The following is a 288,358-nucleotide window of genomic DNA, read 5'->3' on the forward strand; positions in this document are numbered from 1 at the left end:
TGGTGCCCGGATTTCTGAATTCCGGGTGAAGTCCATCTTCACCTGTCCTTACTTCTACTGTTAGCATAACCTCACATAACATCCAAAAGAAATGTATGTCATGATATCACTAAAATCTATAGACATTATAATCACCCTGTACCAAACTTTCTAAAAGAATTCGGATTTCCCCAGAAAAAATATTTTTTTTTTTTTACTTTTACAGATTGGTCAACATCCTGTTAACTAAAATGCTATTAAGAATACCCACAAAATGTACCAACTGGACATTCAATGTACTACTACGAGTATTTAGAAAACTGAGAGCACTAAAGCAGATTATACAAATTTCTATTTTGTGCTGACAACTTTGTAACTTTTGGAAACAAATCTTTAGCATTTTAAGTGATGTATCACTAAGTTTACAATTTTTACAAATGATGTACAACTACAGTGGAACCTCGATTATTTGCTTTCCAGGTGGATCAAGATGAAAAACAACATAAAAAGCAGGAAAATGTCAATTGTACATTCTGCTCTGTTCGGACCATCAAGATTGAATGCATATTGCAGGAAAATGTAAAATCGGCAATGCACTGTATCTCTACAGGCAGATGTCCATAAAGGTTTTGTCAAAAAGATTGGTTTGCAGATAAGATTGAATATTTATATCTTATATCTGGGGTAGCACTGGCAGAGACGATGCGGAAGCGAAAAATCAGGTGAAGCCAGGCCAGCTCGGTAGCTCGGTGGTAGAGGAATGGCATGGAATGCCAGAGACCCGGGTTCAAGTTCTAGTCGAGCCAGCATGTTTTGCTAACAGTTCTACGTAAGATCGAATATAGTTTTGAAGATTCATGAGGGACTGAAAAGGGAACAGAATTCGGGAAGGAATACAAAATAGTTGGAAGAACTTGTTCTGGAGAAATTACACAAATTTCATTGATTGATTGCTTTGGTTTATTTTACTTCGCTTTTCTTGACACTTTTGGCTAATCACAATGATGAAGATGAGTGATGATATGATGAAACTGATTGACACTCATCAAGAACACACAAGCCCAGGTCAGGATTCGAATCGAAGGCACCTGGCATGGTAGCGAGCTGTGCTAATCACTCTGCCACGGAAGTTAGCTAGAACAGATATTAATCATAGAGTTCAGAGCTCATTTTAGGTATAAATTACAGATGTCCAAATACATATGAAAATTTTATCTATTAATAGATTTCAGATATTTTGATAGCCGATACTTATTTATCCATGTTTTGTGCAGCATATCTGGATTATGCATCTTCCAAATGTCTGGATATTTAGATAACGTGAGTAATTCAAATATCCAGATTATCTGTTGCCTTGAAAATAGATACTGGAAAATTTTATACCACATACTTGCCATCTAGACTTTGGACCATCTGTGGTATTTCATCCAAGAATCTGTGGATATATTTTTACAATTCATAGTAATATGGTAGAACATTTATGAGATAAGGATAATATGGCTGAAATTTGCAAGAATACATGCTCCAATTATCTCTACTTTGAACATGTTTCTCTATTTCAGGTGAAGAACATCCAGTATTCAAGCTATGAGTTGTCTGTTTACAGACAGAGTATTTCCATTTTCAAGTTTGACTGATATTATGTTTATTACGCATTTGCCTTACTAATTTTATTTTAAGAAATGGTTGCCTTTGTGTTTAGTCTACAAAGGGATGATGCTGTGAATGTGATGTCATAACAAAGAAAAACATATTAGTTAAACTTACAGGTGGATATGAAATTTTGTTTTCAAAGTTCAGAAAGTATATGAAATGTAAAATGTTGTTGAATGTGATATCCTCATATAATATTAATTAGGTGATAAGTAAGGAAAAATGTTGAAACTAGTTATATGTAGACAGCGTAAATAGCAAGCCAATAAATTAAATGTACAGTACAAAATTTCAACATTCATACCACCAAAAAACTTGGTGTCTAAGAAGCTGCAAATTTTGCTTTTCATTTTCATTTAAGCATAAATATGCTCTAAAGATTCATGGGAACTAAATATTTACTCTTACACAATATAAACTGCTTTGTATAGTAACAAGAGCATTATTGAATTTATATGCCACAGGGAAAAGAGTATAGCTACACCACACACATTGGAACATGCCGTGTAGTCATATGGGGAGAAGGGAATGTAGGGTTAGGGCACCACACATTCACAGTCTTGACCAATTTTGAAGGTAATGTGATCAGCACCATGCTCCAGCCATCCTTTAATACAATCGTTACATGTAATTGTGAGGTAATAGCAAGTACTTGATAATGTCATCTGTCTATTTATCTTAGATGGGTTTACATGCAGCCAAATGATTAGCACACTCAATCTTTGGTGTAAGCGGTCCTGGGTTTAATTCCTGATGAGAATCCAAAATGTATTGATTTTAAGGCAGCATTAAGGGGAGCCTCTTTGAAATGGAGTGTAGCACACTCTGGTTCAGATAACTGGGAAAGAGACTCAAAATGTTGGTCGGGCTTCACCCAATAAAAAGTCACTTAGCAGGTCTCAGTCAGTTTAGATACTGTAGTTCCTCAAATGCCAATTCCTTGTCAAAGTCGGCATTGGCAGAGCCACAGAATTACAACTGATGATAAGGTCATACAAATATAAATACCACAGACGAAATAACAGGTTTAGAGATTGGCTTAGGGTGAAATCTTGATATTACGTTGTTGTTTGGTTCTTTTCTGCGATTCACAGAAACATAATAAGTACAAAATATTATACGAGGGGCGTTCAAGTCAAACCGGGACTTTAGCAAGTGGTTAGTGTGTCATATTTTTGATCGGTGGTGCAGATGTCGGAGGCCAGTCCATAGATCGTTACTCAAGATGGCAGACAACAATGTTAGTGCATAAATGGAATGGCGTGAGGTGATTAAGTTTATTGTGAACAAAGACGTAAAATCTGCATAAATCAACACAAGACTTCAAGCTCAGTATGGTGATGAGATGATCAGCCGCAGTTTGTAAACAATTCAAAGATGGGCATACGTTCGTTAGTGACGATCCCGGTCATGGTGGTTGTCAGCCCACATCACTCCTTGGATGGTTCAGGCGTACTGACAAACCTTTCTATGCCGAAGCTTTCCAGGCATTAGTTAAATGCTGGGATAAGTATAAACGAAGCAGTGGAGTATGTCGAAATATAAATGCAGTTTACACTACTTGAAATTAGTTATTTTATTTAATAAATTTAAAAGTCCCAGTTTGACTTGAACAACCCTTGTATTTTCGGCTACACTTTATGAGTATAATGAAGCAATATACACACAAGAACGTCACTTCATTCCAGGTTTTAAGAGGAGGGGACTTAAAGATGATTACGATGCAGATGTCTGAAACAAATAGGAATAACCTGTGCCATTCTACTTTCAAGGAAGGATTTGTACAAAAGATAAGTAATGATGATTTCTTTAATATTTTACATTTGGTTTAATCCATTTTTGTTGTGGTTATTTTAGGATGTCTGTCTGAAAAAAAGACAAGGTGTTTACCTGCGAGCTGTTAACATCTCGGAACATCCAGTGCTCACCTTCAGAGCGGGTTCTACTCCAGGGATTGGTGGGTAGGGAGAGAGTAGCCGATCTCCAGATGAACACTAGAAGGAATTCTGGAGGTTGGCAGTGTAGCAGGATTATGCATTTTGTCTTTATTTCAGGTAGACATATTAGTATCTTTCGGTTCATTCTGTTTACTACAAGTATTTCTCTTTTTCAGGTTAAATTCCATCACAGGATGTACCAGGAGAATTGTGGTGAGTTTTCTATAATATTCCATTCTCTCTTCTTGTTATTTTAGGATGTCTGTCTGAAAAAAAGACAGGGTGTTTACATGGACGTCCGCAGGATTTTTTCCAGGGAGGGGCAAGGAAGGTATATTTTTCCAGGGGGGGGGGGCCAACATGGCATATTTTCCCCAATAATAGTGTTCATCCCTCAAAAAACATTGCTTAAATATGAATGTATCATGTTCGTGCAATAATTAACACACATTATTGTGGCTGAAATTAAATTATATGTGTGTAATATGTAATTTTTGGTTGACTTTCGTCTTCCAGGGGGGGGCCACGGCCCCCCCTTGCCCCCCCTTCCGGACGCCCATGGGTGTTTACCTGCGAGCTGTTAACGTCTCAGAACATCCAGCGCTCACCTTCAGAGCGGGTTCTACTGAAGGGATTGGTGGGTAGGGAGAGAGTAGCCGATCTCCAGATGAACACTAGAAGGAATTCTGGAGGTTGGCAGTGTAGCAGGATTATGCATTTTGTCTTTATTTCAGGTAGACATATTAGTATCTTTCGGTTCATTCTGTTTACTACAAGTATTTCTCTTTTTCAGGTTAAATTCCATCACAGGATGTACCAGGAGAATTGTGGTGAGTTTTCTATAATATTCCATTCTCTCTTCTTGTTATTTTAGGATGTCTGTCTGAAAAAAAGACAGGGTGTTTACCTGCGAGCTGTTAACGTCTCATAACATCCAGCGCTCACCTTCAGAGCGGGTTCTACTCCAGGGATTGGTGGGTAGGGAGAGAGTAGCCGATCTCCAGATGAACACTAGAAGGAATTCTGGAGGTTGGCAGTGTAGCAGGATTATGCATTTTGTCTTTATTTCAGGTAGACATATTAGTATCTTTTGGATTATTTTTTTTACTACACGTTTTTCTCTTTTCAGGTCCATTGATAGCCACTGGATTGAGTACCCTGAAGAAAATTACAGGTTGGTAATAAATTATAAGGTGTTATGTGCATAGACATAGATTGTTTTCTACCAGGTTAAGTATATATTTTAAGGAACCTTACACTATCTGCAAACAGACAACTCACAACCACCTTACTCCAAAAATGGAATTCGGGTAAATAAGATAGTCTTAGTTTTTTCGCTAGTGTCAGTTGCATAATGAATTATTCATGTAATCTAGTTTCAAATTTATAAATATTATAATATATTTGTGCATACTATTTGTGTTAAGATCAAATTTTATGGTTGTGTTCTAATGTTTTTGTTTCCAATACAGGATCTTTGAATTTTTGGGGGTAATAAAAAATTTGCAATTGCAGAATCATATAATCATATTTTCATGGTTAATTGTAACGTTTTTAACTTAAGTAGATTTCTAATGAACATTTTTACATTTTCAGAATCTGTTTTTTAATTGAACTTTTAATTGTGTCTTTATTTATAATTTTGATATTTTCAATGAATTGATTTTTGTGATGCTTGCTGTTTTTAAAAAAACAATGAAATCATAATTTTTAACCACACCAGATGGTACTTGCAAGAAATATAAAAAATAAGTAGTCAAAAGCTGGTATTTTTTTATCATGGATTGATAAATTTCACTTGGGGTCTGCCTCATCATATTTCAACTCTAATTCAAATATAATTACAAATTAAAATTAAATGTTACACAGAAACTTGGGTAACTCTTCCACTTTTGAGGTTGTTCAGATGTTATCAGCACTTGCAAGTACCATCTGGCAGTCCTAAGTCTGTTGAAGTGGGAAGGGAGATTATGATTTCAAATTCTTTACATCTGCCAAGACAGACAGACTGCCATTCACTTTTGGCTTGCCAATGGTGAAAGTAGCATCTGTGGAAGTTACTCCTGTATTCATGGCTGTGCTGTAGTTCCCAGAGTGCAATGGAATACCAAAGCGAGGTGCTATTGGGGCTAGGAACAGCCCCTAAATGTGTGGAGGGAAGAAAAGGAGATACATGATGATATTTGTTGGCAAGTACATTATCAATATAGACTCTCAATAACATTTTTTTTTTGTTTAGAATCATTCATGCAGTTCAAAAGTTATGGTCAACTGGTCATAAAAAATATCAAACAACAAAATTGTATTAGTGATAACAATTTGGAAGAGTGCTGTCTGTGAAATTTCTGGAAAATAAAGTAAAATAAATCACTCTAACAAATTTCATCCCCCATGCTGGTTGATACTTTTCCAGAGTCCAGATTTCTCATATGTAGAGTAACATTTTCATTGAGTGATTGAGTGTAAATTATATTGTAAATGTTGCAAAATTCAAAATTATAATGTATTTTTCACCAATATAATATTAAAAATGGATCTTGTGTTTACATGACAGTTATAATTAAGGCTGAGGAGATACCACTTTGAACAAATAAACCGATACTGATGCTTGAAAACTGTAACAATTAAAAGTTGTTTAAAATATTGATTAATAATATTATGTAAATATTCCACTCCAATTGTATCATTAGAGGCATACCCTTTGGTGCCCGATACTGTGGCCGAGCGGTTAGCACATCGCGCTGCGATGCCAAGGGTCCCGGGTTCGAATCCCGGTCGGGCTTGGTTGTTTGTGAATGTCCATTCATCAATTTCATCCTTTCATCACTCATCCTCATCTTCGCAAATTAGCCAAGAGGAACAAAACGCGAAGTAAAATAAACTAAATCAATCAATCAATCAATACCCTTTGGTAAATAAAAAAAGCAAAATTTTGGTACAAATCAGTCAATTTAGGGTTCAAAGGCATGAAACGTGTGAGTGAGTCAAAAGTGGAGGCGGTTCGGGAAGCTTTTCAACCCAGCACACGAAAATAGATTAGATGGGCAAGTAAACAACTTCAAATCCCTCGATCAACTGTGCATGACATTGTACACAAAAGGTTGCATTTAGAGTTTACAAGATACAACTTGTTCAAAAAATGAATCGTAATGACTGACCTTGAAGGAAGGAGTTCGCTATTGAAATGTTACCGTGCATTGATGAAAACAATGAATTCCTAAAACGTGTAGCATTTTCTGACAAAGCCACTTTCCATACATCAGGTAAAGTGAATAGACATAATTGCAGGATATGGGGTCAGGAAAATCCCCACTTTGTGGTAGAAAATGAATGGAACAGTCCCAAATTAAATGTGTGGGGTGCGTTGACTCATGATTCTGTGAAGAGGATACAGTTACAGGAAACACCTACTTGGAAATGTTGGAACATTATACTGTAAGCCGTATACCACATGGATATAAATTTCAATAGAACGGGGCTCCTCCGCATTACACACGGAATGTCAGAAACTTCCTCGACCACCATTTCCCACAGAACTGGATTGGAAGGGAAGGACCTATTCAATGGTCCCCGAGGTCCCCTGATTTGAACCCCATAGACTTCTTTCTATGGGGGTACCTCAAGACTCTCATGTACCAAACACCAGTACAAGACTTGGACGATCTTCGGCAAAGAATGTGAATCTGTGATGGCTCAAATGTTACAAAACACCTGGGGGGAGGTTGAGTACTGCCTTGATGTTTGTCAAGCAACCAAAGAAGCACACATGGAGATCTATTAAGGTGAGTGCATTGACTACAGCCCCTGGCCATATTATTAGATGCACCACAATTTTTTTTGAAAATAATAGTTTTGAAGGGAAAAATTATGCAAGATTCACCATTAGCTATCTGAAAAATTTCCTGTACGTTATTTGAACCCTGGCAAATACGAGTAATACGTACAAATGCATTTTCTTGCACAACATTGATAACAATAATTGTAATAGTAATAATAATACATAGTAATGTAATTCAACACAGTGGACAATTTTAACAGTTCGCTTACTTTTCACATTCAAAATGTTGCAATAGGGCTCTTTGTGGCTGAACCTTGATTATCGTAATGAACAATATGAAAAGAGGAGGTATTGTTGTTACAAACAATACCACCAACACCAAATGTCTTTGTTGTTGAACGAACATGCCGCAGTTCAATTCAAGCTGAGTTGAGACGAGGACATCTTTCGAATAGTGAATCGTATTTGTGCTAAATTTTGCAGTGGTTTTGTTTTTGTACAGTGTCAGTATATTTTTTTAAATTTAATTATTAACATTAGGGAGTCATGGGTAAAAAAAAAAGTGACTTGACACCGAGAAAGATGGCTGAAATTAAGACACTAATAAAGACAAAAATGTTCTCTAATCATGAGATTTCTCGATGATCTGATGTGTCTGAAGCATCGGTGAGGCGAAAAAAGAAGAAAATTGAATATGGTGGACAGTGTGAGCCACAAAAGAAGGACAGATGTGGATGTAAAACAATTTTTACTCCAAGATCCTTACGCTGTTTGAAGAACATTTGCCTCACTAATAGATTTGCAAGTACAAAGGAACTTAAAGATAAACTTGAAAAGAGTGGTGTTCGTGCATCTGAAAGAACAGTAAGGCGTAGGCTCTCTGATATGAACCTGAAGGCACTCAGAAGCCAAAATTAACCCCTGCTATGATTCGTAAACGTTTTTGTTGGGCAAAATCTTACAAAGAAAAAGATTTGAACTTTTGGAGATCTGTTTGCTCTAGTGACGAGTGCACGTTTGAAATCTTGGGGAATAAATCTCAGTTTGTGAGAAGACATCCAGGTGAAAAATACAATCCTGATTTTGTGCAGACTGTCAAACATCCGATAAAAGTTATGATTTGGTCAGTCATTAGTGGCAAAGCTACAGGACGTCTGCATTTGGTTCAAGAAACAATGAGGCAAGAACAGTATAGGGAAGTGCTTAGAAGAAAGTTGCTACCTCAAGTAAGAGAATGGTTCCCAAATGGAGAACCGTTCGTATTCATGCAGGATGGAGCCTCATGCCATACCGCAAAATCAATAAAACAGTTTCTACAGAGTGAAAATGCCCCTCTTGGCCAGGAAACTCTCCAGATATGAACCCAATTGAAAATGTTTGGTACCTAGTGAAAAAAGAAGTGGCAAAGCAAACAATTACGACGAGAGTTGGCCTCATCGAAAAAATAATTCAAGTGTGGAATCACCATCCTCATATGAAAGAGACAGTACAAGCATGCATTGATAGTATGCCAAGACGAATCCAAACACTAATAAAGACCAAAGGCTGCTCAACCAAATACTAAAATTGACTTCCAGTCATATGTACATATTATATAGCTAATATTCAAGAAACACAGTAAGAAATTATATTTGTAACTATTAATGTATCAAATAATTGTTGTTTTTTGTTAAGGTTCAGATGTAATCAATGTAATATTTCATGTAATAAAATATAAATAAAAGAAATAGAGAATAACAAAAAAATTAGACGAGCTAATAACATCCTTAAAATTTTCCATAAAATTTGGAGGTGCCTCTAATAATAATTTGGCCAGGGGCTGTATTTTGTGTTGGTAATAAAACTTGTTGAGTTTCTCTCCCAGACAAACGAAGCCGGATGATCCTATCACTATTGGTAAAAAAGGTAGCACCATGCCATGGTAGAAACGGTCACCCGAAGGAAAAGAGAAGATTTCTGCTTCTACCTCCCTTGTCCCCTCGGCCCCACTGCAATGGTTGAAAGCCCGTGGTTTCAGGACCCCCAGTCTATCTCCTATAGGACAGATAGGGGATTGGTTTCCCTTGATCCTTTGTAAATCCTCTAAGCACTCAAGGGAAAATTTTCTGCAGTACTTATGTATGTTCTCTGTATTTACAGAACCTTATGGGATGTAGTTTTATTATTTATGAAATGGGAACGTGTTATGTGCAGACAATAATGTTATGCTTTTTTTATTTTTTTATTTTAATTTCTTTTCAAATATGGAATATATAATGATTAAATTACAAATATATGCTCAGGATCTCTCTCACTCTTGTTTTAGTAGGATTTTATTTAAATATACTAATCTTTTGGCCTCCAACGGATGTATCTATTTGGGCAAGAGAGCGCGTATTTCATATTGTTGTTGGTTTGGTTTATTTTACTTCACTTTTCTGCCACATTTGGTTATTGCAAAAATGAGGATGAGTGATGATATGATGAAATTGATGAAGGGACCTCCAACAATCCAGGCTGGGATTCGAATCTGTGATGAGCGTGCATTCTTGTTCCTGTGTTGTACTCTGCAGTGAATAATGAAATAATTTGAAATGAAAAATGTATCTCACAACTCAAGAAGCAAAATGAATATTATTGAAGAAACTACAAAAAAGTGTGTTTTGTTACCTGTTTCGTTTCTGTGCAGAAAGTGGACTTAAAACACCAAATCAACCAACCGTGGGGGAGTGGTTATCACAGCACGCTACGACACCAGGAGATCCGGGTTCGAACTCCGACCTGGGCATGGGTGTTCTTTCTGTTTGTCCCTTCATTAATTTATCGTATCATCTTCGCAATTAACCAAATGTGAGAGAAAAGTGGTGCTAAGTAACAAAAATCAAGTCAAATCATTGATTGATTGCTTGATTTGGTTTATTTTACTTCGCTTCTCCGCCACTTTTGGCTAATCGCGAAGATGATACAATATAATTGATGAAGGGACACACTCAAAGAATACCCATGGCAAAGCCGAGATTTGAATCTCTGGCTTAGTAGTCAAATCAAATCTTTGTTACTTTCGAATGGGGGTGGGGTTACGTGTACTTTTTTTAGTACTCATTCATCATTTTGCGAGCTTTTCCAGTTATTGACGTTCTATTTTTAGGAATACTGGGCCCTAAAGGGGGGAGGGGTATGACCCACACCAACGCAACCCCCTTGAGCATGCCACTTATTGCTACTCCAAGTGTCGACGTCACCGCATGTCACTGCTTTTGTCATACATGCAGTGGCACCCTCACGTTAGAAAATCTGTTCCAGAGAAATTTCTTCATCTAAATACTAAAGTCATCGCGAATTGCTGTTACATGCAACTCGTGGTGTCATCTTAAGGGTAAATTTCCAGTAAGTACAGAATTCGATCATTCAGTTACAGTGCCACCCTAGTGTAGATATTTTTTTAATTTTTTTTGAACACTTTATCGAAAGATGGTTCGGAATTCTGTCCCGAGGTTGTTTCAACTGAGATCAACATGTTTTACAGAGTTTATAATTAGGAATCTTCTGGAGCAGTTGATTAGATGACCACACTTTTATACTTTTTTCATCAAGAACGAAATATCATAGGTTGAAATCCCACCCTCTCCTGATTTCTTTTCCTTGTTATATACCGAGTATGAAGTGTTGTAATAATGTAATATAAGATTTCACGAAATCACTGTAAATATTTGTGCGATGCATACTTCAAGCAATGCTTCTGCTCATTGTCTTAATTTTCCCATGATTGGCAGGATTTTAAGCAAGTCCTTTCTTTTCATTCAGCTGTTAACACACATTAAGAACTTACATGTCATTAATATCTGTTCTTAAACAGGATGTTGTAATCAAGAGGTTCCAGTCTCGATACTCGGTGGAGGCATGTTGCACATTGGTTCAGATTTCAGTTTAAACTGTTGGTCCAGTCTCGATTAGTCTATCTGTGCATAGAGTAAATTTAAAACAACAATATACGAATAGGATGATCTTTGCTCTCTTCATGGTGGACCTATAATATACATCGGATTTTCCATGATACAACCATAAATGTTATGCTATATTCAGCGTTTGAAACTACCCATCACATGTTTCTTTTCATTCCACGTTGCATCTTGCTTACTATGATTAAAATGTCTTTCGGAAATGGTGGACGTAAATTTCATAAATACCAATGGAAATTTCCCATAAATGTAGATAAGCATTCTCGTTCATGGCCGTTTACCTTCCAAAAAGAAGGTGGTTAGAACCCATGACCTATTCCGCAAGTGAACACGATCCCCTACAGCACACCAATACTGTTCACGTTATTTTAAGTACTCCGTTTGAAGGATGATGACACACATTTCTGTAGAGGTGTATTGTAGTGTGAAGAGGAAAATCGTAGGAGGGAGTTGTTTTCTTGAGCTTTTAGGATAGCTGGGGAATGCTCGTATGATTAAACATGACCACTGAATATGTTGGTGGTAAGGTACGTAAATTGTTCCTTGCCGAGGGATTGTATCATCTCATATCTCCACTTTATGATAGAGAAAAATCAGGTTCATATTTCAAAAATGATTTGAAGAACAATGTCCTTTGCCACCATGAAAATAGTTTTTTTCATAGGTTGTAGTTCGTTAACATATTAACTAACTAACTAACTCTCTAGCCTTCTTAAACCCGAAGGTTCATGGCTGCAGCAACACAGGCCTTCCATCTTTCCCTATCTTGAGCAAGATCTATATACTCTTTTCCATCCCTACCGATTTCCCTTAGGTCCATCTCAACGTTGTCCCTCCATCTTCGACTTGGCATTCCCACAGGTCTCTTACCATCAGGTTTCCCAACAAGAATCCTGTAAACTCCTCTTTCCTCTCCCATTTGTGCCACATGGTCTGCCCACCTAAGTCTTCTTCATTTAATTATTCTAATAATATCTGGACATGAATACAAATTATGTACTTCTAAATTATGTAACCTTCTCCACTCACCTGTCTCCTCATCCCTTTTAGGTCCAAAAATTTTCCTAAGGATCTTATTTTCAAATACTCTCAATTTATGTTCCTCTTTCAATGTAAGGGACCAAGTTTCACATCCATATAATACTACAGGCAAAATTACTGTTTTGTATATTTTAACTTTTAGTTTCTTAGATATTAAACGAGAAGACAAAAGTTTATGAAGAGAGAAGTAACATGCATTTCCTGAATTAAGCCTACTTTTTATTTCCTCTTTAATATAATTTTCATTTGTTAATATTACTCCTAAGTATTTGAATTTGGAAACTGGTTCAAACGAGTCGTTATCAAGAATTAGATTTTGATTATTACCTAACACTTGGTTTCGGCCTGTAAGCATATATTTAGTTTTCTCTTTGTTAACTTCCAAACCTATCTCTTTAGCAGTTTTGAAAAATATTTTAGCATTATTCTTAATTGTATTCACATCATCCCCCAGTAAGTCTACATCATCTGCATATGCTAACAACTGAGTCACACCATTTAATTTTAGTCCTTCTGTAGTTTCTTTTACCTTCCTAACAGCATATTCTAAGGCAAAATTAAAGAGCAATGGAGATAATGCATCTCCTTGTTTTAACCCATCATGAATTGTAAATTTGTCAGACATATTAATACCCACACGAATTTTACTTTCTGTTTCACTGGTGCATACTTTTATCATACTAACAAGCTTCTTAGGTATTCCAAACTCGACTAATATATTATATAATGTATCTCTTTTGACCGAATCATATGCTTTTTTGAAATCAATGAATAGCTGATCGACATTTTGATTATATTTCCACTTTTTTTCAAGTGTCTGTCTGATGTGAAAAATTTGATCTGTAGTTGATCTGTTACGTTTAAATCCACATTGATAATCACCTATAATTTCATTAGCATATGGGGTTAGTCTTGTTAAAAGAATGTTAGATAATATTTTATATGTTGTTGAGAGTAGAGAAATTCCACGGTAATTATTGCAGTTCATTTTATCACCTTTTTTTAAACACAGGAACAATTATGGATTCTTTCCACTGTTGAGGGATTTCTTCTTTATTCCATATTAAACAAATTAATTTATGTATTTGACATATTAATGAATTTCCACCATATTTAATTAACTCAGCTGGTATTAAATCAATGCCAGGTGCTTTGTTATTCTTTAGCCTTTTAATACCATCCTTAACTTCAGTCAAGTTAGGTTCTGGAACTAAAGGTTCTGCTGTGTGGACTTCATTTACTTCTGATTTATCTCCTACATGAACATTTAAAAGGTCATTAAAGTAGTTCTTCCATCTATTTAGAATATCGCTTGGGTCAGCTAGAAAATCACCGTCTTTATCTTTTATCAAGTTTACTTTAGGTTGCCACCCCTTTCTAAACTCATTTACACCTTTATATAAATCTCTGATATTTTCATTTTTGCTGTTTGTTTCAATTTCGTTAATTTTGCTTTTCAAGTAATTTCTTTTTTTACTTCTAAACGTGCCGTTAACTTCTCGCTTTATTCTATTATAATTGTTTAGATTTGTATCATCAGAGTTATTTAACCACCTAAGTCTAGCCTGATTTCTTATTTCTATTAGATTATGACATTCATTATCAAACCATGGCTTACTTTTTCTCGGTTTATGGTATCCTATACTTTCTTTAGCTGCTGATTCTATTGCCTTACGAATGTGCTCCCAATTCTTATTTACGTCTGTTTCATTTATATTTTCATCATCATTTAAATCCTGCAAAACATCAAATCTATTTGATAGTTTAATTTGGTAATCTTTCTTAATTCTTTCATCAGAAAACCTTCCTGTATCAAATTTTAGAACTTTTAGATTTTGTTGCTTATGATTTATCACTGAGAGTCTTTCTCTTAATTTAGCAATTACTAAATAATGGTCACTGGCACAGTCAGCACCTCTATGTGTATGAACGTCAATTATACTAGTATGCCTTCTCTTATCAATGAGAATATGATCTATCTGATTATGAGTTTTACCATCTGGAGAAGACCAGGTATATTTATGGATATCTTTATGTTTAAAAGTGGTACTTTTCACAATTAAATTCTTTGAGGTTGCAAAAGTAATCAATCTTATACCATTATCATTACTTAATTCATGAAGACTTTCTTTACCAATCGTGGATTTAAATGTCTCTTCTTTGCCAATCTGTGCATTACAGTCACCTGACAAAATTTATCAAAGACCTGTTCTAACTCTGTATAAAAATCATCTTTAGTGTTATCATCTTTATCTTCCGTTGGTGCATGTATGTTTATTAAAATAATTTTACACCACCTACCCTGTAAAACTGCATATGATATCCTATCATTAATAAATTCTACTGTTTTAAGAGTCGAGATAATTCTATTATTTATAAAAAAGCCTGTTCCAAAATTATGATTTTCAGTACCACCATAGAAAAAAGTATAATTTTTAGTTTTACAATTCCCTTCTCCTGGCCACCTAACTTCCTGGACAGCTACTACATCTAATTTATACTTAACTATCTCATTAACTGTACACTGAAATGCCCCAGGCCGGTAAAGGCTCAGAACATTCCAGGTGCCTAATTTAATATCCTTATTCGTAATGTGGATCTTATCCTTAGTCCAGGGACCTCCCAAAGTAGTCCCCACCCGGAGATCCGAACGGGGGACTATTTTACCTCCGGAATATTTTACTTTGGGAACATCCATGGCCTTATATTGCTGATACTTGACATGGCTTTTTACAGTGCACAGTTGTCAGCTCTACGCCTAACCCCCAATATGAATGGAGGAACTACTACACAAGACAAACACAAACACATTAGACAGCACAATTACTACACAAGACGAACACAAACACATTAGACAGCACAATTACTACACAAGACACACACAAACACATCACAACTATAACACAATATAAACACAAACACACCACAACTACTACACAATATAAACATAAACAAACTACACACCACAACTACTACACAAGACAAACACAAACAAATTAGACAGCACAACTACTACACAAGACAAAACAAACATACTAGACAGCACAACTACTACACAAACATACTAGACAGCACAACTACTGATAATGTCACATTGATATATCTGTTCTTGGTAAACATTCTTGGTAAATGAACAGCATTCAATAGGTATTTTTCAGGTACATAAAAATGTAAAATAACTATATTGTATTAAAAAAAAAAAAAAAAAATCTTGACCACAAGCATACAATTACACATACTATCACTAATTATCTGTGATGGACCAATAACATTTTAACCAGCACCTACAAAGTACAGACATAGAAGTTATCAAGTCTGATAACTTACATTCTACAAATCCTATATTAAATTACAACCATTCTACAAAGATTCTTAAAGTTTTGATGATCACTTATATTCTACAAATCCCATAATAAATGTCAACCATTCCACAAACATCCTTAACGATTTGTTAAGATCCGTAATTAATGTAAAGGGTGTTTTTTTAAGAGTGATAGAACTTTCGATAGGGATAGCTGTCATTTGTTTTGTTTTGATGACATGTTGTTTTGTCATTTCATATCAGTGAGCATTGGCAAATGATCATGGAAAGACTGACGCCGCAACAACATTTACAAATTGTGGAAATATATTTCCAAAATCAATGTTCTGTTCGCCAAACGTTTAGAGCACTTCAGAAATATCGTTGCTGTCAGTGAATTAGCCTCATAAGATCATGGGACCTAACGCCACTGGATTATTTATTTTCTTTGGGATATCTAAAGTCTCTGGTTTATGCTGATAAACCAGCAACAATTGACCCTTTGGAAGCCAACATAACTCGTGTTATTAACGACATACGTCCCCAATTACTTGAAAAAGTGGTTCAAAATTGGACTGATCGAATCCGGTTCATCACAGCTAGTCGTGGTGGACATATGCCGGAAATTATTTTCAAAAAGTAAATGTCAGAAAGTTATCTTTCAAATAAAAACTCAATTGGCTTCAAACTTATTTTTTTATGTGTTTTATTTCAATTCAAAGTTCTATCACTCTAAAAAAAACACCCTATATATAACCAGCTAACTGCACTGGATCTGTGTATTTATAGTCTATAAAACCTGTGCATATGATTTACAGCCTTATATTTACACAGTGTGTCTGCAAAGTTTTAAGACTGGCTTAATAAAAAGTGTAAATATGCGAGACTGGCCATAAGCTTTGGTTAGTTTTCGATGCACATCCCTCGTAAGTCTACACACTTAGTGACATGGTTGTACAATTGCTGGATGCCCCTGCTGATATCTTCTTTTGGGATTGTGTTTAGATACCTCACCACAGCTTCTTCAATTTCCAAAATGGTGTCAAAACATTGGCCCTTAAGGTGGGATTTGAATTTGGGGAATAAAAAAGTAGTCAGCCAATGCCAAGTCTGGTGAATAAAGTGGATGTTTTAACACAATCACTTGTTTCCATGCCAAAAACTGTTGGACAATAATCGCCTTGTGGCTTGGGGCATTGCCATGCTGCAGGAATCAAGCACCAGATTCAAGCAGCTCTGGTTTCACTCGTCGTAATCTCTCTAGCAAAAGCTCCAAAATGGATCTACAGACAGCTGCAATAATCATCAGTGACTGTGCCCAGTTTTCAATTGAAATTTTATGACATTACTGCCAGTTCATATAGTTGTAAGATTTTCCATTGTTTTAATTTCACACCTATTTTGTGTTTCACAAGTTGAATATTACTTTCCTCTCTCTCTCTCTCTCTCTCTCTCTCTTCAGTCTATGAAAAAGGTTAAAGTTCCTTGGCAATCGAGGTCTGTTCAACTGCCTCTATGATTACTTGTTCAAAACATGGTACAGGTATTTACACACCATTTACAAAATGTGACAAAACATCAATAGAAATGATGATCATTCTTTCCTTTCACAGTTTCTTGATTTTTGATGAATACGTTTCCACTTAAAAATTGGCATGAGGAAATTATAGACATGACAACATATGTGCATTGGTTTCTTCAAATTAGTAGCTAATTTTAACGTCAGCTACTTATACCGCATTTGTTACAACCTGTCCCTCTTCCCGCGCTTCCTGATCGCTGGCTTTTCTAGCAGAAACCATGCGGCGTTGCCGCTGCAGACCACGTGAACTCCGTGCTGGGGAAAAACGAAGCCAGGCAGCGAGTAATATACACGGAAATGTACAAATGTACACAGTTGCGAATAAAATACGCGAAAATACACAAATATACACGGCTGCAAATTAAATACGTGGAAATGCACGGCTGCGAATAACATACGAGGAAATGCACAAATATACACAACATGCAAATAAGAATAATTAGAACGAAGAATGGAAAAGCAACAAAATTAATGAATTTTCTTACCTTAATTTAGCAGAGAGGTTGCACTCTGAGATATTCGTCCTCACTATGGGATCCTCGTTCTTCATCATCTTCATCGTTGCTATCGTCATCGTCTTTGTCTGTGTTTAGATCGATAACAAATCTATCAATAATATCATCCATTAGTTGGTCTCTATTGAAATAAAATTCTTCTGTTTCCTGAACATGTGTGCAAGCTTTGCTCCAATTCTCCTTTGATATTTTATTTATTGATGTTTCTAACAACGATTCGATGGCCGAAAGTTTAAATTGCGTGTTATGTTTGGCAATGTATCCTTTGACTTGTGACCATATTTCTATTGCATTAAAATCACAATGGTATGGCGGCAATCGCACTATTGTATGGCCAATCACTTGTGCCAACGTGTCGATTTCGTATTGCTTGAAATTGGGTTTGTTTTCACACACGAGTTTATAAAGTTGCGGTTTCGTCATATCAGAGTCATAAAAAATGTTGTGTTCCTGTAGCCATAACTGAAGTTTGCCCTTTCTCGATTTTGATGTGGGTGCTTTATTAATTTCTCTTGAATGATATGGGGCATAATCAATTACTATTACAGAGTTTGGAGGAATGTTGGGAAGTAGCTGATCCGTGAACCACTTTTTATACCTGTCGCTGTCCATTTCCTCATGGTAATCTTTGGTGGATCTGGACCTAAACACGAGTAAGGCATTTGTGACGAAGCCTAACGAAGACCCTGCGTGAACGATGATGACCCTTTGACCCTTCCCTAAAGGCACGTTTACAGGGAGTGGTTTGTCGCCCTCGAGCCATATCTTTGATTTGGTATGGCCGGAATTCACCCACGTTTCGTCCGTGTAAACAATGTGTCGACCGGCTGCTCGCAAACGTCTCATTGTCCGTAGAAAATTATTTCTTCGAACCACAATGTCGTTTCTTTCCATTAAGAAAGTTCTGCTGCCTTCATTTTTTTTTATATACAAAACCCATATTTCGAAGAACATTTCTAAATGACCACAAAGCACCTTCAAAATTTATTTCCCTCCTCACTTGTTTGTAAATATCACTTACACTGGGAATACAATCAGTTTTATACATATTGTATATTGTGCGTCATATGTAATCACAATCAAAATCATCCACATCACATTTCCTTTTCTTTGCATATTTTTCTCTTCTTTCCAGGCGTCTTGAGTGGAGAATTTCTACCATCAGCCGCTTCCTTCTCTCTCAGAATTCGTCGGATAGTTTTTTTGCTAAGACCTGTTGCTTTGGCTGCCCTATCCACAACAAGACTTACCGACAGAAAGCTCTTATTGTTTTTTCACGCTTCGAATTCCTCCTTCATGAAAGCATAAACACGTGTAACCAACTCTCTAGCATCCGACTGCAGTGGTTTCCCCTTCCTGATTGTTCCAGCTAAAATGACACTAAACACAAAAACGACACAAGCAAAGATCACCAGAAAAAATTCCATCCTGGATATTTTAAAATGCAAGAATACACAAATCAGCACACCACACTAATCAGCACCACGCTTACAAAAGAAGCTTCTTCAAGACACAAACAAAAGACACGTGGGAGTTAGACCGCAACGTGGCAACATCGTTTGCGTAAGCGCCTCTCTTCTGTCTTCCATTCGCTCCTCGCTGCCCAGCAGACGAATTTTTCCTCGTTTCTCATTGGCACCGAAACTGTCGAGCGATCGCTAGCGTGGAACGAGGGACAGGTTGTAACAAACGTGGTATAGAGATGATGTAGCCTGCTTGTTATTAACAAGGGTGGTCATAGGTTCGACTCCCCATGGAGGCAGAAATTCTATTCAAGTGTATAATGTTGTTTATAAAGTTTATTCACTGTGCTTGGGAATTAACATTGGTCTGTATTTCATGGGGTGAAAGGAAAGAGTAAGAGCTCCAGCATTCCAGAAGTCATTTCGAAGGTAGGAGGAGGCGATCGTGTGCCACGTGGAATGAGCAGAATCAAGTTTCGTTAAGCTAAGTCTGAGTATAGTTGTTTTGAAATATTGCAAAATTATTGGAAAGTTTGTTAGATCTAATACTTTTTGTTGAAATAAGATAATTATTTTGGATGCAAAGCAGTGGACCAACTCAAAGTTGGCTACCACATGATTAATTGCTACTGAGAAACTGATAATATCAGTTTTCAAGACATTCTAGTTACTGCACATGTGCAACTACCACTGAATGTGTTGCTAAAAAAAAATTCTGAGTCATTCTTTAAAATGAAACAACAATCACATCATTCTGACAGTTTATTTGGAAGTTATGAATTTTTCTTTTATTATACATATAAGCGGGACAATATATAGTTATTTTAATTATGGTGATGTTATTTAATCAATTCATTCCCACACTTTTGATGGAATCTAGCCCCTGTTGTTGCTTTCATGTTTAACCAAGGCATTTCAAATCAAAACATCTTGGTTTTTGTCCAGTGATGTGCACTGAGGAGTAGCTAGTCTAGCAGAGATAAATTAATCAATCTCACATCTCTAATTATTTTCAAATCACAATATTTATTGTCTTGTTAAAGCCACAGTTCATATGCAACACTTTCTTTGTCACGCGCTTCTCGTCCCTTGGTGTGATCCGTGGGCAAAACTGGCCTAGCTCGCTCTTCTTCCGCCATACCAGTTCTAGCTACTTTCAGCTTGCAGTGAAGTGCAACGTTGCTAAGTTTATGAATTCTGGACTTAGAATTCTTTTGGGGCGGTAAATAAGAAGTTGCAAAGACTACAGTCTAAATTTTGACACTTTTCTCTTTCCTTCTTTCACTCCTTCTGCACATGGTTAGAAGTTTAACTTCATTAACAAGAGAGAAAAACAGTTTACAGGAATACACAGAACTTTTGGATTTTGATAAAACAATAATACCTATTTTATCACAGTCCAATCACATAAGCTGAATTGTATCCTCTGCATATGCGCTGTATAAAAAGCAAGCTGCTGGAGTACTAAGCGTGGCATGTGTTCAAAAATGAAAAGATGATAGATCAATTGTTAACGTGTATTTGTTTTATTTATTTCCAGGGGGCCCTGTCAGTACATGCGGAGGGCTCAATTATGCCCTCAGCCATTCCAGGGAAACGAATTCACCCTCCGAAGAAAACTTCACTGGAAATAGACGATCATCGACAACCGGAGGACTTGACTATGTACTCCGGCGACAAAGGCAGTAGCGGGAGGGTGACACTTCCAACGACAACTAGGTGAGTAAGAGAATAACTCTTCTGATAGCTTAGCTTCTTCTGATACTTCCTTCTATTTCCATATGAGATATGCTTTATATTCCTATTATTATGAGTGAGAACTCAAAAACTGATTTTCCATCTCCACAGGAAGTGCCCACAGACAGGTCACCCCACGAAGCATGGTTCCGGCCCCCCTAAGTAAGTTGTTGAGAAATGTTTTCCATAATTTATTGATTAAATTGTTCTTTTAAGTCCACCTTTGCACAGAAAGGCTAATCGGGACTGGACTTACAGTTTAAAGTGGGATTCGACCAGCCATGTGCCTCCACCGTGTATCGAATCCAGGACCCCTTCATTACAAGGTGACGATGTTACCACTACTAGGCTTTGCTTGTAGAGCTCTTAAGGCATGTAACAATCGACTGGATGATATTCAACTTGTCATCACAGAGTGAACTCTGGGAAAAAATTGGGCAAACACATTAGTATGTGTTAAGGAAAGCATATGAGAAGCCATCTTGGGCCCAAGAAAGAAATGGAATATTTTAAATGTTTTTAGCGGTTTCCTTAGGTATTTGGAAAAGGTAAAAATATATATTTTTCATATGCACAATGCTTACCCTGAATGTTTTCAATGCAGGATCTGATTGATCTGTTTGCCCGAAACATGGTGCAATGAATTGTGTGGGGGGGGGAGTTATTTGCTGAATATTATTCATTGTAAGACACTAATTTGAGGTTAGGAAATCTTTAATTTCATAATGCAACATCCATGTGACATTGTGTTTATGAAATGTAAAATGGAAGGAGGATGGAGAAAGATTAGGATTCGAACACAGGACTAGCTATTAACTTAAATCCACAATATGTACAAAAATGCATGCGATGATTGATTAATTATTTATACCGCATGAGGCACCTAAAAGTACCACCTGAAATAGCGAAGAAACCAGAAACAGTAGCGATGTGAGGTTTGTGGGAAACAATAATATCAAATCAGGCTCGTAAATCGGAGGTATGGGGTGGGTCGAAAAATATCGACAAATGGGGCATCTGGAGCAAAGTCATATTTTTTTAAATGGAACGATATACAATAACATGCATAATATAAAAGAGCACACGCAGAGAAACACAACGCCGTTGGTCTCATGCATCTACTGCACATAGGAACGAAGATATGGCCATGTGAAAATATGTAAACAAACTAACAAGTGGCCCACTTGACCGTCAGTACCACGGCATGTACAAGAATGAGATGTCGGAAGCCATTGGACAAGATGAAGACAGAACATGTTAAAGGAAGAAAAATACAGTAGACATCGTCAGCACCATGTATTTGACAGTGTTACAGCATAATGAAAATGACCATGACAGTATGTCGAAGAACCACTGCGTAAGAAGCGAAAACCTGTCAAAGTGTGTGTTCAAAGTGGTGGCCGTCAGCTGCGATACAGGCAACGAGGCGCCCACGCAAAGATCGTTGCACAGAATGTAGCCTCACATAGGGAATGTCCCTACAGGACGCAGTAATGCGGTGTTGCATATCCTCTGGAGTTGTTGGCACATCCCGGTAGACAATGTCCTTCAGCTTTCCCCACAGGAAAAAGTCTAACGGTGCCAAATCTGGGGAACGAGCCGGCCATTTGACAGGCCCTCCACGTCCAATCCAACGATTTGGAAATGTATTTTCCACACATGCTGTAGCACGTCTTGCACTGTGAGCTGGGCACCCGTCATGTTGGTACCACATTTCCCTCCTTGTCTGAAGTGGTATGTCCTCCAATAGTACAGGCAGTTCATGTTGTAAAAACTGTATGTATCGGTCAGCATTCAGTGTCCCTTGTATAAAAAAAGGGCCAATGAGATGTTCACCCACTATACCACACCACACGTTCACACTCCATGGGCCCTGGCGTTCCACTTGGCTAAGCCAATGTGGATTTGTCACCGACCAATAGTGCATGTTCCTTAGGTTGACATTTCCATGATTGGTAAAAGTTGTCTCGTCAGTGAAGAGGATACGTGACAAATCGGGTGTGTCGTGTCGTAACATCCATGTGCAAAACCGAACACGGTCCACAAAATCATTCCCGTGAAGTTCCTGATGGAGGGAGATATGATATGGGTGAAACTTGTGTGTATGCAGAATGCGCAATACACTTCGCTGACTCATCCCAGCATCCCTGGCAATTTCACGGGAGCTAACGTGCGGATTCACAGCAACAGCGGCGAGAACATTTGTTGCACCTGCCTCACCTGTAGTTGGCTTGTTCCGCACACGTGCTTGTGGTGTTACACGTCCGGTGTCTCTTAATTTAATAAATAACTTACCAAACAGATGTCGAGATGGCTGTTGTCTGTCCGGATATCTCTCTGCGTACACACGGTAGGCTTCTGAGGCATTCTTTTGGCATTCCCCATAAATCAGGATCATGTCTGCTTTTTCTATGTTTGTGAACACAATAATCTTCGCTCTTACCACTACGACTGCTTGCTATGAACTAACACGATCTCGTGGACCTGCTATCAAAACTTGCTCTGCGTAAAGGCAGTTCTGTCACGCACCTGAGAAGTCTTACATGCCGTGGTACTGACGGTCAAGTGGGCCACTTGTTAGTTTGTTTACATATTTTCACATGGCCATATCTTCGTTCCTATGTGCAGTAGATGCATGAGACCAACGGCGTTGTTTCTCTGCATGTGCTCTTTTATATTATGCATGTTATTGTATATCGTTCCATTTAAAAAAATATGACTTTGATCCAGATGCCCCATTTGTCGGTATTTTTCGACCCACCTCATACCTCCGATTTACGAGCCCCATTTGATATTATTGTTTCCCGCAAACCTCACATTGCTACTGTTTCTGGTTTCTTCGCTATTTCAGGTGGTACTTTTAGGTGCCTCACGCGGTATATGTTTCTTTTATTTCTTTCCAGGGGGCCCTGTCAGTGCATCACGCCACTCAGAAGAGCTGCAATATGGCTACACTGACCAGTTCACAGAGAATTCACATGTTCAAGAGAAAATGGAATAAGCACAAGAATGAAGATTGTTAACTGCATGCCCTTACAATGTTGTAAAGCTGAAGCAAAAATTTCTAATAAAACTTTTCCGTGAACATAATAGGCCTGTTCATACTTTATTACACCTAGTGGCGTGCGGTGCTAAATCAGGCAGGGGAACAGGTGACATGCACTTGCCCCCTCCCCTCCCATACCTATCGTAATATAATACAGTAGACCAAGTAAAATTCAACCCTTGTTCAAATGAACCAAATAAACATACGAAACATATGCTAAAAAATTTCAGAAGTCACATACATGAAGCACGTTAAAATTATGAAAATACCAATGTTAAAGCAAATATGATATAACTTTTTTTTTTAACCCACAGCGCTACAACCCTTGGAGGGCCTTGGCTTACCTACCGACTGCTGGTCTCCCTCCCACACTGTTCCTCCGTCACCTGTTATAGCGTGGAGCTCTCAGACCAGTATTGGGGTGACGGGTGATCAGCCCGACGAACCCCCAGCCGTTGTTGTAGGTCTTCTTGACCGGGTTACGCTCACTCACTCGGAGCTTCCCAATTTCCTCACGATGGTGGGTTGCCACCGGCCCTATAAGTAGACCGAATAAATTCCGACCAGAGCCGGATTCGAACCTACGCCGTCCCGCAGCGAACGATCTCAAGACAAGTGAACCCGCTCGACTACGGAGGAGGACATTTGTAGATTAAGTTGACATTTTTTTTTATAGTTGAGCATTGTAATTCAAACGTCCTCAATGCAATAATGGCAATCAGATGGCCGAGTTTTTTTATGACGTCCACTCATGGGCGTCCAGAAGAGGGGCAAGGGGGGGCATGTCCCCCCCGGAAAATGAAAGTCAACCAAAAATTATATGTTTGTCACATATAATTTCATTTCAGCCACAATAATATGTGTTAATTATTGCATGAATATGATAAATTCAAATTTAAGCAATGTTTTTTTGAGGGTACAACACTATTATTGGGTAAAAGGTACCTTGCTTGTCCCCCCTGGAAAAAAATGCCTTCCTTTGCTTTCCCTGGAAAAAATCCTGCGGACGTCCATGCGTCCACTACATTTGTAGAAATTGTGACAAAACCCGAACTGTTCCAAACTCCCTTCTCGGGAACAAACAAGGACAATAATAATTTGCCACTGGAAGAGTATACAGTTACAGAGTTGTAGTAACTTGTTTGAAAATGCCTTGTGTATGATTTAGTTTTAGTTTCTAATTCGGTTAGGATAGGTGTTGGTTTGCTGTCTTTTCTGTAAAGTTCAATGAACTAAGATCTTTTGTCTTCAGCCGGTCGATCATACAACACTCGCAACATTCACTTTGTCCTGCCGCTGCATGCGTCTTGGGGCTGGTGGAACAGGTGGATGCGAGCTGTTCCCTCGGAAGCTATTTTGCAGCGTTTAGCCAAGGCATTTAGCAGACACTTTTTTTTTTTTTTATTTATTTGAGAAATCCTGAATACAGAGAGAATCCATTTTATATCAGGATATCAACAGCGAGAAAAATAGAAATTAACAAATGAGAAGCACGCACACATATGTAACAAGAATAATACAATAAAAATAATAAAAATTAAACAATAATAATAAAACAATAACAAGGGTATAAAAATATTAATTTCTCTTCAGCTGCTTGATGCACGCATTTCTGAAAGCCTGCTTAGATAGATGGAAGCCTGGAGGATCATTTAGTGTATTGTACCTTGTTTGTAGCCTATAGAGCAATGACCTTTGTTCTAGGGATAGACTTGAAGCTTTTGTATAAAAGAAGTTGTTGCATTTGCTGTTGGTACGTGGGATCCGGATGTGAAGATGTGGCAAGAGTTCGTTAGTGAAAAATTGTCCATTCATGATTTTGAAAAGAAATGTTAGATCTGAAACTTGACGGCGAAGGGAAGGATCGTGAATTTGAAGAGTGGATAGAATTTCATGTTTGGAAAAGTTTGCAAGGGCTGGGCATCTATGTTTGACTATTCTGATAAAGAAATTTACCACTTTGTTTGTTCTCTTTATGTTGCTATCACAGGCCATTGACCAAATACAGGAACCATATTCAAGAATAGGTACGACGCACGATGTAAAGTAGGTTTTGAGGGCAGAAACATGTGTGATATCTGTGAATCTGTAAATTAGCCCAAGGGTTTTCATGGCTCTCGAAGTTATGTAATCTATGTGGTGGCTGAAAGTGAGTTTGCTGTCGAAAATGACTCCAAGATCTTTGTGCTGTTGTACGAAGGGGATGATTTTGTTGCATAATCTATAGGATGGTGCTGTAAAATTGGATTTGAGGGTAAACCTCATAAAACAGATTTCTCGGGATTTATTTTTAGATTCCAGTCTTGGCACCAGCGTTCAATGTGTGTGAGATTGTCTTGCATGGAACAAGTGTCTTCAACTGAAGCGATGTTTCTAAATAACTTACAGTCATCAGCATACAATAAAATTGAGCATTCTGGAGAAATATATTCATGAATATCGTCCATGAAAAGAGTGAAACACAGGGGCCCTAGAGAACTTCCTTGAGGCACACCGGAAACTACAGGGAGCCATGATGAAGAGCAACCAGATATGATAACCTTTTGCTTTCTATTGTGCAAGTAAGATGATAGTAATTTAAGAAGAGGTCCGTGAATGTTGAATCTGTTTGAAATTTTATGGATGAGTTTTGTATGAGGGACAGAGTCAAACGCTTTAGAAAAATCTAAGTAAACGACATCCATGTCTTGCTTGGCACTCAGGCAGTTAACCGCGTTGGTGAGCAAACAAGCAAGGTTTGTGTTACATGAAGCATGAGGAAGAAAACCGTGTTGAGTGGGAGAGAGGAACGGAGTAGCATGCGCAAGGATACGATTGGAAATTATTTTTTCGGCTAGTAGTGCAAGTGCAGGAAGTAAGGAAATCAGACGATAAGAAGTAACGTGAGTTTTGTTTCCGTGTTTGAGTATAGGAACTATATTTGCTTGCTTCCATGCAAGAGGAAATACACCCTCGGAAAAACATTTGTTAAAGATTATGCTGATTGGTTTGGATAGAGTATGGGCTAATCGTTGTAGAAATATGCCAGGGATATCATTAGGAGCGTTAGCTTTAGAACATGAAAGAGATTTTAATAATTCGTGGACTTCATTGCAGTTAGTTGAGATTTGAGAGAGTGTGTAAGGAGTGATGGGCTTGACTTCAGGTAGTGCAATAGCGGTATTATTTGTAAAGTTGCTGTGAAAATACGAGTTAAAAAGTGATGTGCGCTCCTTCTTTGTAGCAGATTTACCGTTCCAGGAGACTTGAACGGGAATACGGTCGTGTTGTCGGCGTGAGTTAATTAGCTTCCAGAACATTTTGGGGTTTTTAGCAGCACTTTCCGTCACAGTTTGAATGTAATTATTATAGTCTCTTTGCATTAAGTTTTTGCTATGTTTTCTTAATTGAGTAAAAGTGTTCCGTGTATGAACGTTTGGGACTTGTTTCCACAGGATCCACGCATTCTTTTTGTTCTTTAGCGTAAGTTTCGTCTCTTCACTATACCACGATGGGAATCGGGATGTTTTTGTTTTCCTTAGGGGCACGTGATCTTTAATTATGGCTTGCACACAGTCCACCATGAAATCCACTGCTTCTTCCGCTGGGAGGGGGTCCATCATTGTCCACGGTACAAGGCTGGTGACAAGAGAAAGCTGCTCCCAGTTGACTCTTTTCCAGTTGTAGACTGGTCTGGAGGAGGGGGAGGGCCTGGGGGCTTTTCCAGGAACTCGGATTTCGGCATGGACGGGGGTGTGGTCCGAGGTGATGAATTGCTCACCGGGAGTGGCCTTGACCTTTGTGTACGAAGACAGCAACAGGTCGAGAGTTTCTGTGCGTCTTGTGGGGAGGTCTACAAACTGATGAAGTCCAATCGCTTTGATATAATGATCAAAAAACCACCTGTCATCATTGTCTGTGCATAGGCCAGAGTTCGACGATGACCATTTTATGTGAAGGTTGAAATCGCCCATAAGAATAATGTCAGTTTCCTTCATAGCATTCAGCACAGAATCTAATAATGCTGACAAGGTTGCAGTGCCAGATTTTGGGGGTCTATAAAAGCAGCCGATTAAAAGTTTTTGTGAGCCTATATTTACCTGAGTCCATATTAATTCGCATGACGTTTCCAGATCCAGACGTCTGATGCAGGGCCACTTGTTGTTTAGCAGTAACATTACTCCGCCTCCACGTGAACCTCTATCGTTGCGGAATACCTGAAAGTCCTTCAGGGGTATTTCACTATCGCCGATCGTTTCATTAAACCACACTTCACTGAAACCAATCACGTCGTATTCGTTAAATTCACTGCCGAACATTTCCAGAGTCGATAACTTTTTGGTTAGACTTTGCACATTTTGGTAATATATACGGAAACCACATTGTTCACGGGAAACCGCCTGGGGACCAGGGTTCACATGAATGTCGCCTGCCAGCAGGAGGGAGAACGCCGCAACCAAGAGGCAGTGCTGGGTCGAGCCACGCGGCTGGCGGGAACGGGAAGCGTTGTTCTTGCGGCTTCCAGAAGCTGTCCACACGAGACTTCGATCCGAGCTCATGGCCGAGAAAGAAAATCGCCTGTAACTAAGCGACCAGTCCTCCACACACTTGCAGTTGTCCAGCATTTCTTCTCTTGCAATACTTCGAGTCCACATCACAAGTAAAACAAGTACAACAGCACCCAAGCAACCGGAAAACAGTTGAAATTTCGGAGCACTAAATGCGCGTGCATCAGGCTTCGGCGCCATTTTTTTTTTTTTTTCTAGAAGATTTTTCCAGTTCGTTATGAATGACAGACGCAATTTTGCAATGAGATTAGGAAACTATAGACTTACTACACTCAAAACTATCACTACGACGCAATTAAACTTCAGCACATAGCAAAAACTCGAAGGAAAACAAATTCGCTATGTCTCTGGTAGGGAACAGCTAGAGAGTTCAGCTTCCGCGGATCGTTTACCTTCGCGCGTGGTCGGAAATACTCGGCAACAGACAGCAGAGGGTGGGACGACGAGGGTAGGTGACATAGACAAACGTCCAGTCACGGTGAAAGTTTTTCTTCGGCGTGTTGATTTCGGAAGAAAGAAGTGTTCTTATTATGTAATTATAGATAATTTAAATAGCTAAAAAGGGCGATAAGTAGAAGGGAACAGCCTGTTCCCTCTGTTCCATGGAGGGACCGCCACTGATTACACCAAAACATATTCCAACACTTTAAAGGACTGGAGGATTCCTATATTTATATATTTTTTTTTAGTTTTTTTTTTTTTTTAATCCAGTGGCTGCATAGATATGATAATCGGAACTGGACCTACATCTTGAAGTAAGATCCGATCCAGTATCTGCCTCCACTGGGATTCAAACCTGGAACCCCTTGATATTTTTTTTCAGATGTTTGATAATACATGCCAATGACTGACATAGTCACTTGTCTGAATCCGAACACAAGGTACTCACCCATTAATTAACGTTCAAAAACACATTAAATCAGTATCCTTAAGGAAGCTTTGAATTTCTTTTTAACTCCACTTTATGTACAGAAAGGCTAACCAGGACTAGACCTACAATTTAAAGTGGGATCCAAAGCACTCTGGGGTTCGAATAGAACCGGGAACTCCTTGGTGTTTCAGTTTTCAGATGTTTGGTAATGTTTAAAAATCGTCAATAACTCTAACATGGCTACTTGTCTGAATCCGAACACAAAGGTATTACATGCATCAATTAACAGTAGAAAATGCATTAAAGCAGTACCCCAAAGGAAGATTTTAAGTGTATGAAATGATGAATGTGTATCAAAATTAATAAGTGCTTCTAGTGTTATTACAAGCATGCACCAGTAAAAGTTCTACAGATATGTAAAGTTATTGTGGCAATGCATATAATTACACTTCACATAAGATTTTTGTATAGTTTTTAATGCCCTGTCTTTTTGGTGATGTATTAGTGTTTCTGCATAACCTAATAGTGTTTTAGTCTTTGAGGTGAGCAGTTCCAGCTTCGATCCTTGGGTGGTAGGTTCAGAATTTAGGTGTTGACTAAGTATCATGAGAACAGTTGGGACACTACTTGAAAACAATAGGAGGGGTCTAAAAATTTAGTAAGTATGGAGGTAAGTTTAAGCTTAGTTTACATGTTTTATTGTTGTTGGCAAACTTTATTTATTCTCACCTCTAGTTAACTTTTAATTACTATGATAAAGCATTTGAAAAGTACTAAGAATTATACACAACAGAAAAAAATACTCAATGATGTGTTGAAATATAAGAATACCAATGTTTGATTCATTTGGTGTTTTAAGTCCACTTTATCCACAGTAAGGCTAATTGGGACTGGACCTACAGTTTAAAGTGGTATCCGAACGTGCCTCCACCGGGTATCAAACCTGGGTCCCCTTGATTACACTGCACCATCAGGGAGGCCTGGTATACCAATGTGATTGCAGAAAATGCAGTAGTCGTAGGATTGCATTGTAGTACAGATTCCATTGAATTATTATATGCATGTTAAACATTTCATGGATTCATTGATTTGGTTTATTTTACTTCACCTTTCTGCCACTTTTGGCTAAGGATGAAGATAACGATGAGTAATGATATGATAATCACAAGGAATGCCTGTGTGCAGGTTGAGATTCGATCGTGGGAGCCCTGGTATTGTAGTGCACAGTGCTAACCACTCTCCCACGAAGGCTCTACCTTTCTTTCATACTGATTTGTTTTCATCCAACAACAGTCTAAGAAATCAACAATCACCTTATATATCTGGTTCTGTTCAGGTTATTTTACATCTTTTTCAAATTTGCAATTAGTCATGATAACTTGTCAAATAACAAGCTTGAAACATAGGCCATGTTTAATGTTCCACCTTTCAAGAAAATCAACTCACTTGTACGCAGAATAAAAAATATCTACAAATTCAATAATTAGGAACACAGCAGAAAATATTACCATTAAACGTACATTTAGTAACGTTTCTCCAAGTCCACAACCATGAGCATTCTTAAAACATATTGCTGCTAAGGGACCACCACCTGAAAAGATGAATGACAAAAGCAAGAAAATCTCCTGCATGAAGAGAGCCTGAACGGAAATAGTACTTCCAAGTATTCTCTCTCTCGAATTGCACAAGGAAAGTTAAAATGCAGTCATCAGGGATTCCTGCATCTTCTCTTGTGAATCTGTAGATCCATCCTTCCTTTCTCACTGTATGGACAGAGATGGACATATTTAGGTTGCAATGACCTTATTGTCACAACAGGGTCATTATAACCTGTGGTGCAACAGTCCATCGATGGCCCAGGCCAGCACGATGAACCACCAGTCATCATTGTAGTTTTCCATGACTGCTCTACGCTACTCATTCATAGCTTCCTGATTTCCTCATGATGGTGGGTGGCCACTGGTCCCATAGACAGGCCAAAATCTCAAGAGAAAAGTTATTATGCTTCCCCCCAGGAGACACCAACCCTCGTGCGTCCCATAGCCGGAGTCCAAAACATGATGCCTTAAACCACACGGCCAAGGTGTAGCGCACAATGGGGTCATTGCAATCAAGTAAACAATATCTCACTTAGTTTAGGTTTTCATGTTAAATGTGTGATCTTATTTTTTTATATACAGAATCTCCTTTATACTTTTTTAAAAACTGTAACTAATGACAACACAAATAAATGGCACAAAATTTAACTAAGCCAACAATATTCTGCGCTAACATGAACAGATTTTAAGTCATAATGTTGTGGTCCCAATTATAAGACAAGAGAGTAGTACTTTGTACAGTATTTCAAGCATCGCAAAAAAAAAAAATTATTGTGCTTGTGTGTGTGACCAGTAAATAAGTTTCTAATGTATTGTCCATGTTGTCCTCATGATTTTTTTGTTTAATATTTATAATTTTGTTGTTGTATATCTCAACAGTGGTTTGTGTTTATGGTAACAATACACTCTGCACAGTTGCCTTTTGTTTGTCATGCATTACCTCTCGCATAATGTACATTCTATCTGTTGTGATGAAATATATGCATGCTCTGATAGCAAAGGTAAGTGAATGTGCAAAAATATTTTTTAAACATTTAGCAACTTACGATTTTGAGAAATATTGAATAAGATATGGACTCACGTAATTTAGTTTTTTTTTTTTGTATTAATTTCATTTTAGTGCATAGGATTTTGATTTTATGAATTACTGTATTTGCTGGCATATAAGATGTGTTTTTTTCTTTGAAAATAGGTCTAAAAACAGGAGACTTATATGCAGAAACTCACTTCTTGATTTCCTCTGTTCTGAGTTAGATTTCTTTCTTACTTCCTTGCAGTGTGTGATGAAGAATATTAAAATGTATTCTTTCCTAGTTAGATTAAGTAAGTTATTTGTTGAAAGTAGATATATATGTTACTTTATATTTGAAATGCTGAAAATTAATTATAAATTGAATGATAAACACAAGCACAAACGTACCTGATTTAGTGGCAACTGTAATTAAAGCAACAGTTTGAGTAAAATGTGAATGATGTGTTTATATCACTACATTTCAAAAATGATTCATGTATTTATGCAGAGGCATGACAATTAAATAGTGTTATATACAGTCATGCACACTTCTGGGTTGTAGTTGCTGTAATCTAGAAACGCCTGTGACTACAAACCACAATTTCATCTTATCAACATATAAATATTTTCTTTCCTAGGTATTGATAATTTTGTATCACATTACACAAACTTTCCTTGCTTTCTATGCTCTCCATGCCTTCAACTTGCAAGTAATGATGAATGTGAGCATGTGTCAAAAATCAAGATGAAATTATAATTTTATTGTTATGTGGAATTATTTACGGGGGTGAGCCAATACCATCAGTATCGGAAAGTGTTAGTTCAAATTTAATCACTAATAACTGTACTTTTTGGGAGAGGGAGTTTTGGAATCTCGCATGGATCGCATAAATGACACATGGTACTTAAATATTCTGAAATTATGCAAAATGCCTAGTTGACATTGTTTTGGCAACAGGATTGTAGGATGAAGGGATTTTGTTATTAAATATTTTCAGTCAAATTATGAATATTTTAAAGCAAAACTATTAGTTTCATATGGTATAGTTTAATTACATTTTAAAGAACATAAAAATTTTTGAACTATTTTCAATTGTTTGAATTTCCAAATATTGCCATCAGTATGCCGATAACTTGTGTGTCTGCATTGATATCAGCTTGGCCTAAGTTTATACAAAAAATCTTTTATGCTACAGGATGTTTTAAAAGATACATGACCCAAAATTTGATTATTCATAATATGGAAACAATCAGCAAAAGACACAACTCCCCATGAATAAACAAAATTAAAATTTTTGTCAGCACTATTATATTATATAGGGTCAAGCCCCTTAGTGAAGTCAAATTAATACGTGTCTTTGAGGACTAAAGTCTCCCTACCCCTGTTAAAAGAAAAAAAAAGCTGAGGTTATAAAGGGGCACTCAGCACAAAAACACAACACAAATTGCATGCTATGATGACAGGAGTCCTGACCTGGGCATAGATGTTCTTTGTTAGTGCTGCTTGATCAATTTCATCATATCATCACTCATCCTCATCCTTGTGGCAGAAAAGCGATGAAAATAACCTAATTCAATCGATCAACAACAAATATTGCACAGAGGATTATGCTGGCCGTAAGTCCAGATGCCAGAGCCTCGTTGCAAGACTGCAATTACCGAGGTGTAGTACTATGTGGAAGTGAGGTTGATTTTTGGTGCCTTCGTATAAGGCCACCCTTACGCTTCTAAAATAAGCTTTCTGCTTAAGAAACTCAATAATGAACAAAATGTCACCATGCATTACTCCTGAACCCTTCAATTCAAAGTGATACGTAACTTTTTCCTTTAGATATCCATATGCAGGAGGTAACAAAGACAAAGAATAAAAAATAAATAATAAACAAATAAACTGGTGATGTTTAACATGGAGGGATTTTGTGGTTGACATGCAAACATTTGTTTTCTGACTAACTGGACCCATGCCAAATACTTTATGAGTGAAGGAGTACTGATAATGTGGATGGCATAAATATGTCCAGATTCAGATCTATCTGAGATAAAATAAGAAATATTCCACAAAGAACTTGAATGGTTCATTCATATCCTTAATGTATCGCCACCTGAATACTATCTTGCAGAATGTCCATCTGCATTGACTTTGCAGGATAGCTGATTAAGTTTGACATATATGGATTTTGAATACACTACAAGATTTGAGCAAACATTTTACTAATGTTTATCATTCACACCAAATACAATGCTTGGAAGTGTGACACGTTAACCTGTAACACATTAACGTCACAAACTCATCTCAGACGAAAAGTGGAGATACAGCAAACTAGCATTCAGCCAGGTATGAATTTTACATTTTAAAAAAAGGAACTGCAAAATGTAGAAGTTTCGTTTATAAAACCTTGATACATGAATAACATTCATAAAAATTACAAAATAGTGGTGTGCAGTTAAGTTGAGGCTATTTATAGAAATATTGGGTCGACTGTAAAATTATCAGTTTTATCAATAAATAATTTTGCTTATATTGGCTTATTCCAATAGTACTGATCAATGTGTCACATCCTTAATAATTTATACAAGCAATAGTGGCAATAGCTGACCTCCATGGCAGAGTGGTTAGCACAGCACATAATGATGCCAGGGCTCCTAGGTTTGAATCCTGGCCTTGGCATAGGTGTTCTTTGTATTCTTTTCATAACACTTAATAGATAAGTTTCAAGCAACTGTACAATTGTATGATATGATTTTTTCTTCATGAACAAGTTTGCTCTTGGGAAATATTTGTTTTAAATGGCAAGTATTGTTTATGAGGGGAATCCCATGGCAATATCAACTTTGTTCAACAATGGATTAACAGTGTAAGTAGTGATCGTTGATACTGGTGTACAATTACATTAAATATCAAAAAATAACACTAACCTTCCATTGATAAAGGGCAGTGAATCAATCCACTACAGTATTAAGCATTTGAGTCCCTGCTGTTGTATTAAAGAGGTTTAGAAGAAGTGTATATGGTGTATCATGAGATGGAACCGAACACAGTCCAAATATGAAAGTGCTTTCTGTCCACAAAAGAAAATGTGCCTTCTTCTAAAACCTACAAGAAGACAAAAAGTTTTTTAATGTTTGTCTCAATTTGCCCTAAAAGTAATTATTGCTTCATGAAAAGTTATTATTACGACAACTTGTTTTTTTTAAAAAAAAGTACATGAAAACTAAGTTTGATTTTCAGATTTTCATCAAAATTAATTTTGAAGTTATTCCATAGATCATGAAGATTTTATATCTACAGTTAAGAGTTACCATATTTTCCAGCCTATATATTACTTTATACTTGTACTGTAAATTAATTATAAATTCACTGCATCTTATACAGCAAGAAATACAGTAATTGAAATAGTAAGTACATGAAAACTAAGTTTGATTTTCAGATTTTCATCAAAATTAATTTTGAAGTTATTCCATAGATCATGAAGATTTTATATCTACAGTTAAGAGTTACCATATTTTCCAGCCTATATATTACTTTATACTTGTACTGTAAATTAATTATAAATTCACTGCATCTTATACAGCAAGAAATACAGTAATTGAAATAGTAATAACAATTTTCTAACATGCAGTTTCTTTTCCTACAAATAAAATTACTATTCATAACTTATATACAGGGTGTCCGACTTAGACCTTTAACATTACAAAAGAGCATAATTTTGCAGAGAAACACAATTTTATTACCAAAATTTACATTTTGGTAGAAAAACTCTTGCATTTTTTTGTCCCAGCAGCACCAGCACTTCACAAAACCTCGATATGAGCCTCCCCTGTGGCAAGGCAGATGTCGAACCGATATTCCAATTCCGTCCAGGTATTCACTAGCATTTGAGGGGTCACATTGTTAATCGGCTGACGAATTCTGTTACGCAGATCTTCCAAGTTCTCGACGGGCATACTGTAGACTTGGTCCTTGATGAACCCCCAAAAGAAAAAGTCTAAGGGGGAAAGATCCGGCTAGCCCGGAGGCCAAGCAAGTGGTTTAGATCATCTTCCTATCCATCTTCTAGGAAAATGCTCATCGAGGAATCCTCGTACAATAATAACAAAATGTGCCGGGGCTCCGTCTTGTTAGAAAATGGTTTCTGAAGGCATTTGAGGCACAGTGTAATGCTGAAGCATGTCTAAATAATTGGTTCCTTTCACTGTTTCTTCAGCAAAGAAGAACGGGCATATTATCTTCTCTTTCATTAACCAACACCACACATTAACTTTTGGCGAGTCTCTCATAATTTCATGAGGATTGTCATGAAACTCATAAAGATTGTCACTTCTCCAAATATGGCAATTTTGCTTCTTAACTTTGCCACACGTGTGCAATGCAGCTTCATCAGAAAAGCACCTTGTCCAGAAAAGTATTGTTGTTGTCAATCTCGGTTAACATTTTGCCCGAAGACGTATGTCTTTTAGGTTTATCATCAGGATAGTTTCGTTGAACTAACTGGATCATTTACGTCCGTAGACGTAACGTTTTGTGCGCAACATCATGGATAGTAGACCGAGGAATGTTGAGCTCTAAACTTGCACGTCTTATTGATTTTCTTGGACTTCTTGTGAATGCAGTGCAAATTACTTCAATGTTTTCCTCTGATACCTTCCGCTTCGCGTACTTCCCGCGCACCAACACAACACTTCCAGTTTCTCTTAGTTGTTTATCCCACTTAGCAATACTCAAATAGGAAGGAACATTGTCGTGACGTTGAAGATTAAATTCACGCCGAAAAGCACATTGAACAAGCTTCACAGATTTGTTTGCTGCCAGTGAAAGAACGTAGAACACTTTCTGCTGAACCGTCCACTCCGCCATCTTGGAATTTATGCGTCACACGTGCATGCGCGTCACGTCAACTCGAAGTACTGGTGATTCTCACAAATGGCCACAGTTGCCAGTCCCATACAAACAATAAGTTTCATTTGAAGTTGAATGTAACTAAAGTTATACTGTTTTGTAATGTTAAAGGTCTAAGCCGGACACCCTGTATAAAGTGTCAATTTGATATAACATATCTTTCTATATTTCTCCTCACATCAGAAATGCTTACGATTCCTCTTCCTATGAATGCAGTCCCCAAAGATGTTCCTGATAATGGGTCCACTTTAACCAATTCATTATCTCTTGACCAAACACCAGAGAATACATCATCCTGTCTAAGAGTAATCAATAGCATTCATCAATCACTAGTTACTAGGGGTCTGCTGGACAGAAATGTTTTGGTTAGAATAGGGAATTTTTTAAATCCTGATATTTGTGACAGAAAAAGTTTGCAATTTCCCAACTAAGTCGGAAAATTTTCAGAACAGGAAATGTTAAAAATTTTCCGACACTGGAAATCTCGAATTCTACGCTCCATTTTCCTGAAATGAAAACCTTAAAGGTACAACAAAAATTATAGGACACGCTGTATAAGTCAAAGGTAATTACTGCTATTTACAAAAAGACCTTAGCTGCAACACTGATCAAGTGCGCTACAAAGATGGTGCTTGTACCAATAAAGAGAAGTGGTGTCTTGTCTCATGGAAGACTAAATCTTATAGAAATTCTCTGGCAAATGAAAATTCAATATCTCTATACATGCTTACCACAGCAGCAAGTTTACGAATGAATAAGGAAGGTCTACAATGGCCTCAGATGGGTGGAAAGGCCTTCTCAGTGGCTGATAAGTAACTGCACGTGCATCTCAAAGATTCTTCTTCTTGAGGTATTCAGGCATTAACTCAGACTTGAAAATATATATAGATCAGCAATGGTCCTATGCTAAAATACTGTGTGTCCAATTCCTTGCGAGGCCGAGAGATCGGGAGAAGTGTGGCGGGCAGTGCTAGCGGAGATGCCGACATTTTCGACCAGTAACGTCCTGCTTAAATTTATCCCTCAAAAGTGTTGTGCTTCACTCGAAATCGTTTGGAGGTTTCGAATGTGCAACACTGTATCAAGATTACGTTGCAGACTAAACCATTAAAAGTCAATGGTTTTCATGAGCATTGTTTGCAATCTGAAAGCTCAGAGCTTGATTGATCTTTCCTTCGCGACTACAGGTGCCCTGGACAGAGCTGCGAATGGAGTGAGGAACAGACCTTGAACCAAGAACATGTTAATTTCGTACTGTGTGAAAGAGTATGGTTTTTGGTTACTTGCCATGCTATTTCTTGGTATAATTGCAGTGTGCATGTGTGTGTGTGTGTGTTGTGTGTAAGTGAGGCGATTGAAATGCCAGTCGCAAAGTTCACGTTAGAACAAAGAATTTTTATGTATGACACTTACATGAAAACAGACTTGTGTCGAAACGTGTGTAGGCAATTTGCATAGAAATTCCCTTTCGTTTCACCTCCAGGTAGAGAAATTGGTTAGACTTCTTGTACTTACATTACGAGAAACTGGATCATTAAATTTTATAACCCCTAAGCAGAAACGACGGATTCTAACCGAAGAAAAACTATATGAAATTGGGGCAGTGGGCACTGAAATAACCCTTATAGTATCGACGAACTAAAAGACAATATAAGGGCAGAACTTGGAAGAATTGCGTAAGAAAAATTTTTGTGTGTGAATCAAAATTTCATCAAACAATAAAAGGAATGTGTGAATGTAGGTGGACCTCACTTTGAACAACTCTTATAACACAGGTTAGTGCTCACTTTGCAATATTAATATAAATATTTGCATGATAAAGATATGTCCATAAAAATAAGCGGGACGTTACTGGTTGAAAATGTCAGCATCTCCGCTAGCGCTACCTGCCACACTTCTCCTGATCTCTCGGCCTTGCAAGGAATTGGACGCACTGTACTTAAATACAGAAAACATATGCAAAATTATATGCATAAATCTACTAGATAAAAATAAAATCCAAAGGATACTTCCTGTGAACATGATATTTTTTTACTTTGTTTGGCTCTCTCTTTATTCGTCTTTCACAACATTTGACTTGATTTGAGTAAGAAGGTCACGGTGAAAACATAATTAGCATTTCACTTACGTTAATGGGCATGCAGTGTCTGTCGGACACAGTGTACAATATACATGGAGTAAAGGTGTCTTCCTGACTTTTTGTATGGTGTTTTCTTCTTTGTTTATTAAATTTGATTTATTTTTTCAAAGCAGATGCCAAAGTTCCCTACTAATAATTCTGGTTCATATAAAAGATGTCACTTGTGCTCTTATGGGAAAAGTCATACACAGAAACAGTGGTGCAGCAAGTGCCAACTCGCCTATGCAAAAAATGAGTCTAGCTCTGGCATACGCAAAGCTATGTTTTTCGTCTGCGGAAGACGTCACGTGACTCATAGGAGCAGTGTTGCAATTCGCGGAAGTTACAATTCTAATAGACATGATACTGGCAAAGGCTATACCTAGGTATATGCTGTTGTGTCATTAAAAAAATTACTTACGAATCTAAAGTATGATTCTGTCCTTCATGATCATGAAATTCATTAATAATGATAACAAACATATCAAATTCATCCACATAACTTTTACATTTCTTTCTTCTGCATATTTTGTTAGGCATTACTAATCCCTTCCCAGTTACTTTGTTGCGATCATTTTTGTTGAAGAGGCATTTCGAAGTACTTACTCACACTTCAGTAGCCGCGGAAACACACTTTTGCACTTGTTCAACATTCAATGCAAGACCACTGTCAGCTTCTTTCTTCATAAACTTAGACACATTGATATAATTTTTCTACTCCAATCTTCTTTTCAGCTTCCGTTGAATAAAAACACCCTAGGCAACACAGGACAACAATCACCTTTCTCGTGATAACACAATATGCCCCCTTCCCCTCTCCCCACTGGTGAGAAATTCGAGGAGAGGGAGAATTTCTCTTTCGCCCAGGGGTTTCACCGACACAAATAATCCTCTGTCATTCTTTTCCTTGAACTATCACCTCCTCGAGTCGTCACTTCTTTATTAAAAAATAAATCCAGATACAAGTCCTGAACACCCCTACTAATAAGCTCTAAAGTCAGATTATGGATATAGGTAATTGTTAAGGCAGTTAGCAACTCTGACCTCAGTGGAACTCTCCCACTGTCAGGCTGAGCGACAGGCTTCTGTGCATCTGAAGGCCAGATCTCAAGCTAAACCGAATGTCCTGTACATGTAAACACAACAAATGCTTTTTTTTTTTTAATTTTCATGTATCAATCATGAAGATAGTTATTGCAGCATTATTTCCATTCGAAGATATGTAAACATATAAAAAAAAGTTGTACCATTACTTGGATATGTATTAACAAATATTTAATGAATAAATAATAAAAAATAAAGTATTTAACAAGACACCACTTCAAATTATTATTAATTCTAAAATAAAAAGGATCTTGGAAAATTACCATTAGAGCAATTAAACAATTTCCTCATATTACACTACACCTTAATGTATTTTATATCCTATGGTGCAAACAAAAATGGCAATGACGACAATGGTGATGATGATGATGATGAATACAATAATTATGAACATGACAATGATTATGTTAAGGATCATGTTACTCTCTTGTTTTTACAGCGAAATAACATTAAAATCTTCCAATAGAAGAAAAAGATCTATTTAAACAACAGTGTCTGATAGACACTGCTTACCCGGATATATTACAAAAAATGCATGCCCGGACAAGGGTTAATGTGTATTAAACAAAACATTCATAATTGTGAAAAGAGACATGATAGTATATAAATAAAGAAACTAAGAACTCACTTTATCCGCGAAACTGTTTTTTCTTCTTTGTTCTATTAATTTCAGTGGCCACTGCCACCATTCTCATTGGAACTTGCTGTACTGTTGCTTGGCATGATGAACTACAAACAAAAGACACACGCCAAGCAACAGTACAGCAAGTGGAATCAGGTTAATTTGAGGGTGGTGAAGTTGTTCCGTTGGTTTAGGAAGGTGGTGAGGGAGAGTTTGCCATGTGTCCAGAGGAGAAAAATGTCGTCAATGAATGAACAAATTGACAATACTACCATCTACATTACCTAAAGTGTAACAAATAAATAACGTAAATGAGATTTTGTTTTAAGTTCACTTGACCTACAGTTTAAAGTGTGGCATGAACCACTATGTGCCTCCACCAGGTATGGAACCTGGAACCTCTTGATTACAAGGCAATGACATTAGAAATTAGATTTTTATTTTTTTGAAAAGCCTGGAAAAGTTTTCCTATTATTTTTGAATGTGTCTCATCTTGTAATTTTGCTTTGAATGGAACTGGTAGTGGCATCAAACACTACAATACTCTAACCAAAGAATGTGTGTGGGTGGATGATGTGAGAAAACTCATAGATAGATTGTTGGTCATAGCAGGAGAGGAAAATGCTGGCAACAGTAATTTCCATATTGAAATAATAGGCATTGTCGATATGATCAGTGATAAACTATCCAATTTTATTGTAAATGATAGTAAAACATAGGATATTTAATTAAAATTATCAATACTCCACCCCCTAAATTCTGGAAGGGTAAGGGTTTGGTTAATGACATTATCAACAAACTGCCTTTCGAAATGCATTTACCTGGTTACCAATATGTGGTCCAGGGACCAAACTGGAGCAGCGACTGGGGAGAGGAGACAGGGGAATCAATCCTTTGGATACAGCCTGTAAAAAACATAATATTGCCTACAATACTCACACTGATCTTGATGTCCATCATGAGGCTGATCAAAACTTGGAGCAGGCAGCTTTTGGAAGGCTAATCAGCAAAGATGCATCATTAGGTGAAAAAATAGCAGCACTGGGCACAACCATTGCCATAAATACAAAACAAAAATTGGGGTGGGGACTATAATATCTTCTAAATATATATATAAATACCCATCATTATGAAACCTAAAGGTATTGTATACCAAATACCATATTCAGTTTTGAAATCTCTGGGATCCCGAAACAGTCAAAAGGTAAAGTGTTCCCCTGTGCATAGCACCACACCATGAAGGCATATAGGGGGTGTGGGGGTAATGCCCCTAAACAGTCTCCTCACCAAAAAACAACAGGAGAGGAAAAAATCTTGTTTGAGTAAGGGTCATGGAATGAAATTAACTCTCAGTTCATCCCAGTTAAAAAGATTGCAAAATTCCAGAAAACAAAAACACACTGGTGGTTTTATATTTAGTATTCCAGCTATCTTAGCAGCTCTGGGTGCCGTGGGTAGTCTAGCAGAGGATAGCGCTGCCATAGCAAAAACAGTCATTGATGCAAAGAAAAATAAAGCGGACCTGGAAGAGCAGAAACGTCATAATCAGGCAATGGGCAAAAAAGGCAAGGGCATTAATGCCCTAAAAAAATATTTTAAAAAATAGAACCACTCTCCAACTATGACATTGAAAATTTGATTAAAATACTAAAAATTAAACATTTTAGAGGTGTTTTCATGTCAAGATTCCCTACCCATCGAGGGACCACATAAAATAGTGTAGTGTAGTCAATTTGGATAGTTTGAAAGGCACACACTGGATCTGTTATTACAAACAAGCCAACATTGTTTTTGATTTTTGATTCTTTTGGTGGCATATCACCATTGGGTTTAGTCAGCTATCTTAATACTCCTAAACTCTATTATAGTGATGATCGTATCCAGGGTTTTGAGGATGTAAATTGTCGCCACCTATGTGTTTCTATGCTGGCTTTTCTATCAGGAATAAATAAACCCTCAATTTAAAATTTCCAGAAAGCAGTGTGGCATCCAAAACATCATGGAAGTGTTCCATCTTACCAGTGAAACATCAGTATTAAAACTCAGCTTACACAATGATATTATATATCCTAAATCTATAGCCCTTCACGCTTTTTATAGTATGTATTTTTTTCCCAATATTACAGAACACAATAATAGGGTTGCTGTAGGAAATGAAAAAATTACTCCCTCTGTCCATAATTATTGTCCAGTACACTTTTGTTTGTTGTCCCATAATAATTGTACGATATTCAAACTGTGACATTGGTGTATACAGAAGAAGTAAATGAAACACGGGAATGTGTCATACAACGTTTTTACTCAAGGATAATTACAAATGGGCCGATCAAGTATCCAAAAGAACCTAAATAAAAAACTACCATTTTGGCATACCGGACAATAATTATGGGACAGAGGGAGTATTATCACTCCTGGTCAGTATAATCTATCAACATTACAGGCTCATCTGCCTAGAGGAGTAATACTATCACAAAATTCCGTTACACACAGAGTAGAATTGGTTTCTGAAACTGAAACAGTTGATCTGGGCACACTTGGTAAACTACTGGGTTTCGAGAATAATACCAAACTTGAGCCTGCCATCAAACACACAGGTGGCAATATTCCTACATTTTTGGCCATAGAGATTTTGAATATCCATTGTAATGTAGCAGAAGGGATGATTACCAATTCCGATGGCAACATAGGGAGTCACAAACAAACTGGAATCATAGCAACTTTCAAACCAAATTCCGAATTTATGGAGCCAATCATCTATACACCCTCCCCACCAATCTATTTTCCAGTATCTCATAATGGTATAGACCACATAGAGTTGGTGGTAAGCAATGAAAAGGGAGAAGTGGTAGATTTTGCTGGCGCTTCTACAGCAGCCATCATAGAAATTAATATATAAAATAGCCATCAAACATGGAGAATATTGAAAGTTATAAATTGCAATCTTTTCCTCCCAATCGCCGTACATTTGCTAATCTCAATTAATCAAAAAATGAAATTGAATTTGATGTGGATGTGGGGGATAGTTTTGTACACCCTCACAGGGCTGATTTGTATATCAAATTTGAAGTGGTAAAAAGTGAGAGTGGTGAGGCATTTCCCCCTGGTGCAAACATAAGATTAGTAGATAATTTTGTGCCACACTTGTTCTCTCAAGTAGAAATGAGAAAACATGGTACTGTGATAGATAGAGTAGATTATCCAAGCATAACTTCCACTGCCATAGGAACACTTAAATTTTCCAAAATAGATGCAACATATTACCAGGCAGGATGATTTGAATTGGGAACCAAAATCCTGACAAAAAGCCACACAGTACTGTTTCCCATGCGTCTGTTGCCAGGTTTCTTTTCAGACTACAAGGACATCATATGGAAGGGTGGTCTGAGGGTCACTTTTTGCAGGACAGTCAATGATAATGTTGCACTAATGCGCTACAGTACTTTAAATCCTGATGGTAGAACATTACCCAACACCTTACCTGAAGAAGCCAAGTGTATCATCAAAACCATGGAGCTGAGGATACCAGTAGTGGAATATGAAACTAATTATGCCCTCAAATACAAAGCAAATATTCTAAAAAATCCACAAATTCCTATTGGATTTTACACTTATTAGTGTGTTCAAAAACCAGTCTCTGGCAGCCATTATGAATTTGATGCCACTAATCAATTCAGTAGTATACAGTATGATATGCCAGATTTTGTAATTGTGCTGTTCCAGACTGGGAGAGAGAACAGTCAAGAGAAAGATTCTAGCAAATTTGATGATTGCAAGATTAAAAATATTTATCTTAAAAATGGATGCAATGAGATTTTCCCTCGCAAAAATTATAATCTGGACATAGGACAAGATGATTTTCTTAAATTATATGAGGTTTACTCTGCTTACAAAAGAGTAACTGAAGGAAACATAGTGAATTCAAGGTACACAGACCAATGTTTGTCATCAACACATCAAAAAGAAAACAAGTGGTAGTCAATGATAGAACAAATATCAAAATTGTATGTGATTCCATGAGCCTCTCTCCGACAACACTTTATGTAGTGTTACTCTTATTGCAGAGAAAACTTTTGTTTATGATGTGAAGAATGAGAGAGTCACGAACAATTTTAGTTATCCAAAAATCTATTAATTTACTTGGCCACAAAACTGGTGTCTGTAAACATGCCAGCTTACTCAAACTGCTAGGTAGCTATTTTTATCAAGTCACATTTCTGAAAATAGCTTATCCTAGATATTTCTACAAACATGTCAAGCAGCAATAAATGCCAGCCAGGTAGGTATTTCTGTAAGGCTCTACAGACAGACCAACACCTGTATTGATCTATCAGGTTAATGCCTAGTATTGGTGGAATGGGTCAATGCCTCGAGGTCAAACACACACACCCGGTATTGATAAGATGGGTCGATGCTATTGTCGCAGTGCGATCAAACATGCACTGCCAGTATTGACTGTCACATTAAAACAGGTCGAGGACATTGGTAGCATGTGTATGTAGATATATAAGAAAGGGTGAAGAAAAAAAAAAGTAGGGCTATACTAATATTATATACATACCCAACCAATCAACAGTGTATCATTTGACCCCTTGGGGGTAGAATATTCCAGAGCCAGCTTAATTTCACAGAATATCCCTGTGCCAGCTTAATTCTCGAAACATTCACTTACAAATATAAAATCCTATTCTAAAAATCTGAGAGAGGCGGTAGGGGGGGCTATACTAATATTATATACACACCCAACCAATTAACAGAAGATCAGGGCATTCCAGGCCAGCTTGGCACTTGGGTTAATCATCTTAGTATAAATTTCATACAATGGTGAGGCAATTTGTTACACTTATAGATTAGTCGATGCTCGTACCATGGTGACGCAGAATCCCCCATACTCCCTACTCCCTTTCCATGTAGTATATCCTGGATTGCATTTACATGACAGTGACAACCATGATTCTGTGCAGCATGGCTGCATGTGTATAGGATACAAATTGCAGTGCGATGATGAAATGAGACATTAATGGACAAAACGTAACTGAGAAAACTTGATGTCCTCTATAACTTGTAAAAGGTTGTCGGTATTGTGCAATGACACTCTTTATAAATATATGTGTGTGGGGTGTGCTTTAGTGTGTTTTCAGTTGATACAGTTCACCAATCGTGTCAAGGCTGCTAAAGCCTAGTGTGGAGAAATTAATAATATAGGGTTTCTATTAGTTACACAAAAGTAACCTTTAATTGTGAAGAAAGTGTATTTGTAACAGAAATGTTTTATACATCAATGAATACAGCATATCTTCAAGTTTTCTCTACAAGTGTTCAATATGTGAAAGATATTTTTCATTTTATTGCAAGAGCCCTTCACATTATTATGTTCTCAGTAAGGGGTTCGAGACTGTATTATGTGACAGATTCAATTAGAAATTACGCTACATGCCAAGGTATAATTTTCAAATAGATTGTTACGGTCTGTCTGTTCAAAATGAGGCGGCAAACACATTATATTTGCATTTGTTCGTTCGTCGATTTCAACATCTGTACCACGCCTCTCTTGCGATTATTGATATTGCATGACAGTCGAAACATGATGTAGACTTTTTAGAATGAACACTCCACATTTATTGGAAATCCTTTGTCTTGGTCAGTTGGTAAGTACTGTAAATACTTCTTACAACATGGCAAGAATCATTATTTTTTTGTATTTCGCTCAGGTAAGACCGCCAAGTGATGCTAGTGGCAAACCTGCCATGTCCCCCTGGAAGTTATGTGAGCGGTCATTTGTAGTGTTGGGTTGCATACATACAGGTCAGATTTTAAGCGCTTCTGAGGTAATGTTTACAAGGGAAAGTTACTTGTTTCTTTGATATCTATCAGCACCCAACCATTGCTCAAGTTGTTATGCAACACCCTGTGTGTGTGTGCAGGGTGGCTACAAACAAGCAGAAATGAAATTCTCTGACTTCTCCAGGTTTTCCAGGACAAAATTTACATTTTTCCCAGACAATTACAAACTAAACTAAATCAATGTTTTTTCAAAAAAAAAAAGTGTCGTGTCAGGTTATGGCTTTGCTTCCAAAATGGTCCTACTGTCAGTAGACGTCATGAAGGAGGCTGTCCAAGGACGACATCAGCAGCTGATGACCGATTTCTCACAATCACTGCCAGACGTAACCGCCAAGAGTCCTGATCTCAACTGGCAAATGATTTGTTTCAAGCTAAGGGATGACGTGTTAGTGGTGAAACTGTTCGTAGGCAGCTGAATAAAGCAGGACTGTATGCCAGGAAGCCCTGTGCTGTGTGTGCCATTGAAATGGGAGCACAAACGTGCACGATACGCATGGTGTCAGGAACATGTGTAATGGGGAGAAAACCAGTCGGCACGACTAATGTTCTCTGATGAGTCTCGATACAGCCCTTCGTCTGATTCTGGTCGTATATTTGTGTTGAGAGCCAGGAACACGATATCACCCTAACTTCATTGTTGAAAGGCCGTCCTTGGGAGGTGGTTCTATCATGGTGTGGGGTGGCATCATGCTCGATAGGAAAATGGACCTCCATATTGTGGAACATAGATCTTTGACAGCACAACTTTATCGGGATGAAATTCTCCATTCACATGTTCACAACTTCCATTTGGTCCGAACTTACTTTTTATGGATGACAATGCACCCCCACACCGTGCACATCTTGTGTCCGATTATCTGGAGACAGAAAACATTGCCCGTATTGAATGTCCTGCATACTCGCTGGACCTTAATCCAACAGTACTTTCGACTAGGGTGGGGTGGAGTATTAAATGAAGCCAGAATCGTGCACAACAATGAGATAACATTTTCCCTCAATAATGTTTGCATGGCTATTAATTGTCAGCGAGATAAAAAAGGTGGTATTATTGTTCTATTTTTAGTTGGTAAGAAAAGACTGCATCTGCTTTTAAATTCTTCGTTCATAATTTCCTTATCCTAGCATTGATTATATGAACTATCAGTTGCACTAAATATACGAAGAAAAATTATAAAATAACAGAGTATATGCAAGACAATTACGAAATTATACAGAAATATGTCTTATTACGAGAAAATTGAAGAAATATGTTGTATAAACACGAAATTGGTAAAATATGTCAAAATATGCCTTATCAAGTTTGTCTATTTCGACTGATTTTCATCAGATATGTAAAGATCTTGCCCCAGTACACGATCTGATGCCAAATAAAAAATATGTTATAACATAAAGTCCCGGGCCCTAGTGCTTCCCATCCCCCTGCCACTACCACCACCACTGCCAAGGTCAACACTTCAGTTGATGCTGAGCGACGTGCACGTAGAGATGTCTGCTACAATCGACTCTCTTGCCAAGTGCGAGGTGCGTAGTGTGATACGATTTCTACAGGCAGAGGTGCACAATGCACCAAAAATTCACCATCGAATGAGCTGTGTGCCGGAGAGGCATGCTGTCTTCGGCCATTGTCTTGCTTCATGGCAATGCCCGACTGCATGTTGCTGCATTAACCCAAGACCTTCTTCATCGAATCCGCTGGGAAGTGTTTGATCACCCTCCCTACAACCAAGACCTGGTGTCGTGACTTCCCACCTTTTCCAAGCGATGAAGAAGTGATTGGGAGGACGGTGCTTTGACACCAATGCTGAGCTTCGGCAGACCTTGCTCAACAGACAGGCAGCACTTTTCTTTGCAGAGGGTATGCATCAGTACGATAAATGTCTGAATCTTCTTGGTGATTACGTTGAAAAGTAGATTATATGTGTACGTAAATTTTGTCAATAAACCCATTTTGCTATTCACTGTGGTTATGATTTCATGACCTATCGGAGGTTGAAAAAAAAATAACCCTCGTATTATGGCACCAAAAATTGGCATTATCTTTTTTTGACTTGTTAGTGTTACGTTCCCCAAAATTTGTTTTAGAAAATTTTTCTGCCAAATATGCCAAAACTTAATACTCCATTGTGCTTTTAAACTATTATTTTTAATTGTAGGTCACATGGTCTATGTAATTTCATGACAGTTTGATATGTTGGAACAGATTTTTGAGGAAGTAAAAGTAAAGTGCTCCCCTGCACTTTGGCATGAAGGTGTATAGGGGTGTGGAGTTAGGGCCCCACACTTTCTTGATCACGGCTGAAGGTGGGGGTGATGTGATCAGCACCACGCTCCTGGCTACCTTTATCCCTAAAAGTTTGCTCCAGGTACCCGCTTGATATGACGCTGGGTGCAGAGCAGTTTGAATAGGTGGAAAAGAACCTGGTTCTTCCCCACAGGGGATCGACGCTGGGTCTCTCGCATGGTAGTCAGATGCCCTAACGATTGAGCTCCATTATTTCTCGCTCGACAAATGCCGATGGTGCACACTTAGCTTGGTAATTCAAAACACATCTCTCACAACAAATACTGAAGATGTGGCTCCCGTGTAATGGTAGATACGCACTCGATCTACTGTTAGAACCCTGCCACTTTCCTCTGTGATGCAAATGGTTTTGATAGAAGTTGAAAAAATCATGGGAAATACATGATTTAATGTGGCTATCGGAATTATTCCATGTATAACAAACATTATAGTTTACTCTTGAATAAAATGTTGGAAAACTTGCATGTTGTATGTACACAAACATGGCCTAGAAAAGACAAGAATGTTTGATTTCATGGAATTTTTCTTTGTTTTAGGATTTTTTTTTAAAAAAAATCGCTAAAAACGCCTACAATTCACATTTTATACCAAACTCGCATTATTTCGATATTTCAAAGGCGAAAAAATGTGTCCAGACATCACTGCACATTCATAAACACAACTTCGCAGCAATTACTATTTTTCACGGTTTTCGCGTTTGCGAAAAATCAATGTACCTAGTAATTGGAAATTACTTTCTGGCCACCCCTCGTATAAATCAGTATATGGAAAGTGAAAATTTAGCAGGGCTGGCAGAGGAAAGTCAATTCTTGAAGAAAGTGATTTGATTTTATGATTGAATGATTCGAGTAAATATGATATTAAAATATTTATGTATTTATTATTAGTATTTTATTTCATAATATTGGACATTAACTTCACTCAGTGAGAGATTAATGACCATCTCTCACAAGTTTAAACAGACAGGGCAGGAGAGTCACGTTAATTTCATTGCAATACTAGTGTTGCAATAACTTTGAAGTTGGGAGTTTATAACGTTCATCAATGCAGATTTATGTTTCACTTTTTCATGATAGTATTCAATATACAGAAGGTCGATCCGCGTATATGTGTCCGATTTTGAACCATCACCCCTGTGCACAGAATCGACCGATCCAAGCGGTTAAAAGCATGGGAGGACGGTTAGAGCCTGTAGTATCGTGGCACTATCACGGGTGTTTGTTGTGTGCATCATGGCTCCACAGGTGAACCGTTTTTGGGAGGGGTACGTAGTTGCACTTTTCCACGCCAAATATTCGGTGTCAAAAATTCAGAAACAGTACAAAGAACATGGATGTGCCTTGGGTTCGACGACCATCAAGAACATAATCAAGCAGCATATAAACCACGAGGTTCCAGCTATTCAGTCACCCAAAAGCGAGACGAGGAAGGGAACGTGCACTGCAGTGATGCCACCCATGTCTCGGAAGCTGCATCGAATGGCACTAAAGAAAACCTCCCGACGTAACGTGTGATGGCCACACGACTCCACGTGGCCCAGTCAACTGTGAACCACACCCTGTGTGAGAAATTAAACCTCCGGAAGGATTTAAAAGCCGTGAACATTACCTCAGTGAGGCCTATCGGTGTAAGGTCTCATCACATACATCTCGTTCTACTAAGAACTTTCTGCCACATATGGCGACAGACATCGGCATTCGGGGTATTTCATTTCACGATATACTGGTGAAGTCACCGGATGCGAGTCCCATGAATTTCTGTGGGTTTGGTCTACTGAAACAGGCACTTTCCTCTCGTTGTGTCACCACTCTGCGGGGCCTGTGGAAAGCCTGTCAGGAGGAATGGCAGAAGATTCCACTTCCTGTACTTCATTGTAACCTCCTACAATGGAAGTTATGGTGCAGGGCTATTGCCAAGACACACGGTGATCACATTGAGGCCAACCGATGGTGATCCCGTGGATTTTCATAAGGTAAGTGCTAGTCCAAAATCGGACACATATACGTGGATCGACCTTCTGTATATCCCGTTTTCTTGGATTCTTCTTGATATCGGAGAATAGTGCAATGTCATTGTAAAGGTATGTTAACTTGTGCGAAACCAGTAATACGTCAGGATGACGAAAGAAAACCTTCATAAGCACTGCTACATTAAATAAGGTGAAGTGAGCCAGAAGAGTAATAAAATTCCAGCATCATATTTGCAGTCTAAAGCTCTTCTTGTTTATGCATGCGATTTTTGTTGGCTGTTGCAGTCCAAAGATATCCAACAAAAATCAATTCCATACGAGTGCCATGCATGCGATTTCTGTTGCACGTTGTAGTGATATACTTTGTCGGGTGGCGATATTCGACAAAAACCGTATGTATCAATGGAGCCTATTTGTTTCCATGTTCCTTCAGTTTGTCCAACAAAATGCCTTACTACTACGTCCGCCAACTATTGGACAGTGACCCCCGCTCCCATCCCCTCCATCCGTTGACAGTTCTGTCCCCTTACTACTCCCATACGGACAAGATAAAATGATAATTCAATGCATTTTCCACGTATAATTTAGAGGCTTAACACATTTTTCTGCACCTCCGGAAATTTCTCTCTCTCTCTCTCCCCTCCTGCCATCACTGGTTTCTGGCATCGTGGTGGTGGTGTGTGCAAAAGGAACCTAAAGGTTGAGGCTGAAACTAAGTAACACGATTTTCTGTTCCCGTGCAGTTAAAAAAAAAAATTAAAAAAATAAAATAAAATAACAAAATTAAGACAAAATTCCCTGACTTTTTTTGACACCTCAAATTCCCTGACTTTTCCTGGTTTTCCAGGTCTGTCGCCACCCTGGTGTGTATGTATATATAGAAATATATATATACAAATGATGAAGGAGACAGTAAACACTTACCACACAAAGAGAAATAGTTCTATATTTCGTGATATATGTCACATTTTCAAAGTAGAAGTTAGATAGATCGGCATCACATAGAGTAGAGTGCCTGAAAATGCGACATATATCGCGAAATATAGAACTATTTCTCTTCGTGTGGTAAGTGTTTACTGTCTCCTTCATCATTTGTATTTATCCACCCTTCTGGCACCTTTTCTGATCCTATAAATTGTTCAGTACCTTGTACATGTACATTTGGAGCCAAGATACCACCAGAATATTCTCTGGACAATAGTGCCTAGTTAAAAAGGTGTGAAGAGTCTGTGAGGAAGAGAAGCGATGTGATGTACGAGGTATTACGGGTTGGCTGCAAGTAATGTGTATTATGCAATGAAAACATCAGTTCGATGTAATTGAGTGTCTTATTTACGTGTATTAGTCTACAGCATCATTAACCTTCCTGGAAATGCTACAAACAGCGTCCGCAAAATAAACAAGACCACAACATACGTAATTATTTTTTCAAGACTATTTTATTGATTGTTTGCACTTTCCAAAAAGCAACAACAGCAAGAAAGCACAAATTTATGTAAAATTTGCATTCATTTCGGGAAAATGAACATAAACAAATTAAAACAATGTTAATGCCCAATGTAGCATTTACATCATGCACATATTCATACTGAAAAATAATAGTGTCTAAAATTAACACACTTCATGATGGGCATATAGAGTACCAGAGGAACTCTTGAAATTTCTTTGCAAAAGACTATTAAAAAATATTTTTCAGTGAAAAGAAGACATCCTCTATCCAAGACAAATGATTGACTAGCATCAAATATTTCTTCCATGCAACAAATTACTCCTTTTCTTGGCACACCTTGCATATTGGTGAAAAATAATATGAAGTATTATAAAATAACTACATACTTGGGAGTGAAAAAATTATCTATGTGTAGATGACAGAAGGTCACAGGGAAAGAAAGCACAAAGTACAATTAAAAAATGGCAAAAGAGTATCACAGATAGACACTTAACATGGAAAAGAATTATGTATTTTGACAGTTTGCCACTTTCAAGATGTCTCTTCTCCTTGCATTACAAATTGTTGAAATTTAAGATCCTTTTCCATGTAAGTGCCTTTATTAATAATACATGTATTACATTTGATGGAAACAGGCTAATCAACATTTCCACCAATCACATTACTTTGTGATTATATTAACTGTTAAAAATAACTCAAGAAACAAAACCAAATGTATGAAAATATGTAATGAAAATTATCTTGGCATGAGATAAAAATTTAGTGTCTTATGCAAGGTTTCTTCTAAAGATAAATACATTCATATGTAAATTAGAATTAACATTTATTTCAGCCTTAGAAAAACTCTTACAGATATCAAATCCAATAATTTAAAACATTTACATTCCATAATATTTGGGTTGCCTTATCTGACGTGTCCTAGTAGCGCTCAGCATTGCAGGGGTGACAGGATAAATGTGTCTAATTCGCCGACCACGGCCATCCAGACTTTCGGTTGACGATCTTCTCTGTGGTGACGATTTGTCATCCACGTCGCTCGCACTTCCCGATTCATTGCCACCTTCCATAGCCATGTCAGAACTTTGCAAGTGATCATCACCACTGCCACCTGCTACACTCATTTCACCCGGCACTTGCTCCTCTTCACCTTTTCTAGCCACCGTTTCAGTTGGTTCTTCACTTCCCGAGTTTTTTGCTTCCGAGAGTAAAGTCTCGTCTTCCATTGAAAATATAATAGGAGGTTCAGAACCAGATTCTTTGTTAAATAGAGACGGATCATCATCTTTTGCAAAGATGATTGGCAGGTCAAGAATATTTGCAGGTGTCAAAGTCTTTTCTTTCAAAGTTACACGTGCTGTGGTCACAGACTTGCCTTTGTCTGTTATTGCACTAGAAACGGCACTAGAAGCGGTGACCACGGTGCTTCCTTTTTCAGAAGAACCTGTCTTTGAAGTTGAAACAGCAATTTTGGGGACAACAGCGAGAGATCTACGTACGTTCTTTTCTCGGTTTCCTCCAATGGGTAAAATCGTGAGAGGAGATGTAACACTTGAGAGAGGCACGAGAACCTGACCACCTGCAACTCCCTGACTTGTGGGCTCTGTCAGCATCATGACATTATTACCAAGCAGACTTTTACTTCCTGTGGTTGTCAGAACAGTTAGTTTAGACAAGTCAACTGTTCGATTAGGTAGCATACGTGCTGAAGTTATCACTTGATTGCTGACTGCATTAGAAACAGAGATGTCTTCACTGCCAATCACTGAAATACACATATAACACATAAATCAAACAAAACTGAATTTAAAACAAATATAAATCACAAAAGATGTTAAAAATAAAAATAACCTAGTCACTGTTTACCATGAAGTGAGCTGCATTATACACTAGATCAAGTATTCTCAATCTGTGATAACAAATAAGTCACAAGTACAGAATATTGGTTAAATATACACATTTATAAGGGTCAGTCAGTGGCAAACAGGTCATCTCGATCTCGACATGTAGATGCCACAGTTCCATGAAACTCCTGCCACTGGAAGTGAGTTCTGTCGTCCATGTTAGATGGCAGTAATGTTGCAGGCTTGTGTGGAGGCCAGTAAGAAAGAGCAGTGAGCAGTCATGCATTCCTGGCGGAGCGAGACATTCACCATCGAATGATGGCAGTTTATGGGAAACTTTGTTTACCTCTGTCATGGGTGAAGGAGGGGAGTCGGATTTTCCACAAAGGAAGAACTTCACTGCAGGATGACGCACGACCTGGACCATCTGTCACTGTCGCAAACGATGACCTCATCCAATGTTCCCCATACACTGTCATCATTCAATGGTGCATGTCTCACATACTTCCACCACCAGGAAATGCATGACTGCTTGCTGCTCTTCCTTACTGGCCTCCCTGATATGCCGACGGCAAGACTCTGCACTTCACACGGATAACACTTACACTGCTTCATAGAAGCATGCGACATGACTGCCACCTAATGGGTAACAAAGGAACCCCCTTACAGTGGCAGGAGAATCGTGCAGCCATGGCATCTACACATCGAGATATACGAGGTTTTCCACTGACTGGCCCTTGTAATAATAAAAACACAAAATCTCTGTCATCTCTACAATTTTTAATTATACAGTAATATAGGGCTGTAAACAGTAAAGGTAAAGTGCTCCCCTGTGCTTAGCACCACGCCATGAAGGCGTATAGAGGTTGTGGGGGTAACGCCCCACACTTTCTTGATCCAGTCGTGAGTGGGGGTGGTGACCAGCATCATGCCCCTGACCACCTTTACCCCCCAGGCTTTCCCCTCAGGTACCCATGTCATTTGATGCTGGGTGGGTACCGGGGCCGCTTCCAATGTTAGAATAGTTCCCAGATTTGAACCGGCCAGGGATCGAACCTGGGACCTTTAGCATGGTAGTCAGACACGTTACCGACTGAGCCACCGTGGCCATATATAGGGCTGTGATAAAACCAATTTGTGATATATGAATACTTGTCAAACTTTCATCGTTGAAACTTAACATAAGAAGTCACATCATTCATATTTACAATTCAAGGAGAGGCCAAAAAGTTCCTACCATACCTTTATCTGTATGTGCTAGAAAGAGGAAATTTGGTCTCCAGCATTAGTAAGCTGAAAAACTGAAATGAGGCCATCTTACTCACACGTAAGATGTCACGGAATATGTTTCAAACAGATTTGCTATTTGTGTGATCACCTCCTAAGGTACAAGATTAAGCCACATATCTGTTTTCAAGCACTAGCTGTTAAAACCTTTGCCCCCAAACTTGCATTTGTGGCCTGCATACTCTGTCCCAGGAATCTGTGAAGCAAGGTTGTGCATAAAGGTAGAGAAGAGAAGGAAGCGAGTGGGTGGAGCAAAGCAGTGTGGCCTGCTGCATACAGCTGGTAGCTGCAGTCTCGTTTCTCCCACCTTTTCCTTTCATGTGTTCATTTGTGGAGCCATCTCACATCACTACTTGCGCAGACACATTTTTGTTCACTCGCTCCAGAGATTCCTGAGACAGAGTATAGACTGGTGTGACATCATTTGATACTCTCCTATGATAGGCACTCTTTGCCAAACACACCTGACAACTCTTTATAAACTAAGCGGCTCAGGAATAAAACTTGATAACCACACTACACTCAAAATTGAGTAAACATTGGATTCAATTGCTGCACAGTCTCCAGTTGCTGTACTAGAGTGAATGAAGTTCCTTCAGTAGCCGCAGCCAGCCACAAACACGTGAAGACCTCTGGGTTACCCATTAGTCACAATGCAAACTCACCTGTTTGCACAGAAGCTGAAGAAACTGTATCATAACTAAATGTTATTCATAAATATTAAATTGTATTTTTCTTGTAATGCTTTGGAATCACTCACATTTTCCCTCCTCTCATATATATCAATATAAGTCATACAGGGGATATGTAATGCTAATATCATTGCACTTAATATGTAATAGTAATAATTATAGCTATTGCAATATATTACAAAACATATAAAGTTCAAACCTCCAATACAAAGTAGCCTAAAAGCATTAGGAACCCTTATGCACTGTGCTATGATGCGAGGGGCCCTGGATTCGAATACCAGCCTCCAGACACAACAAATGTTAATTCAGTCAACTAGTAGTTGATCAATCGAATTGGTATTCGAATCCAGGGCCCCTGGCATCATAGCACAGTGTGCTAACCACTCTGCCACGAGTTGGCACACCCTTCAATGCATACAGGGAAATATCCCCTTATCTAAAATCCTTACCTGAGAGTTCAAAGAGCCCTCAAAAAGGGTTAAACGTGCAGGTTGTAAAGGGACCTGCACAACACATTAAAAATGTAAGAAAACAAAAAAAAACTTCCTCCAAGAGTGGAAAAAGCTGGCTCTTCTCACAAAGCTAAAAACATTTCTTAAAAAACTCTCATCATCTCCCAATATTGAAGATAAATTTTTGGGAAGGTTAAAACTTTGTCTGAAGAAATGAAAATTGACTTCCTATTAGATTATGTAATAATTGGTCTCAAGGTTAAATATTTCCTTTTCAAATTGCAGCCACTGGCCAAATTATTTGTGTTGAATACAGTATTTGAAGTGGACGGCACCATCTCATTGGCTAGGAAAAATTACATTAGCCTATACCCAAGGATCCTACAGACATCCACCACTTAGGAATTTCTACTTTGAGCATAAAAACTATTAAGAATTTAACTGCTGAAATATGTAATAAATTAGGGCTGAGTCCTGACTGATACCAACCAACACAAATGCCGATACTGATATTTGTATAATTCCAGTTTAAAATAAAAAAGGCTCATCACATTACATTCTATTAATGACATTAAATTATACTCCAAAATTATTCTCATGTAGCATTATAGTGTAAACTTTATCTAGACTTGGAGGTTGCAGAAGAAGTTTTGTAATATTTCACGCCTTTTTAAAGTATTGCAGCTCCACAGAAAAAAAAATGATGGATTATTATTACTGTCCCTCCTTCATTTCATGTAAACAACATTCTTGCCCTCTGGGTTAACCTAGAGAGGGAGGGAAACGATGTAAAAAATATATGCAAATACAGATACATGTGGGTCCACATGGACAAATCAACCAGGATCTGAACCTTGACATCTCAGAAATTGATAATTTTTGGTGCAGTGGTAGTACCAATAAAGTTGACGAAAACTGGCAAGCTTCAGATTTTTTGGGTTCTTTGTTTTTGAGTTATTGACTTTCAAAAAAGTGAAAATCCCAAAATTTTACAACATTTTGAAATCTTTAAATTGCTGTAGATCAAAAACTATTTAACCTAGAAAGCTCAAATTGGTGTCATTCTCTTCTGCTTTTAATGAGCTTTAATTTGAAATACGTGACTGTGCTGTTTGAATTTTGTAATTCTTCAGAAACCCGAAAAAAAGATTTTTTTAAAATTTCAAAAACAGCCCTTTTATTATTTTTTTTTAAAATATATGTTTTGAAAACATCAATTGATTATTTGGGTGCAGAATTTCATAATGGGATGGCCATGGGTTCCTATGGACATTATTGTTCTTGAATTGTAATGTGTGTGAAATTTGCTAAATTTGTGAATTTCCATGTTAAAATCATACCTATAAGGTAAGTGGTTGATGTTGAAGTCATCATATTAGTGTATTTTATAATTTTTGGACTACAAATAATATGAAAATACCTAAAATGTATCACATTTAATATCAGATACGCAAATTGAAAAATGTACGAGGGGAAGTCATTAAAAAACAGGAATATTATTCTAAAGTTCATGGAGATTTATGCACAATTAAAATTTGTATTTCAGGACTCAAAAAGGTTTCTTAGTAACATGCCACAAAGATGCTGCGACAATCGAACAGTACGAGTGGGTATCAAAATGTTCGTGCAATCTCCTGGAAGGAAACAAACTAGAAACACCCTCGGATATGTGTATTGTACAATGGCCCTTCTAGGTTCAGCACACAAATTTTTGTCTGATTTGGTTGTTTATTGCTATCCTTTTTTAACAGGTGAATAAAGGAAGATGTCATGATTGACAAAATTGAGGCACAGAGCATCATCAAATTCCTGCATCTCCAGGGGAAAGCAGTGAAGCAAATTCACGATGAGATGAAAGCAGTGTTAAGGGGAGGAAAGCCCATCCTATGAGATGGTTTTCAAGTGGAAACGGCAGTTCCAAACCGGTCACATGGTAATTTCCGATGCCCCTAGGACAGGGAGACCGTCCTTCATAAATGATGCCACATTGATGGAGAAAGTGGAGAAGATGATAATGGAAGACAGGAGGATCACCATTGAAACTGCGATGGCTGAAATTGGTGTTAGTTATGGGTCCATCTGGAATATCATCCATCACCAGTTGCACCTTCATCAAGTGTCGGCACGGTGGATGAAACGATTGCTCACCCCTTTCCAGAAGAGGACTAGAGAGGAAGCAGCACTAAAGATGTTAGGCCGCTGTGAGCTGCATGAAGAGGATTTTTTCAGCAGACTGGTTACAATGGATGAAAGCTGGATCTAACTTTATGACCCAGAAACAAAGAAGATGAGCAAGCAGTGGAAACACAGCTCCTCACTGCCCCCCAAAAAGGCAAGAGTGCAAAGGTCAGCCACTTAGGTGATGCTGTCCGTTTTCTGGGACTGTGAGGGAGTCATCCTGACGGACTACCTGCGACAGGGTCACACAATCACAAGTGACTATTATTGTGATCTAGCTTGGTTACATCAAAAATTGAAGGTGAAAAGGCGAGGAGAGCTCACAAAAGGAGTGCTGCTATTGGCAGACAACGCACCAGCCCATTCTGCCCATGCATCCATTTTCAAAACAGTTCAATTAGGATACGAAATTTTGCCCCACCCTCAACATTCCCCAAACTGGCACCGAGTGACTTCTTCCTCTTTCCGGAAATGAAGCGTCCACTCAAAGAACGCCACTTTGACACGAGGGATGATGTCATTTCTGAGGTAGAACAGTGGATTTAGGCCCAAAATGAAGCGTTCTATAAAAACGGCTTACACAAGGTGAAAGACCGCTGGCAGAAATGTGTTACCAAGCATGGCGACTATGTGGGGAAGGATTAATACCACCATGATTTTGTACTTGTCCAAAGTTGCTTCCTTTCAGGTGATTGCATGAACTTTTTGATACCCCCTCGTATATGCCTGCGCAGTAGCTTGTACAACATGGCTCCCTACTGTTGACTTGCACTGTAGAAGAGCAACAAAGTGTTATTCGTGCGAGAAACAAAAAGCACATAGTGGTTCGGATACCAATTTAAACTGTAGGTCCAGTCCCGATTAGCCTTACTGTGCATAAAGTGGACTTAAAACACCAAATCAATCCAAAAAAAAAGTTGCTGCTGTGTCGGTATCAGCAAGCAGTCACACAAAAGACTCATACAGAAGGGTAGGAATCCATCCTCCCCCCTCCAATGACATTCATGCCTTTCCCAAGAACCTCAGAATCAGCTCAGCATAATAATGCTGATTTTCAAAACATCTGCATTGCCATGCTGCCTATGGTAGCAAATAATCAGGTGAAGCCAGGCCGACTGGGTAGCTCAGTGGTAGAGCAATGGCACGATATGCCAGAGACCCAGGTTTGAGTCCTGGTCGAACCTGCATTTTTTGTGAAATTTCGACATAAATTTTAATTTGTGTGCATCATTTTCGAAATAATTCACAAATTATTGTAATAGTATACTTGTGCTGTTAGCAAGAGTTACTTGTTGACATGAAAAATGAATTACGTATGTGTAACTTACTGCACAATAACAGGATGCCTACTCACCACAAATTCCAGGAATTCTGCGTGAATTATTGGCTTTGGGAATTATGCGTGAATTTTTCTCCGTAGACGTGAAAAATTGCAACTTTTATTAATACAAATCCCATTGAGACATTCACAGCTTAGCTTCTATTTTTATGAAGGAAGTAAAAGAAAGCTGTGTGGAAAATAAAGCAGAATTCTCTCAATCCATTTACTTTGTTAGTGTCCTTTGCAGAACAATCTATCTGACAGCAAGTGGATTATTGCAAGATAGGATATCTCGAAGTTCATTAGGTCAATTTAAGTTTGAAATTCTTATACAATTAACACTTTTCTTTAGATTAGTATATCCAGTAATATTTGTGACTTGTGTTTCTAGATGTATTTCAGGTCTGAGTATGTGAAATAGCAAATATAAACTCCGCACCTTAAATTAAATATGTTTAATACATATTCCGTTTAATTGAATATAATTAGAATTTTTGGATACATTGGAATCACATAGACTCTTTGTATTGTTAATGTAATTGTGTGTATCTGTCTGTGGGTGGTGAGAGGCGATAATACGTAAGGTTGAAATAGAGAAAACATCTGCCTGTCCCTTGAATTTTTGGAAAGATCGCCTTGAAAACTGGGAATTACACTTGAGTTTTATCATGGTCCTAGAGTGACCACTGAATACATAACAATCCTTTACATGTTATCCACAGTCAAACTTTGCCTTCTGTCTGTGAGGATCATCTTATATGTTGAAAATTATCTTTCAACAGAAACATAGTCAGTAGCGAAAATTTGAATGCTGGAATATAACTTCACAAGGTGTGAATGCCACAAAGCACCGAATTGACGTGAAAGTGAGCAAGACCTCAAGGATAAGAAGTTTGTACTTTGGACTGTGCAGATAACAGTGGCGAGTTACATTTTGATTTGTTTAGAGCTTTGAAAAAAAAACAAAAAAAACTCATGGACTTGGAAGGAGGGAAATCGACAGGAGTATGTTTGAAACATGTCAGTCATTGATTTTTTTCATCACCAAACAGAACAAATACCTCTGTGTGATATAATAATTTTGTAAAATCTAAAAATATTTATAAAGACTTAAAGAAGGTTTGATTTAGGTGCATAAAAAACCTAAAGTAAGTTAAAACAAACAAAATAGGTTATTTCAGGCAGTACAAAACTTCATCAGTTGTTGCATTTTTTAATGGTTGTTTCTTATCTACCTGCAAAGGACAAAAATAGGTTAAAAATCTAAAATCCGAGGTCTACTTATGACATCAAAATTTTACATTTTTCGGGAAGTGGAGGCTTTTACGGACTTAATTTCTATGCACCAATTGTAGCACAACTAAAAAATAATGTGGCATTTCAAAAACATACCTCGTAGCCTACAGAAATACAAAACAAAGCTGATAAGTGAAGTACACCACAGGCATCAAGGTTTTTCAACTCTTTCATGTCAAACATGTATTGATTGTTATGGAGAGGAAGCAAGAACTTTAGGTTAAGATATGGATACTATCTTGTGTCTGTAAAAAACACGAAAAGAAAAAAGATGGGAATGTAAATAAATAAAGAGATAGGAATTATTATTACAATAAAGCTACTATAAAAAAAAATGATATATTGCAGGTGAATGTTCTGCAGGCCCGATATACTGTCAGTATTTTGAAAACTGTGTCACTGAATTTATTCATTTTGTTTTATGTGATACAAGGTTCTAGAAATTCACAAAAAGTGCCAATACATCAGAGAACAGACCAGCACCAGTGAAATTCATTTTCTTAAAAACACCACAAGTAAAGAAAAATAGAAAGAAAATAGCATTGAGCAATTTCGTATCACAATAAAGCATAGCATACCTCACATACATGAGCTACCCTGGCCTTCGTAGAAGGCAGGATGGACAAAGAATGCACATATGATAGCAGTATACATGATGAGTTGTAAAAAGGAAATAGGGGGAGGAGTGACAACGAAGGGGTAGATCGGAGGTGAGAGATCTGACAGTCGGTGTTTGGTTTGGAAAGTAGGAAGAAGTAAAAGGAAGTACGGGAAAGTAGAAGGGAGTACAGTGATAGAAGTTCAGGAGATATTAGAGAGACTGTGTGTGATTGAACATTGGAGGACCTATTGACCTTCTCTTCAAATACGAGACAAGTAATTCCTATAACTAATTATGTCCATGCTGATTTAGTCTTAACATTCATTAAACCCAATTTGTGTATCGCCATTCATTTAAGAGTTATGTACATAGATTAACATTTATCTAGGTACTTCTCCAGATGAAGATTAAGCGTAAGTGAGTGGCTATGAGCAAACGCCACCCCTATGTAGGGTTACCAGATTGCTATAAGGGGAATGTAGGACATTAAGTCAAAATGTAGGACACAAAACATTCTCAATAAATAATACGTATTTCTATAGAGCACGTTAGAAAGTAATTTAAAAATGACACTTTTCAGTTGAAAAGAATGAATTCTGAATGAATTTTTACATGCAAAATTTCAAAACTTGCAATCATACTAATCAATGCACCTCTTACTACATGATTTAAGTGGTACTTCTCAGAGGAGACAATTTTTATCAAAATTTAAGGTTTAGTCAAAATATATTTACGTTAGAGTGGGTACCAAACATTTTACAGACTTTATGAAAAAAATCATTTCTCTCATGAGTGATGATGGTAACAACAGTAGTCTCTCAACAGTTGCATTATTACCTGTAATTGGCAAACAAATATTCAGCAATTACCATCATTTGAAGTAGTTGAGTTTCATCATGAGTAATTTTTAGTTCCATTACATGGATTCTACCAAAATAACAAACCCAGAATTCTTGACTTTTTTCTGGACTTTTCTTGACTTTCTTTTAGTTTTTCTTAACGTTTATTTACTCGACCCCAACTTAGGTAAAGTTGGATATTTGCAATTAAGAAAATAAATATTTATTTAATGAAAAATCCCTACCAAAGGGCCAGTTAAGATGAAAACTGAAGCTGTATTTAAGAAGAGAATTAAACCTGCTTTATCTATTAATGCATTCTGGACTGCATTTGGCAGACTAGCAAGGCTCTGGTGTCTGGACTCTCAGCCAGTATAATATTATGTGGGGCTTTGTGTCGGCTGTCCCTATATGCTTGTGACTGTCCCTTCACCATCTTATCTTACCACCATTCATCCTCACCTTGACGATTAGCCAAAGGGACAGAAAAGTGAAGTAAAATAAACTAAATGAACCAATCACAAAAAAGTGAAGTAAAATAAACTAAATGAACCAATCAGTCATTGCGATAGCAAAAAGTCTTGACCAAAAGAATAATTTATTGCCTTTTTATTGACATCTTGAGCTGCTACTTCATTTCTTTGCCTTTTCTTGACTTGCAAACAAACACCCTGAATAACTTTGTTCTCCATATCCCTGTTTTACAATCAAAATATTGAATCAGTATCAACCGTAAGGCAAAAAATTTCACTCAGGCATTGAACAGTGACATCAGCAGTTAGTGGTCCCAAAACTTTGTTCATTAATTGCTTCTGTTTTCCTGTTTGTTTTCTAGCAGGACAAACATTTCTTTTCTTTTTGGGCAATGACTGAATATCTATGTTCTTCTTAAAGGTTCACATAACCACTTTTTGTACGTACATGCAAAATAATCTAACACAGTTATTTTCAGTGGTTTTTATTTTATTTTATCTGCGACGATTCGTTCTGGTTTCCCAGAACTTTTTTAAGCTACAACAAGATATAACATACAACAACTGATGAATGACTGAATCAAAATAAATTTCACTATTGAGTTTGGAAGCGCACTAATTGACTTGTAACTTGCATGATTTTTTCTCCTAATTAATATTTTGATGCTCAAAATGTAGGACATTTGTGATATTTTTCAAATTCCCCCCGGACGCCGAACATAAGGCTAAAATGTAGGACGTGTCCGGGAAAAACCGGACGTCGGGTAACCCTACCTCTATGGTTCGATCCCGACACCGAGTGGTCTTGTACATGGTGGAGGTGCGGGGTGTTGTACGAAAGAAAAAATAATATTTGCGAAGGGATTGGAAAGACAACTAGGCAGTAATAACCAGATCATAATGGGAGACATCATTATCATCATCATCACAGGAAATGATAGAACAATGGACGAGGAAGTAAGAAAAGCAGAATGATAAGGGATGAACAAAAAAAACATTATTAAAGTCGGTGGCGATGATATTCAAATTGCTTGCAGAATTAAAACATGCTTTAATGTCTTTAATATTTTTGCTTTATTTCAGTAACGTGCAGTGAATAGATAGCCGAAGCACTGAATATATAATTTTTAAATAAACAATAGTACATCAAGGGGCAGGCTTGCCTTCATAAAAACACCGCACGACACTGCTTTGTGGCATTTTAGTCTTTCAGGGGCTCCGCAAAAATGCCTCTCAACGCTTTTGGGGAGTCTAAGTATCCTGGAAATTATGCAAAATGTGAATTGCATACCGAAGCACTGCTTCGGTAGCTTACCTTGTATGCACGGCACTGCTTTATTTAGTATCCAGTGCATTCTATTTCACAAAATTTTATGACTGCGCTCCCTCACCAGTTAAGTTTCAAGCTCTAACTGTTTCAAATTTTCAGCTACTGGAGGGGAAATCAGTGCACCAAAACATTCATAGTGAACAGTGAAATCTGAAAGGAATTACAGAGCATCCAAAAATAGCCAAGTCCAACCACAAGTAAATTAACACTACTAACAGAAAGCAATACCATTGTCTATTTGCATGAACAGGATCATGAAGATGGACAATACTGAAAGCCACAGTGGCAACAACAGCTGCTCTTCTGAAGAGGTTCAGTTAGGAATGCTGAACCACTCCCGCTACAGTCTTGATCTTGTGTCCAGATCCACTGTTACACCAGCAATGACAAGGATAATGTGGAACTCACCACTCACACCTTCATTCATCCCAAGGACATGGAATTTTAAGTGAGCAGCTTTTTCAACCTTAGCAAAGCAATAAGTGCACCAATGCTGACAGAAACTATGTGGACAAGTAAAGTATGTCTAAAGAAAAAGTTCCTGAAGTAAAAGACCTACAAAACTTATTTTTGGAATATTCCTCATAAAAAAGTAAACCAGAGAGGTGAAATACTCTTCATCCTTCCAAATACCACATTGTATTAATATGTCGATTTCATGCCTTCTTCTTATGGCCATACTTGGCAACTGACTAAATTGTGTAAAACAAATGGACTAATGATAAGCAAATGAACAAAACGAAACAAATGAGAGAGAGAGAGACAGAGAGGAGTGATAATTGGGAGTATGCATTAATGAAAATTTATGCATACTCATCTCAGTAATGAACCACAAACTGTAAAGCAGCAGAAAAAATAGTATAGGAGAATAGGAAAAGACTATGGAGTATACCACCAAAAGATGAGTTGCAAGATGTAGAGTGGAATAGAATAAAGCAGTGGATGGGAGATGAAAAATGAAAATAGGACAAGCAGAAAAAAAAATCAACAAAGTGCTTGTCAGATGAAAATGTTCATTTACAGCTTAAATGTAGAACATGTGGCAATATTATCATCTACATTATCCAAGGTGCAAGTGCATGATGCAATTCTACTTAATTCTAATTATATGAAATTTGGTGGATATCTTCATTATCTCACGAAGAAGGGAAATAAGTGTTTAATTTCTTCCAAGCAGCACAGATTCATGGTTGCCATGGTCATTTATTTTTGCTATGCGGCCGTGGTGGCTCAGTCGGTAACGCATCTGACTACAATGCTAAAGGTCCCGGGTTCAATCCCTGGCCGGTTCAAATCCGGGAACTTTTCTAACGTTGGAAGTTGACCCGGCGCCCACCCAGCATCAAATGACATGGGTACCTGGGGGAAACCCTGGGAGGTAAAGGCAGTCAGGGGTGTGATGCTGATCACATCACCCCCACTCACGACCAGATCAAGAAAGTGTGGGGCGTTACCACCACACCCCCTATATGCCTTCATGGCATGGTGCTAAGCACAGGGGAGCACTTTACCTTTTTTACCTTTATTGGAAAACATATGATAGGGGTTGGATGCCCTTGGAACATTATCACACCAATAAAGATTCCATCTGGGTATGTTACCCCCCCTAAAATTATGCATGTATACATGCGATAAGCAGTCAATAATGATTGAGACCTACACAGTCTGTCCAGTAGGAAAGGTGACTGATTTTTTTGCCATGGAACCACCAGTGCCATCTATGGAGAAGTATATGTACTAAGTAGCAACACATTTCGACTTTCTTCCAGCAAAGTTGCAAAGCACTAGTGTCGACGGTCGATGCATACAGATCTTGTAACTGACAGTACCTGCTGAATGTCGGCCGGAAACTGAGAAATGTGCCAACATTAAATTCTGTTTCAAACTGGCATCAGAGACGTTTCAAATGATTGAAACTGTTTACGGTAGCGAGGAATTGAGCCGTAAGAATGTGTTTAAGTGGTATGCAAGATTTTGTGATGGTCCAGGCTCTCCAAAACCGAAAAAAGTGCGCACGCAGAAGAGCCGAATCAAAATCCTGCTCACGGTTTTCTTCGATTCCAAAGGCATCATCCACAAGGAATTCACTTCAGACGGTCACACTGTGAATGCTGAGTATTACGTGGGTATTTTGCATCATCTATTGGCCAGGATTCGTAGAGTTCGGTCTGAATATCGGGAACAGGGCTCATGGTCTCTGTTGCACGACAATGCACTCGTTCACAAGAGCAGGTTGGTACGCCAATTTTTGGCCAAAAAAGGGATAGTGGAGCTCAATCACCCCCATATTCTCTACATTTAGCTCCATGCGACTTCTGGCTATTTCCAAAACTGAAATTGGCATTGAAAGGAAGGCGTTTTGACACCGTTCCAGACATCCAAAAGGCTTCGACCGCGATTTTGGAGGCAATTTCGAAACAGGAGTACCAAGACTGCTTCACAAAGTTCTACAACCGCTTCAGTGCATGTATTGACTCACAAGGTGTCTATTTTGAATAAACTTTATTGTAAACTACCAGTCCACAATGTGTTGTCTTTCATTTCTCATTAGTCACCTTTCCCACTGGATGGACTGTGTAGGTCATAATTTAACATACATGCGAGTTACAATCATGAAAGTTGGTATGAATACTATTCACCTAATGTTCCACAAATTACCAAGAGATGACAAGACGTAGCCAGTGTGTGAACTATGGGCAAGTGGAAGTTTGCCAGTCCTGTACAATGGAAGACATTTATCATGGTCAAAGGGGGCAGCACAGTTTCTGTGGAAAGAAGGGCTGCAGAGACTCTGTGCAATGTCTGGTACGAGTTGTGGTTTCATTGTTGCCTACCTAAGTTGAAAAGCCAATGAAAATAGTGGGAACATGACAAGAGCTCTAGAGCAAAGGCATTCCGCATGGCATCTTCTGTGGGGAAATGGGTGACTACAATTTTTTGCGACGTGGATCATGCTTATTGAGTGGCTTCCAGCCAAGTAAACCATCAACAGCAATGCACACTGCACAAAACCCTGAGATTCTATCATCCCTCAATACAGCTGAGGCGAAAATGGCACCCTGTCCTGCTGCTTCATGATAATGCCAATCTGGAAAAATACATGCATCCACCCAGTAGGACATTTGCAATGTTTGGGGTTTAATGTTCTACAGCAAAGTCACCTGTTCTGGCTCCATCCCACTAAGCTTTCTTCAGTGAAATGAAGAAACCTCTCCATGGACAAAAATTTTCAACATCTGAAGAACTTCAAACTGCTGTGCACAGATCTGTTCTAGCTGTACCTATAAAATTATGTGGGGGTGCCATTTGCAAGTTTCCAGATTTCTGGCAAAGGAGTGTGGAGCTAGATGAGAGTATTCTGAACAGCCTGTTGTAATTTTCTGTTAACACATTCCTGACCGTAAACGACCATGTGTGCTTGAAGTTGCCCATAAACGACTAAGGTTGTTTAGCTGCGATGCCCATTTCTTTTTTTAGGTTTCTTGCCCCTCCCCCCCCCCCCCCATGTTGATTTGCAAAGGAAAAGGGTGCACCACATGACTTTGGGGGAAGTAAGATACAGTACCCGAGAGCATGTCCGGCATGCTAAATTACAAAGGGAACCAAAAGGGGGGGGGGGGGTCAACACATTCCAATCCTTGGAGGATCAATGGGTAGTCATCGGTTATGGGACACCAGTAGGAACCCTCGAAGAGGTCAGGTTTCTATACACCAGGTGAAAAGGTTGAGAAAAAAACACCATTTGCAGCCTCCAGGGTGTCATCATTTTGAAAAATCAGAAAATTTATGATAGTGGCCACACTATTTTGAGGTAAGTTTGGATTCAGAAAATGCCTGGGCTGGCTGTTTGAAAGCCCCTCCCAAAGTTGGGCATGAATGTGTTAACATTATCACCACACTCACTACACAGGTAAGTATCAATTAATGCTGTCTGGCCCTTGTACATATTATCATCCATGCATATGATGTTTTCCTTGTTTTGTATTTTTGCATTGAAGATGGGTTCATAGGTTTGCACAGAAGTATTCACACCCCCTTGCACACACACATATGTATAAAAAAGTTTCAGGCACCTGAGAATCTGTGAGGCATGGTTGCACATGTACAGGATAGAAAAAGTCATTCTTTGAGGGTTCGTAGTTTTAAAACAAAACCTAAATGAGCAAACCATTTAGAAGAAATGTTGTTTTTTCTCTATGTTCTTTACACACTGTATAAAGCACTTGGTACTGTACACATCTCCCTGTATAGGAGATGGCCCTGATTTTCAACCTTGCCAACATGGTGAGATTGGTGTAGGAAGATAGGAAAATGTCATATCCCCATTTTACCAGTCACAGCCTACTTTCACACTCAAGTCTGGCCAATCAGGTTTTGGATCTGATGAGAAGTATCGCATTGGTGTCTGGTTCAGATCAAGTATCTGACTGCAGTTGAACAAGTTCATTGGATCAAAATGCTTCCCGATTTGAATGAAGGGGAGTGAGTTCACATGCATTGATCTACTAAAAAAATACAAACTTTATTTTTCTCACAGCTCTTCCTCATATTTCACAACTAGTGGAGCATGCAGTAGCAAAAGCACCTTTAATCATGTTTGAAGTTAAACTGGACCTAATGAAAACATGATACAAACCTGAAAGATTTTATTTCTTCATCCAGTAAAATGGATTAATCTAAAAGCACTAGGGAATAACAATGGATATTTTCAGACGCACAATAAACAGCAATTTTCCAAGGACCAACTCCATTTCAACTCTCAGAAATGCAAATCTGGATTGAGGGTGATAACAGATAGTGCACAGTAATGTGCTGGTAACGTGCACAGTTTTACAGAAATGCCAGAGAGAATAGCAAGACATGGAAATCCTGAAATTCAGTTCAGGAAACTTAGCCATGCTCCCTCATGTTATAAAGCTGACTGTATTCTTAGAGTGTTATCACTCTACAAGGAAAATCACAGTGGATGAAAGAACAAATAAGATTCGTACATTCTTACAGTGGATCAAAACATGAACAATAAATGATACACAGGAGTATAAGGTCAAGAAAAAAGAAACCATATGTTATTGGAAGATGTTACAGGAAACAAGAGAAGAGATAAAAGCAGAGGAAAACTTTATTCAATGTATTCATTGCAAGTATATCCAAGGAAATGCAATCATCTAATTTATTTAGAGATTAAGTTGCACCATTCACAAACATACAAGTGAAAATATGACTTGTTAGTTGTTCATTATTCAGAATATGCATGCTAATCGCTATTATCAGTGTGCTGTAAGCTGCAAAGCAAACAGTATGTTACCACGTTCATTAAGTTAACTTTCAATACCAAGGCCTGTGTACTGAAACAAAAACTCCAGAATGAGAGCAATTCCTTAAAAATATACGTGAAAATAAAAGTAATAGGTATTGCAACAATTGTACATAAAATATATTACATATTCAAATATTTTATGTTCCCTTTCAGCTGACTTTCCTAAAAAAAATTAAAAAACAAAAGAATGCTGAATACCTGCAAAGGTATGAAGAGTTAATAAAAAAAACAACTTAACATCCTCTTACAAAATATATGTGATTGCTAGGGGCATGCATATTTCGTTTTTGACAAAAAAACAAAATTTGAAAAAACACATTGTAGTGTTAATTTTTCATGTTTTTGAAAGGTGTGAGATGCATTTTGTGACCATGTTTTGTCACGAAATAATGCGAAATGAACTGCAAAAAGCGAAATTAATTCTTAAACACGAAATTCAGGGTTTATTCACCGCCGCGACACCCTCTGAGGTCGGAATTATCCTGAGAGTTCTGCAATTCCTGGAAAATTTGTTAATTCTGCTGTTAATATTGGAGAAGCAAAAGTGGACTCCTTTACACAGAAATAAACGTAATACTCTGATAACTACATAAATGTGCTATTAGAAGTGAAATGTTAATTCTGTGGAATAAGTGTAGTTTTTAAATCAAATTTAGGATTATATTCACAATTTTAAAACCAAAATGTATTTTTATATACCACTTTTCATCCAATTTTTCACCGCTATAACACCGATATTTGATTTTATTTACCGCTTTTGAACCCGAAATTCACTCCATTTTTGTACCGAAATTTTGTTTTTTTATTTACCAAAAATATGTGCCTCTAGTGATTGCTAAACAAAGTTTAATGTCAAGTTCCTGCCAGATCTTCACTTGTGAATAGTTTCTTCCTGCGCAATTTTCAATATTTCCCTTTTCATTGTGCATTCAGTATTCATTTATTCCTTTTCACTGACTAAAGTGTCTCACTTACTAACTTAATAATATCGCATGAATATTGTAATGTTATTATTTTTTAAAAAAATCAATGGACGGCCATGCCCCTCCCCTCCCACCCCCTGCCAAGTCATTTTCATGAGTCATTCATCAGTGTCGGTAAAAAGTGAAAATCTGTTACTGGACAGCATGACATATGAGGTCTGGCTAAAAAATAACAAGACTGGCAACCTTGTCAGAAATATATGTGTAGCAGTGGTGAGCGCACATGCAGGAAATAAACCTTGAAGCTTCAAGAAGCTGACGACAGAACCCTGTCTCTCATAGTTAGTCTGTGAGCAGTGCTTGAGGGTGAAGGTCCGGAATCGTGTTGCTGAAAAATGGCAAATATGAAACTTGAGCAGCGCATTAACCTCAAATTCCTGGTGAAATTTAAAAAATCACCGAGTGAGTGTGTGAAACTGTTGCAGAAGAGATATGGCGATAATGAAATGTCACGAGTGCATGTGTTTGAATGACAAAAATGCATCGCCGGAAGATGTGAGGACGTTGAAGACAATGAAAGTCCAAGTCGCCCTGTCACGGCAAGAACAGAAGAAAATGTGGCAAAAGTTAATGACATTGTTCGGAGCAATCGCCAGGTCAGCATTCAAATGATAGCAGATATAGTGGACATGGATACAGAGTCAGTGGACATTCACTAGGTGATTTTTTCAATTTCACCTGGAATTTAAAATGTTCCTTGCATTAGAATGACTGGAAAGTTATATCCTTCATCAGAGTAAAGCTGGATGAATGGTTTTCTGTTCCCCATCCATACTTTCTCTTTACTGCAAAAACAAGATGATTGTGAAGAAGAAAAATAATCCTTACTTGCAATATCATGATAGAATGAAAGCGTGATGTGAACAGTGTTGATATTTTTAAATGCTCATAACTCAGAACATATAAGTAGTACAGTATACAAAAATATGTTTAATTAAAATAGCAATTAAGCCTTAAATGTCAGATTGGGACAATTAGGTATGTTACTTTGGACCTTGCTGTGGCTCAGTTAATGTTCCCAACAGTGATGTTTACATTCATTCATCTGGTTAAGGTGTGCCATGATTAATTATATCACTGGCATGGCCCCACCCCCCCAATTTTAAATGTGCATTTGTTTCTTAATGGATTTTAACTTGTCGCAGTTCTTGTCTTATTTCTTCTCTTGCTGAAACCCGACACTTCGCAACTGGCTGACCAAACGTTCAGTGCAAATGTGACCAGGTAATATGTTGGTATCCTTAAGTGTCTTGGTGGAGGGTCAAGCGAAAAACTGCGATAGATATCAAGTTACTATTAATGTTGCTATTGTTGACACATATTTATAATATATTTGAAATGTTTCCTTAGTTCAAATTATTTCTTTATTTTAACTTTATTTTAATAATAAATAAATAAAAAAACACTGTCAGTTTTAAACCATTTCCATTAAACAGAACACATTTCTTCAAACAGAAATTCTTAATTGCATATATAGCAGATATTCATTTGATGCTGAGAAAATGTAGTTATTGCTTAATGAAGAGCATCTCTTTTTTGGGGTACTGGAAGAGCACAGAGCATTTTGAATGTAACCTTATTATTTAACACAATTCAATAATATATCTTACGGTTCAGCTGTGTTGTTTAAGAATACATCCCTAATCAACCTTACCCTGATAAGTACACGACTGGACACACTGAGTGCTCTGTTCATGATCTCAACACTGACGGTTCTGGGTTTGAATCTTGACCTTGTTCGTTCCTTTACTTTAAAGGTTGCCATTTCATCTGACAAGCAATCATCGTGGTTGTCACCACTGAACTAATGTCAATGAAGCACAACTTAAAATAACAATGGGCCTAGGTATGTACATTAACATATTAATATGAATTTTTCATGCTAGGGTGGAAATGTTATGTTTTTATGTATATTTTTTATACTATAAAAGTTTGCCTTGGTCAGCATTTTAATGTTTTACTATTTATTAGTATTTTTAATGGCAGAGATGGTTGTTAGAAGCAGTTAGTAGTAATAATAAGCTATGTGAACACAGTTCTCTGGTTCTTTATTATATTATTGACTACACAACACATGAGAATTCCAAATGTACATTTAATATTTATTTGGGTATGTGGTTATAGTGTCTACAGTTTGTAAATTACATACGAAAGGATAATGTTATGAGCAAAGCTTCCTCAGAAAGGACTGCAATCAAAATGGTGAAAACAACCAAATGACAGCTCAGAACAAAAAGCACTCACAGTGTCACCACATTTACCTGGAGCTAATTACATTCTGAAAATAAATTGGTGACAGAAAGAGTTTAACCCTAGCTTACCTGAGGTGAGGAGGTAAGGAACTTTATAAAAAACTGAAGAAAAAAAATCATTCTTCCCTAGGGTGTTCTGTACGGTGTGTTTTAAAAGTCCTGCAGGATTCTAAAAACTATAACTTTAAAGTAATAGGTTTATTACAACGAAATATTGTGGGTTTTTTTCACAGAGGAAAATGCTGAATGACATGTGTGCAGGTCACACAATCATGTGATTCCAAGATGGCATCGGTGCAGGAAAAAGCTCAGTGTGTGTTATGGCTTGCCGAGTTAAAAATCTTGTGTTTTGGTGCGGAGAAGGTTCCAAACAGCATTTGGGAAAACACATTCAGCAGAGACAAGTATCCAAAGATGGTACAAAAAGTTTAAGGCTACAGGAAGCGAAGCAGATTTGCCATGTAGTGGGAGGCCAAGAACGAGCGACGATGTGGTGGATGCAGTGCAGGGGAGCATGCAACGATCCTTGGAAGTGGGAGTAGCAAAATATATGTTTCACAGTATCTTATGCAAGAAAGTGAAAGCCAGTCCTGTGAGTTGAGATCTGATAGACGAGGACTGTGACATGAGGAAGGAATTTCAGTCTCTCATTCTTTTCTCTGATGAGGCCACATTCCGTTCCATGTTTCGAGGAAAGTGAATAGACACAATTGTCGAATTTGGGGGGGGGGGGAGGGTTGAGAATCAACATGAGTTTGAGATGCATAAGTGAGTTAGCTTCAAGGTCAATGTGTGGTGTGCGGTCTCCATGGACCACTTCATTGGTCCATTCTTCTCGAGGAAAACATGGGGAACGGCACCAGCTACCTGAACATGTTATAGACACTCCTTGTTCCCGAACTTCAAAGGTTAGGCATCATCAATGAGGTCCACTTCCAGCAAGATGGTGTCCCCCCCCCCCACACACACACTGCACCCTTGAAGTTTGTGAGAGTTTCTTGATGGTCAATTTGGGGAGAGATAGATTGTTCGCAGAGGACCCACACCTTGCCCATGAGATCACCTGACCTTATGCCTTGCGATTACTGGCTGCGGGGACATGTCAAGACCCACGAGTATGCACTGAAACCGACAGATCTTGACAACCTGAAATTCAAGATACGTGATGTGATTCAGAACTTTCAGGACGAACATCGTCAGAACGCAATTCTCAGATAGCAAGTGTGTTTGGACATGTATTGTGCACAGCTGGAGATCTGACGATGAACCAAACCACATCAAACTTTAATTTTAGAGTTTCCTCTGTGTAAAGAAACAATATTTCATTGTAATTAACCTATTACTTTAAAAGTTATAGATTTCTAGAATCCTGCAGGACTTTTAAACCACGCTGTATTACTTCTGTACATAAAAACATAAATGTAACATTCATAGGAGACATAATTAACTTGGTGGGCCTATCAGGCACCCCCTTTGGATACATGTTATTTATGACACTCGTGCAAGTGACAGTGTACAATTGGTTGGTATTTATGATAATTTTTGTAATTATTAAAATTAATATATAACTGCACCGATATAAACAAAATGTACTTTTGTAATGGGTTTCTTGGTCGGCTTAATACAAAAGGCTGATTCGGCTATATCCAACCGATTTGGCAATGCTGCTGCCAAGTGTGTAGTTGCACCAGAACCATGAAACCAGCCTTGAAACCAGTGTTGTGCATGAGCTTGCAGTTGCCGGAGCGTCGTGTTCGTGCTAGTGCAATGCCACTGACAAATTAACCAATATTGGGAAGGGTACATCATGGCTCTCTTACACGCACATTTTTCCTACAACCGAATAGTGAAACAGTGTCGGGAAAATGGTTTAACCATTGTAGTGACCACAGCTAAAGATATCGTGGCTAGGCAAACACAAATGGTGCTCATGCAGAAACATTCGCTAACGAAAGGGGCTTATTTGACGTAGACAGCGAAAGTGTAGCGTGAGGTGCTTCATGGAATTCGGCCTGCAATGCGTACGTAAGGGGCAGGTTCACAAAGTCCTCCCACGCCACATTGCAGAATGCAAGACCAACTGGCGCAAATTGTATGGAAGACAGTTGTCACATTGGATGAGGCCTACATTTATCTAACATTTAATGGTAACATTAGGGCAATTACGTATCGCAGGGAATCATGATTGTCGCCAGATACGGTTACGAGGGGAAGTTGGAGATACGTAAGGTGGAGAAAAACATAAAGGTGAATGCTGTCTACTTCCAGGAATCTATTGGACAGACATCCCTTGTTTGTACGGAGCCAACAAAAAACAGGACAAAGTGTCCAGCCACACCGCTAGATCATCCCTCCGGTTTGATCAAGACATGGAGAAGAAACAGGAATCCATGTTATTCCCTTTCATGACATTCCTGTCAAAAGCCCTGATGCCAGTCCAATGGATTTCTGCACATTTGGACTGTTAAAACGACATCAACAACATCGCCGCCCCAGCACCCTCACTGGCCTATGGAAAGCCTTAAGGAGGAATGGGATGGAATTCCTATGCATGTGCTTCAACGTAGTTTGTTGCAGTGGAAATTGTGATGTCTATAATGCTGGTGGTCCCATAAATTACAACCGGTGGTGGCAGCATGGCTTTTCATAGGCTAAGTACACTTTACATATCGGTCAGATATAACCTGATCAACCTCTGTATTTGAGCATAGGCTGGGTCCCGAATGAACCTGAGGAAACATTCTACCAGAAAAACCCAGTTACAAAATTGCTTTGCCTTAGAGTTGCCACACACAAGTCAATATCAAAACTGAATCCCACAATTGCAACGCTGTCATAGGTTGAATTAACTTACACCTTACAACTATCATACTACAAGTTTAAAATAACTTTTCTAAATAATAGCATTTGTTTTGTAAAACTCGATATTTATTTTCGTATAAACTTGGCAGATCAATTCCATTCACAATTAAAAAAAACAAAAACAGCAAATATATACTGTGCACACAAACATAAAAATATTATAAATATCCTACATTTTGAGCATCACATAATATTAATTAGAAAAATGTGTGCTCACAGTTGATTGATTGATTGATTTGCTTTTATTTTACTTCCCTTTTGTGGACTTTTGGATAATTGCGAAGATGGGGATGAGTGATGACATGATGAAATTGATGAATGGATACTCACATTCATACCCAGGATGGGATTCGAACACGGGACTCCTGGCGTCATAGCGCTATGTGCTAACCACTACGGCACATGGGCCGACTGCTCACAGTTGAACAAAGAGAAATTATGCAAGTTACAAGTTACTGCACTCCCAAACTCAATAGTGAAATGTATTTTGATTCAGTCATTGCCCCACCCCAAATAAAAGTTTGTCCTGCTAGACCAATAACATAATTAATTAACAAAATTTTGGGGCCATATTCTGATGATGTCACTATTCAGTGCTTGAGCCGAATTTCCGATTTGTACTGATGGAACAAGGTGTTTCCCATTCCTATTCAATGTTTTGATTGTAAAACAGGGTGTATAGAGAACAAAGTTATTGAAGTAAAAACTACCCAGATAAAACTTCTGGAACAATTTCAAATTACGGTAATTGCTGGACATTTGTTTGCCATTCCAGGTCATTAGGTAAATGTTGAGAGAGTACTTTCATTATCATCAGCACAACGGACTCATGAGAGACATATTTTTTTTCATAAAGTCTGTAAAATGTTTGACACTGGTTCAGTATAATATCAGAGTTTGACTGTTCAGTCTCTCATAAATATATTTTGACTAAACCTGAAATTTTTAGAAAAATTGGTTCCTCTGAGAAGTACCAGTTGAAACATGTAGTAAGAAATGTATTGTTTAGTATTAATTACAAGTTTGGAAATTTTGCATCTAGAAATTCATCAAGAAATCATATTTTTTTCTCTAAAAGTGAAAAGTGTCAACTTTCAATTACTTTCTAAAGTGTTCTAGAAATGTGTATTATTTATTGTGAATGATTCGTGTCCTACATTTTGGGACATTATGTCCTACTTTTCCCTTATAGCGATCTGGTAACCCTATACAGAAGAGAGATGTGAATCCATTGACTTGAGTCTGTACACAAATCAGTTCCTTCCTGTCGTATTGATCACATTTCTTATGATTAGCCTAGAGAGTTTCTTTCTTTTTTAAAAAAGGAACATAAAACAATGAAAATAGAAACACCAATCATCACTAATTCTTAGGAACTGTAAACAAGCAATATAAAGTTTCTCACTCCAATGTGAGGAATGTGTTCAGAAATACAAGGGAAAGGTAAAGTTCCCTGTGCATACAACACTGACATGAATACACATTTAGGGGATGTGGGGGTAGAACCCCACACATTCTCGATGTCGGCCATCTTAGAGGTGATGTGATCAGCACCATGCTCCAGCCACCTTAACCCTTGCAGGTACCCATTGTTTTGAGCCCGAGCCACTTTATGTGGGTACAAGGCCGGAAAAATTTAAAACTTAGATCACCCACCCTTGGTCTCCTGCATGGTAATCAGATGTTCTACCGACTAGAACACAATTGTTTATACATCCAATTTAAAAAAAAACTGTGTTCATGGGCACTGAGAAGGATGACTGCAGATTGTGCTTAAATGGTGGGGGAATACCAGAAATGTCTCATCGATTTCAAGCACACTGTTGACATCATATTAATAGTATAATTAATATATTAATAATAATCATAAAATATTAATAGTAATCATAAAATATTAGTAACTACACAGACAATTTGTAAACTTCCACCACTCCAAATTTCCCATTTTTTAGCCATTCTACTTTTCAACTTTTGGAAAGGGTTTGTTTATTCTGTTTCGCAATACCATTGTATTGTAAATAACTGAGCATTTCATAATTTGATTGCAACACACATCATAACCAAGTTAGCTTCTTTGACAGATTCTTTCTTAGTGTTGCAATTCAGCCCTTGTCACATTTATGTGTCATTCTGGATAACTTTGTTTAATCCTGATAATCTAAATTTATTCTCTGCAACATGGTTTTAATGTAGATACTATCCTTTAAGTCATCTTCATCATCATCCTTCCAGTTTCCTGCCTCTGGCTGGGTCAGCATAGAAGTCAAGCTTCTCCATTTTCTTCTCGTCTTCCACCATTCCTCTTTTTCCACGGTGTTCCAATATTGTCCTCTTCTCCTAACACTCTCCACTATCTGCTCTTTCCACCAACATATTGGTCTTCTCCTTGGCCTTATTCCCACTCCTTGTGCATTGTAAGCTCTTACTGGCAGTCTTTCTGCACCCATCATCTTCGTGTGTCCAAACCATCTCATCCGTGCCTGATCTATCCTATCCTGAAGGATTTCCTTTAAGCATCCGAAGAAAAGAACTTCATACTAGTGAGAAAAGCCCAGGTTGCAAGGTTGATCATTTTGCTCTCTATTTTTCTTTTGAATAAGCTCAATCTAGGTGAGCTATTTTTCCCCAGATAAAATTAAGGAAGAAAACAAGGGGGAAAAAATTGTTTTTACAATATGCGTGTAAAATATTTAGTAATCAGGGTTGCTACGATTTTTTGATTATGAAATTCCCTGACATTTCCAGGTTTTCCAGTCCAAAAATGATTTTTTACGAGATATTTTTATCATCATGATTTTTGCTTTTTAAGCTTATGTTTTTCAATTAAATATACAATCCGTTAATTATTATGAATATTCACTTTCATAACTTTTCTTTAGCAAATTTCATTCATGTGAAAATTCGAAGAGTAAAATGTAAAATTACAATCGGCATCAAATGTATTGGGTGCTATAATCACGTGCACCTAGCCTTCAGGCTAAGGTAACAGAGGTACATTATTTCACCATAACAGATCTCCACAATATAAAAACAACAGAAAAAGTTCATAAACCATACACACTTTTTTATTTTCTAGCGGATCTATAGTGTTGTAGAAAATGCTGCTTTCTTGCTTACATTTGTAAGTACACAGCATCTGGAGACATTTCTGTTGCATATAGGAATTCTATAGGAAATGCCAACAAGGTTAAGATCTATAAAATAATAAACGATAACATCATCTTCACCAACCTTTCCGATAATTATCATCACATTGTTAATGTACTTTAGTTATCAATCAGATACCTGGACTGCAAGTTTTACTTTGATATTCTATCTAATATCTTGTATTATAAAAGTGGAAACTTATTACAGAAATTTGATGGAACCATAATTTTGCTCAAGACTGTGAATCATAAGAACGAAAGAAACAAGTTTCTACACTGAATCTCTTTTGGGAGTTGAATCACAAGAACCGAATCCAGAAGTGGAAGTGAACTGCTTGTTCATTTTGCAACTTTTTCTCTTGCATTTTGCATGTAAATTCCACACGATCTGCACAATTCCCAGACACTTAGCAACCCTGGTAATGGAAAGACACGTAATCTGTAGTATGTAGATTATATTTTGGTTATGATTTAGTAAATTTTTATCTTTATTACAATTATGGTTTAACACTAGATCAGGTACACTGTTTTTCACAGTGAAAGAAAAATAGCTTAAAAATACAAAATTTGGAACAATTTTAATAGTCCATCAAAATTAAAAATATAAGGTGGGAATATTTAAAATCGAGCTTGCACTGTATTTGCAAACTGTTCCTTGCATGCAACTGAATGCCATTGGAGAAGAAGAAAGTACCTGTGTGATGGCAGATAAAGTGATGTGCGAGTATCAAAATCCATGGTGCATCAAATGCAAAATATTAGGAAGAAAAATAAACTTCAGCAGACTGTAGCCTTTCACCTCTAAGTTTACAAGTATGTGATCTTCAAATGTGATGTAGACAATTTGGGTTGATTTTATATTTTTCTCAATCATGCTTTATGTATCCCCAAACACAATTAGAAGAAAATGATTTAAATCTTGCACAAAAATTCCTATTTGGAGAACCCATTTGACCCCTCATCCTTTAAATATACCACAATTGAATAAAAAATTCTAAAATGTAGTACTCTTAGGGTCATACAACAGGGCGGCTACTCTAGAACCATGATAACATTCAAGTATAATTCCCAGTTTTCAAGGTGAATTTTCCAAAAATTCAAGGCAATAAGCATATGTTTCTTCTATTTCAACTTATGCCTCTCACCACTCACGCACAAAGTGTGATTCCAATGTATCCAAAAATTCTAACTCAATTAAATTAAAAGGTATATTTAAAATATTTAATTTTAGGTGGGAAGTTTACATTTGCCACTTCACATACTCAGACTCAAAATACATCATCTACAAACACAAGTGACAAATGTTACGGTTTACATTCTAATCTACGAAAAATTGTTCATTGTATAAGAATTTCAGGCTAAAATTTACCTAATCATCAAGATACCTTCTGTCTGTCAGATATTGTTCTGCCAAGGACACTAGCAAAGTAAACGGATTGAGAGAATTCTGTTTCTTTCCCACGCAGGTTTCCTTTCCTTCCTCGATAAAAGTATAAACTAAACTGTGAAAAACTTGTCTCAGGGCATTCATAAATATGTCTAAATTCAATGGGATTTGGATTCATAAAAGTTGCAATTTTTCACGCCTCTGGAGAAAAATTCAAGCAGAATTCCTGGAATTCCTGGTGAGTAACCACCTTGTACAACCACGCAAAGTTATGTCAATTATTGTTCAATAATTCATAGTACACAAAATTATAATTGTATTACACAGTACTAGAAAAAGAATATTAAGTGCCGATAAGTATCCTAGTCAAGCAGTACTCTAGGTAAACATAATTTTATTGTTGGTACTGTGTAGATGTATATGCCGTACAGTCGCAAACCAAAATTTTTTCCCTTGTGCTAAATAGGAGCAAACACACGAGCCAGCCAAAGAATTTTAATAAAAAATCCAGAAAATTTTAAGTTCTTTAGAATTTTTGCATTTTTCAAAATACTCTAAAAAAATAATATTTTCTCAACGAGTGGTCTTTTGTGGTACATAAATTCAAGTAACTGGATTACATAGCCCATTGCTAGAGCAATAGCCTACTTAAGAATAGTTGAAAACACTTTCTTTACAATTGCACAATTCATTTCAATTCACTTTTTATGATAAACTTGTCAACAACTTCAACTCTCTATGATGCTTAATTTTCATTCTTGGGAATTAAAAAAAAGAAACAGCTCCAATACTTGTATCACTTTGTAATTGGAGTATGTCATATGTATATAAATGAACAAAAGAGATGGAATTAAAACATCAACTGCAGTGTTGGAGAAATGACATGATCATTGCTATCACCTGATACTGGTTGGTACACATATGAACCAGATATCTGAGCTTACATGCAGTAGTCCATATATTAGGGCTGCCATTAGGGGGTGAGCGATGCGTGCCACTGCACGCTTCCGAAATATTTATATGGGCTATTATTGAATTTTTCATTCACATTCATTTCTTGTGCAAACGTGATCACATTAGAATAGATGAACAAAAAAAAAAAACCTACATTAGCGATACAGTTCCATTTGTAAACAGTTTACGTAATATCGAAAAAATGAAACCGAAATTTCAAACTGAGACTGCAAGTTTGTTGTTAAAAGAATTTTTTTGCTACAACACAGTTGAATTTCTTGTTCTTGATCCCAACCTTCTACCTATTTTCTGTCATAAAATTTTTTTTGAGATTGTACAGGCTGGGAAACACTAAATTTGAGGGTGTACTCCCTCTGCACTCTTGAGAAAAGACGATAATAGTACATGGCAAGGAAAATTGTCACAGTCTGCACTTTCCCTTTTGTGTGAAACAAAGCTGCAGTAGAAATATATACAGTGGAAGCCCGATTTTACGTTTCTCAGGGGCCTGTAAATAAGAAACATAAAGAACGGGAAAGCGTTGAAACTCAAGTGTCAGTAAGAAATGACTTCACAATCAATTTTTAGAGACTATATTGTGTCAAAAGTAACTCAAGAAGAATGGTTATGAATTTCTAAGGGGAAAAAAGCAAGACCTGCTGTGAAAATCAGTGGTAGATTAACATGACCCACTTTCGAGGGTAGGGATGGTAGGTGACTGCTTCTATCTGCTGCCTATTAGGTTCAATTTATGCTTCTGATTGTGTGGGATCTTCATTTACTCTGTAAACTGGTAATTAGTTGCTAGTTTAGAACTATCGGGTAATTGGAGGGGGAGTGATCATTTATAGTTGGACGTCAAGTATCTTTATGTACTGTAATCAAAGTGTCCTGGATTGTTTACAGTGGAGACATGTAGAATGATTCAGATCCCACTTTAGCTGCATGTGTGTCCAGTCCCGATCAGCCCAACAGCATAGAGTTAACTGTAAACAAGCTTTGTCAAACTTACGCATTTTTAGATGGTACAATAGGAGGTTTATCATCAGTGACGTGCCCAGGATTTTTGAAAGGGTTGGGTGGGGGGAAGGGTTACATATACTTTCTTAATAGTCAGCCCTCATTCTGCATCTTTTCCTGCCTTTCACGTTCTTGTTTTTTGTTTTTTTTTGTTTTTTTTAGAAATACTCTGCAAAAGAGTATTTCAAACCCTCACCTGGGCATGCCACTGATTGTTATTTACGTCCATATTAATGGACGATTTATTGTTGTATTTAGCAGTGTTGCAGAGGGCAAACACCCCTTCCACCGATAGTTTTCCTGTAAACAATGTTCTTTTTGTCTCTCCCTCCACGTTTAATATTCGCGATTTATTTTCAGCATGTGAATAGTACCCAACAAAAGTATCGAGTATATTATTATTATCATCGTGTGCATTTCCTTCCTGCACTCTTCTGAATGTTCAAGATGTTTATCAGAAGGCAAAACAAGAAGAAAAAAAATAGCTTGTCTTTTAACCCGTCGCTTTGGGTCTGGTGCTCGTGTTTCATAATCTTCAAAGCACAACAACCTTCTGAGGTGAGATTGAAAACAATGCCATTTTTTTTCCGTTTACGATGGGTGAGTCATTGCTCTGCAGCCACGACACGAAACACTGGTACCGGCTCTGCTTGCTGCCCGCAGACACCACTCCAACCGGCAATAACGGGAAGGAGGGGAAGTGAAGACGAACAGGTGGTGCAGCAGCGCAAATGCAGTTGTTGAACAAAAGTCTTATCAGAAGTGATAAAAGATGATGGGGGGGTCACTGCTACCAACATACTAGAAACATTTCCGACTCAGATATTGGCATTTAAAAAAAAGAGAGAGAGAGAAACGGACTAAATCCTGCACACCAGTGGCAGATTAATGAGCTCCTGCTGGGCAAGATGTTGGAGACAATGTGATCAGCAGAATGCTCTGGTAGCCTTAAACCCCCTTTGGAGGTGATGTGATCAGCACCATGCTTGGGCAGCCTTTACTCTCCAGGGTTGCCCCAAGGTACCCACTTATTTGAGGCTAGGTGAACTCCAGAGCCGCTTTATGAGGCAGATTAGATCACCCACACCAGGAATGGAACCCAGGTTTCCAGTGTGTCAGTCAGATGTCCTACCGATTAGGTGACCATGGCTTCCCAGCGAATGAGAAAAAGTAAATAAATATATGCTCTTTTAGCCCAAATAAGCATTTTAATGGTATTCAGATGTGCACTAAATTTTACTGCTCCCAGAGAATATTACTTCAATGTTTATTCACTAATTTTCCCCCGACTCCGTCACTGTACAACATGCGAGTCACATAATGAAAGAAACAGTTCTCTGTCCCATGCAGAATAATACATGTGTCCGAACTTTTCCCTCCCACCCCCCATCCCCCAAACAATTGATTTGACAAGAATAATTTTCCGTCAGTGAGTAAAAAATCACTCATCTGCCCATAGAAAAAAATAATCACTTTAGCTTATTCATTTTCAGCTTCATTCTGATAACCAAAAGACATAGCATTCATGAAAAAACTTCGGATTAAAAACAATTTACAGTGAAATATAGACTAGATCCAATCGTATTTCCTTAGGAATCTAAACGACTTCCCATTAAAGAAGAAGTGCAGTTCTTATTAAGTATCGGATAGTGGAGGTTGGCAAGCCCTTCTTATAGATCTTGCTCAAGATAGGGACAGATGGAAGGCCTGTGTTGCTGCAGCCATGAACCTTCGGGTTTAAGAAGGCTAGAGAGTTAGTTAGTTAGTTCTTATTTATTTTTCATTCCAACGATGCAGACAAGAAGAAAGGAAAAGTTTTCACAAACAAACTTCCTCCCCACTTTTCTTTTTCGCTCCAGTCAACTAAAAAGGATTCCGTAAATCTGTGGGGGCAGGGCAAACTTTCGTTTTGTCCAAGTTCTAAGGAAAGCACCAATTTAGAAAGTATCGATTTGGCAACAGTGCGATTGTTGTCTGATCCTGAGGTAGAAGAATCGGCCCATTGTATCTTTACCGGGAATGTAAGAAGTGTCATTTTCCCTTCCTGTCCATCTAGGAAGGTGGGACAAATGCAAGTTGTGCCCCCCACCCACCCCTTCCACTGAACCTCCTCTCCCATGAAAGTCTAACATCTGGGAGTTCAATGTCGCATGGTGAATGAAACAGCTGCAAAAGCAAGGAAAAGGAGGGACAAGTCACGTGGTCAACAGAACACGTTTCTGCCAAAATTGAAGACATCATCACGGCTCAGAAAACGTATAACGCAGGAAACGGGAGTTAGAGCAAACGTAAGGTTTCACGTAGGTGAACATCCTATAACTTAACAAGGCCTCTTGCCGGGGCCTGACTGGATGAACATATTAAGCCGGAAATCGTATAATGCGGAAACGTAAAATTGGGGTTTCACTGTATAAAGACATGGATGCTATTATATTTGCATCCTCAAAATCCCTTCTTGAGAAGGGACGTTTGCAGATTTTGCCAACAAGTTTCAAGTCAAGTAGTGCATGCTTCCATCCAAGTATAATACTTGCAGTGTATGAAAAAAGAAGACTGGCACCAATAGCAATTGCTACTACCAACTCACTTGAAATTAATCAAGACGTATTTGATCTCCAAAGTAGTTGTTTTGTTTTTTACCTCGCACATTACAATATTAATAAGTGATATGGCATCAAAATTAGACTTACATGACCTGATTATAGACTTGGCTACTCTAGAGGTAAAGATATAAAATTGATATGAAAGTTATTGGTTATAATTTCCATCTACCATCTTTCCATGTGGAATGTTTATACTTTCACAACACTGCGCAAAATTTTAAGCAACACACACACATACGTACATATGTATTTATATATGTAAGGATTTATACCAAAGTGGAAAAAAAATGGATAAAAGCAAGGAGGGCCAAAAGGGCTAAATAAAAATCAAAGAAGGAGAAAGGAAACACTCACCGGACAGTGGAAAAATTCAAAATTTTCGCTAGCTTAGTAGCATCATCGGTGTGAGACGAAAGAGACGTAACCGGAAGTTGAAGCCCTGCAGAGTTGCCAGGTATGAATATAAACATACACAGGCTGTCACTGTGAACCACTGACAACAAACTTTCACATCAATGTGAATGACTTTCTTTTAAATAACGTTTTGCTCGTCATTTGCTATACTAATTGTAGTGTTGGTTTGTGGTGTAGAATTTTATGAACTCTAGAAGATATGTATATTTTCACTTTTTCAAACCAGCTGTCTGCTGAAGTTGAATCTTTAGAAAATGAAAGTCCCTCCAGCATGTAAGTCTCTCTGGTCGGGAATTTTTAATGTACAAACAAACTGTAGCTTGGGACTTCACATGTATACTAATGAACAAAACAGACATTTGGAATTCATGTGTAGTTTTCAAGTATGATATGTTAATTACTGCAACGTGGAGGTGGTTTCAATCGAAACCAGTCGTCTGGAACACCATGATCGATTGAAACCAGATATCCGATAAATATTAAAAATACATTTAAAAATCATTTGCAGGATAGGAGTTGTCAACGATTCATTAAAAAAATATATTACTGTATGTTGTCATTTTAAATTTGGTTGTTTTTAATATGTGAAGTTATTGATTCCATCTTTGTCCAAGAAATGTCTTTCTAAAATTGCCAAAACACTTTCAACATGCAATATTTTCGTAAAAGTTTCTTTTCTATGATCATTGATTGAATTGTCGCTTTAAGTCCACTTTATGAAGAGAAAGGCTAATCGGGACTGGACCTACAGTTTAAAGTGGGATCCGAACCACTGTCCCATGTGCCTCCACCAGGTATCGAACCTGGGACCCCTTGATTACAAGGCGACGACGTTAACCACTACTCCATCGGGGAGGCCCTTTTCTATGATCATAAAATACCATTTGTAGAAACAAATAACAAATGAATGGCAAATGAATAGCATTTAACCAATTACATATTTTATTGTTGGTATCCTGGTATAAATATGTTCCATTATGTTACAATGCAAAAATTGGTATTAATTGGTTCAAAGTCTTATTGGAGGTTTATTTAAACAGTACTGTAAACATCTTGCCTTCTTAAATGTATTCTTCAATATAATTAGGAGAAATATTTCATGTACTACTAACAAGGGAAGCTCATAAATCTCCTGGTGACAATAGACATGAAACATGCAGAATAGGATGATAATGGGTCAAATGTTAGAAATGTGCAATGCAGCAGTTCACAACTGGCCAGAACTCCTTGGACATGGTCAACGTACGAGGGGGTTGCTGAAAGTAATTAGCAACAATTTTTCATGAACAGAGTTTTGGTTATATTAAAGAAAAACATACTACATCGAAATCTACAGACTTTTCTATACTTTTCAACAAAGTCTCAATTTCTTTGCACACATTTTCCCCACATTTCTGGAAGTTTGAAAATAAACTTACGGTAGAACTTCATTCCAGCTGCTCGCAGTCACTAACGCACTGTTTTCTGTATATCCTCTGTCGTCTGGTAGCGTTGGCCTCATAACTGTTCCTTCAGAAAACCCAAAGTATGATAGTTGGAGGGTGTGTAATGTCGAGGCAGAAGTTCTCACCCCATTTTCCCAATGTCCTCCCCGGTGAGCTGAGCAGAATGCGAGCATGCATTATCATGTTGAAGGAAGATTTTATTTGTTTATCCTACAATGCACAACCGAGCTTGTGAAGTGTTTGGATATAAGGTGAGCATTTCTGGGTTACCTCAGGTTCATGAAATTCAACCAGAATGCACCCCTCTGCATTCCAGAAGACAGTGCCCATAACTTTCCCAGCAGATGGCACTGTCTTTGATTACCCTTTTGCCAGCGATGTGGAATGGTGCCATTCCATGCTCTGCCACTTTGTTTCTAGTTCATAATGATTGAACCAGCTATCATCACCGGTCACAATACTCTATAAAAAATCATTGCCTTAATTGCAATATCTTTGAAGAAGTTTTTGAGCGGTGTTTTTCGCTGCACTTTATGGTTTGCCGTCAATAAACGTGGGACCCAGCGACGACACATTTTTTGATAGCCTAACCTTGCAATCATTTCCTGCACTGCACTGTGTTCTATCTCAGGTATTGCTACAATTGTATCCACAGTGACTTGTCTCTCTTCTTTAGTGATGTCAATTCTTTCCATGTTGCATTCCATGGAGGCAGCTTGTGGTCGCCTGCTCCGAGGCTGATCTTTGATGCTTGTATTCCCATCTTCTAACATTGCTAGCTCCCATGCATACATCTCCATACGTACACTGAAGTCTATTCTGAATTTCAGCAGCAGGATTTCCCTCTTTAAGTTGTCAAAATGAAACATCACTGTGAGCCATTTTAAAAGAACTGCCTGCGCTCAAGCGATCGAAGCTAATGACATTACACTACCTCGACGCATTCAGCAAAGTCTGCATTTTGTGTTGATTTACTTCATCTGCGTGTATTGATGGATTCTGATTTTTGAAGAATTGTTGCTCATTACTTTCAGTATGCCCCTCGTATTTAGGGGGTGTATCTATAATGTATGCAATAGCATGTAAACAAAAGAGTTACCAAAACTGGCCGAGATCGAGAATATGCGGGGGCACACCTCCACATCCCCTGGAGGTAGGGTGGGCTTTCAGGAAGGAAGTGGTAAGTTTTGAAAATGTACTTCTGAAACATCGGAACGCACCAACTTCAAATATAATTTGACTGCAGTGGCAGTGGAAAGATGTCCACAACACCTGTACTGTCCTACATGCGTAAAGTACTGGAATCAAAAATTTCTATTTCAATTTAAAATTTTCTTATTGAAGGGCAAAGTTCAGCCTATGGTCGTTCTCCCACATAACCTAAATATCAGGACCATCCCTTCTGTTACTTGATTCAGGGTCTGGTGTGACAGACAATAATTTGTCTGTCAATGCCTTGGGAAACAGGAAGGTTAATTTGAACACAAATATCAGACCACCTAAAGCTGCCAAGTACTGCCAGCTACTTTGTCTATATTTATGTCACCAGTACAAACTGTTGCATGGATATATGATATGATGAGGAGATGCATGACATACTCTTTATTTTCAAGTTGCATTATTATATATACAGGGTGCCCCAGAAAAAAACTGGAAATTTCAAGTTATTTGTAATTTATACGTGTTATTTTGTTGTTTTAATGTTTCACTGTGAAGATTATTTGTAATGTGAATGTGTAATTTCCTTTTTTCCGTTTTTTCATTCCAGAATGGTGCACTTAACAAATTTCCAACGTGAGGTGATTGTCCTCTTCAAGAAAGAACATCCAACGTGGGGATTGACGAAATGCAAAGACATTTTGCCAGAGTTCCTTAGTTCAATAAGTAAAAATTAGTTTACCGATGTTGTGGCTGTACTTAAAAATGAAGGATCACCTGCTGCAAAAGGTCATAAGCGTGGATCTGGCATGACCAAACAAATTCATATACCTAAAAACGGGCTGTTTTGGACCTTGCTGTGACACCACCAAGACAAAACAGAAGACATTCCAGTCAGCGTGAGATTTGCTGAGAACTAAACATATCAAAGGGTTCAGTTCAGTGTTTTGCATTATTAAAGAATCGGGATTGAGGTGCTATAGGAGAATAAAATGCAATGTTCTTACTGAAGCACATCAGGTAGCACAAGAACGAAAATGTGAGTCTCTGATACAACGTTTCGAAGGACACGAAAAGTGGAAACAAATATGGTTTTCGGATGAAGCGAGTTTCAGTCTTCATGCACCTTTGAACAGGTAAAATGAGTGTATTTATCGTGCTGTTCAGGTTAAAACAAACATTTCAGAGAATGATCTTCTGGTGGAAATTGATAAGCAACAGCCATCAATCATGTGCTACGGTGTGGTTTCCTGGCATGGCAAAAGAGAGTTGCGGTTTATTGAAGGCGACGCTGCTGGGCAAGAAGATCTACCAAGGTACAGAAGAAAGAAGAAAACAGTAAACCAGGTTGTGTAGAGAGATGAAATGTGCACCCAAATGTTCCATGATGTAAAGAGAGTAATGAACCGGGATGAACAGATGTGGCAACAGGACGGAGCAAAGGCCCATACAGCCAGGGACACTGTGGCATGGCTCAGAGCCAATACTCCTGACTTTATTGAACCTAACAACTGGCCGTCAAAAAGTCCAGATCTTAACGTAATGGATTTTTGCATATGGGGTCTACTGTTACACCAAGTTCAAATACAGAGGAGAGGAATCACAGACATTGACTGCTTAAAAACTGTGTTGACAGAAGCTTGGAATAATATTCCGCTTGAAACTATCCAGAATGCCACTGAAAGTTGGTTACACCATCTACGGTTTTGTGTAACAGCCCATGGGAAACATTTTCAACATTTGAATTGAATATGGCAAAGTGTAACAAAGGTACAGTCATATTAAATGAGCTCAAACAAATTTCCTGGTTTTTTGTGGGACACCCTGTAGAATCAGTTGAGTGCACCACAATATCAATCTATGCTGTTATGCATGTCACAGACAGGCCGCCGTCATTCCATAATGTGTTGGAAATAAATTTTACAGAGCGATATTTGCAGCATTGCTGACTGTAATGTGAGTGCTGTCATTACCTGCTCCTGCTGCTAGAATCAGCAGAGTTTGCAATACTGTCTTCTTGCAACACATTAACAGAAGTAGGATGGTGTAAGTACATAGCATTTTCAATTTTCTCATGTGGCAAAGGAAATCAACACTTATCTTAGTGTACATAATTGTATCTCTGCTCTGATGCAATTCTGTAGATATTTGTGTGCACACATTATAGGCACATCCCCTAAATACACTCACTGACAAAAAAAGTTAAGCCCCCAGAAGGAAATGTCCAATTTGGAAGTCATTTTGTACATGTGTACCTTCGATGGATATGTAAATGGCAATGATATGTAACGTCTGGAACAGCCACCAGAGTGCATTAGTTGTGCCACCGCGTGATAGTGTTATCAGCCCTGATAACATTCATACAGCATGTGTAGAGTGTCACATAGTAAGTCAACACCGTGAGGTAAGATCATCAACACAGAGAATATTTGATTTGGTTTATTTTACTTCATTTTTTGTGTCACTTTTGGCTATTTGCGAAAATGGGGATGAATGGTGATATGATGAAATTGATGAATGGACACTCACAAACATCCATGCCCAGGCCAGGATTCGAACCAGGGACCCCTGGCATTGTAGCATGATGTGCTAACCACTCTGCCAAGGAGTCGGCTAACACAGAGAATGCCTCGTAGATGCATCATACGGCAATATCAGCACTTGGAGTTCGCAAGGGGCCACATTGTGAGTCTGCATGAAACCGGTTGGCCGAATCATGCAATTGCAGGCATCTCAGGCATTCAGATGTCACAGTGGTCTGATGTTGGCACCAACGGGTACATGAGGGCACTACACACATTGTATAGGTTCCGGTCAACAAAGACAAGGTGTAGTCAACACCATCGCCACCAAGGGAGGATCGCTGTATTGTGCACCAAGCATTATGCAACCCCATCACATCTGCATCTGGTATCCAGATGCAGGTACAGGTACCCCATGTCATCCAGCATCATTGGCCGTAGACTGGCAGCAGCTGGACTACAGGTTCACCATCCCATGCGGAGGCTGCCATTAACACCAGAGCACAAACGGCTGCATTTTGAATGGTGTTGTAACCAGGAGGCATGGACTGCTGATGAGTGGCATCGCATTATGTTCAGCAATGAATCTCGGTTCTGCATTACCATGGATGACCACCATGTGCGAGTATGGTGGCACCGAAGGAAGAGAACACATCCTGTCAATATTGTGGAGACACACAATGGCAATACCAATGGCATCATGGTGTGGGAAGCCATAAAGTATGACTTTAGATCACCTCTGGTAGTGGTTCTGAGGATTCTTGACAGCACAGTGATATGTCAATATGTCACGGACAACCTGCACCCTCATGTGTTACCTCTCACGACACAGCATCCTTGTACAGTCTTTCAACAAGACAACACTCGTCCACACACGGCACATATGTCTATGGACTGCCTGCATCATGTTGAGGTACTCCTGTGGCCAGCAACATCTCCTGATCTATCCTCCATAGAACATGTGTGGGATCAACTTGGATGTCAACTCCGACCCAGTGCCGATCTGCAGGATATTGAGTCACAACAGCTGTGGCCTGGCTTGCCTCAGGTTATTGCTCTACGGCTCAATTCCAAACCGAATCGGCACATGTATCAAGGTCTGAGGGGGTGCCACATCCTACCGACATGGGGCCAGCAGTATGCCCGTAATGGACACTGCTGTCCATTTGATCTGATTTTGTAATCATTGCAATACAGTCACGTAACCTGTCAACACATGCAGTTTCATTTCATTTCCACCACTCCTCCTAGATGCTTCATTTTTTTTTATTTTTTTTTAAGAGTATACTGACCAAGTTCAAGGGGTTTCAGCCAGTTGCTGAAATGTCACACTGTACACTTGTAATTTTGGTCCTGTCGTCGTGCAATTCAATAAGTTTCATGGCATTTTTTTTTCCAGGAAGTTTGGGAGTATTGTACACTGCTTGACAATTGGTAGGAAACAATTGATTTTCCACATTTAACAATCCACAGCTGCTTCAATCAACCTGCAGAGGGCATTGGTGTGAAGTCTCTGTCATACAATGTAATCCTTCATACAACGTAATCCATAAAGAATGCTCAATTTAACTAGTGGCAAACACTACACTGCAACGGATAACTAAGATTTACAAATACAACATTGTCAGCAGCCTTGGGAGTTTGGCAGAGGATGTTTCGATCATGTTTTGAAGATCACATATGCAGGTGGGTGTCATGGTTCATGGAGCGTTCTGCTGTTGAACCACATAGCTGCACTAGAGTGCATTCTGGAGCATAGAGACAGGAATAGCAGCGATTTCATCATGGATTTTGACATCCATTTCCCAAATTGCTGATGGTTGTGTTTCGAAGACTTGGATCTTCAGCCAGCCGCTGAGGAAGGAAATTGAGAGCTCTCAGATTTGGGGAATGTGCCAGCCAAACCACGTTACCAAATCAGATGAGGAAGCCTGGAAACCACTGACATCTCGAAAGAAGTACGGACCAATGATCCTGAATGTGATTCCACACCATTCAACTTCAGGTTCTGCAATCGTCATGGGTTCTCAATTTTCCACAAACTGCAATTCTGCGTGTTGACTGACCTGCAAAACAATTGTGTTCCTCGTCAGATATCATGAGGTTGTCAACAATTCCTGGATCTGCCACCAATATTTGCAGACATGCGTCATGGAACTTCACACATGCCAATTTGTTGGTGGGAGTGATTGCTTGAACTACTTGCATGTGTAGATTGATGTGCAAAATTCAACTGACACCACCATAGCTCATGTGCAATCCTTGCAATATGCAGCATAGTGATCATTGTGGACTCCACTGGATGGATGCCCACACACAGTCAATACCCGTGACCTGATGTTTGGGGTCATCCAGGAGACATCATCATCATGTACTGGTCCCTCCCCATGCCACTTTGCTATCCAATGGCTGTCTGGGAAGTTTCTGTAGTGGGCTACTTTGCAGAAGCTCAATGGGGTCACTACTGTAGACTTGGCTTTAACAGACAGCTGGACTGCGTGAACTATGTCTTGCACACTCCACCTCTCCATGGCACCCAAATCAACCAACACCGGCACACATATGTCAAAGACCACCAGCATATCTGCACTTTCCAGAATTCACCAGGATGCATAAAATTATGTTAAATTTGGTGAAATCCGGAAAGCTTCATACTGAAACAAATGAAGACTAGTTTCGGAATGCACACATATTCACGTTTATTAAGAAAAAGTTACTGATGATGCTTAAATCACAGACGATATATAATTAATTTTATATATTTTAACTTAGTGACATCTCAATTTGCATGTACATTATGAATTTAAGTGATTGTTTGGATGGATGCCCACACACAGTCAATACCCGTGACCTGATGTTTGGGGTCATCCAGGAGACATCATCATCATGTACTGGTCCCTCCCCATGCCACTTTGCTATCCAATGGCTGTCTGGGAAGTTTCTGTAGTGGGCTACTTTGCAGAAGCTCAATGGGGTCACTACTGTAGACTTGGCTTTAACAGACAGCTGGACTGCGTGAACTATGTCTTGCACACTCCACCTCTCCATGGCACCCAAATCAACCAACACCGGCACACATATGTCAAAGACCACCAGCATATCTGCACTTTCCAGAATTCACCAGGATGCATAAAATTATGTTAAATTTGGTGAAATCCGGAAAGCTTCATACTGAAACAAATGAAGACTAGTTTCGGAATGCACACATATTCACGTTTATTAAGAAAAAGTTACTGATGATGCTTAAATCACAGACGATATATAATTAATTTTATATATTTTAACTTAGTGACATCTCAATTTGCATGTACATTATGAATTTAAGTGATTGTTTGTAAAAATATCAAATATTGGGCATGGAGGCTTTCCTGCATGTTTTGATGCTTCAGCATAGCATATTTCGCTTTGCATCAAGTGAAGGAGCAGTCCTATTAAAAATGTCGACAGTTTATGCCTGCATCCAGTTTATTCACCATCAGTGCAACAAATTGGTGTCTTGACTCTGTCTTTATGTGGAAAAATGAAAAGTAAGAGTTAATTGCCTATCTCCGCGTAACCGCCAAACAGATATCTTTAGATACAATCAAAATTGGTGTCTACTATTGCCTACAGAAATGATATCTCGTATCAGAACAAGTTTTAAAGCACACGATGCCATTTTGAGTGTGGAGTCCGGTGTAAAATGATGACATCATAGTTTAACCTGATGGAAGTTGTGGTGGACACTGGTGAAATATGGAACACCAGAAGTGTGCATCAGCTCGTCCACCGGTGGAATCACCACTCAACTGTAGTAGCCAATAGAAGTTGAGCAGTCTTTAAGGATCATCTTGTATGTATGAACAGCAGTACCACCCAAACTCACTGTTCATGAGAAAATTGCTTGAGTGAGTGAGTACGATGAAACTGTGAGAAAGGGTCAAAGACTACAACATCGATTTGCAGTCCAATGGTGTGGTGTAAGAAATATTTGGTTGCAGAATAGCTGAAAAATATCATTTGGAATGCTTATCGTAGTAGACAAACTTGATTGATTTGCTGTTTTAAGTCCACTTTATGCACAGAAATGCTAATCGGGACTGGACTTAAAAGTTTAAAAGTGGGATCCGAACTACTATGCCAAGTGCCTCCAACAGGTATCGAACCCGGGACCCCTTGCTTACAAGGCGACAACGAGATGTAGGGACTTCAATGGGTACAGAAAGCATGTTTTCTCTTTTCCCAACTTAACAGAAAGCAACTGCTCCCAGGGATTCAGCCCTGGGTGAGAATGGTGGTGTCAGAGAATGAACACAACAGATTGAAAGGGTTGCTATATAGCCTGGTTAGCAAAAAGAAACAGAACTGCTCCCCTGGAACTTGGTAATAGAGGTTGTAAACGATTCAGGCATACACATATTTTCTACAAATCTTTGACATTGTGTTGAGTTACATGCTTGAAGATTTTCAAGTGACAGAACCTAAAGCAGTGTATCATCTCACACTCACCATTTAAGAGCACTGTCGTAATAACTAATTATCCTGCATGCGATCATGAAAACTCATTTTACCTCACATGGGGATCTTCTACAATTCCACAACTGATCTCATTACAACTAAATTTAATCAGTTCCCTCTTTCACACACTCAATAATTTTGCAAAATTGTGATCCCGTTCCCTGAATTTTTTTAAACAAAAAAGCATTCACCTTCTCGATTGTTAAGAAATACTCACTGAATGTCATTCCCTGACTAAACATGCTTTAATTGCTTGAATGGAAGTATACAAGCTCTGCTAAGAATTCCTTCAGAAATTTGACCCAATCTACATGGAGAATTTCTTGGGAAAACTGCACTTGAACGAACCCTGTTTATATGGTCACTCAGCATATGCAAGGACAAAAGATAGTTGTAATCCTTAGTATTTCAGGTGCCAGAGCTTGATATAGAGAAAAAGGCATAACTGTACCGGTTTCCAGCCAGTCTGTGCAGAGTTGCCAAAACACTTGCATCGTCTGCTTTGCTGCTGAAGAAAGCAAGACAGCTCTGGCATTCCAGTAGAGAATTTATCATAACATGGAGACCAGGCAAACTGTGGCAACAGTGGTGGCCAGTTTGAAGACGTGGTTCGTTCTTGCTCACACAGCCATGTACTCTCATCTGATCTTTTGGTGGGAAGCGGGTATAGTTATGCCTTTTGCCATATAGCCTGCACATATGTAGTTTCCACTGTATGCTATATGGGATGAGAGTGAGTGACTTCTGAAAAGATTACACCTTACACCGCTACACTATTATATAATGGTAATTACTTCTAGCCTTCTCTTATGCACTTTAAACCATAATATTGTAGTTAAATTACAAAAAAAATACTTAGTACAAGGGTCGTTCAAGGTTGACCGGGACTTTTATTTCTGCAGAGGAAATAGGTAGCAGAAGAAACACCAAACTATGTCAGTTTTTCAAAGTATTCTCCGTGCGCGCCGAGGCACCGTTGCCATCGTTCTGGCAGCTCCCGAATTCCTTTGGAGTAGAAAGAACTTGGTTGTTGTCGTAGCCACTGGAGGACATCGCTCCGCAGTGCTTCGTCTGTCGTGAATTTCTTCCCTCCCAGATGGTCTTTAAGAGGTGCAAACAAATGATAATCACTGGGGGCTAAATCCGGACTGTAGGGGGGATGGGGCAGAACTTCCCAGCGCATGTCGGCCAGAGTTGTTGTTGTCACATTGGCCGTGTGAGGGCGGGCATTGTCATGGAGAAGAATGACATTTCGAAACAACATCCCAGGTATTTTCTTCTGAATGGACTTTCGTACAGCAACACTCAACAATGTGGAGTAATACTGGGCATTAATCGTGCTCCCTTTGTCCAGAAAATTCACATGGATAACGCCCTTCATGTCCCAGAAGACACTTGCCATGATCTTTCCAGCGGACGGCTGCGTTTTGCTTTTCTTGGGGGGCGGGGAACCTTTATGCCGCCACTCCATGCTGCGTCTTTTGGTCTCTGGGGTTGAATTGTGCAACCATGTTTCATCACACGTGATGATGGATTGCAACAATTCATCACCTTCTGCTCGAAACCGATTCAGAAGCTGTTCACAGACCGTCCTGCGTGTCCACTTCTGATCGAATGTCAGCTGGCGGGGAACCCACCTTGCACAGATTTTGCGGAAGCGTAAGTGGTCGTGAATGATTGTCTCAACACTCCCGACACTGATATTCACCTCGGCAGCAATATCCCGCACTGTTACTTGCCGGTTCTCAACAATCATTTGCTCAACACGTGCGATATTCACTGCTGTGACTGCAGTCGGGCGAATGTGTCCATGCGCTTCATTTGTCACCAGCTCCTGTCCTTCGCGAAACTGCTCACACCATTCGTACACTCTTGTCCGCGACATCGTTTGTTCACCATACTGTGCTTGCAATCGTCTGAAAATCTCAGCTGGTTTCACTTTCTCCTTCACGAGAAATTTGATTACACACCGCTGCTCCACAGCCACAGACACACTGCTTGCCGGCATGTTCGCTGCAACTGCTGCGCATGCGCGAAATACGTCATGCCGGGCGCTAGTTACTCGCGAAGGAATACATTACGTCACCTGCTCGTTTCATCATGATCCGGCTATTCATCGATTTCTTACGTACGAAAATACCGGTCAACCTTGAACGACCCTTGTAGCATAAAAATTAATAAAACATTAAAATGAAAACTGAAAATATACATAACTGATGCAAGTAAAACACAGAAATAAAAGTTTTGTGAACAGTACAACTGATATTTTATGTTTATTTAAGAAAAATTCTCATAGAAACGCGAACGTGACAATGGAGATGAATAAATAGTTGTAATGCTGACATAGCAAGAAACACACATTTATTGGTCTGAAAATTAGGACTTTCTCGTTTATATAAAACTTAAAGTAATTGAATGTATCTATGGAATGGTTCTAACTTACACTTAATGTGGCCACCAGCTTGGGTGATGGGGGAAGCCAGAACAACATTGGATGTCGTGGCAACCAACTTTGTTCCAGAATTCAGTATAGAAGACAAAGATGGCAGCGAACCAGCCACTCTTCCTCTTTTCCCTTGAACTGAAACTGTTCGACTCTCTGACATCTGAGTCACTGTCCGAGTCTTCTCCTTCACTTTCCCACCTTTTGGGTCTTCAGGACGATTTAGCTGGAGAGGGCCAACGGGAGACAAACTTGCTATGGATCCAATGTTTAAGGTTATTCCACTGTGTTTGATCTGTAAAGAAGAAAAGAACACTAACAATACTGGAAAAAATATAATGTTACTGTTGTGCCTAATATCTTGAAAAATGCAATGAAAATTGAGAAATACCATATTTATGCATGTATAATGCACACCCTGTTTTTTTTTATGGGGAAAAGCAACAAAAATTATACAAGGTCCACCCATAAAGAAACCAAACTGTCAAAAAAAAAGAACCAAACCAAATAAAAAGGTAACATATTCTGGCAACACTGCAAAGAGCTATATCGAAACGTTCCGTCAGTGCATGTTTCAACCTGTTACAGGCAGTCGGTATCGGGCAAGCGTGCATCAGATGCAGGTCGTGTGCAGGTGGCATACAAAATACGTGCACCAAGATGGAACAACATTACAACATAAAGTTTTGCTACAAATTGGGTACATCGTTTACCGAAACATTACAGATGATACGGGCAGTGTATGGTGATGCAGCATTCTCAAGAACCCAGGTGTATGAGTGGTACAATTGTTTCAAAGTTGGACATGAAAGTGTCAAAGAAGAAACAAGACCACGACGCCCTTCAACATCAAGGAATGACGACAATGTGGAGAAAGTTCGTGCATTGGTTTTGATTCCCTAGGAGTGATCCACCATGAAATTGTCCCTGAAAACCAAACAGTCAATCAGTGGTATTACAAGTACAAGGAAGTGCTTGGTTGACTCAGAAACAGGATGAAGTGAGTTAGGAAGGTCCTCTGTGATTCTGGCCAATGGGTTCTGTTACATGATAATGCTCGGCCTCATACCGCATTGTCTGTACAACAATACCTTGCTAAGCATTCAGTGACCGTGATCAATCACCCTTCATATTCTCCAGACTTATCGCCTGCTGATTTTTTCCTTTATCCCAAGCTTAAGATGGCTATGAAAGAACAAAGATTTGACGACGTCGCGGACATTAAATTAAATGTTACGCATATTTTGCGAACACTTGACTATTAACAGTGTTTCCAAGACCTGTACAAATGCTGGTCAAAGTGTATTGCCTTCTCTGGTGATTATTTTGAAGGTGATCAAGTCATTTGAAGGTAATTACTCGTTTTCTTTCCTAAAAAAAAAAAGTTCGGTTTTTTATGGGCGGACCTTGTATCTCGTATATAATGCACAGTTCAGGTTTAAGAAATGGCTTTCTTAGTTGTAGGTCGTAAAGCTGTTGCTATGCATCATACCAAATCAACGAGTCACCTGTTGCTATGTGGACAAAGAGGAGAATATCATCCTGTGTATACAATGAGTCACCTCCTCTCCCTTTACTTAGGGCTGTACAATATCGATTTTTCGACATAGAGTCAATATATCGAGTATCAATATCGATGTCAATGATACCAATTATATTGATGTCGACAATCCCAACAATACTGATATCGACAATACCGACACATCTAAATCTTTCAATTTGAAGTTTCAATTGTAGTGTTATCTAGGAGAATCAGATAATCGTGTTGTTCTTTGGTGGAAGAGAAAATAGGTGTTGGGACTCCTTACGTATGGTATACATCAAGTCAAGCACAATGTTGTTTATGATGACAAGCATAGCGCTTGCCACAGGGATAGAATTTGGGAGTTAAATGATGAGAGATTGCGTTGATTAACATGGAAAGCAAATACGTACAACTACCAATAAAAATAGTAAGGTTCCTACTTTATAGAACGTGCTGGTTACCCTTGTGTGCCCAAGTATAGGGATAGTATCTATGCAAAATGAGACGGCACTTGGCAAAGACTCTGTCTCAAGTTGTTTATTCTTAGTCTTGCCTCGATTTAGTACAAACAACATATACAGCGAGTGACAGTGCACACTACTTTGTAATAACATGTTTCTGTTCAAAGCATAGTTTCGACACTACGAGCAGAGACAGCTCCAGAAGAGGGCTCCCCCCCTCCCCCAATTGGCCAGTCTCTCATCCCCCAGCAAAATCGAAAAACTAGATACATAATGTTTTCTTAGCCTAAAAGTTTTCAAAAATGTAATCCCCCCGAAAACATTCCCACCGCTCTGCCTCCCCACTCATTATTCCAGCTTCAAAGCTGTCTACGAATGCTTGGAAAACACAACACAACCTGAATATTCGTACGTGCATCCAAGCAAAATAGCTTTAAATGGTCACTACCCTCATCTCCTTCTTATTTCATTCACACCAGTCCCATCAAAATTCAACTTTGTTCAATTTGATCGTTAGTGCCGTATTTCTTAACACATGCACAGTTCTGTAAATCTCCACCCCCCCCCCCCCCCCCCCGTGGAGACACAAAGTGGTTCAGATCCCATTTTAAACTGTAGGTCCAGTCTCCCAATTAGCATTACTGGGAATAAAGTGGACTTTAAACACCAAAGCAATCAACAAACCAGTTCCGTAAATGCCACTTTTCGACGTCTATAGAATTCTTTCACACCATATAAACTATAGCTGTCGTGTGTGATCTTAGTTAACAAAAGAAATTACAAACGAAACGGCGATACATTAGAGGTGTCATTATCGAGCCATCATTAATCATAAATTTCAATACAATGTAGGTGCGAGTTTCAACTTTTATATTCTTATTTATGATACCACGTTCATATCCCAAGAACAGGGATAAAATAATCTTTCAAACTGAAATACATACACCACCAATGAGTGACTTTCTCACAGATTTCTGATGAGAGTTCCATCCATCTATCGAACGTACTTTTATCTTATCAAAGCTCGACAAAGGGAAAGGCTATAGTTTCCATCGTGCTTCTACTCCCTGGTGATGTATGGAAAAGTTTGGACCTACAGAATCGTCAGGTGATGGCGAAACCGAGCAGAGGTGAATGTAAATCCTGTACCGTTTTGTTTGTGTTGTACTGCTTGCTGTTGCTAAGTACCGTCAAGTGCAACAGAATGCATGTGCAAACCAGCATGTATTTTATTATTGACAACTTTAAGAATGGTGATACAGACATAGTGAATATCGGCATATTGATATTGATATACAGAAGTCGATATTTTAACTATATCAAAGCTTCGGAATTTTATTAATATCGACTCGATTTCGATATATCGAAATATTGCACAGCCCTATCTCCACTGTGTTTAGCATTGCAAAGCTTTCATTTCTGTAACCACCTTGTTTATTCTGCAGTAGAAAAAAATGAGATTAAATAATGCAATGGATTCACAGTGCTCAGTTAGTTATTTTCTAATATTTCTCACCCAACAAATACCACTGATACACATTCCATGTGACTGGAGGTGCATGTTCGTTTCCTGCCATAACGGAATGGTGTCACTTTTGACTTGATACAGAGTCTGATGAAGACCTTGCTAGAAGGTTGAAACGTTACGTTTAGTTTATGTTTTTAATAAAATAAATTACTGCCTTCGTCAGCATACTTATTTTTTCATAATCATGGAAACAAGGCTTAATGGTGTTATAATTGATATGTTTAGCTACCATTGCGTCGTGGCTTTCACACACCTCTTTTCTCTGTCCGTTAAACCTGTACCATGCGAGAAGTTTTCTATTTTTGTACAATCCGTTTTCTAGTGTAAGAAGACAATGCCTAAGGAAAAGAAATGTTTGAGTGTCGTCTTGGAGTCATACATGAAACTGGACAAGGACTTCAGCACAGACGGAAAAGTGTTGTTCTGCAAAGTTTGCGAGTGTGCCGTGTCATGCGAAAGAAAATTTCAAGTGCAGAAACACATGCAAATGGGGAAACATGTGAAAATGAAATCTCTCAGGACATCAGGTAAGCAACAGACACTTTTGAACTTACAGTCACACCCGGTCCAGCCTGGTCTGAATTCAGTCAGCTTTTGTCTCAGCAAATATTCCCTTGCACAAGCTTCAAAACAAAGACCTTGTTGGTTTTCTAGAGAAGTATACTCCCATCATGTACCCGATGAATCAACCATTAGAAAAAACTATGTTCCGGAACTGTATCAGGGAAGTAAAATGAGGGGAAAAGTAAGCCAACATAAGATTTGGGTATAACTTGATGAAACAACTGAAGTAAATCAAAGGTGTGTTGTAAATTTTGTGGGAGTCGAAGAAGAAAAGTCAAAATCTTATTTGTTGACAATTGAAGACCTTGAAAAGGTGAACCATAACACAATAGCAGCTTTCTTCAATAATTCTCTACAGTTATTGTGGCCAGACAATGTAGGGTCATATTACGACCAAGTGTTAGTTGCTTATACCGATGATGCTCCATACATGTGTAAAGCAATGGATGGTCTTAAAATATTGTTGATTGATTGATTTAGTTTATTTTACTTCGCGTTTTGTGACTCTTGGCTAATTTGCGAAGATGGGGATGAGTGATGAAATTGATAAATGGACATTCACAAACAACCAAGTCTGAGCGGGATTCGAAACCGGGACCCTTGGCGTCACAGCATGATGTGCTAACCACTCGGCCACAGGGTCCGGCTTAAAATATTGTATCCGAAACTTATTCATGTTACATGTCTTGCACATGCGCTGCATCGTGTGTCTGAATTAGTTCGAGCAAACTTTCATAATGTCAATGAACTAATTTCAAATGTGAAAAAGGTGTTTCTCAAAGCACCTAGCCATGTAAGAATTTCCAAGAAGTAGCAGTTGACGTGCCACTTCCACCATCTCCTGTGGTTACTAGATGGGACACGTGGATTCAGGCTGCTGCACCATATTATGCCGTCAATTTTGAAATGGTGAAAGAGATTGTTGATAGACTTGATGCCCAGGAAGCAGTGTGCATCGGGGAGGCCCAGCGAATACTTTCCACAGAGGTAATTCGCGAGGATCTTGCCTACATCCGAGCTAATTTCTCTTACCTGAAAGATCCCATTCGTCGATTAGAAAACAAAGGGTTACAACTTCAAACAAGCATCAAAATTATAGAAGATGTTAAAGAAGCCTTCGCCCAGGTTGAAGATCCTGTGTATGTACAGAAATTGGATGCAGTATTGAAAAAGAACAGTGGGTATGCAACAATGGTGAAAGTTTTGCAAAATTCTGCATACAAATGGACAACGTGAGGATGATCTGGAGCTTGATGTGTCTGACTTTGTTGCCCTAAAATACAGTCCACTTGTATGTTGTGAAGTGGAACATGTGTTTTTTTTAAATATAAGACTATTCTAGCTGAAAACAGAAGGAGTTCCAAGTTCGAAAATTTGAGACATCATGTTGTTATCAAATGCAATCATGATCTTGATCTGTAATGTATTGTGTTTCATCTAACGCAGAACCATATTAATTGAAAAAAATCTGTGTAGCGAATGAGCATTCAGAATAATGCATATTCATTGCCTGGCATGTAATCTTTCATAGTTTGTAATTTACAGCATTTATAACTTAAACGGGTCTTTAAAGTGCATATTTTACACGTTTTAGTGCATATTTTGTGTAAATACAGTAAGCATGCTATGTCAAGGACATGTGATTTGGAAACTTAACAAAATGGTGATGAACTTCTATCTGTAAAGAAATCTGTAACCTTAATTTCTCATTTACTATATCTTGGAAACAAATTTAAATTTGGGGGCACATTCAGTGGTTTCGATCCCACTTTGACATCTACCTGGACATCAACTGGACTTACAACAAATTTGGCCCAACTTTACAAATGTATTTTACATTAATTATATGAATTGCAATTTTATTAATGATTTATTAACAAACCAAAACGATGATAATAATACTTATAATGCAGTAGGTTAAGTTCGCCGAATTTGCAGTACGCATGTTGAATATTGTCATTCACACATTGGATGAAGTCATCATTTGCGACAGTAACAGATGGTCCAGATCGTGGACCGTCCTGCGGTAACATTTTTCCTTCGCAAAACCTCCAACTCCACTCCTTCACCCACGACAGAGATAAACAATGTTACCCACAAATTGCTGCCATTCAACGATGAATGTCTCGCATACTAGCACCAGGAAACGCACGACTGCTCACTGCTCTTCCTTACTGGCCTCCATGATATACTGGATGACAAGTCCCTGCACGTCTGCACTTCACATGGCTCACGCTCATACTGCTTCACACAAGCCTGCGAAACGACTGCCATCTACCGGGCAACAACGGAGCCCCATTCCAGAGGCAGGAGTTTCATGGAGCCACGGCATCTACATGTCGAGATATACGAGGTGACCTGTTTTACACTGACTGACCCTTATATATTTTCCCTGAGATATCAAGAATGCTCAATTTTTTTCAGGGTACTCAATACACATTACACTTCTATTTGAGATTTGAGATTTGTTCATAAACGATTTCACTTTTCAACAAGATTGAAGTGTTTTCAACTGTGCTTCCAAAGCCATTGCTTCTTGCATCTTTTATTGCTTTCGTGTAAAACATGAATTTCATTTGCCTTACGATTTCTTTCATCAACTCTATGATCAATTTTATTACTTATCTTCTGCAACACTTCTTCATATCCAATAAGTGCACATTTAATACATTGGATCATATATTTGTTTACTACCAACATTGTTTCTAGGTTCATTGCATAATAAACTTGACGAATAGCCACACAAATTTTGATTGATTGATTGCTTTGGTGTTTTAAGTCCACTTTATGCACAGTAAGGCTAATTGGGACTGGACCTACAGTTTAAAGTGGGATCCGAACCACTATGAGCCTCCACCGGGTATCGAACCCGGCCACACAAATTTTGTACTGAAACTTGCTTGATATTTGAAAAACAACTTTCCACATTCCCTGTGGAAACAAATTATGTTTTCAATCACGTTTGGTTTATTATTGCCCTTGGATAAAATCAAAACTGAATTGATAATGACATATAGCTCAGAGAAACTGCCCTTATCCTTTGGCACACTTGTAAAAAATAATCTTTTTCATTACTTTTGGCAGAGAAATGTGCAAATTTGCCTTTCAATTCCTTCTCACTAATGTTTTCAACTGACAATACTTTCACAGCCTCCACTTTTTATCTCAGGAATTTATTGTCCCTCTTTATCTTCCATGTGCTGAGAACACGGTGTTGAAGACAATGAATAATTGGCATTAAATAACTGGTTGATCTCACCAGCCTGAATTTCAACATGACTGCAGTCCACTATTTTCTCTGTTGTTGACTGAAAAAAACACTTCTAAAGCTAGTAAAAACTTTCCGTTTGTCCTTTTCATGCACACCAATAACTTCCAAGGTAGTTTTGGCTCCAACTCCAATTTCAATCTTCATTAAAGTAGTCACGTTGCCAACTTTTCCAACATAAATTTAAAGCTTCTTTTTGCTATCTCTGGGATGTCATTCTTGATGAATCTTCTCATTACATCAGTAACATTTTCCAAGGAGTCGAGAAAAAATGGGAACATGGTTTGAAACATTCTCAAAAAAGGTTAAAATGAGCTAGGAAACTGATTTTTGTATAAAGGGATCATGAAGTCCTTCCATATTTGACAAACAACTTGATGGCCAGAAATGTTTGTTCTAATTAAAATTACGAGTGAGTCGATACCAGTGGTATCGGTATTGGAAAGTGTCGGTTGTAATTCATCTACTGATACATATTGGTCCTTCACAGGGTCTGCAAAAATGTTGTGCGATACTTTCACGGAGTCTAATTATATATAGTTTATTTTTATTTTGAACCCATTATGCACGAAAATCTATATTTTGTGATTACATAATATCTATTTCAATATTCGGATGTAAGTCTTGAATATTCTAAAGCAAATTTCTTGGTAAATTGATTCACATAATTGGAGAACAATATTTACATACCAATATTGATCAATATTTTGAACAAATTTTAATTACTGAAATTTTCAAGTATCGGTATCGGTGAGAGTATCGGCATCGGTATCGGTTGAGCCCTAATTAAAATATTCTTTCAAAGGAGAGAAGATATCTACAGCCATTTCAGATGGTGATGTCAAGCACGAAGCAAGGGTTGGGCTCCAACAACAGAAGCCAGAGTTCTATGAGACAGGCATCATGAACCTTGTGTAGGTGTGGATAAATGACTGAACCGGGGAAGGACTATGTTGAGAAGTAGTGTATAAAGTGTCCTTCACGTGAGTCCGTTTGTATTCGTCTAATAAATAACTGCTGGAATTTGTAGACTATATTATATTTTTTCAATCATTCATCATAATATATTGTTCAACTGCGTTTTTTCTGTCCAATGTACACTTCGCAACATTATATTTGACCGCCCTGAAAAATTTCAAGGTCCGGAATTTGTAAATTTCAACCGTTTTCTTTTTTTTGTTACTTACTTGTTTTCTGATTTTACTTCTGCTTTGAATATAGTACCCTGCTTCGGCTTGCGAGCTCTGGGTTTATGGTACCAGACCGACCAGTCACTCGTAAGTCTTAAGTTAGCAAATTTGTGAAACAAGAAATAAACCACTGATATCTAATTTTACCTTGTATTGGAAAAAATACACCTTAAAATCCAATAGTCACTACATTTTACAAAACCGTGATATCAACTTTTCTTCTAATGCTGTTCTTGTGCCAGAGAATGTGATGTGCGATTATAAAATTATTTTAGCGACGCTCGTATAAAGTTTTAACAATCGCGGGAAACTCGCAACGCGACGTCCGACGGCACTACTCCTAACCGAGGAAATCTTTTCGCGCCGAGAAAGTTTCTTTTCGCGCCGAGAAAGTTAATGTTACTCCTTTTCTGTTACCCACCGCACTGTTCTCGTTCATTTCGCACCACTCACCCCATTGCAACTCTAAGTCTGTGATTGGTCTTTGCATAATCACACTATGCAATGTTATGCCAATAGTATTCAAGCTCTTAACCGCCTAGCGACAGCTTCTATTGCGCCACTATGCAAAACACGTTCACTGTAATCCAACACTCTTCCTACGCACTATTCTTGTTCCTTCAAATCACCCTTTCGTCCTACGTGTGCGTTATTTTACGTGACCCAAAGTAATCGGTCACAATCTGCCCCTCCCTGGGCAAAAATAAAAATTTCGAGTCAAAGGAGGAATTTTTATTTCAGTAGGTTGTTCCTAAATGATCAGTTCTATTTACTTTGGTCACTTGACTTCCTCGGTTGGTCATTCACTTTTTGAACACTCCTCGTATAATCACTACACACACATCATCATTCCCTATCACCACATTGCGTTGGCAAAATGTATATTTAAATTTGACATTTATTTTATACAGCACAAAATATAAAAGTACAAGAGATAATATAAAAGTACAAGAGATTATACAATATTATGTAAATTCCTTATTTTCCACCATCCTTTAACCTTTGAAATAGTACACTGTTTACCTAACAATAATTAATACATAATAACATATCAAGTTCTTATGAAACACATTTCTCTAAATACACCAATAATATAACAAATACATAGGAACCTATATTCCAATCTTTATCTAAAATATAAAATTATCTTTTTTTTTTTTACATACAATAACTCTACAACACGTTTCCTTTCAGTACACTAAAAAAAAACCTTCACATTCTTATCCTAAAAATTAAACTTTAAACATATTAACATTTATACAAGCAATTACACTACACTTTCCTTTTCTAATCAACTAATTACTAAATATTCTTCAAATTCTCATTGAAAGCTCTAAAACTTAGTACCTTCTAAACTCAAATTAAAAGTATTTTTCGGTTTTCAAAACCTAGCCTATTACATTGTAATATTCAATTTTTTACAGTACTCAATTTTCTTTTCCCTTGAACATCTCCATAACTTCAGGTTTTCTACATGTTGGTCACTTACCAACTCCTCAGTATCACAATTTAATAGATCAAAAACTCCATTTCTAGTTTGTTTCATACAATAATAAGGCCCTCTAAACAAGTCAAAATATTTAGCAATCTTTTTATCAATTAATGAACTATGCTTATGAGTCTTCAAAAATACTAAATCACCTTCTACAATTTCAGTTCTACCTACTTCTTTTTCAGCATGTTTATCTACAAATTTCTGTCTTTTTTCACAAGTTTTGACTTTCACCATTTTTAGTTTATTACTCCAGTTGACATTAATTTCATTTTCCATTCCAAATGTAGCTTTGAAATTTCCATCAATCTGTTCATTTAAATGTACTGAGACAGGAGCTTCTCCTAAAGTTTCATTTATGGAATAATTCAATAAGTTAACAATTTTACTAACATACAACGGCCAATCTTTATGCATGTCTTCACAATATATTCTCATGAGTCGGTTAATCACCTGGTGAGCACGTTCTACTAAATTGGTTTTAGGATGATAACTGCTACAGTAATATATCTCAACACCAAACTCTTTCATTTTCTGTTTGAACTGTTTACTAATAAAACAAGACCCTCTATCGCAAATCAATCTTTTCGGTATGCCCAAATGAACAAAGTAACAATTAACCAGCTTATCCAGAACTTTTTCTGTAGTAGCGTTTGGTATAGCGTAAGCAACTAAATACCTAGAAAATCCATCCAAAACTGTTAACAAAAATTTCTCTCTACGAGGCCCAGTAGGCAACTGGCCTTGCAAATCTACAAATACTTGCTCCCTTACGGTATTAATGACATGCATACCCAATTTGGCTTTAACAGGGTGTTTATCTGGTTTAGTTTTAGCACATATAACACAGTCATTTATCCAATTTCTCACATCCTTTCTCATCCCTCTCCAAACAAATGATTTTATCACTCTATTTACTACTTTATCAACACCAAAATGTCCACATTCATCATGATAAACCTTAATCACATTTTTGGCAAACACAATCTCCAATTTTCCAGAAAATGGTAATTTCTAGTCAACAGAACACCCTCTTCTAGTTTATAAAATTTGTTTACATTTATTATTCTTGATCTCATAAAATTTCCCTCTACATTTTCCAAAATACTAATGATTTCACTCAATCTCTCATCTTCTCGTTGCGCCTGTTTTAATTGTTCCTTAGAAAAAGGTAAATTTTCAAGTTTCAAGTTACCAATTGTGTTAACAAACACTTTTTCTATTTCAATTTCCGGGTGGTTTCTTGACAATAAATCAGATAAATTATTATCCACTCCTCTAACATAAGTTACTTTAAATTTGTGTTTTCCTAATTCTAACGACCATCTACACAACCGCAGATTCCAGTGTTTAGCGGAATTCAGCCATTGTAGTGCTTTGTGATCAGTTAAAACCTCAAACTCCAGACCTGATATATACATTTCAAATTTCTTTATGCAAAATAACACTGCTAGACATTCTAATTCAGTAATGCTGTAATTTTGTTCAGCTTTAGTCAATTTTCTACTTACATAGTGTATCACCTTCTTACATTCACCCTCCATTTGAAACAAATAACCACCAATAGCGACTGAAGATGCATCACAACTAATATAGAATTTTTTGTTAAAGTTAGGGTGACATAACATGGTTTCATTAGCAATTACCGCTTTCATTTTATCGAAACTTGCTTGTTCTATGGCTCCCCATTGCCATTTCTTATTTTTATGCAACAAATCAGCTATAGGAGCTATAATATTGGAAAAATTAGGTACAAATCTCTTCAACCATGTGAAACTTCCCAGTAACTTCTGTATCTCCTTCTTGTTTCTAGGTTCTTGCAATTCTAAAATGCTTTTTACTTTTTCAGGATTGGCCCTCACACCAGAACCAGATATAAGGTGTCCTAAGAACATAACTTCCTTCTTACAAAATTCTGTTTTTCTTAACTTAACTGTCATTCCAGCTTCGTGCAATTTTTTCAATACAATTTGCAAATGTTTTACATGATCTTCAAAAGTACTATCAAAAATTAATAAATCATCAATATATATTATACAAAATTCTGACACATTTCCCAAAACATGATTCAAAGCACTAGTAAAGGCAGAAACGCCAGTTGTAATTCCAAAAGGTAATTTCCTAAATTGGTACATTTTCCCCTCAGAAATAAATGCTGTACATGCCTTACTATTTTCTGTAAGTGGTATTTGAAAATAACCTGCCGACAGATCAAGAGAGGTAAAATACGTCTTTCCATTGAAATTTAACAAAATCTCATCTAATTTAACTACTCTGTTTTGTTCTAGCCTTATCTTTTGATTGGTTGCATGAAAATCTACCACAACTCTTTTTTCCATCACTTCGAGGCTTAGGCACTACCAAAACTGGATTTAAATATGGTGAGTGACCCAATTCTACAATATCATCTCTCTCCCACTGCTCAATTTGTCCTCTCACTTCATTTTTCAATGCAAAAGGTACAGAATAGAATTTTCCCACAACTGGTTCATCGTGTATTAGCTTGATGTCATATGTAAACTTATTACAAGTGCCCGGTCTATCAGAAAAAACACCTATTAGAGGAGACAACGCATCCAACAACTCCATCTTTTGTTTACTAGTTATTTCTCCAGAAAATTGTATTCGTTCCCCCAAATCACTTATTGTAGCATCTCTTTGGTCTTTAACTTTCGCAGTTGGCAACACTTCAGCTCTCTCAGTATATTTCAAACAATCATCTGTCACCACTTGTACGCGACTCACATTGGATTCCTTTTCACATTCTTCCTCTTCATACTGTGTGGGTAAAAACTTAATAACGTTTCTTCCAACTTCTGTATTAAAAAACATCTTCTTTTCTTGAAAGTCTAACACCCCTTCTATCGTAAACAAAAAATCGCTTCCTAATATCACTGGTAGATTAAGATCTTTAACCACTACAAACTCCATTAATAATTCAGCTCCTTTCAGGTTAAGTATAGTCACTGTTTTTCCTAGAACTCTAGATTTCTTTTTTCCTGTGTAGTCAATCAAAATTAAATTATCTACTTTTGTTAATGAAGGTCTTGCCACCTCAGATGTGACCTTTTTCCATGTCTTCTCGGACATTATCGAAATCATACTTCCGGTGTCTACTAAGCATGTCACAGAAGAAAGATTAAACAATCAAAACTATTTACCTCCTCTCAAACACTGACAGTTTATCCAACTCACTATTATCCAACTCACTAGGAAATGTAAGGCTCTTCCCCGATGAATTTAGGAAATTTAGAAGTACATTTTGGATAATTTAGAATTTAGAAATTTAGTGAGATTAAAACTAACGGTCCCGGGTTTCGGCACCAATTTCAACCGTTTTCTTTTTTTTTGTTACTTACTTGTTTTCTGATTTTACTTCTGCTTTGAATATAGTACCCAGAGCTCGCAAGCCGAAGCAGGGTACTATATTCAAAGCAGAAGTAAAATCAGAAAACAAGTAAGTAACAAAAAAAAGAAAACGGTTGAAAAATTTGGCAGTACAGCGCTTCAGAGCCAACTAAGAGTAGCCAACTTTGCAACATTTCTTCTTCCTGAATGAAAACGCTCGTGACTTTTTTTCATTCTTTCACATTCCATAAAGTAAAGATACCCTAAAGCAGTAATAAAATATATGAGTAGACAAAAAAATGTTAAGTAGAAATACGAATATTGAAAATATTTCAGGATTCTTCGTTCTGAATTTGAAAATAGGAAAATGTATGTGCATTGTGAAACACTGAACAGGTTCTCATCCACCTGGAAAGAATTGCGGTCACATTTGAATGCAAGATGGCAAATTTATGGTGATTTTATGCGAAATGTTTAGTAAAGATACCTTGCACAACACCAAACGATTCTGCAAAGTGTCTTTTCCTTGGTTCTTGGCGAAAAATGGTTCGAAACTCCGGCACAATGTTGCTTTAACTGAGATCAACGTGATTTAATGAGCTCTTTGTTAGCAATCTCCTGGAGTAGTTGGTTAGATGACTGCATTTCCGTTTTTTTACTGTTTTCGTCAAGATCGAAACATCGTAGGTTCAAATCCCACCCTTTCCTTATTATTTTTTCCTTTTTATTTACCGAGTACGAAGTGTTCTAATAACGTAATATAATATTATATGATATTACTGTCAATATTTATGCGATGCATGCTCAGTGGCGGCGATTGGGTTTCAAAACTGATGGGGCAAGGTGGGAGGGAGGGGGAAAGCAAGGACAGTTTCTTTCCCTTGGTAGATAATGTTTAGCATGGTGCTGGGTCATCTGCCCCTCCACACTCCATAATCGTCGCCACTGTGCATGCCTCAAGTAATGTTTCTACTAATGTTTTTAATCTTTCAGTGATTGGCAGGATTTTAGGAAATACTTCTCCTTTCATTCAGCTGTTATAAGTTAACACATATTAAGAACTTACAAGTCAACTTTCTGCATCCGGAAATGCTGGACATAAATCGCATAAATATCAACGGAAATATCCAAGAAACGTAGATAAGAATTCTCGTCCAAAGCCGTTTACTTCCCGAAAAAGATTTTGCAAAGAAGTAGGTTTGAACCCATGACCTTCCATTCCATAAGCAAACGATCCCCCTACACCACACGGTTCACGTTATTTTATGCACTCGGTTCGGATCCCACTTTAAACTGTAGGTCCAGTCCCGATTAGCCTTACTATGCACAAAGTTGACTTAAAACACCAAATTAACCAATTCATCTCCTTTCAGAGTTGGCCCTCTATGATACTGTAGTCGGCCAGCATCCGAAAATACAGTTCTGCTTCGCGTATACCAGAGTGTAATTGCATTTAATATTGTGACTAATTTTACTTTAAAACTACAGATTAAAGCGATAATAGTGTCCAGAAAAAGAACTTCAAAGTAGATCTTCACACAAAGTATTTTAATCCATTGCCAAACATTTCAGTTAAGAATAATATTATGTTTTTCCATTGACCGTATTTTCGATTCATGGTGAATTTGCTAAAAGGACCATGTCAAGAAATCTACATATGTAAGTTTTACTAGTAAATGCATTTAAAATGCACGAAACAACAGGGGAGGAGAAAAATAAACCTCAAAAATAAGTAAAAATGCAACAAAAACAGTTAAAAATACTGACAAATAAACTAAAAGCCAAAAAAGGCCGAAAAATGAAAAATAAATGTAAAATAGAAAGTGTTTTCTGGCTCTAACTGAAGGGAAATGGACATGATATCAGGTTTAGCATTGTTTTTAATGGTCAGAAAAAAAGTTGATTTTTCATCAACTTCCGGATCCTAATTAGTAATTATGACCATTGAGAAAGTTGGAGGTAGCTTACTTAAAATTTTTCTTGCTGAGGGATCGTATAGTCCCATATTTCCACTTCATAATACAGAAAAACATCAAGTTCATATTTCAAAAATGACTTGGAGTTTTCCACCACGAAAATATGTTTTTCATAGTTTGAAGTTCGTTAGTATTATCTTTCAAGGTTTCCATTGTTTTAATTTCACACATATTTTATATTTCATACGTTCCTCTCTCTTTTCATACAGTCTTTGGAAAAAAGCTGAAGTTTCTTGTCAAACGGGGTCTGGTTCAATTGACTCCTTTTCGCTCTCCTGTTCCTACTTTAAACAAACAACAAAATACTTCGCAACTAAACGATTGCTTGTTCAAAACACGGAATTTTTACACAATTTACAAAATATGACAAAACGCCAATAGACATGTTCATCATTTTTCCCTTTCAGTGTTTCTCGATTTTATCTGAATTAGTTGCCTCATCAAAATTGCCATGAGGAAATTATTGATATGACATTATGTGTGAATTGGTTTCTTCAAACTGGTAGCAAATTTTAACATGAGCTACCTGGAGAAGAGGTAGCGTGCTTGATTCTTACGAGGGAAGTCGTAGGTTCGATTCTCCACCTAGGCAGGATTTTTTTCAGGAGTATATCGTTGGGTGTAAAGTTTATCCACCGTGCTAAGAAGTTGACATTGGTCTCTGTATTTCACGAGAGGAAAGGAAATAGTAAGAGAAAGTTATTTCGATGATAGGAGGAAGTCACATGCCACGTGGAATGCGCAGAATCAAGTTACGTAGAGCTAAGTCTGTAATGGTGGTTTCCAATATTGCAAAGTTAGTGCGGAAAGTTTGTTATATCTGATACTCGTACTTTCTGTTCAAAGAAGACAAACATTTTAGATACAAAGCAGTGATGAATTAACGATCATTATGAGGTTTTGAATTTTTTTGTTTGTCACTCACTATATAAATACTTATTAGTAGTTTCTTATCGAATCGGCCTTCGTCGCAATAACAATTTACTTACATTAATTAGCGATTTACTATTAGTTTTAGACGCATGGTAAGATGGTGGTGAGGGGATTGAAAACAGTCATTACGAAGGAACGGACATAAAATTACCAATCTTAGCAATTTGAACTCATTAAACGCTCTCCTTCGTTACAGTACTGCACTACATCACTACTTAACATAACTATATATCTTCTTTTAGTATATCGAAATCAAATAATCAATATTTTAGGTGTCAGTGAAGAACAAACACATTTTTGCATCCTGAATACATATATGTGATTTGTGAATTAATCATGATGTGTGTGTTAACACAACATATGAACAATAACTAAAAAGAAAAGTTTTAACTTTAAATCCTGGAAATCTCCAACTTCTAAGGGGAAATATGCGCAGAAGGGATGCCCCTCAAGTGTGCATCGGATTCATTTTTTAAATATTCTAATATCAACGGTATCTGTTCAGCAAACAAAAAAAAAAAAAGAAAGAGGACAGGGTGGGATTTGAACCCGCGACCTTTCACGCTTGATGAAAAATAAGGATATCAGCACCTAAACAACTGCTCTACATTAAATTACTGACGTTATACCCTTAAAAACATGTTGACGTTTATGAAGACTCCCACCTTCCTGTGTTTCAATCACATTTTCTCGACAAGTCGTGTAAAATATATGTTTTTGAGAACTGTTCGATATTATGCAAGGTATTGTCAATAAAATGTCGCATAACTCCTCACAAATTTGCTTCTTTCTGCACAAAAGTGATGGCAATTTCCTCCAGGTGGAAAAAAACTCTATTCAGTGTTTCAAACCCCCAAATTTCAATTCGAGCAAGCAGAATCGTAAATATCCTTCAAGGTTCTTTTTCCAATTTATTATTTCTGTTTGATTGCATATTATAATAGCGGTTTATAGTTTCTAAGTTCATGGGAAGTGTTAAATTGAAAACCTATCACCGCAGTGTTTTTCGTCTAGTGGAAGAACCTACTCAAAGTTGGCTACTCTCAGCTGGAGCTGAAGTGCAATGTTGCTAAGTTTACGATTTCGGGACTTAGAATTCTTTCGGGGCGGTCAAATAAGATGTTGCGAAGTGTACATGTCTCCAGGTGCTGCACAATTTTACGAGCTATAGTATTTCCATACAATTTACATATTCTCCAAACTATATTTAGGTCATTATTCAATAGAAAAAAGTAACTGCATAATTCAAGATTGGAGAAAGGAATATGCAAACAGGATAGTATAAAAAAAGCCAAATATCAACTCAACTTTTTCTCGTGAAGTAAGAGATACCCATACAAACAACACACACCTATGGTTTAACACAGCATTTGGAACATAAGTCAAAATAATAGTAATAGATGAAAGTGGGAATTAAATTGCTTAAATTAGAGGTATTCTAATACTGGACACTGGAAGGAAAATGTCGTATTTTATGGCAAAGTCAGTTGTCTTAAAATAAATAAACTCTTGCAATGTACAAAGCCACTCTAAACATCAACTACTGGACTAGCAATTACTTCCTTTACCCTCCTCTCCACACCACCCCAAACCCTCACCTCACTCTGCTCATTGCCGTTTCCCTCGCTGGCTTTCTCTGCAGAGACCGACTGGGATCCTGTCCAAGAATCCTGCTCTATTGGAGCTAGGAACATCTTTTGAACGGACCTGCGTGGTTTACGTTGAGTGCCTGCAACATTTTTTCAAAGTAGTTTATGCTAGATATATCACACCTTACACAACAACATACTGTGAATATAGGACCTACTCATCATGGTGGGAAAATTGTAAGACATTTGCAAATACCGGGTGTTTCAGAAATAATTGAGGGGTAACAAAAATTTAATGGAAGTAAAGTATTGAACTTACGTTAATGTCCAGAATGAACGAGGAAAGCACATAGTTCTTTTGTTTCTTTTTGACACCTACAAATGTTAAATGTGTGCACCATGGGTGACACGGCACACATCAACATGATAGTCTACTTCTTGGCACACTTGCCTCAACATGGGCCTGTCGATAGTGTCTATTGTTGCAATGATACACTCCCTTAGATATGCGATATCATGGGGTTTCGGTGGGACGAATACCCTGTCTATGATGAAACCCCACAAAAAGAGGTCACACGGTGTAAGGTCCGGTCATCTTGGGCACCAAAACATTGAACAAAACACCGTGAGTGATGTGGGTGATTTGAGTGTCACCTAGCAACAGCGATGTGAACTTTCAGCTTAACAAAACATACACTCACAAATGGTTTACGTTCCTCGTTCGTTCTGGATTGGTCTCATTAACATAAGTTCAATAATATACTTGCAATACATTTTTGTAACCCCTCAATCATTTCTGAAACACCTGGTATAATACACACTTGCCTATCAAGACATGGATGCATAGTTATTGTTAAGATATTTTAGAGCATTAACCAAAAACACAGAAAAAAACTCAATTATTACTTCCACACATGCCACAACTGAAACAGGAGCCTCCCCGATGGCGCAGTGGTAACGTCGTCGCCTTGTAATCAAGGGGTCCCAGGTTCGATACCCAGTGGAGGCACATGGCATAGTGGTTCGGATCCCACTATTAACTGTAAGTTCAGTCCCATTTAGCCTTTCTGTGCATAAAGTGGACTTAAAACAACAAATGAAACAAACTAAAACAGCAATATAAATTCAACACAAAGCATGTTTCTTTCTTAAACTTAATAGCAACTAGCACTTCCTTCTTCTTCTGTTGGGCAATGAGTATAACTTTCCATGTGTGTGCCTGTCTGTAAAGGAAGATAGTGTTTTGGCTGCATTTGCAAAAGTAGGGATGGATTCAAATCAATGCCTCTCACTCGAAGTCAACAATGAACTGGTTCATCATTTTCAAGTGTATTTTTCTCTACTTCCTTCTATTTTTGGCTGTTATTTATCCTGCAACTTCATGATAGGCTATTATTGTAAGAGGGGGATAACCTACTACAAAACTAAAACAGTTGTTTTCTTTGGTATGAGCACTATTTTTCAATTATTGTCCAAAAACGTTTTCCAGATTCACTTTTATCTGTAGTTCTGTACCAGATTAATATTCTGGAATAAAAGTAATAATAATAGAAAAGAGAACCACCGTGGGTGTGGTGGCTCAGTTGGTAACACATCTGACTACCATGCTAAAGGTCCCAGGTTCGATCCCCCGCCGGTTCAAATCCAGGAACTTTTCTAACGTTGGAAGTGGCCCCGGTGCCCACCCAGCGTCGAATGACATGGGTACCTGGGGGAAACCCTGGGGGGTAAAGGCAGTCAGGGGCATGATGCTCATCACATCACCCCCACTCACGACCGGATCAAGAAAGTGTGGGGCATTACCCCCACACCCCTATATGCCTTCATGGTGTGGTGCTAAGCACAGGGGAGCACTTTACCTTTTTTTTAATAGAAAAGAGAACAAATAAAATGCTACTCCATCAAATTTCTTGGCACAAGTTAAAAGTTTATTATTTCTGCATTAGGCACTGGTTTTGGATCATTTGAATTGTACATGTGGTATGCAAGAAAAGCAAGGGAAACATGTGTGATCATTGATTTCTGTACATTATCTGTAAAATAAACATTATTATTTGTATAGTTAACACATCGAGAAACTGGAAACAATAAAAAATTACGAATAATCTACGAAGTGACAGAGAAAAGACACTAAAATGTAATAGAAAATTAGGCACCATTATCTCAATTATAAACACCTGCACAATGAGCAACTGGAGATGGATTTGCTACCATATTATCATCTTCTAACAATGAGTCTTAAACCTTAAATGATGGGCTGTGACACGTGTGTCACAGCAAGTATTTCCCTTAAGGACAGCTTGTGACACCGGTGTTACAAGCAGCTTTTCCTCGTAGTGTGTTAGTTTTTTAACATACTGTATCTTGGATAATGATTGGAGATACATGTTTTGAGTTCTGCATGAGTCTAGAGGTATGTAATTAACAATTAGTAAAGTTTAATTTCATTGTTACTATTTTAGGGGGGGCAATGTCCAAAAAATTGTGATTTTCTTTTGTGATTTATTTTCATTGGTTTCGAAAACATCGCTTCTTTCTCAATGTTGGTGTTCCAAAACACACTTTTGGCAATAGAAGTACAACCTTCCGACATTCCTGGTGCCCAAAGCATAGGTGGTGTCAGGAGGGGGAAGGGAAAGAAAGTCAAAAGCCTCCAGCCGCCAACAAAGGGTTGGGAAACAGCCGACTGCTCTTTGCTAATTCACAAAACTGTGCCGTAGGATTACAAGGGAAATATTGTTGATTGATTTGCCTTCTTTCTGTCGGTCATGCTATTTTTAGCCCCTTGTATCACCTATTTACTTAGGTAAGTTGCTGAAGAGGGTATGACAGACTAACAAAGTGAGTTGGACAAATTGAAATTATTCGAGTTTGAACTTTTGTTTAGTGTGTGTTCCCAGCTTGTCCCGGTTTGTCACTGAGTGAAAATGACAATGAGGTACGGATTCAGAAGGGGGGAGTTGAAGACATCACCGACCTGATGACTTTGGGGAGTGACTCCAGTGATGACGAGGGGACTCAAGGTGGATCTTCGGACGACTCTGCTCCTGATGACTCGACCTGGCAAAAACAAAAATGCAATGTTCCGCTCTGCACCTTATGCTTCCGAAAGTACCATGCCCAGTAGGAGGTAAATGGCAGCTAGGCAAGGTCAAGGTAATATAAATTATTTTTTGTAGCTTGGAATTGTTTTGCTTTATATAGAAAAATATTATTTTTCTCCGTAAGTATTACAAATAAGTGAGGAAATTTTTCCACATTAATGCCAAACATACCAGGCATTATGCAGGTACCTTTTGGAAATTCACATCCTGGCGTAGCCTGATGAATTTCAAATTTTGTGTAAAAAAAAGATTACTTTCCCTTTTTCTTCTTCTTCTAACTGATTACGGAAAATTTATTTTTTCCCATCAGGATTATAGCCCAAATCATACTGAACAAAACGAGGTATCATTTGTACCTCTAACGTTCTTAGTCCCAAAAATATAACATCTACAAGCATCCAGAATTTCAAATTTCCCACTGAAAACATGCAAATACCTGGAAAATCAGCCTCGGCATCTAAGGGTTAAGACTACTAAAGCCAGCAATTAAATGAAGAAAAAAAACTTTTCGAAAATGCAGATTCATTTCCATAAGAACACAGCTGTTGAATTATTTATTTGTGAACTTTACAGTGATTATGATATGTGAAATATTAATTTCCCTTATAAGTTATGAGATCAGAAGTAAATAATGCTGTGTATGTGTGTGTCCTTTCTTTTTTTTTTTTAAAGTCATTGCTAAATAAGGTTTTTGATATTTAAAAAATTACATATATAGTCCTTGATGGTTCATTTATTTAAATTGTGAATAACTTCAGAATTGGCAATGTGCATCGGAGTTGTTTTCAACCCATTATGAATGAGAAAATAAGCAAATTGAAACAAAGTGTTGCTGCAGCCAATAATTCTTGTAGGATCCCCCCCTCCCTCCCTTGGTTGAAATTGCTCAAACTGCATCACTGACTTTTTATCACATACATCACCAAATTTTATATCCAAATTGAAGTCATAGTTTTTTTGGTTCTTCATGACATCTATTTTAATCCACTTAGACTTGGGGTGCGTTTCCTTATTTGAGAGTTGTCAGTTTTCATTGAAGTCACTTGCAGAGGATCATGATCAAAAGATTTAGTTATTTGTTTCGATACCAGAATCTACATCTGTAACAGGTCATGTGCTAGAAGTCATCGTCTTTGCCTACACTTATACTATCATTTAACACACCACTTGAGTTTCTATGAGTTTCTGTTGTCTAAAATCTGCCCCTTATAACTTTTCTTGTCCTTTCGATTTATGTATCAACTTAAATCTAAGTTATATTTATCTTTTCTCTTTTTCTTCAAACGAGACTGCACTAATTCAATTACTTTCATTCTTAATTCTTTGCTGGGCATGAATTATTCCGCAAAATGGAAAAGAAGAATGAATTAATACAGTGTTCTTGAATGTATGTACAAAGGTTGAAAATACAACAGAATTTTAAACTTTCCCATCAATTTCTACAAAATGCATGCTTTTGTCACTCCTAATGTGATTTGCATGCCATTAATTCACTCTCTGTGTCGAAAACAATATAAAATAACATATTACATTGTCATTTGATTTTTTTGATTTTGATTTGATTTAGTTTATTTTATTTTGCGTTTTGTGCCTCTTGGCTAATTTGCGAAGATGGGGATGAGTGATGAAATAATGAAATTGATGAATGGACATTCACAAAGAACCAAGCCCGACCGGGATTCGAACCCGGGACCCTTGGTGTCGCAGCGCGATGCGCTAACTACTCGGCCACAGGGTCGGGCGTATTACATTGTCATATTAAGATGATAATTTTAAAAATAAATATATTGAAAAATCCAAGATGGCCGGAATTTCTGCAAAATGACCATTAGTCAGACCAAGTGACCAATTTTTTTAGCACCACTAAACATAGAGAAAGTCTGAACAATCAAAAATTCTGGCTCTCAATCTTCCAACAGAACATTCCCAGATGCAATATTAATAACTAGGGTTGGCAAATCCTTCTTACTCCCCCCACTCTTCTGTCAATGTGACAACTAGAATAAGTCCCCCCCCCCTTTCTCTCTCTCTCCTGTCTACTAGGAGGAATTCTGTAAAAGCGTGGGTAAAGAAGTGTGAATAGTGATTGCACCCTGATGTCAATTTTCCACATGCATTTTTGTGGAAGGAGGGAGAGCAAAGACACCTCAGTCACACTTTTAGAGTGTGTTGAAACCCTAGAGAAAGCAGCATTTAGTGACAATCAGTTTGGCAATAGTAAAAAAGAATGGTACAACTTTACACAGTTATTATGACATAACTATTTGCGATAGAAAATCAAACAAGGCCTCAATATAAAGAAAAAGTCTGGAAGTTTTATTCCCACTAAGCGGGCTTATGCTGCTTTGCTGCTGCTCCACCAGGATCGCCAGTGCCGCAAAATGGCTAATGACCAGTAGAAGGCACATCGTGCGTTGGAGCTATCAAGAACTGATTCAATCACAATGGTGCAAAGACATTTCCTCATGCGTTTCGGTAGTAATGAATATTTTTCACCCTTCTGAAAGATTTGCCAGTAACTGTGAATTGTTACTGCCTTCGAAACTGTGGACAACAACTTGCTGTCTCGTGCATAGCAAGTACTTGATTATCCTTAGGACATTTTCCACATTACATGTAGTTCCCATGTTGAACCTTTGTAATGCAAGCCATGTGAGTAAAACTTCCAGAGTTTTTCTTTGTCTCATTTTATATCATAAATAGCAACGTCATAATAACTGTGTAAAGTTGTACCACTCACTTTGACTTAACCTGTACATTCCAGGTAGCCTGGTGAATGAATCAGATTTGCAAAAGCAAGGAAGAAGAAAGGGAGAAAGTGCCTGGCCTACATAATAGGCTTGTGGCAATTTTATGACATTGGCATGACTGGGAAAATGTATAAAGTGGGAAACACAAGATCGAGGTAAACGTCCTAATGTTTAACACGGTATTTTGCCGGGACCTGAATGGTTGAATGGATTAAGCAGGTAAACCTCACTTGCACCCTTCTCCCAAAATGTTCCTCTCATTAATGCATCGATTTCACACTATATTATCAGTGACAAAATTTAATTTTCACTTAATTTTTACCATGTCAAAGCAATTAGGCATTCACATTTAACTTACATTAATTTTTTTCCTGATATCCTAAGGGATGCTATTGAAGAACGAAACAAGAAAATCTGGGGAAGAAGATGATTCCAAATAATTGACAACATCAAAATAAATGGGTCCCACACTGCTACAAAGCAAAGGGCTGAAGATCGAACAGCATGGAGTTTGCAAGGAAAGGCCTGCCCCTGGCAGAAAACAATGAATGAATGAATGATATAATTGAAAATAGTAAAATTTATATTATGTAACTTACCTTGTGAAGCTGAAGATGTGACCAGGGTTGATGCAACTGTCACTAATCCTGGTTTACTCACAGCTACATTGACATTTACTGGCGTTCCTGTGAAAACGTAACTTTTATTAAATAACTTATGTTCAATATTAACTTCAGAGAACCGTAAAAGATGTACAATGTTTAAATAGCAGACTTAAGGATAGAAATGTCGAGTTTTATAGTTTATGCTTTGTTACAGATCCTGTAAGAATACTGCTCTTGCTCTTACCATTAATATTCAGTCATATGAAAGTAGCCTTAACTGGTAAAATACAGGGTTAGCAAAAAAGGAGCAATTTCAAAATATTGTTTCAAACAAACAATACACAACAGAAACATATATTGAACATAATCTGCACATCAATGGACAGATTAAGGTTCAAAATTTTGTTGATTAATTGATCTAGTTTGTTTTACTTCGCGTTTTGTGACTCTTGGCTAATTTGCGAAGATGAGGATGAGTGATGAAATTATGAAATTGATGAATGGACATCACAAACAACCAAGCCCGAGCGGGATTCAAATCCATAACCCTTGGCGTCGCAGCGCGATGTGCTAACCACTCGGCTACAGGGTCCAACTCAAAATTTTGTTGTAGGACAATTGGTTTAGTTTGTGCACTAACAATGAAGCTTTTTTTTTTCTTGTTGCACGTAAATGACGACGCCACAGGAAAAGTAGTCTTGTTTGCTACAATTTGCAAAGTGTGAATCCATTGTGCAAGTGCAACGTGAATTACGCCATACATTCAACAAACAGCCACCTCATCATAAGTAAATTTAGGAGTGCCATAAGATTTGTCGAAGATGGTTGCATATGCAAAGGTAAAACAACTGGTCGCCCAAGAGACATCTGATGAAAATGTAGAGTGTATCAAAGAGCCTTAGCTGCCGTGTGCTGCTGGTTGAAATATCAACCATCCAGCTGCTAAAAGTTAATCCATCAATGATTTCCACTGCATGTCTTGCTTGTTAAATTAATTTTAATATATTATAAGCCCCCCAAAAGCAGATTGTGTTGTAATATCTTACCCACACTTAAGTTTCATCCTTTTCTTATGCGTTGTTCCTTTTTTACTTTTGCCACATTTTGTTTTATATTTATGGCCCCTGAATAATGTAAAAGTCGGGGTTCCACTGTATACTGTTCTTGTGATGATTCTTCTTATGGCTGTGGAGGCTTATTTGAACAATCAGATTAATGATAAACTTCATTTGCATATGCTTCTTATATTTTCAATATAACTGAGAAGAAACTTGCTGAAGTTGACTTTGAGGTAACTTAACATATGACAGAAAAAAACTTCTTATGTCACATGCTGGCAACATATTTGTTAAAAACACTAAAAAGCAAACAAACAGCACCATAAAAACACTTTAAGAGTTCTTCCGAGTTTTCGATTCCATCTCGGAATCATCGTCAGGGCTGATCGAGGGGCAATGGAAAGGACGTGGTTGAAGTTCCGCTGGCACTACTCGCTGTGCGGAAATTCAACCACGTCCCTTTCGTCGTCCCTTGACCAGCCTTGATGATGATTCCGAGATGGAATCGAAAGCTTGGAAGAACTCCTAAAGTGTTTTTTATCATGTTGTTTGTTTGCTTTTTAGTGTTTTTAACAAGTAACTTAACGACTGCCACAATAAAAGGAAAAAAACTCCCTGGGAATACACTGTTTTATTATGAGAACATAATAAAAACATTGAAAGCAATATGTTTCTTGATGATTAGATAAAAAAATGTTATTTTTAATTATTTTTTGTGCGCAAGCCATATGTAACTCACCCAGCACTAGAGTCAATTATTACACTGCAGGCCACGTGAGTTATATTTGGCTTACAGCACATTTATTGTTTCTTTCAAGCATTGTTATTGTTCTTTCTGAACATTGAGTCTTTTGTTATTTGCATCATAACTCTGCCACATACTATTGTATCGGTATCGTTCGATGAGCTTGCCAGCAATAATTCAAGGTCAAAGGCACAATCAGAGTAACTTGAAAACAATTCATGACTGAAAATGTTTTTTTTGTTTTTTTTGTTTACTTGTCAGATTTAAGTGAAATTTTAAAGCAAATATAAAAGACATAAATGTTCATCTATTCCTTTGATCCACGCTTTTTAAATTGTTTGTATTAATTGTAACAACTACAGCATCACTAAATAACATTTTCACGAACAATCTGCAAAATTTTGTCCAAGGAGCCACTCTTGATGTAACATGTATGTTATAACATGGTACGCGAGTTAAATACGCTTCAAGAGGAACCAGGGATAAAACTATGCGAGTTAAATGCAACTCACGTGGCAGTTAACGTGTTAATGTCGTGCTAATCTCAATCTTCAGTATGGTCTTATACATTAAATATGAATGAAAAACTTATTAAAAATAATGCTGAATTAGTTGTGATAAAAGTGAGTGTCCATTCAGCTGCACAAGTAGCATTGTGACTTGCTTCAATCAACTGTATAACTTCACTGTAACAACATTTACTGTATTTACATGTGTATAATGCACACCTGGTTTTTGGTGGGCAAAAGCAACAAAGAATTATGTCATACATAATGCACAATACAATTCAGGTTAAAGAAATGGCTTTCTTAGTTGTAGGTCGTAAAGCTGTTGCTACGCCGATCAAGAGCGAGTGACATCACACCTATTCAATGAATCACCTGTTGCTATGTGGACCAACAGGAGAATATCGTCTTGTGTATACAATGAGTCACCAACCCACACCACATACCCATCCCCCCTTCTTCCTCCACTGTGTTTAGCATCCCAAACCTTTCACTTCTGCAAACCACCTCATTTATTCTGTAGAAGAAAGCGAAATCAAAAATATATTATGGATTTGCAGCACTCAGGAATTTATTTTCTATTATTTCAAGCCTGACAAATACAGCTGACACACATCCCAGTGATGGGAGGTGCATTCTCGAATTCTGTAGTTCTTTTCTCGGTGTTGCAAAAATTTCCGTTACAAAGTGAAAAATCATGGAAAATGTCCATTTCACTTCTATAATTTTTTAAAAAAATTACTATTACTAAAGAAATCTAACCTGGTAATTTGTATTTGGCTCTGTTGATATATATACATGTTATACGCAGTGACATAGTGAAAACATGTGAGGTTTTAACGTTGGCTGTCCGAATTATTCCGTGCATAATACGCACAGTTTTCGGGGGCAAAATTTTTGTGCATTATACACAAGTAAATACAGTAATTTAATTTGGTTTAAGTTTTGAAAAAGATTCACTATTTGCTCCTTTCAAAACTCTATTTACAATAATACATGATTCCTTACCAGGTCGAGATCGTTTAGATGATGGGGAAGATGGCTCACTGTCAACAGAGCTTCCAGCTGAATTCTTCCTTCTTCTAAAACCACTTCTGCGGTTTCCAAGATCCACGATAGACATACTAGGAGATCCAGAAGTATACACTGATGATGTGTGAATTGTCGATGGCGGTGGTGGTGGAGGATGTGTAAGAATTGTACCTAGAAAGTCGCCTATTTCATCCTAAAAATAAGTAATTCAGTGCTACTTCATCATAAACAATGGAACCAACAAACAGCACTAATTGTAAATTGTCTACAGAATAAAAGCTTTTAGTGACATAGTCATAAACCATGGAGCCCTTATATTAGTTCTAATCTTATTAAACCCTAACATGAATACGTATCAACTGAAATGCACAATGTGACACAGGGTGTTACAAACCTAATGCAAAATGATATTTGTTCTATATACATATGGCTTGCATTGTAGAATTATTCCTCTTGTAGTTTGTAGTTGTTACAAGCATTTACAGTTATAAAAATGCAACGAACTTAACAAAAATCAAAACAAGCAGTTATATAAGGAATATCGTATGAAACAAGCAATCTTTTATCTCTGTCTCTAGGCTAAATAACAAGAGAAAACACTCACAGACACAGGAGCCATGTCTTCAATTGTTGCACATGAGAACAAGGTGGTTCAGGAAATTAGTGCTGGGGTTGTGGGGTTTTGGTCTGTTGTTGAGGAAGGATTCCATGGGGTGGAGGCCTTGGAAGTAAGCTATGTTGGTGCAGAGGGAAGTTACGTCAATGGTGGCAAGGATGGCATTTGGAGGCAATGAACAACTTTACCTTCCAGGACAAGCACTACCTTCAAATCCATGGGTACCAGAATGGTCCCATCCTATGCAAACCTTTTCATGGGCAAACTCGAGCAAGAGTTCCTGGAGACCCAATCCCTGAAACCTCTCCTCTGGCTCCGTTTCATCGATGACATCTTCATGCTCTGGGCACATGGAGAACCATCCCTGACCAATTAAATCACTTCTGCTCCATCAAGTTCACCTGGACCCACTCCACCAACCAAATCACCTTCCTAGATGTGGACGTGCACATGAAGGAAGGTCATTTGGACACCTCTATCCACATCAAACTAAATGCAATACCTACACTTCTCCACCTCCCACCCATTCCCCACCAAGAAAGCCATCCTATTCTCCTTGGCCTTCAGGGATCAATGCCTCAACACCTCCCGACAGAACTACAACCTTGACCTACACAAAGCCTTGGTCAACCGTGAATATCCTTCCACCCTGGTCACCAAACAAATATCCTGAGCTGTTTCATACACCTCCACCAAGAAACCTACCACCAATCCCCCTATACTTGTCACCCAATATCACCCCCACCTTAAAATGAGACACACTCTACTCTACATTCCCTCCTTCCCATCCTGCACAGTGATCCTGACACCAGAAATATCTTCCCTGACAAGCCTAGAGTTGTTTTCAAAAGCCCCCCCCTCCAACCTCCAAAACATCCTGATTCACCATACCCCTCCAACTCACAACCAACTCCCCCTGCTCACAAGTGCAACCAGCCAAGGTGTAAAATCTGCCCCATATTTGTCACATCCCGCACACACCAGATCCACACTACCACTGACAAATTCACCCTATATTCCAAACAAACCTGCCACACCTCTAACCTCATTCATATCCTCACCTGTATCTGTGGTGGCTTCTACAAGGGTTGGATAAAAAGTAATGGCAACACTGCTATAATTGCTACTTGACTGTATTGGCAGAGGAGCACGTGTTACATTCCTTCAATGTAATTGCCCCCCATCCCTACGACCTTCTGCCACACGTATGGAAGGCGTCGTACACCGTCAGCGCGTCCATCTCTGTCGATGTCCCGCAGTGACCGCCCTATAGCACGTTATGACGGCTTCGCGCGTGTTGTAGTGCTTCCTGCCCAGTGGTTCCTTCATTTTGGCAAAAAGGTCGTAATCACACGGTCTCATACCGGTGAATACGGCGGATGTTCCAGTACCTCCCACTACCGGTTATGCAGGAGCGCCGTCACAGTGTTTGCAGTGTGACACTTTGGATTGTCAAGCAGGATGATGGGACACCGTGCCAGAACGTGCCGTCGCTTCCTTCTTAATGCGAGACGAAGGTGGTGTTGCAAGAAGGTGCAGTAGTAGGCTGCGTTGACCATCTGCCTAAGAGACGTTGTTCTTCTTGCCTAAACATATTGTTAGGGCACTTGCACTCTCGTCCTCTGCTTCAGAGCACTGCTGTTTTTGACTGAATAACATACAATCGCTCCCACTCACTATACTTCCTCGTCTGACATTCCTTTATCAACCACGAAACGGTTGTGGTGCTGTGACTCGCCCCTTTCACGGGACAGCAGTGTTGCCATTACTTTTTATCCAACCCTTGTACCTGGGGGAAACACCCACAGCCCTCAACTTTCGAATTAACAACCAACACTCCTCCACCCAAAACCTGGACTTCTGTTGCCATGTATACCAACTACCACAATATCCCCTTCAATGACATACTTCCAGGTAGTGATCATCGACCCCTTGCTCCAATCCACCAATAGCTCAGTACGTAAAAGATAGGAGGACCTATTTATCAGTCATGAGTGCAACCACATCCCCTGGCCTAAAGAAGGCCACCCAGTTATGTCCCCCATCCTTAACCCTCATCACCACCCTTTGCCTCCCCCTACATTACACCCCCTCCCACAAACCCCACCTCTCACAGTTTTTGACAAGCGTGGCGAAAGAATCATTCTTTTTTTGGCACCATCTACAGCGTGTCCCGCTTATACGTATAATAAAAGAAAAATTTGTAACTTCCAAACAAACTGTCAAAATGATGTGATTGTTGTTTCATTTTAAAGAATGACTTAGAAATTTTTTTTAGCGACACATGCAGTGGTAGTTGCACATGCGCAGTACCCAGAATGTCTGGAAAACTGATAATATCATTTTCTCAGTAGCCATTCATCATGTGGTCGCCACAACAAAAAGTGTTTTGTGTTTTAACGTTGTCTGAAGTGAAGCCTGTGACACTTGTGCAGAGACTATTTCGTGCACGTTATGGTTTGGGTGCTAAAAAAGAAGTTCCATCGTACATTTCAATAAAGAACTGGGAAAAACAGTTAGGCGAAACCGGTTCTTTGTTGCTGATAAGAGGTAAGCATTCAAAAAGGAAAGTGTCTGATGAGAATGTGGAGCATGTTCATGCCTCATTTAGTCACAGTCCGAGGAAATCCATACACCAAGGCAGCAGGGAACTGCAAATTCCTAAATATACGATACACAGGGTACTCCACAAGAGACTGCACTTTCATGCATAAAAAATTCAACTTCATCAATGCATATAACCTGGTGACAAGCCTGTCAGGGTTCAATTTGCTAATGAAATGCTTAGGAAAATTGATCAGGACTATTTATTCTTGGACACTGTTTGCTTTTCGAATGAAGCCACCTTCCATGTTAGCGGTCATGTTAACAGACACAATTGTAGGATATGTTATTCTGAAAATCCTCATGAGGTTCGTGTGAGAGAACAAGGTTCTCTGAAATTGAATGTGTGGTGCCGTATGATGAAGACCAAAATCATCCGTCTCTTCTTCTTCGTCGAGGGAATAGTGAATTCCAACAATTACCTGGACATGTTACAGCTTTTCGTTGTACCCCAACTTCCACACAGGGCCATCCTGCAACAAGATGGAGCACCATGTCATTTCTCAAATCTTGTTAGAGACTTCCTGGACGAGCATTTCAATGGAAAATGGATAGGAAGAGGTTCGAATTTTATTGAATGGCCCCCACGGTCACCAGACCTTACTGTGCGTGATTTTTTTTTGTGGAGGTATGTTAAGGACAAAGTTTACAGTACACCGGTTAGAGATTTGCAAGACTTGCATGAAAAAATTGTGGTTGCAGTAAGCAACATTACCCCGCACATGCTTCAAAACGTGAGGTTTCAGGCGGACAACCGGTTTGACATTTGCCGTGCCACTAACGGTTTACATGTGGAAGTGTGCTAGTTTTCTTGATTCGTAAAAAAAATTCTGAGTTGTTACAAGTTTCTACAAAGTCTGGACAAAAAATATTGGTAAGTAAAAAAGTTGGGATTTTTTCTTTTATTATACATATAAGTGGGACACGCTGTACTTCTTAACTCTGGATCTGGCAACACTGCAGGTCACAGTATCACTTCGTCCTTGTTGCCAAGTTTCATACTTTGTTTCTACACCTGAAGATGCGGCTCGCAGCCACAAAAATTTGATTTTTTCCTGTCCGGTGAGGGTTTCCTCTTTCCTTGCTATTAATTTTCACCCACACACAGAGTATATATACATATAAAGATCTTACCAAATTTGAATTATGAATTATAAATTTCATTAGTTAATTCAAAATCTTCTTTTCTACAAAGATTCTTGATCTTTCCTGTTGGATTAAATTTCAAAGGTGAAAATGAGAACTCCATAGTGAGTTGATATTGCTATTCTTGTTAAGGTATTCATTAATATATATATAAGTCATTGTTTCACAGTTGAGTTGTTAGGTTCCAAAAATGTAACATTATTGACAAGATGCATGGTTTAACATGTTACCTTTATAATTCACCAGTGTCAGAAAAAAAAAACTATGCTTGATCAAGATCAGCTTGAGAAGTTCTATTAAGATCAGGTATTACATCTTGTGTGGCAAAAAAAAGTTTCATAGATTCACTCTGGAAGGGTCTGCATAGAAACCAAAACATCTGAAATCCACACTTTGTTTTTTTAATACTTCAATACAAAAAATGCATAATCAATCAACGAATAAATAAAATATTATTACTAATGGCGACAATACAGATTAACATACCAAAATGCAACGGTCAATCATGCTCTGAGTCACACCTTCAAGTCTCTTCTTTGTTTTGGGTACACGTAACTGATCATCAGCTGATCCTACAACTACTAGTCCTGTTTCCACACGCATCCTCTCCCTCATATCCTCCAAGTCATCTTGACTATGTGGGAAGAAAAAATATGCTGCGTAAATTTGATGCATATTCATCTTTAAATGATTATCCTACATAGTACTTTGTAGTCATTTACTAATTTGAAGTAAAGAGATAAGATCTACACCTAGTTCTTATGACATGTTACAACCTAGCCATTAGGCAGTTGACTGAAACTGTATAATAACTGTGAATATTAATACCAAAGTTGATATACACTAATAATAGTATTCATATTAAATTTGGTCATGAATGTTCCTACTTCAATTTCTTCTGCAAACTACAGGGTGTCTGATCAGTCAGTACCTATTTTTAAGTTGGTAATACATAATGTAGAAACCATTGCATAAGGTATCACAGGGAATAAAAACTAATTCTGTATCATTTATGTTGCAGGTAACTGAACATGCCACCAACGCTTAGCACAGAGAGTGAGCAAGAATTGCTGCAACGTACGAGGTATGGAAATTGGTAGTTCAAGTCCAGCGTTGATGGAGAGCTGAGAATGGTCAAAATGCAATGCTGAATCCAAAATTCATCAAAAAATGTCACAGTAAATTGATGAGAACAGGTTCCGTGTTGAATGCACGGTGTACTGGTCGACCGTCAACATCACGATCGTAAGAGAATGTTGCACACATGTGAGAAATGTTTGAAAGAAGCTCTAAAAGGTCCATCCGTCAGGCCATCAGAGAGAGCAGGCTAACTAGCTATACCATTGAGAATGTTTTTGAAAAAAAAATAATCATTAAATTTCAGTTCCTGCAAGCCTCATTACGTCCAGCAAACCTTTCCCGAGGACTGTGACCACAGCATGGAATATGCAGAAATCATGGTCAGATGGAAAAAAGATAATCCTCTACCAATTTCCATACCTCGTACCTTGGCAATTCTTGCTTGCTCTTCAGTGCTAAGCGTTGGTGGTCTGTTCAGTTACCTGCAACATAAATGGCACATAATTAGTTTTCATTCCCTGTGATAGTTACCATTATGAAATTGTTTCTGCATTATGTATTACCAACATAGAAGTAGGTATTGACTTATCAGGTAAGAGCTCATTGACTGACCTGTTGAATAACTGACTTTCAATTCTACCAATGAAGTTCGCAGGTTGGCTCCTGGCCTGGACATGGGTGTAAGTGTCCCCTCAATAATTTAATCTAATCATCACTCATTTATATCATCACAATTAGTTAAACTTGCAGCATGTATTTAAATACAATTGTGACACACTAAATGCCAGATATTATACAGGGTTGCACATATTGTATCTACCAACGTCAAATGACACCGGAAAGGCGGTGAGTGCTTGTAGTAACTTTATACAGTTATGAAATAAAAATATACACATAGGCATTAACTAGAGCGTATAATTTGGACAATACAGACATCAGTGCACCTTGAAAATAGTATCCTCTAAATGTCCCTCTGCTTGGATGCACTATTCGAGGTGATGCAGGAAGGCTTTCATGACACACGTCTGAACATGTCCTGTGGAATAGACATATTTCACGACGACTGACAGTTCACAACATTACAAATGGCTCTCAAACTGTTTAACACACCTCAAAGTGCTGTGTCCCTGGAACAGGTGTATGGCGATCTTCATTGTTCTGTCCCAGTGCCCTGTGCCTGTTTGGATGAAGACTTCCATGACCGCAACCCACGTGTGCACTGGCCAACGCTCCATGGTATACTAATTGCCCGACTCTCAACTCTCCACAGATGTAGGTATGCCACACATGCGTACGTGCATTCTGGCAGGGTAGCAATCTCAAACTGGTAGATACAGTACGTGCCACCCTGTATTACTTTCAAGCTAATCCTTGTAACAAAACACAAGTCAATTACAAATCTTGGAATAATGTTGAACTCACCTCAATGTGGAAGCATTCTGTCCTATTACAAACAATGTTGGGGTGCGTAAATCAAGTACACAGTCATCAGGATCCCCTCGCTTACCCTCAACTGTAGACACAGGAAAACCTAAGCAAACAAGGGCAGTCACTTGTTCCACCAAGGCCACCTACAGAGGAAATACATTGTGATTGGTAAAATAGTCCTTCACCTAGTACTCTGAAATAACAACATGCATTAAGTAATTCCAAAACCAGACATCACTCAAAATGACTAAGGACAAGTCCATTGTGAGGGGTGTGACACTCAGACAAATTTACATTTTTAAATTATTTTCTTAGCACCTTTAAATATGTAACTATCAATTCATATAATTTTATTTTCCTTGATGAAAGTTATTTAATTTCAGAATATTTCTCCCCATCTCAATCTTCAGCTACAGAAAATATTTTCTTTTGTAATTGTGATGGGTGTGACACTTCTGAGACTTGACTTAAGGACCTTCATCAGTCTTTCAGAAAACTCGGTGAAATATAGGAGTTTACTGAAACAATTTTATTTAATTTTCACAAAGCAAACTTTACTCAACATTACATTCTAAAAATATTACTACATACTTTATTTTATAAACAGTCTTGAAAATAACGTGCATTTCTTTTGGTCATATCTTTTCATGAACTTTGACAAATAAACCAGGAAACAAGAGTTATGTCAAGCATAACATTGAGGTAAACGTCCTAATGCTCAGTTATACGTTTTATGGGGGACAGAAGGGAAAAAACGAATAACTGAGAAAAACGTATTATTGAAAGGTAATAAAAATGGTACAATTAAGTACATAAAGAAAGAAAAGGAGTATGACATACACATCAAAGTTTGCTGTATTGCACTGATCTGTTGTAAATCGTTATTGTAAATTCATAAAATCACGAGAAATAGACATTGAAGGGCCCAGGGGGTGGAAAGGGTACAAGTAACGTTTACCTGCTTAATCAGTTCAGCCAATTCTGTGCACAAAAAAAACAAAAAACATGTTGAACATTAGGACGTAAATCTCGATTTTATGTTTACCGTGACCCTTTTTTTTAGCTTTTACAATTTCCAAGCCCAGCTGATGACAAAATTTGCCAGAAGGCTGTTCCGTATGCCAAATGACCTCTTGGTTTTGCAGCAGTCTCATTCATTGCCACGTGCCGTTGAACACTTGCCTTACGATCGGGGAACAAGCGCACTATTGCCAAAACAATAGTCACTAAATGCTGCTTTCTCTAGGGTTTTAACCATTCTAAAAGTGCAACTCAGGTGTATTTATTGTCCCTCCCTCCACAAAAACGTATGTGGACAATTGAGAACTTGGCACAACCAGTATTCACACTTCTTTACAGACGATTTTGTGTAATCCTTCCTAGTGTAAGGGAGAGGGAAGGGGCTGATTGCTTGGAAAAATGTCCTTGCTTCTTATTTGCCGGGAAGAAGTAAGAGGAATTTGCCAACTGCAGTTATCTGATATTGGTTTAGAAACGAGTGGAAAAAAGTAGCTAATCTGCTCTCACATGAGATAATCTGCATAGGAAATATTATTGCTCGTGTGTCCCTTGCAATACAATATTCCTTCCCTCATTCTTTCTGAAACTTGGTTCTGGAATAAGCACGCCGCCGACTAAAAAAAAAAGAAAAATGAATGCTGTAGTCCAGCTTGTCTTCAACAAGTGCTTTATCTTTAAAACGTGCAAAAACGTCTATTCCACCACATGTGCGTTGGTGCCAGTCTGTCTCCGTTGGTGCGGGTCTGTTTGGAGGGAGGCTGCTACGGGTGCCAGTGTTATGTCTAGCTCTTCGAAAGCAGCCCCTTGCCGATATCGCTTCTGACAGCACAGCAATGACTCATCCAACATAAAGGATGCAATTTTTCATTCTTGTCTTGACTTCTGATAAACAAAACCGTAACCCTTATTTTGCAGATAAAACAAGGTTAATCCTTTTGAACACTAGACACAGTAGCGTGCCCAGTATTTTTGAGGGGGGGGGGAGCTTACATATACTTTTTTTTCCCTCCCCAACGCCGTCATGGTAACGTCGTCGTCTTGTATTCAAATGGTTCCAGGTTAGGTATCTGGTGGAGGCACATAGTGGTTCGGATCCCACTTGAAACTGTAGGTCCAGTCCCAATTAGCCTTTTGTACATAAAGTGGACTTAAAACCTTTAGCGGACGGACCCTCGCGTGCCTGTATTCCTGTTGAAGCCAGCGCCTTTACAAGCGTAGTTATGCCGATCAGGAATTTTGCTTCTAGCGTCAACCCTATGGACATTGGATGGACCAAATTTCGAGGGAAGCACGACAAAAGACTACTTACTCTATGAGGATTTGTAATGCTCGTACAGCAACTTTGAAAAAAAAAGGGGAAATTATGCCAATCGAGAAATCTGCGTAATTAAGAAATTTTGCTTCTAGCGTGGACATTGGATGGACAAAATTTTGAGGGAAGCACGACAAAAGACCACTCTATGAGGACATGTAATGCTCCTGCCGCAACTTTGAGGGATAAAAGCCTTCAGAAATTTTGCGTAATTAAGGAATAATCCGAAATTTGGATTCTTGACCCCGCTTTCCCACTGGACCCTCACTTGTCAGATGTTTCTTAACATGTTGCTTTTGTTCATTCTTACATTTAGAATTTATAGTTTTCAAAAATATGCAGTGGTTGAGCACTTATAGCCTTTTATCTTCAATTTATCCCATAGTAACAAAAGAGATTTCTTTTCTTTTCAAATAGTGCTTTCGGAAAGAAAATGCACACAGTGTTTAGTATGATCACTGGTTTTCTTCAGAACCATTCGCACATTAAAAATAAGCAACAGTGTTCAACAATTCATTTATCTGAGATTTCGTTTTGCACAACAAAGAGTTCTGAAACTTCTGTTTTCAACAACCATATTATCTTTAAATATGACAGTAATAAGACATAGATGACTTCCCCTCCCTTTCTTCAGCTTGGTTATAATGTTTACGACAGGCTGGGAAGTGTGGCGCCAGTGACTTGCTTGTCTGACAGCTTGAAATTATATCACTTTCCGATCTGCTTTAGGCAGACACGACCTGCCCACTGCAATGCAAAGAACAAATGTAGAATTATTTAGAACAGGCCAATCTGGTTCAAGGGTGCATTGCACATGCCCTCCGATGCAAGGGACATAAATAGAATTCCAAGTCAAGAGTCTGGTCGGGTGGTTGCAGCTGATAAGAAAACCTTGAACTCCAAGAGCAGCATTCTTTCCAGCAAGCCCAGTTAAAAACATATAACTGAAGTCTTTTCCTTGTTGGGACTGGACTCGTTGAATGTATAACTCGAAAAATCGTATATCTGAAAATCGTATAACCGAAATATAATAGTACACGGCCTTATGGGAATTAGAAGGGACCGCCAGAAAAAAAACGTACTAACGAGAAAAACGTACTATCGCGAAACGTATATTTGCGATTTCACTGTATTTCGCTAGAACTTGGCTGAATGTATTAAACATTAAGCAGATAAATCTTGACTGCATCTTTTTGTATACTAAATTTCCTTTCGTATGAGCTTCACCCCATCAGTACATATATTTTCTTTCCTTTCTTAGAGCCTAACAAACACCATTAAATTATTACAGGGTTACTGTACTTTCAACAAAAGTGATTCTGATTATTACGGGATTACTGTACTTTCACCAAAAGTGATTTGGATATCTACAAAATCCTTATGTATGTTATTCTACAAATTATATTAAAAGTGATTTAAATCTGTGATTTATTTTTAAAAAATCATGTGATTTAAATCAACCTGATTTAAATCATTACCTTGCATATTACATTCGAAAGTTCAAAGTATTACTGTGCAAGCTTTTACCCCAAATTAGCTTACCTGACATGATATAAGTGCTCCAACATTCCAACCCATCATAATAATAGGCCTTCCTGGGCAACTAGTTCGTAACTCGTTGACCTTTGCACGCATGACTGAAACCATCTGGTCAAGGTAACTGCTGATGCTCATCTTTCCACTCCCTGATACTGAAAATTAACAGAAATATTTCAAATTAAGCATTGATTTTAAACATATACTGTATTTATGAATGTATAATGCACGTGAATGTATAATGCGCACCCTGATTTTAAATGGGGAAAAGCAACAATTATATCTCGTATATAATGTGCAGTACAGGTTCAAGAATGGCTAATTTGTAGGTCATCAAGCTGTTGCTATGTCCATTAAGAGCTAATGACATCATACCTATTCAAGAGGAGAATATTGTCTTGTGTATACAATTGTCTGTCACCAACCAAATCCACCTCCCCCTTTTGGAAAAAAAAAAGTGTGCATGTTACACAAGTAAATATGGTATTTTGTATTCATTAAATTCAAAAGGAAATTATACTTTTTCAAGGACCTAGCCTACATTCAGTTTACGAAAGTCTCGAGCAAGATGACATTCTCCAACAGTAAGTCTTGGTCTCTTGTCTTGATTTTACAAAATTTGTCTTGTGAGGTCTCATTTATATTTTCAACAACTATCTTGTTTAAATTCCAAATTTTGAAATATGACTGAAACTTGCACCAATTCCACCAAGTTCTCGTGTTTCATCTTGAAAAATTTACATAAAAATATACACCGTAAAATCCCTCTTTGAGTAATCATTTCGTCGTTAAACACTATCACAAAGAAATTTTATCCTGAGAGAAAGTAACCATGTGGCATATAAGAGATAAGTAAATAATCATGTAATTACTCTCGTGGTATGACTAAATAAATCTAATCAATCTAATACTGTTGTAATTTTAATTTAGGCTAATGAATGTCTACATTCTGGTCTACCAACTCTTGATTGAGACGAGAGTGTTGAACAACAACACTGTCTCATCTTGTTTTTAGAGAAGCATATCTAATTCTTGGTCTCATCTCGACAAGTCTCGAAACTCTGGTTTCGATTTTCAAACATTCCTAATTCCAGTACTGTAGAATCTTTCAAACTATTTGCAGTTTGTTTTCTTCTTTTTAACTGTTGCGTACATTTTGACTTGGAATAAGAAACTAAAGCACTTCTTTCTTCATAGTACTTCTTGAATTTGGATTTCTGGCATTCTCGTGATGAGTCTGTACCAATCTCACTTCATGCCTATTATAATAATGAATACACTGTTATAGAAATTGAATCACATTTTTAAAATATGAAAATTGGGAATTTCTCTTCCGCCTCTTGGGATCACATAAAAGAAGGTGTCACAAGTAGATGCAAGCGATGTATCCACTCAGTAGCATTGTGCCTGTTAGGAATTGGTTTTGGCCATACCCTATGGAGACCATGCTAAGGTGGGAGGGTTGAATATGGTGCATGCATATGGTGTTATATGCAAGTTTTCAAAAAATGATGCATTACAAAGCCTCATCCATTGAGATATTTTTTGATGTTTAATATTATCAGTTTACTCCATACAAGAAATTCTGTAAATTACTCAGTGGTGGAAGGCAATGTTAATATTTTTTCAGAATATCACTTCCAGGTGAGAAACACATGTAAGAAATTATTGAAGGGTTACAATTAAACTTCTGATGACTGATGCCATGATAAGCTGTCATTTGCAGCCAACATGGGTCATGTGCAGCATTTGGCAGGTTTGGGACTGACAATCAGTATAGTATGTGTTCAGTGAAGAAGTGCCATTTTAGAGGTATATCACCTTAGCTGATAACACTAGCAGGTCGAAATTTTGTCATCAGATGCAGGTAACATGTACCTAGGTATTGGCCATGAATTTACATGAAAAATCATAATAAATTACTTGGCAGGAGTTAATGTGTGACTTCTTCAAAACTACACACATGATATTTTTGTTTATTTATATACACTGCTCAAAATAATTAGGGGATCAGGCAAAAATAAGTAGAGGATCAGACAAGATATCAAGACTCATGTAGGCCTAATACCAGATCCTTTATTTCATTCTGAGATTAGTTACAGCAAGATATGCTGTCATGATACCTGATGGTAATGACATTAAAGACATGTGACGCGATATGACAATTAGAGCATCAGTAGGACAGCACAAAACAGCACAAAAACAGACACAAATACTACAGCAACTCTCCTCTAGTACGGTGTATGGTCTCCCCTAATGGCCAATACTGCTGCACACCTGCGTGGCATGGAATCAATGAGCTGTTGGGGGATATGTCGCCACTCTGCCAGAAGGGCAATTTCCAGCTCTGCACGAGTTGTGGGAGGTGCTGATCGAGCTGCAACTTGTCGGCCTAGTGCATCCCAGATGTGCTCGATTGGATTTAAGTCGTTAGAGCAAGCTGGCCAGAGCAGACGCTCGATACTCTCCTGGTCCAGCATGTCGTCCACTAACCCAGCTCAGTGTGGACGAGCATTATCATCCATAAAACGGAAAGAATTACCAATGGCACCAGCATAAGGCACAACATAAGGTCGGAGGATCTCGTCTCTATACCTTCGAGCTGTCAAGGTGCCATCACGGATGATATGCAGGTCCGAATGTCCACCAATACTGATTCCTGCCAACACCATCAGTCCACCGCCACCATATCGGAAGCGTTCGTGCACAAAAGCTTGGTTGTTCCGCGTTCCCTCCAGATGAGAACACGTCGATTGTCAGGTTCCACGCTGAATCACGACTCATCAGAGAACAGAACGGACCTCCATTCAGCATGTCCCCAACCACGATGTTCCTCCGCTCAGTTTCTACAGACTCTACGGTGTTGTAATGTTAATGGAACACACACCATGGGCCTACGTGCATAGAGGCCACCTTCATGAAGATGATTCCGGACAGTTTGCGATGAGACACTGCGTCCCGTTGCTGTTTGCCGGGCACGTTGCAGTAGTGTTGCATTCTGCCCCCTGTTCTGACGGGCTGTGATTAAGAGATAACGGTCCTCCTTCGATGTTGTTGCTCGTGGACAACCTTGGCCTTGTCTTCTGTGAACACTTTCTGTTGTTTCAAAATGATTCCATAGTCTGGAAATCACACTTTGCGACACTCCAATGGCGTGTGCTACCTGGCGTTGTGACTGCCCAGCTTCAATCCTTCCTATGGCTCTCCAAGCCATAGCTTCCGGAAAATCACGTTCGTGCAGCATTGCTTTTTTCACCTGAACCTTTGCCTTCCCCAACTGAACTATATTGCTAACCAGAGACGACTAGCATATAACACCAGTACGCACACACTCCTCCCTATACCCTTTGATATCACCAGTACAAAGGTTATGTCATGTTTAAACCTCGGCTGGATGTTGAAAGAAAACCAAAATTCGAGGGTGTCGTTGGTTCCGTTCTAACAACAGTACCAAGGGAACACGAGGGAGGCGCTGACGTTACTTTCAAGAAATTCTCCTTTTTCCCAGTGAGAAATCTCCCATATTCTTACCATCGTTACCCAGTTTCAGCAACCTGACCTCGCTGCTTTTATGATCTTGCAGGGAGGGGGAGAAGGGAATGGTCGTGCACACTGACCATTGACAGATCTGCCGGAACCCTGAAGAATAATTGTTTTCCTTTCCTTAGTTGAAAGAAAGCTTACACATCGTCCTTTGAGATCACCAGCCTATGCACTGTGAAGCTAGCTAGCTTGGATGCTTGGATGGATGGATGGATGGATGGATGGATGGATGGATGGATGGATGGATGGATGGATGGATGGATGGATGGATGGATGGATGGATGGATGGATGGATGGATGGATGGATGGATGGATGGATGGATGGATGGATGGATGGATGGATGGATGGATGGATGGATGGATGGATGGATGGATGGATGGATGGATGGATGGATGGATGGATGGATGGATGGATGGATGGATGGATGGATGGATGGATGGATGGATGGATGGATGGATGGATGGATGGATGGATGGATGGATGGATGGATGGATGGATGGATGGATGGATGGATGGATGGATGGATGGATGGATGGATGGATGGATGGATGGATGGATGGATGGATGGATGGATGGATGGATGGATGGATGGATGGATGGATGGATGGATGGATGGATGGATGGATGGATGGATGGATGGATGGATGGATGGATGGATGGATGGATGGATGGATGGATGGATGGATGGATGGATGGATGGATGGATGGATGGATGGATGGATGGATGGATGGATGGATGGATGGATGGATGGATGGATGGATGGATGGATGGATGGATGGATGGATGGATGGATGGATGGATGGATGGATGGATGGATGGATGGATGGATGGATGGATGGATGGATGGATGGATGGATGGATGGATGGATGGATGGATGGATGGATGGATGGATGGATGGATGGATGGATGGATGGATGGATGGATGGATGGATGGATGGATGGATGGATGGATGGATGGATGGATGGATGGATGGATGGATGGATGGATGGATGGATGGATGGATGGATGGATGGATGGATGGATGGATGGATGGATGGATGGATGGATGGATGGATGGATGGATGGATGGATGGATGGATGGATGGATGGATGGATGGATGGATGGATGGATGGATGGATGGATGGATGGATGGATGGATGGATGGATGGATGGATGGATGGATGGATGGATGGATGGATGGATGGATGGATGGATGGATGGATGGATGGATGGATGGATGGATGGATGGATGGATGGATGGATGGATGGATGGATGGATGGATGGATGGATGGATGGATGGATGGATGGATGGATGGATGGATGGATGGATGGATGGATGGATGGATGGATGGATGGATGGATGGATGGATGGATGGATGGATGGATGGATGGATGGATGGATGGATGGATGGATGGATGGATGGATGGATGGATGGATGGATGGATGGATGGATGGATGGATGGATGGATGGATGGATGGATGGATGGATGGATGGATGGATGGATGGATGGATGGATGGATGGATGGATGGATGGATGGATGGATGGATGGATGGATGGATGGATGGATGGATGGATGGATGGATGGATGGATGGATGGATGGATGGATGGATGGATGGATGGATGGATGGATGGATGGATGGATGGATGGATGGATGGATGGATGGATGGATGGATGGATGGATGGATGGATGGATGGATGGATGGATGGATGGATGGATGGATGGATGGATGGATGGATGGATGGATGGATGGATGGATGGATGGATGGATGGATGGATGGATGGATGGATGGATGGATGGATGGATGGATGGATGGATGGATGGATGGATGGATGGATGGATGGATGGATGGATGGATGGATGGATGGATGGATGGATGGATGGATGGATGGATGGATGGATGGATGGATGGATGGATGGATGGATGGATGGATGGATGGATGGATGGATGGATGGATGGATGGATGGATGGATGGATGGATGGATGGATGGATGGATGGATGGATGGATGGATGGATGGATGGATGGATGGATGGATGGATGGATGGATGGATGGATGGATGGATGGATGGATGGATGGATGGATGGATGGATGGATGGATGGATGGATGGATGGATGGATGGATGGATGGATGGATGGATGGATGGATGGATGGATGGATGGATGGATGTCTGTGTGTGTGTGTGTAGTTATACACACACGCATAAAGTTTGGGCATTGAAAATTCCATTTTAGAAGAGCACACACAGATTTCCTGTTTTTTAAAATATATATATATTTTTTATGGTTATTTTAAAAACAGATAATTTCGAAACATATAAAGATCGTTTTGTGCTCATTTGGAAGAGGATGAAATTGAAAATCAGAATTTTGTCATTTCAAAGTAGCGAATATATATTAATTTTAATGTATGGTGTCATTTGAAGGGACAATAGGAGGAATTCCCCCCCCCCCCGTCTTGTTTTGAAACATCAAATTTCTAGTTATGAGTGACACATCTCAACCGGGGATCATTATTTCCAAAACCCACTTGTAAACTATATCATACTTATGGTGTTCCATTTGAATTCAATTAAGTTTACCACACCATAGCTACATACAAAAAATTCTCGTTATGCAATTTATGGTGACTGTGTACAGTGACACCAATTTATACGGGTCTGTGGGGCCCGAGCCCACCCAATAATTCATGTGATTTGTGAATTCAAATTTTTGAGCCCACCCAGTGTTTTTGAAATATTGGCACCCCTGGCTGTCTCTTTTAAATGCCATGTATTCGGTATGTTTTCAGACATCTGGTGATTCACAAGTACTCTTGTATCGAACACTAAAACTGGGCGGCGTTTCTGACGTATGTTGAGTCGCTTGGTCATTTAATCTTCTTCGAGAGCTTGTTGAGATCTGTAGTATTTTGTTGTGTTTTATAAAAATAAGTCGAGGTGGTCCCCGATGGAGGAAAACCATACGTTTGAAAGCATTGTTTTGAATCTTAATTGCACAGTATGAATGGTCGCTTTGAAGACAGGTTTATGTTTGCATATAGTCCTATTAAATGCACACACATGGCATTTAGATGATTAAGAAAGTGTGTTTTATGTCAGGAAACATGTCATGTCAGCCAAGACACATTTTTACCTCACTCATGGATTATGTGAATTCAATTGAAATTGTACGTACCAATATCTACAACTGAATGTGAATGCGGGTTCCGTGCTATGAATCTAACCTTTACTGAACAGAGTGAGATTAAATATTTGGTTGAATCAGTTGGTGTTTTATTTTCATTTGGTATGAGCTCAAATTACAATTTTAAACCTTCGTTTTAAAAGTAATTCAAACACAAAAATGGTTATTGGGGGTAATTTTGAGTTTTTTCGACTTTATTACTACCTTCATTTGAATTTTTTATTTTCTAAAAATTTGGGGGGGCTGTAGCTTCTTCAGCACCCCCTCTGCATATGCCAGTGCCCTCTGGATCTCCCTCCCCTAAATAGTCCTCGGCTCAAAAGTGACAGAAAAGCCAAGGTGAATTCCCTTTTATAATCTCTAATTCTCCGAAACTATTCTTTTTGGAATGAAAAAATAGAGATTAAAGTTGATTTGGGAAAAAAAAGTATTGAAGGACAATAACAGGGAAGTTGTACTTTTGTAAAGTCGGCTGTGCGTCTCACTGGCCTGCAGGAGACTAAGATTAGATTCTTGGGCGTGTTTTGTAAGGTCGGATTTTTGCGGCCTTCTCTCTGCATAAAGCGGCTCTGGGGTTCACCCATTCTCAAATAAATAGGTACCAGTGGAGGACGACACCCTAGGGGCGGGGAAAGGCTAAAGGAGGCTGCAGCGTGATGCTTAAAAACCAAAGGATAGAGAATGAAAGTGAAAATAAAGATTGATTGATTGATTTGTGGTTTTAAGTCCACTTTATGCACAGAAAGGCTAATCGGGAGTGGATCTACAGTTTAAAGTGGGATCCGAACCACTGTGCCATGTGCCTCCAGTGAAAATAAAGAGGCAAAGCAGACTGAAAGAGAGGAAAAGGAAGAGGAAAACCAACCAAAACAGAGTATAATAACAGAGGGAGAGGTGGGTTGAGAGAAATGAAGATAAACAATTCTCAAGATGGAGTGAGAAAACGAACAAAGAAAAGAAACAGTACAGAACGATAAAGAGATAAAGAAAGGACAAGAAACAAAAGGAGAGGCATACAGAAAAATCTATAGAAAGAGAGAATGAGAAACAGAAGCAAAAGGTAGAAAGCGAAATAGAGAACGAGCAAGTGGAGGGAGAGAGAGAAAGAGAAGGGCAAGAAATGTAGGAAGCTCTATATCTGAAGAGCCAGGGAGAGAGAGCAAAGAACGCAGGAGGGAAAATGGAACAAGACCTAATCGTGAAAAAGATACTATGGTTTTACACACACAGAGAGATAAAAGAGTTATAAATAAAAGTTAGTTTTCTGTATTACAAGTTCTAGACTCTCCCAAGTCTCATTCCAGCTCAAATGAGGCGAAAAAAAAGTCGCCCTAGTTTCGAGTATAAGCGAAATTTTATAATTTTACTCGCTTAACTACTAATGCATTACTAAGGAGGGCCTACCAGGTGGCTTAATGGTAACACCTTGTAATCAGAGGGCCCCGGGTTCAATAGCCGGTGAAGGCACGCCGCTCCCGAAGGAGTGGTTTGGATCCCACTTGAAACTAAATATTAAGATTTCACCAGATTTCTGACTGTGATGCACCACAAAGTCATAAGTCCTATAGGCTCGAATGTCAGTTAATGAATGAATGCTTCCTTAGTTAATGTTACCAATGTCAAGTAGCTGATCAAATTGAAGGGGATTCCAGGAAAGTGTCTCCTGTCTCATTTTCCCCAGCCTCTACATCTTCCAACTAGTATCATAAATTTTCCCCTTCGTAAATTTTCTCTTATTTTTGTATAATCTGTCTTTTAATTTTTAGGTTCATTTAACGCCGACACGTCAGTCAAAATTGTCAATTTATACATAATCTTACATCAATTTTTGTATTAAGTCCTATGTTATGCACAGATAGGCTAATTGGGATTCGACCTACAGTTTAAAGTGGGACCCTAACCCGGGAACCCTTGATTACAAGGTGATGACGTTACCACTATGCGATCGGGGAGATCATTAATTTCAGATGAAATTCATGGTTTGGAAATAAATTTATTAAAATTTTGTTACTGCACACCAAACTCACACAGAGCATTGTCGCCCTATTAAATTTTGCGCTTTACGTTTTATAATAATAATAATAATATGATGAACGTTAATTTAAATTTTTATTTTATTATTTACTTTGAGCCTCGATAAATTAAAATAAGTCAGTTCTTGGGTCTAACCGTGGCGCAAAAGATTTAGTATAAGTATAATTATTGTATTAGGTAAAAACAAAAGTCAAAATGCAAAAATGGGAATCTCTGAACCACCCTCTTCCATCCTACATTTTCTTCAATTCCCATTATGATGCACATAACCTAGATATGTAAAAAAAAATCGGAGAGCATCACAGAGTAAGTCATCGAAGTAACTGGCTTTCTTGTTTCGGATCAGATTTGTACGAACCGACGTAATTTGTGTAAACTAAGTGATGGCGATTCACTTCCTCGACTTGCAAGACTGTCTGTCTTGTATTTTGAAAGTAGCCACCCACTGAAGGAATGAATGCACTTCCCTGAGTTTCCAAGGTCTTTGCGCGGACAAAACATAAACCAGATGTCAAAGCAAGATAAGTTTACAAATTGCGGTTATGTAATTTCTGTTGAAGATATTGTGCAAACGCTTGGAATTATCTATATAAATTCATGACACTAAGATGCACAATATTGAACTTAAATGCTAAAATGGTTTAAAACTCTTCAAACGCCCCATTTAAAGCTGCTTTCAGATCCAATTAATGCTGAATTTCCAATTTTTTGTACGCCAAACTAGAATCCCAAATTGATTTTTTATTCATTACATCACTCCGTGTATCCTTCTAGAAAAGCCTTGCAGAATATCACAGAAATTGGAAGCATATGTTAGGAGATTTTGTCAATAGAAGGAGACGCAGTTTTCAGCTGTTGAGAGAAACATCCAGCCGAGGCTTAAGGCACTGGAACTTTCGTTTACGGGGTTTTAGCAGCTGATTGTAGCTCATACAGGCGCTGACAACATATCTGGTCTAATCCCCTACTTAGTTTAGCCTGATCTCCTAATTATTTTTAGCAGTGTACATACGAGGGTATGACATACTCAAATCACAAAACAATATATCTATTTTTACTTTTATTAACACACAGAGTTTGAAAAATGTCAATCTTTTACCCCTCAACATATTATGCAATAGATTATATAAATGGTCTATTTAATCTTCAACCACCCTTTTTGCTTACATATTTTATTTTTACACATAACGATGAAAACAAAAGAACGTGTTCATAAAATGTGACAATTAGGGGTCAAGCAGGAAATGTCCAATTTTCAATATTTCATAAAAATTAGTTATCTAAAATGTTGCATATTTTCCATTTCTATTTTCTTTAAATTGGGGGACATGAACTCAAAGAGTGGTCTTTGTGCTTCCCTGCAAATTTGGTCCAAAAAGGCTCACACTATAAGAGATTTTTTCCATTTTTTCCTAAGCTGGCAACACTGCTTTGCTTATACATTGTTACTATTATTTTGCTCAAGAAGCATCAGACTATTTTGAATGCAACTTGACATGCTACATACTACATTTTTCATTCACTTTGGTCTATTGTGGTAGTGATACATACATATCATCGATGCCTTTCACCTATCACTTCTGCCTTGTAATCAAAGGGTACCTGTTTTGATACCCAGTGGAAGTATGTAATGGTTCAGACACCACTTTAAACTGTAGGTCCAGTCCTGATTAGTCTTACAGTGCATAAAGTGGACTAAAAACGACAACTCAATCAATCAAACCTATCACTTCTGTCTGGCTACACTGGTGCACCATCATTATCTGTTTTGTTCTGTAAGCATGCCGCAAGGTTGTGAAATATCAACTTCTCATTTCTGTCTTTAGTAAGCTTTTACTGTTTCCTACTCTACATATTTTTGTTATCTGCCCTTCCGGCTCTTTTCCTCATTCTATCCCAGTGTTTCTATACACACACACACACACACACACACACACAAATTTCTTTTGGTAAAAAAAATGATTTTCTTCTTCTAACTTCATTATTTGGAGGTAATTTCACTCCACGAAAAGCCCTCTCATTTATAAAAAAAAAAAAAAACATCTACCTACAGCAATGAGTTATCGGCAAGTATGAAAAGTGCTTGAAAAGTTTCCATCTGGAGAGGCTATACACATGCATGAAGTTAATGAGTTTCAACTTCTCTTTGGTAACACTGAAAAAGTTAAATGTTACATATTGCATGTCGTAGTGCTGATAACTACATAGTTGACTCCTTGTCTAGTTGAAGAACTTTGAAGTACTTAATGACTCTGTGCTATTCCTTTTTGGTTACATTGAAAGATCTACAAATGTTACATATCCCACGTTAATTTGCAAGTAAAATTGCATGTAAGCAGTGCTCTTTATTTCTGGATTGTACAAGTTCCATCTTGCAAATCTTTTAACTTCTTCAAATGGTACGCATGAATCCATGTACGTGGATGGATAAAAAAAAAAAGTTACAACAAGCATTCAGTGAATGCACAAAATAGGAGGTAAGCAACTGGTTTACCTGGAGGTGCAACAGATGGCGTCATATACAAGTGGAGAGTTTCAACAACTTTACGTTTACCGTCAGCGGCATAGTAGTCGATGCAAAGCAAGACGCTTGCAGAATTGGTCTGATGTGGAAGTGCGAAGTGTCATACGCCTCTTGTGGGCGAGGAATCTTCCATTAGCAGATATTCATCATCAACTCGTGGAAGTGTATGGTGAGAGTGTTATCAGTAGAAAACGTGTTGGGAAATGGTTTAGGCCATTTGACTCAGGAAGGGAGGATGTGGCAAGCCACACAATGCAAGAGCCAACATGGCCCGCCACACTCAACAGTTGCTGCAATGTATCAGATGGGAAGTGTGGAACCACCCCCATACAGCCTGGACTTGGCCCCCAGTGACTTTTTCCTTTTCCTCAACTGAAAGTGCACTTGTATGGAACACAGTTCTCATCCGACGACGACGTTCAGGCAGCTGCCACGAAGTGGTTCAATGAAGAGGGACATGATTTATACAAAGACGGCTGATGCGTTGGTCCAGCAGTCTGATGTCTCAATTGCCTTGGCAAGTTCATCGAAAAGTGATGTGTATAGCCTTCTTAGAATAAATCATCAATTCATACCAGGTCAGACTGTCAGGGTGGCTACAAACAAGCAGAAATGAAATTCCCTGACTTTTCCAGGTTTTCCAGGACAAAATTTACATTTTTCCCTGCCAATTACAAACTAAACTAAATCGATGTTTTTGCAAATAGAAATAATAAACTCACACAGATCCACGTATGGTTTTGTTAAGTACCATTATTACCTTCTATGAAATTGACTTAATTTCTCTATTCTCTACGATTTGAATTCAAACTGCAAAATAGTGAATTTGGAAAATTATTACAAGTCACAAGCTAGGGAAGGATTATGGAATTTTGTCATACGCAGTAAGTTTAAAATAAAATACTTGATTATTTTTAAAGTTACGACTAAATGAGATAAGTGAAGAGTGATTGATTAAGAAATACAATTAGTAATTTATACGTCTCCTTATACATTCTCGGTATTATATGATGATATTTCCACTGAGGTTTGGAACACTCTGCTTGCAAGAACCATGTGCGGACTCATTTTTCAATGCTTAAAGCTACTTCTCTCTTCTCTGTAAATCAAACAACTTAACTCTTGCATATAAGTGAAACAATTGAATCGAACAAAATAAAGTGTCATCTTTCCTTACATTATCAATGGGATTTCTGCTTCAGTAAAGTATATCCACGTGAAGTACTGTGAAACTGACAACATGCAGTTATACCATTAATGCTGACGAAAAGGGTACGTAGGTATTAGTATTAGAAATTTAACGCAAGGAATTTATAGAATTGCATTCTATAGGCACCTGATTTAGCTAACCACACATTAAAACAGGAATACTCTAATAATAAAAGCTTCTGAAAGTTCATATATGAGGGGCATCCTGAAAAAGCTCCAATGGTGACTATACGCAGCACTAGTGGTCGAAAAGCGACACACACACATGCAGGCAGGAAGAAGTGGCAGGTAGCTGTAATCTGGTACAGTTGCAATGCAGGACAGTTCCAGGTTAAAGATTGCAGCTCTCATACAGTCTCCCAACGACTGCGATGTAGCCTACATTGCATGCTCAGAATTTGGCACAGAGGCACCAGCAATCACATGAGGTGTGCAGACCGGACGTCAGGAGTGATAGTAAGGTCAGACGATGGTGCAGACAATTCACGGAAGGCCAATCAAATGTGCACATACCCCATACACACGGGCCCTTTGCATCACTTCGGGTGAGAGATCTTGGACCACTCCCTGTACAGCCCTGGCCTTGCATGTACCGACTTTGTTTAACTGAAGATTCTGGCAGGGCAAGGATTTGACAGCTACACTGCAGTAGAGATATTTCCAGTCTTTGCTGTCAGACACATATAACATGGGCATACAAAATTTAGTGCCATGCTACGACAAATGCCAGAAGAATGGTGGTGATTATGCCGAAAATTAGGTTAGGACTCACTGTTACTAATGCAATAAATTACAACTGATATTCTTGTTTTATTTATGCCTAATCGGTAGGGACCTTGATATTTTGTTATTTTTTTAAAAAATTGGTGTATTTTCTTATTTTTTACTATTGTGTGTTATTTTTACCAAACTTCACATTTTCTGGCAAATATCTGAAATTATACCTTCACGGTGTTTTTAAACTACTGTTTCAAATTGTAAGTCACATGGGCTACAAATCTTTGTGAGAGTTTGATGTCTTGAAAGTTATTTTGGGAAAGTTACTTTCCATACCCCTTTTTTAATTTTAAGGTAAGGATTTTAGATAATGGAATTTTCTCCGTATATACTGAAGGGTGCATAATGACCATAAGTGGCAATGCACCCAAAAAAATTAAAATCAATCAATCTCACGTGACAGATACCGATATATTATGGCACCAAAAATTGGCATCATCTTTTTTTGACTTGTTAGTGTTACGTTTCCCAAAATTCGCGATTTTGTTTCAGAACATTTATCTGCCAAATATACCGAAACGTAATACTCCATTGTGCTTTTAAACTATTATTTTAAATTGTAGGTCACATGGTCTACGTATTTTCGTGACAGTTTGATATGTTGGAACAGATTTTTGAGGAAGTAAAAGTAAAGTGCTCCCCTGCACTTTTCCATGAAGGTGTATAGTAGGGGTGTGGAGTTAGGGCCCCACACTTTCTTGATCACGGCTGAAGGTGGGGGTGATGTGATCACCACCATGCTCCTGGCAACCTTTATCCCTCAAAGTTTCCTCAAGGTACCAGCTTCATATGATGCTGGGTGGGCGCCAAAGCAGTTTGAATAGGTGGAAACCATCCCGGTTTTCCACTGCAGGGGATTGACTCCGGGTCTCTCGCATAGTAGTCAGACGCCCTAACGACTGAGCTCAATTATTACTCGCTCGACAAATGCCGATGGTGCGCACTTACCTTGGTAATTCAAAACATATCTCGTGCGACAAATACGAAGATGTGGCTCCCGTGTGACGGTAGATACGCACTCGATCTCCTGTTAGAACCCTGCCACTTTGCTCTGTGATGCAAATAGTTTTGATAGAAGTTGTAAAAATCCTGGGAAATACATGATTTAATGTGGCTGTCGGAATTATTCCATGTACGTATAACTCTATAGTTTACTCTTGAGTAAAATGTTGGAAAACTTGCATGTTCTATGTTTCTGCCTAGAAAAGACAGGAATGTTGGATTTCATGGAATTTTTCGTTGTTTTAGGACATTTCTTTAAAAAGAAAAAAATAGCTAAAAATGCCAACCATTCGCATTTTATGCCAAATTCGCATTATTTCGATATTTCAAACGGGCGAAAAATGTGTCCAGACATCACTGCACATTCCTAAACATAACTTCGCAGCAATTACCATTTTGCACGGTTTTCGCGTTTGCGAAAAATCAATGTCCCTACTAATTGGAAATTACTTTCTGGCCACCCCTCGTATAAATCAGTATATGGAAAGTGAAAATTTAGCAGGGCTGGCAGAAAAAATCAATTCTTGAAGAAAGTGATTTGACTTTATGATTGAATGATTCGAGTAAATATATTAAAATATTTATGTATTTATTATTAGTATTTTATTTCATAATATTGGACATTAACCTTACTCAGTGAGAGATTAATGACCATCTCTCATGCGTTTAAACAGACAGGACAGAGAGCGGCGTTAATTTCATTGCAATACTAGTGTTGCAGTAAATTTGAAGTTGGGAGCATGCACTTGCCAATTTTTAAAACGTTCACCAATGCAGATTTAAGTTTCACTTTTTCGCGATAGTATTCAATATATATCATTTCGTTGGATTCTTCTTGATATCTAAGAATAGTGCAATGTCATTGTAAACGTATGTTAACTTGTGCGAAACCAGTAATACGTCAGGATGATGAAAGAAGACCTTCATAAGCACTGCTACATTAAATAAGGTGAAGTGAGCCAGAAGAGTAATAAAATTCCAGCAGAATATTTGCAGTCTAAAGCTCTTCTTGTTTATGCATTCGATTTTTGTTGGATGTTGCAATTTCTGCCGCATGTTGTAGTGAGATACTTTGCCGGGTGGCGATATTTGACAAAAATCGTATGTATCAAAGAAACCTATTTGTTTCCATGTTCCTTCAGTTTTCCCAAGAAAATGCCTTACTACGACGTCCGACAACTATCGGACGATGCCACCTGTTCTTATCCAATCCATCTGTTGACAAGTCCCCTTTCTATTCCCACACGGACAAGAAAAAATGATAATTCAATGCATTTTCCACGTAATATTTAGAGGCTTAAACTTTACTCCCCCGATGATACCATTATGGTATCATCACAGTAAGGTCATACTCGCCCGATGATACCATACGGTATCATGGTGCTGATTACGAAATGAATGTGCTTTTTGGACCATCATACTCTTATATTTGGGTGGAACTCTGACACAGGTCTGGAGCAAGCCTGGGAAATTTATATTGATAACCAGATAACCAACCTCCCCCCCTCTCCGCAACATATCCATGGCACATTTCCGAACAGAGTTTCACATTTGGCCCATTATTCAACTTGTATGGCACCCAGAAACATGAAACATGTTTTTCTTGTATGTACGCATTGCTTGCATTATAGAATTATTTTCCTTAGTTTACGGTTATTACAAGCATAAGAAAAAACAGAAAAAATGGTAACATAGATCCAGTATGGAGTTTTCTTTTTCACAAATGGAGTAAGCCACCATCTTTAAAATTTAATGTAACAGAAAACATCAAGAGACTTTGTGAAAACAATGATGAATTTGAATTACCTGATGATATTTTGGATTCATAATTTTTTTTAAAAAATCTGAAATAAAAATAAAACAGACTGCTTTTTTCACAGTTAAGTTGCTATATTACAACAATGTAACATTGACAACATCCATTATATAACAGATTCTTTTTGTTTAAAAAATTACTAACCATTGTTATAACTGTATCTTTAATCAAAATGAAAATAAATGTCTGATGAAAGGAGCGTGTGTTCTCCTGAAACGTCACAAAGAAAAACTGTTTTTTCTTATGCTTGTAATAACCGTAAACTAAGGAAAATAATGAAACATGTTTCAATCTCTTTGGAAACGTCCATTCTTTGAAGAGAATACTAATGTTTGCACCTTCTCCCCAAAATAGCGGGATAAAAGGGGGCAAACTCCACATTTTTATGTTGTTTTTTTTCATTGAAATTCGGTTGTCGCGCCCCCAAACTCCCCTTCCTCGGTTCGGCGTTCTGAATTATACACGGTTGCATGCTATGACGTTTCAGCTGCAAAACAAAACTTATCCGAAGTAGATTGCTCCCATAGTGCATAGTGTCCAATTTATAAGAATTTACCTCCAAAAATGCAAAATACCTATTTTTCGTAAAAAAAAAAAATAATAAAAAAAAAATTTTTGGCTTATTATTCAACTTGTATGGCACCCAAGAACATGAAACATGTTACGTTCTCTTGGGCAATGTCCATTCTTTAAAAAGAACACTAAAGATAGCGCCTTCTTCCCAAAAACTCCAGATTTTTATGTTTTTTCCTTTGAAATTCGGGGGCTGCACCCCCAAATCCCCCTTTCTCGCTTCGGTGTTCTGAATTGTACATGGTTGCATACTCATGTGTTTTAGCTGCAAAATAAAACTTATCCGAAGTAGATTGCATAGTGCCCGATTTATAACAATTTTCCTCCAAAAATGCAAAATACCTATTTTTCGTAAAAAAAAATTTAAAAAAATCACATTTTGGCTTATTATTCAACTTGTATGGCACCCAAGAACATGAAACATGTTACGCTCTCTTGGGCAATGTCTATTCTTTGAAAAGAACACTAAAGATCGCGCCTTCTTCCCAAAAACTCCAGATTTTTATGTTTTTTTCATTGAAATTCTGAGGTGCCTCTCTCGCTTCAGCATTCTGAATTGTACATGGTTGCATGCGCTAATGTTCTAGCTGCAAAACAAAACTTATCCGAAGTAGATTGCTCCCATAGTGAAAGAGTTATAACAATTTACCTCCAAAAATGCAAATTACCTATTTTTCGTAAAAAAAAAATATATCACATTTTGGCTTATTCAATTTGTATGGCACCCAAGAACATGAAACATGTTACGTTCCCTTGAGAAATGTTCATTCTTTGAAAAGAACACTAAAGTTCGCGCTCTCTCCCAAAAATAGCAGGGGAAGAAGGGGCAAACTTCAGATTTTTATGTTTTTTCCATTGAAATTCTGGGGTCGTGCCCCCAAGCCCCCTTCCTCGGTCTATCAAGTGAGAATATGTCTGTTCATAAGCATTCTGTTATTTTCAACATGTGTTTAATTCAAAATGAGTCCAGCTGTGGGTAACATGTACATATTTTCTCTGTAGACCGATGATTTCTTTCTCAAAATGTATGCAACAGTTTTAAAACAAAAATGTTAATTACAGTGTATTTGCATTTTACAATTCTGGGATAGATTGTTCCATTTCTAACAACATTACAGGTTGCCTCTGTAAGTTAATCGTAGAGCACATGTGTGTTTTTATTAGTAATTTTTGTAGTAATTATTTGCATACGAGGGGCATGTCAAAAAAAGAGGCTGATTGATTATTACAGAGAATAAAATCAAGCGAGAAAATTTTTATCTTGATGCAATCATACCCTGGTTATTTTTCTACATAGTCACCATGACGCTCCCAAGCATTTTTGGTACCGTGGAACGAGTTTACGTAGACTGGGATCTCAGCGAGTCGAGAACTGATGTCTTGAGAACTTCACTATCATCGAAACGTTGCAAGCCACTTTATGAGGTTAAGGAACAGAAAGTAATCACTTGGGGCAAGATCGGGACTGTATGGTGGGTGATTCAAACGTTCCCATCGGAATTTTTGAATTGTCGCAACAGTAGAGTCAGCTGTGTGTGGGCAGGTGTTCGTCATGAATAAGGAGAATTCCAGACCGTAACATTCCTCTTCACTGGTTTTGCATGGCACGTCGCAGATTAGACAGTGTTTGGCAATACACATCTGCTGTGATGGTTTGTCCCGGTTCCAGGAATTCCACAAGGATTACACATTTTTGGTCCCAAAATACGGTTACCATGATTTTGCGATGTGATGGTCTTTGCTTGAAATTCTTCGGTTTCGGTGAACCGCAGTGACACAATTGCATGGATTGCTGCTTCGACTCATCAGTGATGTACGATATCCAGGTTTAGTCTCCAGTCACCATGTGAGAAAAGTCATCCCCATCCTTCTCCCAGCGGGCCAAAAAAATCACATGCTGATTTCATTCTTCCATCTTTGTGAGTATTTCTCAACATTTTTGCACCCACCTCGCACACAGCTTGCGATAACCCAGATTGTTAGTTACAATTTGGTGCAATGTTTTATCAGACACTTCAGGAAACTCCTTGCCTAGATCAGTAATGGTGAAACGGCGATTGGATTGCACTTTCTCATCAACACATTGCACAAGATCGTCCGTTTGAACACTAGGCCTGCTGCTCCGCTCGTCATCATGAATATCCTTCCCGAAAAGCATTGCACCATTGTCTTACCTTTCATTCACTCATTACTATTGGTCCATAAATGACGCACAATTCCCGATGAATGTCAGCTGCACTCAGCTCTTTTGCACTGAGAAATCTAATCACTGACCTCACCTCGCATTTGGCAGGATTTTCTATTACAGCAGTCATTCCAACTTCTGCTCGCACGTACACACCTCCACACTGAGAAATATACCTCTGCTGCAGGCACAGAATACCTCATATTAGCTCAGCAGTACCCTCTTATTTCTTTCCACTGAATACAGTGTTTTGAAACTTAACATATTCTAAAATAAAGTGGAAGCTCGATTTGTTTTCAGAGACCAAGAAAGCTATCTTAAAATGCGGGAAAATGTTAAATCGAGGAAAGTTTTGTAGCATTTTGTCCTACTGGGACATGAAGACTGTGTACAATGCAGAAAAATGTAAAATTAGGGTTCCACTGTACACGTTTGTTTTTCAAAATTAGTCTTACCTGCATGAGTAGAAACTGTGACTACTTTTCCCAATGCAGCTAGGTGGGAGTTCCAAAGTCTTGCCCTCTTTGAATGTTGGATTGGTGAGGATGCTGGTCCTGATGGTGCTACTACAATGACGGGATTTCCAGGGAGCTTTCTCTGTGGGAACAAGAGGATTCCATCAGGATGAAGTCATTAAAAATTGGGTTGCATCCAGGGTTGTTGCAGATCCAGGAACCAATAAATTCTAATGGGTTCTATTGGATTTTGCTGCAGGACTTGAATTTTTTTTTCTCACTCAATTAAAATTTGGTACAAATTGTGTAGTGTTTCATTGAAAAAAATGTTCCTGGACCGTATTTAAATTCATCCAGGAAAAAAGTTCCTGAACCGTATTTAAATTCATCCAGAATAAAGGTTCCTGGATTGTATTTAAATTCATCCAGAATAAAGGTTCCTGGACTATATTGAAATTCATTGAGAATAAAGGTTCCTGGACTGTATTTAAATTCATCCAGAAAAAAAGGTTCCTGGATTGTATTTAAATTCATCCAGAAAAAAAGGTTCCTGGATTGTATTTAAATTCATCCAGAAAAAAAGGTTCCTGGATTGTATTTAAATTCATCCGGAAAAAAAGGTTCCTGGACAGTATTTAAATTGATTGGGAAGAAAGGTTCCTGGACCAAATAGAAATACTTTAAAGATAAAAAGTTATTTATGGTCCAGAACCCATTTACGCTTGCTGATTCTCTCTCCTGGACTGGAATTGAATTTATTTAAAATTCCTGTACCTTTAACAACCCTGGTTGCATCAATACACACTGATCTTGTGCAACTTGTGAAAAACATAATTTACTTGCTTATCGATTTCAAAAGTTCAAAGTTGTCAGCTGGAAATTCTGGCCAACTTTTAATTATACGTCTGAGATATCATGAGGAAGATCAAAATACCTTCCTTATACAAAAACAATAAATGCACTGACCCTGGAAATTTTATTTACCTATTAAAAAAAAGCAATATACACGTAACATTTCAACCCTGTATCAGGGCGTTCTTCAGACTAAGGAACCAATTCAAACCAATTTTCAAGCTTTTTCCTTCTGAAAAGTTTTATGTTATTTTTTTTTTTTTCAAAAAGTGAAAACATGTTTACCTTTACCTTAGTGATGCTGATATAGCACTGAGTTATGGTATATGGTTTCATGCATTTTTTTAGCATAATTCTTGGAGGTTTTCGCCTGAAAATAGTTTGTAAAGCTGTGAAATCCACTGAAGTGATGAGTGAAAAATGTTGACAGTGAACTATGGCAGTACTTCAAAGTAAAAGATGATGATCAAAGATGGCTGTATAAATTCCCATTTAGGAATTTCCCGTGGCAGAAAATCTTCCAGAATTTATAGAACCATAAATGTATTACATCACATATGAAGATTGTGGTGTTTGCTTATAGCATTAATTATTTAAAGCTCCACCACATTTTCCTAGTTAAATTTTATGAGGAGGTTTTGCGTCAGAATGTACGTGACGCTCGAGTCTCGATGCTGTGTAGGTAGACCCGGCAACCCTGCTTCCCCTAGCAGGAGAAATTTGTCTGACTGAGAAGCTACGGCTATGGGCAAGGCTTCTCACAAGAGTGAGGAACTGGTAATTGAGGCATACATAGGAAGGGAGGTACTCTCTCTCCTCCTTGTCGACACACCGAGGAAGGTGATCGGAAACCAGTCTAAAATGGATTTGACCATACCTTTTTGATTTGTGATATCGATATGGAATAACCAGGTATAATTATGTAATTCACTTAGGTTTTGTTAAAAGACTAGTCCCTTGTGGATTATTTTGATTTCCGTAACAGTTTGGAACTATTCATTTCACCCATAATACTTATATGAAATATTCCATCATACTGCTTTTAGTACGGTCTAAGTTCAAACCTTGATTTGAGAATATTCATGACGTAATAACAAAAGGTTCCGATCACCTAAACCAGTGCTAAGTATTTATTTGTATGTGTCGCCTCTTCATAATTGAGTTTTAATTGTATGTACGAAGGATGTGAATTATTTATACATGTGAGTTTTTAACCTTGTTCTCCATACGTAAATTATTGATAGGAAGTGTGTGTGTCAAATATTGGGGGTTCAGTTATGAATTGTATAAGAATTATATTGTTAAAATAAATTACCACGTAAAATGAAATCTTTCAACGTTCAGAATATTTTTTGTTGATCAACCATTCCAGTTTTAAGTACACTAAGACATGCTGAAATAACATTAAGCAAAGGTGTTGCTTTCAATGTGCTTCAATGAGATAAATGATAAAATTAGAAGCCTTTTTCTGTATTTTTGTATTTTCTTATCTATTCCGTCGTGGCTAGATGATCACGAAACGGAACCAGATGACAGAACTACTAATCTTGGGAAAAGGGAAGATGAAATTGAAATTGAATTTAAAATTTTGGGAGCGTCAGCACTTAGGCTATTTTGCTCCCGTCACATTATACGGGGGCCAGCCCCTTATCATTACAAATAACAACTCTAGCGTTGCATAACTAAAAATGTTAAAATGTTCTGACTTCTGTTAAAAGCTGAGGCCGTAAACGGGCACTCAGCACACACAAGGACAACAAACAGGACAACACACACAAAATTATACTGGCCATAGTGCCAGTCGCCAGAGCCTCGTTAGTCTTTAGTCCAGGGTGCACTACGTGGAAGTGAGGTTGACTTTTGGGCGCCTACGTGGAAGGTCACCCCTTACACCCCGGAAAAGGGAAGAGGATGCTGTAATTCAGTGGCTTTGGGTACTCTTGATCCACAGTATTTTGTAAGTCAGCAAAAAGGGAGGCCAAAATTAAAAATCTCTGTGCTAACAAGTAAATATAGTATATTGGATGAATGGTGATTTTTATCACAGAGATTTTGAATTCTAAATTGATTGGAGTAAGAAGTAAGAAAAGGGTTGCGGGTTGTATATTTCTTGCATATCTAGGAGTATGTATTTGACTTGCTCTTTTACTTCGAACGGGCCAATTGCTGATGTGAGGTGGTCAGCAGCTTAGTCATCATAAAAAGAAAATTAGTCTTTTTTTTTTGTTTTCAACATTTACCATTTTTTTGGTTTGAATGCCATGACCACATCACAAGATGCACAAGTAAACCAAAGTGTATTTGGGCCTGGTAAGTATAGTACAATTACAATTCATATCTACTAACAAAAGAAAATGTGAAATCATGCAAGAACATAGTGTCAGAACCATTTTCACTAAATGAAACCATGATTCAAAATCTCCTTACCCTGAAGGATCTTCTGATTTGTCAATTTGTTCTGACATAACACATGATAAGGAAAGTATGATGTGCAGTGACAGTGTTTTATGTAATTTAAGTGAACCAAATACAGGTAAATCCAAACAAATCATGCTGAAGGAATTTATACAGACCAGGCCACACACAAGATCTGACCCACGACCTGTCCAAATGCTGGAATTTATTTGTGATGATGGAGAATCTTTTACAGTTATGGAGAACATTGATTTTCAGAGTCGTGTTCACCATTTGGAAAACAGATATTAGATGGTGTTCAGACAATCTCTTCAGTGCACACATCTTTCAAAACTCTTCTTAAAGCGAAGAGGGACAATTATGCACCAGTTGTGCATTTGTTTCAATATCGTTGGATTGGGCACTGCTATTTAAAAAAGGGATTATTATGCAAGAGAGTATGAATTTCTCTCCATGTTGCAAGTGGAAATTGTTTTTCAAGTTGATTAGTAAGCTAGACACGATGTTTGAAAAATATGATTAATAGGTATTTACAGAATCCCATGTATTCCTTATGGGAAATCAACTTCAACTTCAAGTCATGGCTAATCAAATGGGAGTTTCGACTTTTCCTACTTCTATGACATAGTTCAACGTGTCCTTTTTTCGTCCATGTACTTTTCTTTGTTATTGGATGTTTGATATTCCCAAGAGAACGAATAAAATAATGGTCCCATAAGCCTAATGCATTTCTCCTTGCCTCCTACACCCATCCTGGCAGTGTTGCCAAACCTGATGTGTATAAAAGAGCTACATTTCACCATTAATAGAACTAAAGATGACTTTCAAGTTGCTAGATTAACGAAGGCTGCATAAAGTGCCTCCTAGGATAATTTTAGGTGTCAGAGGGCTGCGGGCGCTGCTATTACCCTTAGCTTTAAAGTGATGTCAATTTATTCTTAATTTTCACCACCTAGATCTGGCGGCATCACCCATCTCAATAACCCACTGATGCTCATGTGAAATCGAAAATAAAGGATTCCCGGATAACAATATTGTCATGTTCACCTTAGCCACGGTGCTATATAAAAGTAGCTGGGGAGGTAAGAGGGAGTGGGTGACACAGCCAATATAACAATAACACATCACGTGCAACATGTACACTCATGGCAAAAGTTGGTCTTTGTGGGCCGGAGCCAGTGGTGGCATCATAGTGGGGTGGATGCCACAGTTCACAACCAAAAGAGAACACAAAAGAGCCAGATCTGGCTCCAAAAGAGCGAAGCTGGCAACAGTGATTGGCAGCTGCCGAAGAGAGAAGGACCTAGGGAAAATTGTCCCTCTCCCCCCTAAGTAGATGTGAATTAGCGAAAATTTTGCTACAAGACAGAATAAAATAATGCAAAAAAGATTTTTCTTAGGAAGGTTGTTAGTCCAATTCACATCCAAAATGTCAAATACTGAAAACTTGGGGGAAATATTCTACACATGAGGTTTTGTCAATAATTATATCTGCACTTTTCCATTATTTTTATCAGCTTGGCCAAACTGCTTTCTATGCATGCATGTCAATAGCGTGTGCATTTGCTGTTGCTTTAACATATATTTGACTTGCACTACTCATTTTCTTTTCTAGTTGATATGGAAATAGTCCTGTAGAATTATTAAATTAAATTATTGAGAATATGCTTGGTGGGTAAATATAGCAGTGCCAATATACCTTTGTACCAAAGAAGAACAGGGACCAAAATCCATTCAAGGCTTCCACTGATGCAACATGGTGGTATTTTGTGTATCTCTCCTGCAGACATAAAATATTTTGACCACACAATTGGCCAATTCATTCTACTCAGAAAATGTTTGTAGTGAGGAAAAAACAAGGAAAACTGGTTTCCCATGCTGGCAAATTGTTTCTTTTCAATTTACTCAATATTCTGGTTCCTCAGAATACTCATTCCCCAGTTCTTGGAAGGAGGCTGATATTGTCCCCATTCTGAAGGTAGATAAAGATCACACAACAGCCTCTGATTATATATAACACATATTCAGAATGTTTTCTTGAAAAATGAACATTTTATTACAATCTTCTCTGACCTCCTAATGATCTGTAAGACAATAAGGCATTATGGTATCCTTGAGCAACACCACTCCTGGGGTGTACATGCCACCTGGTGTACTGTATATAAAATTTTCTGTGTGACATACTTCCATGTTTGTGTTGGGAACTCATTTTCTAGCTATCTTCACAAAAAAACTCAACCTAATTTTATTAACTATTAGATGCAAGCGAGTTACTACCATTTACTACTTGCAGAAGTTCTATTAATTTTGTTAGCCTCTGCCACCACCTGCTTGGGAACTCATTGCTTCACTGCTGGACTCGCTAGTGTAGCCATTTCGACTGCTGCATGTGCCGAGTTTGTTGTTGCAATAGCAGAAGCCAAATGTGATGCGCCTGACAGCTATCGATTTTCAGATCATGTGGAAAGTGTATAATTGCATGCGTCTCTTTAATTTTGGTGCCAATCGGTGTGTAAGATGAAAGCCTGACAAACCTTTTTTTGATATTGAGTTTGTTGAACTTGAGGTGCTTTGCTAGTCCAGTAGTTGATTGGAATTTTTTTCTCCATCTGATAAGTACTAGTGTATACGTTCACTGATGGTTCTGTTTGATCTACCAATGCAATGTGAATTGCACTTATGCTGGACATGATGTCATATATTCCCGGGTTTTCAAGGGGTGAGAGGAAATATAATTTGTGTTTTTTACAGCACTGGCTATTTTGGTCACTGGTCTGTGTGCTAGTTTGATGTCAAACTGTCTCAGGGTCTTGGCAAGGTGGTTGGATGTGATATAGTGGTAAGGGAAGGTAATCCATTTCATATTATTGTTGCTGATGGTTTGGCTGTCGAACTTGCATCTCTGCTTTGCTACATGTTGAAAATTGATGCACCCATTCTCAAGTCCTGTCTGTAATTATGGTAACTTCTTCCCTCAGATCTTCTTCACTTGTACAGTAAGTGAAATCTCTTGGGTAAAAGTTAAGCTACACATTCCCTTCCTGTTTGGGCGGATGATTGGAGAGAATGTCACTGGCTCTCTGCTCCTGGTTTCCTGTAAACTGTGGTGCTAAATTTGTTGTCCCTTCTTCTGATGGTTAGGTCTAGAAAGTTGATGCTGGCTTGGTTTTCCAGTTCTATAGTGAATTTGAGCATGGGGTGAGTGTTTCTTAGTTTTTTCATCAGTGGATCTATTTCTTCATCATTTTTGTGCACGACAATGGTGTCTTGAATTTCCTGAATTGTTGTCCAATTTATGCACAGAAAGGCTAAATGGGACTGGGTCTACAGTTTAAAGTGGGTTCCGAACCACTGTGCTCCACTGGGTATCGAACTCGGGATCCCTTGATTACAAGATGATGACGTTACCACTATGCCATTGGGGCCATGACAATGGTGCAGTCTGCATATCTTATGTACATTGAGTTCTGGTGAGCGAAGGATGTCTCTCTTGGCTGAGTACATCGCAATATTGGCTATGGGTGCAGAAAGAGGATTGCCCCGGGCCAATCCCTCGATCTGTATGAAGTATTTGTCTTCAAACTGAAAGTAGTTGTGTCTGAGGTAGATTGCCTACAGTTTGACTTGGGTGTCCCGGAAAAACTTTGAAACACTAAGAGCACTGTGAAACGAAAATGTTTCGGAACCCCTTCATTACACAATTGATAAAAGCAAGAAAGAAAAAAAAAAGAAAAAGAAAAAAAGATGACATATGGAACTGAAACGTATGAGCGTATACCTCAGTTACTTCCACTGCACAGTTGATCCAGAATGTCAAAAAAGTTGGCAAGAATTGAAATTTTGACGTTTCAGTAAGGGAATAATGAATAAAACACGAAAAGTTCTCTAAATAAATGGGGCATTAAAAAAAACAGAGAAATTTCTCTCTAAATTTGTTCTTGTTTTTGGGCAGAAAAATGGCGGTTCTTGAAAATTGAATTTTCGTACTATAATTTGTACTGATTTTTAAGACTTGTTGTAGGAATAATTTTTTCGCCGGACAATATAATTGTGCTAGGCAGACTCGCAAGTTCTCACTAATGCACAGAAAAAGTAAATAAATTTGAATTTAAAAAAATATAATGTTTTTATTTTTGACTTGAAAATATAAAAGTTATCTTGAGTTAACATGGTTTTCGCTGCTATTTCCCATGACAATTTCTAAAGCAATGGATAATTTCAAAAGATTGTGAAAACAACACGGGAGAAAAGTTTTGCTACTTTTGGTTAATTTAGCTTATTTGTGAAAGCATGCTCCACCATTAATGGATGATCTGGCAACCCTGTATCAAACCTGTGTGGGAGTACTCCGATTTGCTAGAAGCTGATGCTCTGTACATACAGTAGCAGTGCAGTGTAAGAGTGATTTATCCCCACACCTCCCTAGGCCCCCTCCCCCCCTCCAACACACAAAAATGTCATCAGCAAACCTCTCTTAAGATTTTCACAAAGACCCAATTTATGGTCATTTTAGCTATAATTGAACACTTACACCCCCCTAAATATGAGCTAAATGCCCTATCCCCAGGTGTAATGCAACTAAAGTTTTGGTTTGTGAGAAATTAACCTGCCAGGACTCTTGCTCTCTTAGGATGCAACATATTGTAGATTAGTGCATATTACTCACTTTTAAATGAAATAAACAATGTTAAATTGTATTAAGTTAAGTTTAACACTACTTACGTGAGTGAGTATGAGGCTTTTTTGGAACAACGTTTCAGGGTCCTACTGACCCCTTCATCAGGTTCATAAATATTTTTCTAAGCACTGAACATAGTGCCACGTTAAAAAGTGAGAGGATTAGGTTGAGGGTAGGGTTGAAAACACTTAACATAATCCCTGACACATTCCTAATTAAAAAAACATTCACATATTAAAAATCCCGTAAAGACAAACCACCGATTTCGATTGAAATCACTTAAAAACGGGAACTCTTGAAATTGATAAAAACCCACGACAGTTGCAAGGCCAGCAAGGACAGTGCTGACATTTTGCATGGGTACTGCAATGGTTTCTGCATACAAATAATTTGCATTTCGAAAAACGTACCATCATTTTATTCTTCTTATTTCCGCCAAATTCATGGCTGGCATGCTATGATTTAAGGTAGGAAACGTTCCCACACGCAGTACTGAGTGCCACGTAAGGGGGAGCAGTCACTTCAGAGGTGTGAATCAACTGATAGAACACCAGAAAAAAGGTGTGAACGCCTCTTTTTTCCTGGGAATAGTGTAGATAGGTTACCTAGCACTTTCCTGAACATTACTGCAATGGGTAAGGAACATAAATCAAAATTTTAAAAAAGGCAGCACTGTGCAGGTTACAGAGGGTTAAGCATAATTATGAACTGGTTGCTTTTATCAGATTTTATGCACCAACTGTTGTATGTTTCTAGCCACAATTTCAAGTTGGACAGTACGGTGGAACCTCGATTTTATGTTTTTTCAGGGCACCCAGCTGAAAAAACTTATAATGCTGGAAAATGTAAAATCGAGAAACGGAAAATCCACTGTACCGGCCTGATTTTTTGTGGGTTGGGTGCGAGTTTCCGTGCTACTTGCTGTAAAATGTCTGCTGGCACTGTTGGTATGCTGTCCGAATGTTGAAGGTGGGGTGGAAAACACACTGCTTTATCTGCAGCAAAGATGAGATCTAGGGTGGGAGGTTCATGGGTTAGCATGTTAAATTTGTTGCCAAAAGCAAGGAGATTTTTTAAAGATTGTGGGATAATGAGGTTTGGTAATTTGATGATGTTGTCAACTCAATCTCTCACCCTCTTTTTCCTTCCCGTACTTCACTTACCACCCACTCACCAACCATGCAGTAAACACTGGCTGAAGTACTTTTGTCATTGATGCCTATTACCTATTATGACATTAGTCATCATAAGAGTCCAAGTGGTTGTAAGAATTCACGCTAGATGGCATCAGCTTACTACTGATTACAGTTTAAGCCGCTTTGATTTATGAAAAACTCACTAGATGTCTCCTTTGTAGCAAATCAGTGATATTTGCATATGTTCGCAGTGAGGGGTAAATTGAGAAAAGAAAAAACTTTTTTACTTGGTGTTGATCAAAAGTTCACAGAAGAGACAAAAGTGTGAATATGATTTTTGTTTCAAATATCAGGTCTGAATTTTAAGTGCATGTGGTTATGGTGTCATGGGTCAACAATAGACCCATAACACACCTTTTTAAACTTGGAAGCATATTGTTCTTGCATCTTGCAATAGTTAGACTGGTGATGGAACGTGGGAAGTTTTGTGATACATGGATTGGAGGAAGTGGAAGCGGCTTGGTACATGGAAGACAAAGAACATGGTTGCGGTGGTTTAGCGGAGCGAGAGAAAAGATTAGCTGGTATATCTTTCTTCTTACAAGTTCATAGCTGCTCTAAAATGGACTACAGTTAACAGAGAATGGATTCTGGTATTATTTTCGTTGGAGGTGCTACGGCGGAGAGTGGAAAAAAGTGAAGTTTCCCCCGTCTGTAATGACCTTGTGTTGACCCCCACCCCCGAGATTGTAAGTACAAAGCTTTGTTCTTTTTAGTGCTCTCAAGAGACATTTCGTAACAAAACCTCAGTAGTACTACAGAACTGTACTTCGTTCATAGCTAGCTTTGCGAGAAAAAAGTCGTATTTAAACTACTCAGACCTCGTGCAGGTAACAAAGAAAAGCACGATGCCATATTGGAAAAAAGTATATGTACTGAAATCTCGCAAATTTCAAGCTCATATCGTTACATCGATTTACATAAGTAATAAAAGATCGTACGATCACTACGTATAAGTAGAGGCACATATTTTTGGTAAATAAAAAGGCAAAATTTCGGTACAAAAACTGAGTCAATTTCGGGTTCAAAAGCGGTAAATAAAATAAAATATCGGTGTTATAGAGGTGAAAAAATGGATGAAAAGTGGTATATAAAAAGACATATTGGTTTTAAAATTGTGAAAATAATTCTAAATTTGATTTAAAAACTACACTTATTCCACAGAATTAACATTTCACTTCTAATAGCGCATTTATGTAGTTATCAGAGTATTTCTGTGTAAAGGAGTCCATTTTTGCTTCTCCAATATTAACAGCAGAATTAATCAATTTTCCGGGAATTGCATAACTCTCAGGATAATTCAGACCTCGGAAGGAGTCACGGTGGTGAATAAACCCTGAATTTTGTGTTTAAGAGTTCATTTCGCTTTTTGCAGTTCATTTCGCATTATTTCGTGACAAAATATGGTCACAAAATGCACCTCACACCTTTCAAAAACATGAAAAATTAACACTACAATGTGTTTTTTCAAATTTCATTTTTTCGTCAAAAACGAAATATGCATGCCCCTACGTATAAGTGAATAATGAGTAATATGGTTATTTCAGTAGGTGTCACGTGACTAAAATAAAAATTTTAAAAAAATACTTATTATAAGGCATGCATGAATGGTAATTGAACTCTTCTACCCGGGGCATGGTAGTCCAATGTAAAGAAGTCATTTGAATTTTATCTCAGGGAAATATCTCATATTTGAAATCCCTCCAGTTTTTTTTATTTTTTTTATTTTTAGTTTGTGTATATGAGAGGCGTGGAATGTTGTGGTGAAGGAAAGTAAATAAAAAACTGCTGTAATTGGTTTTCTGGACACATCTGTTATTACAGCAAATCTCTTTGAAAGGTCGTGCCAGAGAAAGGAGTTTATTCACGTGTTATTCTTGAAACTTTGAGCATAACTTGTTCATGAAAAAAGGATAAATATTGGCTAGTAAATTTCTGTTCACTAATTTTATATCTTTTTATTATTGAGAACAGAACTGAACTAACGAGATATCCATTGTATGATTGAGTTATTCTTTTTCCTGCTACATTGAATAAATTTACATCTTAAAAATTATCATCGAGTTACAATTTCACCTGAAATAAAAGTCTCTATTGTCATAGATCATTGATTGTGTAACATATGTACTAAAGTGAAGTTCTTTTTCAGCAGGGAGGAACTCATGTTCGAGTCAGTTGTTAATAACTAATTGTTTATGGAAAGGTACATTTACTTTGTTTTGGGTAAATTTCATGAAGGATAAAGGGATAGTCATAGAAAATTGACCTTTCATGGTGATGTCATGCTGAATTAAAATGCAAAGTGATTGTGTACCAAATTAAGTATCTGTTTGAACTTCTCAGTTTGAACTTATGTTAACCAGTATTTATCATAACTTTCAGTGCTTCACACCCCGGTCAGCTGTTTGTGTGTTGAGGGGCGTTCAATAAGTAAGCATCCTACCTAGTAAAGTTAATTAATTGGTCATCTTTAAATATTGGAATTTGATTCATTATTCAAAGACCAGTTGCTGGCGTTGAGTTAATTAAAGTAAAACAGGGTGTATAGATAGGAAGACCTCAGGATTTATATGAGGGATGTTCAATAAGTACTGAAACATCAACAACATAATACATCAGTTGTAATCTCCTCGATGGGATGTATTTTTATAGAATCTGTTTGTAAAGGGTATATTTTCAATTTCTACACCAGTGTGCCTCCAATTCTGATACTAGCGCTGTAGGCGAGACACACAAAGACCGTGAAAGATAAGTGGAATTTTAAGGGTTTTATTAAGGTGAATGGTTTGACAGAGTTGGTGGCTTTGTGGTGCAGGTGGATAACAAGGCAAACACACTGTCAGCACACCATCTCACTATCACATATTTCTGGCTACACTGATGCACTGACACCATCTGTTTTCTTTTTCTGTGAGAATGTAGTCAAGCTGCGAAATATCAACTTCTTATTTCTATGTTTGGTAAAGTGTTTACTGTCTCCTACTCTACATACTTTTGTTGTCCGGCTCTTTTCTTCACTCTATCCCTGTGTTTTTTGTATACAGGGTGTACCAGAAGTGATAGCGCAAACTGAAATGGTGAAAAGTACATGACAGTAGAAGCAAAAAAGTCTCAGTAAACATGGGGTTGCAAACGAACCATTTGCGAGATAATTGGGAAAGTATGGTTATCCTTCATCACTGACCTGATTGTTTGTACACATCATATGCTTGTCATGTGAGGTGCCACAGTCCTACTTAGTAACAAATAACAGAATTAAAAGGTTGACCTCACTAGACATTATTGTTACTTTTGTAAAACCAAGGACGATTGGACTGTACAGTTTGCCACAAAGCAGTGTTCAGTTATAAACAAAGAAATCTCGGAGTGCGCAAGAAGATAAGCGTATGATGTGCACAAACAATGAAGTCAGTGGCAGATCATAATCATACATCCACAATTATATTGCAAATGGTTCGTTGGGGAGGGGGGGGAGAGAGAGAGAGAGAGAGAGAGAGAGAGAGAGAGAGAGAGAGAGAGAGAGAGAGAGAGACACACATACACACAGAATGATAGACAGTGTGTGTGAAAGTAGAGGGGGTACACAATAAATGAAACTCCCAAAGATTTGTGATTAGTACAAGCATACAAAAAAAAGTATGATACTTACTGGTTTATGTTGGCTCAGACTAGAGAAAATTGGATCCCAAGGCCGCTTAAGTAGGAGAGAGAGAGTTTCTGTACCAATCGCCCCTGTCCTATTAGTTGCTGTAGAAACCCTGATCATTCTATCCACCAGGGAAGGAACTTTGGCTTTCAATGTCTGAAATACAATACGTACAAAGATAAACTAGAAACATTGCAAATATCAATGGAATATGCATGTATTGATAGCACTTTTCATGGGGATAATAACTAACTACATTATAACTTAGGAATATCACTGCCGTAGGCATTACTTGGAACTCCAGTGAAGGTCCAATTTCTGGCTGTTGGCCCAACATCACAAGGACAATTGGTAGCTAATTGAATAAAATAGTAATAGATTCTGGATAACACATAACAGCAATGGAGGCTTCAATGTGTTGACCATGTGTCACCAAATAAAAAGCCACTTAGCTGGCAGTCTCTCACAGCACATGGTGTCTACAATTTTGTAAAACTGCAAAATAATCAGACTTTTGCAGAGATTCCATAAAAGGATCCAACATTTTCTGAACCAAAACATTAGGACATTTATGTTATCATGGGTGGTTAAGAAAGTCACTACAGTTTAACTAAACACTCACACTTAAAATTGGGAAATTGTTGGGAAACCTGATGGTAAGAGACCTGTAGGAAGGCCAAGACGAAGATGGAGGGACAACGTTGAGATGGACCTAAAGGAAATCGGTAGGGATGGAAAAGAGTATATAGAACTTGATCAAGATAGGGACAGATGGAAGGCCTTTGTTGCTGCAGCCATGAACCTTCAGGTTTAAGAAGGCTAGGGAGTTAGTTAGTTATCTTAGTTGCATTCATGGTGTTCTTAGACCATATGTGCTTAAAAAAAGAAAAAAAGCTGGCTGCGCCATACATATACACAAAAAAACATGGTTATGCAAGATATGGAGATATAAAATGGAGATTATACATTTGGATCCATACAAATAATAGCAAGATGCCACGATATTGCACTAAATTGCACAATATTTGTAGATTGGTAAGTTTACTAGTATATAAACCGATGGCACTACTAATACAGTACCAATTTCTCTCTCTCATCCTTAATATAGAGATTTGAAAATATATGAGGTTTCATGTTGCGGGAAATAAACAACAAGGTTGATAATATAAAACGTAAATGAGTTACTAAAAATATATCCGCGAAACTTACTTGCAAATGTTCTATCGAGTTCCTATGCGGATGGTGGCAGAGACCACCAAAATTAATTTTTATTTTTTAATTAGGGGCAGTATTGAAATAAAACTAAAACATGCAAAGGAAGAAATTGTATTACCTCTGTGGCTGTTCATATGTACATTCAGCTACTTCTAAACGTAGATCCCATAGTTGTTGAGACACTTGTCGTACCGGTATATGAGCTTTTGTAGACCCTCATCAAAGAAATCTGCTGCCAGGTCAGACAGCCAATCTGTCACGGTCTGTTTTATCATCGGCGCTGTTGAATCGCTTCCCAGCAAGGAAAGTCTTCAAGTGGAGGAATAGGTGATAATCGCTAGAGGCAAGATCCAGACTGTACGTAGGGTGGTACATATACTCCCAGCCAAATGAGTCAATGAACGACTGTGTGGCAGCTGCAGTGTGTGGCCGTGCGTTGTCGTGCAGCAACATGAAGACAGAATTCCTCGTCATTTAATCTGTATTGCTTGGCGAAGTCTCTTGAGTGTGTTGCAATACATGGCTGCATTACCTGCTTGTCCATTTAGCAGAAAAGCAATCAGAAGCACCCCGAACCTGTCCCAGAAGACGATGAGCATGAGTTTCTTGGTGGAGGTCGCTTGCTTGAACTTCACCTTTGTGGGGGATGATGTGTGGTGCTATTCCTTGGATTGTTGTTTTGTTTCGGGGGTGTAGAGGGACACACATGACTCGTCCCCAGTGATGATATGGCTCAACAGTTCGTCACCTTCACATGATTCACCTCTATCACATCTCTCGCAGTCAAAAACCTGATCCTGATCGTATCTCACACTCAGCAGGATTTTCAATCACCTGCACCACTTCCATTGTCCACTATAACCACACCAAGTGTTTCACAATATGCAAATGGTGTCTGTTTATGTACAAGACATGTCGGTAACTAACGCACATGCGCAAAATGCCAAGCACGCAGTGTTGCCAACGTGAGTGCAAAACAGCCTCCTAATTAAAAAATAAACCTCGTATATGATGATTTCATTTGAAAAACTTTTTGTGAGATAGAATACATTTAAAACCTCATTCAACAGATCTTATCTCATTACTGTCAGCTTTGTATAATTTATTCTATTAATAAATAACACATATTCAAGCATCTAACATGTTGTAATCTCCACATTATTTTTTGCTGTTATTTTTTGTGTAAACGAGTGGTTTCATAAGCTTACGTGATAATAATTACAAAAAGTACTGCACAAATGTCAACAATTTCAGTAAGATATATTTTGAATACCTGTAAAATGTCCAGATATGCCGCTAAGTAAGGAAGACTTAGATTCTCAACTAACAATACATGCAGCCATTGAATAAGCTTCGTGTCCCATCCAACACTTGCTAGAGCCTGACGAAATCTCCATGCACTTTTATCAACAGCAGTCCGACGTAGCACAGGCTCATTCCAACTATCCACATATGACAGGCGAGCTACTCGATCTGCATTTAAGGCACGAACAACTTTATTATACAGCCGATTCTGTGTAGGGGTCCAACCACTCCTGAATAACAAAAAAACACAAAATTGTACACAAAATGATGAAAGAAAAACTGCAGTTTATTAAGGAACTGCTACTATGGCAAGACACAATTCATAATAATGGCCAGGGCTGACAAGTTAAAGGACCTCCTTTTCAGTGACCTTGAAAATAATACTGCTGATAGTTATACATAATAGTTTATTTTAAGTGCTAAGCACAGTATAAAACCTAATAGAGCAGCACTAAATCAAGGAAAAGTACAAAAGTGCTTTAGAGGAATATGCTGTTCAATTAAATACTTGTAAAAATTCACTTTCTAGTTTGGTTTGGATTTCCTTAAATCCTGAAACTTTTATAGTTCGAGCTGTTGCCATATCAGAGCATAACTCCCTGTGTTCGGAGGTTAAAGAGCATGAAAGATCTCTTGTAGAGTTGTTCTTTGTAATCCAAGTGATACAAACTGAGTGTTTGGTCGAAAGGTCAGGGATGACACAAAAGTGTCCCACAGAGAGGTAAGTCTGATGCTCGAACTAGGCAATGCAGTCCGGTTGATGTTGCCACACAGTATGTGGGAACCAGCGACATTTGTTCCCCTCTAGCTTTGCTTTTTCCATATGTGGCACCAGTGCAATTCTGCATGGCCGTGCATTCAGGTGAATTGATTAGCTATTTTGTGTGTTGAGCTGACTGCAACTTCTAGGGTTTCATTGCTGCAGCAATAGGATCCACAGACTTTCCAGTGTGTTGTTATGTCTCAGTACAAATAACTACCGTATTTACTCATGTATAATGCATACTTTTTTCCAAAATTTTTGCCTCCAGAAACTGTGGTGCAAGGAATAATTTGGATAGCCAACATGAAACCGAACAGGGTCATTCCATGACTTTGTGACATTTGCATTGATTTTTCATGTTTACGGAACCCTATCATGTTATATATCGTTGTAAAGCTTAAGTTCTGTAGTTTCTGAATATGGCAACAGTATTCCATTCAAAATGACGACACTAATGTACAATGCGGTTGAAATAAGCTAATCACAAAATGAAGAAATGCTGTCATTTTTGTGGTACTTTGGACGAAAAAAAGACAAGGAAAAAGAAAATAATAATTAAAATGTATTACTGGTCAAAAAATATGACATATATGGAGTGTGTAAATGCCTTAATGAAAGAAATCTTGTGCTGCTAACTGCTAGTTTGAGGGCCCTGAATCTGCCTCTTATAAATTTTACGTTAGTCATGGAAAAACTGTATATTTTGAAGGTTTTTTTTTTAAGAAAAAGTAAATGAGAAAATGAGCAAAACCATGTATAAAAGTTTAACTCTTCTTGGTCCACATAGCAACAGCTTTACAACATACAACTAAAAAGCAATTTCTTGAACCTGGATTATACTGTGCATTATATACGAGATATAATTTTTTAATTTTTTGTAACTTTTCCCCATCAAAATCCAGGCTGTGCATTATACATGCGTAAATACGGTAAATATTTTAACAAAATTTAGATTGCATTTATTTTTATCATTGTTGTGTGACCAAAAGAAAAAGTACAGAATAAGTTTCCTGCTTTCATTAGTCTTACCATCTAATGCATTGCTATTGATTTGCATTTTGGCAAATGTTGTCAGCTCTCATGCCTGGTTGCCAAGGGGTGCCTGAATATTAAATTCAAGTTTCAAACCAATCGAGACACAGCTGAATTTCAATTCTTAGTAAATCCTTACGATACCTGCAGCATATTACAGTTCATCAAAGCAGTCAAATTTTACATAATGCTTTGTAGAATAAAATGACTGGCAAAAGCGAAACAAATATAAGAAACTCATTGGTATCCTTTCACGTTATGAATAGGGATGTGAAGTTTTTGTTTTAACGATAACGCCAAAAACTTGAGGAGAGCAAAATAAAGTGTTTAAAATATATTTGAGTAGGTTAAGGTGGCAAGTTTTTGGTGTTTTGGAATCCCAAAATAATGCGAAATATGCCTTTTATCAGAATAATACTGAATTTTGCACTTTCAATGTAAAAAACACTGCAAAATATGAAATATAAACTGAAGATAACACTGATCACAGAGAGTAAGGTACCTGAAGCTGCAAGTGTTCCGTTATTTCTAGCCTAGCTGGTGAAAGTTCGGTTCATTTATTTCAGTTTGGCAATTTAGTATTTATTGTATTGGCCCGACGAGTTAAAATAGTTTATTCCAAATGGAAAAAATTTGGTAATTTCTCACAAAGGTAAGCCTTTAATTTATATATTTTTTGTTAATAAAACTAGACTTTGTCGCACTTTTCCAGAACTAAAGCAATATAAAAATCTTAAGCGTAGAAGAATAGTAAAAATGCATGTAAAAATAAAACAGATTTTAAATTAATAAAACTGAGTTTTGCCCTAAAATGCGAAAAATAACACTGAATTGAAATAAAAAACAATATCGAAATTTAGGGAAAAATAAAACAAAAACTTCATGTTCCAAATGCCAATACAACAACAGAACGTTGTAATGCAACAAATTGTAGTAAGTTAACTTGCTGGTTTTAGTTTCCTACTGCACTGGTGTGTTGGCATGCTGATTCAAAACATAATCGTGAATTACAAAAAATAAATGTTAAAGGTTCCTGATAAGTAAGAAAAATCATTATAATAATGTTGAGACAGAAACAAACAGAAAAGTGAGGAAAATACATTTTAAAAGAATAGTAAACATCATATATCTTTCTCTTACCTGTTAATATTTTCTTCCCAATCTTCAGCAGTCTCATCTCCTTTTTTTGTGCTTACAAAATGTTCACATTCTGTCATAAGTGCTTTAGCTTTCAGAATTTCATATGGTGGTGCTAACACTGCATTCACAGTTTCAATATCAATGGTTTCATCCTGGTTCCTGGAACAAGGAATAAAACATTTGAATTACATCACATCAAAAACTCACTGTCACCTGTCAAATAACATATTGTGCAGAGCCCCTTGGGGCGGTGTATATAAAAGACAAAGCCCGTGATATTCGGGAACCATCCACAAGTGACTCTGCACCAAATTATACAATTAATGGGAAAGTGAAAGGTCCTTATTTGATAGTGAAATTGGACCCTGCATGGCACACACATACCTGCCACTAACGGTGCAAGGTTGCCTCCACACTAGCTCGCACTAATCGAACTCTCACTCCCTGTGTCCACACAATCCAATCAAGCACTGATTTTTCTCCCCTGACTCCTCACCTATTTCATTTTTCATCCTTGCGAAAGTCATGCACCTTCCCACCTGCTGACCTAATATCAAGCAGGAAGCGAGCTAGGGCAGGCAGTCATGCACCACAATATATTGGACACACTACATGAATTTACCTGTCAATGTCATCAGGGCCAGGTAAAAGTCAAAAAGACATGTCAAGGACGTGACTAGGATTACAAGAATCAAATCTAGTTTATTCTTCAATGTGAAAAAATTAAATGCACTAACAATATCCACAATAGGAAAGATACATGCTGAATGACAGTTCCATCAGATATGGTAACAGTACAGACCCCAACTGACAGAATGCTAGAGGACTTCTAGCCATCACCAATGCGTGACCATCACATGTCATGGACCTGTAAACACACGCTCATTACATTGAGGAAACAGAACAGGGAACATTTCATTTTTCACACTGGCTGCATCATCATATGATTGATTGAATGACTTGTTTTATTTTACTTCGCCTTTTTGCACGAAGATGGGGATCAGTGATGATATGATGAAATTGATGAATGGACACTCACAAACATCCATGTCCAGGCCAGAATTCGAACCCGGGACCCCTGGAGATGCAGCGTGATACACTAACCACTCTTGGCACGGGAGCTGGTGCATCATCATATGAAATGGAAGATGGGGTCAGGCTGTAGGAAACAGATGAAGAGTGATGGTAGTGAACAGGTATTGACAAAAAGGCACTCACACCCAGATACGTCCATTCGACTTTGCCCTCGCAAGGTCAGGCCTCCAACCTTACACAGTCTCGGCCTCCGAGCTCAGGGTCAGTCTCCAGCATCACACAGCATCAGCCTTCAAGCAACAATGAGGGATGGGCAGACAGCCTGAGTTATCACTATGGGTTAACCTTTAGAGGGTGAGTTGTAACTATCTTTACCAGTACAAATATTTGCCGATGAAGTTGTAACTATCTTTACCAGCACAAATATTTGCTGATGAAGAACTAACTGATTCTATGTTTACCATCATCACGTGGCAGTAATTAACGAATCATTTCTTGAAAACTAGAGATGATTATCCAGTTGTGGCTTTTTTGTTCAATTGTATACAGAAGGTTGCCCACGATAAAAATAGTAGACTTTGAACCTCACAACTGGCTAGTAAATCCCCTTGCGCCACCACTGATTGTGTTCGATGTGACTGCCAAGGGCCCGAACGATCGCCCCGCAGGGTACTTTCCGCTGTAGCAAACTCCTGCGTAGAATGCCATACCCCTTTTGGCAACTTTCCCAAGACCCTGCAAGGTATGGGGACAGCGTTGAGCAAGTGCGTGTTTGAGGAGTCCAAACTCACAGTAGTCCATTGGTGAGGCATCCGGGGATTTCACAGGGATGGACGAAAATGGGATCCCTCGAATTCCTGTCTCTTCTGCCTTCCTTGCATAGAATGCCTGGGATGCTCGAGTGGTATGGCTGGAGGCTTTGTCCATGTGGATACATACATGTGTGGTCTCGTCACCGTACAGGCGGGGGATGTGTGTGTCATACAGAGGGGCCACAACGTTCTCCTGGAAGTAAGCTGCGTTGACTTTGGTGTTGGAAGGCACTTTGACGAGTGGCAGCGTTCACAGACTGCAATATCCGGCCACCACCAGAAATCCCTTGGAAAACTTTTCCTTGCACTGCAGCACAAAGTCAGAATGGCTCTTCTGGTCTGTTGTACGGTAGAAAATGGATCGAAGTCTGTTGGTCTCATCTAGGTAGAGCCACCCCTCATCCAGGGTACATACAAATTTCCACTTGTCCCCTGCAAGGTATGTTTCATACAGTTTTCTGGCGTTTGTGAACCTCTCTGGATGTAGTGCTATGTGAGGCAGTATCCGCATGCTTTGTGACGTGCTTCCAATGAGAGGTTCTTCCGGATGATGTTGGGAACTATGCCTTTTTTAGATACCGTGGCGTATAGCCAAACTTCTCTGCGTTGGGGGATTGTTGCGTGTCACTGATGTTCTAATGGCATGCACTGTATTGGGGGTTCGAGGTGGCTGGGGCCGTGATCTCACAATTTCTGGCCGACCACGTACCGCAGGGGCCTGTTGGGCTCATCGTCGGATGATGAGACCCACACCAGCTTTGCTGATGATTAAACCATCTTTTTTGCACTGTTTCACTATTGCTGAGTGACTATAATGGGCAGCGGAAAGTCCACAAATGAACCCCTCCCAGAAGGTAAAAGGTAAAAAAAAGGTAAAGTGCTCCCCTGTGCTTAGCACAACGCCATGAAGGCGTATGGCGGGTGTGGGGGTAACGCCCCACACTTTCTTGATCTGGTCGTGAGTGGGGGTGATGTGATCAGCATCATGCCCCTGACCGCCTTTACCCCCCAGGGTTTCCCCCAGGTACCCATGTTATTCGACGCTGGGTGGGCGCCGGGGCCGCTTCCAACGTTAGAAAAGTTCCCGGATTTGAACCGGCCGGGGATCGAACCCGGGACCTTTAGCATGGTAGTCAGACGCGTTACCGACTGAGCCACCCCTCCCAGAAAGCTGTCACTTTACCTTCATTGTTCCACGGATCGTGCTCAACTGATACTGTTATCTAGTACATGCCCCAGTGTAGCTAGCTCTGTATCGGGTCATAACAGCAATTCAATGCGTCGTTCGCGATGGCCAGTCAAAGTCATCTACTTTTATCGTGGGTAACCTTTTGTACATATTCGAATCACAAAACAATACATCCATTGTTACTATTATTAACACACAGAGTTTTTCTACACCCTCACTATTTTATGGGGTACATTTTATAAATGGGCTATTTACTCTTCAATTACCGCTTTTGACAGATATATTTTACTTTTATATGTAATGACAAAAACAAATTAACTTGTTCAGAATGTGTGACAATTAGGGGTCTGAAGTGAAAACAGCAATTTAAAATACTACCCAAAAATAACTGAATTCTAAAATTTTGCAATTTCCATTTTTTTTTCAAAACTGAAGGGTGGGGTGAGCATTAGATATCTTCAATGAATGCTGTGCTTCCCTCCAAATTTGGTCCATCCAGCATCCATAGAACCGACGCTAAAAGAGAAATTCTGGAAGTTTTCTTTTCCCCCATAAGATGGCAACACTTCTTTTCTTACACAGTCTTGTTATTCCTTCCCCCCAACAATGAGCCTATTTTCAATGCAAGTAGGCACATTTGTAGGAACGCACCAGTAATACATACTACATTTTCATCGTTCACTTTGGTGTATTGTGGTGGCCTCAGGGCATGTCGTATACCAATTTTTGTGAAAATTTTCAATATTCTTCTCTCTCTTCTTCCTTTAACTTTCATTATTGGGAGGTACAATGTATAAATTTCTCATCAGCTAAAAGGCCTTTCAACCTGCAACTTGGCCGTGTGGTCTAAGGCATCAAGCTTTGAGATCTGGTTACGAGATGGACAGGTTCGAGTATCCTGGGGGAAGCATAACACTTTTTTTCCTGAAATTTTGGCCTGTGTATGGGACCGGTGGCCAGCCACCATCGTGAGGAAATTGGGGAGTTACGAATGAGTAGCATAACCCAGTCATTGAAACCTACAACGATGACTGGGGGTTCATCGTGCTGACCACACGTCACCCTAGAACTGGTTGGATGATCTCCCACCATGGCAGGTGGAAGTGAGACCGAAAGTCAGTGAGTAGGTCCTGGCCCTCATGGGTTGTTGCCTTTCATTAAAAAGAAAAAGCTTCTCTCTACGACAATTAGTTCTTGAGATACTTTTTTCTCTTTTTGTTGTTGTTCTTGTTGTACATTGCAGCAAGTTTGAAAAGAGCACTTGAAAAGTTCCCATCCACAGATGCTACCACACCAGAGGGGCTCCCATCCGAAAAAGGTTAAAAATTGTGTTGATTTAATGTAGAACGACCCTATATTATTTTGGAAGAATACTGTGTTTAATTAGATGTCATTTTTTGAATTTAAATTATTGCAATTATCTTGAAGGCAAAATAACTACTAAGAGAAAAAAACATTATGATTTAGCACACACATGTACTGTGTATAGATTTAACATTTAGTCGCTGGACCCCTCGCGTGCACGTATTCCAATTTTAGCAAGTGCCTTTTCAAGCACGCATGCTTTTCAAACTTGTTGCAAAGTCCAAAAAGAATTGCAACTTGAGAACTAATTGCTGTAGAGAGATGAAATTGGTTTTGTTTTCTTTCTTACAGACAAGGCTTTTAGCAGAGGTGAAATGCATGCATTGTGCCTTCCAATAATTAGTGTTAAAGGTAGAAGACGAAGAAAATTGAATTTTTTTTAAAAAAAAAAATGACATGGTGTGCCCCCTTCAATAGCCTGAAATGAAAGAAAAAATGTAGTATGTAGTGTAGTGGTGGTACATTCCTACAACTGTGCAAAGTTTCGTTGAAATCAGACTGATACTTCTTGAGTAAAAAATAATAACACTATATTAACCCTCCGTAACCACTGAGTGCCACCTTTTTTTAAATTTTGAATTATTTTTCTTACCAGTGCAATAATGGTCGGGAAAGCACCAGGTATCTTATCTTCACTATTTCCCCGAAAACATAAGAGGCGTTGGCACCTTTTTTCTGTCGTTCTTTCAGTTGATTACACACCTGTCAAAGTCAACTACCCACACCAGCATGGGTCCACCACTTTCAGCCAGAGTCCAAGGTGCAATCAAAACAGTGGAAACACCCCTCCTCCCCCACCCACAAAAAAGTTGAAGTCAGTGAAATCAGCTGGCAAGGTGATGGTCTCTGTTTTTTGGGATGCAAGGGGTGCTCAACTGAAGCGTTTGAGGGAGGCCATCAAGGTGAAACGTTGTGGAATGTTGAAGAAGCGCGTCCATTTCCACCAAGACAATGCACCCGTGCACACGTCCACCATTGCAATGTCCGCCATCGAGTCCTGCGGCATCCAATTGCTTCGACACCACCTTATTTTCCCGACTTGGCTCCCTCAGACTTTCACATGTTCCCTAAACTCAAGCAACACCTCGGTGGAATCCATTTTCCATCAGATGATGACGTCATGGCTGCGGTGGAGGACTTTTTTGCAGTGCAGGATGAAACGTTCTACAAGGAAGGTATCATGGGCCTGCAGCACCGGTGGCAAAAGTGTGTGGTGCTGAAAGGGGACTATGTTGAAAAATAGCCATGAACCATTGAGCTCCTGGCAACCCTTCATGGGTAGGCCGAGAACTTTTCAGTCACCCCTCGTATAAACATGGTTTTATTAAACATAGAAAATTTTAAGAGAAGGTCATGCTTGACGAGCCCGTTCGTACATTAAAAATTAAAGCGATAAGTTCGAACAATGAAAAGCAAACAATAATAATATTCGTAACGATGTAAATAAGGAACAAATGTAATTTTTAAGTCTTACAAGAAAATAGTGCATGCTTCTAAACTTTCGTTTTCAAAATCTAAGTATCCAAATCTAATTTACAAATGTCAAAATTTCGTGAAAGATATTTCTCGTTTTTCAGAGATATGTAACATTGACGTACAGTGCACAACATAACAAACCAAATCAAGACGATCAGCGCTTGCACCCTCCTTACCACAGTGCTGCCTTATGTCCAACAGACAACTTGAGGCACTGCTAGGCATAGGGGTGAGTGGGTGCGAGGTGGGAGGTAGGGGAGGAATTTGAGCGCAAAGCATACCGTATCAATCCCTAGGATTGTATGTTTATTTTATTAAGTCTCTCTGAACGCTTCATGTTGACCAGGGCATTCACTTGTTTTTCTCAGCTGTCTCAAGCCTCTTAGGCATGTTTACAATGCATTGTGTTGTGCCATGCAAACCTCCTGAGTATTCAGGAAGCAGGTAATACTTCTGGGTTTGGTGTCAGCGGTTTGCATGGTAGCAATTATAATAAACACGATTCGGCGATTCGGCATCGAGGAAGAGCTCGATGGCCAGGGAATATAGAGGTGAGACAAGCTGGGAAGGGACTGGACTTTGGGAATTGAGTTGGTAGAGAGAGGAGGTCAGCAAGACAGGAGGTCGATAGTGGAAGCCCGTTTTGGTCAACAAGTTAGAAGCATACAGAGGACTTCGCTTTTTTCCTTCAGCTCAGAGACTTCAGTTAGACAGGTAATTATCCTACACCCAGCCATGATACAGGTTCAACGGTTCACAAAATCCAACGAGTTGCCATTGTCTTTTCAGTAGTTTAATTCCTTTGTGTAATTTGTACCTTTCGCATGCCAAGCAATAACTCGTCATGTCAATGACGAGTGGTCTCATCAAGAGGATGAATGATGAGTAGTCTACATCACCCCATCAATTAACTGGTTCAGATCCCTTCATTCTTTAGAATGACACGATACGTAAATTTTACGTAGCCTACGGTAGTGTTCCACAAATTGGCTTCCCACAGGAGCAGTACGTAGTTGTCATCCTCCTTTTCTTGTAGTTGCAGAAACTGCAATGCTTTCTGTTCCCTTGTGACGTGGCTGCTACTGTAATTGTCTCTTCCTTCCCCAGTACCTTCAAAATTGCCTTTCTTAACTCCTGTGACAGTCCCGGATTTATTAGCCTTTGCTCCTGCCAGATCTTGGTCAAGTTCTCATGGAGGTGAAGCATGAACTGAATTCATGAGACTCGTCTCTTTTCTGAGTTGCCCTGATTGTTGTAGAAGTTGTGAGTGTGAATAATGTATCCATTGATTACTGCGATGTTGATCATATTATAGAAAAATGAGATATTATAGAAAAATTCACGCAAATCTTACGTGAATACAAATGGCATTATTAGACATGCACGTCAAAATTATGTGCAAGATTTTTCTTCTGTTACTATCACTACGTATTATTGACGTACAGAGTCCCACATAACGCACAAACTAAAGACGTTCACTGCTTCCGCCCTCCTTACCACAGTGCTGCCATGTGCCTGACAGAATGCCCGAGGAATAAAATAGGCGGAGGGGTAGGTGGGTGCAATGTGGGAGGTAGGGGAGGGAAATGAGCACAAAGCATACGTAAATTTTACGTACGGTAGTGTTCTAGGGTTAAGCGACAGTATTGTCAGCTTCAGGGCAATGTCCGGAATTTCGCTTCTAGCATCGGCCCAATGGCCACTGGATGGACCAAATTTGGGGGGAAGAATGACAAATTTAGAATTTAAATTGCTCAAAAAAATGCAGTGGTTGAGAAGTTACAGTCTTATATCTTCAATTTATCCCATAGCAACAAATAGGATTCAGGGGGAATGCAGGGGTGAAGGTCAATTGTTGAAATTTGCCCCAGCCACTTGTTAGCACATGGTAGCAGTTAAAGCACCATATCTTGAATATTTCAGTTCTGTATTTTTTGTTCGTTAGTTTACGTCTAAAGGTATTGTATACTCGAATTACAAAACAATACATCCATTGTTACTATTATAAACAAGCGTTGCTTGAAAAAGCGTCTAAAGTAGTTTAGAAATTATAGCAACTTTTATAAAACTATCCACTAATAATATGACAGTCACGAAGGGAAACGAAGGAAAAATTAAGACTTTCTCAAACTTCGCTTGTAAATAGTAGTAACAATGGATGTATTGTTTTGTAATTCAAGTATGTCACTAAAGATAAAAAAAGACAGACCTGAAATATCATGTGTAGTTTTCAAAAAATCGTATATTAATTGCTGCTGTGCACTGCAGGTCAAAATATCGACATCCGTCCTCAACAGGTATACATGTGGGGGTTGAAATTTCAACCATCCGGATGCTCAAGCTTAAGTGACGAATGCAGGCTCATCCAGGATTAAACCAGGTCTCTGGCACACCGTGCAATTGCTCTACAAACTAAGATACCGAGCCAGCCCTGGCTTCACCTGATCTTTCACTGTCATTGCTTTATCTTCGTGGAAGTCTACAACATTTCCACATGGGCAAAGCAAAGACAGCAAAAAATCAGGTGAAGCCAAGGCTGGATCAGTAGCTCAGTTGGCAGAGGAACAGCATGGCATGCCAGAGGCCCGAGCTTGCATTTGTCACTTAAATTTCTACAAAGAACATAACATGTTTATGTATTTCACAACTAATTTTAAGCAAACAAACAGAATTACTTACATAAAATTATGGGCTTGTGTTACATGAGATCGTTTAACAAACAATTTTCTAGCAGGTTTAGCAAATGAGTTTTCTGACCGCCAATTCCAAGGTTTAGAATAACAATGGTCCATCATTATGAAATCAGCCTCTCTTTCCTGTTGATAAAAAGTATAAATGAGTATACAGAATTCCTATATTGGTTATTTTGAGTCTTATGTATGCACATATTTTTCATATTACCCTTTCTTCTGTTACAGGAAAACCATTGCACTGACTAAGGAGGAGCAAATCCAAGTTATTTTGCTGGTAGGGACTTTGAACACATGCTTGGACTGTGTTTTAAAAATATAAGTTTGGTTCCAGACCTATGGAACAGCTGGTATTGTGGTGTTGCATGCACTTAGGTGGAAAATGATAAGATAGGTTAGATTAAACCTCCGTAACCCATGTGGCGGCACCTCCTTTTAATTTTTAATTATTTTCCATACCATCGCAATAATGTTCAGGAAAGCCCTAGGAAACTTATCTACACTATTTCCAGGAAAACATAGAGACGTTCGTGCCTTCTTTCTGGCATTCTTTCAGTTGCTTACACGCCTCTGAAGTGACCGATCCCTCTTTGGCAGTACTCAGTACCTTTCACCGGAATGCTTCCTACCTTAAATCATAGCACGCCAGCCATGAATTTGGTGGAAATAAGAATAAAACGACGGTACGTTGTTCAAAATGCAAATTATATGCATGCAGAAACCATACAATATTGAAAAGTAACAACATTTGGTTCCTTTTATTTGAGTCAGTATGTCATTTTTTACGTATATCATGTAAAAGTAGGAGAAACATATTGAGTTTTGAACTTTTTAAAAACATTTTTGTAAGTTTGTCTGATGAAGGAAGTGTGTGTTCTCCTGAAACGTCACAAAAATGTGTTTTTATGCTTGTAATAACCGTAAACTACAAGAGAAATAATTCTAGAATGCAAGCAATACGTACATACAAGAAAAACTATCACATTATATAAACACAACAGCAATCAAGATAGCATGATACACTTTAAGCTTCATATAATAATGAAAATATTAATCTTCGGAGCATTATTTGAGCTACAGTATATCCTCAAAGTCGAAAAATAAATGTTATCACCCCACATCGAATATTATGTTCTCCCATGTTGATATTGTGCAAATATTTTCATGGGACATGTGTCAGTGATAAGTCAAAAGTAAGGTTACATTGGAATTTATAGTATATCTTCAACGTGTGCACTTTGAACATCAATGCATTTGTGCAGCCGACGTTTCCAGAACCTTTTGCAGAAACGTCCTGCATACTCATGCCTGCACATTCCACAATGCGTTCCTATAGATGCTGGATGTTCTGAATCTTAACTGAGTAAATGAGTACCTTTAAATGACCCCAAAGGTCCACTGGTCTGGAGACCATGGTAGCCACTCAACGGGACCTCGGCGACCGATCCATGCACCAGGATACTGGACATTGAACCATTCACGGACAATGAATGAGACAAGGAAAACGTCCTATGTAACCTGACTTTTGACTCACCCTGTATTAAAAAATAATGCTCATTATGGTGCCTTTCTTATTAGTTCCTGTTATCAATCTATTCCCCCAGATTTTTATTTTGCCCTTTTTCCTGCATATTTGTGAAGAATTTAGACCCTGCAAATCTGGACTTTACTTGTTACTCATCATCAAAAAATCAGATTCCTCTATCATGGAATCACTGACATTCACTTACATGTCCTGCCAAGTGGTGCAAGTAGCTACTTAATTTACTCCCACTGTCATCTCCACTGTCGCTGGTTCCACTTGGACTTGGTAGGTTCGATGATCCAGGAGTCATTGTAAGCTGGCTTACCAAAGGAGATGGTGGCGACGGAGTCTGAAAAAGATAAGCACACAAATACTGTAATGTCTAAACTTGGACCAGCTTGCAAGGGTTACAATGTGAAGTCCACTGAAAATGTAAAAGTTCTATGTCCAAATCTCATTTTTTCAGGAGAGTCATTATTGGATCTTTGTCACCATTTCTCTGAAAGTTTGCATCATTGCAAAGGCTGATATATTGAAGCCTCTCAAAAAGAAGTCGTTGTTTGGTTAGGTATTTATGCTGTAATTAATTATTGAAATTTCAGATAGAACACAGCATTTTAGGAATGAGGTTAATTATTTGTTCTGTATTGGAGGTGATACAATTTCCTTATAAATTTGTCATTCGGTAGCAAAGTAAAAAAAGAAATTCAATCAAGCAACTACTTAAGATTTCACTATTATTCATAATTCTTGTCCATTAAAAGCAAAAGTAAGAACCGAAGTCCACCATGCCAGTAACACTACTACTTCTAAGAAGCTCCCATGAGTGACTGGGGTTAGAATGCAAGTTTGTTTTGTGTTTTAGGTCCACTTTTATGCACAGATAGGCTAATTAGGACTGGGCCTACAGATTTAAGTAGGATCCAAACCACTGTGCCTCCACTGGGTATCGAACCTGGTTAGAATGCCAGATGGGGCCTGTGGTTGGTTGATGGAAAATGTCGTAAGGTTTCATTGGCTGCTGGAGTTTGGATTCTCGTGGCAGCTGCCAAAAACACTCAATATACAAATATTGGTTTTAAGTAGTCATCAGACAACAGCAGAGATGAAACAACTGCATCCTAAATAGACCACAGCTCGATTTGTTTACAATTTGGAGATAGATCATTTGCATTCTCAGTGGATGAGATGTGTATTTTATTTATTCTTTTATTGCAAGGAGCTGCCCTCAAGAGATTGCAAAGGCAATTTTTGATTTCAAGCTACAAAAATACTTGGGGTCTCAAAATGTACCTTCATTAACTGTGCATAATTTTTTTCACTTACAACACAACTCAAAGCGTTTTGTATTCTTTCGTTCAATTCCTTGCACTTTCTTAAACACACATTTCTTATTGCAATCCTCACTCTTTCCAAACACACCACACTATGTATTATGAGATAAACTGAAGATAAACGGCTGTAACTACTCAATCACACTATCTAATTGAACAAATTAAATTCTAAATGTAAGAATAAGTCAAAAGAAACGTTTTAATTAACATCCGACAATTAAGGGTCCAGGGGGGGAAGCAGGGGCATAGGTTCAAAGTTCAAAATTTTCCATAATTATGCAAAATTTCCGAACTGTATTTTCCATATTTTTCAAAGTTGTGGCACGTGCCTTACATATCATCATATAGAGTGCTCTTTTGTCATGCTTCCCTCCAATTTAGTTCATAGGGCCGACGCTAGAAGCGAAATTCCAGACATTGTCCCAAAGCTGGCAACACTGCTGCTTTATGTAATATGTTATTATCATTTAGTCAAGAAATATCAGTCTGGTTTCAAAGAAACTTTGCGCAGTTGTGGGAATGTACCAATACATACTACATTTTAAATTTCATTCCAGTCTATTTAGGAGGGGGGAGGGGGAGCACATGCTGCTGTTTCAAATCCGAAGTGATGGATTGGTGAAAAATGACATAAGATGTGCGCCGTATGTCACTTTTTTTAAAATTCAACTTTCTTCTTCTTCCTCTAACACTGATTATTGGGAGACACAACATATAAATTTTACTTCTGATAAAAGCAAGTGTCTTTAAGAAAGAAAACAAAACAAATTTCACCTCTGAACGTATCACAATTAGTTCTCAAGGTACATTTTACCCCCTTCGCTTCAAGTTTTTAAAAAGTGCATGCTTAAAAAGAGGCCAGCTAAAATTGGAATACATGTGCGCAAGGCTATGGCCTCTAAAGGTAAAAGTTTGTTTTGTCTTGATAACACCAACATCTTTTTGAGAGGGAACTTTTTTTTTTTTATGGATTGTTTTAATTTCTTTTCAATTCCGCCCAGGGGTCCCGGGTTCGAAACCTAGCCTGGGTTTGCGAGTGTCTATTCATCAATTTCATCATATCATCACTCATCCCAATCTTCTCAAATTAGCCGAAAGTGGCACAAAAGGCAAAGTAAAATATAGGAAATCAGTCAAATCAAAATTCAATTCCAGGTTCCATTGGCAACGTATCTCGACATGTAGATGCCACAGCTACACGAAACTTCTGCCACTGGAAGGGAGTTCCGTTGTCGCCCGGTAGATGGCAGTCATGTTCCAGGCTTGTGTGAAGCAGTGCGAGTGTGAGCTGTGTGAAGTGCAAACCTGCAGGAACTTGCTGTCCGTTATATCATGGAGGCCAGTAAGGAAGAGCAGCAGATAAACAATGTTTCCCATACACTGCCGTCATTTGAAAGTGAAGGAAATGCATGACTGCTCGCTGCTCTTTCTTACTGGCATCCATGATATTCTATGTAATCAAAAGTATCCGGACACACCACGAAACGTGTGTTTATCATAGAGGGCAATACAGTACTGCCATCCACCGTATGGAACACACGGTCAGCGATCTCAGTAGTCTGCAGACAGTGCAATGGGATGGTCTAAATAACTCACGTACTTTCAACGTGGTCAGGTGGTTGGGTGGCACTTGTGCAAGAAGTCTGTGCACGAGATTTCCACCCTCCTAAACATGTTCTGAATCTTTAACTGAGTAAACGAGTACTCCAATGTTATAGTGAAGTGGAAACGTGAAGGGACGTGTCCAACCCAAAAGCATGCAGGCCAACCTCTCATGTTGACCTTCAAAGACCGTCGAGTGTTGAAGAGGGTCGTACAGCATAATCGTCGATCATCCATCGCCAACATCACAAAGAAATTCCAAACTGCATCAAGATCTATTCCAAGCAGCATGATTGATCGGCACGAGGTGCGTCAACTTAGTTTCCATGGCCGAGCAGCTGCCCATAAGCCAAACATCACACAGGCAAATGCCAAATGCCACCTCGTGTGGTGCAAACTGGACCATAGAACAGTGGAAAACCATTGTGTGGAGTGATGAATCATGGTACACAATGTGGCAATCCAATGGTAGGGTGTGGGTGTGGTGAATGCCTGGTGAACATCATCTACCAGCCATATAGTGCAGACAGTGAAATTCAGAGGGTGGGGGGAAACAGTGCCCTCATGTTTCTCCTGGAGGGGGCTTGGCCCCCTTGTTGCATTACATGGCAATGTCACAGCACAAGCTTACGTTGACATTTTAACCATTTTAATGCTGCCTACCATTGAAGATCAGTTCGGAGATGACCATTGCATCTTTCAACACGACCAAGCACCCGTCCATACTGCAGAGCTTGTGGGAGAGTGGTTTGATGACAACAACATCCCACTAATGGACTGCACAGAGTCCTGATTTGAATTCTGTAGATCATCTCTGGGATGTTTTGGAATGCGGACTCCGTGCTAGACCACACCGACCCACATTCATACTTCTCATTTTGGCGCTCTGCGAGTAATGGGCTGCCATTCACCAGGAAACCTTCCGCCACCTGATTGAAAGTATGCCAACGAGAGTGAAGGCTAAGAGTGAGCCAACATCGTGTTGACTGCCAGTGTTCACGATGGAGGACGGCCCAAACTTGTACTTCATTTTCAGGTGACTGTCCAGATACATCTGATCATGTAGAGTATTGTCCCTGCACATCTGCACTTCACACAGCTCTCACTCGCACTGCTTCACACAAGCCTGCATCTACCAGGCAACAACAGAAACCCCTTCCAGTGGTAGAAGTTCCATGAATCGATGGAATCTACACGATGAGATATACGAGGTGGTCGTTTCCCACCGACTGTCCCTTATACTTCTGCAAGAGCTTGTTGTACATTTAATGAATCATGTTCTGATGAGCAAACAAGGGAGAGAAAACAGTCTGTCAGGGAGATCATCCATGTAAAGAAACAAAAGTGAACTTGGGGACTCCAGACGTGCCAGAAAGGATAACATGCTGCTTTCTGCTGCTTTTGTGCATGCAGAAAGTCTTCTGGCAAAGATTACCATTATGGTTAATTTTATCAAAGATCTTTGAAATGTCAAAATGTATAGGGTGTCTGGAGGGGGTCTGGCAGTTTTTAAAGGTGTGTTATTTTAATATGGTAAGGAGTAACTCGAAACAAAAACGTGTTTTGAAGGAAAACTCGCCAAGTTTTATTAAAAGGAGATGTCGGCTTATCATCTGGCTTAATTTCGTCCAACAACTGAACCTTGTATGCGTAGAAACATAACCTTTTGTGCATGACTTCATGAACAGTGGACCTTGGAATTCCTAGCAGCCTGCTTGCCTCCCATATTGACTTTCATGGCCTACGCGTGCTTTTTTCAGTACAGACGCTGTTAGCGTCACCACCGCTAGTTGTACATGTATGAAAATTTGCTGAATCAAACCTGCAAATGTACTATTGCTTTTGCAATGCTTTGTGAACAAAAAGCTCGGTTTGTTGAAATCAAATAACTACTTACAAACTCTCAGTTACAATTCTTGGACACCCTGTATAATGTTAAGGTGAGAATTGTTTGAAAAAGATTGAGCAGCATGAGATTTGTCAAGCAAGAACTGCCTGGAAAAAACATGCCGAGCAGTATTTACGTGAGGGAATGCAAAACTTCAGCAACCTGTCTGATTATTCTCTCACAGACAATAGGGAGGGGTGACAAAAGAGATATTGACCTCCAAGATTTTACAGAATTTTTGCCTCCAGATCAGTATTATTAGTGTACCATGGGTTCGGTTTCTTGACGTGTATATATACTATATCTACACTAAATCCACACACAGACACAAACATTAATGTTGGAATTATTAATAAATTTGTAGCAAGCTGTTACTTCAAGAAAATCCAATATTGGTTTAATTTACATTATATATGTGAATGTAAAAAAAAAACTCCAACAGAAAATAGAGAATCAAATGTCACATTATTATGTAATAAAAGCTGTCCAAAATGGTTCAAATATTAACATATTTGAAAATGTGAAGCTTTGCATGTTAATAATATAAAATGGTGTAAAGAATAGCAATGATCAATATCGTTCTGGTTAACTTTATTACAATGTCTTGAAAAAAGAATAAATATTTGATTCATATCTACATCCAGGATTACAGAACAATTTTTACAGCAATATTTATTTACGTTGACATAAAAATTAAAAATATAGTGTTTTTTTATGTATGCAAAAATGTTAAACATACACACTATGGGAACAAACTTGAAACAATCTCTAATTAAATATATAGTGTGTATACCTACTTTCAGTCGATTTGACTGCATGATTCATCTAAGACCACTCTGTTTCTGCTTGGTAGATATATTATTATTATTATTTATTATTAAAGTAGGGTTACACTTAAGCTTACAATTTACTTTACATTGATTCTGTAACTATAAAAACAGCTTTTTAGTTTTTTAGGAAAATATCCTAACAAGTACAGCAGTCAGCTCATGAGAAGATCCCAAAATGAGGGGAGGCAGGGGGACAGGGGAAGACTGATTTTAGAGGTATGAGGAAGTTTTCTGCTGCAGTCAGTGTGTCCTTCTGGAAGAGCATGGTAGTTGATTTGTTAGTTTTTCGAGGTTTTCTAAGAGTTATGGCAGGTGTAAGGAGGAAAGGTGCTATTGTGTATGGTGAAGCATGCGAGATTGTGATCGCGAATCTGCAGAAAAACAATAATTGGTGCCTGTTCAGCATCTGGCTGAACAGGTTTGTCGAACCAGATGATCAAGGGTGCACTCCCCCCACCCTAAAAGAGGATTCACTTGAAACTACGTCACTTCACTTCTATCGGGGATCTTCTCACGAGTTATCAGCTGTAGTTGTTCTCTATCATTAAAAAATTAAGATGTTTACAAATTTATGTACGTGAAACCATTGATTCTAAAAAAAATCAGGTGTGTAACTCATGTACTAGATATTCGAGGATTATAGGCCTACTTATGTACATTTTTAAAAAAAGTTATTTGTCAGTGGTTTCAAACACACATGTTGGAGCTTACATTAGGATGTGAGGAAAAAGAAACCCTCTTGCTTAAGGCTTGAACACACATTGCTCAGGTCATGAATCTGTAACACTTGTCCCTCACCTAGAGCTTCTGCTTTATATGGTAACATTTACAATTCATAGAAGTTACTTTCAGTGTTTCATCACCGGCAAAGGATTTTTTCCCACCCTCTTCAGTTTTCAGATGCGCTTTATTTTTAGACTGCTATAACTAGGGCTACGAAGTTGACAAATCATCTTTTTTCTGGGCTTTGAAGACAATGTTAAACTTCAGTTAGAACCAGAACACATTGTTTTGGTATTGCAATTTTTTTCCATTTTCCAGCCTTTATGGCTTTTAGGTCATTTTTCAGTATTTTGTGCATTCTCGATTGTATTTTTTATCATTTTTGAGGTTTCTTTTTTCTCCTTCCCAGTTGTGTCATGAATTTAAAATGCATTTGCTAGCATAACTTACATATTTAAATTCCCCACCATGGTATTCTTACCAAGTATGCCATTAATCATTGTCAATACAAAAGCACAATATTATTTTTAACTGAAATTTTTGGAAATGGATTTTGTGGAACTAACTGTTGTAAATTTACTTTTCTTCCAGCAAACTTAAAATACTTTGGGTGAAGCTTACTTTGAGGTTCCCTTGTTGGCTTTAATCTTTGATTTCAAAGTAAAATTAGTCACAACATAGCAAAAATACGAGGGCAGGCTGAAAAGTAATGCCTGCTATTTTTTTGTGACTGTGTAAAGACATTTTGGATTTTGAGCAACCATGCATTGTACTCTTCAGACTTTCACCCTTCTCCATTCCAAGTTTCAAACTTCTATCACCAGGGGTTGCTGAACTAGAGCGAGGAAAATGGCAGCATGGGGAATACATTTTCTGCAGTTATAAACTCTGTCACCACACCCAGTTTCAGGTTCACCGACATAGTATGGTTACATGCTGCTATTTTCCTTGCTCTAGTTCAGCAACCCCTGGTGATAGAAGTTTGAAACTTGGAATGGAGAAGGGGGAAAGTCTGAAGAGTACAATGCATGGTTGCTCAAAATCCAAAATGTATTTACACAGTCACAAAAAAATAGCAGGCATTACTTTTCAGCCTGCCCTCGTATGTGATGCACATGAAACAAAACTGTATTTTCACATGTTGACCAACTACTGCACCGTGCAAGGCCCACTTTGAAAGGAGGTGAATCACTTGCACAAAAAAACCTTGCAGAGTATTTTATGTAACCTTGAAGTAAAAATATAGAAAACTACATCAGCACTTAATTGCTTTTTTCCCTTTGCTTTGATAGTTTAACCCACCAAACAGATTTTATCAAATTATTCAACTAGCCTCTTTTAATTGATGAAAAATCAAGCTTTCATTTTAAGGGTGGAAATTATTTAAAGGTCATTTTTTAGAATTTTTAGAGCATTTTAAAATAATTTTAAGGTCATTTTTTGAGATTTTTTAGGTCATGAACTTACAAGACCTAGCTATAACTGTTTACTTTCTACTGCCTATGAAAATCTTTCTGGGACACATAATTTAGACATCACTTCCAGAAAAGGCAATATATGACTCTCCTAAAGAACTTGAAGTGGCTATGACATATACAATTCACATCATATGGACTTAAAATATTTTTTCGTATTTACACTCAACACCATCCTCAACCAAGCGTTTACTTTTCGGACATGTAATACATTATAGCACATTTGTTACTAATCATTGACTACCAATTAATGTAAATATGATCTACATTTAAGCATGCACGTGACTGTGTCCAAAGTCTATGCGAGGGGAGCCAGGAATTCAAAATGTGATAAATTACCGGGGACATTCTACCTCCCAATCGGTTACCACCACCACACCTCTTAGTGAAACTGAAATTCTGCACTTACAGGAGATGAAGGTGCAGAGGACAGAAGCATCTTCATCAGTCTGTCTTTTCCTTGCCATTGTTCACTCATTCTAATCGCAGCCAGCTTCCCTGAGAAGGGAATCAATACCTGTCACAGAATAACAATTGTCAAAACTTGCAAGTGAAACTTCGCCTACTACTGCTATAAACCATCTACAATTACAAGCAGCAACACTGTTGTTTTATGAAAGGAAAATCTGCAATCACTGATATCTGGATAGAATATAAAAATTAAAAATACATTGAAAATAAAACTATACTGTAATTAAATAAATGATGAAATGGCACGTCCATAACTCTACCTTTTACCATCAACTTCTTTGAAAAGTTACTTAACTCTTTCGCTGTGGGATTTTGACATGCTGATATACAGATAGTTTTGGGGGGAAATTTTCAAAATTGCACAATTTTGTAAAAAAGTATTATAAATTACGGATATAAACTCCAATACTATTCTTTGAACAACTGCCCCAATTCACCCTGTTATCCATGGAATATCAATCTCGAAATTTTCTTTTTGCAGGTACCTGTCAATGTGCTGTAAATATCAAATTTCTATCAGGTCCTCCACTAGAGATATAGGGACTGCCTCAAATTTTGAAGAACAAGCATTTTTAAAGAGCTTTAACTAAGAGAGGAAACCAGAAGCAGAGCTCAAATATTTTGGGCCAAAACTTCGGATACGAAAAAAAAAAGGCCCAAAATGTTTTACTTGGGACTGGCAACACCGACGAAGCTGCACGTGCACGGAAGTATGCTTTAGTATTCTGTGCCTGCAACAGAGGTATATTTCTCAGTGTGGAGATGGGTACGTGCAAGTAGCAGGAAGTTGAAATGGCTGCTGTAATAGAAAATCCCGCCAAATGCGAGGTGAGGTCAGTGATTAGATTTCTCAATGCAGAAGGACTGAGTACAGCTGACATTCATCGGGAATTGTCTGACATTTACGGACCAACAGTAATGGGTTAAGCAAAGGTAAGACAATGGTGCCGTGCTTTTCGGGAAGGACGTTCAAATGTTCATGATGACGAGCGGAGCGGCAGGCCCAGTTTTCAGACAGATGACCTTGTGCAACGTGTTGATGAGAAAGTGTAATCCAATCGCCGTTTCACCATTACTGATCTAGGCAAGAAGTTTCCTGAAGTGTCTGATAAAACATGCACTGAATTGTACCGAACAATCTTGGTTATCACAAACTGTGTGCGAGGTGGGGGCCAAAAATGTTGAGAAACACTCACAAAGATGAAAGAATGAAATCAGCACGTGATTTTTTGGCCCGCTGGGAGGATGATGGGGATGACTTGTTATCTCACATAGTGACTGGAGATAAAACCTGGATATCGTACATCACTGATGAGTCGAAGCAGCAATCCATGCAATGATGTCACTCTGGTTCACCAAAACCGAAGTAATTCAAGCAAACACCACCATGTTTTGGGGCCAAAAAGGTGTAATCCTCGTGGAATTCCTGGAACCAGGACGAACCATCACAGCAGATGTGTATTGCCAAACACTGTCTAATCTGTGACGTGACATCCAAAACCGACGAAGAGGACCGTTACAGTCTGGAATTCTCCTTATTCATGACAACACCCACCCACACACAGCAACAATTTAAAAATTCCGATGGGAACATTTTAATCACCCACCATACAGTCCCGATCTTGCCCCAAGTGATTACTTTCTGTTCCTTCGTCTCAAAAAGTGGCTTGCTTTGCAACATTTCGATGAAAGTGAAGTTCTCAAGACATCAGTTCTCGACTGGCTGAGATCCCAGGTGGCAGATTTCTACGCAGAAGGTCTACGTAAACTTGTTCCACAGTTCCAAAAATGCTTGGAGCATCATGATGACAGCCAGAGTATGCACTTATATAGCATCAAAATAAAAATTTTCTCGCTTCATTTTTTCTCTGTAATAACCAATCAGCCCTTTTTTTGACATGCCCCTAGTATATATGTTTTATCCTAAAAAAAACTATAGCTCTGATATTATATTATTTCCCTACTAAAAATAAAAATTCTAAACTTTCCTTTTTGTTCAAAATTGAATATCAGTTTTGGCCTTAAATTTCAGCCATTTTCATTAGAGATGGTGATAAAAGGCACAGAACATAAAATAAAGCTTGAAATGTCCTGAAAACAATGTTTTTTACCACAGCTTTCTATCATTTTTCTTAGCTGAGTTATCATAATTATCACAACTGTCTGCAAAGGCCAAAAATGGCAGAAGTCATGAAACAAAAAGTGGCCACCATTTTTAAACGATGTCAACTGAAGAAGATCCTTATATAGGGTCGAAAAGTTATGTGTAAAGTGTTTTTTGCCTAAATAAAGACTCCCTTGGTCAGAATCTTAAATGATTTTATGAAATTTGAAGACTATGACAAATAAGATTGGAAAGGAAATTGTAACATCAAATTTAGCAACTAAAAGTCAAAAATTAGTCTCCCGTAGTAGTAGTAATTCTGTCACATGTAATTAAAGGATGGCAAGTTTGATGCTCATTGGAAGTACACTGAATGGTGGTTTGGATCCTACTTTAACTTCTCTACCCGGGATTTAAAATCTCCCACCTGCTGAACCTCAAGCAGTATTTAAATCTTTCAGCTTTACAATTTTCTGGTGATGTTTAACAACCTTCTATATTTTTAAAACTAGAGAATATATTTAAATCAAATTTTCAGTTATTCATTTACAGTGTCCTCACACAGTTTCATCAGTGTGAATTTTTTTGATTCATGCATTCTAGATGCATTGTGTTTATGACTATACTATTTGAAAGTTAGTAACACATTTGTAACGACCCTGTGTGGTCGCAAAATTCCTTACAAATTAACATTTCCGTTCCAAGTATTCATTACTGTTGAAAGAGTTGAGTGAAATGTCCCTGCAAGGCATATGCTTTGAGTTTTAAGTCCAACTTGTTCTTTAAACGTTAATAATTGTCACTTCCTATCCATTGTTTAGTAATGCAGAGTCCTGTGCGACATGTTATTAATTGTATTGTGTTAATGCACACAATTTTTGTTTATGTTAACATGTGCATCTAGTGATTTTTCCAATAGTGATTTCTCGGTATAAAAACATGATAATTCCCAGTGCGGGGGTTGCAACATGTAAACGAAAAGTGAGTTGGCAACGCATACTCTTAGTTAGGATTTTTCACTGCACTTGTGCAACCGCGAGTATAAAGCCAGCGCAGCAAAGCCGAGAGCTCGGTTGGCTCCCTGATGTTAACTGGCAAACATCCAGGGTGAACCGGACTCCCAGCCAGAAGCCTAGCAGTCATCCCAGAAGGAAGGAGAGAGAAGAAAGAAGAAGAAGAGCCTAGCAGCAACCTACCTACCTGGTCCAATCGCTTCAGCTGATACATGCTCAGGTTCTACCTGCCCAGTTTGACTGGGAGTACCAGAACCGTCCTTCCTAACCTGCTGTCCCTGCATAGGAGACACAGGTTGGCTTCCCAATTCCCAGCTAACGCCGGGGGTGTTGCAACATCCATTGTTCCCTGACCTAGTGCCCTCTCGTCAGAAATATCCAACTGGTTAGTGACCGGGGGTGCTGCTTCTCCTATGTTCCACTCGTCGGGGGTGCCGATTGACTACGGCCAGTTCCCAGCTGAGGTTTGGGGTACCGCGTGCTTCCTACTTTCTTTTACAGGGGAACCCATGACATCACCAGCGACCAAAGCCTTAAATAAAATTAGGTCTCCATACTCCCCCTGGCGCCTCAGTGCGAGGAATAAATTGGATGTTCCTTGCCCCCTTTTATCTCTTCGAGACCAGAAGAGGTGCAGGTAAAAGCACGTGTGTGGTACAGGTAAATGCACATGAGAGTTATAGGTAAAGACACGTGTGTGCTAACGAACATCCTTATGTTGTGTTTATAACAAACATATATATATATATATATATATACATATATATATATAAAGCTAGTGTAACATTTCCTTATCCCAGTATGCTCTGAGATATTTATTGGGGTGTATGTTTCAATGACTGTTAACAAGTTAGCACCTTGGGTAAACTTTTGCCACTCTCCTAATTGAAGTGACTAGAGTATTGAGCGAAACCTGTATTGCTGTGTAGTTTTGAGGATGGACGTTGCACATTTTCGCTCTTAATAGTAACATTTTTGCTCTTAACACAGTTTTTATTACACTAACATAAAATTACAAACATAATATATAAAATATACAGTGGCTGCGGTGGCTCAGTCGGTAACGCGTCTGACTACCATGCTAAAGGTCCCGGGTTCGATCCCCGGCCGGTTCAAATCTGGGAACTTTTCTAACAGTGGAAGCGGCCCCGGTGCCTACCCAGCGTCGAATAACATGGGTACCTGGGGGAAACCCTGGGGGGTAAAGGCGGTCAGGGGCATGATGCTGATCACATCACCCCCACTCATGACCCGATCAAGAAAGTGTGGGGCATTACCCCCACACCCCCTATACGCCTTCATGGCGTGGTGCTAAGCACAGGGGAACACTTTACCTTTTTTATATACAAAATATACATAATATACAAAAATTACAAAAACTAACAAGAATACAAATTACAAATAACTTGAAAAGTTATAATCCAGTTGTAGAGGAGTGTCAAAAATTTGCAATTTGGCCTTTTTGTGGTATTCTTCAGCAATGCTTAGCAGTTGGAACAACCCAGCCATTGTCAATGTTTGACTGACAAAAACAACGTTGTGCAAGTAGTTTATTATTTCCCTGTAGATAGCAGTAAATGCACCTTTCTGGTCAAATGATAAAACAATTTAACTCTATAAATTCTTAGATGACAGAAATGAAGGTTCTTTCATGAAACTACGATCGGATTGGGGTGTGTTGGAACCCTGTACCACTGCATAGGTTTGAATGTAAAAAAAAAAAGTATTGCAGGGTGGCCACTCTAGGACCATGTGAAATTCAAGTATAACTCCCAGTTTTCAAGGTGAACTTTTACAAAATTTGAGGCTATAAGTAGATGTATTTTCTATTTCAACCTTACATATTATGCATCTGCCCCCCCCCCCCCTCCACAAATATATTAAAAAATAAAGGAACTGTGTGATTGAAATGTATAAAAAAAATCTAATTCAATTAAATGGTATTGTATATTTAAAATATTTAAGTTAAGGTGTGGACTTTACATTTGCAATACACATATTTAGACTCGAATTACATCTTCAAACACAAGTCACAAATGTTATGGGATATACTAATGTACGAAAAATTGCAAATTGTATAAGAATTTCAAACTCAAATTTAACTAATCAACTTCAAGATATCTGTATCTTGCAATACTTGCCTCAGGCGTTTATAAATATGTATAAATTTAAACAGGGTTTGGATTAACAAAAGTTACAATATTTCACCTCTACGGAGATAAATTCATGCAAAGCATGCATAATTCCCGGAGCCAATAATTCACGCATAATTCCTGTAATTTCCCATGAGTAGCCACCCTGTATTAGCTAAAGAAGAGTATCTAAAAAAATTGAAAGAAATAGTAAAGGGGAGTCTAGTGACAGCCTGTTGGATACATCATGAAGCAGATTTTGAACTAAATATGTTTTGGTTTCAATCCACATTATCAAATTGCCAAATTCTGGAATAAAACATCTTTATTTTTTTACACACACTTTGCAAATGCATCAAATTTTGGAAAATAGAAATCTTCAATATCTAACACCCATACACGTAAATGATATTACAGGAAAGATCACTTTCTTACCTTGATGTCTCTCCTAAGAAGACAAAGTACATCAGTATATCAACTCAAGAATAAAGAAGTCCAATTATAAAGATCCAAGCAAAGTACAATAATGTCCATAATCAAGATCAGAAAGAATTCTTTCATCTGATTTCAACTATCATTCCAAGACCTGAAATGAAAAAAAAGAAGCAATGCAATTTTGTCTGAAGAAATATCCATCATCATTGTTCTTGTCAGCAAAGGAGAAACCTATTTATATATCTAAGGAACGATCAAATGAAAATATACCTTCACCTGTACAAACTATCTTGCAAGAGATATTCAGGGTTGCCAATTTGTTGCTATTTACACCAGATCTGGTGTTTTGACACCTCGAGCTGGTGCCAATGTTTTGAAATTGCGCTAAGGCAAAATTCTGGTGCGAAAAAATGCATTCGTACCCTGCTCCCCAGACATTTACACATTCTCCCCATATGCATTATGCCACTGAGAAACTAGACAATGCAGTTGTAGGTGTCCTTCGAAAGTTTATTTAGAGGACTGACAATGTGAAAATTGCAAGGGCTCAAGACCAAAAGTGGTCCTTTTCTTTCAACCTTTCTCACCCTAAAAGATCTTCATTGGCCTCACCCTCATGAGGGTCAACAAGCTCATCGAGGCAGATTATCAATTTGAATCACCATTACAATCAATCACTAGGGGGTTATTATATGGCAATTGAAATAAAGAATTGAAATATCACCCACTGACATGGATTTCAATGAATCTATACTTGTAGCTTTGACCTAGGTAAGAAACAACATCATTTTTTTCATCTCTGGGTATATACTATTCCCATATGTACTTTTTCCCTTTTTTTTGTAATTTTATATTTTTTTCTTTCTTTTCAATATTTACTTCTGTATGTAATTTTTTAAATGTTCTTTTCTAATTTTCATATGGTAAAATTTCTATGTAAACATGGTTAAGTGGTAGAAAAGGCTACAAAGCCTTAACTTCACCATGATAAACAAGACGTAATAAATAAATACTTTTACAGTTACAGGTCAACGTTTTCAGGGTTTGCTTATATATCTCACTCCTGGCTCTTCGTTGAGGAGTGTAGAATATTAATAAAATAATTATATTTCAGCATGCAACTTTCGTATCTCCAAGAATTCTTTTATGTAAGCCAATCAAAATGTACAGATTCAAATAAAAATTGCTCGAAAACTTGTTTTTTTCATATTGTTGCAAAAAATGATTTTACAAAAAAACAAACATATTTCTTACTCTGTTTAGAGACCTCCCGCAGTGAAAACAGATATCGCCCTGTGAGTGGTGCATATGGCTCAGACATAGTACATAGCATATTCCTGGAAATTCAAATACCTGGGCTAATCCCCCTTTTCCTATCCAACTTTAGACTTTTGTTTGTCCAGACCTGCATAACTGGGTTTCAACAAGCATGTTTCAGCACAGGGTACTCGGCAAATAAATAATTTTATTTGAACCACAGTTGATGGCACTTACTTTCTGGAAAGTGTAGTGGTGGGTTTGGATTTCCTTCCATGCCAAGGGAATAGTACTAAGCATTTAACACTTTTTTAGAAATAATTTGCCGAAAGTATATTTGTCAAAAGAAATGTCATATCGGAATATCACTGTACTGAAATCAATCAGATGATATATACGAAAAATACTGACAAGTTATCACTCTCCTTACATTTCGTTTATTATTTATTATTCTCTCTCTCTTAAAGGACCAAAAAAGAGAAGTTTTACTGTTAGTTTTTTAGATGTCGCGTCCGGGGCTGGTAAATCGCCAATTATTCTTGTGTGATCCCTTAGTTTAAAGGAGGTTGAAGAGGTATGATCTCATTTTTCAACATTGAGGGGTAAGAGGGGCATGATAGCCTCGCTCTTAGATTCTCATAATATTTCTCTCATATTTGAAACATCTGATCGATTGTCACTGATCTATAAAAAATCTGTAAAGTTGTGATGCATTGTTGCAAGAGAGCATCGTTTGGTGGATAATTTATTCATGGCCCCTTGTCAAAAATACATATCTATAAAATGTAACAATAGTAAACACACACACGCATATGTAATAACTAGCCTTTGTTATTTTAAATTGGAATTATACAAGTATCGGTATCGGCGAGTAACGGTCAGAGTATCGGCATCGGTTCAGCCCTAGTATAAAATTTATGCTCATTTATGAAACACGCTAATGGAGATTTCAATTTAACACACTGAGAGTGTGCATTAACAAGAGGTTTTTTCTTAATTTATTATTATTCTCAGCAGTGTGTGGCATTACAGAAAACTTATGAATGCATGAATTTCATGCTGCAACATAAATTAAAAGATTTACATACACTTGTATACAGGATGGGTCAATAGTTTGGAACTACCTCTTTGGAAGACAAATGAGCTGATAAAAACAAATCCAATGTTGCAAAACATGATGTGGATAAGGGATAAAACTATAAAGGCCATGCTACCAAGATTGCTGCCATTTTGGAGTCAACGTCAGTCAGTTTCTAACACATAAAAATGGGCTAGAATTTAACGAGAAAGACGATGGTGAGTTCAGTTTTATCGTAACTTCAATCATTTTCATGAAATTGGTTATTTTGTGTCATGGGGCAATAGTTTGGAAGGCTGATACAAACAGAGCTGCCTGGAGAAGCTCTAGATTGTCGCTGGTCTAGTGTTACCTTCCGATTTATACGTTGAAAAAAATCAGGAAATTAATACAATGAATAATAATGTAATATCGACAATATTGAAATATAAATATTTTGGATTTCAAAATTGTGAAACCTCGATCACATACGAATGGAAACTTCTTATTTTTCACATCGTCCTATTTGTATGAAAAACAAGTACTGCAAGGGAAAATGCTTAATTGTAAAACTAACATCAAAATACATTTAAAAGGCTACTCAAATGAAACACTATGATATTTATTATGATCTCACCTTGCACTGTATACAATGAAACTGAATACACAGTCATGTTTCCCATGAAATTCTGGTCCATGTTGAAGCCATGACCACATTTTCATTTTTAAAAAATGAAGCTGACACCAAGATGAATGCCATCTTGGTTGCATAGCCTGGGTGGTTTTACCCATCACCTATATTATGTTTTGTGAAATTGGATTGGTTTGTATCAGCCTGTCTGCCTTTTATAGGGGTGGTTCCAAACTACTGACCCACAACACAAAATGATTGAAGTTACGATAAAACTGATCTCACCATCGTGTTTCTTGTCTAATTCTAGCCCATCATGATGTGTTACATGATCACCTTTCCAATTATGAAAATGACGTTGACTACAAGATGGCAGTCTCAACAGTTTTATCCCTCACCTACATTATGTTTTGAAAGATTGGATTGGTTTGGTTTGTATCAGCTAGCCTGTCTTTAAAGATGTCGTTCCACACTACTGGCCCACCCTCTTAAAAATGTATGTATATAAATCTTCTAAACAGGGTTGTTAAAGGTACAGGAACCTTCAAAAAGGTTCCTGGACCGTATTTAAATTGATAAAAAAAAAAAAGTTCCTGGGCTGTATTTAAATTCATCCAGAAAAAAGTTTCTTGTATAGTAATTAAATTCATTCGGAAAAAAGGTTCCTGCACCAAATTAAAATACTTTAAACATAAAAATGCCCACTCTTGAAGGTCTGGGTCATAACAGGCCTTTTTTCAGCCTCCATCCCCATGTTTAACCCCCCTTCGAAAATCCTGGGTACGCCACTGCGAATGTCTGCTATTTCCACCTGTTAAGAAGAAAAACCCTTATTGAACAATATAATCATATTTAATAATTCTCATCGAATGGGATAGAATTATGTATTTTATAGTCGTAATATCTATGGTATGAGCTTTTACATTGAATTGGCAATGACATTGCCCTTCATCTCAGATAAATATTGTCCCCCCCCCCCTTGAAAGATCGAACCTGACGTTTAACAAAACTTGAGATGACTACATGAAGATGTCACGCTTCACCACTGGGTGTCGGCAGTGACATAATAAGCAAATCTTGAAATATTTGACTTCCTGTAACTGTAAAAGTTATAAGAAATTTGCAGTGGAAAAGGAAGATGAAATTCCTACAACAGGCCAACAACAGAAAATTTTCAGGTAAACTAGTCATAAACCTACATTTTCTCACAAATATCTTGTTGATATAAAGTTTCCATACATACATTTAAATGTTTTGACAGTTGATTCATAAAAGTTTTCATTACTGTAGTGGAAATTCATTCCTAAATTTTTAGTGTTTTAGCCTTGGTAATAGGATGGGAAGGAGCTGATGGGATGGGACCTCTACTTGAAATGCTGTATTCAACATGTATTTAAATCAGCTGGTGTCTACAATTTTAAAAGGATATATTCACTTCAGATGTACTAATTTTTACATAATCCAACAGGAATAATTAATACACAATTGCAACGGTTCTTAATGAATTAAATAAGCTACTTTGTATTGCAGGTTTGAATTTGCAAGTGAATTGTAATATCATAATGGTAACTGTAATTATTATTATTACATATTTGTGTGAAATGTAATCACATTCAGTCCCTTGCCTAACACCAAATTACACTGTGGGCACACGTGTAATAGCAGATGCAAATGCAAAGATTGGAAAAGAAGAAATGGGAAAGAAAGCATACATGATGATAGCAATGATAATGGATTAAGAATAAGAGACCTTGCTGCAAGTCAAAGAATAGTAGTAAAGATTACACTATTCCAAAGAAAATACATTTAAAAAAAAAACACTGGATAGACCTCATAGTAACAGACAGTAGACATGAATGAGACAATAGATGAAAGCAGCGCAAGGGTTCAGACTAAATTTCTTAGTAAGAGAGGTTAACCCTCTGCTAAGGATTTGAACCTTCCACCTGCTTAACCTCAAGCAATATTTAAGGACACGAGGAAGGGTTTCCGTGAAGTTATTCCCTCTGCACAGCTACGAGGCACTGTTGGCAACTTAGCTCATTTGGTGACAGATCTGGTTCTTTTGTTCACTCGTTTGGCTGTGAACCTGCCCAACTATAATACCATCACTGGATCCGGCACATACACACCAACTACTGCCATGAGTATACATTTCATATATGATGTATTATTATATTGGCTGTCACCCCACCCCCTCTCACCTCCCTAGCTAATAGCACTGTGGCTGATGTGAAGATGACATAATATTGTTATCCAACAATCCTTTATTTTCGACTTCGTATGACCACCAGTGCATTATTGAGATGGGTGATGGCACCAGATCTAGATGGTGAAAACTAACAATTGTTATCACTTTAACGGTAATACCGGCACCCCCAACCCTTTCAGAAATAAAATTACCCCAGGAGGTAGTACTTCGTAAATCTAGCTCATTGAAAGTCAACTTTAGCTCCATCTAAGGTGAAATTTACCTCTTTTATGTGCATCAGGTTTGGCAACACTGGCAGGTTGGCCGTGAGGCAAGGAGAAATGCATTGCACGTATGGAAGTATTATTTTATTTGTTCTCTGAGGAATATCAAACATTCAATGGTGTAGAAAAGCACATGGACGGAAAAAACAAACGTTGAACAATTTCTTTGTCATAGGAAAAATCGAAACTCCCATTTCATTTGCCGTAACTTGAAGTTGATTCCCCATAAGTAGGGAGACAAATTTATGGTAAATAAAAACTGAGGAGAGCGGTAAATAAAATGTTAGATCAGCGGTATATACCAGCGGTGAAAAAAAAAATTGCACACACTCTTTCATTATGAGAGGAAACAACATACAAAAGAGCTATAAATTGATAAACTACTTCATTTTTATATACTGTACGCATACACAAGTACTTAGCTGTCCAACCAAAAAGAAAACATCAACACAAAATCACTTCATTTCTAAATTGCATATCTCAAGTGATTTATTCATTGTATGTATTTAAAGGATATCCTTGCTGTCCAACAAATAAAATAATCACTACTGCACATACACAAACACATGTTGAAAATCACATGATGATAAACAAAATTCATTCATGACTGAACACAAATGACACCATTGTTTCCCTTGATGTGCAGGAACAGACTAATCTTATCGCTGTTACAGCTAGCAAGTTCAATGAAACTGGAAATTGAGTAGACATTCGGGGGAAGAAAGGAATGCAGGTTGACAGAGAGCGAAGTTTTCGAACTGAGACGTGCATGGGAAATCCCAATTTGCAGCGTCTTCCTGATGTATTCGAAGATAAAACGTTCTTCAGCTGCAAGTGGTAGGAAACTTTAGGCAAACGTTTCATTACAAATCGACAGTTTGCGTGCACAACCTTGATTGCCGGTTTTTGCGTGTTTTCTACTTAATTTGATGATATTTCATGGTTATTTCATGAAAAAGCATTCCTTTCATGGAAAAGCACACATTTCACATTACTTCGTGAATAAAACTCATGTATATTTAATCATTGAGGGTGTAGTTACGTGCAGAATGTTAAAATTGCATCTTTTTTTCACATTTCGCGATTTTGCGCATTGCGAAAATTCAACGTACCTACCCATAAGAAATACATGGGATTCTGTAAATACCTAATCATCATATTTTTCAAACATCATGTCTAGCTTAATAATCAACTTAAAAATGTGCTTCAACTTGCAACATGGAGAAAAATTCATACTCTCTCTTGTTCATTGAGGGATTTTTTTTAGTAGCTGTGCCCATTCCAACGATATTGAAATAAATGCACAACTGGTGCAAAACTGTCACTCTTCCCCTTAATTCGTTCTGCTTTAATGTTTCTCCTTACATTGAACAAATTTGCATATGTTTAAAACTAAGAGAATACATTCATATCAAATTTTCAGAGCTATTCACCTATATGTTCTTGAAAATTTAGACATTTTGAATCATGTAACACTCTGCTGAGAATTAAATACTAGCTTTACACTCGAACGAAATCGACACCTGGGAATATACAACCTTCACCTTAAAAAAGACTTGCAGACAAATACACCTATTTTCAACCCTCGTCCACCTGATCTTCCTTTTAGGGTATATTTTCATCCCCCTGAGCCAGTAATCCCTACAACTCCTCCAATAACCCTGCCACAATCACCCCGCCCCCCTCTATGAAATGCACAGTTTCACCTATTTCCCCCTTATGCCCTTCTTCAGTTATTCCCATGAAACAAAAGAACCATATACTTCCTCAGACAAACAAATACTCATTTAAACCCCTCACAGTACAAATCCCGAACCTTCGGAAAGCCACCCACAGCTCAGAACTAGACCCCAATGATCCCTTCTCTAAACCAGCCCATCCGTACACTGAATATTTTTGTCAACCTACCCTGCTCGTACCTGATCTCCCTTCCTCATCAAGCAGAATCTTGCCACAAGAGACTCCTAACCGGGATTCGAAACTGGAACTTGAACCCTGAACCAGGAGGAGAGGGTGGCCCCTCCTGCACGAAGACGGAGAACACCAAGATAGGACTAAAATGTCTCATAAAATAGGTAGGCCTACCTAACCTAAAAAATATTTCTATAAATTAAAATGCAATTATATACTCAAAACTATAAGTTGTTTAATATATGCATGGATACAAGAACTAATGAGGCTGAATTAACAACACTCAACTATAAACACCATGTGCAACTAATAGCAGAGATTCAGATTCCATTATGCTACAAAGAAATAAAACTTTCCACATACTTCAAAATGGTATTAAACTGTTAATGAAAAGTGATAGTACCTATTTTTAACATGTTTTGATAATAAAATAACCTTTTATTAGGTTTAAAATCTATTTGAAACAAAACCAGCTGGAGCTGGCCAACTTCAACATGTGTTTTTTCACAATTCTAACAGAAACTTAATAGCAAAAGCATGACAATAATATAAATGTTCAACATTGCAACAAATGTTTATGTTACTTTTAGGTTATTTGGCCCTAAATTTATTGTTTTGTTTCAGATTATGGCTCCCATTCCCAACAAGACAAGAATGGCTAAATGTAGAGAAGAGAGAAAAAAGAATCAAGAGCAGTTGAAGGCTTATTTGGAGAAAGATAAATTGAGGAAGAGGAAAGTAAGAGAGAAGGAAAAAAATAAATTGACCAAAGATAAAAAACTGTTAGCTGAAAAAAGGCAGAAAGATAAAGAACGACAGCAGTTGTATAGAGCAAAAAAGAAGGTGATTCAAAATGGTGGTCAGAGTGGGCTTGGTTCATACAAAAGTCCAAGAACACTTGGCAAAGCAGTAAAGAGAATAAAAAATGCATTACCTAACAGTCCTACTAAGAAGGTAGCAATAATTAAAAAAACTGGTAAGAGAAGACTTAGGTTCAGAATTAAAAAAGGATATTGTGAATGCTAAGAAAACTGGACCAAGAAAGATTCAATCAGATTGTCTTAAAAGAGTGAATGAGTTTCTCCAGTGCAATGAAATAAGTCGTCAAGCACCTGGGAAAAGAGACGTAAAATCAGTGAAAGACCCTGTCACTGGTAAACGCAGTTTATACCAACTGACACACATGGTAATGGGCACTGGCGAGGCCTATGAAGAATATAAACTGCTGTATCCATATGACCAAATTTCAAAAAGTAAGTTTTACAGCTTACGTCCAAAACATGTGCTCCCGGTTAGTGATATGCCTCACACAGTGTGTGTTTGCATTAAGCATGCAAATTTTACATTTATGACTGAAACACTGTCTAAGGTAGCAACCTGTTTTCCAAAAACTAACAAGGAAGTGTTGAATGAAGTATGTTGTGACACAGACAATAAAAAATGCATGCTTAATGTGTGTAATGAATGTACATCTGATATCAGAACCCTCTTGCCTGAAGCAGAGGATTTACAGAAACAAATTAAATGGAAGGAGTGGAAGAATGTAGACAACCGACCACAACCAGTTGAGAATTGCACATCACTGCACAGGCTAATAATATCATTAAATTCACAGTTGCGTGGTTTCAAAACTCATACTTACATAAAATGAGTTCAATCTGCTTATTTTGAATCCTGCAAAGAAAATATGAAAAGTGTAAAGCGAAGTTGACTTCGCAGAGAATTATTCTTTAATCCAGCAAGATGAGATTCAAAGCGCTCATTGGCACTCTCAAGTGACAATATTTACTTGCTGTAAACTCTGACAAAGTGTACAGCTTTGGTGTTATAAGTGATGACCTGACCCATTCCAAGAATTCTGTTTGGGTTTTTATGAAAGCAATAATAAGTGAAATGAAACAGATAGCTCCATCAGTGAATCACATCATTGTTTTTTCCGATAACTGCGCAGGGCAATTTAAAAGTCGATACACAGTGTCTAGTGTGTGTTTTTCAGAAGCAGATTTTGGAGTTTCGAAGCACTGGAATTTTTTTGCCTCTGGACATGGGAAGGGGTCTGTTGATGTTGTCGGAGGCTCAATAAAGAGAAGTGAATGGAGAGAAGTTCAAGGAGGAAGAAGCTATGTTTATTCACCCTATGATTTTTTCAAGTTAGCAGATGAAAAATGCAAAGGCATACATCTTCTCTATGTTCCTCAGTCAGAAGTGGATTCTTACAAAAATCACTTGGACCAAAGATGGCTGATTCTTCCAAAAATAACTGGTATCAATTCAATGCACCATTTCCAGGCATATGACAACAAAAACATCCTCATTGGTAACACTAGTGGTGACCTGATGACAAAAGTGTATATTTTGAAGCCTGATGAGTGTGAAAAAAGTAGTAAAAAACTGCCAAACCATTTAAGATACAGTGATGTATACAGTGACGAATCTGACAGTGAAGAAAGCTTTGGAAATAATGACTTGGACAATGAAATTGAGTATGACAATGAAACTAATCTGAGTATTTTACAATACAGTGATTCTTTTTCTCATGATAAAATCTTTCCAGTAGTTTATGTGCTGGTCAAACTCACAAGTCATAAAAAAAATGAATGTTGCTATGTGGCCGTTTGCCAAAGCAATGTGAAAGATGGTGATGTTCATGTAACTTTCTTAAAAACATATGACAATCGAGGCAAAGTTTTCAAAATCAGTGATGAATGTGACAAAATTATCCTTTTAAGGATATAATCAAAATATTGCCTGAGCCACAAATAAAGAAAGTTGGAGACAGAATTCTGTACCAATTTTCAAGCAGAATTAACATTTTAGAAAAGTGATAAGTTACGACCAGTGCTGAGAAAAACATAAATAGTCTATAGACCTAGTGTCCACAAAGGTGTAATGTTCTTTTTGTTACTCAACCTGCTTATTAAATCAGAATTAGTCCATAACTAGCAGAATGTAGCCTAATCTCTTTCCCAGACCTGTTTCTTTTATGTTAATTAATGTTAATTCACTAGAATTGTAGTATTAAACTTTTGCAACTATGTATAACTATATTATTATTACGTACAATTTTGTATTATATACTATTAAAGTGTTGTTTTTTTTAAATAAAAACTGTCATTATAAATGATGCACTTTTTTGTCACGTCCATTACAAATCCTTTGTCACATCCGTTACAAAGTTAAACATTTTTCAATAAGACATCAAAACTTTTAACAGGTCATACTTTATAGTCTTACAAGAGCATATATTAACATTACTATAACAAATATTAACCAGTTAATGTGTCTGTCCAATTAACAGAAACTATGAAAAACCCAACCCTATGTTCATTACAGGGTGTTTTACACGTCACGTCCATTACACCTCTTTCATATCAGATAAAATCAAATACAGTCAAGTATTTGGCATGAACATTTTTGTGACTGTACATTTCAGTGAGTAGGCCTACAACCTTTCTCAATAATTAAAATGGATACAAATCTTAATTAGTGTATTTTTTAATACTTTTACATTGTGTACATGTCACGTCCGTTACAAAAGAATGGCTGTTAAGTGGTAGGCTACTTCTGAAGATCACAACATACTTTACCATATAAAAAGCTATATTTAATGGTATTTGCATATTGTCTCTAAGCCATACACCTGTAGTCTTGACCTAAGAAGTGTTATCATTTTCACTGACTTTGTTAAGATTAGTTAGGTCTTTGGGAACCTTACCAAAAGGGTATTTTTGATAGTTCTCTCCAGTTAAAAATATTACAGAACACTCCATTTCCTGTCACAGATAACGAACATTCACAAGTCACTACTCTCGGCACATTAGGCAAAGGAAGAATGACAGCAAAGATTGTACATGCACAGATCAATTTCAGGCTTGCCTCACATCCTATCAAAACATGTCTCTGAATCTTCTGCTGTGCATGACTCACATCTATTTCAAAGAATGTCTTTTCTTGGAAGAAAAAAAAAGTGGAAAATAAAGGAAACAAAAGATAATATATTCTACCAGCTTTGACACTCCAAAATAAATAGCCTACTTTCAGTGGAGTGCCCAAGGAGGAGTTTGTGGGGGTCATAACCCAATACCTTTGGCCTAGTATTCCATAAAAAATTACATCGAAGACAAGATAATGTGGCAAAAACAGGGCTGTATACTAAAATAAAGTATATGTAAACCCCCTCCTCTCCCTTTCAAAATTCCTGGGCATGCCACTGCCTATCTTAAGCTGCATATACTGCTACATTGATAAAAATATGGGGGAAGCTCAGTTTTGGAGCTGACAATACCAACTGGTCGTGGGTACCTAATAAATCAAACTTTTTGCAATGAAATTTTGCAGATTTTCAATTGTCATACCTTGTAATTTCAATTTATGGTAAGTCAAGTATTAAAACCTTATGTTACTATATTTTCTGAGCCTTTATTTAACCCAAATTTAAAAAAAGAAAAAGAAAAGACTTCATTATTCTAAGTATAGAATGTAGTTTAACCTTAGTTTGCAACGTCAGAAATTAGGTGACATATGTTACCTCATATTGACCAAAACGAGTTGAATCTAAAAGTTCAGATTTTTACTGTGAGTTAGGTTCATGAAGGGCTTCCTTTGTGCCAAATTTCAGAATTTTTAAAGGGGACCCATCTGAGATATTTAACCCCGAAAACTGTCAAAATTCAATGAACCGCCATGTTTGAGCCCATACTGTAAAAAATGGGTGCATTTCTAAGCACTGATATTTTATTTGCATACACCCTGCAGGTAAGTCTACACATGAAAAAAAAATCAAGCCTTAGACCAGGGTGCGAAATATCCGGTCGCCAGGTTGCCATTGGCGACTAAACGTTTGGGGCTGGCGACTAAAATTTTGTTGTTTCAAATGTGTGTCAAACATGCCCGAACATCTCAATCCAATGTTCGTACATGGTTTTGGAAAGCGAGCCGATTGAAAATCCCATGTCCACTCAATGCCGACCCCATCCTACAAATTTATTTAATGTAGCAAACTATGTAGCTAAACATGAGAAGCCATTTAAGGACTTTGCAGATCTGCTGTGTTTGGCAGGAAAATTAAGTGTGAGTGTTCTACCGAAGTATGGCAATGAAAAGCAATGCAGAGAATTTATTCATTTCATAGCTGAAACTTTGAAGTTAGATCTAGTGGAGAAAATAAAGAAAAGTATATACATCAGCCTTCTGATGGATGGATCCACAGCTAGATCAGCAGTCGAGCAAATGTGTACGTATGTTCGATACCTGGATGCAAATTATGGTCACATCGAAGAGGACCTTTTAGGAGTAATAGAGCTCACAAACTCTACTTCTGCTGGTTACTTCACTTCTAACTGATTATTTAGATAAGACAATAGGTTCAAATAAATACAGAAACAAGTATTACATTGTAGGCTTGGGTACTAATGGTGCAGCAAATATGGTCGGGCACAAATCAGGATTGGCTGTGCAAATGAAAGCTATTTGTAATAAAATGATAAACATTCACTGCCTTGCACACCGTTTGCAGTTAGCTGTGTTGGAGTTAAATATCGTAGAGCATTTGATTCCGTGATTAGGAATATTTTTCAGTTTTATCATGGCTCTGCTAAAGACTTCACCTCTTGAGAGAAACGTCAGAAGTTATAGGAGAAGAAATTCTAAAACTGAGTGGTATCCACACTATTATTTGGTTAGCCAGCAAAGAAAGTGCTGTAAGAGATATTTTGCAATCATGGAAAACTGTTGTGACCCATCTTGAACATCTGGCCCATGGAAAAGACAATGATGGTGATAAAGCTAAGGGTTTGCTGAAAAGTTTGAAGCAATTTACATTTGTTAAGCTTCTGTACTTCCTTTTGGATTTTTACAGGAAACTGAACCCTTTAAGCGTGGCACTACAAAATAAGAATCTTTTGATTTCATCTCTGAAAATAAGAATTGAACACTGTATTTCAGTTTTGGCTGACCTGGAATCTAATGTTGAACCAAGCGAACAAGAATTCTTGGACCATGTATCCATTTCAGGGAAGATTAGGGATGTGCAGCTCACAAACATTCAAAATGGAGAGCAAGAGTTTCAGACTGTTAGAGGAAACTTAATTAACAATGTGAAGGTGTACATCCCAGAAACATTGCAATCTACATATATCAACAGATGTGATTGCATGTCTGCATGTTTTCGACACCTTGGGTTGGCCTCCCAAAGAAAATATTCTTCAGTAGCTCTACATGTACTTGAACCCGAGCCTCTATAATGAGAAAGTAGATGTTCTGTTAGCAGAGTGGACAGAATACAAACTTTTGTTTTCTTCTCTGACTTTGAATCAGACGCTGGAGAAGATTCACAGTGAGAAGTGTTCAGCAAGATTCCAGAATTTGCTCCAGATTTTGACATTTTGTGCTGTTCTACCAGTGAGCACAGCTTCATGTGAGAGAGGTTTCAGCTGTCACAACAGACTTAAGACTACTTACAGGAACTCTCTGAAGACTGAGACACCGGATGATTTGCTCTGAGTTTCAGTAAATGGACCCCCTCTGTCAGTGTTTGGCCCAGCAGCTGCAATTAATAAGTGGTACTTCAGTGTAGAACGACAGCGCTACACAAACATTAATGCCTAAGGTATGTTCTTTTTAATAATTGCTCATATTTTTATTATTTATCAGTAAAATAGTGGCGACCAAAGATTTTAGTCCGGCGACTGACTTCAAACTTGAAATTTCATGCCCTGCCTTAGACTAAACCCTCATTAAAAAAATCGGGCTTAAAAATGCAATTTCCCATTTTCCACCATAATTTTCGTACTTACGATGCAATTTCAAGCAAAACATACCTTAATATCATAGGAAGTATACTTCATTAGCTACAAAATGAATTTTGTTTCAGGTCTCTAGCTTTAATGGTTTTTGAGATATTAAGGTTTCTGTATACTGCTACATGAGCAAAAAAAGCCATGCGCCATGTTGGAAAAATGGCTGCCCCAGGAGAACTAAAGCAAATAAATTTTTTTGAACATTGGTTTTGATATCTAGAAACATGTACAAACGTATATACTAAAAATGATTTTTTTCTAAAATGGTCATGCAACCACCATTGGATGGTTTGGCATGGAATGACCCTATACTCACTAAATATGCAGTCCTGGTAATGTATCTGGAGTTAAAATTTGGGGGTCACGTGAAAAAATTCTACACTTACGTCTGTCTATATATGTTGCAAAATTACGTTCTTCATTACCGCAATCATTCTCCATGCAGAAACATAGGAACCATGTTTGATGATATGAACAAGTGACGTTTGGCATTTGTTGCGCTGTCTAAAGCATTGGTACACTGTTCCTTCGTTACTTGCAGAGCATTAATTGTTGTTTCATTACTTGAAGATCATTAATCGTTGAAGCATGGCAGAACAGAGGACGGACTTGGATTAGAGGTAAGTTTGGAAAGGATGTTCGAGTGTTCTACAAAAATGGCATCTTGTGCAGTGAGGAAGCTAGTGCTATAAAACTTATATTTTGTTACAATATGTGCTCATTGGCAAAACATTTAACTGATATCCCCACGAACCATTTTTGGTAAGGTTAGGGTAAGAAAGGATCTCCATCTCCAATTTCGTTAATATTTGGTATATTAACTACTTTTGGCCTTCTAACCAGTACAGCACGGGTAGCCCCACGAACCATGCACGAATAGCCCCACGAAGAATATCCGGTAAGGTTAGGTTAGGCAAGCTTAGTTAAAATTTTGTTCCTAAAACAATGCGATACAGTTGCAAAAAAAAAAAAAATTCTCTTACATCGGCATTTTTCCCTATTTCCACACGTGACCCTGCATTTTAACAACAGATTCGTGATTAGGAGGCCAAATTTAGTTAGTATACCAAAAATTAATGAAATTGGAGACATTCTCTATATTCTTCGGCTTAATTGAAGATGACAGGAGTGTTCCCCGATTTGTTTGAAATTTTGTATACTTTCTACATGAGGTCTCCTGAACACGAATCTAACATTAGAATTTCCCGGTCACATCCGTAACTTGACAATTTCACATAACGTTAGGTTCGGTTACGTTTGGCAAATATACTTCAAATATCGCCATTATGAAAAGCACTATATTACACCTTACACACGTAATATCCAAATTTCAAACAGTGACTGGGACATCAGAACCTCTGATACTTCATCCGGAAAACTTATTTCATTAGTACATTCTCTAGTAAATAAATCGGAGAACACTCCCGTCACCTTCAATTGCTCCGAATTGTCAACCTAAAAGTATATATTTCACACATAATTTCATTTCAGACACGGTATCTAATGTTTATTACTATAAAGGTGTTCCAGGAACTCTATAACTTCAGAATAGAGAAGTGTTGCTAATGTAGGTAATCTGTGGGTATTTTGATACAATGCAAATGTTCCTTGGGTCGATCTTTGTTGAGGGTGTAAACATCACTAGGCTGTGCTCAACATTTGCAAAGTTATTGCATGCTGAAGTTAGCTCCAAGGTGCACTGCTCAGATCATTGGCGGTCCCTCCATGAAACAGAGGGAACAGGCCCCTTCTACTTATCACCCTTTTTAGCTCTTTAAATTATCTATAACATAATAAGAACACTTCTATCTTCCGAAATCAACACGCCGAAGAAAAACTTTCACCGTGACTGGACGTTTGTTTACTTCACCTACCCTCATCGTCCCACCCTCTGCTGTCTGACGCCGAGTATTTCCGACCACTCGCGAAGGTAAACGATCCTCATGGTGCCACCTCCCACCACCATGGAAGCTGAACTCTCTAGCTGTTCCCTACGAGAGACATAGCGAATTAGATTTCCTTCGAGTTTTTGCTATGTGCTAAAGTTTAATTGTATCGTACGAGGGTCACTATTTATATTTTGAGCCTAACAATGAAAAAACAGGAATTTGGCAATGAAAACTGCTTTATTGTTTTTCGAAGTATTCTCCTTTATGGTCAATACACTTTTGCATTCGTTCGAACCATTTGTCAAAGCAGTTTTTCCAATCTTCTTGAGACACCTCCATAATATGGTTTTTGAACGCATCAACGGCATCTTCCGCCGACGAAAATCGTTGTCCACGCAATTTATTCTTGACATTCGGGAACAAGAAAAAGTCATTGGGTGCTAAATCAGGACTGTACGGCGGATGACATATCAATTCGATTTTTTGACTGTTCATAAAGTTGGTTGTTAGACGAGGTGTGTGACAGCTGGCATTGTCTTGATGAAGAATGATCCGACGGCGTTTGTTTGTTTTCCGTATTTGACCGAAGTCCTCTGGCAAACAAATTGTTGTGTACCATTCTACGTTCCTCTAAAGGCACAGTTGCCACATGACCAGTTTTCCCGAAAAAAAACAGGCGACCATTTGTTTCGATGTGCTTCGAGCGCGAACAACTTTTGTTGGATTGGGTTCATCTTGAAACACCCATGCAGTCGACTGCTGTTCACGTTCCGGCTCATATGCATATATCCATGATTTGTCACCTGTTACAATCTTATATACGTCTTTTGAAGCACCACAATTGTATTTATTGAGCTTTTATTTGCACCAATTGACGCGAGCGTCTTTTTGAGTTTTTATCAAATTGTGTGGCATCCAACGAGAACATACCTTTCTCACAGCTATATGATCATGTAATATTTTATATATGCTGGTGGAACTAATGCCTATGGTTGCCTCAATCTCACAGTATGTCACATGACGATCTTGCAATATTAGGTTTTGCACAGCATCAATGTTTTCTTGAACAACAACTGATTTTGGACAACCTTTGCGAATCTCGTCGGTGAGCGAATGGTGGCCACGATTAAATTCGTTATACCAGCGTTTCACAGTGGCAAAGGATGGGGCTTCATCGCCAAATGTGGAAGTAAGTTGATCGATGCACTCTTGTCTTGATAATCCAAGTCGAAAATCGTAAAAAATCATCGCACGAAAATGTTCACGAGTTAATTCCATTTTATTGTTGTCGCGCAATCTCCAAGGTGACATAAACAACACAAATGAAGCTATTGACAAAACATTTGAAGTACGTTATGGTCAATAATGCCAGACGATTCCGTGCAAACGTCAAATCGCGCCTAACTTCAATCAGTGTTGCCAAGGCTCAAAATATAAATAGTGACCCTCATAGTGATAGTTTTGAGTGTAGTAAGTCTATAGTTTTCTAATCTCATTGCAAAATTGTGTCTGCCAGTCATAACAAACGGGAAAAATCTTCTACAGTCTAAGCATCTGCTAAATGCCTTGGCTAAACGCTGCGAAATAGTTTCCGGGGGAACAGCTGGCGTCCACCTGTTCCAACAGCCCCAAGACACACGCAGTGGAAGGCGCAGGACAAGAAAGCGAATGTTGCGAGCATAGGGTTGAGAATGTTGTATGATCGACCGGTTGAAGACGAAAGGTTTTAGTCCACTGAACTTTACAGAAAATACAGCAAACCAACACCTATCCTAACCGAATTAAAAACTAAAACGAAATTGTACACAAGGCATTTTCAAACAAGTTACTACAACTCTGTAAAATGATTGACTGGATACTCTTCCAGTGGCAAATTATTGTTGTTCTTCTTTGTTCCCGAGAAGGGAGTTTGGAACAGTTCGGGTTTTTTCACAATTCCTACAAATCTAGCGGACGTCATGAAAAAACTCGGCCATCTCATTGTCATTATTGCATTGAGGACCTTTGAATTCTCGTCCAAGAATGCTCAACTCCACCAAAAAAAAAAGAAAAAAAATGTCAACTTCATCTACAAATAGAGAGATGAAACAGGTTTCAACAAAACATTTTTTTTCCCTCTGATCACTCATAAATTGCTTTTATTATTTTTTTCTTTGTTGCGCATCAACAACTTTGTTTTTAATGTTTTCTTTACATTATATGTAAAGATTTATTTACTAGAGAATGTACTAACCAAACAAGTTTTCCGGATGAAGTATCAGAGGTTCTGATGTCCCGGTCACTGTTTGAAATTTGGATATTACGTGTGTAAGGTGTAATATATTGCTTATCATAATGGCGATATTTCTCTGGAAAGAAGTGAGGAAGCCATGTTTTGTAGAATGTAGCCACTGACTTGCGCTGTCTACAGTGTTGCCACACAGTGTGTTTGTCACTTGAAGAGGAAGGACCAGCTGAGAATGGCGGGAGAGCAGAGTGTGAAGATTGTAAATGTTGTGCAACTGCATTGCTGGAGTGTGGAGGAAAATGGACTTCAGCGGATAAAGAAACTAATAGAGTATGGTGTTCTACCGAAAAAAGGTGATTACATGTGTCCCCGAGGACATGTTATTAGTTTGTGCAAAGACAGTTCACGCATTGATAAGTACTCGTGGAAGTGCTATAAAAGTTTCATAGAAAATAAACAGAAAAGAAAGCCGTGTAAATACTCAGTGTCCCTTAGAAAAGGTACCTCTTTTGCAAGGTCTAGGCTATCACTGTTACAGCTATGCATTTCTGTGAGAATATGGGTATGCAATACAGCTTTACGAAACATATGTGAGGAGGCCAAAATTTCGCAAAAGACTACTGTAGACTGGGCGTCCTTCTGCAGAGAGGTTTTAGAACACTGAATATATGAAAATCGCCAGAAAATTGGTGGGGTAGGCAGCACCGTCGAAATTGACGAATTGAAGTTTGGAAAGAGGAAATACCATCAGGGAAACCGTGTGGAAGGGCAGTGGGTATTTGGAGGTGTGGAAAGATGAACCACATGTTGTTTCCTTGTTCCAGTTGAAAAAAGAGACGCCTGAACATTAATTGCTATTAAGGAATGGATTCTCCCGGGCACCACTATTATATCGGATTGTTGGAAGTCATATGACAACCAGAAGGACGAGGGTTTCGACTACATGAAAGTAAACCATAGTATAACATTCGTGGATCAGGAAACCGGTGCCCACACGAATAGCACTGAGTCTGCATGGAGACACGCAAAGGTAACTTTGAACTCGTACAGAACAAGTAAAATTTTATTTTCAGGTTATCTTGCAAAATATATCTTTCTTAAAAGGTGCCTGCAATTGGGATCAGACCACACAATAGAATTTTTCCAGCTTGCAGGACAGCTGTACGATCCGTTAAAAGAACGCAATGAGCAGAACGACAGTGACAGTAATAGCGACAACCAGGAAGGAGAGGAACATGTTGAGTGTGGATTTTAAGTGGATTTTAAGTGTGGCATTGTCGAAGTTCTTCGAGGTATTTTCTTTCGCAGAAACTGAAAACTTCACCATAGGATGCTGCACAACAAGAAATAATCAATTTTTATGTAAGGAACTTGCATTTTCTGTAAAGCGACAACATTATGCCGTTGTTTCCATACTTGCAAGATTGCGCCGAGTGCAGGCCGTGCGAAATTTGTAGCTCCGCTCTTTATCTGTTTTCCGCTAGTGCTAGTACGAATCTACGTAGTGAAAAAGTGTTTTCCGCCTTGTGAAATTGCAGCTAACGATGAGAACATATATGCAGATCAGTTCTATGACAGTTATTTGGAAAACTCTGAGTGCTTTCCCAATGCTTTGTGCTGTTCGAGGGGCAAGCGCGTGCAAAGGCGATTCGAGGAAAACCTTGCCCGGGACCTCCGCCAGGAAGTGCATGCTCCAGCACCTCTTTCCCCTGCTATTGCTCCATAGAGACGTCGAATTCCAACCTGTACCAGGGACGTCGACAGGGATAACATCAAGTGAAAGTGCATTTCACATTTACTATCAAAACGTGCAGTGCCTAAAAAATAAGTTTTTGGACTGTGAACTAATGATGGCTGAGTTCTCCGAATACGACTGTGTGCTTTAGTGAGTCATGGCTCAATTCTGATATCTCGTGTGCTGAAATTCCGCTATATAAGCAGTTCAATGTTTATCGCAAAGATTGTGAAATGCATGGGGGTGTTATGGTGTGTGTGAACAAGAAGTGGCCCAGCAAGATACGACTGGATTTACAACGAGACTGGGAATTACTCTGGGTAGAAGTAAGTACAAACCACCGTAGAAAAATGCTTGTAGGTTGTTTCTATCGGCCTCATAGGCGGAGTCCCAAAGAACTCAGAGGGTTGCTATGAATCTACTCTGGCAGCTCTATCCAGCCACAAAGTTATTTTGTGTGCGGATTTTAATATGCATATAAAGTGGAATAATCCTGTAAATGGTATACCAACCACTGGAGACGAAGACTGGTTCATAGACAATTTTATTCATGGACTATGTCTTCTTCAGCACAATATGCACAACACCAGAAAGGACAAAAACCTTGATTACATTCTCTCCTCTTTTGAAAACTCTGAGGTCACACCCTCTTTGAATCTCGTTCAGTCAGACCACGAGTCGCTTTGTGCTATTTTCGAAATTCCAGTGAAAGTGCACCCTTCTGCACCCCCCCCCCCCCCCCGGCATAAGACTCCGTTGAGGAAGAAAACGCCATGTGTTTACGGACGTGATTCATGCCCTAATTCAGGACTATGTGCCACATAAAACAATGAAAAGTAAAAGTTCCCCTCCCCCCCCCTTGATAAAGAGTTGCAGCATCTGTTACATAACAAAAAGAGAGCATGGCAACTGTGGAAAAGTTTCCCCAATCCACACACACACAACACTTTCAAAGCACTTCGAAAGCATAGTAAGGACCTTATGAAACAGAAATACACCGAATATGTCAACACAGTCACAAACGAACTCCTTACTAATTCAAAGAGATTCTCGACATTAATAAATTTACGGAGACAAGCCAAGGGCATCCCTTTAGAAGTAACACACAATGACATTTCAGCTGTTGGTATTGATAGAGCTGAACTATTCAATCTAACATGTCACAATAATTTTGTTTCAAATGATGTTTTAGATCACCCGCCTATCAAATCTATCTGCTCTCACTCTCTTTCTACCGTCTTTACAGAACCAGGTGAAGTCTTGCACTTCCTTACCTCCTTTTCTTCTCACCGAACATCTGGAGCAGACAATATTCCTACTATTTTCCTTCAAAAAACAGCTCACTCGCTAGCTACTCCTCTTGCAATGTTATACAATAGGTGCTTCTCTGAAGGCTGCTTTCCCACTCAATGGAAGAAAGCAAATATCATTCCTATTTTTAAATCTGGAAATGCTAACGATACTACATGTTATAGGCCCATTTCTCTCCTTTCCACACTTGCTATTGTCTGCGAAAAAAAGACTTCTGAAATTCACATCCCCTTACATTAACCCAGCACAACATGGCTTTCTTCCAAATTCGTCATGCCTTACCAATCTATCTTGTATGCAATCCTGTGCCATAAACGCAATTACTAATTGTAATCAGTTAGACGTTGTTTACTTTGATCTGTCCAAAGCCTTAGATTGTGGATCACCATTATTTACTGCATAAATTATCTAACAGATTTAACATCACTGGAAACACGTTAAAATTAGTGAAAGACTATCCAAGAAATAGACAACAACGCGTTATACTTCCCGGAACTCATTCTAACTGGCTTCCTGTTATATCTGGTGTGCCGCAGGGAAGCGTTCTTGGCCCTCTGTTATTTGTATTATATCTGTATGATCTCACAGACCTCTTTAATTCCCCCATCTCAAGCACAATTCTAATGTTTGCCGATGATTGCAAGATTTTGAGAGAAATAAAACAGCAATCAGACATGCAAATTCTCCAAAATGAAATTAACAGATTCTCTGAATGGTGTAAGCGATGGAAACTGTCCACAAACCCTTCTAAATGCGCTTACGTAACAATTTCATTGAAACAAAACATTCTTGAAGGCAATTATACACTCAACGACCTCCCTCTAGCAAAAGAAGCACAACACAGAGATCTAGGTATCCTCATAGATTCAAAACTAAATTTCGATAATCACATATCAACCATCACAAAAAAGGCAATGTGTATGCTAGGCCTACTTTACAGATTCACCGAAATCAATAACCCGAAAGCACTTTCCATTTACTTCAAGACATTTGTGTCCCCCATTCTAGAATATTGTTCACCAATCTGGAACATGGCTGCCCATTCTCATACCTCCAAGATCGACAGTGTTCTCAGCTTTTTCCTCTCCATCGTTCAGTATAGACACCTGCCTAAGAGAGATCTGCTTGTAAATCTTCACATTAATACTCCAGAAACTCGTAGATACATTGCAGATATGAAATTGCTATATAAGATTATAAATGGAAACTTAAAATGCAGTATCCCACTCCACGAACTCTCACTCAGAGTGCCTAGACATAAAACACGGAGCAATGAAACTTTCCACACTACAACTCCCAGGCTCTCACTCATACAATGTTCACTATTCCATAGGCTACCGAAACAGTTCAATAAAATCTCAAACCAAATTGATACATTCACTTCATATTCATTTTTTATCAGCAACATAGAAAAAATTGTACATAAGTAATGCTTTTTTGAAACTGATCTATTTACTTTTTTGATTTGTTTTATTTTGTTTATTTTATGTTATCCTTTCTTTTGTGTTTTTAATTTTAGTCTATTGTTTTACTGTTGTTTCTTTCTGGTTTAAAATGGCTTCTGCTTTACTGGAAATTTCAATAAATAAATATGTACCTGCAGATGGCATGAGCGTCAAAAGTCTCGCCAATGTTTCCAAACGTGTCTTTTTTTTACGATTTTTTTTCTTTTTTTTAACTATGCTTGCCTAACCTAACCATGCAGGAAATGGTCCGTGAGGCTATCGTGAATGGTTTTTGGGGATATCGTGAAATTTTTTTGGAATATTTTTTTTGGGGCTATCCATCAATGATTTGAGGGGCTATCGTGAATGTTTTTTTGGGGCTATCCGTCAATGGTTTGTGATGACATAATGAACACGAAAGTAGGTATTTTTCGGTGAAGAAGGTTGAAACACTGCATACCCACTCCAAATCGACAAACTCAAGCACGATATGCAATGATCCATGAAGAGTGCACGCCATATTGTCTGTTACCCAAGCGGAACAAGGAAGACAAATAATGACTCATAATATGGAAAGTTGACACTATTTTATGGAAAAAGGCATAACTTCACCTTAAAGAATCTTCCGCAATGCAGAATAGGTAAGTATCAATGCTAAAATTAACGAAATAAACGAGTGAGAGGTGTTTGGGCGATATCGCATAATTACTGAAGTATGTTTGCCAAACGTAACCTTAACTAACCTAACCTTACGTGAAATTTTCAAGTTACAGACGTGACCGGGAAATTCTAATGTCAGAATCGTGTTCAGGAGGTCTCATGTAGAAAGTATATTAAAATTTCGGTAACCACCAAACGTCTCTAATTCCCTTATTTTCGTATTTTTCACATTGATACTTACATATTCTGCATTCGTAAGGATTCTTCTATTTTGCGTTTCGTTTTTTGCAGGCAAATAATCTCAATTTTCGAAATATCGAGTATTTTTATTTTGTTCGCTTTTGCTTGCATTACACGAGATATGGTGGAGAAATCTTGACTAGCGTAGTCCATGATTAGTGGTTATGCAGTGTTGCACCCTTCTTCATAGAAAAATACCTACTTTCGTGTTACTGATTTTCTATTTTTTCCAGGTTCGAAAACTCCACGAACCATGCACGGATAGACCCACGAACCATTCATAAATAGCCCCACGAACCATGCACGGCAACGTTAGGTTAGGTTCTGTTAGGTTAGGAAACATAGTTAAATTTGTTTTTTAAAATTAGAAATTAGTTTTCGGGTTCGAAAACCCCACGAACCATTCATAAATAGCCCCACAAACCATTCACGGATAGCCCCACGAACCATTCATAAATAGCCCCACGAACCATTCACAGATAGCCCCACGAACCATTCACGGATAGCCCCACGAACTATTCATAAATAGCCCCACGAACCATTCACGGATAGCCCCACGAACCATTCACGGATAGCCCCACGAACCATGCACGGCAAGGTTAGGTTAGGTTCTGTTAGGTTAGGAAACCTAGTTAAATTTGTTTTTCAAAATTATAATTTTTTTTCGGGTTCGAAAACCCCACGAACCATGCACGGATAGCCCCACGAACCATTCATAAATAGCCCCACAAACCATTCACGGATAGTCCCACGAACCATTCATAAATAGCCCCACGAACCATTCATAAATAGCCCCACGAACCATTCACGGATAGCCCCACGAACCATTCATAAATAGCCCCATGAACCATTCATAAATAGCCCCAAGAACCATTCACGAATAGCCCCACGAACCATTCATAAATAGCCCCACGAACCATTCACGGATAGCCCCATGAACCATTCATAAATAGCCCCACGAACCATTTACAGATAGCCCCACGAACCATTCATAAATAGCCCCACGAACCATTCACAGATAGCCCCACGAACCATTCATAAATAGCCCCACGAACCATTCATAAATAGCCTTAGAGATACTGAGCGAAAGGGGGAGTTATAACCCCCATCAACCTCACATTGAGCACGCCACTGATCCTGTGCACGTCATGTTGTCGCAAGTTCGTAATCAGAAATGATGAACAGTAACTCACGTTTATTTACGTTCTAGAACTGTTACACAGTTACAAAACCGGGTATTTGGAAACACTGATCGGTTGTTACGTCATGAAACGCTCGCAAATATTTGGTTCACGTAGTAGACGGACATCAAGGGAACAGCTTTCGTGCATCGGAGTGACATTAATGTCGAAAATTACATGATTTACCGGCAAAAAAATCTCAACGAGGTGAAAACAAACTTCCAAGACCTTTCTAAAGTATAAATAAAGCCATTTCGGTAAGTACTTTCTCCTGTAAAATTGAAGAAATACGTTTTGGGGATACGAAAATTTTACCGAGAGTATACAAAATTTCAAACAAATCGGGGAACACTCCAGTCATCTTCAATTAAGCCGACAATTCATTTTCTAAGGAGAGTAATTCCCCTTCTGGATGTCTCTCGTGATATGCGTATTTGGGTTAGTGGTCATGACACAATTTTTAAACTGTTGGTTCATTCATTATTATTTACACAAAAAGGGGGTTAAATGTCACCAAAACTACACATTATACTTAGTGTAACTTGAAAAAAAATGTGGAATGGTAAAACTCATTTCTGCCTTGCACTTATGTAGGATCACATTCCTGGTAGTAAACATGCTACTAGAAGTGGAAAATGCAGTTGAAATATTACTAATTCTTGCAATAGGTACATTATTCAATGCGTTCTAGTTACTCGATCATCTTCTACAAGCCAATTAACAAGCCACACAATCTTTTGTCTTCACTTTCCATACACACAAATACACAAAGCTAATATATTAGTGCTAATTACCTCGATCTGTTCTTTATTTCATTCTAAGCACGATTATAATCTTCTTAATAAGATATGTCTATGAATATGACGCACATAAACCAAAAAAAAGGTAATAAATAAAGAGACAGCACACGAAAGTAATTGTTTCTGTGGCAGAAACATTTACACACCACACACAGACTACACCCGGCAGAAAAAAAATCACCACATTACCAACGATGTATAAATAGGTAGATAGCTGACTCGCCGCGGAAGTGAAGCCACACAGGAGGTCTCCGTGTACGGCAAGAACCCTTTGGCTGTATGCGCGGTAGCCGTAATTATGGTTATTTCTTGCAGTGCATTTAACTGCATAACCCTGGGAAAGCCAGGGTTGGATGTTTCCTTTCACAGATATGTATTTATTAATTGTGTACCTATATTTCTACTGTGAAATATTATTTTATGTATATATTACTAGAAATGTGTGAATGCGTGAAGGAAACCAGTTCGTGTCTCGCACTACATATTTTTATGCTTCTATATTATTTGTGGGACAAGCATAGGCGCTGACTTAGGAGGGTGAGGCACTTTCTGCCCCCCTCAATTACTCAAGAAGTATATACATTCAGTGGCGCAGGAACGTTTTTAATTTGGGAGGTACAAATTTCAGCCATAGAAAAGTTAGGGAATAGAAGTGGAAGCTACATTTAAACCTCGCTGCGCTTTGAAATTGCATTTCCATCGGTGGCCAGTAGATGGCGCGGCCGTCTTCTTTTGCTGTTTCCAGCACAAATTGGGGGGAGAGCTCTTTCGGTGACAGTCACGTGGGTTTCAAACGTCCTTATTGGTCAGATCTCTTGTATCCCAGCAAGGCTGTTACCAATGGCAAGGGCTTTCTTTTTCGCTGGTTCCCTTCCAAGCACCGCTGTTAGGGGTGGGGTGAAGAGATGGGATGGGTGATGCGTTTCCGCCACCGCAAAGTTCTTCGGAATCTTTTACTCGAAAGTAAGGTTGCCTTTCCTATGCAATTAACAGATTCTTTGAGTGTTTATTTGAAGGCGAAATTGGGAATGTAAAATGTAGGCATTTTCAACTGGCGCCTGAATTTTCAAATTCAGTTCTCAAAAAACTTTTTTTTAAAAAATATTTCAACTTCGCTTGTGGAAATTTCCATTACCACTTTTGAAATAACGAGTACAGTGTGTGGGCCTCCCCGATGGCGCAGTGGTAGCGTCGTCGCCTTGTAATCAAGGGATTCCGGGTTCGATACCCGGTGGAGCTACAAGTGGTTCGGATCCCACTTTAAACTGTAGGTCTAGTCCCGATTGGCCTGAGCAAAAAGAAAAAAATAATAACTCATAACTGAAGTACAAACTGGGGGCGGCGAATTCCATGCACCGGCGCAACAATCATTTCTTGACTGCAACAATCTTTACTCGACCTCGCCGCACAAGAAATGAAAATGAACTGAATAACGTGAAATTCAAATAATTTCTGTTTCACTTTGCTCGAAATAAAATCGTTTCTTTAAGATAGGGTGACCATTCGTCTCGTTTTGACCGGGAGAGTCCCGTTTCATAGGCGTGTCCCAGTTGTCCCGTCGATATTATACAAGAAACACTATTTGTCCCGTTTTTTAAAAGTCTAGGAATTAGCTTGAAAACCAAGTCTAAATTTGAGAGATTCTTAAAAAGAATGACTTTCTGTGTCTTGGCGGAAATTCAAATGTCAAATCCCTCGTTTTGTGTTAGATATTAATATGTGATGCAACGTTTTCGGGGAGCTTTATTAACGGTTAGTAAAGAATAAAGTTGTTCTCAAGAAGATTGGTCCTTCTGCAAAATACTTCTGGCATAGTAGTCATACCGAGATTATAAAAATTAATAGCTCTTGACAACGAGAGATCATATTTTACATAGATATTGTTCATGATGTATCATTTATGTGATCCATACTATAATAAATAATAAAAAAGGTAAAGTGCTCCCCTGTGCTTTCCACCACGCCATGAAGGCGTATCTCGGCCGAAGCTTGGAGTGATGTGATCAGCACCACGCCCCTGGCCGCATTTTCCTCCCAGACTTTCCTCCAGGTATCCACTTTATACAACACTGGGCGAGCGCCGGAGCCGCATAAACAGGTGGAAAAAGTCCCGGTTCTCTCAGCCGGGATCGAACCCGGGCCTCTCGCATGGTAGTCAGACGCCATACCGACTTTTTTATATATAAAATAAAGAAATACCCCTATTCGGTGGTATCCCCCGTCATTCACACACATTTTCTCAACATTCGTACATATCAGTTTTTCTCTATATTCTCGGTTTTCTAAATTTACGGACAACACAAACATCCAAGTCCTAGCCGGGATTCGAACCCGGGACCACTATGCTAACCACTCCTCCACGGAGGCCGACCACCGACTGAGCTACAGCGGTTACTATAAATAATAATAATAATACGTTAATGACAATAATTTTATAGCTAATTAGGCCTAACCAATTTTTCAGGAGGGAGTAATGTGACCTTTGGGTCAAAATATTATGATCACCCTACTTTAAGAGCAACATCAAATCGTACTTGACCATGTTTTTATGTTTAAATTTTTGCAGCTTTTAAAAATTAAGATATACTATTGATGAAATCCTACGAGCAATATTTGTATTTTCCTCAACCACTACAAATTTTTAATTCACCATGCTCCAAAAAAATTGTAAAATTATTGCTTTTTTATTTTATGTTATTTTATTTTATTTTTTTTGAAGAGTGACAATTGTCAATTCAACCTGTATGTGGAGTGAGTTGACGATATGTTCGGGGTCAGTTGACAATACTTGTAATTCTACCTTTGAAATGGTTTGGAATATTTTATTTCAAACAATATACTGCCTTAAAATTACAGATTACAAAAATGTGATTTAATGAACAGCATAATATGTAATATAAATGTTCCAAACCAGGGTGCGGAATCCCGGGGGGACGGGGGGAATTCCTCCCACCAACGATCTTGTCTTGAAATTCCCCCCCCCCACAAAATTCTTTCAACGGGGGAAGAGTTTTTGTTTTAACAACAAATATAAACAATTAGTTTGAGATTCGAATATACATGACTGGAATAATATCGAGAACATACAAAAAGAACGGACAACAAAGAGCCTCACCTCTAAGGACACTAAACCCAGCAATCCCCAGAACACAGAAATTAGACCGTCTTGTTACTTCTTCTCCATTTCTCATCGTCTTTCGTTAGCAACCACGAAGTACATAGATATATTAATAAAACACGTAATAGCATTTATATGTGAATTTTATACATGAAACTATTATCATCTTAATATATCTTATTTTTTATCCCTCCTCCCTTATGCACATCATTGTTCATCTATTTGCAATTATACATTTTGAATGAAAGACAGTCGATATAATATATTGTATATTTTATTAAATAATTTGAGACATTTAATGACATTATATATATATATATATATATATGGGTCGGGTCATTCATTCCATGTCAAATCAGGCAGGAGTTGACCCTCATAGTCACGATGTTGATGATATTTCGGACACAGCTTTGCTTTGCTCCAAAACCTGTGAAAGGATTTTGCTGAAATATGATTATTACGAATTATATGAGGGTTGTTCAAAATGTCATTTTTGAGCAACATGCTCTTTTCAATTAAGTATATCTCGGGAACGAACGAAGATACAAAAGCGTTCTTGAGCTCGTTGTAAAGGGGAAAAACGGTTGCATATTATGAGATGATAAAATGTTGAAGCTTTGTAAAATTTGAACACACTGTTCAAATGTTCAAATTTCAAGTTTGAACAGCTCAAAACATCCCCGTATTGATTTACCTCATTTTTGAATATTTTTAACTACCATCCTTCCTCTTCATACTAATAAAGTTTCATCGAGTTTTTTTTTTATATAAGAGAGAAAAATGAATTTGAAATTTGTCCTGCGTCAGCAATGAACTGAGCTATAATGAGACTTTTCATTTGTGTCGCGCTAGAGGATATACATACGTACTGTTCAGGGACAGATGATATTCCTCTTGATAATTGCCTTTATTTTGTGCTGTTATTGCTAATATATACGTTACTGTTTTCATATTTTTAGCCGCTTTCATGGGGACGAGATGTGGGAGTGTTGTGAAAACTTCTGTGTTAGCCCAAAAAAAGAAAAAAAAGTTGAAAACGACGAATGTTGGGAATGATTCCGTAAAAGATGGGTTTTGGTCAGTTGCTAGACCTCTACTAGAAGAAAAAATTCTCAAACGTTCACGTCCTTCTCCCCTGTGCTTCCCCTCAAGCATCGGATTCACAGACTCTTAGTTACTGGCTTATATCTAAGCAGTTATTTTTCTATTAAACTTTTGATCCTCATTAGATAGACTGAAGAAAAGGTAATGTTTCGTTGTTCAATAATGCGTAACGATCTGTAGGATTTTATGTTTTGGTAATGAACGATACCCCTATAAGATTGTATCACATGTAAAGACGAATTCAAAGGAATTATTTTCCGGAGAGGGGCATCGTAACGATCTGTAGAATCTTTTAAATGTAACGTACAACAAACTCTAAAATCCCAGACATTTAGCCATCACCTTTCCAATCAGGAAATTGCTAGAACCATCTAAGGAATGAATGTCTTGTCAGACATTGCCGAGCTTCCTTGATCGCCATCGTTGCAAACAGGTGTAAACGATCGCAATCAAGGAAGAGTCTACAGATAACTGAGTCGGCATTACTGAGTAAATTCGATTGGAATAAATGTCTGGAAGGAGAGAGGTCAGTGGTCAGTTCTAAGTCAGTCAATCGAGGAGCGAGTACGAGGATTACGAAGAGAGATAAGAGGACGCCTTGGGGAGATCATGTCGAGACGAGTCGCAAGTCAGACTCTTTGTATAGTCTCGAGCGTAACCTCTCATCGCATATCTTCAGCTGTAGTGCAGAGACAAGTATACCCTTTCCAATAAGCCACGTTGATCCAGTCTTTGGGGGTTTAAAACTCAAGTGGTGTGTCTTGCCACACGTAGGGTTACCAGACGTCCGGTTTTTCCCGGACATGTCCTACATTTTAGCCTTATGTCCGGCGTCCGGGAGGAATTTGAAAAATATCATAAAAGTCCTACATTTTGAGCGTCACAAAATATTAATTAGGAAAATAGGTAACAGAAAGAAATCATGCAAGTTACAAGTCTATGGACTACGCTGCCAAACTCAATAGTGAAATTTATTTTGCTTCAGTCATTGATGTCCGTGTGCACGAACGAAGATCAAATTTTAAACTCGGATCGGGAAAGGATCACTGGAAAATTCCATTGCACGAAGACGGTTCAACACTTGTTTATCTTCTGATCGGCCATTCGCGACCGTTTTGGTGTGTGATCCTGGTTCACGATACTGACGCTTCGACTGCAGGCAGTTGTTTTTTAATATAAAAAGAGCGGAAAGGATATCGAGGGCGTGCAAACGCTACAGATGTTGGATGTACGTACAATGCTGATAATTCGAGAACTATGTAAACTAAAAACTGCCAAAATAATAATAATAATTTGTGGTTCTGTGGTGCAAAGTTGTAATGTTTATAAATACTGTACTTTCTATCCCAGAACACAAAACATATATAAATGTCATATATTACGTACAAGGTATATTAGAACACAGCAATGTTTACGATATTGCTACATGGTGTTGGAAATATGATTGTATAAATTTACGAAAATACATGTTACTGGCTATTTACACGACACGACAATATAAATATATAAGAATTAAGAAATGAAAAATTCAAATAGTTACCACAGTACAGTAATAATAGAAATAATAATAATAATATATCTTTATTGCGGTCGAGGTTCAGCGTACACTGTTCTCTCAAAATCGAATGTATTTCGTAAGGCATTAAAGTCCTAGAAGAAGGTTCCATGCTTTCTCCTCCTTTTGTGTTGTGCCATCAGTTCTTTTTTAATATCATTATTTCTTTACACTCCACTACATCCTTGTACATATTGACAAGGTTGATTAGTACATCTCTCAAATTCAGACAAGTTTGCAGCCCGAATTATCTTCTTCTCCTACATGTTGATACTTTACCACATCACATTATTCTATGGGGTTCTTGGTTGTAATTTGTGTTAGCCAACCAATCAGGTATAGCCTTACAAATTAATCTCGGATCAGTTGAACGGAATCTCCTGAACGTCGTTTTTCGTTGGTGCAATGCAAATCCTTAAACCAAGTTCATTTATAGTGGATTTAAATTGATCTCGTTCATCTGAACTTCGAAATAATCGGCGTTGGTGAACGCGGCCACGAGTCATTGCCCTTCCCCCCCAAAAAAAAGTTTGTCCTGCTATTAAACAAACAGGAAAACGGAAGCACTTAATGAACAAAGTTTTGGGACCACTTTCTGATAACGTCACTGTTCAATGCCTGAGCAGAATTTCTTGCCTTAGGGTTTATACTGATGGAACAAGGTCTTGCCCATTCTGATTCAATATTCAATACAATTTGATTGTAAAGCAGGGGTATAGATAACAAAATTATTCATGGTGTCTGCCAGTCAAGAAAGTCATGGTAGTCAAGAAAAAGTAAATATATTAACAAGTAGGTCAAGAAGTCAATAAAAAGGCAATAAATTATTCTTGTGGTCAAGAATTTTTGCTATCATAATGACTGATTGGTTGATTTATTTTATTTTACTTCACTTTTTTCTGTCCCTTTGGCTAATCGCGAAGATGAGGATGAATGGTGGTAAGATAAGATGGATGAAGGGACAGTCACAAACATATAGGGACAACCGACACAAGCCCCACATAAGTTTATACTGGCTGTGAGTAGACGCCAAAGCCTCGCTTATCTGCCAAACACAGTTCAGGCTCTTTAGTAGGGTTTTCAATTAAATAAATATTTATTTTCTTAATTACTAATTTTCAACTTTACCTAAGTAGGGGTCGAATAAATAAACAATAATAAAAACGGAAAAAGGTATAGAAAAGTCCAGAAAAAGTCAAGAATTCTGGATGTGTTATTTTGGTAGTCACCCTGGACACTACTCAAGATGAAACTTCTCGAACCATTTTCAATTACGGTAACTGCTGAATATTTGTTTGCCATTACAGGTCATAATTCAGATGTTGAGAGAGTACTTTCATTACCATCAGCACAACAGACTCACGAGAGAAATTATTTTTTCATGAAGTCTGTAAAATGTTTGTTTGGTACTGGTCCCTATAATTTCAAAGAGTTTGACTGTCCACTCTAACATAAATATAGTTTGGCTAAACCTGAAATTTTGATAAAGATTGTCTCCTCTGAGAAGTACCGCTTAAATCATGTAGTGAGAGGTGCATTGATTAGTATGATTGCAAGTTTTGAAATTTTGCATTTAAAAATTAATTAAGAATTCATTTTTTTAAAACTGAAAAGTGTTACTTTTCAACTACTTTCTAAGGTGTTCTATAGAAATATCTATTATTTATTGAGAATGTTTTGTGTCCTACCTACATTTTGGGACAGCATGTCCTACATTTCCCTTACAGCGATCTGCTAACCCTAGCCACACGTATGTGGTTAGTCAGTACCACTTGCACCTTACCATCAGGTTTGCCATGAACAGCGAGTATGCCAATAGTTGGGGTGATGAATGATGAATGAGCTACATTACCCGTAGTACGATCCCACGTGGTGATAGATGCGGGATATTCATTTATTTCAATTCGAAATAAATGAAAATTGGAAGGATAGGCAATGATACGAATGTAAGTGGTTTTCGCGTTATGTAAGAAATCATCTTTTAAAATAAAGACAAGTCTTATCTTCCCCTGTAAAATAGAGACAAGTCTTCCTGTACTTTTAGAATTTTCTCGATTGTAACTATCAAATAAATTATGCGACAGAAAATTATTTGGAATAAAAATTATAGCCCAATTTATAAGTGTTAAACTGATATAAGTTTTAATGTATTTAATCAAAGAATCGCCATAAGATGTGTCTCCAAATAGAGGACTCGTACCCACCATCTTGATCACTGTCCAGCGGCTAAGTCCCTAATGATTGACGAATTGTTACACTTTTTGATAAAAGCAAGAGACTTGGTAGTATAATTGTTATGCCATTTAAGGAATTTTCAGTCGAGGAGCCAATCACTATGTGCGTGCCGATGCCTCTCATGTTCAAAAGAGTCCACCGTATTAGATTTATTTTGGTTTGATATTTCTCGGGAACGGTGACGCCCATAGGCGTAGCTAGAACTTTATATTTGGGTGTGCACAATGAAAAAAAATGCGGTCTTGTACCTTTTTAATAGCATATTTTGCAACACAATCACTTGGCTCTTTAACTGCACTGATGTTTGTAAAGGAATATAAATTCACTAAATGACAATGTTGAAAATTTCTGAATATATGTAGTAGAAAAAATCAAATTGCATAGAAATTACACACACTCAAAATGTTCATAAATGTTACAAACAAATACCTCAAAATACACGTCATCTATAACAAGAGACGTCTGTCAAAAGGTAGAATGTTCTTAAACTCATCAATAACTTCATTTACATCAATAGACTAAGCTTTATCCTGTTCCACAAATAGCAAGAGCAGGGCTTCCAATCTATCCTGCTTCTGAGTTGCTCTTAATTTAGTTTTAACTTGGGTAAGCTTGGAGAAAGCTCTCTCACACGTGCAGCTTTTGACAGGTATAGAAGAAAAGCGCTGCAGTACAGAGTAGAATGCAGTAAATATCTTCTTTCTTCAATGACATAAAAAAATCGAAAATCTATGGACACTCGTTTCATCAGCGATAATGCACACGTTTGTACCAAGTAATGACATTTTCAACTTCTTATACTACCGCTTATTTTCTCTCTTATTGAAATATCTGTATTTAATTCTCTTTGATATAGCAGCCCATTAGGGTGTGCCTAGGCACACTCGGCACACCCCGTAGCTACGCCTATGGTGACGCCTATGAATGTCTGGTTTTCTCAGAAGTGCTCCAAATAGTATAAACTTTCACACTAAATCAATAAATCTATTTTTAAAAAATAAACTATTATTTTGTGAAATACTCATTTTTAAAGTATTTTGTGAGAATAACTGCATATTGAAAATTTTGTTGATGGTTATGTTCTTACATTTTCAGTCATATAAATTAGAGCTCATTCCAACATCTCGAATTGAGGTCTCAAGCAATAAAATTTTGTATAACTGTCATTTGTCCAGTAACTTTATAAATATAAAAATAGTATTTTAAGAGGAAATTATGCCCCTCGCCCGAGCGCGACCGTCTCCCCCTCCCTTTCCTAGAAAGACGAGTTTTCCCCGTTTATTTGTAAAAGAAGTAATCAATTTCACTCCTCCGTAACTATTGGACTTACGACCTTCATAATTTTATGGGACACTTTTTAAAGGTTTATTTCATAATCTATTCACTCAAATTCTCTGTAGCAATAATGATTTCATACTTGATTTTAATTATATTGAGTTTGGTAACAGCGTACAATTGCCTCACTAAATGGTCGGCTTCTCACTTTCCGATTTCGTTTTCTTCCTCATTTTCAGCGAGGTTAAACAAAACAGGTTTCGGGAATCGACGGGACTGAGCGGGCAGGTTTCTAGTGTTTCGCCCGATGGGAGGGATTGAGAGAGAGGGGAGGGGGGAGTGAACTGCCTCATCCAGAATAAATAGCCTCGGCCTTTTACCATAGCCATGGGCAGGGGCAGCGTGACAAAATTCGCAGCAGCTTCTATTCTCCACTTGCTTGTATCCATAGGAACACAGAGCAGATGGTAGGTTCTCAACCTTTTCGAGACCTCGGCCTAGTATTTTTTATTTTATAGGACGATGCCCAATCCCAACAAACTTATTCGTAAATACTTTTCAATTTTTTTTATAGTTTATACTAACAATTGGAAAGTGTGGTATAATCATAAAGACTGACAAATATAAATTTAAATTAGTTACCGACCAATGCAATATTATAGCATATAAATTCCTCAAGCCATCATCATTAAATTAATTTCTGTTCATTATTATTGACAAACCCCTTTCTGATAAAAAATATATAATATTATTCCGTATAAAATTGATTATCGTATTATTAAATTGATTGATTTTAATTGTGTAATTAAAACTGCAGGCCCCCGTGGCGGAGTGCTTAGCACATCGCGCTACGACGACAGGGGTTCTGGGCTCGAATTCCGGCCTGGGCATGGATGTTTGTGAGTGTCCATTTATCAATTTCATCATATCATTCCTCATCACCATCCTCGCAAATTAGACAAAAATGGCACAAAAAGCGAAGTAAAAGAAAGCAAATCAAATCAATAATTTTAATTAAAACTGTACTCACTATAGAAGTCAATTAAGCAGGAAGCCAGCAGAAGAATGACAGCTTATCGGCGAAACCCTGTCCTATCATATACACACAACAAATATGTACATGCGTAAAATATATAATTTAGTCAATAAACACTAGTTCAACACTAATACCAGGCTGTCCCAGAAGTCCTGCACCATCAGCACACTGAGCCCCAAGAGATGAAGTTTGCGAGGGTAGGTGGCGCCACCGGTGAAAGGCTGTTGGCAGGCATAGAGGACAGGTTCGTGGGATCAAGTGAAGGCACGCGCAGCATGTGTAGCGAGTGTTCCTTTGAAATTAAAGTGGGCACGATGAGTGAGGACCAAATTGCACTTCGTGCAGTGCTAGCTTTTTTTTTTATGGAAAAAATGTCTAACAGCAAAAGCGGCAGCGGAGGAAATTTGTCGTGTGGAGAACGAAGAAGTGGTGAATCGATGGACAGCTTCCCGTTGGTTTAAAAAATTCGCTTCGGGTGATCTACGCTTCGCGGACAAGGCCCGCACGGGGTGACCTCCGATGGACATTAACGAGTCTCTGCAGGATGCTGTGCATGCTACACCACAATCCAGCACACGTGTTAGCCAGAGTGGTTGGGGCATCCAAATCGACAGTAAAACTTCGCTTGCATGACATGGATTACACCAATAAACAGTCTCGACAAAGTCCACACGAGCTGACAGAGGTGCAGGCCCAGCGCAGAGTTGCAATTTGCCAGACATTGCTACAAAACCCGCATGATCTTCGTTTTTGGAGGAGAATTGTGACAGGAGACGAGAAGTGGGTGTTTCTGAAAACCCCGATACATGTAAACAGTGGGTGAAAAGAAGACAGGAGGCCATCGCCCATGTGAAACCGGACAGATTTGGGAAAAAGCTCATGCTGAGTGTGTGGTGGAATATTGACGGGATTGTCCATTATGAGTTTGTTCCAGAAGATCATGCTGTAACAGGTGAAATGTATTCTGAACAATTACGCCGAGTGTATGCCATTCTGGACGGGAAATACCCGGCATTAACGAGGAGGAAGAGGTTACTGCTGCAAAATGACAATGCTCCCAGTCACCGGTCTCGAAGAGTGACCAACACACTAGCTGAGCTTGACGGATTTGAGTTGTTACCTCATCCCGCCTATAGTCTGGAAGTTGCACCATCGGATTACGGTTTGTTTCGCTCTCTCTCATTTCCTGTGTGGTCGGCACTTCAGTTCATATGATGAGGTAAATTATGCCTGTCGTGAGTTTTTCAATTCTAAACCTGCCACCTGGTATCGCCATCAGATTGAACTGTTGTTGAAGAGGTGGGTGAAGGTAATTGAACATGGAGGCCTGTACTTTGCTGAATAAAGTCTGTCTTTGTTTCTGATATTCTGTTTTTCGTTTTCGTTCTAGTATGGTGCAGGTCTTCTGCGACAGCCTGGTATTTTATTTTGAATCTGCAAACTCGCTGAAAAAAATAGTTGGCTTATTTTATTACAACTGAGCTTCTTTTTTTTGTAAGTTATTCTAGTGAAACTTTTGCTGCCGTTTTCTGTCCGTAAGTTTGTTAATTCAGGAATGAATTAAAGTGATATCCAAACGAAGACAGTCACAAAATTGCAGGTTTTTACATTGGAACACTAAAACACTTCTATCTTCATTTAACTTCTTGGATTCCATTTTCTAATATTCCTGTGAAGAGCATGTTCCAATGTCACTTCGGGTTCGGGCCTATTATAATAATTAATGCACTGTTACAGAAATTGAATTACATGTTTAAGAGATGATAATTAACCTATCGTTAATGTCCAGGTTGAAGAGGTCCTCCATTTCTTCTCTTGGGATCTCGTCAAAGAAGGCGTCATTAGAAATATTATGCTTATTTCTGTGCTTATGTCAGAAATTAGTTTTTAGATTATATTTAGTCCCGTCTTTACAGAATTGCTTCTACATAAAAAAAACATCCACTGTGAAATGAGATTTGAAAAGCCTCAATTGCGTACAATTTATACGAATCCACGTTTGAAAGACAAATTGAACGACACCCAGACAGCGCAAATTTGTAATTTATATTTTCAACAGATAGTTTCTAATTTATATGATCAGCGATCAATATAAGTCGTGGGATATACACCAGGGACGGCGACAGGGGTGGGCACGGGTGGGCAAGCGCCCACCCAAAAATTCCTGTGCCCACCCGATTGCCCACCCAATCAAATTCAATAAGTACCTACATATACTTGATATGAATGATTCGTTAAATAAGTGTATTCTGGTGTTCATAACATGTATATTTTACTTGTGAATATTATCTATGCTAGAAATGTTAACATATTATCAACCCATAAAAAGCCAATTTTGTCATTAGAAAGTGAAAGCAATTACTAGAGATATTGAAACAAAAACTGTGATCAAATGAATACTTCCATGTTTAAAAGCAGTTAGTAGGCTTAGGAGGCTCAAAATTATTATGCTGGGTATGATCAAGATTAGATCAGAATTTAGGGTGAACTTAAGGGCTGCAGCTCCGGGAATTCACATACGTATATAAATCCCGGCCTGGGTATGGTTAAAATAATCTCCAAATAAACAAATAAAAACATCATCTTAGCGTTACTTCCTCCGGTAACACAATACATTATTTCAACTTTTTAATTATTATTATTATTATTATTAGAATAATTTAATCAAGAAGACTTAATTGGCCATGTGACACGAATGGTAGAGGAAAGAAGAGTTTATAGGATTCTTGTTGGGAAACCTGATGGTAAGAGACCATTAGGAAGGCCAAGACGAAGATGGAGGAATAACGTTGAGATGGACTTAAAAGAAATCGGCAAGGATGGGAAAGATTGGATTGATCTTGCTCCGAATAGGGGCAGATGGAAGGCTTGTGTTGCTGCAGCCACAAACCTTCGGGTTTAAGTATGCTAGAGAGTATAATATAGTTTTAATTAGCTCTGCATTGAAATTCCAGAAGTGTCCTTTTTATTTCATTACAATTTTTATATATCTGTTGTCTTCCAATATCAATATGGTATGCGAAATATCAACTTTATATATATTTATTCTACTAATAAGAAGGAATCACAATAATCACTACAATACTGAAGTGAATAAATTTTAATAAACAAGTTATGTATGGAAAAAGCTACAGAATTATTCAATTACTAATGAGTGGCTTATCCTATTTAGAAATCCTCGTCCCACACATAAATTTTGCCACATTAAACAGAATCTGTAGATACAGTTGAAGTAAAGAAAGAAAGTTATGTCACGAAGTATCCAGAAGACGATTTTGTTAGTTTTCGTTTTAAGCCTACTTTTATGCTCAGATAGGCTAATCGGGACTAAACCTACAGTTTAACGTGTAGTCTGAACCTGTGTGTATTGTGCTTCCACCAGAGGAGGGGGAAGTCGAACACAGGACCTCTTCATTATAATGCGACAGCGTTATGCCATTGGGGAAGAATATACAGAAAGAACTCGCACCAAACGTGGCATTTTATCACCACAGAAGATGCGTCCATTTTAAGAGGGTGATTGCCTGAGACAAATATTTGAGACTTTCGGAAAACAACGTCATTGTTCACGGAATTAGCTGCCTTGATCCACTAATGAAACGCTGTGCAATTGAAACTACCACCTCAACTTTCTAAGAGCTATGGACTAATGAAATTCCATTTTTTGAAGAGTAAGTTCTGGTTGATTTGTTTTATTTAAAGTCATTTTTCTGTTAATTTTGATAATGGCGACGATAAGGTTCAATTGTAATTAGATGAAAGTAACGAAGGGGCGAAAACAAACACATACTGACACTCAAAATACAAATCCTCATAAATTATTACTTTGACAGTGGTTCCAAGCGCCAGGGACTCGTTGCCCTGAAAGAATAAAGTTTCCAGGGTATGCTGCACAGGGTAGAGGTTGAAATTCTAGTGTGTTCGAAATGGTCACACCATACAACCCAAGCCATCTATGAAAAATAGATGAATTATTTCTGGTACGGTGATCAACTTCGATGAATTCCCTGTGTCCTAAATCATTTTGTTACCTCAAAAAATATGTTCATGTGACCATACGTGTATTGCTTCTCCCGCATTAGTAACATGACAGTTCAGAAAACGAATAGCAACTTAGGTAATAATCTATTCAATTCTGAACAGATTTTTCAATCTTACTTGTTTATTACTTATGAGTGATATTTTGTCAAAATAACCTTTCATTAGCCTAGGAATACTTCCATGGACAATGAACAAAGAATTTGTTCTCCGTGTGTGTTTTAAATCATTCCTAATAAGACGTTAATTTAATCCAAACATTCAGGACCGGGAAGTGGGGGATGCAGTTCCCCCGCCACATTTTGCCACTTTTTGCCCCCGCACTATGGTCTCTTTATGCTAAGCCTTTTCTACCAAGAATAAGTATATTGTCCTTGCCCCTCTAATGTTGGCACCCAATCGCCGCTACTACAAACATTCAGATAGATTTCTGAGTTGTACAAACCTTGTAAGCTAAGAAAAGTGACCCCCAAGGAGTAAGAAACTCGTTCAGTCAAAAACTCATACGATGAAAATACTATGCTCAGGAACATGCATTTACATTACGAGAAACTTCACGATGGTCTACCATCGCACTTTCTGTCATAGTCGCCGAATACATAAAATTAAGTATGTGCCTTGTATTTGCAACACAAGCTTAAACCTAATTCACATTTATTTCACTGTATTAACATGCATGAAAGAATGTGATTAGAATGTTTGGTTGGGGTATGGCTGCGCATGTGTAAACACTTCCTTGAAATAATTGTGTCCATCCGAGACAAAACGAAAGGAAATGGAACAAGATGCGAGAATAGATTAGAAAAGATAAAGAGGAAAACAATAAAAGGAAAGGGAAAAGAAGTAAGAGGGAATTCGCGAGTTGTAGAGAGAGGGAGATACATACGTCTTACATACACATATATACTATATATGGTTTTACATTTATACTGCCCACCCTAATTTATCAATAAGGAGCTTCTGCCCACCCGGTCGAAAATTTCTGGCGCCGCCCCTGATATACACTAATGAAATCTGTCCGAAAATCTTACTAATTCAAACATTAATAGAATTTTAAAGAAAACGTGTACATTACCCAGGGCGAAGTTCGAACCTGGAATCTTCGGCGGTGAGATTTTGAGTCGATAACTCAAATCATTTGGCCACAGAGGCTGTCCATTAAATGTAGAAAATATAGGTACGTGTATCAGTTTATACTTAATCACTCCGGATAAATTCAAAGATGGTACCATAATGGAGGCTCTTCCTCCCAGTTTCATATTTTTATTCCTCCATCTCGTCTTTCTTAATCTAATGATATAAAGAGCAATATATTTAAGTTTATTACACTTATATTCAGCTCACCGTTAGATCAACTTTGATGGGAAAAAGTTTCAAGATAAAGTAAATTGAAAGAAAGCATACGAGGTCTTTATGGAAAACACAGTCCTATAATTCACATAAACTGACTGTATTTATTATTTTCGTTGCTTTTATAACTCTTAGTTTAATCGCGACGATGAGGATGATGAAGCGTATACAATACGATTTCTCTCTCCGTGTAAACAATAATTATAATTATAACCCATGGCGCAAAGGTCCAAGCAGGTCAAGATACTGCCGGCATCACTCCCACATGCCTCAGCAGAGGGAGATCATGCAACAGTGGCGCAACTACAGGGGGCATTGCCCCCCACCCCAACCTTGGACGGAAATGAGTTCTGGGGGGGAAACATTGACGGCCAAGTGCATCTGCAAGGGGCAATTACCGCCCACAACTTCAAATTTTATGTAAATAAAAATGCTTTTCGTAAAATTTTCTTCCTCGCTTCGCTTGCAGTACCTGCTTTTCTTACTACATATCAAGTCCCGAAACATAGCTGGGGATGGCGAAAGTCGGCCTTGGGCGCCGAACGATCTAAATGAAAAGAGATGAATTGTGGTTTTAAGTCCACTTTATGCACAGAAAGGCTAATAGGGACTGGACATACAGTTTAAAGTGGGATCCGAAGCACTGTCATGTGCCTCCGCTGGGTATCAAGTCCGGGACTCCATCAAAAGGTGACGACGTTACCACTACGCCATCGGGGAGGCTAAAAAGTTGTAAAAGAGAGAATTAGTTGGCGCCCCGTGAAATTATTTGCGCCCTATTAAACAAAAAAAATGGACCTAAAAATATTCTTGCTCGCAGGTTGTTTTCTGTAATGCATTGTAAATTACCAGAGAGAGAGTAACACTTTTATTAATTGATTTTGTTTTAAATGTATGAGCAATTGTTGAGGAAAAGGAGCGTGCACAATTTATGTAATTTTTGCTGTTGGTTTATTGTGAGATGGATGAATTTATTGTGCAATGTATTTAAATAATATATTATATTGTATATAATATTCATTAAAGAAACTTTGAATACGTACACAATTTAGTGTCCATGTCGCTCCATGTTGCATATGTGCGAAACATATATCGTGCATGAGTTATACATGTTAATGCAAAAGGAAATTATATTTGGAATGCATTTATCAAGCATTACTATCTTTCAAAAATAGTTTGAGTACTTGTTTTCCATTATTAATGTGAAATTGAACGTGTTGAAAAATAATTTAGATCGCTTGTTCGAAAACAAATACTTTAGCACCAACTTCTACCCTTTTTTGCATAATTTACGAGGGTAATAACGTCTTTGATACTACTACTACTACCGCTACTACTACTACTACCAATAATAATAATAATAATGTTGGTCCCGGGTTCGAATCCCGGATTGAGTGTCAATTCATCAATTTCATCATATCATTCATCCCCATCTTCGCAAATAAGTCAAAAGTGGCACAAGAAGCAAAGTAAAATAAAGAAAATCAATAATAATAACATTATTATTATTGGTACGTTTATTATGGTACTTGCCCCCACCCCCCAGACAAAAATTTAAAAAATTCGTGGTTCCGCCTCTTTCATGCTACCAGTTACGGGATGACGTGTGATTAGCACGACGAACCCTCAGTTGTTGTTATAGGTTTCCACGACCTGATTACGCTAATCGTTCGTAGCTCCCCAATTTGCTCACGATGGTGAGTGGCCTCCGGCCTCATACCCTGGCCAAAATTTTCGGGAGAAAAGTTGTTACTAAGTAGAAATATTTTCCAAGTATAATAAGTAAGAATTTGATATGGTTCTACTAGAAAGTTTGTATTACTAGGAAGCTAGCAAAAAGTCTATCACTGTTTTGCAATTGATAGCCGAACGATACTGATTTTATATGACCAGGGGTCAACCTAGAATTTTACAGAAGTGTAAGGGTAAATTTAGAGCCGAAATAATCATAAATTTGACTTCAGTGAAAAATTTTAGGTGAGAGTTGAGAAATTTTGTAGTCGTTAGGGGTGCGTGGATAAATTTCTGTATAGGACGTCATTACTTTCACAGGTAAGGTAAAGCAAAGTTCCCCGTGCATATAGCACCGTGCCATAACACACATTTAGGGGATGTAAGGTAGGGCCCCACACATTCTCGGTCTCGGTCATGTGATCAGCACCACGATCCGGCCGCCTTTATCCCAAGGGTTGAATCCAGATACACATTGATTAGAGGCTAGGTGAGCCTCAGAGCCGCTTTATGAGGGGACAAGGCCCACCTCCAGAATCGAAACTGTGTCTCCCACGTGGCAGTCAGACGCCCTACCGAGTAGACTACCGAAGCCGTATTTTTTATTTTTATTTCATTTTGTCTTTATTTTTTTTATTTTTGGTGATTTGGTGTCCCTTGCTATCACTTCGCTTAAGAATGATTTAATACACAAGGATTCTCTGTTTATTTTTAATACACCAAATCGCCGACCTACATGACGCTGTGGTTAGCACTGTGCGCAACAATGCCAGGGATGCAAGGTTCGAAGCCAGGACTTTGCATGGTTGTTCTTTGTGAGTGTCGGTTCATCAGAATATCAATCATCCTCATCTTCACGATTAGCTAAAAGTGGCAGAAAAGCAAATAAAATAAACCAATTCAATCAAACCACAAAATCGAAATTAAATATTTGTTTTTACCCGGACATGCAAACAATTTTCATTGTGAACTCAGCCGGCTCCCGTGGCGGAGTGGTTAGCACATTGCGCTCCAACGCCAGGGGTCTCGGGTTCCCGGCCTGAGCATGGATGTTTGAGAGTGTCCATTCATCAATTTCATCATATAATCACTCATCCCCGTCTTCGCAAATTAGCCAAAAAGTGAACAAAAGTTGAAGTAAAAATAAAGCTAATAAAAATATTGTGAAATTTTACGTAAATAAAAATACTTTTCGTAAAATTTTCTTCCTCGCTTCGCTAGCAGTACCTGATTTTCTTAGTATTGTCAAGTTCCGAACCGTAGCTGGGGGTGGCGAGAGTCTGCCTTGGGCGCCGAACGATCTAAATGAAAAGAGAAGAATGGTGTTTTTTCCATTAATTCCGAAGAAGAGCCCTGCCGAGATTTCTAATTTGGAACCTTTGAATATGGTATTCTGCGCCTTTTCTCTCTTCGATCTTCCATTTCTTGAAGGTTTACTCTTCCAACGAAGGTTTGGCACTTGTTACAAATAACACAAACTCCCGTTGCTTCGTAAAACACACTGAAAGGAGGTTCATGCATTCCGTGGTCAAAAGCAGGCGGGCCATTAGCAGCACCCCTCCCTTCCTTCGAGGTCCTGCTGAAATGAGGGGGAAAAACTCCAACCGCCGGGAAAGACCCCGTTCCGTGTAAAGGGTCGATTTTGACTTCGCCTGTTTATGGCATTTGGAATGAACATTGACAAATTTAATGTAAATAAAACCAAATATCAAACCATTTGTGATAATGAAAATTTGAATGAATAGATTATGAAATAAACCTTTGAAAAGTGTCCCATAAAAATTTGAAGGTCGTAAGTCCAATAGTTACGGAGAAGTGGAATTGATTACTTCTTTCAGAAGTAAACGGGAAAAACTCGGGAGACGAACGCGCTCGAGCGAGAGGCATCATTTCTACTTAAGTATTCAGTTAATCTAAAATTTAAATTAAAACTTCTAACAAACATTGCCCAATATTACAATATATATATATAATACTATCGTTTGATTCGGGAATATTTTTAAGACTGCTAACTAGTAGTGGTGATCGGCACAAGAAGAGAAGTAAAATAAAGTAAATCAATAATAACAATAATAATAATAATGTTACAATAACATTATTAGCAACATTATTATTAACATTATTATTATTATTATTGGTACGATTATCCTGATACTTGCCTCCCCCCCAGACAAAAATTCGTGTTTGCGCCTCTGGTCCCAACCAAGACAAAGCCTACAGGATGTCACAGCACGGAGTTTGCGGGTTGTTTTTAAAGAAATCGTTGACGCACGACATCAAACTCTCTCCCCCAACCTTCCCTCGCTCAAGGACGACTGGTCCTCAATGCCTCGCAAGAAGGCATCCCTTCTGTCCCGCAGTCAAGTTACGTTGTGTTCTCTGCCCACTGCCTGAAGGTCCCCTTTTGCAGGGATATAAAACCTTTTTCGAGCAAGGCCTCATCCCCTTTTGCAAAGAGAATGAATGGGATTTTGTCAACCCTCGCTGTATGAAAATTCTGTGACGTCATCGTCACATCGGCTCGAAGAACTTGCCTTCCTGTGATGTGTTCACGTGTAGCGTATAGAAATATGAACATCAGTGGAGTGTACTGAGTGTACCGAGTTTAAGCCCATTCTTGAGCTTTGATTATATAATGGAAAATTTGGAGAGCGGTATTGGAGGTTTATCACGAATCTTTACAGTGTCGTTTGAGAACTTTCGATTTGTCTAAACCATGTAAGCTACCGCCACCGCAAAATTCAATTTTGCATTCCCGCTCCCCGCCCCCCCAAAAAAGTCACGCGCTGACTCTTGCCAGAATTGTGAAAATTCCTTGCCTCGTCGCATTGAGTCGTCGTTATTGCGAACGTTCTTCCCGGTATTGATTTCGTATCCCCTTGTGAACTCTCAAGTGGTACTGAATCTACATCTACATCAGTAAATAATGTTGATGAAGTGCTTTCTGAATAGCCTAGAAGTGATTAATGCGTTGCAATTTTTAAAAATTTACTTTTGAACGCAAAAATACTCAGTGGAATTTAGAAACATGTATTCTGGTGAGTTACGCCTTTACCCCCCAGGGTTTCCCCCAGGTACCCATGTTATTCGACGCTGGGTGGGCGCCGGGGCTGCTTCCATCCTCAGAAAGTTCCCGGATTGCCCGGGGATCGAACCCGGGACCTTGAGCATGGTAGTCAGACGCGTTACCGACTGAGCCACCGCGGTTCCATAGGTAAAGGTAATGTAAATTTTCCCGTGCATATAACACCGTGCCCAGGGGCGCCGACTTGTCAAAATTATTGGGGTGGCTCTGATCACTGAAATAAATGAATGAATGCCTTACTCCCTCCCTTTTTTAAAAATAAAAATTACGTCTTCGTGTAGCAGATTTAAGCAGCTAAGCAGTTATTCCTCATGCAAATGACATGTAACATGAAAAACGTGTGTCTGCTCATTTCTTTTTTAGATAACAATTAACATTTTTATTTAAAAGTAGGCTATGTATTTACATTAAGAGGCCAACATAACAGTTTTATGCCGGCCTCGGTAGCCGAGCGTGTTGGGTGGTCGGCTCAACTTGCTTTGATCCGGAGGTGTCGGATTCGAGTCCCGGCGAGGACATGGGTGTGTTTTAATGTCCGCAACAGACTTGTAAAGAAAGGACATGTGACGGGTGCAAAGAACCTTAGTGTTGACGTACCCATAAAAATAGCGAATATTTACAATATTTAACAGTTTTATTTAACTATTTACATAAATGCTAACACAAATCGCAGGCAAATAGTTTTACTTTTTTGTTCTTGCTACAATATTTTACTTTTTAAATTTAATTTTGCATTAATAAATAAACACATAGCACGCCTTTGATCATAGCCGTTCCCGCTTTCGCAATACAGACTTTTCATAAGCTTTCCTTGCGTACTTTACTGCAAGCGAGTGTTAAATAAACTCAAAGACTTTAGAATTATTTTCCCCTTATTCTTTGGACTAGATTTCGAGGATAACTAAATATCGTACATATCAATATTGCCTGAAAGTCGTGTTTACGACCTCAAATTGTTTGGAATTTACTAAACAAGAAACCTACTGGTATAATTGTCATATCACCTCGTTATTTTGAAACTCTTTTTAGTAAAAATATTATCAATACTCATAATTATATACTTAGTATATAGTAATAAGTCATGTGTTTTGCTGTCTCCGTTCATAGCCCCCCCCCCAAAGTTGATGGTTTAGCGGTCTCAGCCCCCAAATTTGACGGTCTAGAACATTTCAAATGTGTATTTTAAGTTAAGTTCATGTTGCACAATTCAGAGTATATTAACATTGGGGGGGCTCGAGCCCCTCCAAGCCCCATGGAGTCGGCTCCTATGACCGTGCCATGATGGCATATGCAAGGGTGGGGCCCACACATTCTCGATCTCGACCATTTTGGAGGTGATGTGATCACTTCGCTCGGGCAGCCTTTACCACGTTGATTTACTCTCGGGTACCCATTGATATAAGGGTGGGTGAACCTTGGAGGCACAAGGCCGAAAAAGTACCAACCTTAGATAACCCATCCCGAGAATCAAAGCCAGAAAAACACCAGCTATGGGCCTCTCAGCAGAGCTGATTAACGGAGTCCTTTATAAATCGTGCTTCATAATGTTTCCCACTAGTTTCCAGTATGCAAGATTTTTACTCACAAAGGAATCTAACGAGAAACCAACAACACCATTGTGTTGTGTTTTGCAAGAAAAATCGAATTAATTAAATAATAATGGTTACATATTATCTACGCTTTGATGATAAATTATGTAAAACTTTGTAATTTTTTTTTCTACTTGCTAAAACATGGGTCCCTTAGTCCACCACGGTTTCTATTTCCTTCAAAGGGCAGAGACTCTTGCATCACAACAGACAATGTTTGCCTCCTGGTTACGTTAATCATTTTGCAAAATGTTGTGTGAATTTTGTTATTTTATTGTTGAAATACATGTGCTTGACACCCAACAAACAAATTGGAATCCCTTGATTGATCAGTTACTTCTTGGATTACAGTGGCATCATTAATATTTCATATGAAGTTTCATAGAGAGAAATTTAATTAAAAGGGTGCAAATAATTTTACGGGGCTCCATGGCATTTTCTTTAACATTTTTTCCCCCCACATAGATCATTTGGCTCCCAAGGCCGACTCCCGCCGCCCCATGGTATGGCTCTGAATTTGGACTATAAGTGCGAAGATATTGCGAGCGAAGCGATCAAGAAAATTTTACGAAATATATTCTTATTTGTATAATATTTGAAATCCAGGGGGCAATTTCCACTCTGTGCCCTCCTGCAAGTGCCCTCGGCCGTCTGAAAGATAAATGCATGGAACACGTGAAAACTAATTCCATCTTGAGTATCCATTTGTCCTTGTTTTTCTTTCTTCCTCAATGTTTGCTTCCCCTAGAATGAACTCAATCCAAGGTCGGGAGGGGGGGATGGACAATGCCCCCTTCACCCCTGTAGTTGTGGCACTGTTTGTGAGTGTCTCCTTATCAATTTCACGTCATCACTCATTTTTTCGATTAGCTAGAAGTTGCACAAAAGCAAAGCTAAGTAACAAAAATTAAATATCCACTCCCTCTCTCTACCATATGATTCATATGATATGAATCAATATTACCAAAAGGTAGACTTGGGAATCAAAAATTTAAGCAGTTCGAAGTTCATACCAACACATCAAAGAAAAACACATTAGGGAACTTTAATACAACACTACTCAAAATGCCACAACTGTTCTAGATATTGAAAATTGCGAAATCATTTCCCGAAGTCTGAATCTCGAAGAGAATCCCCCCTTGCATCAATGATTGTAAAATAGAACTAAAAATACACAATATTGCAGACTGCAAACTTCTGATGTCTGCCTCTCTACACAACAAACACATTCATTTTTGCAAGAAGAAAATTGGAATTTTACAAATTTGAAAAATCGTCGATGTTATTTCCTAGCTTATTGTAAGTTCACATTTAAATATTTCATAGTTCGAGGAGGGGCATGCCCACCGTGGCCCCTCCCCTGGGTACGGGCCTGCCCATATTATATAATATTGCCTAAAATACCAATTTTTCTATTATTTCTTATTCATCTTTATTTCTTCAACTCAGGTTTAAGTACATTGTAAATGCATTTATGACCTAATACATGCAAGAAAATGCCCTATAAACTTAGAAAAATGACCTAAAAATTCTGAAAGATTTTTAAAACAAATTTATAAACTACCAAGAGAAATTCAAATTACAAATCAACGTTACAGTCTCTATTACATGCTCATTGCGTATGGTGGTAGTACAAGTAAGAAAGTTCACTTTTTGTCATCTTTTACACTTTAAGTACTGAGTTGCAGTACACAACGCATGATTGTCGGTTTTTGGACAAGAGAGCCTTGTACACGGAAATTTTTTTCTCGACTTCCACCTACACAAGAGTAGCTTACTTGAAATGAACAATATCACTTCCTGTTAAGTCACTTTCAATTCCATAGAGTGCAAATTGCTCCCTGACAAAATATCCGATACAGAGCGCAAAACTTTGTACCCTTTGTTTATTTACAATAATCCGTCTGGCGACAATATATTTACTGATATAGGGGAAATCACATTGTTTGAGCTGAATTGTTATACAACACCTTGTGTCAACAATCCTGCACAGAATTTCTTTGTTTCTTCAAACACAGTCATTCAGAACTGCGCTGAAGACAATGAGACGCGAGTCGGGAACCTCTCTCCTTCAAAGGGTTACATTTGCATGTAAAATGTCCCTTCTTTCACCAAAATGTAGAAAATTCATAAAATGACTTTAAAAAAGGCCGAAAAATGACAAACGGTTTAAAAAGTCTAAAAAATTACATTTACTTCAAAAAGGTTCAAAGAATTGCAAAAAAATGCCCAAACAATGGCGTTCCCATTTATTCACTTACGTGTAAAATACGTTCCTATCTACTTATGCAATGTTTCTGCCTTATCAAAAAAAATATGCATTTGCATCAAAATCCTAGCCCTAGTTATAACATTACAAAGGATGTAATATTATTGAAATTCCAATTTCTCACTACCAGAGTAAAGAACCTGGATAGCTATTTAGTGACTCGGACAGAACGAAACCAATCAGATGTCAGCCCACCCCTTCCTTTTTTTCAGCTTCACATTTATAGTAGTCAATCATTATTAAATTGTTTCGTTCTACGTGTATTTCGATGCCCGGCCTGGGCATGGATGCTCATTGTGAATGTTCTCATATGAATTTCATCATATCATCACTCATCCTCATCGCCGTGATTAGCCAAAGTGGCAGAAAACGACGTAAATAACCTAATTCGATCAATTGAGCATTCAACACTTTCGAATCTGCCCCCCTCCCCCACAAATGCTTTGTGTGAGCCTGACATACGCCCCCCTTCTTCAAATCAACATGTTTTCGTTGCTGAATTGGCGACCCTCGGAAGAAGTTTCACCTACGTAGGTGACGTCACAGCAGGCCTGTAGCTATAGGGATTGGAGGGGCAACTGCCCCCCCCCTGTAAAAAATACAGAATACATATCTACCTGGAATTCTCACTTATCTTTACAATTTGATCCTGTATTAATCTAGCAACATAACAAAGACATTTATTGATTTTGTGATTTATGAAGGTGTGTGGGATTCCGTATAATGTCGGATCAGGATTTGGGGAATAAAATCTCTTCCAGATTCAAACTTCGGGAAATGATTGATCAATTTTCAGTATGTAGAACAGTTGCGATATTTTGAGTAGTCTTGTATTAAAAGTGCCTAATGTATTTGGATGTTTTTCTTGGATATGTTGCTAAGAAGTTTGAACAGCATATTTTTTTGTTTCCCAAGTCTACCTTTTGGTAATAGCGATTCATGTGATAGAGAGAGGGAGTGACGTGAAATTGATGAAGAGACACTCACAAACAGTGCTGCAACCATAGGGGGTAGGGGCATTGTCCCCCCCCCCAATCTTGAACGGAAGTCCAATCTGGGAGGGGGCAAACATTGAAGTAAAGAAACATGACTAGCAGAATCTAAGAATAGTAGAACAAAATGGATACTCAAGTTGGAATTAGTTTTCAAGTGTTTCTTGCTATTTTCCTCCAGACGGCAGGGGACAAAGAGGGGCAATTGCTCCCTCGATTTCAATTTTTTTTTACAAATAAAAGTACATTTCGTAAAATTTTCTTGCTCGCTTCGCTCGCAAGATCAATATATCTGCTATTCTTATAGTCCCACGTTCAGAGCTATAGCTAGGGGGCGGCGGAAGTCAGCCCTGGGAGCCAAAACGATCTAAATAAAAAAAAAAAAAAAGGTTAAGGAGAATGCCATGTTCCCCGTGAAATTTGTTGCGCCCTATTAAATAAATATTGTTTTCAGTTTGCAAATATTTGATACTAAAGATTTTCCTGCTCGCTTCGATCCCAATATGATTATTTTCTGTAACGCATTCTAAATTACCCGAGAGAGAGGTAAGGCCAGATATATACTTCAGACTGTTGCTGCTTAAATGCATGAACAATTCTTTTGAGGAAATGGAGCGTTCACATTTGAGAGACAATTTGCCGGATGAATTGACCATGTAATGTATTTAAATTATATATATATATATTAAAGAAACTTTGAATACGTACACAATTTAGCGTTAACATGTTGCATATGTGTTTTCTTATTTTATGTCCCTCTATGTTACATATGTTTAAAATATATATTGTATACATGAGAGTTATACTTGTCATATGTACAAAATAATAATGTTCGTCATTATTCTGTCCTTGAAAATACGGTTTGTGTGCTTGTTTTCCATTATTAGCTAATATGAAATTGAACGTGTTGGAAAAATATTTCAAATAATTTGTTCAAACACAAATGCTTTAGCACCGACTTCTATCCCCTTTTGCATGATTTACGACGATAATAACGTCTTGTAATGCTACTATTATTACTACCATTACCACCACTATACTACTATTATTATTATTGGCACGTTTGTCCTGGTACTTGACCCCCCTCTCCAAATAAAAAATTGTGGTTTCGCCTCTGCTCACAAAGAAGACTCATGCCCAGGCTCGAACCTGGAACCCCTGGCTTCGCAGTGTGTTATGTAACCATTCCACCATGTAGGTCGACTAGTGAATGTAGGACAGTTTACTGGCTCAAATTATTACACTGATAAACAATGAAATACTCCTTTAAATAAAACTAAGTGATCTTTATGTATTCAGATGTGCTGATAACGAATATCGCATCCGTTTTCCTGTATCACCTAAATTTTTTGCAGAACACCCACATTTTATAATTTTATGGTTTCAGGTCTCCGCACCCTGCTCCGCATCCGGCTTAACGTTTGGTTCCTAGAAAATGGATAAGAACCTTCTAGCGACCTTGTGTGTTTATGACTGGCACTTAATATTTCGGGGAGGAAACATTTGGCAGTAGAGTAATTTCCTGTTTCTCTGTTAAAATTTGTTCTTTGTAGGTTAGTCAAGTCTTAATTCCTTTCCGATAACTTCGCGAGTAGCAGTATTTTATGTTTGTGTATGTTCGTGAAATTGTGAATGTAATGTTGTGTATAGTGAAGTGAAGTGTAAGTTCTATTTCAACAAAACGATAAGAGCATTCATAATTGTTTTTTTAAAGAAATATATTATAACTCAATTAATGAGTTCACCATGTCACGCAAATGTGTGAATAACCCGAACTTGTTTTGTTATGTTTGCGGGGAATTTACTCCGAAGTCACAGAGAAATACTATCACTCCTATAGTGAAAAAAGCATATGAGTTGTATTTTGGAAGTAAAGTAGACGAGGGAAAAAGCTGGTCACCAGGTAAAATTTGATGTAATTGTTCGCGAACTTTACGTGGTTGGCTTAATGGCACTCACAAATCAATGCCCTTCGGAAACCCTGTAATATGGACAGAACAGAAAGATCATACTACGGATTGTTACTTCTGTTTAACAAACATAGTGGGTATAAACATAAATCAAAACATTATATATTTTATCCTGATGTTCCTTCAGCCAAGAAACCTATGAGTCATGAGTTTATACCAATTCCTAAGCCTCCTAAAGAATGGACAGTGGATGAAACAGTACCAAGCAGTGCTTCTCCAGATGACGAACCTGGACCCTCATATTCAAACACCAATCCAAATTTTCCTGATCCAAATACACCTCACTTTATTTCCCAATCCGAACTAAATGATCTAGTCAGAGACCTCAACCTTTATAAAGTTCAAACGGAATTATTAGGTTCTCGTCTCCGAGGGTGGAATTTATTACAAGATGGTGTTAAGGTGTCATATCGGAAACGCCAACAATCACTGACACATTTTCTTTCTGTTAGTAATGAGTTAACTTACTGCAATGATGTAGAAGGCCTTCTGCAAGAACTTGGAAGGAGTCACAATCCAAACGAGTGCAAACTATTTTTAGAATCATCTAAGAATAGTTTAAAAGTAGTATTGTTGCATAATGGGAATATATACCCATCAGTAGGCTACCCCTTGCCTATTCTTCCACCATGAAGGAAACATATGAAAATATGGATACAATATTAAAAGTGATAAATTATGAAAAATATGGTTGGCAGATATGAGGAGACCTCAAAATGATTGGTATACTGTTAGGCATGCAGTCTGGGTTTACAAAATTTTGTTGCTTTCTTTGCGAATGAGACAGCCGGGCAAAATATAAACATTACAACATTGTGGATTGGCCCATATGAAAAAACTTAATTCCTGAAGAGAAGAGTGTTAGGAATCACCCTCTACTTGAGAAAGACAAGATTTTGTTACCACCGTTGCATATAAAGTTAGGGCTGATGAAAAATTTTGTTAAGGCTTTGGATAAACATGGTGAGAGTTTTGGGTACTTGAGAAAAACATTTCCTAAACTCAGTGATAGTAAGTTAAAAGAAGGCAGATTTATTGGGCCGCAAATCCATGAGATCATCCATGATGACAACTTTGTGGAATTGCTAACAGAAAAAGAGAAATACTTAGCTTTCAGACAAGTATGTTGTAATTTTCTTGGAAATGTGAAAGCTGACAACTACGAGAAACTTGTTAAGAACTTGTTGAAGTGTTATCAGCGCATGGGGTGCAATATGTCCTTGAAAATTCACTTTTTACATTCGCATTTGGACTTTTCCCCCCTAACTTGGGCACGGTTAGTGACGAATGCGGCGAGAGATTTCACCAGGATATTTCTGTCATGGAGAAACGATATGCAGGTAAATCGGTACAGAACATGTTATCAGACTACTGTTAGAACCTCAAGGAAGAGGTTTCTGGTGGCAGTTACAAACGGCAGAGTTCAAGAAAGAAATTTTAAAAATGTGAGTAAAAATGAGTTTTTTTCCTTTATTTTTGCATGAAATTTCTTAATTGAACAGTCAAAATCTGTCCTATATATATTTTTTAATTGTTTTATATATCATAGTTATTCACTTCAATATTTAAATCTTATTTCATGAGCAAACAAACAAAAATAATTTCAAATTTCGATGTATTATTACAAAGGGAATTAAATTTTTATTAAAAACAAAAAATGAGAATCCAAGGAAAACGATAGGTGATACAGCATTTCTACTTTCAGATTTGGATTCAGCAGGGTCGAATTATAAATAATCACCTATTTTCGTTCAAAGGAGCAAAAAAAAGTTTGAATTTGTTCATCAGTGTTATCAAACACGATGAAAATGTGATAGTGTTTCACAATTATTATTTCGGTTAGAAAGCGATAAAATTTGTAGTTCGATAGGGTTACACTAAGCATCTTATGGAGTGTAAATATCAATTTCAAATCTTATGAATCATTTCTCTATGCAAACGCATCAAATATGGTAAGCAACATAGGTGTGTGTTATGATATCCATTTTATAAAGGAAAAGTTAAGTTTTAATCCTGACTGTTTGCATGATATCGTTTCAATAGCATGTTATATATTGCTCTCAGAATTTTAAACGGCAGTAAAAATAAATGACATTTGCAACTACGAAGCTTGCAATGGGATTGCATCCATTAAGGACAGAAGATGCCTATTTTGATTGCTTGTAACATCGAAAGATGAATTAGAGGCGCAAATAGTGACTGAGAAAAGTTGCTTGCCTTGATGTCCTGCACACACTGTGAAAGTTGTCAATGTTATCAGGCGGCACCTTATGAATATAGGTTCAAGAAAATGACAAGTAGAAAAAAGCTGCAGTGAAATAAATACAATTGAAAATCTCTCAAATTACATTCTATTTATTTTCTTATATTTATAATAATAAATTGTGTCTGTAGCAGAAGTTGTCTGTTAAACATACCTCAGGCACAACCTAATTTTTTGACAAATAATTATATCAACTATTCTGCTATGTAGTGGATTCTCGTAATTTTATTCATATATCTTAAGCCATTGTGTGACTGGTAAAAATTAGTATCAGAATAAAAATCCCTGATATTTGGGGTTTGTACTCTTCTGCTCAAAAAGTGGTGACGATAAGCTGCTCAGAGACTTCGTGCCGCGGAAATGGGGTAAAGCGAAGGAGGCCCCTTATATCTTTCGGTTTCGTATCATAGTCATTAAGGAAGGTATTTTTCAAAATGTAAAGAGGATACAGCATTTACCTCGATAAAACTTGATAAAACATGAAATATTAATGATGACAGTGTAATCCATGAAGTCGCTGATCAATCAAGGGATTCCTATTTGTTTGTCAGGTGTCAACACAATATTTTGCAAAATGGTTAACGTAGGCAAAGATTGTCTGAAGTGATGCAAGAGTCTTTCATTTGAAGCAAATAGAATCCATGGTGGAGTAAGGGACCCATTTTAATGTTTTAGCAAGTAGGCATAAAAAATTTTAAATGTTTACACAATTCATCAAAGTGTAGATAATATGTAACCATTATTATATAATTAATTTTATTTTTCTTGCCTAACACAACACAATGATGTTCTTGGATTCTCGTTAGATTCCTTTGTGCGTAAAAATGTTGCATACTGGAAACTAGAGGAAAACATTATGAAGCACGATTTATAAACGTCTTCCTTAATCAGTTCTGCAGAGAAGCCCAAAGCTGTTGGTACATATTAATCGTCTATTAACATTATTGACCTGTAAATATAACGTAGATACAGTCCCGATTAGCCTATTTATGTTAAACTTTATCTTTGTATTCTTTGGTAGTCCGGAAAGGTCATTATCGAAATACTGTTATTTGATGTTGCTCGAACTTTTTTTGTTCGTTGGAGTTTCAAGATATCATCCCTTTCCTGTTACTTATCACTTTTGGAGCAGGGGGAGGGAGGCATCTTCCAATGCAACACAATATATTAAAAATTTGCCCCCTCTAGGATTGACTTCGCCCCCCTACTAAAAATTCCTGGCTACGGGCCTGCGTCACAGAGAAGCTGACTCTGGCGGGATTGTAAACACGAGAGTTGGGGGAAGAAAATGCCTGTAGGACCTTCAAAAGCGGGCCAAACCTGAATCAGATCCGCGAGCAGTTTGGGCATCGGGGTAATGGTTGCGGTCGTAAACTTGGGAACATTACGACAGTGAGTGAGTCCTAACTCAAGGTTACCCCCCCCTCCTCCTCGAAGCCAATGCGTCACTATTTTTCCACAGAAGATTTGAATCTGAAACCTGCGAAGATTGACATAACAGCTACTGAAGGGAGCCACGAAAGCTCAATTGATCATGATAATTAGAGACAGTGGCGTAGTGGCCGCCCGGCAATGCAGGGTGTGGCGAGGTGTAGAACCAGCCCCGCAATATTCTTTCTCTCTCTCTGCTTCTGAAATTTTATATAGCTAGAAATTCAACAGGAAGTGTCGCTTATGAAATAATTTAATTTACAAGACAGAAATCTGGTTTCCAGTAACATATGATACGACACCTTCGATAATAAGCAGGGGCGTTCTGGTTCGGCCAGAGGGGCCCGGCTAACTTAACATATGTGTCCCCTCCGAAATGCAGAATTAACTTCCTTGCTCGCAGGTGAACATCTATAGGAAAAATCCCATATCTCATAACTAGACCTCGGATTTTTAGATCCTAAAAATCCTGAAATAGGTCCTAAAAATCTTAAGTTAGGCTCGAAAAATCCTAAAATAGGTTCGAAAAACCCTAAAATAAGTTCTAAAAATCCTGAAATAGGTCCTAAAAATCTTAAGTTAGACTCGAAAAATCCTGAAGTAGGTTAAAAAAAACTTAAAATAGTTCAAAATTTCTGAATACTGCTGATTAGGTATAGTCACCGGCAATGAAAATGGGACACATATATCCTGAAATATGCACTATCTTGCATAACGTTATGTGTGTTGCCTAACCCTACGGTTATGGCAGAACTCAACATTGGAAATTTGCTATTAAAATCCACTCATCGCCGTATAGTTAGGCACCAATCTGTTTTCATGTTATCCACAGTAAAACTCCGCAATTTTGTCTGTGAGGATCATCTTATATTCTGAAAATCTTACAACAAAAATATAGTGAGTGGTGCAAACTTCAATGCTGAAATGTTAGTTTGCAAGGCGTGAATGCCACAAAGCATGGAAGTGACACCAAAGTGAGCAAGACCACACAGATCAGACCACTTTGTATTTCACAGGTAACAGTGGAACCTAAAATAGGTTCTAACAAGCAAAATAGGTTTTTAGGCACTAAAAAACTTTTCTTGCGTTTTTTAACGAAACGCTGACATAACTTATTATTTCTTGCATGAATCCAGTATAGAAAGATCCAGTTACTCAACCAGTCGTTGCTTTGTTGCTGCACAATATAAAGAATTAAATTTGATAAATCATGAACTTTTATCACTAATTTTAATTTTACGTGTGGTATTTGAATGTAACTTCACATCAAATATTTTCAAGATGGCTCTAAGCCTTTTTATATTCAAATAAGAGCTGAAAAAAACTCTAAAATAGTTTACACCTGTTCCATGTTACTTCAAAGTGGTCCCAAAACTCAGTTTGATGTGGAGTCGAATTATCCCTTTGCCCTAAGAGTTCACAGCGTATGGGTTAAATGTTACCATTATTTGGGGGCATTTTGTGAAGTTCATTTTTCTTCCATATTGAAATTCTGTGGACATTTCCTTCTTTCCAGTGTGTTTTTATTTTATGATCTACAGTGCTCGAAGTGGATACTCCTATAGCTGGTATGCTTGGTCGAGGAGTATTGGATTGATTTGGTGTTTTAAGTCCACTTTATGCACAGTAAGGCTAATCGGGAGTGGACCTACAGTTTAAAGTGGGATCCGAACCACTTGTGCCTCCACCGGGTATCGAACCTGGGATCCCTTGATTACAAGGCGACGACGCTACCACTGCGCCATCGGGGAGGTCTCTTTGTCGAGGAGGGTCTTTGTGTAGATCAGCATGGAGACAATGAAGAAGTGGGGGATGCTTATGCAAATTATCCTAGCAGGAGGGGATGGTTAATGGAAATGTACATAACTGGGGGAAAAGCACCCCTCTGCACTCCTTCTCCACACCTACAACTCCCGCACTGATGATCTATTATTAATATAAAAAGGTCTTGTTTCATGAAATATATCGAAAAGAAATGCTATTGTTGAAATTATTATTAATAATGTCCACTATTATTAAAATTGAAATCCTTTTCGGAATTCAGTCTTTTCGATCGACTTTCATTGAGTGACGAATTTTCAGTGAATGAAGTCCCATCACCGCCCTATTACCCGTCTTTCAATGCTGGAGTTCCGCCATATTTCCTTCTACTAGATTTCAATTGAACTTGTGATGCTGGGTTAACACTGGAAATCCAGAGGTCCAGTTCAACCCCCAAAACAGAAATGAGCACATTGTTGAATACATTAGTTACTATTAGTATTAGAAGGCTAATGTGAGGGGATTACTTTATATCATACATTTTAGTCCGATGAGAAGGTCCGGAAAAATGCAGATAGATACCTCAAAAATTTTTAGATCCAATTTGTGCAATTGAAAACAATATTGATTTATTAGTGCGCAATTAATTTTCCTGGACGCCATGGCATTCTCTCTTTCACAACTTTTTTTAGATCATTCGTGCCCAATGGCTGGCTCCCGCCGCCCTTCTGAACTTGATGAAAACAAAAATAGCAGATAATGCGAGCGAAACAAGCAAGAAAATTTTACAAAATGAATTTTTATTTGCATAAAATTTGAAATCGAAGGGGTAATTGCTCGCAGTAGCCCCTGTCCCCCCCTGTAGTTGAGTCACTGTATAATGCAGACATATTTAAGCAATATATGTTTACTTTGGATACTTTAGGCTCACTGCCATTGTTAGTCAACCTTATTCTGCACAGTTGCTCGACTAACCTTGTGTTAATGCGAATACCACGCACCCTTCCCCCTTCCATCCAAACCGATACTAAAGGCATAAGAGATAATGTTTTATTTCAACCCTATCGCCGCGATCACCCACAGGTAGGTAGAAAACCTATACATAATAACCAAAACTAAAAATCAATAACAAGTCAATCAAACGATAGTTTAAAGTGGGATCCGAATCACTATGTGCCTCCACCAGGTATCGAACCCGGGACTCCTTGATTGCAAGGCGAAAACGTATTCACGGCGCAATCGAGAAGGCAGTTATAAATATCTGATACATAAAAAATATCAAATAAATTCCCTTATATGTATTAAATACTAATGTATTTTTACATGTTTAGTAATTTACTTTTATATTTAATAACATTATAAATATTAATCATATAGGCTCTTTCTTCTCAGTTGCTTGGTAGAAAATTTGAAAAGTTTCATGCACATACATAATATATATGTATAGTTTGTGTATGTCTGTGTAGACCACAATCTTCTTGCGCCCCCCCCCCCTGAAAAAAAATCAATCTTCAATGATTTCGCGCCCTGGTAGGGTATGTAGCTGCCTGGCAAAGTCCTCATTCCGTAAATTCACGAACTGCATGAAATCAGAAAAAGACATATATTCCCCCCTCGTTTTCAGAAAACCTGTTTCACAACCCACCCCTCTCCTTTCTGTGGTGAAGGACACTCCAGTGGGACAATGAATCTCCCCCCCTATTTACTGCGAGCAGCAAAAGAAGACGGCCGCGCCATCTACTGGCCACCGATGGAAATGCAATTTCAAAGCGCAGCGAGGTTTAAATGTAGCTTCCACTTCTATTCCCTAACTTTTCTATGTTTCAGCCTCCCATATATATATATATCAAATCAAGTGTCGCAATAATAATAATTAGGATAATTATATTTAATTAATATTAATGGCTCAGTCGGTAACGCGTCTGACTACCATGCTCAAGGTCCCGGGTTCGATTCCCGGCCGGTTCAAATCCGGGAACTTTTCTAACGGTGGAAGCGGCCCCGGCGCCCACCCAGCGTCGAATAACATGGGTACCTGGGGGAAACCCTGGGGGGTAAAGGCGGTCAGGGCCGTGATGCTGATCACATCACCCCCACTCACGACCGGATCAAGAAAGTGTGGGGCGTTACCCCCACACCCCCTATACGCCTTCATGGCGTGGTGCTATGCACAGGGGAACACTTCACTTTATATTTAATTAAATTAATATATTAATTAATTAAATATGTACATTAAATAATATTGTATTGGTATTATTACATGAATACTTAAAAGATAGTAAAATAATAGAAATATAACAGCAAGTATTCATTATCTAGCGTACGTGTAGTTAAGATCGCCAAGATTTGCACAAAAACAACTGCCCTGGCAAGGAATTTAATGTCAGATAGAAAAAGAATTGAATATTTATTGAATAACAAAAAAGGAGTTAGATCCAATTAACGAAAAGTAAAGTTCCTGATTAATATTTTGGATATTATCATTGGTGGTGTGCATAAATCTTTGGAATCCTTCAAAGCCGTATGAGCCAAATTCCTTGCCTTCCAATAAGTTCAGCGGAGAAAACAATCGAGTATGCAGGGTGCAGCAGAAATAACTCCCGGATTTCATTCGTGAATAACAAAGCAACGATAGATGTTATGCAAAGTTTTATTTCACAGTTGAAAAGAACAAGGGTTACCATTTTGTTTCCCATATGTACCGAGACAACTCCATGAACGCCCCTACTTTTTTGAGGAAGACGGCACGCAGTTAATGTAACGTCTGACCGTTATGTATGGATGTTACGCAACTTCCTGCAGCCGCAATCGAACGAACGTGGCAAATTGGCTGTGTGGTTCCAACAGGATGGTGCCACAGCACGCGTATCGATGAACGTGCTACGTGAAATGTTTCTGGGGCGTCTGATCTCACTTCGAAGTGACCTTCCATGGCCAACTCGTTCCCCCGAACTCGCACCCTGCGACTTCTTTCGGTGGGAGGAGTACCTGACGGCTAAAGTTTACCAAGGAAGGTCGAGGACAGCCACTGATCTGAAAGATGGTATCAGACAGAAAAGAGCGGCAATACCGACCAGACATGACTAGGAGGGTAATGCAGAACTTCAGGGCGAGACTTCAGAAATGCGTACACTGTGCAGATCGGCATTTGGACGATATCATTTTTAAACAAAGTCAATTATGTCACACAAAATGGTGACTTGTGGCAATTTTGACAAAAAATAATTGGAACATTTTGTTCTTTGCAAATGTGCAATAAAATGGTAAACCTTGTTCTTTCCAACTGTGCAATAAAGTTTTGCATAACATCTATCGTTGCTTTGTTATTCACAAATGAAATCCGGGAGATATTTCTGCCGCACCCTAACTTTTAATTGTTACGCTGTTCAAGCATGGTATTGGCATTGATGGAAATTGAGTATAACAAATGCTAAACAATTATATTTTGATAAATTACTTTTACTACTTGCTAAGTCTTTCGGGGGGAAGGGGCCTGGACCTCCCGGACCCCCACAAAAACGTCCTTGATACCTAGGTATAATGTGAAGCCATGAGAAATGTTCTCTTTTAGAACAGCACACACGAATGTCCTGTTATTTAATGCAAAATATGCATAAATATTTTTCATTGTTTTTGTTAGAATTTAAGTTTTCAAAAAAAAAAAAAAATCAGATAACAATTCTGAAACATATAAGGCTAAGCTCTGGACCTCATTCTGGGCTTATTTGGATTTCACGGAACGGAAAATCAGGAGTGAGGGGCATCTTAAGCCACCCCAACCAGGAATAATCATCTCCCACCCACTGGATACATTATATAGAGTTCCACTTCAGTTCCGTTCATTATAATTTTAAAAGTCCCATAGCTACGCATAAAAATATCTTTAAACAATTTATGGCAGATGTGTGATTGAGACTGTCCTATTCTCAAACTGTCATGTTCAAAGTTAATATTATTTATGTTATTGATGTTGTTTTTAACTCATGCATGTTTGTTTTATAGATATTGTTATAATCATCTTATCACGCTGTATAAAATACAAGAAATGAAATTGATGTAACCATAGCAACGAGAAATAATAAGTATTAAAAATGGTGATGGAAGTTGTGAGATTTTCTGCGCCTGTATTGTATTTATTTTAAATATAACGATTATCGTTAATTACGCAATTTTATTTGCATTGATAATCGTTCTGCAAGTTTAAGCGCAGCGACGGTTATCAAGAGTGGCGACCCAGAAGCCAGGATTGTTCAAAAAGTGTGCAATCTTCTGACAGTGGTAAGAATGTCTGTTGTAATGGAACAGAATTTTTGTCATATGCTGAATTAAGACTTACGTCACAATCTTCAGTGAGTATAACGTAACTTCTTAAGTGAATCGTCATATGTGTGAAGATCACAATGGCTGATAAGTTAAAACAAAGTAAATCTAAATCGTCGCGTAAAGACACAAACATTCAGGCTAATACAATGACTACTTACTTTGATGCTGGTAATCCCGTAGTCGCTTCCAGTAATGCGAATACTACAGAACATGATGTTTGTTCTACAAAACCCGACAAATTATCTTGTTGTAATGATCCTGACAATGATTTGAGGTATGTTCAGTGTACACAGTGCTCGTCATGGCATCATATATCTTGTCTCAAACTTACAGTCACTCACTGGACAATTTATTCGACTACACTAGAAAATTATTATTGTAAAGGTTGCAAACCAGATTATGATCCTTTTAGTTTGCCAGCTTATCTAGAAACTCTTAACCCGAATTTTGGTGATTTGTTAAGTACTGTTAAGAGTATTCAATTGCTAATGGTCGCTTCCAATGAAGATCTCAAGACGAGACTAGAACAGTCTATGAAATCGCAGTTAGAACAGTCTAATGCTGAAATGAAATCTCAGTTAGAAAATTCTATGAAATCACAGTTAGAACAGTCTAATGCTGAAATGAAATTACAGTTAGAACAGTCTAATGCTGAAATGAAATTACAGTTAGAACAGTCTAATGAAGAACTAAAAACCCGAATGGATCTTGCTAACCAAGATATGAAATTACAGTTACAGCAATCTAATCAAGAATTTGCAGAGTTTAATGAGAATATTAAGTCTCAGTTTGAACAATTGGAATTGGATATTTATAGTAACCTAACTTCCAAATTTGAATTGGTTCATAAAGAAATTAATACTGTTAATCAAAGATTAGACAACTTGACTTCCGATGTTAAAACACAACTTGATTCAATATCTTCCGAATGTGTCAAGAAAAATGAACATTTGGGAAGTGTTTTAAATAGCAATATTTCTCAAATCCGAACAGAACAAGACGTTCAAGGGCAACAAATTTTAATAAATAAAGATTTGATTAGTGAATACGATAAATCTATTACAGTATGTTCATCCAAAATAACTGATATTAATAATAGATTATCATCGTTGGAAGTTGCTGGTAAGGAAAATGTACATTTTGGAACGTATCTTATTGATTGTAATAACAGGTTTCAACATATAGAATCTCGTATTGATGTTTTGCAAACTAATTATGCAAATTTTCAACGCAACACAAAGGGAAATTTGAAACCTCCCCTTGCACAAAATAGTTCTCAAACTAAGACATCACGTGAAAGGGCTAGAAATGTAGTTGACTCGGGGGTGACTAATTCATCTACTTATTCATCTGATGAATCTTTAACAACCCATGTGAAAACAACGTTCGATGAATCGCATGTTCGAAATCGTGTTCGCTGGAAGCGAAACAAAAGATTTATTCCAACCTGCAATGAGGAACATTATCGAAATAATATGTCACCTAATAGTGTACAGTTTAAGGATACAAGTAATTATGCGATTAACAATATGCAGACAACTTCTAGATTGAATTCTACCGTTACAAATATTGATAAACGTTCCAATGTTCAACAATGTTGTTCTGCTGATGGTGAAAATAGTTACATAAATCAAATGTTTACATACTCGCAAGAACCTAACCTCCCTGCCGTTCATCATAGTAATGTCCCTGGTGAAACGTGTGGGTTTCGTCATATTTCTTCCTTGCAGAATGAAGCTTGCAGACCATGGTTTCAAGGTGAAAGGCGTAATGCAAATTTAATGACTGGCACAAGTTGTCCAAATGCTGAAATTGGTGTTAATGAGTCAAATACAAATAACAATTACTGTGATAATCCACAAAGTCAGTTTGATCGTTGTATTTCTCCAACGTCTTTACCTGTAATTGCTGTTGGGGATAGAGGAAACAGATATGTAAAGATAAATGAACTGTCTCATTTACCCAAATTTTCTGGGAAAATAGAAGACCAATCGGCTCGAGAATATCTAGAACATCTTAATTCTATGCTTGATCTTATGGGCATTCCAATTAACAAAAGGCTACAGAGTATTCAGCAGTGTTTCACCAACAGAGCTGCGTACTGGTATAGAACTCACAAACGTATGTTTTCTTCATATGATCATTTTCAAAGGGAATTCATGAAACAATTTGCAAGTCCGGAAATACTACAGTCTCAGTTATCAGTATTAAGGAACAGGAAGTATGATCCTACAGTACATGGTGATTTAGAAAGCTTTGCGTTGAAAACATATTCAAATTATTGCAATTTAGTTGAGAATCCAAACGAATTGGATGTTATTCAATTAGTTATTAGCCAGTTACCAAATAATATAGCTAATAACATAACTTGTCATGAGATACGTTCTATGGACCAGTTAACAACTATGTTAAGGAAATTAGATGTTGTCCGAACTAGTAGAAGAGGACTTATTTTCCTACCGGAAGAAACCGATAATAGTAGTAAGGTTAAACCCAACAAGAATCCTGACAGTATGAAATCAAAATTTAGTGTCAAGCAAATTAATGTTAAACACACCAAAAACACTTGCTCATCTTCTACTCAGACTTCTTCGATGGATGCTCAAGTACCTTTTACTAATGAATTTGGCAATGCTAATTCAAGATATGGACAGTTTAGAGGTAGCAATGGTAGTTTTAGAGGACGTAGAAATAATCGTGGCTATTCAGGATTTACATATAATAACAGAAATAATTTCAGATTCCAAAGAAATAATGCATACTCTGGTATTTCCGGTGACATTACAAATAGGAATTATAATCAGGATGCTATAAGTTCTCAGTTACCTAACAGTAGTCAGAATGGAAGGATTTTCTACAATAGGCAAGCGCAGTATACAAGTGAGCCTGCTCTCGCTCCTACTTACAGTCAACCTGTTAATGTGACTTCATTACAACCACAAGATGCATCTACAACTTCTGGAATATCAAATTCTCCTTCTGCAAATGTATCAAGGACCTTTACACGACAATCTGGTATTGGAACATCTTACCAATCAAAAACAAATTTAAATTAAAGGAGCGGATGGAAGTGCCTCGTTCACTCTGCTTTCTTTCAGAGAGGCCAAATTTGAACAAACGAAATTCATTTCAAACACAGGAAATTATGAATGTACGTGATGATAAAGACTTAATATCGGAACCACTACAAGTGAATTTTTTATTGGAATGGTTTGAAGAAGAACCTGAATGGACTGTTAGTGATTATGATATTCCGGTTCCATTAACTGAAGTTCCAGTTATTCATGGAATTATTTGTCAAATACCTGTAGTTTGTATTATAGATTCTGGAAGTCAGGCAAATGTTCTAAATTTTGACGTTTGGTGTAAACTATCGTCTTTGATTGGCAACATTAAACTGGATAACGTGGAAGATGTAAAACTCACCGGTTTCGCTGGATCCAAGAAGTGTAAAGTTGTTGGCAGTAAAATTATTAATCTGCAGATAAAGAACGAATACTTTTGTATGGAATTTTTTGTTCTTAAAGAGTTGAATGCCGATGTCATTTTAGAAGTTCCATTTTTTGAGGAAATATAAAGCTGTAATTGATTTTAAAGAAGGGAATGTAAGTTTGCTAAATGCTAAAGGAAAGGAAATTTCCTCTGTTTTAACTCGGTAATGTTCTTCTACAGAAGATTTGAAGTATTGTACAAAGTCTAACTATTGTTCCGAAGATACATTAAATGATAATGAAAGTTATTCATGTAGATTGTTACGTGATGCGTCAACTTTGAATGATGATGTAGAATATATGCCAGCTAAGAAGTCCATTTATGAGTCTGTTTTTAGAAATGATAATTTAGACAATTTGCAGAAAGCTGATTTATTCAAACTTCTGTCGTATTATCACGTACAATTTTCAGATAAACCTAGAAAAGCAATTGTTGAACCTTACAAGATTCAATTAGATACTGTAACACCTATTACAAGCACACCTTATCCCATACCAATATCAAGGAGACTACCTTTAGAAGAAGAGCTTTCCAAGTGGGAGAAATGGGGAATTATTTACCAAGATTCTTCACCATATCTTAACCCTCTACATATAGTGCCAAAGCAAGGAGGTCTTTGGAGACCTGTGATCGATTTTAGGAAACTTAATCAACATGTTATCTCTCCACAAGTGAGAGTAGAAGCAATCAACGAACTGTTACAGAGGTTCCTAGGATGTGTTTACTTTTCTTCAATTGATTTATCATGCGGTTATTTTCAAATACCGTTGACTGAAGATTCATATCCTTACACAGCTTTTTCTTATAGAGGCAGACAATATCTTTTCCGCTATCTTCCGTTTGGGATTCGATCAGCAGTCTCAGTGTTCCAGGACAGGATGAATAAAATATTCTCCACCGATTGCAGAAATTTTGTTGTTTGTTATTTGGATGATATTCTAATTTTCAGCAAAGATTGGTCTCAACATATGCAACATTTAGAACTAGTTTTACAAAAGATAAAGGGTGTCAATATGTCTATTAAATTTTCCAAATGTAAGTTTGCTTACAAAGAAATCTGCTTCCTTGGACACATAGTGTCCGGTGATAAAATTATGGTTGATCCTGCAAAGAATTCAGCAATTATTAATTTTCCAATTCCAACAAACAAACGCTCCTTGAGAAGGTTCTTAGGATTAGCTAATTGGAGGCGAAAGTTTATTGAAGGATTTGCTGAAATGGCACAGCCTTTATATGATCTGTTGAAAAAGGAATCAAAATGGCAATGGAATGATGTTCATGCTTCAGTTTTTGAAAACCTCCGCAAGTCACTGATATCTCCAAAGGCTTTGTATCAACCAGATTTCACGAAGCCTTTCAATGTCAACACAGACGGTTCGAAGAAAGGAATAGAAGCTGTTCTATGGCAAGACTCAACTGAAAATTCTGAAGAAGGACCACGTATAATTCAATACGTTAGCAGATCTCTTAAAGGCAATGAGTTATCATACAATACTCACGAGATTGAATGCTTAGCGATATTATTTGCTTTCGAAAAATTCTACATTTACATAGCTGGAACTAAGGTGAAATTGTTTACCGATCACCAATCTTTATCTTGGCTAGAATCTACTAAAACTTTGAATCCACGATTAAATCGTTGGAGTTTGAAATTACAAATGTTTGATTATAATGTATATCACGTGCCGGGAAAATCTAATGAAGCTGCAGATGCTTTAAGCAGATATCCTGATTTAAGTACAGGTTTTCCAACTCTATCGGAACTATATGTAAATAACATAAGTCTTGATTTTCTTGACGAAGATAGTGTAACATTTTGGCAAGAAAGTCAAAATTCGGATTCTTATTGCAGTGCCATTGTACAAAAGTTACAAAATGGGAATTTGTCGAAGAATATAAAAAGGCAATATTCGATTCAAGATAATATATTATTCCTTAAACATTTGAAAGAAGACAAGTGGAAACTTGTAGTACCTATTATTGTTGTACCCAAAATTCTTCATAAATTCCATGACTTACAAGGTCATTTTGGATACTATAAACTATTTAATAAGTGCAGAAGTTTATATTATAGGCCTAAAATGAAAGTTAGTATCAAGCAGTATTTGAACGACTGTCTAACATGCGCAAAAACTAAACAAGCTCACACAAAAATTAGTAAGGATGAATTGCATGTATATTCTACTACTCCACATGATATGTTATCAATAGATCTTGTTGGACCGTTACCCAAATCACAAGGATATAGTTACATATTAACAATAGTTGACACGATGTCCAAATTTTTAATGGCTTATCCGTTAAGGAAGGCAACGTCACGTGAAATAATTAACAAATTCAAGCTCCAGTATTTTTACCACTATTCAGCATGTAAGGTAATATTATCAGATATCGGTTCCCAATTTAAATCACAAGAGTGGAAGTTATATATGAATGACTGTAACATAAAACATATCACCACGTCAGTTTATTCGCCTTTCGCAAATCCTGTGGAAAGGTACAACAAAGAGTTAATACGATTGTTACGATTATATACTTCGCAAAATCATCAGGACTGGGTAAAATATTTGACTCATGTAACAGGACTTCTTAATAATTCCGTTTCGGAAATAACAAGTTTCACACCTAGTGAACTTTTTCTTCATCACGAATTATAGGATTCAATTATCAGTCAAATTAACTGGCCAGATGATTTAAAGTTTGTGCCCTGGAAACATAAGTATTTTATCGCCAAAGCACGTATTAAGGAAAGATATAAGCCCAAAACTATTGAGTGTGATGCTAATAAATTGAAGATTGTCCCAGGTGATATTGTTTTAGTGAAAAATCATGAACATAGTAGTGCAATTAACAAGAAAATTCATAAGTTTATGGAATTATGGCTTGGACCCTATATAGTTGATGCTGTGAAAAACAATTATACAATTTTGATGTCTATGGACGGTAATAAGATAACAACAAGGCAGAACTTGTCAAATATCAAGAAATTTAATTGTTCTGATGAGAAAAAGGAAGAATTGCTTAAACTAATGTAATTGTTATGAAGTAATGCATAAGTAGCTGTAAATTCGAACACTAAGATGACATTTTCAGAACTTTAGTAAAAAGAGTATTGTAAATTTGTGAATTGGTTCATTATGTCAAGTGAACTTTCTCATTATCCTGATGAGTGTATATTAAAAGCAGGACTCAAATCTTATATATTATGTAAAAAAAAAAATTAAAAAAAAATGTTATGTTCATTTTTTTTTCCAGGAGAAGGGGAGAGATTGAGACTGTCCTATTCTCAAACTGTCATGTTTAAAGTTAATATTATTTATGTTATTGATGCTGTTTTTAACTCATGCATGTTTGTTTTATAGATATTGTTATAATCATCTTATCACGCTGTATAAAATACAAGAAATGAAATTGATGTAACCATAGCAACGAGAAATAATAAGTATTAAAAATGGTGATGGAAGTTGTGAGATTTTCTGCGCCTGTATTGTATTTATTTTAAATATAACGGTTATCGTTAATTACGCAATTTTATTTGCATTGATAATCGTTCTGCAAGTTTAAGCGCAGCGACGGTTATCATACCACATCCAATGCCTTTTAGAAGCCATGTATTTGGTATTTTCTTAGACATCTATAGGGTGTTGTATTAAAAAAGAAAAAAATGAGTTCAGATGGTTCCCAATCAACTCGTAAGAAGTCTAACTGTGAAAAATTTGACAAATCATTTATTTGTAATATAATTAGCTGTACCTAATGACGCTCTTCAAGTATTGAAAGTAATGTCATTCGGTACATTTACAAAACCGAAATCCTTCAGCTCTCAGATGTAGCAAGGAAAGCCATACGCTCAAAAGTTTATTCTTTCTTTTCAATTTTTGGTGGTCAATGTGAAGAGCCGGCCAAGGTTTATTTTCGTATGTAGTGGTATTAAATGCAGATACATGCGTGTGTTTTAGGATGACATGTGAAAACATGTATGTATGTTCATAAAATCGCAAATTGCACCCTGTTTAAATGTCTAGGAAAAATTTCATTTCACCTAGGAATGATATCGCGATGCGATGAGTCGAGAATTGTCACAGCCTCATCTCGTCTCCTGTGTGGTGAGGTCCTTCTCGTTCTTGTTTGTGCTTATTTTTCTTTCGGTTTCCATCCTGAAGTTATGAAAACTTATTCCAAATTCACCTCATTCTCAGATAGGCTAATCGGCACTCTATTTTTTTAAATATATATATATATATTAATATATAGGTTTAAGTATAGTTTCCCCAACACCCTCTTACAAATTTATGAAAAATATGGGTGAGGTACAGGAGTGCATTGTAAACCCCCCCAGTTGGTCTGTCGTGTCTTGTCTCTTTCGTGTAAGTGTTCCGTTTCGGAAAATTCCATTATAAATATTCAAAAGAAAATGGGGTCAGTCATATACTCTTCTGATGAAGATTTGTATCTTATCTTCGAATCGACGCGACCACTGCTTTAGAAATGTGTACCCCTCCTTACGCAAAGCAGCAATCGTCTGCAGCGTAATTGTCTGAGAGTCAATCTGATTCCATCGTTCCACACACATTTTAAACAATTTTCATCTCCTTAAAGAGGTTTCCAAGAACTTAGGTCAATGAATTAACTAGTAGCAAGCACAATATAGTATAATAAGTTTACAATTAAATGTTTTGAATTTCTGTGGTAAGGACTATAATGCTTATTTATAAATTTATAAACAATAATACATTTTTTTATTGGGCGAATTGATAATAGGTAATTTTAACAGTAGCACCTTCCGTCTGCTGTCAATTTACCAAAGGGGGTACAGGGGGTACAACTCGATTTACTGATTTAGGGGGTACAGTACCCCCCTTCAAAAATTTGCGGGGGTACAATGTATTGAGGTATTTTTGTGTGCAACCTGAACACCGATTGAAAACGAGTATTTCTTTTTAATTCATGACATGGAATTTTTTTCATGGCGACATATTTATTTTGCAACTGCTACTCAGTTTGATATCCCTGGATTAGTCTGTTAACGTGTCAAACAAAATGCAACTTAGGTAAATGTTTATTATTTAAGATTAATAAATGTGGCAATATTTTTCATAGCTGCTGCGCAGTTTGAAAAACCCCTGGAATTGTCGGTTAGAAATTCATTAAAAGAGACTAGGGTGGTTATTTTCTTTAGAAAATGTCCAATTAACATGGTTTTTGTGCGATTTCAAAGAATTTTAGATGTACAAAACCTGTTAACATGAGGGTCATTCCATGTCAAATCATCCAGAATCCAATTTCCCCCCAATTTTATATGTAGGTAGCTCAGAGTGTGTACTAATGCCTGATGGAAAAATTGGGATGGGCGGTTCAGAGACAGGGTGATAAAAAAATAATTTGCATAAAATGACATCAAAAGTAAATCTTATTAAAAATGCTTATGTATTTAGCACAAAGCCTGAAGTACAATATGTTTCAAGCTACAATATTCAAAATTTATGTTCACTATATGTGAATGTAAGCATAGGGTTAACCTGGTAGGGGCAAAGGGAAGCACTTGCCCTCTCCCAAATTTATAATAAATTTTAAATTTGCAAGTAATAATTACAGTGGAACCCCAATTTAAGTTCCTCGATTTTACATTTTTCCTTCATTTTGCATTCAATCTTGGTGGCCCCAACATAGCAAATTGTTTAGAAATTCTCCAAGATCTTACATTTTCCCACGTATTTAGTTTTTCAGCTTGATCTCCTGGATAACGTAAAATCGAGGTTCCACTGTATCTAAGTTAGTTTCAACTGTCTTCAATTTTTTTAAAATTATATATATTATATAATTATATATATAATCATTATTAACATTCCAAAATTTAGCAAATTTATGTTTGAGAACATTCTTTTTGTGCATTTTATCTCAATATGGAAGTTCTTTTTTGGCTACTCTTCATGGGGATACGTAATATGAAGTAAGCATTAATACTACACATTTGTGCTGATTGAAGTTTTATCAAATGGAGATTTATCGCCACATACCACAGAAAATATCCTTGTGCCGGGATGGTTGGAACAGTAAAAATACTTCTATAGTATAAAGCAACAAGTACGGCAATTATGTACCAATTCCGTAGAAATAGTATTCAAGGCATAAATTTCTTAGTAATGATCTAAGGCGAAATGACAACAACCCACAGTACACTGTGGCAGCGATTGCAAAGTACTACAACAGTACCAGGAAGCAGTGGCGGATTAAGCTTCCTCGCCGCCCCTAGGCACAAACTTAATGTGCGCCCTTCTCAAAAGAAAAGTAGTAACTTATTTGCAGTATTTTTACAGGCTAATACAAAAATTAGTGAACATACTGAAATAAAAAACAAAGGATAAAAATCAATAACAAACAATTCATTTTCTGTATGTGCTATACCTAAAATTATGTAATGTATTGAGAAATTAAATTCACCACCCACCACTTTTCGTGTGATGCTAGAATATTTGAAATGCTTTTCCAATCTGAAATACTGTGAGTTGCGATGTTTGTCTTGCCCTTGAACAATCAGCATGATGCACAATAAACGGCACCAGTGCTGCACGAATATACCAAATAATTCCGCAAAATTGATTCGATTTAGAAAAATCGTTTTCAGCATTCTGATTAATTCCACGTCATAGAAGAATTTCAATTGTAGACTCATTCAGACACCTCTCGGCAGGATCGTTACTAACGAAATTTGCACTCTCACTGTCATAATCAGGAACTCCTACGAACTGAGGGGACACTACTTAAGGTGCACTTTCTTCCTCCACTAAACCCACAATATTTTCGACATTTTGCGTTTTACAGAGTTCACTCGATGTAGCCGCTTCCACTTTTTGAACTGCTTTCGGAAATCACTTGTTCCTTTCGCCTAAAAAAAGTGTCCACTGTACCAAGCTTTTTCTGTAAGGTTGCTTCTCTTTCACGCTTTGCGTTTGCAAGTTTACGATAAGCCGCCCCACTTAACTTTGTTCGCTTCATGCTGCCTGCTGCATAAAAGAAAATAAAAACCACCAAATCGCAAACGCACTAGCAACAAACTGAATGCACCAGCCAGAGAATACAGTAAGACAAAAACTAAGCTGCTCGTCAAGTCAACCTTGCAGCAGGTTTTATGTATCAATCCGCGCGAGAACTGAGCTCAGAATCTTCCGTGCCAGTCTTTCCTCAACCGCCGAACTGCTTACATCGCAGACACTGAGAAAATCCACAGTATTGCCAACCGCACAACACATCAAAACCCGCATGCATGTCAAGTGGAATGTATTTTTGCTTCTCTTTGTCTCCTGAAACATAAAATTTTAAAAGTACTTTCTGCGCATAGATTATTTAATAAATGTGTCATTACTTAATATAAATGCGAAATATCTTCGAAACATGAGAGCGTGTGTGTATATTTCGAGCACGCAAAAATAAAAATGAACAAAGATAAAAGTAAACAACGATAGGCCCTCTTGAATTTAATGACAATTTTTTTTTTTGTTGTTTAGAAAGAAATACATTTATGAAAAACGTGGTTGCTTCGTCCGCAATACATCCGTTCCTGTAAGACACACGCAATTCAAGTTATACCACCAAAAAAGCATGATTTGTTATTGGTGATATATACAATCAGGTGCATTGTCTGTCGCTATTACTCTGGTTTCAATTTATGAATCAGTTCACTAAACCAGGATTCAAATCTTGGTCTGTCCATTTCTTGCGGATAATCACCCTTCCCTTTCTTTGCGCGGAACAGTAAATATGCACCTTCAACAAAGCTTTCATTGCCGCCAGTGGGTGAAACAATAAGCCTCCCCCTTCCCCTCATCGTTGGTTTCTTCAGCCCTGGCGTGGTTTTGCATGCTGGTATCCTTCCATGTTTTATTCCCCCTTCCTCCACCCACCGAGTTGAAGGACGTCTCGTCCAAATAATAAACATGTTTCTTCTCACTGCGATATCTTTTAATACCGCGGAGATTCTTTTGTCGTCAAAAAACAAACAATAGTTTCCTCTTGCTAAACTCAAACAGCAAATCATTCAACACCCGTGATACAATTCGTGCGCACATTGACGGCAAATCACCTCACGCCCTGTTTTACTTTGATCTTGTTGCCGCAAGGAGGATTATGCATTCAAAACAACTTGCTTGTCTTTGAAGAAAATTTCCCTTCGGACGAAGTCCAAAATAACATTCGGGTAAAACCGCGCGCTGAACAGTAGATTCAGCCATTCTCGCCGCTCTACAATAAACATAGGGTTAAAATAGTGGGATGTGCAACACTGGTATCGCCGATTCCACGCGTTCTGCAACGCATTCAGTCTCGCTCGACTCGCTCTAAAGTTTCAGTGTCTCTTCAACGCACTACACATTGCAGTTGGCGAATCTACGGTTCTAAGTTCGTCTGCACAGTGATTGCAACCAATTAAGTCCATACCTGCTAATGGATGTACTATTTTGTCTGTATATTACAAATTAAATAACTGTTTTCTTGCAAGTATGCAGTTGTGTCGGAATAGAACCCGTCTCAGTGGAACTATGTTCTTGCGCGCACGTTTAGAACTACATATGCGAAAACCTGCTGCAAGGTTGACTTGACGAGCAGCTTAGTTGCTGTCCACGCGAAAGCTGCACTCTCTCACTCACTTATCAGCAGTGTTTATATGTTTATTATTTTTTTTAAGACTGGCATTGTTACAGGTGCGAGTTTCAAGCAATCAGTCTTCTTTCCTGCCTGGCCATTAACAAAAGCTTAGTGGAAGATCGAGGGGTATGTATTTACAAAAACAAACCAACAAAGGCTGGGCGGCTTGCATTGTATTGTAAGCGATAAAAGCCACCGCAAGGGCTAAAAACAAATTGATTGGCGCCTGAAGGAGGCAGAGCAGACGAAACATTTCTTGATAACACATAAATCCGATACATCAAGGTATCTTTCGTATGAAGCGAAAGTGTTGCTAACCGTTGATTTGAAACATTGGTTTCATAGGTCTAAATTGTCACTGTGTACGTAAGACACTTTTTATTATTCTTGATATTCTGGAAAAAAGATTTGCCGCCCCCAAGAGTTGCCGCCCCTAGGCACGTACCTAGTGGGCCTATTTGGTAATCCGCCACTGCCAGGAAGTATGCACTATTTTGAACTTTCAGGTTCCGTAAGTTACTTTTTACAAGTAACTGAGTTACAGTCACTCATTTTAAAATGTTACTCAGTTATTGTTACTGGTACTTTGAAAGTAACTGAGTTTCTTTTACAGTTACTGTAACAGTAAAATACTGTTAATGATCATTGATTTGTGTAAACGTTACACACAATCAATGACCATGAAATGAAGACTTCCGTGTTTTAATTATGTTTCTAGTACATAATATGTATTCATATATTTACATTATTACTGCTAATAAATGATGGAAAACACAGTCAGCTTTGCTTGAACGATTATAATTTTAAAAAATCATTTGTATGCTGACCACAGTATTTTGAATATGGTTTCATTGATTGATTCCCCTTCCACTTATTTCTCTCTCCTCCATTCCAAGTTCAACACGATCCAAAGATCCACTCCCTCGACAATGACATTTTCCTAGCTGGACAACCACATTCCAAACGAACACATCAGTCTACCAAAAACAATGGAGTTTTCACATACAATTAGAAATGAATTACAGTAAAGCGTGGATATTCTAAATTTAGCATGCAACAAAGCATAGCTTCCTTGCCAGCAATTCCAAGAAAAACCTTTCACGTAGCATCCGGAGAACGTACATATTTTATTTTTATAGTCTGGAACCTACCGCAAAAAATAACTCTGTTGCCGTTCTTAACGTTACAGGTACTTACTTTTAAAAGTAGCTAGTTACAGTTAGAATTTCTAAGTAAAAAGTAACTGTTACTTGTAACTTTGTAACTAGTTACTTCGAAACACAAGTTGTTTAACAGTCAGAGCAAAAATAGTAAGTGCTGATGTAATATGTTTTGTATAACTGTATGGTTTGACTTTTGTGAAGAAGTGGCATTCCAAATTCCAACTGTAAACAGTTATGTAGTAGCATGTGTGTGAGTGACTCAAACTTGTTTGTAGTATTGCTTCAAAAGTCGACATGAAAATGGAGATGCAGCTATTAAATTCTTGCATCCACTTGGTCCATCAACTTCCGACTACTGGCCAAAAAGTATGCTGTATCCAGTGGACATCAACAACACAGATGGATGGACATATTTACTTAGTGATAAGTCAAATACTTTAGTGTGTTTGAAATGGTCAAAATATCCATCTAAAATGTGAACGGCACAATTTATGGTACATGAAATTTTGGCAATGCATAGAGTACAATTTTTAGGTACTATATTAATGGGTGTAACTTGGAAACTATCTTTGGGTTGAGATAATCACGAAGTTTTCCATCGCACAAAAATAATGTCCAGGATTATTTGATAAATACATTTGAAAAATCACAATTATTACTCTTTATTCATTTCTTCCTCAAGTGCCAGGAGGATCACAAAATATATTTAACTTGTAAATTTTAATTAATCTATAAATTTGGGAGGGGGCTAGTGCTTACCTGTGCCCCTACCAGGTTACGCCTATGTTTACATTCACACATAGTGAACATAAATTTTGAATATTGTAGCTTGAAACATATTGTACTTCAGGCTTTGTGCTAAATACATAAGCATTTTTAATAAGATTTACTTTTAATGTCATTTTATGCAAATTATTTTCTTATCACCCTGTCTCTGAACCGCCCATCCCAATTTTTCCATAAGGCATTAGTACATACTCTGAGCTACCTACATATAAAATTGGGGGGAAATTGAAGGGGGGGCATTGCATGAAATTTGCTTTTGAAGTTAGTCATTTATTTTTTCTAAAAAAATACATAAAACTATATATAAAAATACATGTTTATTGATGCATTCATCTGAAACGTTATTTAAATGAAAGCTTATACTATTCTGAACAAAAGAAAACAAACTTGAAGTTTCTACGGCAAACCCGAGGGAAGATACGATCGTTTATAACCTAATGCGTGTCATTCAAAGTAGAGCCGCATGTGGCGTACACTGAGATCTTAAAAAGCGCGTAACTTCTGATCCACTTGACCAATTTTAAAAAAGTTGTCATTTTTGTAATCAGCATCAAAAGTTCTATAAGCATTCCGAATTTCATCAAAATCGGGGATGGTGGGTGACATGGCGTGGATGATTTGACGTGGAATGACCCATGACAAACGTTTCTATTATTATTTATTAATAAATTAAGCGAACTGAATGGAAATATTTTATGTTCAGGCACGTATCCAGAAATATATTTCAGAGGCTTAGGGTCTGAACCAAATAATGTTTAAAATTATACGTTAATATAATTTATAGATTTATTCATAATTATGTGTAAATAAATTAATATTGTATTGGTATTATTAGATGAATTGATAAAATTAATAGATTTAAGCATAGAGATATAACAGCCAGGCACGTATCTAGAAACATGTTTCAGGGGGGTCCGAACCAAGTGTCTCAGGTATAGTAGTAGTAATAATAATAATAATAATAATATTTAATTTAAATCAAATCAAAACTAATTACAATACATAAATTAATATTATATTATTATTACAGGAATAGGTAAAAAGACTGTATAAGAATAGAGATGATATAACAGCGTACATTCGTTACGTAGCTTACCTGTAGTTAAGATCGGAATAATTTACATAAAAGCAAGTGCCCTGGCAATGAATTAATGTCAAGTAGATGAATAATTGCATATTTATCGAATAACAAAAATGATGTTACATGTAGTTGGAGATTAATATTTTAAGCATATTATTTTCAGTAGTAGTGTACATAAATCTTCTTTGTAATATCATTCAAAGTCGTATGATCCCAATATAATCCTTGCCTTCTAAAACGTTCAGAGGAAATTAATAACCATCTATTATACAATAAATGATAATATTTTCAATACTTAATTTTAGTACTTGGTAAGTCTTTCATGGCGTCCGGAACCCCCCTAAATACGTCCTTCCTGTTCTTCAAAGCCATATGATCCCAATATGAGACTTGTCTTCCAATACGTTCAGAGGAAATTATACAACAAATGCTAAACGAGTCTATATTCATTATTTAATTTTCGTACTTGATAAGTCTTTCGGGTAGGGAGAGGGGAGGGGTCTGGACCCCCTAAATACGCCCTTCCTGTTCTTCAAAGCTGTATGATCCAAATATAATCCTTGTCTTCCAATATGTTCAGAGCAAATTATACAACAATTGCTAAACGAGTATATTTTCATTTAATTTTCGTACTTTTTAAAATAAGTATTTCGGGTGGGGGGAGGAGGTCCAGACCCCTAAATACATCCTTCCTGTCCTTCAAAGCCGTATGATCCCAATATAATCCTTGTCTTCCAATAAGTTCGGTGGAAATAAATAATAAACAAGTGGTAAACAAGCACATTTTAATTTCATTATTTTTAGTACTTGCTAAGTCCGGAGCCCCTGGACGACCCTAAATTCGTCCTTGTTTATGTTGCATTAAGGGAGTGGTTCGTTTAACCTGCTAATAATAATCTTTCCGATTACTTTCTGTAAAAAAATAGACACTTTACATGGTATGCGAATTATTTTTGCCTGACTTTCCATTAATTTAATAGCAGTGAATTAATTTTATTGCATATATGTAACTAGCAATGTGTTACGAATTCATTATTCATCATCAAAACATTGTTACCAACACAAAAACTGTAAAAAACCTCGAAATTAACATTCGTAAGCATAGCTGCCAATGGAGCGTTCCGCTCTTCCTGCCGTACATGGATGCGCGCATGAGTGGCTTCACCCGCGACCGTTGCGGAGAGGCGGAGGATAGCTGACTCGCGGCGGAAAAGTGAAGCCACACAGGAGGGCTCCGTGTACAGCAAGAACCCGTTGGCTGAATACGCGGTAGCAGTAATTATGGTTATTTCTTGCATTGCATATCGCTGCATACCCCTGGAAAACCAGGATCGGATGTTTCCTTTCATAGATATGTATTTATCAATTGTGTACCTATATTTCAACTGTGAAATACGTAACTATTTTATGTATACGTTACTGGAAATGTGTGGAAGGAAACCAGTTCGTGTTTCGCTCTACATGTTTGTATACTTTTATATTGTGGAACAAGAATAGGAGCTGACTTTCTACCCCCTCATTTCCTTAAGAAGTATATACTAACTAACTAACTAACTCTCTAGCCTTCTTCAACCCGAAGGTTCATGGCTGCAGCCTTCCATCTGTCCCTATCTTGAGCAAGATCTATATACTCTTTTCCATCCCTACCAATTTCCTTTAGGTCTATATCAACGTTGTCCCTCCATCTTCGTCTTGGCCTTCTAAAAGGTCTCTTACCATCAGGTTTCCCAACAAGAATCCTGTGAACTCCTCTTTCCTCTCCCATTCGTGCCACATGGCCTGCCCACCTAGTCTTCTTGATTTAATTATTCTAATAATATCTGGACATGAATACAAATTATGTAGTTCTAATTATGTAACCTTCTCCACTCACCTGTCTCCTCATCCCTTTTAGGTCCAAAGATTTTCCTAACGATCTTATTTTCAAATACTCTCAATTTGTATTCCTCTTTCAATGTAAGGGACCAAGTTTCACACCCATATAATACTACAGGCAAAATTACTGTTTTGTATATTTTAACATTTAGTTTCTTAGATATTAAACGAGAAGACAAAAGTTTATGAAGAGAGAAGTAACATGCATTTCCTGAATTAAGCCTGCTTTTTATTTCCTCTTTAATATAATTTTCATTTGTTAATATTACTCCTAAGTATTTGAATTTGGAAACTGGTTCAAAAGAGTTGTTATCAATAATTAGATTTTGATTATTACCTAATACTTGGTTTCGGTCTGTAAGCATATAAACTGCTCACAAAAAGTTTTGCATCACCAACAAAAACTGTATTCCTGGGAAGAAAATAAACATACAATTGCTCAATCAGTACAAGAAAGAAGAAAACGTGGAAAACATGGGAATGGCATGAAAAAGAACGTTCACACTAATCCAAAAAAAAAAAAAATGACACACTGCTGAAGTAGCAAAGGGAAACAAATGGCACAACAATGCTATCTGCCTATTTGTTATGTCAGACAGGATGTTTACCACCTGGTATGTCCCCCTCGAGCTGAAATGAGGTCTTCAACACGCCGGGCCATGCTCGCAATGAGATGATCAAGGTCATCCTGTGGTAAACGATCCCATTCCTCCTGTGCTGCCAAAAGAAGCTCACGTGGAGAGTCTGGGAGCACAGGACGGTGTGCCATTGCATTCCTCAATATGGCCCAAGCATGCTCGATACAATTCATGTCTGGGCTTCCTGGCGGCCAGGGCATTCTGTTAATTTGGGCCTGCTGCAGATAATCTTGCACCACCCCTGCACGATGTGGCCGGGAATAATCACCCATGAACACAAGAGTTGGACCAATGTTCCGACGGTATGGTTCCACAGTTGTTTGTAGGATGTCTCTGATCTAACGCGGTCCTGTCAGTGTCCCTTGAATTGCAATTAGGGGCGTTCGGCAGCCGTGCATAATCCCTGCCCAAACCATAATGCCACCTCCTTGGAATGGATGAACAGGTTGCACATGACGAAGTCTCTCCCGCGGTCCTACGCCTCTCCACACTCTCACACGTCTCGAATCAGGCCTCAGACAAAGCCTACATTCATCTGTAAAGAGTACACACGACCAATCTGCAGGTCCCCAATGCACATGTTCGCGTGCCCACACCAAACGATCACGCTGTTGGTTTGCACTTAGAGGTTGCCGACGCATGGGTCTTCGGCAACGGAAGCCTCTTGCTCGCAGTCTATTGCGAACAGTCTGGGTCGAAACACGTACGCCTGAGGCTTGTTGGAGGTCATTTCGCAACTCTTTTGCAGTCCTGGTATTGTGCCGCAGGGCTGTGATTCCTAGCAAACGGTCCTGGGCTGGTGTTGTTACCCGTGGTCGACCTGAAGGGTGGCAATCTGCTACTGTCCCACTGTCTGTGTACCTTCTCCATGTTCTGCTGACATCGCTCTGTGCGATTCCCATCGTCGCGGCTAACGCCCGTTGTGACATCCCACTCTGCACGAAGGCGATAACCCTTGCCCGTTCGAACTGCGATATTGTACGCCTGGGCATGTCTACAACGCACCTTCACTACTTGAGTCTCTCTACGTAAGTGGGAGATATAGCCTTGATCATTACCACCCACAATACTGAGATGTTCGAACACACAAATATGCTCAGCTGGTCGTGGCTGTCATCTGAAGAGCGAGTTATGCGGGGTTGAATGGGTATCTTGCACAGCAGTGTGCTTTCTCACAGCTGGCCCAGTGGGACATGTTGCGATTGTTCTTTCTATCATTTCTTTGGTGATGCAAAACTTTTTGTGAGCAGTTTATTTAGTTTTCTCTTTGTTAACTTCCAAACCTATCTCTTTAGCAGTTTTGAAAAATATTTTAGCATTATTCTTAATTGTATTTATATAATCCCCTAATAAGTCTACATCATCTGCATATGCTAACAACTGAGTCATACCATTTAATTTTAGTCCTTCTTTAGTTTCTTTTACCTTCCTAACAGCATATTCTAAGGCAAAATTAAAGAGCAATGGAGATAATGCATCTCCTTGTTTTAAACCATCATGAGTTGTAAATTTGTCAGACACATTAATACCCACACGAATTTTACTTTCTGTTTCACTGGTGCATACTTTTATCATACTAACAAGCTTCTTAGGTATTCCAAGAAGTATATACATTATGCGTAAAAAAATATTGTCAATCTTGACCACCCCCCTCCCCCAACAAATATTTATATGAAGTTACGGCTTCTGGGGACAAACCACGTAATAATAATATATCTTTATGTTATGGAGGTATTAGTATTTCCCAACACACTAGGCTACACTTGAGATCGAAGTTTTATTTGTGTGTAGCCTGAATGAACACTGTTTGAAAACTTCTTATAGAAAAAGGGAAGGAAGACATGTATTTCTTTTTAATTCAATTCATGGCATTGCATTTTCTCATGGCAACAATTTTTTTGTAATTAACTGCTCCTCAGTTTAATAGCCCCTGGGTTAGTCGGTTAACTTGTGAAGCAAAATGCAACTTAGGTAAATATTTATATTTTAAGAGGAATAAATGTGGCAACATTTTTCAAAGCTGCTGTGCAGTTTGAAAACCCCCTGGAATTGTCCGTTAAAACTTCTTTAAGAAAGACAAGGGAGGTTATTTTCTTTGTAAAATGTCCAATTAACATGGGTTTTGTGCGATTTCAAAGGATTTCAGATGTACAAAACCTGTTAACATTACAAACGTTTCTATAATTATTTACTAATAAATTAAGCGAACTGAATGGAATATTTTATGTTTAGGCACGTATCCAGAAATATAGTTCAGAGGCTGAGGAACCAAATAATAACAATAATGTTTAAAATTATACGCTAATATAATTTATAGGTTTATTCATAATTGTGGGTAAATAACTTAATATTGTATTGTTACTATTAAGTTTACATGAACAGATAAAAATAATAGATTTAAGAATAGAGATATGACAGGTTTTTTAATTATCTAGCTTGCGCATAGTTATAATATTGTATTGTTACTATTACATGAATAGATAAAAATAATAGATTTAAGAATAGGGATATAACAGGTTATATTCATTATCTAGCTTGCGCATAGTTAAGATCGACGAAATTTATGTTAAAACAACTTTTCTGGCAAGGAACAATATTTTTTAAAAAGGATAGAGAATGGCATATTTATTGAGAAGCAAAAAACTGTGTTAGATTCAATTAACGAAAAGTAAAGTTCGTGAATAATATTTTATGCACATTATTATAAATAGTAGTGTGCATAAATCTTTCTTTGGTACTGCCATACAAAGCCGTATGATCGCAATATAAACCTTGCCTTCCAGTAAGTTCGGTGGAAATAAATAAACAAGTGGTAAACAAGCACATTTTCATTATTTTTAGTACTTGCTAAGTCTTTCGGGGGGTCCGTGCCCCAGGACGACCTTAAATACGTCCTTGTTTATGTTGCATTAAGGCAGTGGTTCATTCAGCCTACTAATTATAATTTTTCCGATTACTTTCTGTAAAAAAAATAGACACTTTACATGGTACGCGAATTATTTTTGCCTCACTTTCCATTAATTTAATAGCAGTAAATTAATTTTATTGCATATATGTAACTCGCAATATGTTACGAATTCATTATTATCATCAAAACATTGTTACCAACACAAAACCTGTAAAAAAACCCTCGAAATTAACATTCGTAAGCATAGCTGCTAATGAAGGGTTCCGCTCTTCCTGCCGTACATGGTTGCGCGCATGAGTGACTTCACCCGCGACCGTTGCGGAGAGGCGGAGTTAGCTATATATATATATATATATATATATATATATATATATATATATATATATCATTGGGTTAGACCAATGGGTTAGGCTAGAGAAAGTGTTTCTCAACCTGTGGCCCCTGGAATAAATTTGGACTGGGAGTGGGAGACATTTTCCTGAAACTTGAAATTTACTTTGCTGTGCAATATTCAACAACAAATATTTTGTAGTGGAGATATTTAGAGGTGTATGGGATCGCGGGATATGGAAAAAAAAATCCCATCCTGATTCCGACTTCAGGAAATGACTTCCCGAGCAGTCGGGAAATACCGAATGGTCATTTTATAAAGTCGTTAATTCTCGACGTTTTATGCATTGCAAGTGTCTGGAACTTATCGGAAATTGTTAACTTATGTAAAGTCAGGAATTACAAAATCAAGTTAATGATATTGTCCTGAGGAAATAAAGATTCCATTACATCCATTGGTTGATAACTATTTTAAACCTAATTATATGTTTAACATGAATAGATACAATCGCTACTATTACTCTTTTTCTGTTATGATTATGCCTTAATTTATTTATTAATATTTAATTTCAAGGATATGCAAAAAAAAAAGAATAGAATTATATGTATTTGTGAGTAAAATTGTTGGAACCGAGGGAATGACTTTTAAAAAGAAAGTATACCATGCTGTTTGCCGGGGACTCACAAAGGTTGAGAACTACAGTTTTAGAATGGGGCTGTTCATTGCCAAACTTTTCCGCTAGAGTCGCCACCCTTGTGACCCTAAAGAATTTCCTTCGCCATCTGGTTGCCCTAAGTTTTGCATTGCAGCGCGATAGGATGGCTATTCAAACGTTATTTTCAACGAAGATAAGAATTTCTCTTGTAAATCGATAACAAAAATGTGTTTAGAACACCTTTAAGGTTATGTAGCAAGCATGGGCGTACATATAGCTCACGTAAGGGGGGTTCAACTTTTGGTTCAATTAGGGTTCCTATATTTCATAAGTGAAAATTTGGGACACTACTGACCGGTAGCTTGTTAGGGGGCAGGAGGGTCGGATTAAGACGAAATTGGGCCTGATGCTGCAGCGCAAATTGGGCCTGATGCACTTACATACTATGATTAACACATATGTTTTGCTCTTCTATTATAATGTTTTTCTTGTTTTTATGTTATGTTATTATTTTTGTGATTATGATAATGTACCATGAAATGATTATGAGAGATGCGCTAGGGCTGCTTACTTATATTGCTGTTTTTCGAGCCTTAGCAAGTGCAAATTCTTCGATCGTGTCAGTGAAGTCAAGGCTGCGCAGCAGCTCATGCTCAATGTTCGTAAGCGCCAGCATGCTTAGCCTTTCCTGTCCCATTGAAGACCGCAGCTCTCCTTTGACTATTCCCAACTTTGAGAAGCTCCGTTCGCCGGACGCATTGGGCACCATCATGCACAGATAGATGTGCAACGCAATCTCGACGTTTGGAAATGTCTGAGAAAGATTTAACGATGACAGAAGCCTGTACATGGTAAGCTCTGCTGATTCGTTCACGGTCACAGGTTTCTGAGTGCGCATAAATGCAGCAAACTGTACCAGCTCAGACGCCAGTGTGTCTTCCAAGTCATCTGGATACGAGGAAACGAGACTCTTTGCTTTGTCCTCGATCTGCTCTGTAATGATCCTGCGAGGTCATCACAATTATTTAGTTTCTGAGTGTTATTATTCTATGTTAATAACTAACTCTGTCAACGTTATTTATATTAACCATTCTTTGTAAATGGTAATAATGAGGTCAGGTGCTCTGTGTTAGCATATTATGCTGAGTTGTAATGTTAATCAGTCCCTGCGTGGTCGCAAAGAATATGTATTATTTATCTGATAATTGTATATTAACGTTTAGCACACGTTTAATATTATATGTATTCATCGTTTGTGCCTTGTGCACGTAGTTCAATTGACTGCCGTAGAGATGGCCTTGCCTGCTCTAGCACGGTTCCACGTAGTTCGCGTGAACGGCGCTAGAGGCGCTACCTGAACCGAGGCTATATAACCAGCCGCGGAGCAGATTTTCTTCAGTTGGCTTTCAGGTCGGCTCACGATAAGATCTCTCTTACCAACTGACCCGGAAGAAAGGAGCACTCCGCTCTTGCGAGAGGCCAAGCTTCTTAAAGAAGGAAGGAAGGTGCACTCCGCTCTTGCGAGAGGCCAAGCACCCGAGAAAAGCCGCACTCCGCCTTCCAGCGAGAGAGGTTGAACTCTGCCTTTGGCAAGAGAACCCACTCCACTTTCGAGTGAGAGATACCCACTCCGCTTATTGGCGAGAGAGAAAAACTCCACTTTAGAGTGAGAGGACCCGCTCCGCTTGTTGCGAGAGGTTTCCTCCCCCCATCAACCTGTGGCACCCCGCCAGGGTAGTGTGGCGTGGGGTTTCTAGGCAACCGCCCAGAAAGTAAATTACAGGTCAGTGAAATACTTCGGTTATCGTGAGGGTGACCCTAATAGATGCCCCTTTGTCCCCCGAAAGCCAACAGTTCCCTGTAAAAGCCTGTAGCTATAGAAGTCGGCGCTAGCAAAGGACTGCACTTCCTGACGTTTGTTGGAGCTAAGGATACGACCCCAGAGGACAGCAGCAGCAGTGTATCTGTTCCCAGTTTACGGCAGTTTGCAGAAGCCATTCTCCCCCCATTGTGTGGCAATATATTGGCCAAGTGAGTGTAATATCCTACACGGGCGTGTGCTAAACTTACAACGTTTATAGTTGCATAAGTGTATCCAGCTACGTTCATTAAACTTTCTCTAACGTTGGACTGTGTACTTATTCCCGAACCCTGAGTGAAATAGAGTCTCATGCCACCGCTGGAGAAAAGGTTAGCATAATGGGTAAAACTTTGCAGAGCGTATGGTGCTACTGATTGGTCGTGGCCAAGTTAATAGACTTGCATCCAGCTGACGTGCTCGTGTAGGTGTAGTAGGCACCTTTTCTCGAGCAGGACGGACGTTGCAGCTCAATGCTCAATGACGTTAGCTCCGAGAGAAATCCGAATGTTTTACAAATATCGTCATATACCTTCATCCGCTTTTCCAGTTCATCTAACAGACTGTCGATCATGACGAGATACGACTGAGTTTTGAACGTTTCCCTTTGGATGAGATCTGCTACGTTTGCAGCTCCTTCATCAGGCATTCGGTTTCGCTTACGGCCTCATTGCCGCTCATCTTTGCATTCGCCGTGTTGAACCTTTTCGGTCGCCATCTGCTCATACACGTCAAATCTATCCCGTGCAAACTGAACCGTGTCGACCAGCGATGCCATGAAGCCAGTTGCCGTATTCAGGCTGACTGTAGGGTCTTGGAGGCTAATGCTCGTACTGTTGAGACGGCCAAGGATATCGTTCCAGGTAGTCGCCATAACTACTGTCTCAAGTTCGTTCATCCTGTGTGAAAATCCCGCGCTCTGGTTTATCGTATCTGCCTTCTGCTCCTTATCTGCCGAAAGCTCATCCAGGACTTCCTGGATGCTCTTCCACCCTTCTATCAGCGCTTTGACAGCATCTGCACGTTCACACCATCGTGTTCCAGGCAAACCCTTGTGCGTCAGCGTCAATATGGCGGATGGTAGACGGAGTAGGTTTCTTCGGTCCTCAAGTTTAGCCTGTGTTCTTGTAGTGTTTTGTGTTATTCAACGTCATGAAACTGTGGAGTTACACCCTGGCTCGTCATCCCAGATAGCACATAAGCTTATAGCAAGCTTGCGATAGCTTCCTTTTAGCTTGTCAAAGCAAGCTTGACATGGCAAGCTCGACGTAAGCCTGATGCATGTGATAACTAGTGCGATAAGAGGAATTTTTAAAAAATAAAACAATAGAGACACCCATTTAATATAACAATAAAGGTCTACTTATTAAACATAAACAATAGTGACAAAATGAAATAAAACCGAAATACAGTGGAATAAATTCCAGTGTGAATAAAGCATCAAAGCTTTTATTCCATGTGGTATACACTAGATGGCAGTGCGACTCAAATGTTAATCAAACATAAGTTTTAGTAACATCAGTAAGGATAACTTTGATTGTAATTAGTGAAAAAATGTGTTTTATTATCCTTTGAAAAGTGTGTGAATATTGAAGTTTCAACGAAGATCACAAAATAAAATGTGGTGAATAAAAGTGAAACTCCCATGATAAATAATATTATCCCAGACTATGTAATCAGGAGCTAAGTACTGCAAAACATCCACGTCAGTGCGTCGAGAGAAAACCCCCTTGGAACATTCTCTGTGACTGCAATTTCAGTACGTTTGGAACGGACGACTGGAGGTAATTACAGTCTACACAGTGGTTTGGTGTTCCCGAGGTACTTTGTTGAACGCCTTGCTGCGAAGGGATATCTGACTCGAACGACACTTTTCAGGTGGCCGCAACTAGGTTGTAGCCCCAAACATTCACCGGTGGAGCTCTGGTTACAGTACCAGTCCTTTCTTTCTTTCATTGGCTCTGGTTTCTGTCCTCGTTTCTCATTGGCTGTTTGGTTCTAAAATCTTGTTTGGTAAGTGTCTGTTCCGAGACTTTCACTCTGACTCTCTCCATCACGTGCAAAGTGCAGCTTCCACACTCACTCGCCGATTGCAAAGTAGTGCAAGGGAAGCGATGCATAAAGGGCTCCCCCAACAAGTTGGGGATACTGTCCCTAGAGATGTCAGAGCCAGAGGCCGGAACAAGCTAGAAAACCCAAATTCCCGAAGCTCTTCCATGGATTCCCGCGATCGATCTAGATCACCACTTGCCAACAAAAAGCAGAAACTTTCAGAGGGAACAGACTCCAGACAGAACAAGACCGAAGTAAACACACAGACACCAGTGCTGTACAATTTTCTTCTTTCGAACTACGACACCAAATACAAGACGCCAAAACATATCCTAAATCAAATCCTAAAATATGTGCCAAGAGCTTCAGTTAATGAAATAGTCTTCACCAGGAACGGAATACTTATAAAATCTACTGACCCACATTTCTCCACCATTATCAGAGACAAGGCCTCCTACCAAATTTTTGGTACAAATGCCAATATGAAGCCACTAACCTCTACACGTCCAAAGCAACCTCCTCCGCCTAAACGAGCACAAATGCTATCAGTGGTGATTCGGGGTGTTCCCCCTGAATACACCGACACAGAAATCGCTGAAGAAATTCAGGCAGAAGGTCACACCATCCACAAGTGCATGAGAATCCGAAATGACAACGGACCAACCTATATGGTTCGAATACTGACAGTAGATAAAGATACCGTGGACGAACTATTGCACAATGGAGCCTATATATATTGTCGAAAGCACAGAGTCGAACCTTCCAGGACGTCAACACCACTACCAGTGCGTTGTGAACGTTGTCAAACATACAATCAGCACACTACAACCAACTGTCCAAATTCAGCAATCTGTGGATACTGTTCTGGGCTACATTCTACCAACACTTGTACAAACATCCAGAACCCGCCTAAATGCAACACATGCTCTGAAGGACATCCTACTTACAGCTATAAATGCCAAGCCAAACCTAACCCAGAACCAAATCACCCTGAGCTTGTTGTTCCCATCCGAACTATAGATAGCTCAACCAAACCGGCAAATTCACTAATGGACCCAATCACTGTGGAAGATCTGCTACGATTCTTTACTATTACAACTCAAAACATCCAGCCATTTCTACGCACACATATTCTGGACCAAGTCATACTCGCTGCAAAAACACTTTTCAAACTGCAGTTACACGCTACGTATACGGGACCACATGTCCATTTCAATATCAACCCTCTTGAAAACACAAGTACATCCTAAAACAGTTTTCAGACTCTTCATAACAATCATGGGCTATTATTTTCTCTTCTTAAATATTCGCTCTTTAACAAAAGCTTATTTGAGACTGTCTTGCAGGAAAAGAATATATCAGCTTTCGCCCTCAACGAAACATTCCTAACGCCAAAACTCAAACCCAAGATCAGCGGATATAGTATGATTCGACATGATGGGCCAACGGAAGCTCAACGTGCAAATGGAGGGACTGCAATTGGCTTTCGAAAATCATATCCGCACAGAGAACACACATTACCACCGCATTTCAACTTGCCGGAATACAGCATAGCAACAATATATCTGAGGCACAGAAGCATTACCCTAGCAACCATCTATGTCCGGCCTGGACATCCTATACCATACAACTTTATCAATTATATTGAAAACAGCTATAAGCATTACATAATCATGGCCGACATAAATCTCCATAGTCGACCACAAGCCGAAAAGCCACAATTTCACCAAACTATAGACAGCTGCCAAAATTGCCATTTCCACCAACTTCCGAAACCATCTAGACCAATCAGCAGTACTTCTCCAGATGTTGTACTTACATCGACTTCCCTCCTTACAAATAGCAACGTGGATGTACTTGAACCCATTGGTAGCGATCACGCACCTATAATCTTTACAGTTGACGCACCTGCACCAACTCCTCACAAACCCTTTCTCATAACAAGGTACTCCTACGATCAAGCAGACTGGGAACAATATCGTAATGCAATCGAAAACGCCGTGCAAAACGCAGATACGCCAACAAACGATAGGGATCTGGATGATGTAGTCCCATTACTCACTTCCGCCTTAACTGAAGCTGCGAAAAGTACCATCCCACTTCAAACCATCAATCTATATAAACCAAAATTACCGCCGAACTATCTAAAACTGATTTCAGCCTCCAGGCGTGCCTTCCGAGAGTATGTTGTAACAAGAAATCCTGAAGCGTTACGGCATCATAGACAACTCCTCCGCACGGTACAAAACTATATTATTGCATATAAAAGAAGGAATTGGATAAAAACGTGCAATACACTGGCTGATACATCACATCCATCCAAATACTGGCAGCAATTTAACAAACTCACAGGGAAAAGGTCAAGAACTACATATCCCATTATAGTCGATGGGAAATCCGTAGACGACGACCAAGAGAAAGCAAACGCCTTTGCACACCACTTTCAAGGTATCTTCACACCACAAACTGAAC

The 288,358-nt window shown here is 38.1% G+C and overlaps 2 protein-coding genes across 8 annotated transcripts; both read right to left on the reverse strand.

Annotated features, from left to right (window-relative positions):
* Nucleotides 1–17,700: 17,700 nt before the first annotated feature.
* LOC146004202 (uncharacterized) lies at nt 17,701–18,570 on the reverse strand. The gene has a single exon (XM_083142871.1). It carries the CDS (start codon nt 18,568–18,570, stop codon nt 17,701–17,703), a length of 870 nt encoding a protein of 289 aa, XP_082998997.1.
* A 33,739-nt stretch (nt 18,571–52,309) lies between these two features.
* Rcd1 (Reduction in Cnn dots 1) lies at nt 52,310–223,428 on the reverse strand. Of its 7 annotated transcripts, XM_083143050.1 has the most exons (18): nt 223,277–223,428; nt 213,669–213,785; nt 197,667–197,817; nt 191,921–192,028; nt 183,865–184,008; nt 182,124–182,260; nt 173,568–173,726; nt 170,601–170,862; nt 168,116–168,268; nt 155,326–155,467; nt 136,038–136,186; nt 132,158–132,306; nt 130,142–130,289; nt 125,266–125,482; nt 121,943–122,029; nt 115,499–115,629; nt 97,616–97,910; nt 52,311–54,064 (listed from the first exon to the last, which is right to left on the reverse strand). In XM_083143050.1, the coding sequence occupies exons 4-18, from the start codon at nt 191,987–191,989 to the stop codon at nt 53,181–53,183; spliced, it is 3,126 nt and encodes a 1,041-aa protein (XP_082999176.1). In that variant the 5' UTR covers nt 191,990–192,028; nt 197,667–197,817; nt 213,669–213,785; nt 223,277–223,428; the 3' UTR covers nt 52,311–53,180. The 7 variants fall into 7 exon arrangements, with proteins under 7 accessions (XP_082999179.1, XP_082999176.1, XP_082999174.1 ...); XM_083143053.1 differs by lacking the exon at nt 213,669–213,785 and having other exon boundaries at nt 52,310–54,064; nt 191,921–192,009; XM_083143048.1 differs by lacking the exon at nt 213,669–213,785.
* Nucleotides 223,429–288,358: the final 64,930 nt, after the last annotated feature.

The sequence above is a fragment of the Lepisma saccharinum genome, chromosome 21, assembly GCF_977018435.1.
Source record: "Lepisma saccharinum chromosome 21, izLepSacc3.1, whole genome shotgun sequence".
Classification (NCBI taxonomy): Eukaryota; Metazoa; Arthropoda; class Insecta; order Zygentoma; family Lepismatidae; genus Lepisma; species Lepisma saccharinum.

Coding starts and splice junctions, on each gene's coding strand:
- LOC146004202 (XM_083142871.1), bottom strand. CDS start 18,570: ATGAGACGTTTGCGAGCAGCCGGTCGACACATTGTTTACACGGACGAA.
- Rcd1 (XM_083143053.1), bottom strand. CDS start 191,989: ATGAGTGAACAATGGCAAGGAAAAGACAGACTGATGAAGATGCTTCTG. Junction 132,307..136,037: donor GAGCACTTATATCATGTCAG/GTAAGCTAATTT, acceptor TTTCCTCTGTAG/GTGGCCTTGGTGGAACAAGT. Junction 115,630..121,942: donor CACATCTTCAGCTTCACAAG/GTAAGTTACATA, acceptor AAAATGTTGCAG/GCACTCAACGTAAACCACGC.